The sequence below is a fragment of the Lepisosteus oculatus genome, chromosome 7 (assembly GCF_040954835.1).
Source record: "Lepisosteus oculatus isolate fLepOcu1 chromosome 7, fLepOcu1.hap2, whole genome shotgun sequence".
Classification (NCBI taxonomy): Eukaryota; Metazoa; Chordata; class Actinopteri; order Semionotiformes; family Lepisosteidae; genus Lepisosteus; species Lepisosteus oculatus.
The window spans coordinates 31,062,409-31,350,766 of NC_090702.1; the positions used below are offsets into that span (position 1 = coordinate 31,062,409).

General features: G+C 35.8%; 7 protein-coding genes across 21 annotated transcripts; 2 read left to right on the forward strand and 5 right to left on the reverse strand.

The window, feature by feature from the left end:
- Positions 1-24,563: 24,563 nt before the first annotated feature.
- On the reverse strand, positions 24,564-28,656 carry LOC102691318 (THAP domain-containing protein 5). Its single transcript, XM_006642900.3, has 3 exons — positions 28,440-28,656; positions 27,526-27,736; positions 24,564-25,588 (listed from the first exon to the last, which is right to left on the reverse strand). Exons 1-3 carry the CDS (start codon positions 28,520-28,522, stop codon positions 24,731-24,733), a joined length of 1,152 nt encoding a protein of 383 aa, XP_006642963.2. The 5' UTR covers positions 28,523-28,656; the 3' UTR covers positions 24,564-24,730.
- Positions 28,657-28,775: 119 nt separating this feature from the next.
- Positions 28,776-33,198, forward strand: dnajb9a (DnaJ heat shock protein family (Hsp40) member B9a). Its single transcript, XM_006642899.3, has 3 exons — positions 28,776-28,884; positions 30,399-30,628; positions 30,819-33,198. Exons 1-3 carry the CDS (start codon positions 28,856-28,858, stop codon positions 31,250-31,252), a joined length of 693 nt encoding a protein of 230 aa, XP_006642962.3. The 5' UTR covers positions 28,776-28,855; the 3' UTR covers positions 31,253-33,198.
- Positions 33,199-35,774: 2,576 nt separating this feature from the next.
- dnm1l (dynamin 1-like) lies at positions 35,775-62,420 on the forward strand. Of its 3 annotated transcripts, XM_015339003.2 has the most exons (20): positions 35,775-36,008; positions 37,858-38,002; positions 40,236-40,271; positions 41,681-41,727; positions 43,065-43,136; positions 45,402-45,488; positions 46,171-46,333; positions 47,650-47,770; positions 48,344-48,475; positions 51,293-51,499; positions 52,293-52,413; positions 52,710-52,865; positions 53,698-53,787; positions 54,528-54,620; positions 54,892-54,945; positions 55,814-55,894; positions 58,107-58,250; positions 59,278-59,387; positions 60,101-60,260; positions 61,172-62,420. In XM_015339003.2, exons 1-20 carry the CDS (start codon positions 35,907-35,909, stop codon positions 61,226-61,228), a joined length of 2,178 nt encoding a protein of 725 aa, XP_015194489.1. In that variant the 5' UTR covers positions 35,775-35,906; the 3' UTR covers positions 61,229-62,420. The 3 variants fall into 3 exon arrangements, with proteins under 3 accessions (XP_015194489.1, XP_015194491.1, XP_015194490.1); XM_015339005.2 differs by lacking the exon at positions 55,814-55,894; XM_015339004.2 differs by lacking the exon at positions 40,236-40,271.
- A 2,576-nt stretch (positions 62,421-64,996) lies between these two features.
- On the reverse strand, positions 64,997-77,285 carry LOC102690917 (troponin T, cardiac muscle isoforms-like). Of its 4 annotated transcripts, none has more exons than XM_069192394.1 (14): positions 77,228-77,285; positions 77,071-77,094; positions 76,927-76,950; positions 75,214-75,228; positions 74,253-74,267; positions 74,031-74,052; positions 73,205-73,265; positions 71,974-72,090; positions 71,273-71,350; positions 69,919-70,032; positions 69,510-69,622; positions 68,966-69,056; positions 67,942-67,985; positions 64,997-65,497 (listed from the first exon to the last, which is right to left on the reverse strand). In XM_069192394.1, exons 1-14 carry the CDS (start codon positions 77,268-77,270, stop codon positions 65,443-65,445), a joined length of 816 nt encoding a protein of 271 aa, XP_069048495.1. In that variant the 5' UTR covers positions 77,271-77,285; the 3' UTR covers positions 64,997-65,442. The 4 variants fall into 4 exon arrangements, with proteins under 4 accessions (XP_069048495.1, XP_069048494.1, XP_069048497.1 ...); XM_069192393.1 differs by having other exon boundaries at positions 75,214-75,231; XM_069192396.1 differs by lacking the exon at positions 74,253-74,267.
- A 6,084-nt stretch (positions 77,286-83,369) lies between these two features.
- cald1a (caldesmon 1a) lies at positions 83,370-209,012 on the reverse strand. 9 transcript variants are annotated; one of them, XR_001477381.2, is made up of 25 exons: positions 208,832-209,009; positions 164,592-164,671; positions 143,196-143,283; positions 140,734-140,834; positions 114,742-114,888; positions 105,919-106,345; positions 105,372-105,416; positions 104,013-104,057; positions 103,566-103,610; positions 103,367-103,411; positions 103,196-103,237; positions 101,907-101,948; positions 101,609-101,653; positions 100,606-100,650; positions 100,219-100,358; positions 99,236-99,497; positions 97,856-97,999; positions 95,786-95,829; positions 94,199-94,277; positions 93,869-94,006; positions 93,056-93,151; positions 90,128-90,214; positions 89,509-89,559; positions 87,789-87,825; positions 83,370-86,618 (listed from the first exon to the last, which is right to left on the reverse strand). XR_001477381.2 is itself a non-coding variant. In XM_015338960.2 (24 exons), the coding sequence occupies exons 4-24, from the start codon at positions 140,802-140,804 to the stop codon at positions 86,605-86,607; spliced, it is 2,040 nt and encodes a 679-aa protein (XP_015194446.2). In that variant the 5' UTR covers positions 140,805-140,834; positions 143,196-143,283; positions 164,592-164,671; positions 208,832-209,012; the 3' UTR covers positions 83,370-86,604. The 9 variants fall into 9 exon arrangements, 7 of the variants coding, with proteins under 7 accessions (XP_015194446.2, XP_015194443.2, XP_015194445.2 ...); XR_011190083.1 differs by having other exon boundaries at positions 83,370-86,621; XM_015338960.2 differs by lacking the exon at positions 89,509-89,559 and having other exon boundaries at positions 83,370-86,621; positions 94,199-94,274; positions 208,832-209,012.
- Positions 209,013-233,970: 24,958 nt separating this feature from the next.
- Positions 233,971-238,233, reverse strand: bpgm (2,3-bisphosphoglycerate mutase). Of its 2 annotated transcripts, none has more exons than XM_015338955.2 (3): positions 238,072-238,233; positions 236,604-237,265; positions 233,971-234,678 (listed from the first exon to the last, which is right to left on the reverse strand). In XM_015338955.2, exons 2-3 carry the CDS (start codon positions 237,202-237,204, stop codon positions 234,497-234,499), a joined length of 783 nt encoding a protein of 260 aa, XP_015194441.1. In that variant the 5' UTR covers positions 237,205-237,265; positions 238,072-238,233; the 3' UTR covers positions 233,971-234,496. The 2 variants fall into 2 exon arrangements, with proteins under 2 accessions (XP_015194441.1, XP_006642959.1); XM_006642896.3 differs by having other exon boundaries at positions 236,604-237,262; positions 238,072-238,231.
- Positions 238,234-239,144: 911 nt separating this feature from the next.
- LOC102688213 (troponin I, fast skeletal muscle-like) lies at positions 239,145-246,282 on the reverse strand. Its single transcript, XM_015338951.2, has 6 exons — positions 245,942-246,282; positions 245,498-245,629; positions 245,087-245,176; positions 243,611-243,787; positions 242,341-242,444; positions 239,145-240,099 (listed from the first exon to the last, which is right to left on the reverse strand). Exons 2-5 carry the CDS (start codon positions 245,621-245,623, stop codon positions 242,361-242,363), a joined length of 477 nt encoding a protein of 158 aa, XP_015194437.2. The 5' UTR covers positions 245,624-245,629; positions 245,942-246,282; the 3' UTR covers positions 239,145-240,099; positions 242,341-242,360.
- Between the last annotated feature and the right edge of the window lie 42,076 nt (positions 246,283-288,358).

Here is a 288,358-nt window from a genome sequence, read left to right on the forward strand (position 1 = left end):
TTTACGATGTTCTGGACAAATGGTCAGTTTAAGATTACACCCAGGGGGGTTCCTAGCTTGCATCTGCAATCCTTATCAGTTAACCCCCTTTCCTGCCATAAACCCCAGCTTGTGACTTAGAAGTCTAAACCCCCTACAGAAAGGATTAAATTCAAACCTCCGTCTTCACATCTTTCTTCAAATGGTTCTTAATCATTTATTCTTAATCGTTTCATTTTGATTATTTTAATTCCACTCAAATACCAGACACTGAGCACTTTTAGAAAATATAAAATATAGAAAGTATTCAGAAATATACAGTACAGTAAAAACTCAGACTGTTGCATTTTCATTGCACATCAGTACATATGGTATTAATGATGTGTTACAAACAAACTAGTTGTTTGTTCTTAAAGAATAACAGTGTTCATTGCTGTGATAACAGCAGACCTATTTTTCACACTCATTATAATGAGCAGCAAATACAAGAACCTTTCATCCAATACCAGGAGAGTGATCTCTGGTGTGCAGCTCTTTCTTGAGTAGTGTACTTGTAGTACTATTAAAATGTGACACACTGCAACACAGATTAATGAACTGAAATATAAGACACTGGAGGGAATTATATTTATTGTCACTGAGGAGGATATGAGTAACTATTGCCTCTGCAAATGTCTTCAAAACAAACACCTTCCATTCCCCACAGTCCTGTTATCATCCTTGTTAAAATATTTAGATGATGATGTTGAACTAAGAAAGTCACATGTCTAGTGCTTGCTCATCTTTGTAAGCATGGAATATTTTGGCATTTATTTGTGTTTTTTCTCCAGGATGATTAGTTATGTTTCACAGATTTCTGAATTCAGCCACTTGAGATATGAAGGAGTAGGTATGCATAATAATTTCATATGTTTCATTTTGCTAGTGATCCACAGGGAAGAATTATGTTCAATAGTAAACATCTTACTTGAGATATGATTCATAAGGGAACTGATCTGCTTCTAGCTATTATATGAAATAAATGTTTAAACAAGATGTCATGTCATTTGCATTTTATAACTGAAAAATATATGTGAAAGGCATTCTTGATCTTACTGTGCATTGTGATCATGTTTTCTAAATGAACATTCAATAATGAAAGCAATAAAAGCATATGAAAAAGGCTATTATTCTTAAGGAAACTGATTATGTGCTGAAAATTGGATTAAGATAACTAATCAACCTGTATACAATATACAAAGACTACCGAACCCTTGGATACCACTAGATTGGTGGTAGTATCTGTACACAGGTGGTTGTAGTAGTTTGCTTATCTCTCAGTTACTCTACTGTTTATTGAAAAACATGTATGTTCAAATTCAACAATCATATCTCCTAGCACACCTAATGTCAATACTCAAAGTTTCTTATGCTATACCAAGTTATTCAAAATAATCAGTTACTTTCTAGCTCGAATTGTAAGTTCTTCACTCCTCTAACAGTTTCAGAATTTCAGCATTGCATTGCTGGACAGAATTCTTCATTGTTACTATCATATAAAATATCACTATTTGTTCACTATTACAACTTCACATGAAAATAGAAATGTTACAGAGCATACCATACTTTCACATTTTAATTTTTACAAAAATGATTTATGAGCTCCTCCCTGTACTTACCACTATGTAGACATCGTTCTTGGTTCGGTCAGAATATGAAGTTTAAAGAGATGTGAGTGTGGATCTGCATTTATGTGTGGGCTTAAAAAGAACAAGTAGAGGTTTGGGCTGTGGAGTCTTCTTCAGGTGTTTTAAGGTTTACAGCCGAGATGCGTCCTGGTTCACCATCTCACAATGAATTTATCTAAAAGCCAACAATAATACTTTAATCAAATATTTAAACATTGAATTAATATGAAAATTTCTAATTACAATTATTTTGTATTTTTTATGATAGGTTCTCCCCCGTTGTTGTTTTTTTGGCATGTCACATATCACTTGGATGACATAAAAGCATATTTTCCTTTCCTGTTCCCTGCTCCCTCAGATGGTCAATCCTTCTCATTTCTCCTTACAGAATACAATTAGCAATTTAATGGCTGAGCCATAACCTTTCATGTTTGCTTAATAACCATTAGAAAAGTAATTGTTAAGAAAACAGAAAGAAAAATAGCTACTTTGCCTATAATCTTATACTAATATTACCATGTAATGATGCAAGTAAATTTGTAGTTGTTGTTGTTATCAAGTGCTGTTCAATGGATGTGATAGAAACCCTATGAAATTTTAATTGTAGATTGTATATTTTATATTATATATATTTACTCATGTAATTAAGTAAAGCCATCCCCTAATTCTCTTTGACAATGTTGCAAAGTTGACAAAGGTACGGATTAAGTTGTAGACAAACTAGGCGTATGCCTAGAGGATTTGGATGGGCCTTGACAGATGTGCTAATTGTTTATTTTTAATTTTCTAATAAAATATCGTTTTTATATTTAACTGAAAATGTTTTCATACATTATTTGAAATCAAAATGATTTGATTAGAATCATTAGAATTGAGCTGCAATGTATTTATGCATGCAGACCTGCCAATTGACCCATCTACTGCTGGTGAAGTGAACCAAGATGGTCACACAATTTCTGTTTCATCAGTTGTTGTTGCTGTAGCCTACAAAGAAGAATGTCCTTTGTATTGTCTAAATTTGTTCTCTTTAGCCTACCACTAAACAGTGTCTCTTTCAAGAGTAGCAAACCACCAAAAATAAGAAAAATGAAGAAATCTGTGCAATTCACTGAATTCATTCACAAGCACTCGTTAAGAAATGGCATTAAGCTTAATAATTGAAGTACAATGAAGACTACCTTGAATGGGCTCAAGTTAATGCTGTGAATATGAACATAATTCTTGCTCTTCAAATACAGGCATAGATGGCAATATTGGAGGTTCTGGTACTCCATACTCCCACAGTACCTCCCACTAGATACCTTGGAGTATATGGTAGTAGGTCTTCTCCAAATCAACAAAACAAGCATAGAAAGGAGTGGCAAACTCCCGTGCCCCCTCAAATATCTGTGCAAGGACAAAGAGCTGGTCTACTGTTCAACTGCCAGGTTGGAACCTGTATTGTTCCTTCTATATCTGAGACTCAACTATCATATAGAACCTCTTTTCCAGCACCCTGAAGTAGATTTTCCTAGGGGGGGATGAGGAGTGTGATCCCTTTGTAATTGGAACACAGCCTCTGGTCTCCTTTTTGGAAATGGGGATCACTACCTCAGGTTCCAAATAAAAAGGTACTGTCCCCACCTTCCACATAACATTGAAGTGGCGCGTTAACTACCACACCCCAACAACATCCAGGGCCTTCAGCATTTCTGGCCAGATCTCATCTCCCTATGCAGCTCTACCACTTTATATCTGTTTAATCACCTCAATGACCTCAGCCACAGAAATGGACCCAGACTTATCAAAGGATTCCAGCACTGCCTCTAAAAGGAGGATGTCTCCACCAAATTCAAGAGCTCCTCAAAGCAATGCTTCCATGTATCAAGGTTAACCCTAGACAAGGACAACATTCTTTCTAAAGACCAGTCCGTGCGGCATGACGCCGTTTCCTCCTGAGTCTTCTTATGGATTGCCAGAACATCCAAAAGCCTCATCGCCATGGCCTCACCGAATTTCTATACTTGGGCTTTTGCTTCAGTAATTGCTTCTCCTGCAGACTTCTTGACTTGCTGGCATCTCTCAGCCAAATCTGGAGACCCTCAGCAAGCAATGCATTAAAGGCATCCCTCTTCAACTTGACTGCTTCCCTTACAGCTAGTGTCTACCAATGTTTGAAACCTTTGTTTCCTGCCCTGTGGCTAGCTCAACGACTAAGGTCCTGAACAAAGTTCATTAGGACTCAAAGTCCTGACCTGCCCAAGGATAAAGGGGAAGCTCTACTGAAGTTTGGAGTTGAACTCCTCCCACATGGAGGCATCTGCCAGGAATTCCCAGGTCACCCTCACTACCTGTCTGGGCCTGCTGAGTCTGTCAAGCTCACACCTCATCTATCTGACCCAGACCACCACCAGAGACTTGCAATGGTGGTTGGTTGACCGCTCTGCCACTCTCTTTACCAGAGTGCCCAGGACATATGGCTTTAGGTCCAATGATACAATCATAAATTGTCTGCCCAAGGTGCTCTGGGACCAAGTACACTGACAAATAAGCTTGTTTTCAAACATAGTGTTCATTACAGATAGTCCATAGGAATCACAAAAATCCAATAATAACTCAGGGAATTCATTCCTCCCAATCATACTCACCCAGCTCTCTTTGTCATTCTGTGAGAGTTGAATTTCCCAGCAGGACTACAGAGTTAGTAGGTGAAGTCCTGTTGAGCACAACATCCACTATCTCAAAGAAGGCTGAATACTCTAAACAGTCATTAGGAGCATAAACTCATTCAGAGTTTTCGTCACTGCAACTTGTAGTTTCATTGAGGTGACCCTCTGGTTCCAGAGCCAATACTGTGTGTAGAGGTAAGTCGTACTACATCTAGTTGGTACTTTTCATCCTCCTACTACAGCTCATTCCGCACCAGTGAGTGACGTTCCAGTTTCCACTACCAAAGTCTAGTCCATCCAGATCTGTCCCACTTATGCCACTAGACTCTTCATACATTATATATTGGGCCCATTCCTCCTGTTATGTCAGCTGCTATGAGCACTGTCTCAATTACAACTTGAGACAAAAACTGGCCTAAAACTGGCCTAAAACGGCCATAACGAATAGCTGCAAAGGTCCTCTGGTGGCTACTGAAACTAAGAGCAGTCAAACAATAGGGGAGGATGCCAGAGAACAGTACATCTCTAGCTGCAGATTACCGACTTTGTCAATGTGAATATGGAGCTGGCTCTGCACGACTTAAACAGGACCCTGCACTATACATGACACCAGGGGACGTCTTTGTCAGCCTGATAACAATCTTGGTTAACCAAGGAATTTTTTTCGATATCTTTTTTTTTCTTAAAATTATTTTTAAAGTATGTAATTGAAGGAAATTTCCTTCCTCGTTCCTTGTTCAAAATAATTAACTTTTCTCCCCAGGGAAAAATCCACAGAGCTTCTATTTAATTGCCTGCATTTTAAATCCCAATTTATCTTCTGCTATTTTCATCAAATATGTAGTTAAAATGTAATTGTTCATAATCTTTCCAATATATTTGTTACGTTTATGCTCTGTTCAGTTAAGATTAAAGGCCAACCAGCTGCACTCTAGAATATGGTGTGACTTTATTGAGAAAAACTGATAAATGTAACATAATACTGTTGTAACTGCCTTAACATGTTTCTTCTTCATTGTTATTTTATTTTCTGAATGCGTAAAGAATTCTTTAAATTAACAGTTTCTTGTAATTAATTTCAAAATAATAGTGATTTCTGATCCCCTGTCACTAATAGGTAACCAAACGTGGCAGTTAGAAGTTAATTAACCCAAATATCTAATCCAACCACCACACCTACAGCCCAGGCTGCTATGGTAACAGGTTTTCTCCCCATTAACTTCTCTCTTTCTCTATTGGCATCCTACTGGTGGAGTGTCAGTCAGAAACTCTTTCCCCTCCCCAAGCTTCCACTAACAAACAGAACTTGTTTTTTTTGGTGGATATACAGTAATTTGGAATCCTTTTTTATCCATTCAGTTCTAGCAAACTTCAGAAAGTAATAACTCGCTGCTGGTTTCTATAATACTTCCACATCTGCACAGTGCACCTCATGCCACTGTTTCTGGATCACTGCAGCCGGTCTTCTGCTGCACACTGCAGAGTTCCAACATCTCAACAAACATCCCCTCTGCTTTGAAGCTAGAAGTGTTTACACTGCCAGGTGTCACAAACTTTATCAAAACTCTAAGAGACACTTCCTAGTCACCTAAAGCTGTAGCAATGTATAAGAGTTTAAAAAAAAGCATATGCATAACTTTAACTCCTGCCATGTACAATTTTGATGTGTATGTCCTGAGTCATTTGTGACTCAAACGTATACAGAACCCATGTGAGAGGAAAAGCAATTCAATGCTAAACCAAATGTTGACTACCACTCCTCGGTTGTGTTGAATTTATGGCTGCTATAGGGCAGAATCTCTCGAGACGCTGTAGAGCTGTGCAGACTTCACAACAAGTGCATATGTGACCTTGTGACATTTTTTGGGCTGAATTCACACAGATGTTGAGCTTGGACAGATTTGCCTCAGATAAATGTAGTAGAGTAAAAGTCCTATTTTTACTAAACATATACAGGTACTTGAGTAAAAGTATCCCTGTAATAAAGCACTTACTGTAAGTAGCTTTGTGAAATATTTCTACTTTGTTACTTTACACACCTATTTTTCACTCCTACCCAATTACATCTGATTTAATAACAATTGATGTAGCCTTTTTTTCCCAAATGAACTTTTTGTTCAAAACCCAGCAAAACCTATGAAGAAAAAGTTAGGACTTTGACTGACCAACTCAATGAAATTCATTCAGGTGGGTAGCTGCGTCAGCATGCGTAGGCTGAAAAGGAAAAAAAGAAAGAGAACACAACGTTTCGGCCGTGGTGTTCTCTTTAGGTTTATTCCATGCTGAAAAAAAAAAAGAAAGAGAACACAACGTTTCGGCCGTGGAGCCTTCTTCAGGTGTGCTCACACCTGAAGAAGGCTCCACGGCCGAAATGTTGTGTTCTCTTTCTTCTTTTTTTTCAGCATGGAATAAACCTATTACTTGTTCCAATGAAATTCATTGTCTTCTTGTCAGATCTTTGACCCTGTGCTTAATGCTTAATGCTTAATGTTCTTCTAAAATGTGATTTTATTACATAATTTTATGTTCTTTTCAGATTTCAGCATTTTTTCCTCCAGGTTTCACCTGCACTTTGTCTTCCTGAAAATGGGGAGTAGGGATGGTATTGATACTCACAGCACATATAGTGTATTGTGCTTTTTCTCAGGGTTAAGGACTTTTGGCTCTCGTTTTTGACAATTCGAGATGTACAGGAACATCTTCCAGGCTTTAAGTTGTTCTTCTAAGTACAAAAAATAGATTAAGAAAAGGCCTTGTTTTTATCAGGTTATGGGTAAATAAGTGGGATAATTTCTGAGTTCTGTTAAGGATTAGAATATTTTCAAGGTACTATAGTTGTTGAAGTAAAAAAACCTATCCAACTGAGCATTTACACAAACCTTCTACAAATTACTATTCAATTTCTATACTGCATAATTTTAGGCTTTCAAATTAAGTGTTTATACATGATTAGATTAGAAGTAAAAATGAAATATGTACAGAAAGTATTAATTTCATAAGCTACGAAATCACATGCTGAAATCGATAACTCAACAAGCTGACTTTTTATCGATGAACATAGTGCATTGTGCTGTCTATCTGAGGCCAGATATCAGCAGACTGGCAAAAGACCACTCTTTTTTGCATAATGAAAGATTTGCTTAATGAAAGCCATTACCTTGGGCAATTACATATTTTTTTCTTTGACAAATAAATGATTAATACAAATAAGTACATACTTCTTTGCAACACTGATATTCAATACGGTTCCTAAAAAAAAATACATCAACGTTGAAGCCAGAAGATATCCATCCAAACAAAGCTCTTACATACAGAAACCCTTAAAGTATTAAATTCCTGTTTGGTATGATCCACCCATCCTCATTATCCAGTATAGGATTGAGGCAGAGCCGGAGCCTATAGAGGCAAGTAATGGGTGCAAGGCAGGGTCCACACTGGACAGGATGCTAGTCCATCACAGGGTACACACAGACCACACCAGGGCCAGCCAGCTTTCCAAGAATCAAATGAACTTACCAGTGTGTCTTTAGACTGTGTGAGGAAAATGGAGCACCCTGACAGCACCCATCAAACATGGGGAGAACACATGAACTTCATGCAGATAGCATCCCTGTTCTGGAACTGAACCCAGCACTATGAGGGAGCAATGCTAACAACTGCACTACCATGGCACGGTCTTATCTGACTGTCACTGGCCAAGTGACCAGGTTTGGCTCTAAAGAAAATAAACTTCCACACAGCAGTCTTCAGATGCAAACAAAACTGGATTAATTGCCACAAAATAAGGATAACAAAAAAAACCCTCACAGGAGTACTCTCCATACCTTTCCTCCAAGGCACCCTCCTTTTCTAAGGACCATCCTCTTAAAGGGACTCGCTCACATTTTTGTTAACAGAGATGGGCAGATTGATCAAAATTAAGTATTAAGCTATCCCAAAATAACTTATACATTTTAACAGAGTCATGTAACTGTGATATATTCACTTAAACAAAAACAACTAACCTTGGTTATTTATAGATGGCTCACCAGCAACCTTTCCCTTTAAGATCATTTGTGTGATACTACAAACATGAAAGGTGACTGGTGGCCATCTTGATCAACACAACACAATACAATACAATACTCCACTGGGGAAACACTGCAGTGCTTTTAGGGGAACAACAAAAAGGGTAAGTATCATTCACACTTCTTTTGTATCACATACACTCTCTCAAACATACCAGAAGGGTAGGGGAAGTATTTCACATTTAGAAAGAAAGAAAAAATAACAAGCACTCTGTCACACTGACAAAATGGGTTTCCAGTATAGGCCTTTAATCTCTCTTAAAATTTAAAATCAAAATGCAGTATGTATTCACAAGATCTCAATCATCAACGGAAGCATCGTGTATTTTTATTGAAATTTATCTTGAGCACATTTATCCACACTAGTGTTAGCATGATTTCAAAGAAGAAAACGTGAAGGACATAGTTTTGTAGACGTATTGTTGGAAACAAAGCTCTAAAGCTTTTATAGCATTAGTCCCGACAGACAGTAAAATGTAACTATGGGCATGGGCAAGAATAACTGACTGCTTTAAAAACCATTTTTAATTGAACCCTCCAGAACATCTAGCTCCTTAATCCTCTATATTCTCCAAAGATGGGATGAGCATACTGTATTTAAATCACACTGAGATCTAGAGATCAGTTATAATAACTGCAATGAGGTGCTTATCTTTGTATTAGTATCTTGTAAACAAATCTATTCTACACACATTCAAATGATTGTTGACCTGTTGAGGGTGGAAAGGTCACTTGCATAACTGGTACTGGTGACTCCAGAGGTTTTTCATCTTGGAAAATAATCTTCCGTGTCAGCAAAACAGATCTCTATATTTCACGGATGTAAACTTATAACCCCCCTTTTTGTTTTACTCTGGATTAATCTTAGTAGCAATGTTTGTAACACCAGTGCTAAATGACCTGGAGTTCCAAGTGTATTCAGCAAGTATAGTGAAAGGTTTTGTGCAATTCCGGAAGGTAAAAAAATAAAAACAAATATCTAATGTTAATGTAATAAACTGAAGGAGCATATGTAATAATAATAATAATAATAATAATAATAATAATAATAATAATAATAATAATACACAATTTCATAATTTCAGGGAGTTTTTGTACAATAAACCAAAACAAAACAATAACATTAGACACAGAACAGTACATACCTGTGCATATAATACTTTGATACAAGCATGATCATTGAAGGTTTGGAGCATAATTTTGGTAAATGAGTCCAAGGAGTTCAGATGATATATAGTCATGGTCAGGATCCAAACCAATTCAGCCTTTAAAGGTTAGTTTTACTTCAGATCCAAGACACTGAGTTTTGAACATAGAACATGTTAAGAATGCATTTGGATAAAACACCAGGCACTGGTTTAGAAAAACATAGCTTTGAAAAATAAATGCATGCTTTAGCGTCTCAGCATCAGATTAGGAGAGACAGGGAAGATTACAATTAATGTTAAAAACATGAAAAAAAGACACATTCATAACATTAACAATTCAAGCTTCTAAATGCAAGATTCAGATCAAAGGAGACTGTGAAGAAGAGATTACTGACCTGAGTACTGGGATTGATTGTAAGATAATTTATAAATTTACAGTATAACACAAAGGAATTGTTACGAGAAAAATGGATTTGATGTGGAAAGTATTGACAGAATTCAGATGTCAAAAATGTTGCAGTCATTTTTTCAAACTATTAAGCAGTGTAACAAAATGACAGTTTATTAATGTCAGGATGTCATCAGCATGGAAAAGAAAACAAATACCACACCTATGAACAATGTGATCACATGCTAGAATATACAGTAGATATAGGACCAAAAACAGAACTCTGTGGCACATATGACATAACAAAACCTATTGAAAATCTAAAATGCCCAATTGTTACAAATTATTTTTGTTAGATAACATTTAACACCCAAATTCAGTCATACAAATAACCCTCTCTGATGTATTCAACAAGGTGATTTGATCAACAGGCTTGTGGGAGGATGTTTTTGCAGTACCATGTATCAGAGTGAAACCAGAGAAGTGAAAGTATAAGTTTCGTCAAACTTTCTGACAGGTACCATGCCCCCTTTTTTTATCCCATGGGAGGCCGTTATATGTTGGGATGTCCCATCCGACATCACTACACTGCGGCATTAGGACTCACCCAGGCTCCAGGATGAGCAGCCCCTTCTAACACCTCTTCTAGCAGCAGCCTCAGTTTTTCACAGGTCTCCCATCCAGGTACTGATCAGGTTTACACCTGCTTATTCATTATGTCATTTTAGTTTATCTTGAAAAACGATGATGTACACCAGCATTTTCTTTCTTAGGTTTATTTTTAATTGCTTTTTTATCAAAATTATGAAGACAATTAGGCATGGTTGCATTTCACAACAGAAACATGAATGGGTGTAGGCATGAGAGTAAAGTCTTGTGTATGAGGTTATAGTAATCTTTGCATTTCTAATGAATGAAAGGAAGAAATATCTAGCTGAGAAGTGTTTCAATCAAATTAATCAGTCATCATGAATCAGTTCAAGTTTTATGTTAGTGTTGTTATGTTATATAGCACACCGGTGGAACAAAAAGGTTAATTTTGGTTTCTATGGTGATTTTATTTATGTTGTTAAGTATTTATTGGCTTATGATGAAAGGTTGCTGCTCTCCCCAGGAGAATTAAGTTTGTATTGCATCTAGTGCTGTATTAAACCTTGTCAGCCAAAATAATATTATAGGTTATAGCACTGAAACTGGATTCCTCTTAGTTTTGAACAAACTAATTGGTGTGTCATTTAAAAGGTGAATTTCAGGAATTGTTCACAAATGAATACCAATCCAACACAACAATTAGCTTTGTAAAGGTGTTCAGTTATTGAGAGAAAATCAATTAACAATATCACTAACTAGGTCTCTTACCTTTTTAACTGCAAATCTTTAATATTTAATGTACATATTTGTTTGTGTTCCTTCCAATACACTGTGATAAATTACTATTTTTATTTAATATGCTGCATTAACAGGGGAATGTTGTATTTAACAGTAGAAAAAATAATATTCTGTTCCTGTATTCATACTGAAGTCATTATCTTAATGCAAAGATAGAATTAGAATTATGTTTAAATGTTAGTAAATTAGCATACTGTTTGCTCATAAATATCTCAAAGAATAGATGCAAGAACAGTATTCCTGAACAATTTGTGAGCAATGCTCAGCACTTCAAAGTGTTTTTTTTCTGCATCAAGCTATCCCATTGTGATTCAACCACATACTGTAAGTGTAATGTGATAAGAACACAGCACTGAAACAGGTGAAAATGAGTTATAATCTAAAAACATTTGGACTTTTATTAAATGTGAGCCATCTTCCTAGAAATCAAACTGAATTTTAAAACAACTTCCACATATTATGGTCTTTCAAACAATATCTGATGTGTTTTATCTTTTTTAATGTTGTCTGATAGATGTACAGCCTAATGCTAGGCACCGTATCTTAGTATTTTAAGACTGTTCCCTATGCATTGTGCTCTTCTGGAGACAAAGACTTCATATAATGTACAGAGCTCAATATTTTGCTAGGTATTTGTTATTGCTTTATTAATATTAAAATGCTTTAGTAATTTTCAATATGGTCAGTTTAAACTGGTGAAAAACATTTGAACAATATTAGCAAAACAAAATGAGTAAAAATGCTTCAATATTAGATTTTGCATCGGTTATAAACCCTCCAAGTTTGTTTAGTAATACACATACTATAACGGTATTAACTTGGTTTCTGAAAATCTCTCAGGAATCATATTTGAAAAAGAACTGCCAAGGAATTCATAACAGTACATTATGAATTGTTACCTAAAACAGTGCTGGTGAAAGAGTGAATATTTAGGCAGAAAATCTTGCTATGTGAACAGCTCTGCTTCTAGTGAATTTGTTTAGACACACATACTTCAGATATTAACTGAGCCTCTGTAGCACTTTTTCCTACCAATGATGGTATTGTATATGCCAATGCCTTGATTTTCCTAGAAAATTAACTTCTGTAAAAAAACGTATTTTTCGTATAGGTAAACTATTGATGATAGTGATCTTGTTTAAAGAGTAATCATTGCTGGTTTGCTCCTGATGTGATGTTCATTCCTGTTCTGTCTCTCTTGGCAGCTGCAGACTCATGCCTTACGGCTGCTATACACCTCAGTAACCGTCTGAAATTTGATTTTAGCAGCCATATCACCCTGCAACTCACAACTGGCAACCCACTGAAGCTAAGCAGGTGTGAGCCTGGTCAGTACCTGGATGGGAGACCTCCTGGGAAAAACTAAGGCTGCTGCTGGAAGAGGTGTAAGTGGGGCAGCAGGGGCCAGGCCAGCAGGGGGCGCTCATCCTGCGGTTCACATGGGTCCTAATGCTCCAGTATAGTGACGGGGACACTATACTGTAAACAGGCGCCGTCCTTCAGATGAGATGTGTCACAGACAATGATGAGAGGGCCTACAGGGAGGAAGTCAATCTCCTTACAACGTGGTGTGATGATAACAACCTCACCCTCAACATCAGCAAAACCAAGGAGCTGATCGTTGATTTTAGGAAACTGCAAACCGGACATGCCCCTATCCACATCAACGGGACTGAAGTAGAAAGGGTCAGTAACTTTAAATTCCCTGGCGTCCATATCACCGAGGACCTCACATGGTCTCTCAACACCACCTGTCTGATCAAGAAAGTGCAACAGTGCCTGTACTTCCTAAGACGGTTGAAAAAGGCTAAGATATGTCCCCAGATCCTCACTAACTTTTACAGATGCACTACAGAAAGTACACTGACAGGCTGCATCACAGTGTGGTAAGGCAACTGCAGTACTGCAGTACCGCAAAGCCCTACAGCAGGTGGTGAAAACTGTCCAGTCCATCGCTGGGGTTGCCCTCCCATCTATACAGGACATTTATGATAGACGGTGCTTATGGAAAGCTCTAAGTATCATCAAAGACCCTACACACCCCAGCTACAGACTGTATGATCCTCTACATCTGGAAAATGGTACCGGAGCATTCGGGTCCTGACTACCAGACTCAGAAACAGTTTTTAGCCCTGCACTATCAAACTATTAAACTCCCAGCCTCTCTCACTCTCACCTCACCTCTCACCTATGATCTGAACCTCACAGTGCCTTCTTTCTTACCAAAAACCCAAACACACATTGAAAATCTACCTCTACCATACAAGTCAAAAGCTCACTCCCCATGATTTCTATCCCTTTATTTCATTCTGTTGATGCATGTTTTTGCACATAACCTGTTACCTTTTTGCTGTTTTGCACATTGCCTATTGTTGTCTTTTTGCACAGTGCCGGTTGTCTCTGTCTTTCTTTTGTTATACAATTGTATTGTTGTTGTTGGTTTTTTTTCTTTGTACTACTTATGTCCGAGAGCTAGCTAAATAGCTTTTCGTTATACCATACACCTGTATATGAGTATAATGACAATAAACTTGAACTTGAACTTATTGGTCTAAAATAACCTGGATTAATTTTTTCACCTTTCTTATGGATGAACACTTCATTAGCAATTTTCCAGTCCATGAATACTACCATTGGGTTGAGTGATTGGCTGAAGAATTGGCTTATGAATAACCTCAGAATTGTTTTTTTTTTAGCGCTTCTAGAATTTAAAAATCTTCTCCCTCTTCTATGCTAATTCTATTGAATAAAAAGATTAAATAGAATTTAAGATAAAAAGAAGATTGCCATTCTGCCGCCAGAGAGAGGCATGTTTTTGACTTCTTTTGTAGTTGACACCTAAAAAATATTCATTAAGTACATCAGTCATTTCCCTTTCATTGTGTCTTGTACATACAATACTGTATGTAGTCAAGGACTTAAAACAATGAGTTAAATAAACCAGTGTACTCTAAGAACTAAATACAATATGTGCATATTAGCAGCATTGCTCATTTAGCTCATCCTTGTAACTGAATATAAATCATTCTGTTCCACTGTGTTTAATGACCCACCTGTTAAATGCACACTGTTCATCTTTCTGCATCTAATTTGCTAAACAACAGTATAACATTCTGACACCATGTGATACTAAAGATTTAGCGAGCATAAATTGTCAAACTTCTTACAAACGCATAGCACCTGTATTAATGATGTCTATGGATTTGAGGACTGTATATGTAAAATATATTTTGCTGCTTATTTCAGATGGCTGTATTTATTCATCTTACACAAATTACATCGGACTATAATAATATTATGAATACTAAATACTGCATGTACCTACTACAACAGGAGTGCATAATTTTGTCTATATTTTAAAGTCTCAATAATGTATTATCCAGGTTCTGGTCCTAATCCTGGTCAACTGTGGGCTCCAAGGATGCACAGTGCCAATATAGAGTATAACTCCACCCAGTATCATCTTACTCTTATTTCTAAATTGGCCTATGGATATAACTGTATGTGGTTAACGCTGACTCCAAGGGGTAGCGTTTGATGATTAGCAAGTATAGGGTGTGCTGGTTTTCTCTTCTTCTGTCTTTTTGTTTTCTCCCTCTGTCTTGCATTTCTAGGCCTGGTCCAGACCCCAGGGTCAGCATAATACTACAGTAGGTGGTATGACTGGATTACATTTCCCATTATTTCCCTTTAAAAATTATACTGTAACTGCTATATTTTGCTTTGCATAGTCAGATTATATTTACCCTTTTATAGCTATAGCTTAACTGCTACAAGTAGGTTTACATTATCATTCCTCTGTTATAAGATTTTCCTGATAGTCTTGTTAAAATGAGTGCAATTTGACAACATTTTTACTTCTCATTTAAGTTTAGCTGTTTCTTAACCTACAAGAGACAACTATATAATATGTTACTATCAGGCTAACTTCTTATCAATTGACTTGTCCACTGTATAGATTATATTTCTTCTGGGACATTCACAAACATATAATGTTTCTGGTTCCTCAAACTATTATCTCCCCTTGTGGAAGAAGTTAAACTACCATGACATTTTCACATTATTTCTTCTTATTTTCATTTTACCTTAATAAATAATAAAAACAACATTTTAGCAATCTTTCCAGTTCTATAAGGTTCCCTGAGCTGTCAGATGAAATCCTGTAGTTGAAGTGCTTGATGAGCTGATGTGGTGATGGAACAGGTAAGCAATGATAAACTGTCAAATCACTTTATGTGGATCAGAATTACATTGGAGAGTGAACAGGTGTAGATCACCAGGCTGCATAAAAATCTGAGAGTGGATTGTGTAGATTCTGGCTAAGTTCAGTACTTGTATATCATTTATTGACACAAACTCAATTCAGTGACACAGTTTTGTTCAGTAAAATAGTGACATCAAGCTGCCCATATCTAATTTAGAGGAAGTGAGAACAGAAGTCTGGAGTTATCAATATACACACAGTTTTCATGAAACGATATCCACCTGTCAAACTAAATCTGTAACAGCCCCAAACAGGAAAACACAGGGAGTGATGTGGATGGATGACTGATACAAGAACATCACCAAGGGTGTCTGCCTAGTGTGTGAGTGTGTAGTCTAAACAGGCTAAGGTGCAAACTGAGTCCCATATGAGGCCAGACCGTCTGTGGGCTGTATGTTTGACACTCACATGTTAAGAAAGGAAGATGATAGTTTAGCATGACAAAAATAATATACAAAATGAATATAAGAATTACGTGTCTGCCATATTACAAATGCACACCTGTATATGCTTATTTCTTGCATATCAATAAGCTATTTGTCTCCTTATGGTTTGTTTTGCAACATGCAGAGGAAAATCCTTACTTACAATTAATCACGCTTTCAACAGGTATTAAACCATTTAGTATTTGAAAAAAAAAAAGAATAAACTTTTTAAGGTCTTGTTGATAAACACCCAAGATTATCAAGATTATAATGCCTGAAATATAAAGTAGTGCTTTTTCAAGCATTAAAACAAAATAATTCCAATAATAGCAGCAATGCTCTTATTTTGTGGTCTGAGCATGCAATCATCAAGCTCACATAAGTGTGTAATAACAAATTACATTTATTCTGGGAATCCCTGTACTGACACAATAACAAAAAAAATATGCAAGAAGCCATTCACAGTTCAGATAACTTACAACACATTTTAAAACATCCATGACAAACAAGTATTGAGATTACAGAAGCTTGTCTGAAAGTATCTGACCTTCACAGCAGACTTTCAGTCAGGACTCAATGCTGAAAACATTCTTCAAATCCACAGGGCCTCTCCGCTATGAATACTTTTAGTTACAAAGCTAGTAATCACATCTGCCCCTTTGCTCAGTATCACGTACAGTACACACTTAATGATAGCGGATATTTTTGGTGTTTTTTTTCTCCTCTTCTGTTGTCATACAGGAATATGCTACAGCAGTACTTAAATGACTTAAAACATAAACTACATAAGCTTGATCTGCTCTATCATCTAAACCACTGTACAGTAAATTAATGTTATGAAGAAAGTCAAAATGAGGAAATATTTACCTTTTATTAAAAACTGGTTGATAATAATCTAAATTTAGGAAAAAGAACAAGTCTAGAGGGAGTAAAAGCAACGGTATAGCTACAAATAAAAAATGTATACTGTATGTCTTTGTTAGAAGTTTGGAATTTCTTATCCTCAGAAAAAGTATTTAATGATTATTAAAAGTACCTGACTTTTACAGTATCTGCTGTGTTATCTGTGAAGAAGTAAGTTTGTGTTTCACATTGCAAAAACATAAATACCAATATTCTGAACAAAATCCTAATAAATATTAAATGTATATATTTATTGTTTTAAATTATTGTGTAAGCTAAATTTACAGACATAACCTTACTTTATATATCACTTCATGTAATTAATTATTTTTTTTAGAATAGATGACAAAATATCAAGTGTTCAAGATATCTGCACACTGCTGTATACAAACACTGCCTCTACTTCATAATTTCTAACATTTTTTTTGCAGGAATAAACTGTAAGAAAAGTCTGTGGTCTGAGTGAAAGTCTCAGAAAGCACAATTTTTCCCAGGCTGCGTCCCGCATTCCTTTTTCTATATTCTGTGCCCTAGGATAGTATTTCCTTTCTAGTTATAATAACTGTTTTAATAATCTAATGTGTAAGGTTCAGTTTCATTATCCATTTTATGGATAAGTAGTATATTAATAATTCTCTAGTCAATGTACACTACCCTTGTCTTGTGTCACTGTTGAAAGATTTCTGGTTTATGAGGTAAAAAAATGCAACTACAAGTTTTTCTTTCTTTACTGGTTTCACTTAAACCTACTTTTATTTTAAAATAAAGTTTAATTTCTAAAGCATCGATTTTAATTATACTGCCTCCTATATTACAGCTTCTTCATGGCAAGCATTGCTTTCTGATCTGCTTTGGCCTTAATTTATGAAATTAACCATACCATGTGGAAACCGGTATGCATTATGTCCCCACAAATCTTATTACTCTGTTTGTTGGTGCTTTATGTTTGTACCTATTCTTTAAATTGTGCATTAATGGTTTATTGTAAGTGGTATTAAAAGTCTATTGAACTGAGTTGCTATGTCAAAATACATTGTGTTTACAATTAAATGTGACATCTGTGAATAAAAAGAAGAAGAACTGGGCTGTAGGTGAATAGTCTACAAATATGTAAATGACAGTGATAATCACTTTCTCTTCAGATATGGAGAGCCAAGATTTTCATCCAGATATTGGTGAGTAAAACATGTGTACACCTTTAAGTATTTTTTGATCAACGTAGTAATAACCAAGCTGTTTCACACAGCCGTTCTTTTCTAGTATTATTATGACCTAAGGCCTATTACATTAAATCTCCAGAAGTAGAGACATCTGTTATTATTTTGTATATCAGCTTGACCTGTATACAATTATATACCCATTTCATGAGGCTATGTGTTGAAGTACCTTAATATTTAAGACTCAAAAACACAATACTAAGAAGTGCCATAAACACTAAAAAAGCACAAGGAACCTTGTCAATAGCACCCAAATATGCCAACAAGACAGAGAGGATGAACTCCACTGAACTTGTGTGCTACAGTAGCTGGCAAGCAGAATCTCTCTAAACAAGTGTGCTGCAGTGAACAAATGGAGACATAAGCAAAAACAATAAAAATAATCAATTACAACTGGATTAGAAATGATGGAAAGGCCAATTCCAAGTCAGTGGGCATCTAACCAGAATGTTGCAGTACTTTATAGCTTTATAAAATGAAGTTGGTCCTTGAATTTGTGAAAAACAGTTGCATTCTAGGCTGTTGAAAAAATGTTCATTTTTTCCAAACTAGCTTTATTTCTTACAGTATATAACTATGCTGTATATAAGCTGGTGTCCCTCCAAAACAGCCTGTAAGCTCCACATGACCATCTAAGGCAGAGGGAAGTTAAAAAAAATAAAATATTAGACCACAGGGAAAACAATGCCTGTTGTGTTCCATCCCTATGCGGCATTACAACTGATAAATATTTTTAAAAATTAAAAACAGTCTTAGAATTACCACAGTATTTTACTAAACATATACATATTATTGCTTTATTGAAATGAAGCTTTGATGTTAGATGTTCATCTGCTAACTTGGGTTTAATAAGACTTCTTCTACATAATCTCTTTCATAGTAGATTCTCATTATGTTTTGACGTAGTACAATTTATGCTACTTTTTATAAAGCTTCCTTTACTAACAGCTGCACCAAATGCTAGATGGTTTCTCCCAACTTTTTAAAAAAATTAAATTTATCACTTACTTAGTAGAAGACACAGGAAGTATTGTAACAGCTCATACGTTAGCTCTTATTCTTCTCACAATTGATGTTGTGAATTGGCACACAATATTGTTTGTCACCGTAACGTGACAAAGCAGATTACTGCAGTGGCTGAGCAACTAGTTGGTTTACTATTAAATGCGTTTATCATTAGTTGCAAAAGTATACAGATTCTTCAGATGTGAACTCACTTTAACACCAGAATATCTATGGTGCAAACTGAGATGAAAATAATAAAGTTCAGTAATTAACTGGCGAACACTAAGAGCCAACAGCTCTTCCGTTCCTACAAGCCGGGTAGGCATTGTTAATGTTCCAGCAGGAGAAACCAAGACCACACTGTGCAGAAATTACAGTGGCACAACCTCAGACATATTTAAGGGCCCCATCCTCCAGTTATTTTAAAATGGGGGTGGGGGGGGCAGCATTCCCCCCACTGGACCCATATTGAGTACCTAAGGAAAAAAAATATTGCCAATTCTATCAACAAAACCAGTCAACCAGTACCAGCTGGCAGTTGCTGCACATTTACTGTAGTCTAACTAGAGGTTAATCGGATCACAGGTATCAGGGCTGCCTGGACTATGTTACTGCTCAGAGATGTTAATGCTGATACTGACTTTGGTCAATTTTGTATTTGGAAGTGTGTAACCTTAATACTGAAAATGTTTCATGTGTTTTTCTTAACATTTCTCTTGACTTTGATATCGATGGTTTAAAAAATCTTATATAAAATGTGTTTTGCATTTCTTTTGTGCATTAGTACTATATATAAGAAAAACACAGACTAGAGAAACTAATCTGGCAAAGATAATAATACATACCACTTTTGATAGGGATGAATTGACCACATATTTGGTATAAGGTCTGAAAATGCAGTCCTTGACAAAACACATTTAGGCAAAGCTCCTATCATTTAAAATCAATAACAATTTCACCATAGTAAATCCAAAATGCCTTTACTGAAATATTCATGCAACAACTGAAGTTTGCATGACAATATTCTTAACTGGAACATGCTGAAAAGAGTACTGGTCTAAAAACCTAAGTAAAAATAATATGTTTGCTTAGAAAACATGACTTACGCTGAATAAGGCTTACATTAAATAAATTCAGGATTTGGGGATTTTTGTTTATTCTGAGGCTATTTGTCATGGCTACTAGAATTCATAAGTCAAGTAATAAAGGGAACCTTTGAAAATCCAAGGGAAAATTCATCATATTTGAGAATTGCCAAGGATAACATAAATATGTTGAACCCAATTTAGTCGGTTCATACCTTTTGTTTCAGCTTGTCTTCCAATTTTCTATGCTTTGAGGAAACAGTGCCACCTCATGGATGTATTAAATAAGAAAAGCTCTTCATGTATCAGTTTACCAAGGGGAACCACTGTACCAACTCTAAAGAGAATTAAAATCCATTCATTTTCCAAAAATGTTGTGCCAAAAACAAAAATATTTATTTTTCTTAATAATAATTAAACCCTCTCCTCTTTTGTTTTTAGTGAAAAAGGGTATTTATATGTAGCAAGAAAAGCTTATTTATCTAGAGGACCGCAAGAAAACAACTATTTTTTCTGATTCTGAAAATAATTCAGGAAATTCTTTACATTTCATAGTTTTCAAAAAAACTTCAAAAAGTATATTTAAAATATCCAGAGTCTGCAAGAATGAAAAAGAAAATAATACTTTTTCAGGACAAAGAAACAATATCTTAACTCCTTTTCACTCAGAAAGGCTACGTACCCTGAGACATGATATTTTCTGAGTGCATCTAAACATAGTTGTCCTCTGGGTGCATTTTAAGAATATACTGATCTGATTATCTCAAGGAATATCTCATGTAATATTGGAAATTTGATAATATTTTGCTGTAGGATTACGCTTGGTAGGAGAATCATATCTGAAAGGATTGTTTTAAGTGAGGTTATATCCTTATTAAATCTGATGAAACTGTTGCTTAGCGACAAATCTGAGTCAGAGCTATGTCTGCAGGAAAAGTCTGTTTCTGTCAAAGCTATATGAGAGTCCCACCTCTAGATACACAATAATTTTATCTTAAGAATGTGCTCCTAGCAAACAATTTCAAGTGGGAAATGTAAGCTATTGTGGAAGGAGTATTTTATTATTGGTACTTTTAACACTTTTGCTTCTTCTTGTCTCAAAGAGAGGCTTCTTTGAACAAGTTATATACACTACACAAATCTCAAAGCTAGAAAAGCTAGAGCTGGAAGAGAACTCTACATTAACAGTACAAGCCAGATCGGGGAGTTGTGCCAGTGTTCAAGCTGCAAAGGAACAAGTAAAGGTTAATACAATGCTAAAATGTAGAAAAAAACAATGACAATGTTTAGACTTTAGAGTCTTCTTCAGATGTGTACAGGAAAGAGTGTGAAAAACAAATATGTGAGGTAGGGCAAATGAAAATGAGGTTAGAATTGGTAGGGGGTACGAGTGTAAACTTCATAAACTGTACAATTAAGTTGACACTAGTCATTTTGAGGAAATACTGAAAGGTGGTGAAGGACCGAGAGTAAATTATGATTTTTGTGAGAAATTAATTCCACAACAAGTAATAATAATAATAATAATAATAATAATAATAATAATAATTGCTTACATTTATATAGCGCTCTTCTGGACACTCCACTCAAAGCGCTTTACAGATAATGGGGACTCCCCTCCACCACCACCAATGTGCAGCATCCACCTGGATGATGCCACGGCAGCCATAGTGCGCCAGAACGCTCACCACGCATCAGCTATCAGTGGGGAGGAGAGCAGAGTAATGAAGCCTATTCATAGAAAAGTAAAGGTGAAGAATGGACAGGGTCTGAAAGTAGAAGAGCAGCCTAGACATACATAAAATCTGGAAGAAGAGCAGACAAGACAAGAGAACGTCTACTGCTTTATTTAATTGCACAACACTTGCTTGCTGCCTTTTTATCCAGTTTCTTTTACTGTCCTCAGCCTCCATCAATGCCAACTATTGTACCTTCTGCTGTAACATAAGCCACTGTATACAACAGTGTGTACAGCAAATACAAGTCAATCAGCACATATACACAAGGCCCCTATAGGCACATCACCAAGAAGGTACTGCATCATGCTTCTACAGTAATCTCACTTTTTGCATTTTTTGTACATTTTGGCCTCTGCCATTTGACCTCTACTTGTAATGATCACACTGATTTTTGCATCTGCCTCTTTTCACAGGGATTTATTGACACTAGTGCTAGAAACACATCAGAAGCCATCGTCATTTTGAGAGTGGATTCACCCATTCTTCTACTACATCTTCTGCTAAATGAGAAATTTGCTCATTTCTTTTTTTCTGTCAGATTATCCTGTGGAGAGCCATTGAATTGTAAATAAACCATTTTCTTCTTGTTTCCTTCAAAGAATCCTGAAGAATCAAAAACCTAATTCTTCACAATGTAGGCAGTGAAGAACAAATGGAGATAAAATATTGCCTACAAGGTAAACTACACTGTATCTGCTATTAATAATAATTGCTTACACTTATATAGCGCTTTTCTGGACACTCCACTCAAAGCGCTTTACAGGTAATGGGGTCTCCCCTCCACCACCACCAATGTGCAGCATCCACCTGGATGATGCGACGGCAGCCATAGTGCGCCAGAACGCTCACCACACATCAGCTATCAGTGGGGAGGAGAGCAGAGTAATGTAGCCAATTCATAGAGGGGGATTATTAGGAGGCCATGATGGGGTAAAGGCCAGGGGGGAAATTTGGCCAGGACACCGGGGTTACACCCCTACTCTTTTCGAGAAGCGCCCTGGGATTTTTAATGACCACAGAGAGTCAGGACCTCGGTTTTACGTCTCATCCGAAGGACGGCGCCTGTTTACAGTATAGTGTCCCCGTCACTATACCAGGGCATTAGCACCCACATGGACCGCAGGGTGAGCGCCCCCTGCTGGCCCCACTAACACCTCTTCCAGCAGCAACCTTAGTTTTTCCCAGGAGGTCTCCCATCCAGGTACTGACCAGGCTCACACCTGCTTAGCTTCAGTGGGTTGCCAGTTGTGAGTTGCAGGGTGATATGGCTGCTGGTGACCAAAGTATTAACCAAAGTGACACACAATGATGTGGATTTTAATCACCTCTTCATGGAGTGGAAAAACTTCCAAGACTGATGGAAACTGACCTGAAACAATGCACCAATGCACAAAAGGGTCATTTCAACCTTAATGACAACACTGAATTCCTTATACTGACTAGTTTAGTAATAACCATTGTTTTTATAACCTGAAAGGGGCAAAGGAAGGACAACATTTTGAGTAGACTGTCTCCAAAACTTATGCAAAATGAACTACAAATCCCATGAGGGAGACAAATTTCCCGCAGATCATAGGTGCATCTATGTGTGCAAACAAAAACATACCTCTTCAAAATTAAATTGTTTAAAAAGTGTGCTTTTTTTTAGTCACAGTCATGTAAAGACTGCATTTTTAAGATAGGATAATTCAATTGCAATTAACCTCACTACTCTGCCCAAACAAAGTAAAAAAGAAACTTTATTTACAGGAATCTTAAGAAGCACCAAATGTCACAAAAAATAAACAACATACTGTATTCTTTAATTAAGTGTACAAGTTAAGATGAAGTCTGAATTTGTATCTGTGGCGTCATTTTAAGCCTTGCTAACAACTTCTACATTCAAAAGGTTTGCTGTAACGTTCAAGACCCTCAAAGAATTTTAACATCCTGAATTTTGAAGCATGTGAGATCTTAATAATATAATTTGACGTCACATTTCTTATAAAGGTGTAGTAAATTCTTAGACATACATACTAAATTTTGATTTTCATGGATCATTAAGTACCTGTAAACCTTCCTTCACTTCATTTATGATTAAGTCTGTTGTGAATTTCATGTTAACAAATTCACAGATTAAATTAATTAGTGTAAACTTGTGCACATTATATTTAAAATACACATATATTCAGAGTGGAATGTAAATTTAACTTCCATTTAATGCTGCACCATTAGTTTAATCTCATACAGAATGTCACCATTTACAGAATAAGAGGCCTGAGAGTTAACAACAAATGTAAAACAAATGCTCTTGTGTTTCAGTGTTTGTTTACCATGCATGTACAACATTATATAAAAAGCAAATATGCTATCTGTATTATGGAAGAATCAGAGATTGATTCCACACTGAAAAGTAAAAAAAAAGTTTGAAATAAGGCTCATGTGTAATATGAGCCTCATATATTACCTGATTACATGATTCTCAAGCTCCAAGTTAAATTACAGTATATATGCACTACAATAGATGTTATCATAATAATAGTCACTAATTTGTTAAACTGTTCCAAGTAAAAATTATGCAGTTAACCTACTATGCCTAATTTGTTTTAATAGGGGGGTACATTTTTCAAATACAAACATAACCACAAGACTGCATAACCTTCACTTGTTTATATTTTAATGTTGATTTGTATATTATCTTACACAACAGCATATGCAGTTTTTAATGGCCAAAGTACAGGCAAAATCTATACACAAAATACAAACCGATTTTGCACCATTGACTGTTATGGGCTGGAGTCTGTTCGCTTCACAGTGAAGGATATAATCACTGAACCATTGCAAATTCAAGAGATGTGAAGTAGTTCTCTAGGACTCTCCTCTTTTCTTCACAAACAATGTTCTCCTTCTTCAACTGAGCTATTACATTTTCCAGAGAGTTTATTTTAGCTACAGTTTTCTCCTCTTTTTTTTCCAGCTGTGTTATCTTTGTGTGAAGACTGGCGATCTTGGTCCATAGGTGGTCTTTGTCAATGTCTTGCTTTGAGTATGAATGCTCATAAAGTAAAATGTGATCTGCACTGCAGATCTCCCTTTCAGATTCCTCTGCAGAATCTCTGCTATATTTCCTATGCAGACTGAGAGGAAGCATTTTAATTGTCTCTTTGAGAGCTGTTTTCAGTCTTTCATGTGATGTTTCATCTGAACTACAAGCACCTGGGATTTCTGCATAATCCACAGTCACAGGGGAATCTGATTCAGGACAGCGCTGTGTATCACTGGACCCACTGCCAGAAAGGGATGTAGGAGTTACCAATGTCCTCACTCCTTCAGACTCATCATTTGTCAGTTGGGTATTGTATTTGGTTTCTGCAAATGAAGTATTGATTTCAAAAACCTCACAAGATGACGTTCCTTCCGGTTCAAGAGCTTCTATGAGAAAAACAGTCTTGATCTGGCATACGTCACCTTCAGTCTCATTTTTGTCATTTTTTACTATGTTTTCCTCTCTAGGACATTCAGTGCAACATCTATCTTCTTTTTCTTTGGGAATTTCATTTTTCAAAATGAGCGCTTTCTTCTTAGAAGGTGAGGAAGGCCTGACAGACTTATTAGTATCTTTGATATCAGACATCTTCTCTTTAGGTCTTGCTTTCTTTTTAACATGACGTCTATTCCACTCATCCTGGAAAATAAGTATATTTTGGAGATGTTACAAATGAGCTCAGATAATTCCAAAATGCAAATTATTCACAACAATATGAAAAGCAGATGTGTAATTTTTTGTAATGATTTCAGAATAAATAAATAAACCTCTGTGAAGTCTGTCAGTCATGTAGTACTGTAGCAACTAGATACCCCTGCCTAACACACACCATCACACACCACTTCAACTGGTTTGTCGTACGCAATTCTTAGTGTATTGTACTGCACATCCATGCTACATTCATTAATGCCCATTGGGGTGTCTACACAAAACCCTGACTAATTGGTAATGGCGGCCTGGCCTCAGTGAGAGCATTTACTCCAGTCTCCAACATTACCAGAAAAACAGACTAAATCAATGCATAAGTTATGTTCAATCAGTCCTCTCAGTTATGTGATGATTTAATTGAGTCATCTGAGTTTGTCACAGTCGCTGGCACAATATCAAATGATGAATTAATCAAAATGACACTTAAAACCATTCAACCAATACCTAAACTAGAATATCATTTTATTATAAACACACAGGCAGTGGACAAAAAGTATGGAAACACCAATGGAAACTGTTAAAACGCTGATGGAAATTAATAGAGTATTGGGCCAGCATGTGCGGTCAGTGTGGCCTGTTGGCGCTGGGGCATACTAGTCTCTACAAGTGTCTGGAATTCTGCAGGAGGGATGCAGTGCTACTCTTCAAGAGCAAGCTAATCAACCGACGCCAGGTTGATGAAGATGGAAAATGCCAATGGCGATGGTTCAGAATATCTCACAAAAGCTCGATTGGGTTCTGGTGATCAAGAACGTGATGAAGAATGACTCATATGACCATTTCACATTTCTCTTTCCTCTAATAGATTCACAAATGCGCACTTCCAGGTGTAAAGATCAAGACACTCTGCACTGCAACCAAACTACAGTATCCTGCTCTGTGCAGCCCTGTGCCCCTGGTTGAAATATTTTGAGAATTCATCTGCAGTTGCTCACCTACTTTATTTACTTCAAATACACAGAGATCTTGATCCTGGACATGCGTTTCCACCCACTGCTGCCCTTTGCTCAAGTCTTTCGCTTGGATTCCCATGCTGACATCACCTTAGGCACCGATGTGTGTGGGACATGAAGCTCCTGCCAAACATCCCAACAATCACCCCTCTATCAAAGCCACCACCGTCTCCTCATGAAGTCAAGCTAGCCATAGATAAAGCTAGCCATTTATAGAAAAAAGACCCATCCAGCATTTTTTATACATGACACTAAGCATGCTACTATGTTCATTGCTTAATTAACACACACCTATCCACACTTATCTGGAAGTCCAAGATTTTAATACACTTGATGTCCCTCATTTACCCAGGCGTTTCCATTTTTTGTCCGTTACCTGTGCATGTATAGAGTGTTGCCCCCTGCCCCAATAAGGCTCAGTGTATTTTAAACTCTTTTGTAAAGTGCTAAGAGACAAGATTCACATCGTGCTGTGAAAATAGGTAGATAGGATGACAATCTTTTAGTTTCATTTTCATCTTTTGGTACAGTACAGTCTTGACATTTGTGCGGTCTCGATGCAGAAAACTGTTGTAAATAGCCTAATTAGTATATAATCAAGCCCACCCCCATACCGTTGCATAATTTACTACAGTATAAAGCATGTAAATAACATAAGCAACCCTCCAATCTATCCATTTTCTAACTGCTTCATCCAATTAAGGGTTTCAGGGGAGCCAGAGTCTATCCTGGCAAACAATGGACGCCAGTCCATTACAGGGCAACAAGTAACCCTCCATTATGTGATAATTAAAGTACTAATACATCGGTTAATTAAAATAACAATCGAGTAAAACAAACAAGAATAATCGCAAACTTAAGCATCACCTAAAATAAACAACACGTATCCCTTCTAATTGTTCTAATATGTTTTACCTGCATAGATTGTTCTTCGTGTTGATCACATGATAAAGGGAAAATTGTAGGTACAGCGCTGTGCTTCAAATACCGTATTCCCCAACGCATATCAAAAGAGTCCTCCGTGAAGTGATCGCTGCACAGGTATTGATGTCTACTCGGTGTCCAGTTTTCGCGTTTCATGTTAATTACCCATTGCTGAAGTCGTACTTGGTCTTGCAGTGGGAACCTTTTGAAGATACATAAAACACTAATGGTAAGAAAAATTATACACGGTTGTCCTTACATAAAAAAATAAAATTGTATCCGATTTTGGGGCAATTAAGATTTGTCCCATTTTAATAACAATCGTTTGAATATGCCACATTTTCCGTTATGTAGCTCTGTAAGCTAACTTTCATGTCTAAGTGAGATGTGTATCTGTTCATTTCAGTACCAATTGAATAATGAATTATGAGCAACTGAATTATGTTCAACATTTGCTCTCACATTCAGTATCATTACCCTGGGTTATAAAGAGTATATTAACCTACATTAGACTTAACTAATCAATTAATTATAAACGTCAACGTCTGCTTCAGGTCGGTGTTTTGGAACCGTTTTAAAGTAAAATGTGTACACAGTACATTAGAAGATTTTCCCTGCTATTTTAATCCATTTTCAGATTTATTTTAAATTATTCATTTTTGTACACCACTATAAGGACACTTTTAAACATTTTATTACAAATTCTGTTTTCTGTTGCAGTAATAATTATAATCAAGCGCACTTGTTATAGAAAAAAATAAGAAAAGCAGAATATATTTAAATATCTGTGAAAAGTTCAATTATTACACATATAAACAATTTCAAACATAACACATGACAACGCATCATACAACACCTGCGTGATTTATCTCATAAATGTGATATGTTTTTAAGGCAAAACTTACGGATAGAAACTAATTTTCTTATTGTCTTTCGAAGGCAAGCCTCCTCGATTTTTACAGAGTTTTGCAGCACAATAGCGGGGCATAATTCATGAGGCCCGAGTCTCTTATTTTCTATATTTTTAATTTGTTTCACAGTATTTTAGCAATAACCCTGCATACAGCCTTTTTTACATGTACACTCTTGTGTACTTCCCTTTGAAAGGTGTTCCAATTCCGGGTGATGACGTATACTTATAGCCGGATATGATGTTTTTACTTCAGACTACAACAGCCTTCCACGTGCTCGGAGTGACAAGAGTCACATGGTACGGTAACAGACCAATCAGACTGCGCTTCGTGGTGTTTCGGTTCTGGAATGCAGTGGCACTAAGCGGAATGTCAGTAGCACGGGCGTCATCAGTGTTTGATTGTCTTCAATGCGGACGGGAGTTGGGGTCTCTCTCTGGTACGTTATAAGCTTTTTGTATTGAATTTATATTCAGGCGCGTTTAGGAGGCATAATATAATGTAACAATTTGTCATTTTCAATTGTATATGGTGATTAATTTGTGTTTTGAGATGTGCGCTGCTGTTCCTACGCTTAGGAGGCAACAAATTACGATGTAAAATCTATTAAAATTACGTCAGCCGCGTCTGTTAATGCACTGTAACACATTCGTCAAACTGAACTTTAAAGAAAAGCCAGTCACAATATCTTTCTCTTTTCAGTTCTGTGAGAGCTTTGGTTTGACAGCCTCCTCTGAGACTTGCTTGCTGTTGCTTGGCTACTGTTTTTCAAGTCTATTTTTCGCCTGACGTCATTGTATCTAGTTCTTATAATGTTCACCTGCAGAACATCGCAATATTGTAAAGAATCAACATTACGTTCAATTTAAAACTTTAAGTTATAAAGTGTGTTGTAATGGCAGTAATAAGGTACCCGGTACCCTGTTCAACTGCGAAGCGGTTACGTAGCGTAGAGGATGGTTATGCAGCCACAAAACTTCTTTTAAAGCTTCCAAGTAGGGTGTTTGGTAATTACACAAAATAAATGTAATAATTTATTCAGTAGTAGTAAGTGTGATACATTGTTGGTTTTAAACGACCATTTTTATTCATTTATTATTTTACATTTATAGTACATAAGTCATTTGCGAAAATATGCGTCTTTATAGTGAAGGCCTGGAGACCCCTTTATACAACAGGAAATTGAAATAAGTGATGTATAGTACCTGGGCTCAGTGGTTCATCCAACGAGTTTGAATCCACGACCCTCCGGCCCGAGTCCTGATCACTACTGCACGCTGCTGCCCTTGTTCCTTTTTAAAGGATGTTGTAATTAGAAATCACATTTTGCATGCCATTTCTCACAGTGTGTATCAAGCCTGATAAGTGTAGTTGATCATATCGAGGGCGTAATTCTGCTTGGGAGTTATTATATGTTAGCAATAGTAGTGAAGGTGAAGATGCATACGTTTTTTTAAAAAAAATATTCTTTAAATAGTTTAAATTTTAGGGAGATTGAAAATAAGTGGGGTATTTTTATTCCTCACCATTATATTGCCATACGTTTTGCTTTTGTACACTTCAAACAAGTAGTATTTTTTGGAGGTTAGCGGTATAAATAACATTTATACGGTATACACTAAGTGACTAATTTTTATTCCTCAATCTTTACTTTTACCAGTGACTGCTTTACCAAAAATTCTAAATAGCAATCATTTTCATGGAATTTTTGCTGTCCATCCAGTGTCCTGTCTTTCAACCATTGCTTGCTGGGTTAGGCTCTGGTTCTTTCCATGACTCTCTAGATAAAGTACTGTAATTAGAAAATGGATGGAAGGATGTATAGTTAAAACTGCAAATAAATCGATTATGAAGGTTATGTGATGAAAGAAATGTTCCATGGGTCAAGAGGTTTGTGCAGTTGATTAGACCCACATTTTTTATCTTCACCTGTACTTCTGCTTTTTTTTGCAGGGTAACCAACAACATGGCGACTGCACAGTCTGCTTTAACCTTTGCGGTGTGCATTTTGATGATTTCAGAATTGATACTTGCAAAAAAGGACTACTATAACATTCTGGGTGTTCCAAAGGATGCTTCAGAACGCCAGATTAAGAAGGCCTTTCATAAACTAGCAATGAAGTACCACCCTGACAAAAACAAGAGCCCTGATGCTGAAACAAAATTCAGGGAAATAGCTGAAGGTGAGTTTATTGCACTTCCCGATGAGTCAATAGAATAATTCTTCTGTGTCTTAATGGCATTATTTTGAGTAGGTTTGGTCATTTAAAATCCTTGAGGTGTAACTAGTAAAGGATTCTCCTTTAAGCTAATTTTTGTATTGCTAAAGAGGTTTATCCATTTTTTTAATAAACAGTTTTGTTCTTCTTTCAGCATATGAAACCCTATCAGATGAGAAAAGAAGGCGAGAGTATGATCAGTATGGACATGGGGCTTTCCCTAATGAGGGTACAGGAAATGGACACAGACATCACTTTCATCAACCCTTCAATTTCAACTTTGATGAGATGTTTAAAGATTTTGACCTTTTTACTCAGAATCACCAGAAGAAGCACTTTGAGAATCACTTCCGGGCTCACCAGGAAGCGCATAATCGAAACAAGGAGTTCTCCTTTGGAGGAGGAGTCTTTGACGATATGTTTGAAGACATGGAAAAGATGTTTACATTCAATGGTTTTGATAGTACCCGAAGGCACACAGTGAGGACTGAAAGCAGATTCCAGGGTTCATCAAAGCAACACTGCAGGACTGTCACACAACGCAGAGGGAACATGGTCACCACTTACACTGATTGTTCAGGCTCGTAAAGTCCATGCAGAGCTGCAAGTGTGAATGATATGATCTTGTAACTAGTTTTGTGATTATTCACATTTAGCAACTTTGTTTATTATAAGGATAATTTAACAAATTAAAGCTGACTTAAGTGAGGTTCTTTGTATTTGGCAGGTACTTAGATATAGATTACAAAGTCCTGTTAAAATAGCTATTGATTTTTTTGTGTTCATATGATTACAAAATTCTGAGACTTTAGATATTTCATGTGCAGCAAATGCAGTAAGAGGATAATTTTGCTTACAAGCAATAAAAACATTAACTTTTGGGATGCCACTAAGGGATGAGGTGCAGACTTCCATTAAGTGGTATTTCACAACATTAAATTACAGAGAAGGGGCTGCAGTGGTGAGCATTGTTTCCAATGAAGGTGTAATGTTTGTTGGTGCTCTAATGTGATTTCATCACCTTTAGTTTGATATAAAGAGCTCGTGTTATCAAAAGAATTTGTAAAACAATTTTAATTTGCACCATTATAACTTGCCATAAAAGATAGTTTAACTCATTTAATGTGAGATTAAAAAAACACTTTCATCCATTGTGTTTTTCCTGCAGATACTATACATTTTGTAAAAACAATTAGTGTAAAACTTTTAAGTCTTTGGCCCCCAGAATGAGCCTTAACATTAACAGTCCTAAGTTGTTGTGGAGCTGAAATACCACGTGCAATTATACACTTTAATTGTGAATTTTCAATGTAAGCTGTGTGCCCAAGTCAGTTTACTCAACCTCATCCTGTGAAATAGATTTATTTTGTATTAAAAAGGTATCTTAAATATTGTCCTTGACAGGAATTTTCTGTTGATGCTGCAGCATATTCTAATATTTTCTTCCTTAGAAAGCCAATATAGTTTTAATACATCACCTTTTTTGTTTAAAGATAAAGTGGTTATGAGATATTTTACATTTTGTTAGGCAAGGAAAAAATCTCATAGTGGACCTTTACCTTCAATTGTGCTGAAACATGGATCCTCCATAGCAGTTTATACTCAGGAAGGCTTAAATTACTTTTGCAATTATTGTATTGAGTTGCATAAGCAGTTAGTTAGCTTTTATTATTTGAAAACTTTGTCTAATGTTTGTTTTGTATAACACCAGCTGATTATAAAGTTAGTCCCTTTTTATATGGATTTGAGCCTGATCATCAAAGTAACACATTAGTATTTGCTATAACAACCGGAAGTCAAAATTCTTTTGGTTTTCATTTGTGCCAATGTTCAGGGAAGTGTGCACTTTCAAATTTAATTGTGGCAGTGAATTGACTAGTTTTAAATTCACAAGAATAAGTCTATTTGGCAAGCATAATATTGTACAATAATTCAATTAGAGATTGAAATCTCTAAGAAATTAGTCCTCCCTCAATATCTAATTCAAAGTCATATTTTTAGAAAGAGGTCAAAAAGGGTTTTTAAGGTTCATGGGTAGGTAGAATAAGAATCTTTTCAGATATATTTGCTGTAAATGGCAAGTGGATAGAAAGCATCAGAAGTGATATGGCTGGTTTTCAACACTGGGAAGAAAGGAGATGATGCACTCCAAATTGCATTCTTTAACTTTGCCTTTATTAATGTGTTACTTTGGTATAACCATCACTTAGAAAATGAAAAGAGACCAACTGTAATCACCTTATTTTTTTAGGTACCTTAACTTAAAGGCTGTTACCTCAAACCTTCTCTGTAGAGTTGTCTGTGATCTACAGTTTCATAATGTGCAATATGTTTATAGCCAGCTTTTTTCCCTGAACTTCGTCTTTTGTCATTTCTGTTACTGCTGGCTTCGTAGTAATGTGGAACTGATATAAAACTGTCTTGCACTTTCATTATTTTAATCCTATGGATGAAATGTATGTAATTTTAACAGACCTGAAGAGTCACAAAATATGTGTGCACTTGTGTGAAAAAATAAAATGGAGATTATTATACTTCTGAGTTTTTTTATTTAAACAAATTTCACCATGTATCTTTTAAATCCTGTTATTAAAAGTAAAGATGATTTTATCACTGCATTTTGGCATGCTTTGCGAAATACTGTAGGTTAGTCTTTATTTGCTGCTTGTCAGAGTAGACATAGAAGGGCATTAAAAACAGAATTAATGCCCATCTAGTGCCTTCTCTCTTAATTGATTAGAGCAAACCAAAATCTTATGTATGTATTCATTATCAGAAAAAGGTTACTGTAAACAGGAATATATTGCAGATGATGGGGCCCAAGGACTCAGCACATGACTACTCCTGTCCTTGGCAGTGTGCTTGTCCATTGCATGGCTGCAGAATAACTGATAATTAAGAACAGCCAATCAAACCTAGCTAGCATGTCTTTGGGGTGAGGGAGAAAAATGTGAATTATTCTATACAAATGTTGTCCTTTATTGAAATTCTATTGATATATCTCTATTACCTGTCTAATCCTTTATGGATAACACAGTATCTCAAACCACAGCAAGAACTTCACCCATACATAATAATTGTGGGTTAAATACATGCCTAGGACACATTTTGTGTGTATTTGCATATTCTTCTAATTTTCATGTGGGGGCCAGGTTCATTAAAAAGTCATGCTGGTTAGTGTAATAAGGTTGTTCCTGAATGTGTGTATGCACTCTATCATAGGCTGCTATCCCATCCAGGGTGTATTCCTGCCTTGCACCCTATGCTTCCCAGATACATTCTGAGTTGCCTGACCCTTATCAGGAAAAAGTGGTGTTCTGCTGATGGATAGGTGAATGGACACAACATACTGTACACTGATGCCCAAGGAAACATGCCCTGTCCTAGTTTTAGCCATCTGGTGTTTTTACTTACCTTATACTGTATAGTCTTTATAGTCTACTGTATAGACAAACAAACCTCTAACAGACATGACTAATGTACCTCAGTGAACTTCTTTTTATGAAATTTGTTGCTGATGTCTGTTTTGTAGCAATACTTGAGTCCTCAGCTGGTTGTGCAATGTCATGCTTAGGGTGAGCCCAGCACAAGATTAACTGATAATGATACATATAGAGGTAACATTAACAAGAAGGTATCTCAGCATCAATTCTTGTTTTTAAATTGTAACAGCTTAATGTTGCTATTGATGCGGGCTACTGCTTTTATAGCGCTGATTTGCTCTGCAAAACGAAAAAAATCAGCTGCTAAATGTCTAACTAAATGACTATTACTGGTAGATAAAAAATGTTTTGTTCTCTAGGTAAGTTTCTCTTTAGCTTGTGCAGACAGCATAGGGATTAGTAATGAAGATCGCAATCTGTCCAAAATGACAAAATTCAACAGAAACAAAAACTTTGGAGTGTTTAACCATTTTTTTAAAAAAGGTATTTTTAAATCAAATTACCACACATTTTGTAATAAAAACATTGCTTTAGTTAAGTTAAAAATGCATTGACTGTAATATATTGCACTTTGTAAATAACTATGCTTACGCGGCTTTGTTTTTCCTTGCTGTTGTAATGTATTGTTGCAAAACAAAGCAGCCGCACACTGCCAGACCATCAACAGGCCCCAGGCTAGAGCTGCTCTCCCATGGGCACTGAGGATGGGGCTGTACCCTCTTTACTGTTCACCCACTGGCTCCAGGCTTTTCTGGCTTCTCCCGCTACCTTGTCTGGTATCCCTTCCGTTGTTTCTGAGCCAGTTCTCAACCACTACCACTATTTGCCTTCTACTGTTGTGGGAATCCATTCTCTGGCGAGCTCATGGTGCAAACACAAATCTCCTCCTACCATAAACTCGATCTTTCACCTCGAGTCACAACTGACCTAGAGTTGTCTCATCCTTTCCTAGTTTAGCTCAAAGCAGTAGAAGTAGCAAACTCCATATTCCTGTGCACAGGTTGTACCTTGACAGCTGCATCTCCGAGCCCCGGAACACTGTAATCCTGCCTTTATTTATTGGCCAAGCACACTCTTGGGATAGGGTGCTTCCTGGGCATGGGACAGCGCGATAGGATGCCAGTCCACTTGCAGTCTCTCCACACACAATATGCTCGCAAACTCTGTCTCCTCCCGTGTTCGCTGCCTGACTCCTAAATGCTCAAAGTTGCAGGGCAGCTGTACAGAACAGCACACGCTGCAGCCACGGCTCACATGGATTGACACCGGCACCCATGAAGAAACGCTCATGAAACAATATACAGTAAAGAGAAAAAAACTGCTATTGAGAACAAGTATGCGTTTCAGTGTTTTTCATACGTCACTCACTAATCAGGATAAATATTTGTCGTTATCGGTATTATTTACTTATTTTGTTTGTTTTTGTTTATTTACTTATTTTGCTGCTCGCAGTTCCAAACAGATTTTTCTAGACATGTGGTGCGGTATTTTTATAACTGACAGCTCGTGAACATGAACTACACCTCCCATTTTTCACGCGTCAGAAGTACAGGAAGGTTCCGCATCGCGACGCCGTTTGGGATTGTAGTTCATTTTGTGAGCAAGGGGCTTATATAATAGTGTGTGTATCTTCTTTAAGGACTCTAAATCCCAGAATGCATTGTGAAGGCTACTACCGCAGTTGTTCCTTGGGCCGGGTTGGTTAAATGGTGGTTGTGTGAGGGACATTGTATGACTTTCAGTGCTTGTATTTAGCTGTGTAGTCCATTCATTTTAACCGGTCCCCATTTATTTAAATCATGGAGGCTCTTATCCCCGTAATAAACAAACTTCAAGACGTCTTCAACACAGTGGGAGCTGATATTATCCAGTTACCGCAGATTGCAGTGGTTGGAACACAGGTAAAACCATATATATACTATGTGCATTATTTATCTATTTAATTGTGCTTTTTTTTAAAAAAAAGAATGCTTTGCACAATATTATACGTTTATCTTTCTGTATATCTTTATGTTTATAGTAGTGTATAGTATCTTAATAGTGTTGATAAAGGACGTAATACATTTTATTCGTCCCATTGCTTCGGGTGAAACTAGATGTGAAAATGAAACGTAGTCAGGAGGTATCCATCTGAATCAAATGTGTTAGGTTGTAAACAACAAATGTGTATCTGCTTTTGTAAAAAATAGTTAAAACATGCCCACGGATTTTAGAGAGATATTTTTGTATCCGTTCCATTTTCCCTTGTAATGCGCAATAGCGCTGCAGTGAAAATGAAATATTGTCATGAGGAGGTGGTTATTCTCATCAACACTAGGTCGGAGTTCCATTAGCAAAAACTAGTATAGGGGTGCAAAGAGACATGTCGATATAAGGAAAACGATCACTTTAGTAAGAGATTGCAAAACTGATCAGTGACAAAAATGACAGTAGTGTGGGGCAGAACATGCAATTGGCAAACTTCTGACCCCCTTTTTGTAGAACGCATTAGTTTAAACCTCAAACGTGCTACAGCGTGCTATGTTGAGTTAGTATTTTACTTAGAGGGCCTGTTTACAATGCGAATCTTAAGAAAAAGACGTACATGTGCTTAATTATGCACCAGTGATAAAAATAAAAGAAATGGATAGTGGTAGCCCTATCCTTGTCAATCTAAGCTAATTCCACCCAGATTTTGATGTTGAAACTGACTGTTTTGTACTGTATACACATTTGTGCATTATATATATTGATAGTTTTCAGTGGACTGGCTTCCCGTCCCAGGTGAACCCTGCCTACCTCCCCTTGCTTGCTGGGATAGGCTTTGGCGCCCCTACAACCCTGAATTGGAAGAAACAGTTGAAAATGGATGGATAGATATATTGATAGTGTATTCACTGATTAGCATATCTGGACAAAATGGTATGCCATTTTACCTTTGTTGAAGGTAGAAACTATGTAAGGTGTAAGACTACAGCATCTCTCCAATCAGTACCATGTCCTCATTTTGACAGTAGTTAAAGGCAGTTGTAAAAAGGCTCCTTATTCTCGGATTGTGTACTCTCACTGGTCACCAAGGCATACATTTGTCAAATATCCAGGCTTCTCTGGAAAGCATGTACTTTGCAAAGGTGTTTCAACAGCACAAGACTGAGCTGTCACAAACAGAGGAAAATATTTCTTTTTAGTGCTTTAAGTTATGACTTAGTTCTTTTTTAAATAGGCACAAAGTCGGTAGTGAAATTATGTTGCATGTTACCAATACTAGCTTTTTGTATTGAAGAAAGGGTGCAGTGGGTCACCCATTGGTCTCTGTTTTTTAAAAAGCACAGTACTGTTTTTTAAAAATGTAGAAAAACTGCTCAATATGTGAAATAAAAACCTATGAATTACCTTATCTTTCCTGCTTTTAATATACTTTAAAGTTTCATATTCAAATCTAAGAAAGTACGAAGGGTGTGCTAGTTTGATCCAGGGGACTTTTTGTTATTTGTGATGTTTCCAAAGATCCCATGTGGCCACTTCTTGAAGATACCTGGGATCTTTGACAGACATCCCACTCAAAGCTCTCTGCATAAAGACATCCCTTCCACCGCCAGCCTTTTTATTGGTTTTGAAAGTAAGGGTTTAATATTGTGTCATCTGCAAAGATACCGCATAATTAACTAAAATCAGCATGTTTATTTTCCCAGTATTTTTCTCCAGTGATCACAGTGTAGGAATCCCTGTGTGTGTGCTGAGTTTTAATGCATTGTGCTGTTGCCTCTTCAGAGCAGTGGGAAGAGCTCGGTGCTGGAGAGCCTGGTGGGCAGAGACCTGCTTCCCCGTGGCACAGGAATTGTTACGCGTAGGCCGCTCATTCTGCAGCTTGTCCATCTTTCACCAGAGGACCACAGGAAAACAGGAGATGAAAATGGTATCTTTTACTGTAGCTGTTAATGTAATACAGTGTGTAGCTAAGCTTCTTGGCATGCCTGCCCTAGTCCGGCTCTCTTAAATGATTGTTTCGTGTTTATTACGTGTGTATTCTGTGTACATTTTTCAGATCTCCTCAGACTGTCCTTCTTTCATCCAAGACCAATTTTGCTGCAGTGTTTGTAGCAGTTCTCTACCTATAAACTCTGTTGTAAACCAATGAAACTTGTGAAATTTTACAGTGGGTCCTGCTATTGAGGAATGCAAATTAAACAGTCAGTCGGAAAATATTATTTTTCAAATTATCTACTTTATAAGTGGTAACATTTTTGTTTTACAAATTTTCCAAAACAGTCACAAAAACTGTCATGCTATGCAAATTCTCTAGTTTCTCAAATTTATTTAAAACTTAACTTATAGACATCCTTAAATATAGGTTATATTCAACCACAGACTATAGTATACTACTGCTAGCTATTAAAATTACTTCTGCAGTTTCTAAAATTATGCTTTCATATGTCCATGCTATGCTAGGCCAGTACATGGGCATGATTTTTTTGTTTTGTCATATTAGCAACAACCCAGCAACAGCCCTTTGAGGGAAAACAAAAACTTCCCCCATACATAATAATTGTGGGTTAAAATCATGCCTAGGACATATATCAATATAGAACCTGCAGGAATGATGAATTTGATCTTCAAGAGGAGCCATTTGACTTCTTTTCTGTGAAGTCAAGAGAGAATGAAAACACAATACAAGAGCAATGGATTAGGCCTCCTTATGCACCTTGATCATTAATAGTTACAGGATCAATAGAACATTAACAATTGGAATGTTAGCGTTAGTGCTGGGTCCCTGGGTTCAATTCCTGGGGTGCTGTCTGAATGGAGTTTGAAGGTGCTTCCATTTGTTCACATGTTCCAGTTTCTCCCACAATCCAAACACAATGTTAGGTTAATTGTCTTCTGGGAAAATTGTCCCCGGTGTGAGTGTGTGCATGTTTGTGCCTGTGTGTGCCCCTGCAATGGTCTGGCATCCTTACCAGGCTGTATCCCGCACTGTGCCCACTGCCTGCTGGTTTAGGTTCCGGCTCCCCCAAAGGCCTAGTCAATAGTATTAGTCAAGTAGTTGGAAAATACATGTTTAGTTAAAACTGCAAATAAATCTTTTATGGAGGTTATCAAAGGAATGAAAATTGGCCCTGGTGTGAGTGTGTGTGTCTGAGTGTGCCCTGCAGTTGACTGGCCCATTGTGCCCTGCAGTGCCAAGATAGGTTCTGGCTCCTTTGCGATCCTGTATTGGCTTAAGAGGTTAGAAGATGGATGTATAATTCTGATTATAAGAAATAATTGAAATAAGCACTTTCTCCTGTGTAGCAAAGTACGTATCTCAAAACACAGTTAGAAAACATGAAAATCAATTAAAGAAGAGCACCATGTCTAGGGATGGTAGAAAATGTATATTGGGCAATTGAAAATCACTTCAGAAAGACTTCAGATGGCTACAGCCTAAATTAAATTCCAGTAGGACAGTTCCAGTTTATTAAAAATAAACACTGGATTATTAAAAAGACTAAACCACTCGGCCTCTGTAAACCTCACATTTGATCATTACTATGACTTACAAATAGGAGTAAACACAAGCTTAATGCTTTGTGTTTATCTAGCTGGGTATTATGATGTCTTTGCTCATGGACGCAAGAGCAAGTCACTCCTTTTCTGCATGTTTCTCATCTCCTTGCAGAATACACTGTACTGTATAGAAGGCGGCATTTGGCTTTTCGTTTTCTTTAATATCATGGGTTGTTATTTTTATCAGTTCAGAGATTTAGTCTCACAAAATAGAAAATGTTAATGTTTAAATGATAATGCATTATTCAGGGAAGGGCTAAGTTCACTCTCTTAGTTTCAAGTGTTACTTGTTTTAAAATAGATAAAACTTAAGAGAATTGTTATCCCAAAGTACATTTTCAGTAAGATGAAATTTAAATGATTATGGGTCAGAAAGAATAGAAAACTCTATTTTGAGAAAAAAAATCTTAATTGTCGCTTTTGGTCTCGTAGCAAAATGCCCATCTCTGACTTCAGGAAGTGCCTCTGAAGGGAATTTCATGAGAATTGTTAATTTAAAGGGGAGTGTTGCTCAGCACCACAACTATGGACTAACATGTTAAGTAATACAGTATAGATGCTACACCTAATGCCTTTTCTGTTGTGTTTTTCTTCAAATACAGACCCCTACGCATGGAAAAATGGGCGCCTTAATAAAGGTCTCCTCTTCCTCTTGTTTCTAGTCTGTATCTGTCTTCTTACTATGTGTGACTCTTTACTGCTTTGTGTCTGTCATGTCTTCATTTTCCTTGCTTTTACTAATGCTAAAATTGGTCTGGTTGCCCATATCATATGTTAGTCCAAGTAAAAACATGGGAGAGCCTTCTTGCTTTTAAAGCACATCAGGCAGCACTATCAGTATACAAATTATGTTCTTCAAACCTTGTCCTTGGGCTTTCTACTTCATTAATATGATTAGTGGGCGGAGAACAGAGTGTTCGTGATCGACATAGAAACTGCATTTCCTGTTGATGTGACCACTCTAAAGAAAAGACCGACAGATTTTTCAAAAACTGGATATGTTATATTTCAACATTGTGTTTGATACCATTTCTAACAGGGATAAAGAAAAAATATCACTTCATTTTTTACATGATGATATTATGTTGAATTGGTTAATCATGGTTTGATTTTTCTGATAAGTTTAATTTATCTGAGGTTTTGTTTGAGTGCAGTGTATAATGTTAAAGTCACCATTTTTGCTCACTGTATTCATTTTTTAATTCTGTTTAGGGTTTGCTATTCAGCTGTTTGTACTTGCTGTGTAAACATCTTTTGTAGCCACTGTGTGTTGCCATGCAGTATGACTCTATATTGTGTTACTTTACATTGATGTAAAGTCAGTCTGCTTAGTAGAGGTGTCCGGCAGACTGAAAGAAGCAACAGAATTCTTGAGGACTATTTTTTTAACATCAAGCATTGATCTGTGTTAGGTGATACTTTGAATACAAGTAAATCACATTTCATTTGCAGCACACACATCTTCAGCTTCATATTTTAACACCATTACATTCACTTCAGTAATGACTGTAAGGAGAACTATCATCGGAGCTTGCCAAGCAGCAAGGGAAAATATTTGTAATTGAGAAATACTGTATCTGGTTAAAATGAAAGTGTAAACACCTTAAGTACAAATTGAAAACATTGAAACTGCCTTGATTTATCACATCATTTATATTGGATAAGCAAAGACAACATATATTTGACTATAATATCTAAAATATGATGTGAAGTATTGTATTTTTGCAATATTGTTGTTTTGCAGTATTGTAATTTTGCAGATCTGCTGCACTGGTCTGAATGTCAGAATATTTTGTTTTGATTTAAATCTGCTGGATATCACTGCAAGTTACCATCTTAAAACTAAAATGCTTATTACCATATTCTATATATGTTAATGAGCATCTAACTTCTGGAAGAAGCTTTGTTTTGCACTTCATTAAAGAGTGTTTTTATAATAGACTGCTCATTCTTAAGGATGTTGTGTACAATAGTAAAGTTACGATAGAAGGTATATGTTGTATGTTGTAGTTCTTTGTAATGAATGTATCCTTGTTCTTTTCCCTAGCTGCAGAGTGTGAAGAGTGGGGCAAGTTTCTCCACACTAAAAATAAGGTATGCTTTACTCAATAAAAAGAAAAAAGTTTTTGCAGAATAAGCACTGTACTTATATTGTGTGTTGTGCACTATGACAGTTCCTGGATTTTAATGAACATTTGTGGTACTCCTCCCAGCACATAATTGGTACAGCCTAAATGAGTGTCAGAACATCTGTATCAAAAGAGCTCTAGCAAGTTGATAGATTTGATTAACTCTAGTTTGATTAATTTGAAGATCAATTAGACTTACTATAATTTTGGATATTTGAGATACTCATGTATTAATAGATATGACTTTAGAAATGCCTTGATTTAACAAGCTTCATATATTGTAAAACAATTTTAAATAGAATACTCTTTAGATGCCAGAGTATACAATGAAAAAAGCATGAATGCAGAAATAAAATCTGTGTATATATAATGATTTAATCATTGTGAAATTAAAATTGTTATATTTATATGTACCTTTCAACGCATTTATCAATGACTTGTCAGTGTAGGAATAGTTCTGCAGAGCATCCTGAACTAGTGGCTTTGTCAGTGTGTCATAAATTAAAAGTATAAGCTCTGTCAGTTGTCCTGTTTAAATGACCGCTTCAATTAAATAAACAGTCAAGACAGAAGCCATCATACTGAAACCACATGTCGTCACACAAAATCTGTCAAGTACTGTACAAGTCATTCTACTGCACTTGAGCCTCATATAAGTAGATCACATGCAAGAGCTTCCTTATAGCTCTATGCTACTCATACTATGAAAATGGAATCTTTCTGTTAAAAGAGTTAATAATAATTCACGGCCTCAGTCTATAACCAAATTAAATAACAGGTTTGTCTTAAAATGTGTTTTTTCTTAAGTCAAAAATGAAAATGTTGGGCCTGAAGACTAGAAATCTTGGGCCAGGTTTTGATATTCCTTGGCTAATTCTTAGCCTTCTATGTAGTTTCCTGCAGATGTCTACTGTCTGCTGTCTTTATATCTTAATGTTCATTCTTTCATTTTAATATGAATGTAAATCATACAAGCTGGCTTGCTTTTGAAAATTGATACCTTTTTAGTGGTGATGTAGATAATGTTTTTAAATTAAAACTTATATGCTTTTTATAAGGAGAAGTTTAAGGAATTTAATGGAATTAGTTCAGTGCTTCTGCTATAATCACAGATATGATACAGATTTGATACAGATTTACTCCTTTAGTGTCCCTAGGGAAGACTATTGGCTTATTTATTGAATTTAATTGATATATTATGAATACAATAAGATTAAAAATTTACAAATCTAAGTCTAAAAATTAGTATTATGCTATGATCAAACTCTTAGTGTTTGTGTGGTAACTTAATCTTTTTTTCAGATCTATACAGACTTTGATGAAATCAGACAAGAGATTGAAAGTGAGACTGAAAGGATTTCTGGAAATAACAAAGTAAGCAAGCTAATGGGAGATAATGATCTCTTTGTATTGTTACAAATGGGGGGGTTAAGAAACTGAAGAAAATCCAGAATTGACCGAGCAGTTTAGTTAATAAGTGAAATAATTATTCATAACCTCCAACTTGTAAGTGATTTCTACCAATATACGCGAGTGGCTGGTATAATTAGAGTCATGTGAATTATTTGTTCTCTGGCACAGATTTGGTGAGAGGAGTAATAATCCAGGCATACTTGGTTAAACAAATATTTATTACAATGACACAAGACAAAAACTACACTACACAGAAAAAAACATACACACAAGTTCCTCTATGTACAGTATTTACAAACGTTTCAGAGGCCTAAAGTTCTGGTCACCCAGAAAACCCCAGACTACTACTAAGCATTAAATTCTTAATGCCTTAATTCTAAATGCCAGAGATCACAAAAAAGATGAGCTGCCTTCTAACTAAATACAAAGCAACCTACAGTTAAATCTCTCTCTCTGCACCCTGGATGGCACAAAATAAATGCACCCTAAACAGGAAAGACATTTCCAACTGAGGTATCTTTTACCTAGGAAACCCAAGTTTCTTAAAAACACAGAATAGCTCACTCTCCAACAAGGTTCAAATCCTTAGCTCCAGTCAGGTTTGGTTCGGATGATCATGAAGTAGGGGGTCTCGCCTAGCACAAGCTTCAAGTCCCAAATCTTGCCGACTTTCTTCCTTTCTTTCCCTGTGCTCTGAATGTGATCTTATGTTGTCTGTTTCTGTCCTGCTCCTTTGCAATCATTTGGCCACAACTTACATAGGTATACTAAGATAAACTTTACAATTGTTTCTGCCCAAGGGACCCCCAGACCTCAGAAAACAGCCTCTCTCCTTTGAAGTTAGAAGTGTTTACCCTCCAAGTGTCACAAACTTCATCTAAAATCTAAGAGACACATCTCAGTCACTTAAAGCTGTAACAGTATTTTAAAGTTCTTTATCGTAAAAAGGCCTCTTGGAAACTGTTAACATTTGGGGATAATTTAATAACCCAGAAATTAAAATGAATTGTGATATTTTTAAAACTGGATTATTTATAGTAACTAGGCAGACCACATGACATGAATGAGGACTTGAATGAAAATAGTTCTTCTAAGGTTCTGTCCTGTAGCTTTCAAATGTAAAAAAAAATACAGTTTTGAAACAAGAAATTGAAGTTAGCTTTTTTTTAAAGCCAGGTGTAAATCGGGAGCGGTAAATCTGATACTATAACAGTGTTTTCATACATAGTCTGGATTCATTTCAGTGTTAAAATAAGTGTTTTACAGGACACCATTTGAAGGTCTGGAAAGATAATTATTCAGAGGTTACCTAGTAGCTCTAGTTCCCTTTCTGCATTGGGATGTCCCCTGAAACCCTTATATTTTAAAGAAAATAAGTGTTGTTTAATCAATTGGAGCAAATTCTAGAGCACAGATTACCAAACGCAATCTGCAGGTCAGCAGTCTTTTGAGGCTTACATTCCTTAAGGACTCCAAATGGTTTGGACTAATTACGGGCTTAACTGTAGCAGTTGAACAGCCTTTTCTGACTCCCTGGGAGCTGCTGATTTAAAGAAAGTTCAGTTTGAGAAAGAATTGAGAAATAAACAAAAATCATGTACCATTTTCTAGGATACTAGAACCATTTCGGCAGGAAGTTGTGACAATATGTTTTTGCAGTTTCTGATGTTAAAAGAGCACACCTAAGCTGCTCCCAAGTACTTTGTACCTGTGAGTTCGTCTGGCCTGTCATAATCTGACTGAGGTGGCCAAGCACAGCTATGGTTCTATTGTGTTTGGTCAGCCATAGACCCTTTGACTTTTAGTGCAGCTGCATATCCTGGAGGCCTGCTAGGCACCTGTAAACTTGCTGGTGATGATGGTGAGAGGCACACCACTCCTCTAGTCAGTCATGACTAATGACTGACAAGTGGGCATAAAGGCAGAATGCTCAGAATCCTCTTTCTTCTCTTGTGATATAGGACTTGGAGTTGTAAAGCCAAGTGAAGCGTATACATACAGCAGTTTTTATATAATACAATTCACAATAAGCAATAAATCATTTTTTAAGTCACCAAACCATTATACATAATTATTGTCCCTTTAACTCTAATTAAGACAATCTTTCCTTTTTTGTCTGTTAAAAATTGAAAATAAATATTAATATATATTTTAGAATGAGTGTTTACATCCGATTTTTAAAATATTTTTTAGAGTTGTTGCTAATTTTGCATTTAATTTCCACAGGGTGTTAGTGATGAGCCCATTCATCTAAAAATCTACTCTCCTCATGTGGTGAACCTCACTCTGGTGGATCTACCTGGAATCACAAAGGTATGATAGCAACATTTCAATACTGATAACCACAAAGAATTTTAGAGATGAAGATGTCTGCTAATATATCATCTTTCACTGTTGGAGTCAGTTTAGGTCCTGTAGATTGAATAAAACTAGACAGGACCTTTATAGTGTATTTTGTTTTTCAATGAAAATTCAATTAAAAGATGTGTAAAACAACACTAAACTTGTTTAAGCCTATTTGGCTATTGCTTTTATACACTACTGTATAAAGACTGTATGTGCTTGTCTTTTGTGAAGTTTGAATTCACAGATTTAAAATTTTAAAACTATCATTTTCATATCACACAGTACATTTTCACAAAGCTGGGATTCTCAAAAACTAGTTTCTGTTTCAGGGATTCAAATATGCCCTGCATAACCTTTTTTTTTCAGTAATTTTACAGTATATTGTGGTTTACCTCTAAAGTGGGTATTTAATCAAACACATAAGCAAAACAGCTTTCTAGGAAGCATTACATGGCACTGCTTGCTGCCTTTTGGAGACATTTCACATTTCAAGTAAATACTTGAACTCAAAGTTCCATTTCAATGCTTCCTCTTCATCAATGGGATCAGACCCAGCTCAGCAAGCAGCTTAGCAAAGAGCAAACGGCAACTGAGAATGGAAAACTATGAAGATGAGTGTTAACTCTGTTGCCTCATGATGTGAACTAAGGTCCCGGTGGGCGACCAGCCCAAGGATATCGAGGTCCAGATACGAGACCTGATCCTGAACCACATCAGTAACCCCAACTGCATCATCTTGGCCGTGACGGCTGCCAACACAGACATGGCCACCTCCGAGGCACTGAAGGTTGCCCGGGAAGTGGATCCTGATGGTGAGCTTTTTAAAACGGCAAAATACCTCTCAGTGTACTTGTTCGGAAGAATGTTGTCAAAGAATTCCTCTGCATCGAAAATCCTTAGGAGCTCAAACTATATTTGTCAAGTAAATGCAGTTTTTGTGTGAGTATCCTGCCCTCAGACAATGTGTTTTTGCAAAGATTCTTCTGTTCTCTGATGAATCTCTTACAGCATATTCTGTTTTGCTTAGCCTGTAATAAACAAATGTATTATTGTGTGACTACTTATTTATCATTGACTGACTACTTAATCTGTGCAGTTTTCGAAAAGGGTTTACTAAATTGGTTAGTTTTAGTTTTATGTTTTTAAAACTGAATTGTAACAGAAACTGGAACTGAATAATGAATACAGTGCATCATTTGGCAGGTTCTCACAAGCTGTGACCCTCTCTTTTATTTTTTTAGATTGTTTAATGGTTTGTTTGTTATTAAATATCTTAATTGTAAATGGGAATCTCATATATTTGTAATGATGTAACTTCTCTTGTTAGTTTGTAAATAACTTTAATGTTAATAGAATTAATAATAAAAACATACTAATGGGCTAAAATAATTGCCCCCAAAGCAATATAAGTTAATTCAGATGCTAAAATGATGAGCATTGTTTCCATTATTACCCTTTAACAATTGTAGAAACTATTGTCCTTTATTAATATCACCATCTGATACACTGTATATGGGATGTCATTCATAGATAAAGAAATTCTTTATGCAGCAATTTTTGCATTACGGTGTTCAAATCGAACACTTTTCAATAGCTCAATGGAGGGTTAAAGGAAGGTAGAGCAGATTCCTTTATTAGTCTTATCATTTGATTTTAAATAAAAGTTAAAAATACATGCAGAGAGATGGCTTAACGTTAATGCAGTGGTTAAGGATATGGAGAGGTAATGGAAATTCTATGCTGAGGAGTGAGAAAAATACAGTGGAGTAAATACTACAGCTGTGGAGTTTTCTTCAGGTGTTCTTCACATACGTGCAACGTTTTCTAATGTCTCTTTATTTTTTTAGGTTTTTACATCTTGTACACTGACAGCCCCCCACTCTTCTTGTGGTGAGGCTTGTATCTGGCTCATTGAATATATTCAGTCATGTCAAATACAGTATATAACTTACGGTACCAAGAGTGCCGTGTTCCATTGATTTCTTACAGGTAGATGATTGATACCAGAACTGATCATATGAAATATATTTGAAGGTTGCAATCCTGCTCACTGGATAGGAGTTAGGACTGTAAGATAAGTAGGCTGGTGTTTTGTTACTAATGAACTGTGTGTTTTACTGCTTTGTAGGACGGAGAACTTTGGCTGTTATAACCAAACTTGATTTGATGGATGCTGGCACAGACGCCATGGATGTGTTGATGGGTCGAGTCATTCCAGTCAAACTGGGCATTATAGGAGTTGTAAATAGGTACCTGTCAGCCTGCTTATACTCTTGATTTCTTACTATTAATGTTATTATTATTGTCATCATCTTAGCAGACACCCTGATCAAGTGCTGTGGATATGAAATTGACTGTAGAGATGAAGTAATTAGCTTGCAGATTATGTACCATTGTAGTGTTAGAAGTGAATTTGCATACTCTACACATTATAAGACATTGCAAGTAAAACTGTTGTATGCCAGAAAACTTCTATAAATCCCTCTAGCAGAAAACCTTTTTTGATTCACTGTAAGATGTACGAACTATGTGAGTTTGAGGCTGTAAATCTTTTGTTGCTACTGATTTTTTTAACACTTGGACTTTGATTTTAAGAAGGGGATTCTTCTTAACATTTTTGCTCACCTTGCTCAACAAGCAAAGTTGATGTGGCAGGAGATACATCAAAATGGCTTTTTCTTCTGTTGGATTAGCATTACTTCACGTACACTTATACACATATTTGCATGTTACAGTTTATTACAGTATTTCCAAAAATTGTTTCTTAAAATATGCTTTTAAACACCATAGTAAAAAAAAAAGTGATTTTTCTTGCTTTGCAGGAGTCAGCTGGATATTAACAATAAAAAATCGGTGGCCGATGCAATTCGTGATGAACACGCCTTTCTACAGAAAAAGTATCCCTCCCTTGCCAATAGGAATGGTACTAAATATTTGGCTAGGACTTTAAACAGGTAAGTTTTTTTGCTTGCTTTATTTTCCAAGTTACTGTAGCATGTTTCATATAGTCTTTTTCATTCATTGAACATAGTGATTTAGAGCTAAGTGAGGTGGACCAGAAAACTTTTTGTAAGCGATGGACATCATCTTGACAAGAAAGGACAAAAGATATCTGATATATACACTTTTATGCCCTTCATGGTCAGATTATTCACCATTCACCATTTTCACCATGCTTAATTTAACACTTCACACTACATGCCTGATATTCCTGTCACTTTCAGACAATATTAAAACCTGACCCACAGTCTGCTTTATTACTTTTCCGATGATGTTGAGATATATTTAAAACTTACAGTGGTGTGAAAATGTTTGTCACACTGAAATGTTTCAGATCATCAAACAAATTGAAATATTAGACAAAGATAACACATGTAAACACAAAATGCAGTTTTTAAATGAAGGTTTTTATTATTAAGGGGAAAAAAATCCAAACCTACATGGCCCTGTGTGAAAAAGTGATTGCCCCCCCCTGTTAAAACATAAATCAACTGTGGTTTATCACATCTTTGGAAAGCTGAGTTCAATTTCTCTAGCCACACCCAGGCCTGATTACTGCCACACCTGTTCTCAATCAAGAAATCACTTAAATAGGACCTGTCTGACAAAGTGAAGTAGACCAAAAGATCCTCAAAAGCTAGACATCATGCTGCAATCCAAAGAAATTCAGGAACAAATGAGAATCGGAGTAATTGAGATTTATCAGTCTGGAAAAGGTTATAAAGCCATTTCTAAAGCTTTGGGACTCCAGCGAACCACAGTGAGAGCCATTATGCACAAATGGTGAAAACATGGAACAGTGGTGAACCTTCCCAGGAGTGGCAGGCCGACCAAAATTACCCCAAAAGGTCAGAAAAAAAACCACAACAACATCTAAAGAACTGCAGACTTCACTCGCCTCAGTTAAGGTCAGTGTTCATGACTCCACCATAAAAAAGAGACTGAGCAAAAATGGCCTGCATGGCAGAGTTCCAAGACGAAAACCACTGCTGAACAAAAATAACATAAAGGCTCGTCTCAGTTTTGCCAGAAAACATCTTGATGATCCCCAAGACTTTTGGGAAAATACTCTGTGGACTGACGAGACAAAAGTTGAACTTTTTGGAAGGTGTGTGTCCCATTACATCTGGCGTAAAAGTAACACAGCATTTCAGAAAAGGAACATCATACCAACATTAAAATGTGGTGGTAGTGTGATGGTCTGGGGCTGTTTTGCTGCTTCAGGACCTGGAAGACTTGCTGTGGTAAATGGAACCATGAATTGTGCTGTCTACCAAAAACTCCTGAAGGAGAATGTCCGGCCATCTGTTCGTGACCTCAAGCTGAAGCGCCCTTGGGTTCTGCAGCAGGACAATGATCCAAAACACACCAGCAAGTCCACCTCTGAATGGCTTAAGAAAAACAAAATGAAGACTTTGGAGTGGCCTAGTCAAAGTCCTGACCTGAATCCGATTGAGATGTTGTGGCTTGACCTTAAAAAAGCGGTTAAGGCTCGAAAGCTCTCCAATGTGGCTGAATTACAACAATTCTGCAAAGATGAGTGGGCCAAAATTCCTCCACAGCGCTGTAAAAGACTCATTGCCAGTTATCGCAAACGCTTGATTGCAGTTGTTGCTGCTAAGGGTGGCCCAACCAGTTATTAGGTTTAGGGGGGCAATCACTTTTTCACACAGGGCCATGTAGGTTTGGATTTTTTTTCCCTTCATAATAAAAACCTTCATTTAAAAACTGCATTTTGTGTTTACTTGTGTTATCTTTGTCTAATATTTCAATTTGTTTGATGATCTGAAACATTTCAGTGTGACAAACATTTAAAAAAATAAGAAATCAGGAAGGGGGCAAACACTTTTTCACACCACTGTATATCTTGATGCCCTTTGGGACATTTACTGAAATTTGCACAGTCTTTAGATTTTAAATTACACTCTCCATGGAGTTAGTGAGGAACAGTTAGAAGCTTATTTTATATAAGTTATGTTTATATTTATATGTTTATATTAAGTTATTTGATATCATAAGAAGAACATAGGCAAAATGCCCTCCTCTTATTTGTTCTTATCTGGTCTGTTTGGTACTTAGGGTTAGGATTAGTTAATTGATTTAATGATCTCATCCTGCTGTTTCTGGAAAGAAACCATGAATGGTTGATCCATACTCCGACACTTTGGTGAAGATGTGCCTCCTGTTTTCAATTTTTAATGCATCTCCACATAGTTTGTAGTAAAGTTATCCAGCACTGTAGGGAAGGTAAGGTTTTAAAAAATGCCTGATAATTGACATTAAAGTTTTATATACGAAAGTGCTGATTTTTGCACATTCATTTCAAACATTGTAATTATGTCCGCTTTTGTTGGTTTGTATAAAATGTTTCAAATAAAGCATGTTGTACTTAAAACACAGATTACTTACACAACATTGTTCCACAGTACACATTACAGTTTAATGAAAAACACAATACATTAAAATTTAGTTCAGTACCTGTTTAATGATAAAATAGTTTTTAAATGCTTTTAAATGATATACTTTGGTCAGATTGGTCTAAAACGGCCAGAAACTGTTTGAAGCCAAAGTGAAGACTTATTTTATTACATCCCAATAATTGCATATTTTTAACGTGTTCAAATTAAGAATTACAATCATTGACTTTTTTGATCAATAGAACAGATTACACAAGAAGATGACATTCCTTCTAATGCCTGTGACTAGGAATACAGTGGTGTAAGCAGCATGTAAAGGTTTCTTGATCCATAATGCAGTGTTTTTCCTTACAGGTTACTAATGCACCATATTAGGGACTGCTTGCCTGAGCTGAAAACGAGAATCAATGTCCTGTCAGCCCAGTATCAGTCTTTGCTCAGCAGCTATGGAGAGCCTGTGGAGGACAAGAGTGCCACTCTTCTGCAGCTCATTACCAAGTTTGCCACCGAGTACTGCAACACCATTGAGGGCACAGCCAAGTACATTGAGACTGCAGAGCTGTGAGTCATGTCTCACCTTGCCATCAGATACCTCCAGAGGATAGCTGCTGCATGTAATCTTGAATCTATCATTAGATAGAATGAACAGTAATGTTCCTTCCTCAAGAAAAAATTTTGCTGTCCAATTTCTGCAAAAGGTGGCACTGTGTTAAAAAGGATTAGGTGGTTCATGCGGCACAGGCTAATGGAGAATGTGAGGAATTGCTGTTGGATTTATTTGATTCTATTGTTCCAGTTTTTAATTTTAGTTGTATTCAGTCCAACATGATATTTAGAGAGTAAAATACTTTTTTTGTAATAAGATGACACATGGTATTCTAATAGGATCATCCCAGTACATTGAAAACTTTTAACATTACATCCATTGATTTAAATTCTACACTTTTAACTACAGAGTAACATTTTTGCCTTTTTTTTTCTTCCCTGCATTGTTTACATGTAAATTATGTCAGGTCAGCATAAACATCTAAATATTCCTCATATGTTGCCTCAAGCTTAGCATTTCCCTTTTTTTTCCCATCTTAAAAAAAACGTTTTGAAATATATTTGCTCCTTCTACAAAGTTTGCTAATCCTCCTATTTTGGCATTGTCTGCAAAGTTTGCTAGAAAACTGTGATCCAAATATTGTATTATCATGATTTATGAACTGATGCTTTATGTTCCCTAGTGCTTCATTCTTTACTAGAAAACAAGGGTTTGGCCTAAGAGAAACAAAATTGAGACAATTATTACAAAAAAAACTTTTTCCTTGAGCATGGAATTTGTTTTAAATTAGTCTCTTTAATGTTTCAGGTGTGGTGGAGCTAGGATTTGCTACATATTTCATGAAACATTTGGACGGACATTAGAATCGGTCGATCCCTTAGGAGGACTCACAACTGTAGACGTTCTGACTGCCATCAGAAATGCCACGGTGAGTGTTGTGGTGCATAAAATGAATCTGCATGTTTTATATACAATATAAACCTGTACACATGATACAAATAACTGATCATGTACTAGATGGATAAAAAAATCCTGGAGTTTCTTGAAAATTAATAAAAATATGTAGTTTTCTTTCTTGAACTGTAGACCACTGAGCCTCTCTCAGTTATGGATTTTGTTTGTTGATTTCCAGGAGCAGCCCACTCCACAAATGTATCTCCATGTCTTCTTGCTGTTACAGACCAATGAATGTTCAGTGTGCTGTTATCTTTTGGTGTTGCACAGGGACCTCGCCCTGCGTTGTTTGTCCCCGAGGTGTCCTTTGAGCTGCTGGTGAAGCGACAAGTGAAGCGTTTGGAGGAGCCCAGTCTGCGCTGCGTGGAGCTGGTCCATGAGGAAATGCAGAGGATAATTCAGCACTGCAGCAATTACAGCACACAGGTGGGAGTCCAGACTGGAGTAGAGGAGAAGCAGAACTCTAACCTCACTGCTTTCACCATGTGTTGCACCAGCTGTCATCAGTTACGCACTGCCTTAATTAAGCCAAATTCCTTACAACAGCCAGACAGTTGGGACTTGAGAGATGAGAGTTGAGAGATGCTGGCATTGAACGTTTTTACTGGTTATGCAATGCAATGCTTCTATGGATACAATTTTTGCATCAAAATACACTTGAAGCACAGCATGCATTTTTATACACATCCACAAACATTTCTACAGTAGAATTAGAAAGCACATACAAAAATAACCAGATGAATTCATCATTAGTTTTTTTTTATGCCATTAAGCTAAAATTTATATTGTTGTGATTAGGAACACCTTCTGAAATACTGTTCAGAGTTTTCCATAATTGTTTACATTAATCTATACACTTCTTTGTAAAAGCGTGAGTATTGATTGGAAACGTGATGCTGCTTTATGCACACACTGCTAGCTTTCCACAACCTACAAGCTGACAGAAGTCATTAACAAGCTACTATTTCTAACTTAATCTCTACACGTTGCTTACCCTCGCAGAAGAGCTTCCAGTCCCAGTTGGCTTATGACCGATTTGAACTAGAAATGTATTAACTAAAGTGTACAACCTTCACATCTTTATAGTTTTTGTCATTCAGGAGTACGAAGTATACTTATTTGAGTTAGCAGGGTTTCATCCTACAATACAAATTTACTGAAATTAAAATGTATTTTCTCTAATCTGCAGCGTTTTATGTCTACCAGAGTCAGGGACTGAGTACTTGTTATACTAAAGGAGTAATGTTGACTTCCACAGGAGTTGCTGAGGTTTCCAAAGCTACACGATGCCATTGTAGAAGTTGTCACATCCTTGTTAAGGAAAAGGCTACCTGTTACCAATGAAATGGTAAGTTCATTTCTATTCTGTACCATTCTAATAGGAAGGCTGTATATGTTTTATACAGCAACTGCGTACTATTGACTAAAGTATCTGTCCTTGCTGTCTGTAAATGTTACTGTGTACTCTTTCTGTTATTGCAGTAGAATATGGAAAAATATTAAATGCTTTAGATTATCTACATGTTTGATAACTAAAAGCCATGCATGAAAGAATATTCATTTATTTCTTTTTTTAATTATATAGTGTTAGCATGCCCAAAGAGGTTGGGCAATTGATCTTGGACCCCTAGAGATTTTTTTTTATCCTTACTAAGGAGTTTTTGGTTCCTCTCCTCCGATGTCTTTTAGTCTTTTCTGTTCTGTATTCACAACATGTATGGGCACTTGCTTTAAGTGCCTTTTGGGCAACCTTGTTGTGAAAGGCGCTATATAAAAATATTTTAATTGAACTCGACACTATAAAATATTATAAGCATTATGAGATGTTTTATAAGATAGTTGAAAATATTTCAGCCAAAATACCTACCCTGAAAATGAATTGCCTTTGTGATTTGAATAGCTTCTTCCTTTTGTGTGACTGTTTTAGCTTTATTGTGTAGTGTTCTTGTCATGTTTTCCTATCTTTTATGAATTGATAGTGTATGTTAAAGAAAACTCTTTTGATTGACTTGCATCTAACTTTGTCCTCTTAGATTAAGTAAAAGCAGGATCATCCCTGTACTAAATGAATGTTATATAATATTCCAGGTGCACAACTTGGTGGCTATTGAATTAGCTTACATTAATACCAAGCACCCAGACTTTGCTGATGCCTGTGGACTTATGAACAACAATGTAGAGGTGAGGAGAATTTCAGAAAACAACATGTAAAGTGTCTTTAGACTGATGAAATAAAGTATTTCTGCCTCAGTGGGTCAAGAACGGCCAACAAAATCAGGTGTTGAACAGCTGAAAATATTAACATCATGACACATGATTAAAATGTAAAATTTAAAGAAGAAACATTTTTATCATCTGTTTAATAAGCAATCTAATTAATTTACTTTAAATCTTGTAGATTTTGTTTTTTTAGTTTTAAAGAAAAACAACTTTCTCATTATTTTTTGTGTAGGAACAGAGGCGCCAAAGAGTACGAGACATGCCCTCAGCAGTCCCTCGTGATAAGGTATGGCATTTGCATTGAACTTACTGAAGCCAGTGTATGTTCTTTTCTACGCGGTTATTTTCACTAGAAATTGGAACAAAGAAGAATTTTTGTATTTAATTTAGCATATTATTTTTTTAATTCTATATGGGTATTTCTATCGTGTTACAGACTGGTGTCCTTCACACTTACACCCCTTGTTTAATAGTTTCCAGTTACTCCCATCAGAATGCAGATACAAACTCTCCAACTCCAAAACCAACAGATTTAAGTTCTCATTCATACCTGTAGCCATCTCATTACTTAACACTTGACTTTCAATGCAAATATGTATGTTGTGTATCGTTCGTCTCGTTTTTTTTTCTGTCTGTACACCAGCACTGCTGCTGTAAAACAACTTGCACCCAGAGGGGTAATAAAGATTCTCTCTCTGGTGTAATGCAATTCTGATGACAGTGTTTTTTTAGTGTTAATTAGAACTATGGTTTGCAAAAGAACAGTGTTCTTGAAACGGTGTTCATCAGTTCTGTACAATATTAGATATTGTGAACAAGTCTTTACTTCATTTTTAATAAGGTTCAATAAAAAAGTACAGGAATGAATAAGAATTAGTCATCTTGGTTTTCTTCTGCTCACTTGAGCTGGTGGATCTAACATTAGACAGTAGTCAGATAGTTTGCAAGTAACTATCTTCTATCTTGTTAGATGATAAATAGAATTTATTTAAAACCAATGATTATGCTTCATGAGGTAGATTATAAATAGCAGTAGTTAGAGTATATTTGCGTAAACAGTAGAGAAACATTTAATTTTCTTATCTCTTTTCTCATGATTCTTCCACCTCAAGCTCACTGCTTTATCCTATGTCCATCTCTTGTACCTGTTTTAGTCCTCTAAAGGTCCAGGCTGGCAGTCTGTCTCCTTTTCAGAGTCCCCAGTTGCCACTGCCATGGAGGCAGAGGGAGCTAAGGTCTGTCTACTCCACAGTGTGATGTCAGCATGTTCTCAAGTGGACCTTTTTGTTCACAAAGTCTTACACGCATTTACCACCCACTTCTTCTCAGCTCTGGGCTCTGCTTATCGTAGTTATGGAGAATGTTAACCCTCGGCTACATCATGTAACCGAGAGATACTGTAGCACATCGCCAGTCCAGGAGCATGTTTCAGTGGTCTGTCACAGTTATTGGTTTGCGTAACCCCTCCAGGTTCCTGTGATGTATCACTTTGTACTTGCAGAGAAATCTGCACAGTCCCATGACCAGTCCGTTCTTCAGAGTTTCCATCTACGCAGTCAGTCCAGTTCCTCTTCCTCTCCTTTTGACCCAATCTTATTGGTCAAAAGTATTCCCCTTTAAGGCTAAAAAAATAAACTTTCCACTACAAAAATAAATGTTTTATTATCCTGCCCTGGAACACCCTGACAGGCTTAACCTTCCTTTGCCCTTTACGGTCAGGCTTCCATTCTCTGAAAGAATTATCCAGATCTTCTCACTACAATTCTATCACTGCACTCTTAGACGCAGGAGCTTAGACACAAACCCCCCGAGCCTAAGTAGTACACCTGGCTACTAATAAACCCTGTGAGTCAAGCCTGTGGATTGAGGACTCTTCAACTAGACCAATCACATAAATTATTTTTCTTCCAGTGGCATCTGAGTCACAAAGGATACTAAATAGGCAATTAAGCAAGGTTTGTCCAATTTTCACTCTCGGGGGAGGCGGCCCTGGGCAAAGCTTTGGCTTGCATCATCACATTGCCCTCCCTATTTAGTTCACTCAGATGTCATCCTTGAGCAGATAAGTGCGAATCGGACATGCAGTCTTAACAGACCACTTGGGTATGCACGATCCCACAGCTACCACCATTTGTAGTGAATTCTGACACCCCCCCAAGGCCACATCATGTAACCCACAGATAGCACGTTATCTTTTTAATCTTTTTGTAATCTACAGTACATGCAGAGAACTTCTTCCTGAAGAACATCTTCAAGTCACGATAACAAACTAACTTTTTCTAAAGTGGGAATTAGAAGCTCATTTGTCCACAAGGTTGGTTTGAATGGACTTAAACCAACAATTCCTGTAGAAAAACAAACACAGAAAGATCACTCTACTCTCCATTTTCCTGTAATTGATTTAATTTATGGAACATGTGCTTTTTAAATGATCACGTTGATTTTTGATTCGAGTTTTTATGAGAAACAGATGACAATTGCTACATTTTGTTTTTTTGAATTCTCATACTCAACCATAAAGTTCCTTGATCTGCTGCTGATTTGTGCATTTTCTTTGTATCCGTTGAGGAAAAGCTTAAGCATGTATAAGGTGGCATGACATATGTTTGAACTGACTAATACCTGACTTACTCTTCTGACAATCTGAGCTGTTCCCCAGGGTACTGTGAAATATTCAGTTTTCATGAAAGAAAAATCAAATGGATTCATCTTACATATTACTTTTAATTAATTCTCATTTTATGCTCAGTGTGTATCATAACTATATCACTATCCAGTGCCCTTATGTTTCCTACTAAATTTCCACAGTAATTTTTAGGCCCAGTGAGCTTCTTTGTCTTAAATAACCTCGGGGATTTCAGTATAATTTAATTCTATATTAATAGCTTGGAAAATTATCATTTTTTATCTACAGAGACTTTTTCTCCTGGTAGGAGTAGCAGCTGTAATAGTGTAATATGTTTCTTGTTATTTGGGACCACTTCGAGGGGTTCACCCTGCATCTACCAAACAACAAAGAGGCAATTTACAAATAACTATCTGCAATGAATCTTTCTCTATTGCCTTCCTGTAACCTTTTTATCAGGTACATTGCACATCATTAGGTAATACTCCTTCATAAAGGAAAAATATTATTTTAGCCTTTCTAGTTTTATGTGTTAAACGTGAAAGGGATGGGGAAATAAGGCTCTGAAAAGGAAGTACAGTGGTGCTAGAAAGCTTGTGAACATTTAATGTTGGATCATTTTGATCAGTAATATAATAATAATAATAATAGTCCCTGTCTAAATCTTTACACTACTTACTGTTGCTAAACTTCAAAGCTACCATTGATAAAAACAAATGTGATAATTCAACTAGATCCTATAGCAAATGCCGCTACCTTTGTACGTGAATAAGTATATGTACTGTAGATCTATAACTAGATGCCTTCTTATTCTATTTAAGGGGGACCAGGAGGCAGGAACTGGTAACTGGAGAGGGATGTTGAAAGCATCGACAGGTGACGATGGGACAGAAGAGAAGACCAAACCCCAGTCCTCACTCCCTGCCAGCCCCCAGAAGGGCTACGCTATCAACTTGCTAGATGTGGTAGGTCTTCAACTTTTGAGTGGCTGTTACCTTCTTGTAAAATTTGCAAAACACTGTGGGGGTTTAATTACAGAAATGTATTTTTCAGCAATTGCAACAGTTCTTACCGAAACATGTCTTTGGGGTGTAAGTATTAGAAGAAGTCAGAAACAAATTGCACATTAACATCTCTTTAGACTGAGTGCCACGGTCACCCTTGACCTCTGGACTGTAGGGTACATCCTGTCCTTCTGGGCAATAAATGTAGAACAAAAGAGCCATTTTACTAGTTGAAAAGAGTGCATTTCTAAGTTTTAAAATATACATTGTATAGTTCTCTGTAGGCAATGTATGATTTTATCATGCTAGAGTAGCTGATGATTGTATCAATACATTCTCTTCCATTTCTTGTGAAAATGGAATCAATTATTCTGCTAGTGTTTCTGTATTAATATTCTAAATAAGCTAACTGACGGCATGGTGTATCTGCTGACTCTATCGTTAAACTGTTTAACTATCATTAAACGCATAATTTGCACTTATCAGACTGGGGTGCATTCTTTTCTTTTTTAAAATTGTAAACTTATCTCCCTGCCCATAATCAGCTCTTGCAATGAAGATATTTTTTTCACTCAAGCTTTTAATTCTGTGTAATTTATTGTTTTAATTTGTGTATACGTGTATTTTTACTGTAAATGTACCATTTCATCTTCAAAATTGTGTGACAGAAATCACATAGGGGGTTTAATACTTAGCTTTCTAAAATTCAAGACCAAAATTACTTATGATAACAGCTGTATTTCATCATCATTATTTGGAAATATCATATACAGATACAAGGCATATGATGTCTTTCTAATGGATACGCATACTGTATCCACAGTCGTTGTAACTGAAGGTGGAAACCTCTTCCTGCAAGGTATGAAACTACCCAAAAGAGGAGCAATGTTTTTGTCCTGGAATAATGTGGAGACAAAAGGAGTTAAATGTAACTAATAAGGAAGATGCTAGTGAATCCATCATTTTTCCCATGGTTGTCTCTCCATAGCCTGTGCCTGTTGTAAGGAAGCTCTCAGCAAGGGAGAAGCGTGACTGTGAAGTTATCGAGCGGCTCATCAAGTCCTATTTTTTGATTGTTAGGAAAAATATCCAGGACAGGTTTGTCTGTTTTTTTTATTGATCTTCAATAAAAAAATACTCATTTACATTTTTAATAATTTTATAAAAAAGCTATGCGATTAATGTACTTATCCTTGTAAGGCATTTTTCTTTATGGTGTTCTTTGACCACAGATTCACACTCTATGTGTTTGCATGCCCATCTCTCTATATATGTATAAATGATCATTTTTTTCAGTAATCAGACTGAGTTAAAAAGTTTCATAACATGAAAAATGTGTCCTGTTGCTTCTTGGATCACTTAGGCCACTGGCCATTGAAATACTAATGCCTTAGGTTGCATACAGTTTTCTGTCTATAAACTGTCTTTAAACTGTGCATCTCATGCTGGCGAATCACATATTCTTGTATTATGAAACATATTTAAATCTTCTGTATTTAAAAATTGAAATTGTTTGTAATCTGTCGGATTTTAAGAATAACATGAGTGAAAGTGAGTATGTGCAAGGATAACATTAATAATAAGCTGGAGGAATACTACTTGTTGTTGTCTTGAGCCCACAATATATAAATAATTGTTAAAAGTCACAGCAAAAAGGCTGTTTCACTAGTTAAAATTAGTTTCACCTGATTATGGAAACAGTTATCTCAAGACATTTCAATTCGGATTTAGAGGAAGAAAACGAAAGTGCCTCAATGATGCAGTAGACTTCAGCCTTCTTGCCTTTGTTGTGATTTGCTCTGTGTGTGCAGCGTGCCCAAGGCTGTGATGCACTTCCTGGTGAATCATGTGAAAGACAGCCTGCAGAGTGAGCTCGTGGGACAGCTTTACAAGTCCATGTTGCTTGATGACCTCCTGACTGAATCTGAGGACATGGCACAGCGCCGTAACGAGGCTGCAGATATGCTTAAGGTAACCTAGTATATCTCAAAAGCTTCCCTTCTGAATGAAGGGAGCTGAGAAAAGAAAAAAACAGGCATTCTTTGTGCTATATAATTTTTTTAATTTATAGATGACTGTAAGAGCATTTACCAGATTAAACCAAAAAGTTTAGAATTTTTGTTTTGCTTGGATTAAATGAAGAGAACCAAATTTAGACAGATATTCATATTTAACAGTATAATGAAGAGACTTGTGTGTATAAAAGTATCTTTGCTTTAACAAGAGTCCTTTTTGCTGTCAGAAAAACTGATATTTCTTCTCTGTTGTAAAGGTTATCAATTCTAAGAATGCAAATGCTTTCTGTGGGTAGTTTCAGGTCCCACACAAATATGTTCTTTTCATTAAAATCTGAAATTTGTAGCGGTCAAATGTCAAATCAGAGTATTTAAAAATTTTAATCATCTCATAAATTTTAGAGATGGGGAAAAAATATATATGCAGCAAGAAAAGCCTTAAAGTTGCAGTACATTCACATTAAGTACTGTAATCCTTTTGTCTCTGCTTAAAATTTTTTTTAGTTAGCATTTTGTTAGAAAATGGCCTGTATTGTGGTTTGTTTCTGTTACACACTTTTGGTCCTGCATTGTATTTTTTACATCTCTACTACAGAGGATAGGAATTTGTTTGTTTTTTTTCTTGAATGAGATACTGTAAACGAATTAGCTGTAACAAGCCATTTCTTATTAATGCATAGTAAGCTGAACATTACAATAACTTCTTGAAGACAGGTGACATTAATGGGAAAGATTTTGACAGTTTATTGTGGTATTTCAATTTCAAGGTCTATTTTAACTTTTTATTTATCAATAAATATCAGGGAAATTAGGTCATCTTATTGGAGCTGAAATCTATTCTTAAATATCCTTCTTCTCTTTTTTCAGGCCCTGCAGAGAGCCAGTCAGATTATTGCTGAAATCAGGGAGACACATCTGTGGTGAAATCATTGGTGTATCCCAGAATTCTGTTTAAGATGTCATTGACTTCAAAGCAGCCAACTTGAAAATGCACTGTTGTTAATTTGTGTACCACATTATTTTATTTACATACTTCAGCTACTTCAAGATGATTAAATATCATACTTCAACTGTACAAAACTTCCTGTTAAGTGGGATCTTTTCATATTTAATTAAATATACAATGTAAACATTTAAGATTCATTGTAGTGTGGCTTTCCTGAGAAAGCAATTTCTTATGTAGCTTATATTACAAGTTAATTATATTAAAACTCACATTCACTTTAAATTGGACTGGTGTTCATTTGCAAACAACAGGTACAGTTTGTCAGTAATCAAGGAGGATACAAGTTATGTAGATGAGAATAAATATACTTTTCTTAAACATATAGCAGCAGAGATTGTGTGATCATACTGTATGTGGTCATAAATGATGCATTTAATGTGAGATTGTGACATTGTATATCTCAATGTATGTAAAAATATAGATAAGGCCCACATTTTCATTGGAATGCACCAACACATCAATAAGTGGTGCTATATAGCTGTCGTCATACATCCTGAGACATACCAGCTTCAGTAATATTATTCACTTATTTATTGATCATAATAGTTTTTAAGCAATTCTTATATGATCGATATCACTTGAAAGTGTATTGAATGCTCACTTATACAGCAAGTGGTTTGTATAATTTCTAATGAATTAACTAGTTTAAGACAGGTTCTCCTTTTCTGCAATTCTGTAGAAATTCTGTAGAATTTATTCACACCTTGTATCTTAAGAGTTAATTTATCACAGATATTACTTTCAAACACTTTCATCCTAGCATTTCTGCAATTTCCCTCACGGGATCAATAAAGTATCTATTTGTTCTATCAGCTTTCAAGGCTGATATTTAAATATGAAATACAATGGAAAAAAATATCAAATTAGTGAATGGAATTTAAAAGATAGATGATGCCAATGCATATTGTTACAGTACAATACTATAGTTATTTGAAAGGTTATAGAAACTGTATATAATTACAAATATAACTGTATGTTGTTCTACATAAACAGGGACCCTTCATAATATGCCTACAAAGCATTACCTGACTCTATACATTGAAGACTGTATTGGTACTGATAGAATCATGCCAAGCCTGCTGAAATAAAACAATTTAACTACTTTTCAAATTTTGTTAAATTTATTATTGTTCAATAATTAAGCCACCAAAGAACTGCATATTGCATTTTACATTATTCTGCCTGAAATGTTTCTATTATGATTGAGGAGGGTGTCCTGCTATCTTATCATGCAGAGACGAGGGTAGTTTCTGTGTGCAACAGTGTAGATGTCATTACAACCATGAGTGTTGGTAGCACTTCTTTTCTTTTCTTGGCAATAACGGAAAAAGGGTAATTAACATATTTACATGTGTTACCTAGAGTCCAAAGTATTATTAGTATAGAATGTTCAAAAGTTAAATGTTAAACTCTGCAGCATTTGATTTGTCTTGAAATTCAACAGGATTAAACAATAGTTTCATATCAGCCTTTCCCTTTAAATGTGCTGTACATGTTTTAAAGTACTACATTTTGATATGCCTGTGGAGTCAGCCAGTTAAGGCTTGGATTTATAATAGCCTGCAAATATGTTCATACCATTGAGTAGTCAAAAATAAGTTGATTTAACAAAGAAAATACACTTGATTTTTTAACATTTAGGAATTAAAATGTGATAAGGATTTTTTTTTAGTTATTTTAAATTAATGCAGGTGTATTCAGAAATAGTGTTACAATCTATCCATATCCTGTAGATTGAAAATAAATGCTGTACATTAAATCCACTAATGTTTTTAGACAGGTGCTAGTTTCAAAAAGCCTCAGAAAGCTTATTGTAAATTATCAACTGCAGTAACTCTAGTAGCTATTATTAAATGTCCATCAGATGATTCATTTTTGACTAAAATATAATATTCCCACTAGGAAGATGATGAAAGAATGTTGGTTAGAAACATTGTGGAGAATAACTCTTACTTGGGCAAAAAATTGGGAACCTCCACAAAGTAATTTAAATTAATTGACTCCCAGTTCAAATTCATATTGCGTGATATGGTTACATGAAGGACAATTGTTTTTCATTTTGTTCAGGAAAGGTTTCTGGTCTCATCAGCAGTATACTGTAATTGGCACTTCTGTGAATCACCTTCTCTTAAGAATAGAAATAAATGATCTCTGAATGTTGGTTTGCATCCTCTGGTCATGGGGTTTTATATTCAGGATTAAGGGCTACTGTAAATACATTGTAAAGTTTGTAAGGATATTTTAGCCCAAAACTGGTGCCTTCTATTTGTAGTTACAAATGAACTTTACAGTAGAATAACAATACAAAGCATACATCAAGTACAGTAAGACCAAATAAAAGTGCCCCTTGATTGGATATCACAGCATGTAGCACGAGTAGAGATCATAATTAGCAGTGATTTTCTTCATGGAACAGAGTTCTAAAAGTAGTTTGATGATTAGTTCATAAGTAGTTTAGAAACATTAAAATATAACAGGAAGGGCAAAATTAGGGTTCACAGTATATTGGGTGCTGGAGTATAATATATTTAAACATCATGCATTTAGAAATGTAACTTTTTTGATGTTCTGTTTATACATTAAAGTTAATATTTGGATTTTCATAATTTTTGTTGAAATTCATCAAGGGTAGAAATTAACACATTGATTAAGTACTGCATGACAAGGTCAAAATACACAAGAAAAATTGAGTGAATAATTAATTGTACACTGTTGATGTAGGAAAAACAAAAGAGATTTGGCATACTTCATTGCATTTTTTCAAACTGTAAAAAAGCCTGGGAAATTTCAGACTCTAAGCCAATACATATATTAGAGTTCATAATAACTAAAAATGAAGGCATATATTTAATACAAAAACAAGGGAGTTCCTTGCACAGGTGTGAATGCTTAAAACCTTCAAGACCATATTTAATTAAACTGGCCGATAATGTTCTGGTATCTGAATTTGACAGATCTGGTGGACTGAGAGTCAGTTCTTTCATTATCATTGCTATTGTCGAACAAAAGGGCTGAATATTTTGCTGTTTTAAATCTGTCGCCCTTAATCTCCCTGCCTTGCTAGATACTGTACTTACTGTATTTAGACAACGAAATACATGTACAATCACTTATTAATAGGCATTTTATATTTTAATATTTTAAACACCTTCCTTGCCATTATTATTGTTACTCTTGACCAGAATTTTCAGACCTTGAAGTTTTGTTTTTGCTATCACGCTGATGTCAAATATCCCATAGTATTGTGCTCTTCTTTTGGCATGCTGTCTCCAAAAGGGGTGTGGTGGGATTTGTGCACCAAGCCTGGAGGAGAGGAGGCTGTCTAAGATGAAAATGAAGTATTTGATAGGGTTCCTCCTTGGGTTAAAATGGAGGATTTGTATTAGTTATCAAATCATGTCACATTCACCTTATTTGATTCCATCTCTTTCCCACTACCTCACATCACTAATTGCACTACAAGGCCATTTTCTGTCTTCAACTTCAAGTCACAATATTAAGAAACACATGGCTTACTTGTTTGATCAAGATTCACAGATATGTTTTTAGATTTCATATAGAACTGTCAGGCAGTTTCCCACTTTCATTCTAGTCATAGTTTCTTATGTGTAAATTGAAAAAATTGAGGGGGTTAAATGATTTTTTTTGTTTAGGAGTTTTTTTTACAGAGGACCAGAACTCTGAAACACAGGTACAGCATCCAGTATCAGATATTTTATTGTTTTACTTTACATAACACAGCTCCCACACATACATTTTCTTTTTTTGTAATGATTTTCATAACTTGGAATTTCATCAGAACCACTAATAATAAAAATGTATTTTTGTTCTCAATACGCTACATTTATTTTCAAGGCATTGGAAGATTTATTGCGTTAAGTGACATACTGTATATATTTAGGTTTAGCGACAACTAGCATGATAAACTTTAGAAGGAAAACATTCAAGAATTAAGTGCATTCATAAAGGAAAAAGGTTCTTTGCAGATATCAAGTGAATGATTTCTTTTTTTAATAAATATAACACAAAACCATGCACAGCAGTGTTTGATATTGGCTTCTCCCATGTTACTTCTGAGGGCATACAGATTTCTGCTTCCTGGAACTTTCTATTTCCTGAATTCGCATTCTGGTTACTTCCATCGACCACCCACCTTGCCCTTCCCAGTACGAGCTCCTTTGTTGCTGCTGTAAGTACAGAACAGAAAAGCTCCTTTGAAGTCCACTCTCATCATTGTTTTACAGATGCTCAAACCATTTTAAAACATAAAACACAAAGCATGATGTGAAATATATTTCTACCTGATGTATACAAAACTGTCATTTTTCTGATTATTCAAATGTATTTTAACATTTTACATAACTGCATCAGTCAAATACAGGAGTGGAAGCATTTCTGTTAAACAATTACCAACAGAACATATAACAAGCAAAATCAGAGGTGCATTTTACATTTCTTCAATATAATGTACTTCATATTTTACCTGCACAAGTTTACACCATAAACTATGATACTTTAAGCCCCCAATGTATTCACATCTAACTGCTTAAAATGTGTGTATTTAACTACAAATGACATTTTAAAGATAGCCATATGCAATGCTATGAGTCTTTATTGGAACATTTACACCACATTTCTGTTTCTCTGTGTGTTTTTTTGAAGAAATGATAAAATTTCAGTCAAATAGCATCAAGTGGCACTGAAAGCAAAGGGATGATCATTTTTTTAGGCAATGAGAACTGTTCGCTAAATTGAAAATTAATCAGAACTGGAAAAGACACAGGACAAACTGGAGAGATTGGGATAATTGGAGCCCATCTCTTCAGTTTCAATACATGTGAATGAGTTGCATTGGATAAATTTGTGGTCATTTATCATCTTTATATGTGACCAATAAGTGATATGTAGCAGATGTTTCACGCCAGTCAGAGCAACAAAAAATCAATTTCCTGAAACTACTGTATATTAGTTAGCAAAGTGTAAAGAAACTGTATGTGAATGGAATAGACCTATTCTGAATGTGTCCAATAGAGGCAGAGAGTGTTGCTTTGTGTAAATTATTATATTTAGCCATACTTGTCTTCACCCTTGTCTTTTCTTTTATGCAAATTTTAAGGATAAAATAAATTAAGTGGAAGAATTATATTTTTTATCTTCCCTTTACTAAAAACACAGCACAAGTTTTTTTAATAGTTAAATGCTATTGTGCTTTCCTTTATGCAAAGAAATTTGTTGATGATGAATATTATTTCAGAATTTCACATGTAAATTTCATAGCACTACCAACACTGTGCAAAGTGTGAAGACACATGGGTCGCCTCATGTCTGAGAACAGCTATTTCAAAAGAGGCTGTTCAATATAACCAAAGTGCTGCCAACGTAATCAGAAGTCTAAACGCCTGTGAATATACCTGTGAGCTGACCTTTTCTTGGTGATTGCACAACCAATACCTTCAGTCTAACTAATACGATTTGCCTTTCTTTGGATATTTCAAAACGTTTTTCTCCTGCCTCAGTTGAAGAAAAAAAACAGCTACGGTTTCATAAGTGATATGTGATATGAAACTTAACCGTGCCAGCAGCCATATCACCCTGCAACTCACAACTGGCAACCCACTGAAGCTAAGCAGGTGTGAGCCTGGTCAGTACCTGGATGGGAGACCTCCTGGGAAAAACTAAGGTTGCTGCTGGAAGAGGTGTAAGTGGGGCCAGCAGGGGGCGCTCACCCTGTGGTCCACGTGGGTCCTAATGCCCCAGTATAGTGATGGGGACACTATACTGTAAACAGGTGCTGTCCTTTGGATGAGATGTAAAACCAAGGTCCTGACTCTCTGTGGTCATTAAAAATCCCAGGGTGTTTCTCGAAATGAAAAGTTTAGGGGTGTAACCCCGGCGTCCTGGCCAAATCTCCCATTGGCCCTTACCAATCATGGCCTCCTAATAATCCCCCTCTATGAATTGGCTTCATAACTCTCTGCTCTCCTCCCCACTAATAGCTGATGTGTGGTGAGTGTTCTGGTGCACTATGGCTGCCGTTGCATCATCCAGGTGGGGGCTGCACATTGGTGGTGGTGGAGGGGAGACCACCCATTACCTGTAAAGCGCTTTGAGTGGAGTGTCCTATATAAGTGTAAGCAATAATTATTATTATTATTATTATTATAATAAAGTATACGCAAATGCTTTAAAACACTCAGGAGATTGAAAATAATGTGATCGATAAAAGGATCTGACTCATAGGCCATAAAACAACTAGAATAAATTCACATACTGTATTGAGATGGTTTTATGATGTCAGAAGCCCCTCACTATTCTTAACAAAGTGACCTTCTTCCAGCTGTGGTGTGATAACTATTACATCATAGCCCAGAAAGACCCAATGATCCCAAGTCCATTTAATTGAAGCACAATAAGCAGTGTAGCTTGTCAATCACGGAACCAAGTAAGAAGCACATTAATCTGGAAGCCTTGTTAAGTGCTTTGAGAACTAGCTAAAAAAAGCTTGGGACTCAAGCAATGGCTGTGATAACAGCTTATACCTCATTTCTTTGAAAATTAAAGCTCATTATGAAAAGGGCATTGGACAGCAGGCAACACTGCAGTGACTAGAACATTTGTGAAATTTACTTACAACTTGCCCATCTGGTCCTCGATTCGGGCCTGGAGCTGATTGACCTGCAAGGAATTTAGAGATTTAGTCTTTTTAGAAAGAGCTCTCTTCTATGTTTACATTAACAGAAAGGGACAGTAGCAGAGTTTGAAACAATATGCACCACTTCTGTTTTATTTCTAATTTCCAGTCCTAACTACATTTGTGGTTTTATTTCAGCAGTCTTTCTACTGACGGTTATCTGATTTTCTTTGTCTTTTCATAATTGATTGAGTGAAAACAAGGCAGTATATTATTTCAGTGATACATTAGGATGCATCAGTGGATTATTTTTTTTCCTTGTAAATTTTGTAACAAGATTAGGAAAAATAAAATGGAAAAAATAAAAGGGGAAGCCATCACGAAAAACTCAGTTTTGACAGGGTTACTCTAGAAACCAGTGTAGTACAGCACATACAGAAGTCTTTAACTAACTTTTACTAACTTCTTTCACAATAACTCCTCTTTTTACATTTTTGTTACATGTATGTTGTTCTATGTACAATTTGTCAACACCTGGACCAAATAACAAAAAAGGCAGAAGGATTGGTTTCAACAAAATGACTTGTTAGCTTATGCCTATAATCCATTTGGTAAAAAATGTCTCCTGGCTTTTTCTTTTTCTTGCCTTTTCTTGTTTTCTGTTTTCTTCCATCTATTCAGAATTGTTGCTTTTGGTATGTTTAATTTCTGTGTTATGATTGTGATAAGGTTTTCTTTTTACTATTTTTCTTTAACAAAAAGTCCAGGAGACTGTAGTTCTAAATTTTATTTTCCTAAAATATACAGACATACTGTAAAGCCATAGTAGCGGTGTTCCAAAATAAGAAATCCCCCCCCCCCCACCCCTTATGTTTTTCAATACTTTCCTTAATGCTGTTTTCAAAGCAAAATGTTTAATTGATTTTCATATTAAATTCCATACATTTTAAAGCTCACAGCTGAGACTTCTCAGTTGGACATTTTACCACCAGCCACTGACTGTATTTCTTCTCAAGCAACTTACATCATATTTCTGTCGCTTCAGTTTTTCAGCAAGATCAAATTTCTCTCCCTCAAGCTGCATCATCCATTGCCACATTTCATTTGCCTTTTCCCTGTTGAGTGTAATTAAAAGAGATCAACAAAAGCTTTCTAAAAGACCTGAGTGTTCACATATGAGCTCTGTAAGTTCCTTCCTTAGCTACCTTTACATAGTGCAAAAGAAAAGGCTCTTTAAAAACCTTGAAAGATTTTTTTTTGTATTCACAGCTGAAACACAAAGTTAATCAAAATGCTCTAAATTAGCACTATGCTGCTGGATGGAGGCTACTTGTACTTTTTTATTATTAGACAAATTCTTAGGAAACAACTTCACCACTACAGAACAGCATTTTCTTTTTTGCCAAATTACAGGATATGTGACAAGTTTGACAATGAATATTTATTTGTAACAGTTATTTTTGTTTTGTTTGCATTTTTACATTTATTCTTTTAAGATCACACAGCTTAGTTACTATAATATGCTTATTGTTTTATTATATTTTTAGCGTTTAAGACTAACAACATACTTCAGTTTGTCTTCATTCAGATGATCAATATTAAGTGCTTTGCGTCTTTCAGCCAGAATCTTCTTCTTCTTTTCTCTTTCAGTTTGCTTCTTAGCACCTCTTCGGCTCTCAGTCTAAAAATAAATTATATTTCAATAATTTAACAAGAAAAAAAATATGGGGTTAATTTTGACTTTGATTATTACAAATTGAGGTCAATTCTGTTCTTTGAAGTTATGTTTTAAGACAACATCAGTCTGCATTCTACAATCATTTAAAATCAAGGTGCATCCCAAGATGCATACATTTAAACAATTCTACATAGAATTTATTAATGTAATGAGAATTTTAAAAGATTAGTTTATTTTGTATGTTACACTGCCCTATCTTTTAGCTGACTAAACTGAATTATTCCAATATTTCTGTTTACCTTCTGAAGGTAGCTTCCATACTGGAAGGACATATTCGACAGAGCTTTTTTCTTTTTAGCATCATCCACATGCTTTTTACGATGTTCCTCTTCCTCTTTTCTAGCTTTCTCTTCCTGTAGTAAAAAGAAGGAAAAATGAATTAAATTAAATAGCTGTTCTTCTATATTAAACCATTCTTTTCTGTAACAGCAGGCCTTGCTCATCAAAGAACAATAGCGATAGCTGTCTACCATTCATACAATTTTCTTTCAATTCAAATATCTTGGTTTTGGTCAGTTTTGTGATGCTTGATACCATCATCTATTCAACAGAAGGACAATATGTCACGATTGTAGTCCCCCCACCTTAAGGGCGCTCTGGCTCTTTCACTTCTGAGTTGATTTTGTGCACCTGCCCCCTGTTCCAGCCTCCTAATTAGCCCACCTTATAAGCCAGATGCTCACACTGTTCCGGGCTCTGCATTGGTTCCTGTACTAGGCGAGTCCGGGACCTGTAGCGCCCGGTCCCGGTCCCCCCGACCCTCCACCGGATCCCGCTCCTGTTTTTAATCTCGTTTGTCTTCGTCTTGAATGGACCACCTGGCTCTGGACATTTGCCTCATCTTGGATTTCCCTTTTGACTCCCTTTTGGACTGTTTGCCTTGGATTCACCCCCCAGAACACCTGCGCACCATGGACACACCCCCTGTTTTCATTCCTGCCTCCTGCATGCTTTTTCTACCCGTGGTTTCCTCATTCATCCCTGGATTGTGTTGTCTGCATAGGGTCCGGAAAGAACGCCTCCGTTACACAATATTTGAATAATTGTATCTGAATGATCACACATTATCCCATCCCAGGAGAAGTAAAATATTGTTTGGAGCCTCAGGGCATGACAAAAAATCCTTACAAATGAAGAATTGTTAAAATGATCATTTGCAGCTTTATCAAACTTCTGTTATCATTATTCTTTTTTATGTGTATAGCACTTATTCGTTTTATATTTTCTGTTCTGCTTCTCTATTAATCTCAATCACCATAAGGATATATATTAAATTATAAAATACAGTATTAAATATATTCAATATTAAAACATTCAAATTATATTTGTGTGTTGTATTGATATTTTAAAAACAATATTACAGACATGCAATAGATACAGATTATAGTATGTTTTTTTAAAAAAGTGACATGAGATTGAAATTTGCATTAGTTAATTTTACTCATTTTTGTTTTGTTTATAAATCCGTTTTCTTCAAATCCACAGAACATTTTAAAATGGCATCCTCTCTGACTCACTACTGTCACTTGCAATGTAACCGATACAGCAGTGACTTCATGACTGCAGGTGAAATTCACCAGCCTCATCACCCACCGCTAGCTTGGCCTGCCTCTCCTTCTCTTTCTCCGTACGGATCCTCTGCTGCTCTGCCCGTTCAGTTCGGCGTTTTTCCTGCGAAAATCCCAACAACGCACATTGTTGTCAGTTACATACATAGGAATAGTGTTCAAATTGATGTCAATTTAAAGTTCTTAAATTGTGGTGGTAATGCTGGATAGATGAGCCTAAATAATGGCCTTTTCCTCAAATATGTTAGTGCATAGCATGTGGAAAACTGAAAAGAAAATATCTATCATATTCAACTAAAATGGAATTCCTCAAGGATAAGTTTTGCTTTACATTTGTATTTTTTGAATGACACTAAAATTAAGGAAAAATATTGACAGTAGAAAATGATCTTACCTGACAATAGACTTATTCTTAAATTATCTGACTAAAGCTTTCATTCTAAAGGTATTTTACTGAAGCAAATCGGGATGTACACTGCTCAAGGGTTACAAGATATCAGTACTATTCAGCACTATACACTGCTGCTTTAAATTTTTATAATTCTGTTGGAAATGAGACTGGAACAAGTGAACATTAACTTCATGAGGGCTTGAGAATTTTGAATTAACTAGGATTTATACTAAAAAAAAATCCAGATTTTATTGGCAGTGAAGACTCAGAATCACTTACTGTAAGTTTTATTTTCCCCAAATTCAATGTTTTATAGATGTACGCAGAGGACTTACAATTCTGTTGACTAGAGCAATGAGCTCCTCCTCTTCCTTTTTCCTCTGTATGAAGTGTGATTCAATAAGAGTCTGCAGTTCCATCAGGTCCTTCTCCATACGCTTCCTGTGGATATCCTGTGGCCCAGTTAATGTAGTCATTAACACATTTTCCACAATATTTGCAAAATTGACGGATGATATTCACACACTCATACAAACAAATAACCGAGGTACTGCAACAACTAAATTACTAAAATTACTTTAGTATTAAATTACTTAATTAAATTAAATTACTAAAGTAATTGCAACGCTACGGGGTTCAGGTGGGCGCCCTTGCCTGCTGCCTACACAAGTCGGCCCCCACCATCGGGGACGCGAACCCGGGCCTCCAGCGTCACTCAACAGTGACCCAGCCTGGCTGCGGTCCTGCTATTACAGGGAAGGGCGGAACGTCACAGCTCTGGTAAGCCGGCTCTTACACAGTCTCTGTCGGCCGTAAGCGTTACATAATTAAGAACTTGTTGAAAAAATAAATTAGTGTGAAGTGGGCTTTTAGTATCCGAGAAACTAGTATATTGTACTTGGTATTATGTGACTTGGAGTGGACGCTTTTAATCCACTACACTACTAGATTTCAAAGTGTTACTTTTGCATCCTTTCATATCTTCTTCTGCCCACAGTCCAAACACATAGTTGTAGGTTAATTGGCCCTTTTTTAAATTGGGCATGGTATGACTGGGTATGTCTGTTCATTGAATTGGCATCTCATTCAGGGTGTATCCTGCTTTGTGCCTGTTACTTGCCAGGATAGGTTTCTTCTCCTCTGTGACCCTCAGTTGGATAAAATGGTTAGAAAATGAGTACACTCTTTTGAGTAGATAGACCTACTTTCTCTATATATTTTGGAATTATCTAGTGCTTCATGAAGCATTATATAGAAAACAAGAGAATGGCAGGTGGACATTCTTTATTCTGAATACGTTGTTGGGGCTCACCAGTGCCTTCTGTATGTAGTAATGAAATTGCCTTAACATTGATGTAAACTGAACTTGTCATACCCAAAGCGATAAAAGGACAGCAAAGGATTTTGCTGATATTGCAACAGAAAAGGATGACCATTAATAAAGATAATTTTTAGCATGCAAAAGTAACCGAAATATACTGCATAGAAACTACAAAATTAGGAGCTATAATGAAAAATCTTGACATACATCACAGAAACATGCATTACATCCTTTAGTTCACTTACATCAAAGTCCACTTTGTCTCCATCAGGGATTTTTGGTGGTATGATGTTAGGAACAAAAAACCTATGGAAGGAAAATCTGTTCTTAAAATTTCACAATATGTCAAAGTGTAAAAAGCACTCAACTGAGCCTTGTAATCACATATGTTAACCTCCAAGTGAAATCCTGATCAGGAGTGCAGGAATGTGAGTCTTGTATGATTTGTGTTACAGACCTCCACTTGTTTCAGATTTACAAATCGTAACAAGCAAATCTATGATTGGTTGGACATGAACAAGTGGGAGTGGCATTGTGTTTTAATGTGTCTATGTCCTGAGTTAACTGCGGGCATCGTAGGGGTAGTTGAGAGTAGTAGAAAAAAAAGAATTTGGAGACTTTTTGTAGAAAGACTTGGAAACAAAGTCAATAGTTAGTGCAGGTGAAGAGATGTGTAAGGTGAAAAGTAATCATTGTTATTGGGTTTTGACACACTGCCTTATCTCGAACTTGCATATAGATTGTGTTCACCGTGTTTTCAAAACTCATGACATTGTATTCTAATAATACACCATGTCGCAGTAAGGCTGTCTTTCCCTCAAGCAAGGAATCAACTTACAATAATTCAAACAACATATTTATTCAGTCTTAATTATGGTATAATGGAAATACGTTTCATGAAGTGAAAATCTGTATAAAATGCAAATCATGCCATTCATGTCATTATGCATTCAATAAAAGGAACCACTGTCTTGATAACATAAAGTATATAAATCCAAATAATTTAGTGCTAGTGAAGTCTTCAAACCTAAAATACCGACATTATGAAATAATACTTATATCACTACTTACTTTGGTTTTGGTTTTGCTTCATCTGCAAATTAAATATACAGAAATAAATATAAAATATGGATTTTCTGAAAATCTTAATGGCATATTAAGATAAAAAATGCAACAATCCTGAATATAAGTAATAAATATTTTTCTGTGTACAGAAAATACAGACTGTAATACACACTTGCTATGAAACTGGATTAAAATGTGTCTATAAAAAAGGAAATGATAAACACTCACCTTCTTCAGCTTCAGCTAATAAAATATATAAAATATGATTTAGACATCAGAATATGTACAAATACATAAGAACAGTAACTGTATTTTGTTTCAAAATAAAACTGTTATTTGCATGCATTTGTCTGGGGATAACCTCTTTAAAACATTACACAAGGTGATTAAAAAATGATTCTATAAATAAATTCATTGTAAATGTTGTATATTGCATTTTGGATGATAAATTATGATTTATAGTTTCCTACTTGAAGATGATTGTTTCTCATCATTTCTAAATTATTCCAGCAGTTAGTTAAACTAGTTAAAACATGACTAGCTAAAAAAGATTCTGCAGTTTAAAAGAAGAAAAGGAACATTAAGCACAATGTCCACTTTCTCTTTGCTTAAACATACTATATTCATTTAATGACACCTACAGTAGTACAGTATAATAATATCTGCAATAGTTTATAAAAAAATAGAATTTGTAAAATTTATCAAATGAAAAAAGTGTACTGTATGTTGGAAGATGTTCTTACGGTCTGCAGTGTTACCAGTTTCTCCTAAACCAAAAATGGTGCTCATATAGATAAAAAAATAAGTATAAAAGATTTCAGCACAAAAAAAAAACAAATTCTGGGAAAAGGGAATACTATGTTTTAAGTATATTATATTGATTCACAAAGTAATTCATGTTTTACTTTTAATGCATTTTTAATATCTGAGAACCAAAGTATTTTCAAGTGTGTTTCAAGTAATAAAATGATAACTAGCAAAGAGTCATGACTAAAACTGGTCATGGCTGATTGGAAAACTGATTGGAGTTCATTTTAAAGGAATATCTAGAGGTCCTTTTCACCTGGAAAAATATACAAGCTAATATATTAAGGCAAGCCCAACAGCACCATTACTAAAATTAAAATTATATAAGAGAAATCTCTGATTGATGTAGTGACTATTCATATCTGCAAACAAAATAAAATACCTTCTTTTGGTGCCTCTTCTTGTACATGTATGGTGACATGCCATAAAAACAAAAAACACATCCATTAATGTAGAAAAACAGAACATTTTTAAATAATCACAGTATAAAATTAAAGAATATTATTAATGTAATAGCTGCAGTTTTAATAAATATTGTCCAAACCATAGAGTGCCAGAAATAAAGTTCTTGACAGGGGCTTTAAGACCAAAAGTTAATCTTAAGTGAATAAAAGGTCTACTGTTCCTCTGAGCTGAATTACCAGTTGCAGTGTGTGTAATGTCACTTTACAATAATTATGTGCACCTCCAATGGAGTTGTTGAGGCAGACACTGAATTATGTGAATTAGCATTGTTGCGTTCACCTTAAGCAGCAGTAGTCATATCTAGGCCTCAGGAACCATGGCGCATAACCGTCTTCATGTTTATTTCACAGTGCTGTCTTGTATTGTTTGCACACACTATTATAAACCACAAGCTCTGTTTTCAGCCAATTGTCTAACCAACATAATAAGTGTACAAAACAACAAAAGCATTTAGCATACCTGGTCACTCTGATAAAGCCAGACATTAAGTTAATTCACTGCAGCTACTGAATCATTAGTGTGAACTATCAGTATATGTCATCTTTGTCCAATTATTAAGCTAAATGTGCAGTTCTGCATCCTACTGATTTGGAATAGTGCCCAATTTAACAACAAATACAAGCTTATCTGCTTGTGTGAATTAACATGTGAAACACACATCCCTGACACTCTATGGCTGCATAGCTCAAACAAAAGGTAACAACACATCACTGTGATATTGAATCCAAAAATGGTTTTGAACAAGCAAATAGTCACAAGCTACTGTATATGAAAAAATACAAATGTTTTATATAATATTATATTGAGCACTAAGCAATTGAATAATCTATACATTTATTATTATAAATATATAAGTGTATACATTATTAAAAATCTTCCAACATTAATTAACCATTATTACAAAAAAGAAAAAGTGAAACATAATGAAAACATAGTGAAACTAATAAAAGACAAAAGAGAGTGCACTGATACTCTACATCATCAATTACTATCTACATTATCAAAGCTTCGTATTATTAGGATTATTACATCAGATGAGATACTGAATAATTTACTGATACAAGAATACTTTAATCCATACAATAGTCAATAGTGCATTATGCATGGGGTTTCCATAATTTCAGAGACAGCATTCCACAGTACAAAAACATGTATGTTATACAGTATATATGTATCCACCTATTCCATTATATCATTAACATATCTTAAACAAAAGAAGCAAGACTAAAGAATGTTTGTCTGTGGATATTTATTTTGGAATATTAATATGTTTTAATATGAAATTTATAATATATTCTGGGCAATTATGGCTTTTATCTGTCACTGAATCTCATATGTTCATTTTTAAAATATTACAAAGTTATTAGAAGCCCTACAAAAAAAATGTGAATTGTCAAATACTGTATACTGTGTGTTTATAATTAGGCATTTGGAAAAAATAATTCAAATAGATTCTCAACATTCTTAACACATACTTTGCAAACATCAGGGATTATAAAAAATATATTTTGCATGCCTTAATTTGTATGCCAGAAGAGTCTCACATAGTACGAATGTGGCTCTTATTTTGTTAATAATACAGAGTATGAAAGTTCAATAAAATATTAAATCCACTAGGAACAAACTTTACCTTCTTCAGCAGGTGCTTCCTCACCTGCAAAACCAAAATTAATGTTAATCAATTTATGTAGTAGCCATCAAAATATATAATTCAATTGAGTAATGAAATAGGATCTTAATATAAAATATTAAATCCACCAGGAACAAACTTTACCTTCTTCAGCAGGGGTTTCCTCAACTACAAAACCAAAATTCATGTCAATCAATTTATGTAGTAGCCATCAAAACATTAAATCAAAATATATAATTCAGCTGAGTAATGAAATAGGATCTTAATATAAAATATTAAGTCCACCAGGAACAAACTTTACCTTCTTCATCAGGAGCTTCCTCAACTGCAAAACCAAAATTCATGTTAATCAATTTATGTAGTTTCCACCAAAACATATAATTCAGTTGAGTAATGAAAAAGGATCTTACCTTCTTCCCTTGAAAAAAGAAAAGAAAAGTAACATTAAGACCCTTTGTTCCAAAGAACAGGAGAAATGCTTAGGAAGAATTATACTTACTCTACTTCCTCCACTATTTCCTCTGTGTCTGCCATCTTTGTGTACTGCCTGAGGAAATAAAGACAGACACTGTATAAATCTGTATGTACCTGACATTATTTTTGCTGACAACAGTCAGGGACAAATAAATTATTTTATATGCTCAATGTTTATTGTTCTGTATTACTTTCAATGCTAAATGGAAATTAAAATGGACTGGACTGAAAAAGAATACGAACGTAGTCTTTTTCTGAAATGTTCTGACAGGTTTTGTTCAAACAACTCCTTTAGTCTTTCATATGAGAAGTTATTGCTTTCTCACCCCAGACTTCTAATCAGCTGAACAGCTGAGTGGAATGCTCCAGCGCCTGTTCAACCTGACTCTGTGCCTGGAGAGTCCCTGTTCTTTGGAAAACTTCATGCCTGGTCCCTCTACCAAGCAAAGGGCACCACATCGCCCTCAACAACTACAGACCAGTAGTGTTGACTTCACACATTATGAAGACACTGGAGAGGCTGGTCTTGGCCCACCTGAGACCCCTGGCTAGTTCATCCCTGGACCCGTTGCAGTTTTCCTACCAGCCCCATCTCGGTGTGGATGATGAAATCATTTACATGCTTCAAAGGGCCTATTCCCACCTGGACAGAGCTTGCGGCACTGTGAGGATTATGTTTTATTATTTCTCCAGTGCCTTCAACATTATACAGCCAGTACTGCTAGGAAGGAAACTGGAAGTGATGCAAGTGGGTACCTCCATGATCTCTTGGAATACTGACTACCTGACGGCCAGACCACACTTTGTGAAACTGCAGAACTGTGTGTCTGAATGGGTGGTGAGTAATACAGGGGCTCCTCAGGGGTCGGTCCTTTCTCCATTCCTCTTCACCCTCTATACTTCCGACTTTAAGTGCAACTCAAAGTCATGCCACCTGCAGAACTTCTCAGAAGACTCTGCGATTGTGGGATGTATTAAGGGTGGGCAGGAGGAAGATTACAGATGACTTATTAACAGCTTTATGGAGTGGTGTGGGGAGAACCACCTGCAGATCAACATGGCTAAGACCAAGGAGTTGGTGGTGGACTTCAGGAGGAAGAAGGCCCAAGCTACTCCTTTCTGTATACGTGGGAGCGCTGTGGAAATGGTTAACTCGTACAAATACCTGGGCATCCACATTGATGACAGACTGGAATGGACCAAACATACCGAGGCCATTTACAGGAAGGGTAAGAGCCGACTTTACTTTTTGAGGAGGCTCAAGTCCTTCAATGTGTGTAGTGAGATGCTTCTGATATTCTACCTGTCTGTCGTAACGAGTGCCATTTTCTATGCAGTGGTGCGCTGGTGCTCTGAGTAGGGGATGCTAATCAGCTGAACAAGCTCATCAAGAGGGCAAGTTCTGTCATGGGGCCTGATCTGGCCTGATCTGGAGGTGGTGGCTGAGAGGAGAATGGTGTCCAAATTAATATCCATCATGGACAATGTCTCTCACCCCCTCTATGACATGCTTGATGGAATGAAGAGCATGTTCATTAACAGGCTGATCCTACCACGGTGTGACAGGGAGCGTTACAGAAGATCATGGGTGCCTACTGCCATAAGACTTTACAACCCAACCACGGTATGTCTAGGCAGGAGCAACAGTGGCCTGTTGTGACACCATACCTGTACACCTGAAACCTGATTCCTCCGTAACAACTGGTGCTCTGTTTTACTGGTGTTCTGTCTACATCTGGTTTATAGAAGTGCAATATGTGGAAGTGGAATGGGCAATTTATAATTTATTAATTATTCACAACTGTACAATAGTTACAATAGTTACCTACTCTGTGCAATATGCTTGGGAGTGTGCAATATCTATACTGTGTATTACATCTTCCTTGTGTTCTGTACATTCATACCTTTGTGTGTGTGTGCTTTTTCTGTTTTGTTTGTAATTCTTAATTCCATCTTTTAATTTATTGTATTGTATTACTGTATAACTACATTTATACTGCACTGTGTTGATTGTGCCTGGCTGCTGTAGCACTGGAATTTCCCACATGGGATTAATAAAGTACCTACCTACTTGTTTTCTCCTTCTTATAGAATCCTTAGAAAAGCTAGTCTCAATACTAGGAATGTCTCAATTACTGTCCTTTGTTTCCCAGATTTTTTTCTTATTCCTCTGTTTTATTAGGTACATCAGTTAAAGGCGGATTTTCATTTACATTTATGACTGGATCTATCTGATGTCCCAGATGCAGCACACGTGCCTTGGAAATGATTTCACTTGGAGAAATGGTGGCTTTATTGTTTAACTTTGGTACTGGGGCAGAGGGGTGTTACTAAACCACAAAGCGGAGAAGAACGTCTTAGATTTTCCTCCTCCTGCCATATACTGTATACAGTTTCTACTCAGAGTAATATACTGTCCTATGATGAATCACTATTGTTAACCAAACCAAACAAATGGATATCCCTTTAATAACTGTTTTTCTTTATTATTTAATAGACCAAATTTTATTTAGGTCTAGAGCTGTAATACACCTCTCTTATCCACTATTGACAATAGTGTATCTCAGGCACCTTCTCCCAGAGTCAATATGAACTTTAGGGGTCTCTGGGTTTTCTCAATATTAGAAGAAAAATTCTCCCTTCTAGTAATGACTCAGTTGCAGAATTGTAGAAGACGCTACCTGCCAAGTAAAATCATGCTTTCAGGCATAAACCATTTACAGATTAACTGTCCTATTATACTGAAATAACCCCCCTCCTTGGAGACTCTGCTTCCATTTACCCATTAATTATAATATCTTAATTGAACTTGCGATTCAATTGGACTTTATTTATTCTCGGTAATACAACTCCTAATGATTTTACTCAGCCAATATCTGTGCCAATATCCACTTTATTCAGTCTTTTTGTTCGGGAGTCTTAAACAGAAGAAAACAGTAGCCTATAGCTTGAAGTGTAACCTTTGGGCAGGTACTGTACCTCTGAGTTTTGGCTTGGGCAGTGACTTTGGTAGGTAAGCCAGGATCCCAGATTGCACCATATTATTTTTTTCATTAATAGTCAATCAGCAGGTAAAGCCTGCTTTCTACTCATCTGAGTAGGTTAGGACCAAATGATTGCAAGTTATTTAGTGTACAAGTTAGGAAAGTCAAAACTCTACTCTTTTGCAGAAAGACTGAAACCATTTTATAGCTTTCTTTGAATTGCTTTAGACTAGAGCAACATTCACTGGAGAAACTAATGGTACCACAGCATAAAAGAATCTAAGTAAAAATTTAAAAGATGATACAGGCTAAGACTTTTTTAAAAGTACATTTCATTTCAGTGTTATGATAATTTCCAACTTGTTTTAAAAAATCTTTTCTGAACTTTTGAGGTAACATTTGGGGACTGGTTACAGGACTTAATTTACTTGTTGATTTAGGTTGTTTAATTTTTTCTCTGACATTGTTATTCAAATTCAGAACACTTAAAAAAGCTTTGATTTTAAAGGGCTGTACAGATATATGCCAAAAGGAAGAAGGGTATTATGCTTTTATGTTTAAATTTTCTACTTGCCTATTCCTATTTAATATACAGTACACGTTGGTAGAAGGGAGTTGATGTTCTTTCCATACTGAAAAACCTTTTGAGGATGCTACTTCTAAAAATAACACAATACTTTAAGAACAGGTGTGAATCATGCCTTCAAACTATTAAATGCGGCTGTTCTCTCAACAGTTTCACACATTCAGACAATAAATCAAATACACCACATGTTCTATAGTGTTCTAATTTTGACCCCATGCTGTGACGTTATTGTGCTACAGGGAAATGACATCTGCTTCAAGTATAATTTGCATAGTTTGCAGGAAAAAGTTTCTTGTCATTACCCAACTTGTATGTCCCAAAAAAATACTCAACACATGGACCTTTAAGTCAGTATACTCATAAGAACATACTGTATACTCAAATTGGTTGAATCATGTTTTTTAAACATTATGAAGAGTTTAGTTTGTGTTTTAGAACTATCAAGCTATTTGTCATGTAGCAGAGCATTTTAAATTTTAATATCACTCTCAGAATGACTTTTAAAAGCATCATATTAACTAATTTGGATTTGTAAGAAAAAAACACATCATTTAATACAGAACTCTTGAGGACAAAATCAAAAAGAAAACCAGTGATATTACTCATACAAAGTTCTGCTCTCAAATCAAAAATATTTCAGTTGATTGTTTTCAGAAAGCTCCTTTGTAATGATAACAATGAAGAGAATTTAGCACATTGCTTACCTGTCTTGACAAACACAATGTACTGCGTAAAAGTGTGGGTATCTTGTTGTAGACAGATTTCTGTCTCCAATTCAAGGTAACACAAAGCTCACAAGAACACTCCCTTTGTCTGTCCTTCACATGGTAATGAATACTGCCCTTGAACAACTGTAACACCCTAAATGTAAAAAATCATGACTTCAGAAAACTTAAATAACAGTGTAGAATGCTAAAAACATTACACTGGTCATGCTTTCCACCATTTATATAAGCTAATTAAACAAGAGGTTTTCAAATGCTTTGGCATCATCATAAGGATTTCAAATGCTTAGGCTGTCATCACTTTCCACTGTATTTTATTTTTTGTACCAGTCACATGGTCACTTTCTTGAGAAATATTAATGAAAAACAACATGTATCATACTTCAGTTTAGCAATTAAATGGAGCCAAAGCACCAAGTTTGACAATCTCAATGTTAGGAAACTTTTCAGAGCTACAGATATCTCTGAACCAATGTGAGTACAGAACATAGTAGTTGTTCCTTAATGAAGCATGATGCTAAAAAGACACTGACATAATATACAGTACATAAAATTTAGTAGGTCGTTGTAACAGAAGTCTATAATGTTGTGGAGATATATTAAATGATATGTTAATTGGTAACAAAATAAGTGAAAACAGAAAATTTTACTTAGGATTTTAGATGTATTGTCATCCAATATTTGCAGCGTAAGCTCCAGTTCATTGTGACCATTAGCCTTTCAGTCTTAATTCTTTACTGCATGCTTACAATCTCCAGGGCATTCACAGGAAATTCAAAATGGGCAGAGTGCATTTTTAACTTTAAAATTAGGAAGCAGATCCTAAAGGAAAGTACATTTAAATTCTTTGAAGTATGCAAATACATTCAATCCTGGACACACACTCCACCTCAAACTAAAATAAAGCGTCTATCTAACAAATTAAAGTGATTCCTTTTGACCTATCCATTTCTAGAGAACCATTTCTAGTAATCCATTTCAGTTATTGGATTACTTACACAGTTTTGAAAGAACACTGTACAAATTAAAGCATACAGTATACGCATTGCACAAAGCACACAGTTCAGGTCTACTGGAACAAAGGCACTGCAAAATGCAGACATAAATTCTAATACTTTAAATTTCTTACCTGTTACTGTGAAGGAGACAAAGTGTTCTCTACACTTTCAGCACAGAATTTAGACAGGATGGTTCAGGGTTTAAGGTTCTCCGGAAAGTTGTGCCTTTCACCTCATGTGACGTGACACATTTGCTCTGTTGATTGGTTAGTGTAGTTATGAATACTGTAGCTTGCATAAAGGTTTTGCAAGACTGAGCAGCAGCAAAATTACAAATACTGTATAGGTCTGAGAAATTATATAGTATCAGGCATTTGATCATTTCAAGTGGGTTTTAATGTATATAACTATACACACAGCAAGTTTTGTTTTGTTTTTTTTAGAATGTGGCTAAAAAACTTTAATCCATTATTATCTCTGTGTATTTACCTGCTAAAGATAAAAACTCCTCAACACCTAGGTATTTTAGAATAGAAACAATATAATTCCCAGAATCTCACATTCAAAATAAATTACTAAATTATTGAAATTATTATATCCCTTTGTTGTGCAGTACATCTAAAAAAACAAGTCTTAATGGACCCACAAATACTTTAAGAATAAAGCACATTACAGGTTTTGTCTTAAACAATATTTGTTTATTTATTGTGGTTGCAAATTCACTGATACACCATTTAAACATGTTGTATGAAGCTATCCACTACAATAGAAATACCCATAGTGTTTACAAAATGGCAGAAATTGCAGATGGTGTGAAGACATGGTTTGCATAGTTTTATCCATATAAAATAATTACATGTGTTTATAAAAAGTAAACACACAACAAAACAAAAGATAAACATTAGTATTAAATGACTTTTCTAAACACATCTGAGAAATTCTTCAGACTTTTAAAATGAATTATTTTTAATACAGGCAAAGGTATGGGTAAACTGAGTTGTGTGAAGCATCCATCCAATCTTATAACACCTGATTTGAACTGGGGCTAATCCAGAACAAGCTAGGTCATAAACGCAGCAAAATGTAGTATTGCAATTTGTAATATAAAAGAACAACAAAGACATAGTGCAGTATTCAGTACATAATCAAAAAACAGTGTAATGAAATATGAATCGAAGACACTTCACGTCACATTTTATTTCACTGTAATTACGAGAATCAATTATTTATCAGCCATGTAATTCATTCAGCATTATAGCAGCAAGAGGTATGAAGCATTAAAAAACAACACAACCTGTTATGAATAAATATAGTATACGCATGTAGTTTGACTTGAAAAGCACTTTCGAAGCTCTATAATTATACTTAAGCAGTTTTATGCATCACTTATGCAGGAAATGTAAATAGTATTAAGCATCCAATTCAAATTAAGCTGTAACCAACAATTTTGTTGTAAACATGCAATTCAACAATACCCAGAAGCCACATTAAACTACAATAATTGTTTTAGGTCCTGATCTTAGAATTTTCTTTAGATTTTAAAATATTTTACGTACTACAATTTCATCATTTAAAAAGAAACCTAATATTTTTAAAGTATTGGTTTGAATAGAGTTTCCTAGAAATTTAATGAGTGTTAACTCTGATTAGGTAAATTTGGTGAGGTAAAAAGCCCCCACCTGTCGTGTTAAAACAACAAAAATTCTCAATGTGTAACACCAGCACCCTATATCTTCCCTTCTCACATTAAAAGATTTAGCTGAGGATGTTATAGCTGACACCAGTAAGATTAATTTGAAAGACAAACAAGTCAAGATACTGAGTATCCGATCATGTTCAATTCAGTGCATTTTATACTCAGTGTGAATATATGTTTTTTTCCCTACGCACATTTTTCAAGTGTCTTATGTCTAGACATGACACAATCTACTATTTTACTATTTACCAGAGATGTACTTGACCTGTGCAGTTAATCACTGGATGGATATGCCTAATGCATATCATTTAAGCAAACTCTTTAAAAAAATAAAAACATATTGGTGTAGCCTTAGAATTCTCATTGTCAACAGCTCGCAATAGTCCTTAGGTTATCCCTTCCCCACACCCCTTTAAAGAAAAATAGTGGTACGAGATATTTCCAGAATCACAAGTCTATAACAAAATCGAAGATGTTTGGACCTTACTATGTCTTGTCATGCTTTTTAAAACTATTTTTAAAAATTACTATTAAATATCGATTCCGTCTTTATGGCACCGACATCAGATAACAGCTTCCACACAGGAAAATCTGAAGGAAATGGGTGCAGGAAAGAAAAATGCTTAGCAAAACCATACAATAATGGCGGAATGTTTTATGCCTTGCTTGTCTCAAAAGGAAAAAAAAAAGAAATACACATTGTCCATTGTTTCAGTTATGCAGTGATACTGGAATACTTTTAACACTTTAGTTCATATAAATTTGCATATATGCTAACTTTGATTAAATTACTTGGCAGCAGGTGCAATGCACTCCGATAAAGCAATGCATTCACAGAATTTTACTGGGACTTTAACTCTCAGTATATTTGCCTTTGCATTAATTGGACAATCTAATGCAAACTGTAGTCAGTCATAAACTTCAGCAAAGCCCTACACACCAGGAATATTCCTATGCTAGTGGATGTGCAGCAGTCACAGGCATTCATTTCTCTGCAGACCTTGAGCACCATGTAGGCAGTGCTTAGTCTGGTCTAAGTACTAAAAGATTTTGTGTCTTATTCTGTGAACCAACTTTGCCATCCCGGGATAATTGGGCCTACAAACCTATTCTCCCCAAACATTCAAAACTATGCATAGTTTTCATATGCTTCCATTGTAAATATGCAAGACATGTCAGAGTTACATCATGAGCTCCTACATATGTATTGCTTTCTGGTTGAAAGGCAAAATTAGCAAGATGGTGTCATGTTTATAAAAGAGATACTGCTGTTTTATCCCTGTGCAACAGGTCTGAAACACTCTTAATCCACAGAAAAGCAAATTGATCTCAGATGTAAATAACCACAGATCCATTTTAGTAGGGGGAAAAGGTGATATGAAAAAATTGCTCCTATAAAGCACAAACTTTCCTTATTCAAATGCTTTGCTTTTAAATGCCTCTGATTGTATTTATCTTGAGTATAAAAACGTGTGAACAACCTCAAATAAAAAAGCTGTGACATAGGCTATAATGTAAATGGTTATTGCTTAATATATGTACTAACATATATTAGAATATTTGACTACCATTAGAAAGTGTCCTTAAGCTAAACGTCTCAAAGCGATGAGTGCATGTGAGCTAAAACCACTGCAGTCATTTCACTATTCTCTATTAGGTCAACCATTAAAATCAGTACCGCTATTAGCTAACATTAGTCCAATTTCAGCATTCAGCTTTGCTAGAATGATAAATTTGATAATTAACTAAAGATAAGATGGTTAGTTTTGACACGAGAGTGATGTAGAATCTTTCTTTTAAAGACAAACCAGCTTAATCTGACACACCAAACTTTCTTTAGGATGGAAAACTTTTCACAGCCTGGTTTTGTTCATTAAAAAAAACTGCATCACAGGTCAAGTATAGATTTCATTTCTTTTGTTTCTGCAATTTAATATAAACTTATTAAAAAACTTATATCAAAATAAATGTTCAAATTTCACAGCATGGTTTTCTAGAGAAAGAACAAGGTCTTGTGCAAAGGCAGTATACTTTAAACATGACCATATAAAACTGTGGGCTTTAAATACAGTGCTAATATACATTTTGCTTTTTTCCCCAGGCTATTATAAAATGAAAAAAAAATGTTTCTTTTTTGTTTGGTATTAAAATATACATAGCAAAAGGGATAGTCTAGCACTTTGTTGGTTCCAGCCTTCTCAAGTTCTTTGAAAGGTTAGTGTCCCATTCCTGCTGAGAGAGAAGAAAAAGTTGTCAGTGGTCAGAAAAGAAAGAACCTAAAGACAGACTGTAAAATCCTTATGCACAAAAGCATAAAGGTAAAGCAAATTTATCAGCTTGTGGTTGGTATTATGAACCAATTAACATTGTCTTGGTAGCACAATGTGTATTTTGTAACTGCAATCCATGAAATAAAAAAAAACATGGAATTCATTACTAACTCTTATCACACAAATGATAAGGAAAGGTGAGTGCTGTAAATCAACACTTTCTATGCTTCACTTCTGCTTCTTAAAGCAATGTGAATATTAAATGTTCATTAATTTGTGAAGGCAAGGGGTAGTATTATAGTCAGAAAGCTATGGGTTTGAGTGTATTCATTTTAATTATGAAACCACTACATTTCACAAGTTCCCCAATGATTTCTGAGGGAGATGGTTCCTGTATATTACAAAACTTATTCTAGGTGCTTAGAGTTTTGTCACAGTATTGGCATACCTCACTTGATTTTTTGGGCCTCTGTATTCTTACCTCAGCCTGTCTTATACAACAATGCATTGCTAATCTTCCAGAGCACGCAGTCATAATGTGACAATCAAGGTGGAGGAATGTTGGCCAGATTTGGCTCGTGTCAGGTAATTTTAGAACCCAAGTGAGGGGAATTGCATGTTACAGAGACATGTCCAGCATCCTTGTAACCTGCAAGGTTCTTTATAGTGGTGCACATTCAGAGTAAAAGTCAGAGCAAACACGCACTCAGTTACGGCGATTTATAAATAGTGCACTGTGGCACTGACATTTTAAAGGTCATACCTTAAAAGCAACACAACCACTACTGATTTACTGCACACTGAAACCTGGCAGTATCATGTTTATAAATATGAGTGTAAAGCCACATGTCCGGCCATTAATCAAGGACTCTGTAGTGCAGCTGAAACCAAGTTCAACATTTAGTCTTTAACCTTGTCCTTTAGATGTTTAGGGTTCGTCATGTCATGTCATGTCAGTGACTGGCTTCGAAGTCATAAAAGGACACAAAGAAAGGACTCAGCTGTTTGGTGGCATGCATTAAAAATCACAAGGGGACATATGTTTGAAATAACCTTTTCATCCTTGGCATCCCCTTGCCAGGTTTTCGAGCTGTATTCATCAGTCAACTCAACGACACTTGCCACTTACCATTGGTAACTGATTTACTCTTGCCTCCTGTTGTCATCTGCAAAGACAACGTAGTGTCATCAGGTGAATGTTGGGGGGCAATCAGAGGAAAAAGAAAATTTACCAGTTAATCTGTGCAAGTATTTAAGACAACCTACCACCATCAGTGTGCCATATTACAAAAGAACAGTTTTAACCTTCAGACTGATAGCCATCGAATGCTCTACAATGTTTCTTTTGCTGTACAAATACATGTATACAGATATATGATTTATTCATTCAGTTTGCTCAATTGTACATATGGTTAAAAAAACAGACAAACAGCAATTGATAGTTAGGTGTTTAATTATATATATATATTACAACTATAATTCTAATTCTCATTACAAAACACCATAATATAATTGCTTCATGTAAAAATAACATACATGGTACAGCTGTAATTGTTTAGGAGTGCATATTACTTCTGTTTTACAGACTGTTAAGCATGAAACTAACGGCAGTCTGAAGGTTTCAATTAAAGGAAGTACAGAGTGTATTGTTACTGCTGATCTGTAGCCCACATTCTTCAGCAAAGAAAAAAAGCAAGTACAAAAGATGATTGAGGTGACTCAGTTTCCTAGCATGCTCAAAGTCACACACAGTCAATGGCTAAATCAGGATTTGACTTAATCATTTCAAATATTCTGTCATACTTAATCAATTTAATCAAGCTTTCATAAGGGTGAACTTTTTGTTTTCTCTCAAACTAAGTTCACACATTCTTCCTTTAAAAAGTTAAAGAAAACAGGATCAAGGATCAAGTCCTCAAAGTGGTGAAAGTGGTTGTCTTCATAAATAACTTACTGCAGAGAAATAGAATTATCCAAGTGTAATAATTACAGTGCTCATTCAAAGATGAAGGCCTCTAACTAAATTTCAAAATTAAAATTTTGTGGAAAACAATTATCCACAAAGAAAAACAGAGATTTTTTTGTGGGTGATTTTTGTTTAATTAAATCCTGCTAACAGTACAATATTCATAACCCTGGTGCTTTAAGGATGAGCTTTACCAATGTGTGATGGGGTAATGACTTCCAGTATCCAAGTTCTTTCAGTACTAGTCAGTTCCCCTGTTTATAGGACAAAAGCCTGCAGACATAGTTTAGAGAGGTTCTACACTTCTTGTAGCTGTCATGCTCCCAAAGTCACAAGTTCAGCCTATTTGATTCTTAGAGCAAATCTTTACTCATGCCAAATTCTCTCTCTGCAATGCTTCACTGCACCTACTTTACATATAATGACAGACTTTAACAATTCAGAATTGTAACCCCTGATTCTAGTTAAAAAATATTGTGCATACAATATGTTTTATTACATAATCTGTAGTTGTGACGATTATCATTATTATTATTACTGAAGAAAGTAAACGCTTACTATGAGAAATCCCTGTAGCATTTCAAATTGTAATTTATTTATTAAGAGTCACAATAAAATAAAACAGAACATATTGCAATCACACATGTACAGAAAGTGGTAAAACACTGAAGCTAAACAAATATTAGCAGCAGAAACAAATTTAAATAAGACCAAATTTCACTGCTTATTTCAGAAGTGAATTGTTTTTCCATTTTCTTTATTTTTGGGGGTAATTTTATTCCATATTCTGACTTGCTGTTAAATGTTGCTTTACATAATATCAGTCCCATTATTTAGTGATTAGTGTGAAGAACACAATGCTTTATGTGTTAAAAGGTTTTACCTTTTTGGCTCATCCAGATTTAGGTGGTGAAGTCAACTAGCTAAGAGAGGGCTTAAGCATAAAAAAATAAAAGAATCCAGTGTTATTTCAGGATAAAAGAGATTTCTTATATCTCTCATTATACTGGTGCCTTTTCAACAGCAAGAAAATACAATGATTTTGACACAAAATAATAATATGTGACAGTATTGGTACAGTATCTCCACTGTGAATTTAATGAATACAGGGTGAACTGATTCTTGTCAGGTTCTGATTTTAAAAATTGTGCTTGCCAGGACAAAAACATACTCTTGATATGGGTAGAAAGAAAAAAAAATACAAGGCAAAGCTTTTTAGAAAACACAAGTAAAACTAATTTTAATGTACAATTTTATGTGGAAGTTCCTCTTTCCTGCTCCTGATCAACTGAATGAAATCTTGAAGGCCAATATAAAGGTAGAAACAGTTAATTAGTGAAATTGCAGAATGCCTTGCTTGCTCACTTGAGCATAATATTTAAATTGTGTCACATAGTGTCTATGAAATACGAAAAAAAATATGATAAAAAAATAAAAACAGGAACATTGCATGAGGACCATAAAGAAATCAAGGAATATCTCATCAACCGTCATAAGCTCACCTTAGCAGAGGGGGTTGTTTTGTCTGGGGAGGAAGCCTTGTTTTCCCACAAGCTTCGCTTGTTTGTTACATCCCCAGGCTTCAGATCCTGCAATGGAAATCCGGGTTTGAGAATATATTTTACCTATCTCCAGTTGAACATCTTAGAGTGTCAGGAGTAAACTGATTCAAAAGCTTGTACAACATTTCCCCTTTTCTGCCTCAGTTGGTGTCTTTAAAGCAAAAAAAAAATACATGCTGTATACTTCCATTTGCAAAACTGCATTCTTTTGCACTGTGAATCATACTGTATATACAGATTGTATAAGAGTTTAGCTTTGCAGACTTAAGTTGTTTTGATGAAGTAGTTCAAGTAGGTAGCTGTGTCAGCACACATATGCTGCAAAGGAACAAGTAAAAGTTTATTCCATGCTGGAAAGAGAAGAAAAAAAAACACAATGAATAAACCTAAACTTGTTCCGCTAAGTTGTTTTATGCTTTCGTGTTACTTGAATTGGGTCTCATCCATGATAATTGAGTAAAGATCTGAAAAAGCCAAGTGTAAGTAGTATCTTGTTAGACTTTGCATTCACAAAGGTGAATGCTCCTTATGTAAACACTTTCAACAGAGCGCATGAAATTGGCACATGTGTGTGAAATTTAAGTGTAAATTGCACATTACAAGCATGTGTAATTGAGGAAAAGGTTCCATGAGAAGGTGTATTGTACCTTATCAAAGATAACAGGAATATAAGTATTGTGCAGGCATCTTTACCAGTTAGGACAGGTCAGAGGCTGTGAATATGAGGGAAAGTGCAGGAGAGTGCATGGAAGCAATTGTTCTGGGGTGTAATGTAACATATATTTAATGTAATATTATTGCATTCTTGATGTAAAATAGTATTGTTCTTGATACCACTGTCCTTCATGCTTTTCTTCATATGCTATTTGACCAATCCTTCTTGCCCTGTGTGAAAGGAATGCCTGCATGTTCAGACAAACCTCCTGTGATGCACAGTAGCTTATTCAGAGGAGAATCTCACCTCACAGCATCTTAGAACGTTTTTGTAAGCAACATCCATGTTGTTCATTTCTTTGTTCATCCTCATTTCTTTTTTCTACATTATTTGCACACATTAGCATGTAATAAGAATATTTAACAGAGTAAACTCTTTAAAGTTGTTATGAGTAGGTATGGCACTACAAATAATGCTTTTTGAAACTTCTTTTTCTGGTCTATAAATATGGCATGATTACAAACTCCTTATCAAAATGTTTGTAACATTGTATAATATATATTAAATGGAATTAAAACTAAGTCTTATCTCAACACATTAGAAGACATTAGGTATTTATATGCTCTACTGAAGGAGTGACTATACTGTACCAGAGGTTGTCAGTAAATATCTTGTGCTGCACTATAAAGCTGAAAACACTATACGAAACATTCCACTCCAACCAGACACAATTATACAGAATAAAACCAGTAAAGTGAAAACAAGCAAGCAAGAGGCTTTCACATACAGTACCTGTTCTGTAGAGATAAAAGAGTATGCCAGCACAGAGAGCAGATGAGAGAGGAATCTAGCACTCCAAGGACAATGAGGCTTGGAAATGAATACTGAAGAGGAGAAAAGTACTTAGGCAGTAAAGAAAGAGACAACAGGATGAGGAAGCGTAAGCTGTTACAAAGCAAATTGCACTGAGTTCGGAATTTAAAAACATTATTTTAGCCTTTAGAAATTTTAGTCTATTTCTCTATAAATTAAGGAAAAGGTTTTGGGAAAGGTACAATATTGCATGTGTATGGACATTAATCAAATGTAGTTTGAAAAAAGTAAGGTTAAAAGAATTCAAATGTTTTAAATTTAATTTAATTAATGTTTAATGAGGAAAAAAAACTTTTTAAAAGCACAGTATAAGGCTTTTAAGTATAGTATTAACATTATTTAAGAAACCACTGGGGTCAAAATGGAACAAATGAGACTGTCACAAACAAGATAATTTTCATAACATCCTTCATATACCCTCATGATGTTCCTACAATCAGCTTTTCTAGACCTCTGCGTTAATAATAGCTAGGTTAACATTTAAAAGTGCTTTGATTAAATGACTTGATTCAATGCATATTTAGTATACAATAATTCTATATTATGTGCATGTTTAGGGTTTCTTACAGAACTGTTTTTCTCAAACAAAAAAACTACACTAGAACTGTACTCGGCCTTTGTGCACTGTTCTATCAGTAAAAGTTTTCCAGATATTTAGTAATTGTATTCATATCCACTAGGGGTCACTGTATAACCACATAAAGGGTTCTACGCCCGATTCAGAACTACGTTCTGCTACAGCATGTCAGTTTGAGACTGAATTTTCCTTACACAATCTAGAATAAAATCGGCCATCTAGGAAGGGAGTATGAGACTGCTGCTTTAGATGCAGCTTAGATTCAGGTTTCCTACAGAAATGAATATCCATGATCAGAAAACTGCTTCCCCTAGGCAGAGCGGTCAAAGCCCAGAAGCACAGGGGTGTCAGGAGGGATTGACAGCACACAAATTGTCTCACCCTGGATGAGACAGAAGTCCATTACAGGACTATGGAGTGAGGAACAATTTAGATCAGCAAATCCAATCCAGAAAGGTTGTGTTTTGAATTTAAAATGACAGCACCATTTAAAAATCCACACTATCAAAGGGATATCATGTAAAATTCACCCAAGATTCAAACCAGTCTTGACCGCCATGTCAAGATGCCAACCCTTGTGTGAAACTCTTACTTAAAAGCTATCACTCTAAATGACTGCCGATAGGAAAAGTCATAAAAGTGTTAGAAAATGTCAAAATGTCTTCTTTTCTCTTCTGCTATGGAATGAAATTGTATTTCTTCCTGTTTCTGCTAGTTGAGCTGTGTTAGAGGGCTAATGCACGGAAGATGAGTTTAAACTTACAGAAGGTTTTGCTCCTGGAGTTTTGCCACTTTCTGGAGTTTTGTTGAGCCAGTCATTGATACGACTGGCCACTCCAAACTTCAGTCCAGCAGCCTCCTGTGATAAAGCCATAAAATTAGCTAGTTTAATGTCAGTCAAAACAAACAAACACTTCCTTCAAAGGCACTACAATAACATCCACTATCATAAAATACCAGGAAATCTACCAGTAATACCAACTGATTTGAGGGAACACATCCTTATCCACTAATCTTCCCACGTATTGGCTAAGAGAGAACTGAAAAATAACACTGTAGTTTGCTGTCTGGAGGCATTTCTTAAGTATTGGCACTTATACAATCTTCTTTTAAATCTCTAAGGTTTTTAAGTCAGTGGCTTGTTCATATTTTTAAGAAATTAAAAACAAATATCCTTGCTTTCTTGATATCAAAAGCACAACATGCATCTTTCAAATAAAAAAAAACATTGTCCTGTAGCGTCTTTGAATACTAAATTAACATGTAATGTTTCTTAGCCAATCGAAATAAATTTCAGACCATGGCACAGACCATGCAAAAAGGGGATTAAAGAGGATTACAGAAATGCATTTTGACAGAAACTCAGAAATAAATATATAACAGGATATATACATCAATGTAACAGACTTAAACTGCAATTTGCAGGTCACCAATATGCAATATTTAATCTCTATAAAATATGTTTAAATCGCATATTTAAACTAGTATTGGGCACATTGATTACTAAGACACATAAAATCAATTAGATATGTAAGTTAATAAATATAAACTGACACCACAGAATTCAATTTATCACCTTGTTCGGAGCCTGTGGGTTTCCAGGAGAGCTAAACACATTCCCTTTCTCCCACATGCTCTTGATGTTGCGAACCCCATCACCGACCACAGGCAGGTCAGCAGAAGGAGATTTTGGGGACTTTGGCTCCTTGTTGCTCTGAACAAAGGAAAAAGGGAACATATGTTGTGATAATATAATGATATCACATGAAAAAAACAAATGGATTGATCACTAAAATAGCACATCAAACTCAGATAGAAATAAAACAAATTAGACACTCCCATATAATGGAGGGTGCAGAGCAACACATCTCTAAATTAATATGTGCAGATGATATGCAGAATTTACCTGAATAGCAGTCGTGTACTGCTCCAGCTTGTTGTCAATCTTGGAGACAATGGGTGTGTGTGAAGCCTTAACACTGCTGCTGTAAATACAGGGAGCAGGAATCATTACAAGCATGTAACAGCTATGAAGAAATGCACATGGGACTCACAAATACTCTGTATTTGCAACTAGGAAATGTATTTTATATATAATTGTTCTTTACCAATAAGAAAAACAAATACGTTGTATGGTGCATTAGAATTTGGTGCATTATATCATTGATCTATATTGAGCATGACAACATGCTTTCATGCTTCCACAGTTTAATGAATAAATTATCTTGAAATGTTGTTCTGAATATCCTGTAACACCTTCCACAATCTATCCATCTTACTAGTTGCTGTTTACCTTTCTCTGTATTTTCTTTTACACTACATAACATCAGTGATCAGGAGTTTGTACAGGGCAAAACACTTCTGTCAGTATTCCACTGGCCAATTACTGTTGCAGATATTGCTCACTAAATTAATTGGCATGCTTGCAGTCATTGGAGCATCATAAAATGAATCTTTGCCCAACAAGTGATCCTGTGGGAAGGGCATGATGTGCCAGAGCCTGTCTGAGAATTCTATTCCCCTTGGCCATGGGAACCTGAGGTCATTGTCCTAAACCTAAAGGGAACAGCCTGAATCAAGAGGGTGAACTGAACTTATGTAGTGCACCAGTGCACTTTTCAGAGTGAAATTAACCTCTGATTGTTCCTTTTCCATTTGCTGACATAGCTCCCCAGTCAACATGGGGCCATTAAGAATATTTTACTTTAGTGCTTTGCACAAATAATTCACAACATATGCACTTTGGTATATATTACCCACCTGATTATCAGTCACACTTTATGTGAATGTGGTGTTACATAGTCTGCATACCTCCAGCATAGTGACTGCATATGATACAGTAACATTCACAATGCTTTATGACTTCAGTTACAAAAGATACATAAGATGTAACAGATACATAAGATGTACAGGTATACCAAGATCCTGACAATTGATGTAACACATGTAATAGTATGTCTTAGGGTAAGGACTATGGTCACATTTAAGATTAGAAGGGGTTATGATAAGGGTTTGTGATGCAGTTAGATTAAGAGTATAATGAAAACCTATGTATCTGCAATGTATAGTGGAAGGATGGTCATAAACGGTTATTAATGTTGCCAGAACATATTACTGTATGTAACCTCAAAGAAAGTATTAGAAAGGTACTGAATTTATATTAAAATACATTATTTCTGTAGCTTCTCTATAAACACTAAATTTATATTACAAAGAGATGACACATCTTTTAAAATGTAGGACATTAAGCATATCTTATCACAATTACTTCATATGAGCATGTTTTATCAGAATTACTTAACATGAAAATGTTAACGAACCCACTAGTACTGAAAACCAGCAAACATGGAAAAAATGTTCAAATTGACTTTGAGAACCTGATATCTGCCCTAGTGTCAGTGCTTTGCCCAGTGACATATTCTCAGTCATATTACAAGTACTTAAAATGTAAAGTCTGAAGACAGTGAACCAAACAAAACTCTGTGTTACTAACCTTTTCTGGGCTGACTTGTTCAAAAATTCTGCCCTTTCCCCGATCTGTAAGGTGATGTGTGACAGAAAACGAGAAACATGACAACAAATGACTAAAAAGCAAATACTGCATTAAAAAATGAATATAACAACTTAGTATTGTAAATTAAATTATGCTTTCATGACACAATCACTCCCCACCTCACGTCTGAGGATGCCACATAATTACGAATCTTTGGAAAGCTTTTAGCTGAGAGGGGGAGACACACCCTTGACATTATATTTTACTGGAAAGCAACTCATCACACTGCAGCCTATCCAGCACATTCAACTGACAATTACTGTGCTGCACACTGGGTAGTTACTGTGTAGACACAATTTTTAAAAAATAAATTAATTAGTGTCTGCAGTACAATCTCCTTGTTGTTAAGACAAAATACCATTCTTAGCCCATGTTTGAGTTATAATTCTATTGTAATGAAATCTTTCTCCACCCACTTCAAGAAATATCTTGTGCTTTTCTTTTAACTATCATGCTGCCAAGAAAGGCAAAGCTTCTTCAGGCCAGTTGAATGTACTTGGCTGTGGGAACAGTGGACAGAGTTTATGACAAATTACATCAAGAATAAGAGGGCAAGTTTTCATGAAGCCCTTAAAAACACAAGCTTAAAAAAAATTAGCTCCCTGCAGTAGTTATGGGAGTTCTTTAAATAGCTCACAGGAAATTCCCCAATTTCAAACATGCTTTCACATTTCCATATTTGAGCAAAGCTCATTCTGTTAATGTTACTGCTTTCCTGTATATTAAAGTTAATGTTTGAAGTAAACAGCATGATGTATCTTAAAGTGTTATTTTGTCAATGACATGTGTTGCTAGAACTCTGTGCTGATAATCAAAAAGAAAGTCCTGCTGTTTTAAATATAGTTTAGAAATTTACTTTTTGAACTCTATTTTGGAACACATTTATTTTGTATTACATAGACACACGGTTTGTGCTGTAAAACCTGTGCTCTCACATATATTCTTGTACCATATGTGCTAAAATGTATGGATTGTTCTTTATATTATTCAGTGGTTGAAAGCAGAACCAATATGTCTCCATGTTTTTGTGTAATTCCATGATAAAATCTAGTTTGAACACAATGGAAATATTTTACACTGTTACAGAGAACATCAATTGAGTCTATACAGTAGACTGATTTATAGTTGTAAGCAAAGCTCAAAGATTTCACATTCCTTCATCAAGGATAAGTGATGACACAGTGGGTTCAAATTTGTTGTTTACAGATGCATAACACTGCCAACTAAAACAGTTGATAACTATATAAAATATGGTCAAAACCAAACAACATAAAAAGTAACAGGCACAGCACACAACTATCTAAATCACTGCATTTTCAAACATCACACATTTTAAATAGCAAACATCTAGTTACAGTACATGTGGAGACAGTACGTACAGTGAACAAGATGACAAAATAAATCTGTAAAAAGGAATCAGAATAACACAATTTATAAACAGATTTGGTTGATCAATGAATAAAAAGCAACAGAAATTAACTCAGTCCACTAACTTTTGTTTATTGGGCCTCTTGTGAAGTTCTATCAAATGGACATATCGCTTAATCTGCTTAATCATTGGGCCTCTTGTGAAGTTCTATCAAATGGACATATCGCTTAATCTGCTGTTACCAAATCCGTACCAAACAAACAAAACGTTAGCAAAACAGAAAGTGACCATGTCTGGAAAGGATGCCTAGATTCAGAAACAACCATTATAAACTCAGACAAATTGTGTATTGCTGGTTTTCCCTTCTGGGCATTTGAATAAAGACAAGTGAGTTGACAACCGAGTAACTTTATGATTTAAAACCGAATCAGCATTCCAACTATTCAAAAGACTCCCTATGCACTTCAAGATGTTCAAGTAAGAGTAAAGATAAAGACCAGTATTTGTTGGGACTACTATAATAAAAGTGAAAAAATATAACACTTTTTATGACTGTGGTATTTATACACTTCGTAGTTTTCATAGAATTCTTTTAATTACATAAGGATTTCTTTAGAATCCATCTCCTCAGCAGTACTGACCTTCAGTGAAGAGCCCCGTGGGCTGACACATTTAAATGGCTTCTTTCCTTCCCCTTCAGGAACCTCATCTGAAATTTTCTGCCGCTTTTCTGCAGCCTCTGCTCGTCTCCTTTCAATTTCTTCTTTCATCCTCCTCTTCTCCTCCTGGAATCAAAACCAGGAGAGAGCTCTTATCATTTCTGCTTGATTCTCCTAGCTCAGGGATGGAAACTCAAGACATGGGCAAACATGTCTGCATTGGTTCCAAATCAGCTCTTAATGACTCAAATGAGCTTATTATTGATTAAATGGTACCAAATGGACAGCCTTTTCCAGTGCTTCAGGTTCTGAAGCTTTGAAGAGTCCCAGAAAACTTTTAAATATACTGGACCTTCAGGTCAGGATTTCCCATCCATGATTCCTGTTCTGACTCACTTCCCAAGTCTACAGCCATCTTGGACCACCCACAGAATAGGCCAACTGGTGCATGCTTCACAATTCAGATCTAGGTGAAAGCTTGCTAAATACAAATTAATGGTAGAGAAGGAATAAAAGTAAATATTTCACCCATTGACCATTCTGAAATCTGAAATAGCCTTTTTGATTTTTATAAAAATCATGTTATGTGTAAGGAGAAGAAATATTAAAGAAAGACAACAAGACACTAAGTGTTGGTTGGGATTCATGAAATGAAACGGTCTCTTCGTCCCTATTCTTTACCAAAACACACTACTGCTTAATTTTGGTTGGTGTTTACATTAGAAAAGAGTAAAAATGCAATAGCAATAATGACAGTACTCTATTAGTGGAACTACAGTATTTCATGAGGTACAGCATGCACCAAATGTATTTTTCACATAATTTCTCTTGATAAAAAAGCAATGTTTAAGCTGCAGTTACAAGGCTGGTCCAATTAAGTGTAAACTCTACGGATTCAGAACCAGCATTTAAAAAAGTCAAAACAAGTTGACATGACAGTTCTTTATATCAAGTCATATCTGTACATTTTGTATGACAATTTCAAATGTGTAAACAAACTTGGATATGCTTTGAAATTATACCCTTTGTTATGAGTGTGCCTCTGATCCTTGCTAGGATTTGACCACAAATGCTCACATTCTGCTCCATAGTCAAAACCACATGACATCACTCCCCCAGACATCAGAGAATTCCACTACACCAATAGGCCAGGCCTCCTGCCTTGAAAGAGCATAACACTATCCAGATGCCAAGGAGCTGACATTACCTTCTTTAACAGGCATAGTACTAAATTAGCCCTGTTACATTGAGAGGTTCTAAATCTATTGACTTTGCAACTATTTTGCAATACGAACTGATGTTCTGTCAAAGTTCTTATTTTCATTGGTTAATCTTAATTTCTCCGTGCCCTGCACATCCTACCTCTTCTCTGGCTTTCTTTTCGGCTACCTCCTGCTTCTTCCGCTGCTCCTCCTCCTCCAGAATTTTCTTCCTCTCTTCCCTCTTCTTCTTCAGCTCCTCCAGCTCTGCCTCGGCCTCATGCTGCTTCTGCTTCAGCTTCTCAAATTCCTCGCTCTCAGTTTCGTCACGCCGGCGCTTCAGCAACTCCAACTTGCGCTCAGCCTCCAAGCGAGAGGCCGCATCCTGCTCCTCGGTGTCCTGGCTCTGCCGCACACTGCCACGGCTGGGAGAGGCCACACAGCATACCACAAAGCGTGTCAGCCAGGTACAGTAGCTAGCCAGCAGCTCTAACTATCAAGTAACAATCTAAGTATAGTAGTTATCCTAGAAGCCTGCTCTTTAGGCATTAAGATTGAATGAGCTAAGCTAACATCAAACCAAAAAACAAGGTTCAGAGATAAATAACAGGCCACTATACCCAAAGGCACTCTGTAACTAATTAATATGATGAAACATATCTGTCCTTAAGAAACCCAAATAAGAATGTGCTTGGCATGGAGGAATTATATAAAAAAACATATTAAACATTGAGCTGTTAAAATGTGATAACTCAGTTTACAACACTCAGGCTAATAGGTATTGACTGTCTGTGTGTGGTCACTTTAATGAGGTTTTAACACTTTGTTGCCACTGGAAAAAGAGTCAATTCCCACCTGGTATGATGTCCCCTCAAACATTTGTAATATCTCTGGAAGTCTATACAGTAAAAGCCTGGTTCATGGCTTAAATTAAAGCTACAAGTTTAAACTAAATAAACAGGTAATAAAGGTAATTCAGATTAATATTATATGGTATATCCACAATATTTAATTGAACTGTTATAAGTTCAGGATTATAGGCTTAAAGCTTTTACCACAGCAACAAAATTCTAAACACTCCTTTAATTTTTTTTTATACATTTCTGCCTGAGCTACAAGTTGCATATTCAAGGGGGTCTTCTCTACCTCAGAGTTCTCTCTGGTTTCTTATGTTTGGCAGGGGTTTCTTCACGGATATTTTCTCCATTTTGTTGCTTTGGCTCTGGAACATCTTCCTTATGGCGATGGGTGACTTCCACCTTCTGGGTTACCTTCTTTTCATTCACCTGCGTGGAAAAATTAGAGAGTGAACAAGACAGGTTAGAGACCGAATGACTGCATCAACTGTTTATAAATCAAACAAAAAATGTAAATATTAGCACAATCAAACCACGCATAACAGTGTACTAAAAAGACACAGAATGATAGTATTTGATTTAATTTTGTGAATAATCTAAAACAGTAGAATAATAAAAAATCATGTGGTATTATTATAAGACCTAATAATTGTGAAGCATAATAACATAACTATACCTCTTCTCGCATGTATGGCCTTCTTGGTTTGTCTTCTATGGCAATCTGCAGGAAAAAACAGACACTAATAAATCAAATTACATCTGATTTGGGATATATTCTGACATTCATTGCATAGCCCAACAGTGGCAGCATAACTTTGACCTGTACCCTTTATCCCACAGGCATGTACTGTATCAATTCATTATCATTGTAATTGTTAGGATACTGATATTACTGATAAATAAAAAGTACCAATGGGAAGTGTTGCATCACATTAAGGAATATGTTTTTAAGGAACTGAGAATTTATAAAATGAGAAAGGCAAAAAAACTAATTTAAAAATAAATAAATTAATAACATAATTAATTATAGGATGTTTTTCTCCTTTGGAGTTCATTGTACTATTTAAGTAGGCTACTTTTCTAGAGGATTAGATTGCGTTGAACTTGTGATTGCAGTGAAAATGTTCTCCTGTCACAAAATAAAGATGGTGTTAACCTATGTTTTAATTCTTTTAACTGCTGTATGATACTCACTATATGGCATCTAACATACATTCCTTTGTCTTTTTCTGTGTAATCTTGAGCTAAATTTCAACTGTTTTCCCTGCTAAATCATTTGGATTAAAGGTGGGATCTAAATCATATAATACTGTTAACATCTAAATCATCTGCCTGTATAAACACAAGTAGAAGAAATGAGTAACATTTGGCAGTATTCTAACAGAAGTTCATTTTTCATTTTCCATTTTAAAGACAATCCTTAAACGTGATATTTTGCTTATTTGCTTGCTTACTTGTACATTATGAATTTAGAAGACAGTAAATAACTAGCAATGAAAGCTAATGCACTGAAACAATCTAATTTATGACTTTTTAGTAACCTATTGTTGGCCATCATATGATGATTACTTTTGATTTCTTTAATTGTTTAAAATATATTGGAAATAAGCTTGTCAAGACATAAGAGCCCTTAATGCATTAGATAGTCAATCAATCAGAAAATTAGGAAAATACTTTACCTCCTCTTTCACAAAGGACTTTTTAGTCTTCTCCTCTGTCACTTCCTGTAATAATAATCACATAAATAATATTAATAAGAAGGGTGTTTCAATGTTATTCAAAATAAGCAAACTTTTGTTCTTATGCAAAACAGTATCTTTGGACCAATGAGACAATTTATCCTCTAATATAAAATATAAATGCAATATCATTTTTAACAGAGAAATTAAATTGATTTCTATATTACACATAGAATTTAAGACTAGTAAGAATTTAAAGGAAACTAAATTAAATTTAATTTGAAATAAAATATATTACCCGTTCTCTTGTAAAGGATCTCTTAGGTTTTTCCTCTATTACCTGCAAGAAGTTACAGTATGAACAGGTTAATAGGTCCATGCACTAATGACATTTCCGTGCATTTACTGTAGATATCTCTTTTGGATTCCAGAGCATTTTCCACTGAAGTGCACCCGCAAACCCACTATGCAGGAGATTGCATAGTGACCTGAAAAACTGCTTCACCAATATGAATTAAGATGAAACTTTAAGAAGACCCAATAGTACAAGCACAAAGTAGAATTTAGCCAGGACATCAGGGTTAACAACAAAACGTTAGCAAAATATGTCCATGGAAGCTTTAAACATTGAGTAGTCTTTTGACAGGTTTAACCTGTCAGGCCCAAAATGGCATCTCCTACAAAACTGTGTCCCCAGTCATCATACTTCTCGTCCACCTACAGGTCCTCCAACTCATGGTAAAAATGTAGTGTTGCGTGGAGGTTTCCCATCCTGGTACTTAGCAGGCCCTGCCTTGAATTTCAGATCTGAAAAGATCAAGCTAAAAGGTGCCATTTCTTCTGTTACAATTATTGGAAGAAGAGTATGCTCAGTGTAGTCATATTCATCATCATTTTGCCTGAGAAAAACATTTCCATGTTCCATTGACACTGTGCAATTTAATTCCAGGATATTGATGACCTCTGAAATACTCAGTGTATATATTTATTTTGCACATTTATTCAAAAACATGTGATTTTATTATTAAGTCAAACCTGGCAATGTAAAGTTATCAATTGTAGTATGGTGTAATGAAACTACAAAGGAAATAAATATCCTAAGCAAAAATATGTACTTATCCCCTGTGTCCTCTATCATAGAGGACAAAGTGGCATCTATGGGAAACTGATAACTGCCAAGACACTATTTGCACAAGGAAACCAATGCCATTTAATGAGTGTGATGTTAATTAAACCAGCACATTCGTCTGCTCAAGATGGACAATCTGATAACCCTCCTGCCAGGTAGCCTTTGACATGCATTGACTGAGCATTTCTTTCTATATATCTGTCTATATATTTGTACATTTCATGGTATTCAAATTTAAAGATTTTTAATGTTGAAGACTAAGGGTTTGCTAATGAACTTTTTCAGTCTTCCTCCCTACTACTGACAATACATTTATAATAATCTTCAGTTTTATTTAAATATCCATTCGAAACTCCTGCTACAAAGTTCAGTAAATTGACTAAAACTCTAATCTATTGATTCTTCACATAGTAATGTTGCCTTTTCTTTACTGGACAAGTATCAGCTTACGATCTTACCTCTTCCCTTGTATGGGATCTCGTAGGTTTCTCTATTACCTCCTGCAAAAACATTGTCATATTTATTGAAATCAAACTCCAAAGGGACATACCATCACTGTGATTGCAAAAAAACAACACATTGGTTAAAAAAAACTTGAAAATAACATAATAACATAATAACAATCTTACCTCTTCCCTTGTATAAGATCTTTTAGGTTTTTCCTCTATTACCTCCTGTAAATAGAATAATAATTATTTCAAAGAAAAATAATAAACAATAAATGAATAATTTAACACATTACTAATTTATTAATAGCTATGCAAATAAATTAATACATTAATAAATAATAAAATACAAATTATTTTAATATCGACTATTTTATCTTACCTCTTCCCTTGTATAAGATCTTTTAGGTTTTTCCTCTATCACCTCCTGTAAATATAATAATAATACTTTCAAAGAAAATGCTTGCTCTACTTTTATTTCCAATACCTTCACCTATAAGCAGTCTTTTCCCAACTTTTTTTATTAGGTTATTAAGAGTTATTTCTTTTTGAACAATAATTAATAAGTTGGCAATTTATAACCAGACACAGGTAGAAATTACAGTATAACACTCCTCCATGAGCTTCATTGCCTTTTGCAGAATGAAAACAGTTCTAAAATTCAAAATATACCTATAAAAAAATAATTAGCCTCAGTGACTAAGAACTGGACTGGAACAAACCCAGAAGACACAGGGGTCTTTCAGGACCAGGGAAGGAAACCAATGTCCTTTTTCACCATGTCAGAGAACAACACATGATACTTAGAAAGCATGAGACTAAGTCTTACCTCTTCTTTCATAAAGGACCTTTCAGGTTTTTCCTCTGTCTCCTCCTAAATTAACAAAAAATAAAACATACAGTAAAATCAATAATTATCCAAAACACAATAACAATTATCAGAATAACATTAACATGTCATGTGAAGTAGAGGCTCATGCCTTTCAAGCTTGAATAAAGACAAGCAAAGCTGAGCAGTTGTGGCGGTGCAAACCACAAAAAGACCCCTCACATGACAAAGCAGCAGAAAGGCATCAACACCTTAAAAAAGCTCAGGAAATACTGATTGGTACACTATATTTATACCACGGATGATATTTTGTGGGTGTCTAGGTAGCACAGTGGTGAGCACTGCTACATCACAGCACTGGGGCCCTAGGTTCAATTCCAGACCTACTGTAGGTGTAATATCTATGGTATGTGGAGTTTGTATGTTCTCTCTGTGTCTGTGTGGGTTTCTTCCAGGTGCTCCATAAATCTAAGGCCATGAGTAGGGTAATTGGCTTCGGGGAAAATAGGCTCTGTTTTGAGGAGTGTGGTTGTGTCTGTCTGTGCCTTGTGATGGACTGGCACCTGTTGCTGCCCAGGTTAGACTTTGGCTTCCCCGTGGCCCCGAATTGAGTAAAACAGTTAGAAACCAGATGGAGAATGGATGATATTTTTCAACTATAGCTTTAAACTTCATGAACTGAATGTACATCTAAATTATACTTAAGATTTCACTGAAATACCTTCATTTCTTTAAAAATAACCCCATAAGTTTAATGTCATACAGCTGGTGAAAATAATATAGTATACCTTAAAGGTTTAATTTATTACCAAAAATGAGGTGTTTGTAATCCGATAGTGAGAGCATGTGAGTGTAATCTGTTTAAGAAATACTGAATTTATGTTACTATTTTAACATTTGCCTGTTACACTAAATGTTAGTTTAAAGCAGGATCTGTTCAAGTATTAACACATGCAAACTGCATTTTCTTCACTCTGTTTCAGGTTAACACTAGTTTTGTGATTGCTTTATCATCTCAGTTTTCAGTCTCTTCCACAAACTGAGGTCTTTATTGTTTCACAGTTACAATTTTGGGGTCTTTAATGTTTCACATCATTCTTAATGAGCAGCATGAATTTTGCTACAGTCTTTAATACTCTATTTAAGTTAAGATATACAGGAACAATTTCTGTTCTGTATTTGTTGATTTTTTAATAAAATGTAATAAAAATAGTTTCACTTTCCTGTATAAAAATAATGTATTTTTTATGCAAAGCTCAGCACACGTGGCCCAATAGCAATAATACTTTTTGGCACAATAGCCAAATTAGTCACTCAATTTCAGATACATAAAAAATATCTCTGAAGGTACTAATATACCTCTTCTCTCATATATGATTTCTTAGGTTTGTCCTCTGTGGATTCCTGAAAAAGAAATAAAAATAACATAAAATCAATAATTAACTACAACACCATTCGGTAAAAATTGTGAGGCTCAAGGTGAGTGTTTCCACAGTAAACAATCCTGGAAATAGTGCTAAGAAGCAGTGGCTGAGAAGTATGGTGAAGTATTTGATTTATGTGATATTTTATGAGCATATTGTATGAGGATTTGAGGTTTACAACCCTAAAGTGCGCATAGGGCTTGGCTTCATGTCAGTTTCTGTAGCATTCAACAAAGTACAAAAAAACACGGAACATTTATCATTTGCAAGTCAGCAAATACTGGTACCCACTTTTAGTTCCAAAAAAGGGTGACATACCTTACACACGATATAGCGGAAGTGCACAGACTCAAGTACCTGCATCATGGATCCAAAGCACTAATAAACTCCCCAAATACCCGTCCATATCAGTTATGAAAATGCAACAAAAATATCAAGTCAGGGCTCTACAGGAACTTTAAAAAAAATATGGAAACACAGACCTGCTCCTTCAGATAAGATCTCCTTGGTTTCTCCTCCACCACCTCCTCTTGGGGCTCCTCAGGCTCAGCCTCCACCTGTACTGGTTCCTCAGATTCCTGGTTTTCTTCTTCCTCCTTCTCTTCCTCTTTGTCTTGAGCCCAGGCATTGGACTCGGGAGATTTCCTCTCTTCCACCTGTTCACTGGCTCGCTCCTTCTCCTCATTCTCCTGGTACAGGCTGCACACCTCAGTCTTCTCCTCTTGGTTGTTCTGGCTGTGCTCGAGGATGGAGATGGTAGGGTCCAGCTCCTTCTGCCGCTCCAAGGCTTCCTGCAGCCTCCTCTGACGGCGCTCCTCACGCTTGGCCAGACGATCCAAAAGAGCCTGCTCCTCATCTGTGGCCGCAGATCCGGCCACAGGGGTACCCTTTGTCTCTTCATCCGGCATGCTGAAATAATTCAGAAAAAGAAAGCACAGAAACATGAAGTTCACACTTTATGCAAAATGTTTACACACAGTATTTTGTGTATTGTTGTTTAGATGTGTATAAAATTCATCACCCTTTCAAATGCTATGGAATATACAATACATAACTACACTTTCCCCCTTTCTGAGTTTGAACTTTATTTTCCAGAGAGATGATAAGGTTCATGTATAGGTTTTGCTGAATTGGCCTATTCATATACTGTATGTGTATTGTGAAAACTGCAAGAAGAAGCAATGGAACTACAAATTAAGCTGAGGATGAACATGTTTCCACGAGCAGTAACACATTAGAGAGCACCACTACACAACTCTATACGATGACTAATTCTGATTGTGATGGCTGGCTTGCAAGACAGGACATGATATATAGCTGCATGAGGGCAACATTATTTAAGACTGAATTTTGAGACACTGTATACTGTGGTAGCTGTTTGATGCATAAGTAAGTTTATTTGATACTGAAATGACGTGAAGCAGCTCTACGGTCAGAAATCACACAGGATTGGATGCATAGATCATGGTAGACAGGTTAGGGAGGAATGTTAATGGTGTGATTACCTAATGAGTGTGACATACATTTTACAGGTTGTGCAATGAGCATGGGTCATTAATTTTACATAAAGGCTGTCTCCTGCAACTTGCCAGTCTGCCAAAGTGTATTTTACTTCTGCATTTCATAAATTATTATGAAAGTTTATACATTTCATAATAATTGTTTTATATTAACAAACAGCTCCTGAAATGCTTTTAAATAAAATGTCTTTTAAAAAGCTTATTTAAGATATTTCTATTTTTTATGTGAATTGGCACAATGGCATAGTGGCGAGTATTTCTGCTTGCAGAGCTGGGGCTCTGAGGCGCCATCTGCATGGAGTTTGTATGTTCTCCCTGTGATCCCGTGGGTTTCCTCCAGGTGTTCTTGTTTCCTCACACAGTCCAAAAACATACTGGTAGGTTAATGAGTTTCTGGGAGAATTGGCCCTAGATGTGAGTGTGTGGGTCTGTGTATCTGCCCTGCGATGTACTGGCACCCAGTCCAGGTGTGCCCTGCCAAGTGCATGGAGGGATCTGTGAATGATTCAAGCACTTATAAAAAATGTTATATGCAATGCATATAAAAATATAAAAATACTCATTTTCTTCAGGTGATAACCTGGTACAGTCTCTTCACATCATGCTAAGACATATATGGAAAATTATATGGAAAATTAGAAGCTTAGTTGAAAGGTTGATCTAAACATTCATCAAGTTATTTCTTAAAGGAGCCCAGAGCATTGGCTTTGATCATGTGTCTGGTAAGCCTGTTCCAGATACTCACAGCCCTTTGTGTAAATAAGTTCTCTATCCTAAACGAATCCCCTTTCACTTTCCGATAGTTATCCTCTATGCTTGTTTCTTTACTTGAAATAGTGCCGTGGGTTGACCTTGTTTATACTCCCAAGGATTGTACATGGTTTGTTTTCTAAACTGAAGAGATTTACCTTCGTTAACCTGTACATATAGTATATTACAATCCAGGATTGGTTGCATACTTAATTTCTATTCACCTTTTTCATTGTTTCCCCACATTGTCTTGATGAGAGCATAGCATTATGAAACCTGAAAAACCCAAATCTTTTTCATGTTTGGCTTCCAGCAGCTCTGGATCACTTATTGTGTTGTGTAGTGCATGTACATATTTCCTGTGTGGTTGGTTTTGAATTTATCAATGTTAAATCAATGTCTGCCTAATTTATTTCATCTATATCTGTTTGTAATTCTAGATTATAATTTCCTATTCCAGATCTTAGTCCTGCTGCAGGTACTGTGTGTAAGTACCCCATTTTTACAATGGTTCTAAAGTGGATACTTTTGATATGAGTGCTTACAACCTCCAAATTAGAGGTTATACCCCTTAAACGTCACTTTGTTTCATTAAGCAGTTTTTGTTCCATGCATACGTTATATTACCATATTACCAGTTTAACAGCTTATTAGTGTTCAAATTTTTTAAGGTTTGTGAGGGACTTTACCAAAAACTATCCGAATCTACAGTAAATATATCATGTTATAGGTTTTAGTATCATCACATAAACAAAGTTTTCATGAAATTTCACTGAAAAATAAAGACAAAACGGTAGAAACAGACCAATGCACATTTTAATACAGTGAACTGCTTTACAGACTTGATTCTGAAAGTTTTAGACTTTTAAAAAATGATATTTAAAAGTGCTCACTGACTTGCAAATTCTAATATAGGCTGGAATATTTTTCTTGAGCCTCACAGAAACAGAACAGAAAGCACAGTCTCCCATGGTTTCAGTTTTGGAGGTTTGGGAATAGATAGAAGGCCAGAGTCCAGAAAACACAAACTACATGTATATAGAGATAATAATTCACAGATGTAGTCAAGAGCCAAATGGGCTCTTAAAAGTGAGTAGCACGTTTTGAATTACATTCTGAAATCCACAGGCTGCCCATGCAAGGATGCTAAAACAGGTATGCTCATGTACTTTAGTTCGCAGCAGCTCTCAATATATTGCACCTTTTCAAGACCTTATTTGGACATACTATCCAGCAGAGCTTTCCAATAATCACTACTGGAAAAACAATTAAATTATGTTTCATTGTTGTATCAGAATTGGTGAAATACAGTTTGAACTGATATAAGTAATGTTACATTGAGGGAAAAAGACACCTTCACAACACTTGAAACTTGATCTCCAAATGCAAAACTCAGATAAAAGATGGCATCAAGACTCCTGGCCTGAGCTGACACAGGTGCAGAGCTGATAAGAAGAGAAGAACTATATTAAATGAACTATACCTTACATATGAGTTAAAGATATTCCCTTTTTAAATCCATGTTGACTGTCTCTAAAATTCCATTGTTTTGTAAGTAATGTTTTAGTTTAGTTCCATCACTTTTATAACTGACCAGTAACAGGAGTAGGATTCATTGATTATTCGCTGGTTTATTTTTGTCACTCTTTTTTTTTGCTGTTATTTTTGCAGCTTCTTAAGATAGAGTTGAAATATAGTAACTACTGTAGTGCTCTTTGAACAACATCTCAGTTTATTAGTTTTAAGCCAACCTAATTCCCTGTAGTAACTCAGAGTTAGTTGTGTTACAATTACCCAATACTGATACGGTTCCTCTGTAAAATGGAATATGCTATTAATGTGTTGATTTGAACCCTCAACACAAGAGCAGTGTGGCCTCAGTGCTACCCACCATGCCTCTGTGACACTCAACTACTGTATTTACTTCTGGTTTCAAAGTTCTTTTGTTGTTGTAGCACTAGAAAAAAAATCGTTTTTTTTTGCTTCGAATGCAGTATTTGTTTGTGTCTCACTCTTTAAATTCTTTCTTCAGCTGTGTCTATAGATCTGTAGGACCTTTTAAGAAACCTTTTAACCATACAGTATAAATACCATCTTCTGTATTCTTCATTACAATAGGCCAATTTATGTGCCCAATTTCTCCATAACAAAAGCCTAATAATATACAGTAACATCACAATTCATATAAATTATATGAATATAAACTGCTTGGACCATTTTCTCAGTTCACTAGCTTGAAATTTATTTTGATATATATTGTAGTTCCACTGCATCATTCCTTCCATCCTTCCAAAAGTATACCCATTAATTTTAGTGTCCATTATCGTTCTCAACACATGTTTCTGTTTTTAGTATATGTTATCTGTTAAAGCAGTATTTCCACATCCTTTTATTTTTATTCCCTTGGCTTCTAGAATTGTATAGTACAGGAATTAATTAAAGAATGCATGGGTTATGTTTAATATAATGTCTGAAGTTTAAGTAGTGATGCCATAGGCTTTTCTGATGCCACTAGAAATAGACTAGTGGTTGGGAGCACCCTTCCTCCGAGTTCAAATGTTCCTCAATATAGTTTAAATATTTCTCAACTGGTTAAGGTATGCACTTCCCAAAATATCAGCACCTCTCTGGTTTAAGTGTAAACCATCCTGCGTCTACATTTCTCATTTGTTTCAGAAGGACCCCCAAAGCTACGCTTACCTAACATCTTTTCTTTACCAAGCTTTTATCGACAAGTTAAAAGTCCATATTTTTTCTTGCTTCCCTAGGCTTGGAAATTATAGTAGTAACAAAGAGAATACCAACATAGACATTCTGCTCCTGTGTTTACCAGATACATCCTTATAATTGTCTTGTAGAACCCTCAGACTTCTTTCATCACAATGTCACTTAATTCAGTCATTTAATTCAATGTCATTTAATCGAGCTACTATCGTCCTACTCCCCACCTCGCAACCTTCACTCTTCTAATTCTGGTCTCCTGTCTGTCCTCCAAGCCCCTCTAAACTCTGCGGGTGATTGGGCCTTCTCCTGTTATGTCCCAAAGCTCTGGAACTCTACTCCAAGGATATCAGATAGTCACCTTCCCTAAACTTCAAATCCAGACTCAAAACCTTCTTCTTTAGAAGAGTCTTTACTTAACTGGTTCTGTTCTTTACCTCTCTGCTCCTACTGTATTCAGTACCCCCATCTACTGTCTCCTCTCATTGTGTATTCTCATTGTGCATATGTGGTATATTTTTTTTGTTGTTGCTGTCATTCTGTAAAGAGCTTTGAGAAGCCACCTTTAAAGGCCACCTCAGGATCCTGCTCCTCAGGTAGGTCTGAAAACTGGGCACCAAGCAGGCAACAAACCATACAAGACTTGCTGTGGTGAGTAAGTTCCTGGGGTCCACTGGGGTCAAGTGGGTACTGTCACTATGGAATGTTTTTACTTCATGCAGCTTCTTTTCTGCATTGTTTTTAGCAATTTCTAAACTGGATCCACAAATCTCCAAGATCAAAGACCTACCGAATGTCTAATTAATTGCTAATTATCACCCAATACACTGAATATCAGGGTATATGATAATATTTTATGTCCATTTCACCCCAAGACACTTTTTAGTGTTCTACAGCAACTTCAACAAAATTAATATTTAAATGCATACATATAAAGATTGTGGGTAATATGATACTGGTAATATTTTGTTAGACGTGCTCTACTACAGCTCCATAACAAAAGGTCATGATTCTTTCTGTCTTGGCCTACACATAAGTTAGTTTGAAGAGAACAAAAGCTCATTGACATTTTTTTGAATGATTGAACAGGCAGTAAAATGTTCTCTGAGGGTGTTAAGAAGACTGCTGCATTTCTATATTCTATTCAATAATGACATACCTCAAATACATTTGGATGTGGGCACTGAGTTGAACTGCAGTATGATATCACTGAATCCTATTTACATTTTTTAAGGAGTTTATAGTTAGAATTTTTAGTTAACAGTGAAAATGATCATAATGAATAAATGCATTACACTTCTTGTGCTTTACTGGAAATCCTCAGAAACAAAAAAAAAATAATAGAGAATGTGCCTGGGCTTTTGACATTAGTTGCTACAGTACATTTTGAAATTACAGAAACACTAACAAAATCAAATGAGAGATGATGCATTGGCCAAAATATGTATCTTACTTATCATGGCTGCAAGATGGACTTTGACTAGTGTTTATGTAGTATAACATTTATAATTCAATAAAATGAAAATAACTTTTCCTTTAAACATCTCTGTATATTACTGTGCACTCACATCAAGATATTTAATTGGTATTAGCTAAATCTTTGTCCATTTAGCAATATCATTAACATATGAGGTAACAACAAAATATTTTACTCATTCTTAGTCACCATTTAAGTAGACACGACTAAAAAGAACAAATAAGGCATATATTAAGAAAGTCTTATTATTTTAAAAAAATCTAAATATTTTTTTTTTTCATTTTATACAACAAGATAACTTTGTGGTTTTATTTTCTCACAATGAAAACTTTCCCAGAAAAATGCTACAAAAGCAGAGGGTATTTTTAAAGCTTGCCATTTAAATATCCTAGCATGAGTAGGACAGAGCAGTGATCTATTAATTACTGTATCTGGGAGGAACTGCATGTTTGATTAAATGTTTTGTAACATTTGTAAAAAAACAGGAAGGGAGGAGGACTGATACTTCAGCTCATAAGGGACTCGATCACACCAAATGATATTCTCTCTGAGATCAGTTACAAACATGCATTATTGAAGAAGGAGCTCCAAGACCTTATCTTTTCACTGTTTTGTCTAAGCTTTGCCTGGAGGCTTTGGTCTTAACAGTGAGAAACTTGCTAAACAGAAGGACTGCCTTTTGTTAGGCTTCATTCTACTCCATTAAGTCTATAGCATCTTTATTTTCTTCTGTATTTTATAAGGCAGAATACCATTCTCATTTTTCTGTTACATGGTAATGGATTTAGAAAAAACACTGGGCAGATGATGTTTTATATAGACAAGTTTAGGGTTTTGCATACAGGTACTGATAAAATAAACTATAATTAAGAAATGGGAAACACTGAGTTAGAAGTGGCTGTTTATGTTGACATCATTAACTCCTTCTAGACAATTTAGGGATAACAAAGAATACAGCAAACAAAAAACAAAAACACAAAACAAAATGTTAGGATATATAATGTGGAGCTGAAATAAAAGGATGTTAAAAACGCACCATGTACTATTAAGGCCTCATATAAATTATTGTGTACAATTTTGTTCACCACATTACAAGAAAGAGAAGAACAATTGGGTATATTCTGGGTCTTAAACAAATGCCCTACACTGTCAGAGTGAAGGAACTGAACCTTTTTAGTCTTGAACAGAGAAGACTACAAGGGAACCAGATACAAGTATTCAAAATCTTCAAAGTCATTGACAAACTCAGTGCAGTTGGCTTGTTGAAAAGAAAAGTTGTCCAATTAGTTGCTGTCCTATCACCAACCTTATCTCATCATCCTCTATAGACCTGTGCACTCATGAGTGTTACTAGGATCTTCCTCTGTCTCCTTGAAAATTGAACCCTTTCAGCTTTGAGGACAAGTCACCTACTTCACCTGGATCTCTGTCTTGGAGTGAGAGGTTAGTTTCAGCTACTGGGTTGTTTCCCTTGATCGCCTACCTAGATGGCTGCATTGGAATCCTCTTAGTGGTTCGTATCTCCATGTCTCTAGAACATTTTTCTTTCCAAGAGGTTTCTGCATTATAGATCATGGTCTCCCTGGGGAGAACATAGGGCTCACATGGGCAGTTGGCTTCTTATGACTCTTGTCCTGGAATGTGTTTCTGGCTATTTTCAGAACAATTCAGAACAACTATTCTCTCAATTCTCTCCTTTTCTGTCATGTCCAGTCACTCAGTGAAGCCAGAATCCATCACCTGGCCTTTCGTATTGAAGACCAATACACCACTCAGGTACCCAATGGCAATCATCTCCAAAGCATATCTGTTATTTCTCTTCCTGAGGTCAAACACCACATGTGTTTGCTTTATACTTTTTACGTTAGAGACATTTTACAACTTTCTGCACAAGAGCTGGGTTGAAGGGACTCATCTGTCATTTGCCAGAGACTGTGATTACCTCTGCAAGTGCATCTCTATAAAGGTTCCTATTTCAGCAGACCTGCTCTGGCATCCCAACCCAGAGTTATTAATATTGTGAGTTTGCCTCTAAATTTGTGCTTTAGAGTCCTCAGTGGACTCACTGCAAAGTAACCAAGTTGTCACCTTTCACTGTATCTGATCTCTACCTCATTCAAGAATGGGAGGAAGGAAAAAAAGTGGTATCAAACTTGCAGATCTATCTCACAGTAATTTTGGCACATCATGGTAAACTGTTAGGGTTGCACTACCCACACGCCCAATCCCTAAAACCACACCATACATACTGAGACATTGTTCCTCAACTGATATTCAAAAGTTGCCAGAGGCCTTTGAGGTGCCTCCCTTTGAGGTAATGATTTTATATTTTTGCAAGGAGACAAAGCTACAATAAAATAAGGTTTTACAAATATGGAGCTTGATAACATCCATTTTATGTATTTTTTGCAGTAGAGATGCATACTGTACAAGTGTGCAACATCAAGAATAATTTACTTTTGAATATAACAACTTAACAAACCAAAATATCCATTCATGCAACCAGTCAGCCTAAACCAGAGATTCTATGGGAAGACTGTCCAGCAACTAAGGATGAATCCTCCTTAGTGCATACATGTTATTTATTTTTTAAATCAAATTAAAAAGGAGACATTATCAGTTTATCAGTGCACAAATTCCTATTTGAAGAAGTACCTTTTATCTGGAAACCGGAATCGACTTTTATTAAACTTTTTTTTTTATTGGACTGATCCCTCACTATGAGGACAAGAAATGAAATGCCAACTCCTAAAATATCCAAAGGATTTTAAAGATCTCAATATCAAGATTCATAATACATAATTCAGAATTTACATAATAGTAAAATCCTTAGTTACCTGTTGCGGTTATTGAGCTCCAACTTGTCTGTCATCAGACTGGCTGATTCCTCATCGTCCTTGTTGCGAAAGCGCTCCTGACGGGCCCTTCGTCGGCGTTCCCGGGCTGCCTCTTCCTCATCATCATCATTCCTCTGATTGGCGAGTCTGAAAAAACATGATAAAATACTGGTGTACAACAATCCTTTAATCCTTTTGGAGCTCTCCATATATACAGACAAAAACAGGTTCGGACAAATTGAAGCAGCAGCTGGGGAAATATATAAAACTCTTTAATGAGGAACGGGACACAGCATGCATTGCTCAACTGGCACAGAGGACAAACATTATTCAGCAGGGTTTACAAATGTTTTATCCAGAGCATACTATTAATCTGCTGCGGGAGTTCAGGGGAGGTGAAGAATTATTTGAAAACAAATAATTGTAACAGAATTGTATAAATCATATAGCAATCGTGAAGATACTTTTTACAACAAAGTGTTATTCCTCTAATTTTAGATCTAAAAACGTATTTGTTTCATTTCTGCTCCTTAAGACCTCAAACAAATTGCTTATATTTGTGGATATATTGTATACAAAATCTACAGATTTGACTATAAGGAAAGTACTATTCTGTATCAAGCAAAATGTTCATTTTATGAGACATGTTGACTAAATTTCTGATAATAGGAAAAATAGCCTAAATGTATTAAATGTAGAAGTGTATGAGACATTTTAAAACAGTATTATTGAAAAAGTATTAATTTAGAAGCATGGTAAATGTTTTTGTGTAATAATTGTTAATAACAATGGATGGTTACTAGAGACAGAGCAAAACCAAACAAAAAAACAATAAACTTAAATGCGGGTGTAGACATTTTTCACTTAGTTAAGAGATATAAGCAGAAGTAAATTTTATGATGATCTCAAGGGACAGTTCTTTCTCCGTTCCTCTTCACCCTCTATACTTCGGACTTTAAGTACAACTCAAAGTCATGCCAGCTGCAAAAGTTCTCAGATGACTCTGCAATTGTGGGATGTATCAAGGGTGAGCAGGAGGAGGAGTACAGAGGACTGGTCAGCAGCTTTGTGGAGTGGTGTGGGGTGAACCACTTGGAACTGAATGTTACAAAGACAAAGGAACTGGTGGTAGATTTCAGGAGGAAAAAGGTCAAACCTACTCCTGTCTACATCCATGGGAGTGGCGTGGAGATGGTGGACTCGTACAAGTACCTGGGAGTGCACATCGACGATAGACTGGAATGGTCTAAGAACATCGAGGCCATCTATAAGAACGGACAGAGCCGACTTTACTTCTTGAGGAGGCTCAGGTCCTTCAATGTGTGTAGTAAGATGCTACACATGTTTTATCAGTCGGTGGTAGCGAGTGCCATTTTCTACACAGTGGTGTGCTGGGGCTCTGGGATTAGAGCAGTAGATTCCAAAAGGCTGAACAAGCTCATCAAGAGAGCAAGCTCTGTCATTGGGTCTGACCTGGACCCCTTGGAGGTAGTGGCTGAGAGGAGAATGATGTCCAAACTAGAGGCCATCATGGACAACTTCTCCCATCCCCTCTATGACAGGCTTGCAGGAATGAAGAGCACCTTCAGCAATAGACTGATTCATCCACGGTGCGACAGGGAGCGCTACAGGAGGTCATTCTTGCTGTCTGCCATAAGACTGTACAACGCATCCACCTTGCGTCTTGGCAGAGGCAACATCGACAGTGACCTGTTTCTGGACTAAACGCATATACACATCTACTGCTACATCTGTTCTCTTTCTTTTTCTTTTTCTTTTTCCCGTTTACAACCACTTTTGTGCAATATATGCCAGGGACCTGTGCAATACATTTATATTTATATCTATGGTTACATCTATATTTATATTCATACGTGTGATACGATTTTCTGTGTACTGTTCTGTTCTAGTTTGCTCTTGTGTGTCTGGACTGTGAGTAAATCTTGTATTGTATTGTATGTATTGTACTATTATTATATAATTCGTTACACTGTGGCTGTGTTGTGTGTGTTAAGCTGCTGTTGCACTCCAATTTCCCTCACGGGATCAATAAAGTATCTATCTAACCAAAGCTCTGATGAAACAGTGATATTACATTCTTAGTCTTCACTATAATCACATAAAAACAAGCTCTCTGCAAAGCAAATCATTAAAATACTGTTTTGTTGTTTGCAGGTACTCCAGGGTCCAAGGCTCCCCTCCCAACCTAAAAAACTAGTAGCTAGTTTTTGGTTCTGGTTACTAACTTGATCCTCAAATCAAGTCCCTGGCAAAGCTAATCTCACAGCAAAGCAGGACTGAGGTTGGGTGTAGCCCACATTACACTGCTTCACTACATCAGATGAAAATTGTATCTTAAAATGTGGTTTGGCTGGTGATGAGGAGACTCAGACCGGAAAACTGTTTTTGGCCTAAGGCTTAGTTATATCAAATTCAGAGTGAGCAATGCACAGACAGCAAAACTGAATGGACAAGTAAACATTGAGAAATAACCCTGAGTGTGAAGATTCCTGCTAATAAAAGAAGTAGAGAAGCTGAACTGTAAATAAGTACTTTATGCTTAAACTCAACACTGTGAAAGAGGACAATCCTACCTACATGAATGACTTTATTCTTTCTTTAAACCCCAAACTCATAAAGGAAGAAACACTGAAACAATTACAGGAACATGAAACAACATGTTATCTGAGGAACGTAATCAATAGCTGGATCCCAAGCTACTGTCATAAAACCTAAATATCATAACCAAATACAATAAAAACAGCAGGCTCTAATCATGTCCTCAAAATAGTTTTCTTAGCTTCAGCCATCCCTGCTAAGAAAATTCAGTTGTTGAGCATTAATAGTGTTAACTGAGATACATCAGAGAGAAACAGTACTTCTGAAGACTGGGAGAGAATAGCACCAGTTGTATAGCCTAACACTGACCCTACATATCTACAAAAAACATTAAATTTGGGGCACACTCTAAATGTGTGTACTGTAAATAAGTGCTTATTAACCTGGACATACAAAGCTCACATGTAGTATCTGTGGAGTAGAAGATAACCTGCAAATAATGTGCACTAAGTTTGTGACAATGCAAAAATATTACCCTTTATTACTTCTCAGTCTGGTAGAAAATCCCATTAAATAGACTCTCCATTCCACACTGATAACAGGGAGGGACTTCATATTGTGAGAAAAATAATATATCATATAGTGCTAAAGGAAACCCATTTCTAATGCATTAAATACATCCAATAGTGTGTGAGCAAGCTAAAATGAATCCCAAGAGTCATCAGAAGCTTGAAGAAAGGAACAAAACCTACAGAATGAAAAATAGAAAAACCCAGAAGGAGTATTGGCCTTGTAGTCTTTACACTTTTTTTGCTTTAGATAGAAAAGTGTTAGATCTTGGTAATCAACTATTACCTCCAGTACATTAGACTGGGTCTCTAGCTGATGAAAATCTGGATTCAACCACCTCTTAATAGACCTGAACTGAAAAACCCAGTAATAAAGCTAAACACTTGGCAAGACAAGTCCTCCAGGCTCTTTGGGGTGCTGATGAGTAGTTAATTTTATTCTGGGGTACGTGGAACTCCAAACAAATTTACAACAATGAATTAAGGTGAGTTAAGATGAATTGTGATGCATTTAGGAGGATGTGACAACAGTAGCAAGCAGGTAATTAACACCTTGGTAAAACATTAAGTTTAATCACTGATATTCTACTGTGCAGAGTGATTGAAAATGGTCTCCATCTATTCAAAAGTGGCTACCACTTTGGGCACCATGCTGTCAAAGATTCCCTTTCTAATCTTCAGCAATGTGTTATAAATCTTATTTAATGTATCCAAAGATTACAGTAGTGGTAAACTACTACTAGAAAAAGATGTGTGTATAACTAGTTATTTCAAAGGCACAGAAATTCATGGCAGAAAGGCCCAGCTAATTTCTGAAAAAGAACTAAAAAACCGAAAGAGTTTTACTACATTAGAAGGAGGACTAAGAACATTGGCAAAATAAAACAGAATATCATTTTAGAGAATAGAGATATAATGTTCAGGGTCCTGAATTTCAATAGGTACATGTAAGTGCTTATCCTAACAGACTGGGACTGTTAAGACAGAAGCAGCGGGTGACTCGTACATCATGAAAATCATGAGAAAGTGAGTACTAAAAGTATAAATACTCCCACTCCAATCTATAAAAAGCATTCTCTTCACACCTGCACTAGGAGATAATCGATAAGCTGCAGTATTTCTATGATGTGAAGCAGGCAAGGCTGATTGTTAGATGCAAGTCCTTCTTTGATGAAAACTGTCTGATCATGGGGAATTAGAGAAGAAATACAGAAAACAAGATACAGAGCCAAATATTCCACATAAATCTTTACGTCAGAATTTAAAAGGGATATTGGACGGAAACTACAGCACTTCATACAGTTCTTACATTTTCTCAAACGAAGAATGATCAATGCAAGTCTAGTTCTTTGTCTCCATTGAGTGATTGATATATTGTAATATAACAGGGCCATTTTGTGTCTATGTCTCAATTAAAAGTTCTGTTGGCAGCCAGTCTTATTCATTGATTGAGCCTTCCAGCTCCTGAAGTGTAAGAGGTGCATCTAGTTCACTAGCTTGTTGAGAGGATAAATATTATAATTCTAAGCTGCTCAAGAAATTATAATTTTGACATCTAACTTTGCATACAACAGTGAGTAATACTGCTGTACTACATCATTCAGTTGTTTTGGGTATGGAACCTTCTATTTCATTGAGCCCTTACTCATATACATGGAAGTGAATTGTTCTGCTTGTTTTAAATGCAAAGTTAGAAGTTTGCTTGGATGCACATCATGCTCATTATAAAGTTTACATTTTTATGTAGAAAAAACTTTCTTTATTCAGAACTTTATGTCTAGCCTTCTAAGAATGCAGGATTTCCATTTCAGGACTGTAAAACATTTGATTCAACTAATCACTTTTTTCCTCAAGCTAGTTAATTTGTTGCAATCTACTGCCTTCAGTTTAGTTGCACACAAAATCATATTACTCTTGATAAAACACTTTTAAACCTCCCAGGTTCTGTGTGGGGATGTCTCTAGAGACACTTTAATTGCTAAAAATACCTCTAACCCTTCTCTCAACTGCTGCACAAACACTGTATCACTCAATAAAGAACTATTAAACCTTCAGTGTTCAGCCCTTTAAGTATCTGGAATACAATTGAAAATTGGCCAGGCCAGGATATGAAATAAATGTTATGAATCAACGCTGACTGTATTAATTGATGTCTATGAGTTATCTGTATGTGGACCCTCAGATTAACGTTCCAGGGCATAGTCCCACTTTGCACCCCATGCTTTTAACATAGGCTGCATGTTGCCACAATACTAAGAATAATCAGCTTTCCAATAACAGATGGAAGGAAAAATGTTACAAAGTTGCTTCTATGTTGTATAGGTTTGATTCAATGGTAACCTTTTAAATTGGAATCAGAATTGTGTACCGATAAATCCTAATTTTAAAAGGTTTAGAAGATAAACTTTGATCTGTTGCATTATGTTGCAATATGCAAGGACATATACTGTACAGGTGATACATAATCCATCCATTTTCTAACCTCTTTATCAAGGAGCCAGTGCCCATCCCAGAAAGAAGTGGGCGCAAGGTAGGATAAATCTTGGATGGGACATCGCAGAGTACACATTAACAAAAACACATTCACACCAGGGCAAATGTTCCCAAAAGCCAGTCAACCTGTATGTCTGTTCTGTGAAAGGAAACCAGAACACCCAGAGAAAATGCACACAAACATTGAGAAAACATACAAATTCCCATGTTCAGAACTGAACCCAGGGCACCAGTGCTGTGAGGAAGCAATGCTAGCTACTGCACCACCATGCCACCCTATGACATACAATATTAACAATTATATATGATATTCAAAATTATTATTAACAATTATTGCACATTCAAAAACATCACTACTGGATACCTACAACAGCTCAAATTTTGGCAGGATATGTGTACCCCCATTTGAAAACCTCTTATTTTAAATATTTTCTCTTTGGCCTATACTAATAACATAATGTATTGATAATGTATAAAATATTTCATGAGCGTTATCGAGTTCAAGTGTAGGACAAAATGCTACCAATATTTATGTAAACTAGTCCATATATTTTTAAAGGTACAACATTTTTATTGAGAAAAGCTTGACAAGAAAAACTGTAATTACAGTCCTCTTGTAATGTATGCAGGTGTTTTGGAGTAGCATGTAAAGCAAGATTCACAAAGAGTCAGATTTTATCATATAACCTTAATAAAACCCAGCTACTATCCTCTTACGGTAACTGAAGACATAAAAATAGAAAATGAAAGTAAATATGTTGACTGTATAGGCTGACAAACTAGCTCTTGTAGGCATGCATGATGAAAGTTTCAGAGAATAAAGCATTTTTTCTGTATTATTTTTATTATCTGAAGATGACTGCATAAAGCTGCTACCATGTAAGGTGACAGCGCACAAGCTGCGAGTCAGCTGTACCAAGAAAACTGCTCCTGAACCACCTTTGCCAGTGCTTGTTTTACAAATTGTTCATCATTATTAATGTCTTTAAGTAATCAAAGAGTATGTCTGTTCCAAAGCTAATCCTGAGACACACTGCCGAGGAAAAAGTTTCACCCAAGAATTTGCTTTTGATTTAGAACTATTGTCAATCAGGGAAATGCATGATTATGCCAAATGCTTCCATTTGGCATAATCAAACCTTCTCAGCAGCTGCACTTATTAACATAGCTCTGTGAAGCACATTATGCATCACATACCAACAACACAGTCTGGGTCCAAAGAACACAATAGTTTGTCACCTAAAGAATTTAAAGTGAAGTAGTAACTCAAGTAAATCAAACATATTTATACACTTCGATAAAACCATAAAGTAATAAACTGAAGAAAGGGTGTTTGTGAACTTGAGCATATGATAAATATTGATATGCTTGGACATATATTTTTTAAGAATTATGTGGCAAAGAAACAAGGTAGTCTTTAATAAGGTATTAACAACTTGTCCCTATTCATGCTTTTTACATTTATACACAGTGTACAGTATACAGAATATTTACAGTAAATGCAGTGAAGTTATAAGTCTGTGAGATCTGAATGTTTATGTTTTGCTATATAAGTGCAATGCTTTTGAACTGAAATTACTTGTTTCTCTAATGAAATTATTTCCATTTGTTTTTTACAATACATTTTGATTTAATAGTATTATAATGCTATCAGCTTGCTGCAGTTTAAAACAAATTACAATTTCAAGGCAGAACAATATACATATGTGTGAGTAAAATCCGAATAAATTAGAGACAGATGGAAGTACAGCATATCATAAATAAATGAACAGAACGGCTGAAGAATATATACTTGTCATAGCATACTTAAAGAAAATAAATTGGCTAATTAGAGAGCATATTCCTCAGTTTTCACAAAAATAAGCCTCCACACAATACTGGGCTCTATAACAGTGGGGGACAATATGATGTAGATGTAAACCTTACAAATAAACTTGTTGTTCTGTATGGATTCATTGTTTTATTTATTTTGATTTTTTCTTCCCCCAAATGATAAGGAAACACCTTATAAGGTGTAGAAAACACTTCACACTTCAGTGATTCTAATGAAATATACCACTTCTGAGCAGGACAAAAATCTTACACTTCACTTGGGGCTCCACCCCAGGTCGGGATTTGTTTTGGTAAATGCACATACAGAATATGCCAGTGATTATGCCAGAAACCTCCATATATCTAAGCCTTCAGTAGTTTCTGCTCTGCTTCTGAATTAGCCTAAATCCATCTCAATAGCTTAAAGATGTTGATTGCATAACACAATTTACCTCACAGTACAAAATGAATCACAATTAAGTAACCCATGAGAATAATATCACTTTAAGCATTTATGCAACTTAACAAGGAATAAAAAGGGAACAGAATCATGGTGAGATGCCACAAAGCGTCACTAACCTACAGATAACAGTGTTTCTTATTGGAGAAGACTGTAAGACACTTTGATACCTCTGTTTAGTTTGCAGATGTTCTGATGTAAGGTCTGTAGGTTTCATAAAGAATAACTTAGAGTTTGAAAGCCTGACAGTTTTGTGAGCTCTAGACATCTTAATCAGGCCTGATGCAATAAGAGGAATGCATTTTGACAAACCCACCTAAGTAAAAACAAAAATCAGTCTTGAACAGTGTAATTCATTTAAAATAAATCTGTCGTAGTTGACCTCCAGTTTGCTGCACAAGTGAGATAAATGTACGAATACTAAGAATAATAATGGTCATTATCTTAGAACACATATAAAACAATATATTGTGATGTAGTAGACAGTGAAGACACTGGAATTTTTTTAAACTATCAACAAGAAGAAATACAATTTGAATTAATAAAAAATGAAAACATTAGTCAGAGTACTGGCCACAATCCTATTTATAATGAGAAGTTGCAGCAAGAAAAATAACAAGCCTTCCAGGAACCTTGAACAGTGAGAATGCTGATATAATTAAACACAGTAGTCCACTTATGTTTTCAAAATCTGTATGTTGATGATGCAACATTGGGAATACTCTTTTTTTCTTCTGTGCTGTGCAAACTTTGTTAAAGTTGAGCTGCATCAGGAGACACGTAGCTTCCAAACCACAGCTTGTATCTGCCAAAGCTACCTTCACCCACTCAACTGGCAACATGCCTCCCCGATATCCCCTAGATCACCAGTTTTCTCCATACTGAGGTATACGTGGACTTGCCAGGAAAATGTGCTTCAGAACAAATTTCAAGTAAAATTCAAGTAATGTAAAGTATCAGATACTGAAAATAGAACTGAATAAAATAGAATGCGTGTAAATGAAACTGTAAAGGAATACAAATTACTTCCTAGAACTGATGATCTATTTTGACTGTCACATAAGTGAGGAACTTTGATTAAACCAAGAAATGTAAAATGTAATCTTTATGTGCACAAGTATGAATAGAGGATGTGTCTTTATAAGTAGTTGAAGCTTTGCTTAACGGAGAATTAAGATTTCAATAAAGAATTTAATTGACTGACCATTCAAAGTGTATTAGGATACTGTATGTCAGAACGTCCGTGCATAATCTTCATTCACATTCTCAAAATGTCACATATTTAAAATATGTGTTATGTATTTCAGTTCATTTGCACAGCCTCTGTTATTGTCACTTCCCAACATTTTTTAAACAGTTTTGTTAGATACTGATCCATTACTTCAAGAATCACCAATATTCATTGCATACTGTTACTACCCTAAACTGCCGACAGATAACTTAAGCCACTGGTGTGCTGCAATTGCATCTGACACTAAAGGTATAGAAGCAATGTTAAAATGTAGAATCATACAACATTCTGGAGAGGATTCAATCACTGTTGCTCTCAACTGTAAAAGTTCAGTACTGTTGGATCTATTGTGCTGAGAAATAAATAGTCACTATTTTCACTTACACTTTAAGTGAATTGGGCATGTAGCAGCAAGTCATCAGTATTTACCATCATTTCAAAAACCAAAGAGCCTGCAATGTTGTAATTATGTGCATGATATCACCTTTTCTATTTTTCATGTTTTATTTTAAATATAATAATGTAATCCTAATAGATACACAGGAGACAGTGTAACGTAGATGGTATGTCTATGGTCTCATAACTGATGGGATGTGGGTTCAAGTGTCTGCTGTAGACCTTAAATGAGGTCCTCCCAGCAGTATGAATGGGGACCTAAACTGATGGAGGTAATCTCTATGATCAACTGGAATCCTGCCCAGGAGGTGGACCACGTGCTCTAATCCACCCAAAAACTGGTTAAGCTCTGGCTTTGATGAGCAGATGTGGCTTGGATATGGAAATTAACTCACACACTTACAGTATATAAAGTATGACTGAATTTGGTTTACACAGTATGTACAGTATATATATTTGTAAATATACAGTATGCATATATTTGATTGTGCGGCATGGTGGTGCATTGAACAGCCCTGCTGCCTTACAGCACTGGACCCTAGGTTCAGTTCTGGACCTGGGGTCCTATCTGCATGGAGTGTATGTTCTCTCCATGTACATGTGGGATCCCTCCAGGTGTCCTGGTTTCCTCCCACAGTCCAAAACATACTGGTAGTTTAACCTGATTCTGGGATTCTGGTGTCCTATCCAGGGTGTATCCTGCTTTATGCCTGTTGGGGATACTGATATAGGCTCTGGCTCCCCTGAAACCCTGAACTGAAGTGGTAAGAAAATGGATGGATGGGTTTTGTTTTGCTGTTTACCTTTACTAATAACTCATTGTTTCAGTATGAGTAACTTCTAAAAAGTCAAGAACATTATCCTTACATTTTAAACGTAATTTTTAAGCACTATTAATATGCATGATTCTGGGTTTACATTTCTAGAGAGTGCCACGCAGTCAGAGCACTTTGAATTTAAACTCATACCACAGGCGGCTAATCACAACTCAGAAGCTGAATATAGCACAAAATTCGCAAGAAATGGAAAAACGTGCCTCTTTGCACTATAACAACAATAATTTAAAATGTTCTTAGAATCACTAGGTGAAAACATATTTAAGGTTCATTCAACACTTTGATGTTCAACACTTTGATGACTGTGATGGAGAAACCCATTCTTTTTTTAAATTTATAGTATGAACATCCTCATTAACTGATTTTACATTTGTGGATTTTATATTCAGTATTGCTCTCATTACCACCTAAATTTGTATAACATGCTGTTGTAATATTGTTCACACTTCACATTGTGTAATAAACATTTGAGTTTAGAGCTCAAACTAAGCTTTTTTTTTTACTGCAAGAAAAACTTCAAGAATTTCACAGCATGAGAAACTTAATTTATTACACATGAATACGGATTAGGTCACAATGAGGTCAGGATAGGGAAAACTAATGTTCCTAGAAACTGGTTTCCATGAAATGTCTCTGACAGGATATGTATAGTATATATGCTTGATGTTAGTGTTAGCTCGGTAAAATAAACACCCAGACTATGTGAATTCCAGTTTCAGTAGGGACAGTGCTTAATATTGAAAGCTTTCAACAACAACTTTTAAGTGTTTTCCCAAAACTAGAAAGAGCTGTTCATTATGTTTCACAGATACAAGAACTAGCAACAATTTGAAGTTAAGCAGAAATATTATTTTCCTTTTTTATCATTTTTAAATAAAACTACAGCTGAGGCATCTAGAACTTTCTACATACATTTCCATGCCTCATTGTTCCTGAATGCCTGTCATAATGAAAACAACTACTTCTATATGTCTTACAGAGGACAGAGACACAATAGAAGAAAGACCAAGAGGAAAGAAGAGAAAACAAGGGAGGGGAAATGCCAGGGAACAGTGAAACCGTAAAGTAAATATTGGGAAAGTGACAGAAACATGAGGTCATTAAGAGAGGAAATTGGATATTTATCACTGGTGCCACTCAAAGTATGTCTTACTTTCTCTAGTTAGTATATCTCTGACCAATTTGTCAGTGAGGGTTTGATCTGACAGTTAGACAGTAATTATGCAAAGGCCAGTGTGTTCAACTAAATGTGGAAAGAGGCATCTACTAAGGTACAACACTGAAGACTGGCAAGAGGTGTGGGGCTGTGGCTCAAGAGGTAAACGCATTTGCCTGACAACAGGATGATGTCTATGATCATGGGTTTGCACCTGGGACGTTACAATCTGACTACGACATTGGGCTGGCATAGCTTGTTGGCTAAAAGTTTGCTGGTATTTTCACCAAATCTAGTACCTACACCAGAATATGACAGGATTGAATTAGCCGCATTTCTATCTGTTGAGTGATACCTTGATTTAATTTGTATTTTATGACACTCTCTATACATTTCATAATGCTGATCTTATCAGAGAATTATGTCTGTTTAGTCTGTTAATCTTTCCTTATGCCATTAATTCTTTTGAGCAGAAAAATAAATTATTTGTTCACGCAGGTAGGCCCATTGGCATAAAAATTACATTTGACATGTACTTCTTGCAATAGTAGGGAGCTGTGATGCCAGGGATGGGTCTACTCTGATTATGAAAATGAAGTTCTGATGTTAAAAGGGCATGACCTGATATCATTATATCTTGACAAGTACAAAAACAAACTGAGGAAAGAAGTTTACCATCTAAGGAAAAGTCATTAATATGTGAATAAGTAAGATGAATAGGGAGAAAGGGAGCATTGTCTGCCTATAGGAAACAGGAAACTTCAAGGGTCAGAAATCACAAAGTCTAAGAGGAAAGAACACATGGCTACACAAGCTGCTTTTGAAAATGAAGCAGTTTAAGAAGATGGGTGTCATAATGCAGGATTCAAGCAACTGTTAATGTCCCCAGGCAACAGTAAATGATGAGAATTTAGGTAAGGAAGGAATGTAAAAAGTGATACAAAGGCTTATGTTTGGGAGCTTAAACACTTGCCAAAGACACAGGAGTATTAAATAGTTTATCTGTAACAATAATATAACATCTATTCCTGTCTGCATTAAACTCCAAAACCATAAATGGTAAATTGCTATGCACTGCAATTGCAACTGCCATAGCCCTGGCATGAAAGAAAGAGCTTCCCTACCCACTGTCTGTATATAAGGAAGTGATCAAATGTGCACAGATAGGCCTCCTGGAGAAATGCCACACTCATATTTACTTTCTGAAATGGTGTTGTGGAATGATAGATTCTTCAATGGAAAGCCATGGTATGCCTTTACTTGAACATTATTAGTAGTTGTAATCAACTAGCATTAGCTTCAGCCATTAACAGCGTAAATCAATTTTCCTGTGAATGTTTTTTGTACGCTTTTCTCTTCAGATTTTGAAATGTTACCATATGTAGACATATTTACCCATTTATATTATGCTGTGCAATACATTTGTGTAGCAACACACTAGCAAGTTTTGGCAAATATATTGTGCCATAAAGAATGTAGTCTTAAAGCTTTTAAATATAATTCCATGTAGCCTTGTAAACCCAAAACACTACTGTATGTATTAATCTTAAAGTTACAATTCATATTATTATTTTTTTTAAAAAAGCCTGTTAAAATTCATGTCAGTCAAATACCGTTCATGATTAATTCTGTGCTGGGGGCCCTCTCTCATTTTCCTAGCCTAAAGGCCTCAAACTGAGACAAATTCCAATGTTTCTAAGACCAAGAAAGAATGAGAAAGAACCTCATTTTATCATCTGCATAATACATTTATTTGGAATGTAATATATTCTACAATCTAAGAAGCTCCTTCAAACAAGTGCGATTTTTCTGGTAATCGCTGGCAAAATATTTATGTTGGCTAGCAAGGATTTAAATAAAGCAGTCAAAAAGTGGTGACCCAAAATATTTGAACAAGTTCTGGATTCCATCCTCATAATCTAATTTAATATAGTAGCAAATGGCACTGTACAACTATTAAAAAAATGAGAAACTTGTATAAATTTGGTATGATGTAAAATAAAAACTAAATTAATTAAACAGAGGGTTTCACCTTAGATACCAACACATAATTTCAGGAAAGAAATGTGACACTTTAATAAAGAAATAACGAATGGGTAAATGAAAGAACACAAAAGAAATACACACTGTGTACAAGTGCTTGGTGTACAAGATTATTCAAACTGCTTGAAGTACTTGGGAGAGAAAACTAAAAGTAAGGGACTTTTACTCCACTTTTGCATGTGTACAGACAGTGCTTTGTTATGCATCTTTTAGTGCATACTTTACCTTTACATTTTTACTGGTCTTTAAAACCTTATCTGTATGCATGGAGTACAGTATATCTAAACTATTCTCATTTACAGCCATGTGTATCAATTATTTGATTTGTTGATTTGCTAGGTCCTATGGCGAGACTTGATATTTAGACAATCCATATTTTCAGTATTTAATTAAAATCTAACATACAGTAGCAACAGTTTGTCTGTCCCATCTGTGTTGGTGTGGCTAAGAGACTAGGAAGAGAAAGAAAAAGCACAAGCTTTTGCACAAGACAGTGAGAATAAGATCAGCTGCATTCGATCATTTTCTCACTATAAATAGGGAACAGGCACAGGGGAAGGTGGTCTAAGCATCTAATTGTGAAGTCATACTAGTTTTAGAAATGTTTTTAGAGCAGGGAAAAGACTAGAATTTCCCATAGGGATGAAGGGAGATGCAATTTGACTCTCATATAACTTAACAGGGTAAAGCAAACTTACTGTAGCTTTGGAAAAGTTAAAAGGGCAAAGCACACATCTCCTATCATTTAAGGTTAGGTTTATAGAGGAAATGTATGAGGAAAAAGCAGGTTATGGACCAGCTCAATGGAAGGTTTTTACATCAGGGTTGGTCCTGCCTCAGCCCTGCTTTCATAATTCGTCACTATTTATACTGTTGGCTTTATTTAGATTAGAGAAAACAGGGTATAGGCACCCTTTGGGGTTCATGTGCATTGGTACTTCATACCACGGTACGAGGTCAGGGACTTCCATACAAAGGCAATAATATTCTTAAAACCAATTAATCAATTTATCCCACCTTAGCTTTTTAATATGAGGGTTAAATGAGTAAATGCTGTGACTTTGAGTAAAAAAAAGTCACAGCATTTACTGCATGAGTGATTAAAGACAAGCTCAAATATAAAATTAGAAAGTTCATTCACTTAATGTCCTGTTGTGAATGTTGTAAACTTTAAGTATTTACTGGAAAAAGGAATGACAGCATCATAAAATAATTATGTCTAGGAAAATAAATGAACATTACAAATTCAACGAAAGATAATTAAATCACTTCAACTACTGATTATACAAAATATGTGCAAAAATAATCTTTTCCCTTGGGATTTTAACTTAAAAATCTCAACAATGAAAAAGCTCAAAAGGACAAACCCCTTCAACATCCCACCACTTCTGCACATCACTCTGATAAAAGGCCAAGTGTAAGCTATGCCAAACTTAATATTCCCACGCTAGTTTAGAGCTGCTGTCAAAAGCAGCAAATTTAACAGGAACTGCCTGCTCCCACAGTCTTTGTGAGTGAGCTTGAAATATCATGCCAGGTGTAATGAAGCAAAGAAAATGCTTAAAGTGGTCCATTTATTGTGGATCGATATTTTTCCCCTGCTCTGCCTGACTTCTTCTTGTATGAGTTCAGGTGGGTAGCTGCATCAGCATGCGTAGGCTGCAAAGGAACAAGTAATAGGTTTATTCCATGCTGAAAAAAAGAAGAAAGAAAACACAACGTTTCGGCCGTGGAGCCTTGTACCTGAAGAAGGCTCCACGGCCGAAACGTTGTGTTTTCTTTCTTCTTTTTTTCAGCATGGAATAAACCTATTACTTGTTCTTCTTGTATGATTCACAGAAGTGCTAAAGGAAAGTGCAACTGCCCATCACAGCTAAAATACAATGTGTAGGAAGCTCTTCCAAAAGAAATCTCAGATACTTGTATTCCATATTTGATGTAATACTTGCATACTCAAAATAATGTAATGTATACAACATAAAAACCTGTCTGTCTTCAGGTTTGCATAGAACACGTGGGAGGTTACAGGTCAGATATAGTCTCTCAGTCATAAAATCCCATGCAATGTGACACAGCCTATGCAGTGGTGTTCTTTAAAAGAAAAGAAAATGAAGCACTGAAACAGGATGCTTCACAAGTATTCTCAAAATGAAAAATGATATATAAAATAATACCTAATCCAAAATGTCCAAAGTATCATACATTCAAAAAACAATTATGGCATCTCTTCAGTATTACATTGAAACAGTAAAGATAATATCAGCTACTGTACATTAAAATGTCACTCAGTTTTATTAAGTAAACATCAACCGCAATGTATTATGTCAGGTTAAGGAGTAATTTTCTGAGATTGCCCTTCTCCCAGATACAAAACCAAATAAAGGCCAAATAAAATGATTCATTCAAAAATAAAAATAAAAACTGCTTTTGAGTGAATACTAATGGATTTTTAGTCTTTGTGTTGGTGTGCGTATTCACTGTGTGAGTTTCACCTCGCTTTTTATATACTTTAATAACCACCTTTATTACTATAGTACTTAACACCTTAAAAAACGATGTTGCTGAAATTTGCAAATACTGTAGCAACTACAAGATGAATCTACCAAAACCTAAAATGCACTGAATTTTTTCATTCCTTTCATTCACATTTTTTGTGTTATTTTTAAGTACTTTGGAAAAAAGTCAGATGGAGTACTGGAATTAATTACAATGATGAACCCAGTATCCTTCTTCTAGGCTACTTTTCATTCCCAATCTCAGAAGTCCATTTACATACACATAAGTCTTTATTGATTCTCAGCTGTTAAGCAGAATATTCCATCAGAATCTTTTTTTCTGAAATAGGAACATCAGCTAAAGCATTCCAGTGTGTTTAAAGAATTTTCCTAACACAGCCACAAACATAAACGCACTCCTCAGACCCAGGAAAACCAAACGTCACAAAGGGCAGACTGGAGTGTGAGAAAATATGGGCCACAGAGAAAACATGGACAGAGCATGGCAAAAGTCAGCTCTTTTCAAAAAGTTATTTAAAGGCTTGTTGAAAAGAAAAATAAGACTAATCCTGAAAATGCATTCCCTCAACAATATGTGACTGGATTATTGGGCAGTAACTCAGTATTAGTCACTGAGCAAAGCAAAAGCTGAAAGAATAAAATGCATAGAAGTGTGTAAAAAGATGTTTCATGTGTGTTTCAGAGTGTTAGAAGTCATGGACAACTGAATAGAATTGCCACACCCTTCAAAAAAAATAAAATAAATAAAGCTAGTAGTTTGAAAGATGATAGTAAGACAGTACATACAGTAAATAAAAATAATCAACATTTGTGTGTCTCACATGGGACATAATTTGAATAACTTCAGTTCAATAAATAGCTTCAATCAAATATCATCACATTTATTTTTATTTTATGTATAATAATAATAATAATAATAATAATAATTGCTTACACTTATATAGCGCTTTTCTGGACACTCAACTCAAAGCGCTTTACAGGTAATGAGGACTCCCCTCCACCACCACCAATGTGCAGCATCCACCATTTCTCACATGGGACATAATTTGAATAACTTCAGTTCAATAAATAGCTTCAATCAAATATCATCACATTTATTTTTATTTTATGTATAATAATAATAATAATAATAATAATAATAATAATAATAATAATAATAATTGCTTACACTTATATAGCGCTTTTCTGGACACTCAACTCAAAGCGCTTTACAGGTAATGGGGACTCCCCGCCACCACCACCAATGTGCAGCATCCACCATTTAAATTTAGTTTTATATTCTTCTCTTTTTTTAAATCTGAGAAAGCCTGGAGACAGAATATGTCAGGAAAGCCAACTCTGGGACACTGACACTGTGGGAAAACCTCGTCATTTACAGAGACTATTTACAAAGTACACTGCTGCACTGCTTATCGCTGCTTTTCTTCTCTTAGAATTCCTTATACTGTAGTTTGTTTTTTTTCACAATAAAAATACTAATTACGGTACCAAAGTAAAATATAATGTAAGGAAAAAACAAAAACAGGCATGCAGAACACACTATGGAGGAAAAGCAGCAAGAAAGAAAACCCATTTACGGAAAGCAACCTTGCCATACACCACAGAACTGTTACTTGGGAGAGCCAACGGACATAGACAGCTACTGTAATTACCTTTGAGTTGTTACTGTATTCCTCCCAAGATACTGTGGGTGGAAAATCTCTCAGACAACCTTTAATACAAAAATAACCTAACATTTACTTAAAATTAAGGCCACAGAACAAATGCTGTACAGCCGAAAAAGAACTGATAAATGTACTTTTTATTATTTGATCACTTAAAAAGCATTTGTGATTTTTATGCAAAGGAAATCTCCACTAATAAAGGTCATTAAGTCTGTAAACCAGGCCTCATCAAGATAATTACAATTTTCAGTTGCTAATTGTACTAAATAACTGTACTTTTGCTGATACTGTATACTGCATCCCACGATTCTTTCGTAAATCTGGAACCATATGAGAAAATGTGTAGTTTGTGTGATGTAAGAATTATTTTAAAGTCTTCAGCAGCTTTAAAGAAGGGGTCATTGAGATACAGGGACCTAGCGCATATGTTACTGGAAGATGTAAGACTGTGTAACCGCAACTATCTGAATAATATTTTTCTTATAAAAGTTCGAATGAGAAACATACTGTAAGTTATTAACACTTTCTATTTAAAAACGTAAAAATGTACAGTATGCAGTAAGGTCCAAAAGTTAGTCCTCATGAATATTATGTTTAACTGATAGAACAATAAGCAGTTTTGTTTTACACTATCCCTGGACTGGTGAGCTTCATCTTGAAAACGTAGATGTGGTATATAAAATATTCGTGTAAAATTGTCTCCTACATCAAATACCTCAAGAACAGCATGATTCATTGAATCAGATTTAAACAAGGTGCTGAGACACATATCCAAATCAGACTCCGGAAGAACACAATGCAAATCTGACCATTCTCAAACACTGTAGAGATGTTTTTTTTTTTAAATTACAATCTGACTGAGCTTAACTATTTGCAAAAGAAGATATATCTCAATACCCTGGGTAGGAAGAAAAATAATACAGTTGCAGGAAGCTGGAGCCTGCAATCAACAAGCGCAAGGCAGGGTACACTCTGGACATGGTGCCAGTCCATCGCAGGGCAAGGGCAAGCCAATCGTACTTGTGGACAATTAAGAGGCCACGGTAAAGGCTGAGGGGGGAAACTTGTCCTGGACACCGGGATAACTCCCTATTATTGAGAAATGCCCAGGGATCTTTAATGACCACTCAGAGTCAGGACCTCTGTTTAAGTCTCATCCGAAATATACAGGGGCTTTAGGACCCACATAGACCGCAGGGTGAGCGCCCCCCACTGGTCCCACTAACACCTCTTCCAGGAGCAACCATAGCTTCCCAGGAGGTCTCTCATCCAAGTAACCAGTTGAGAGCTGCAGGGTGATAGAGCTGCCTAACAGAGTGCTCTCTCAGAAATAAAATCCAAGTATAGAACAGAATTTTCTAGTGTGCTCTGAGTTTCATTCTCTACTTTTATAATCAGCTAATCATAGCTAAGAAAGGCGTAGAATGTTTTAATGGCATTTTCTCACCAATTTACACTATTCAATGGAGGCATGCTAGTCCTGTTCATCTTTTATTAATATTTCCGTATGCAGATATGGCCATAGGCTTTAAGCACTCTAGTGGAAAGTGTCCATTTGTATAAGTTCTCACTGTAATTTTAGCAGTTACATTTGAGTTCAACTTTGTAGTGAATAGATTAATAATAATAATTGCTTACACTTACACACTTTTCTGTCCACTCCACTCAAACAGGTAATGGGGACTCCTCTCCATCACCACCAATGTGCAGCACCCACCTGGATTAAGTCTGAGAAAACTAATGAGGTCTCTGCTGAGATGGAGCTAAATAATTGATATGTACAATTCTTTACTTAATATCCCTTGTGTAGTAGTACTACACAACTCTAGAGAACAGTACACTTTCACTATACTGTAGCTGTACTAGACTTGTACCCTGTGCAGTTGATTCCAAGCTTCCTGTATGTATTGCAGCTTACTATTTACTTACTAGAATAGAATTTAAATCTGACATTGTCCATTACCTTTATTAAAGTGAAAAACAAAACGTTAACTAAAGAAAATATATCACTAATTATGTTTCCTTTATACCCTAAAACAGAAATATAAAAATTATTCTCCATTGTGGTTTCAATTTAATGCCTCTGATTATTTTGGGGAATATGTATTCCCAATTTGTTTTCTTATTCTTAATTAACAGAAAACAGCAAACTTGTTCCGTGTGCCCTGTCCCAATATGCTTGTTAAGGACTTATGGGGTAAATAAGTTAAGCAATGCAAATTACCACAGTGTTTATCCTGGTTTAAAGACTCATTTTAAATGTCAGTAACTTCTTAAAACTAAAGAATAAGTTTAAATGATATTTTTCTTATTGGTCTAACAGTGGATTACAGTAAGTATAGTATAAAACTGCTTTAACGCTATTAGAACATTGTTAGTGAAAATTTTGAACGACTGAATGAACTAAGGTGAAACAGTTGTCTTCATCCCAATTTAATTATATTAAAAACATTAATTTCATCTGGAATAAATCTTTCTTTTACATTAGTGCCCTCCTTTACTTTATGTTGTGCAGACTATATACATAATCTGAATATCCACAAGGGTGAAGAACACTTGATATAATTTCAATATCTGATGAGAAAACTGGTAATACAAGAGGTTCGACAAAATCATGGAAAAACCAAGTTAATGAATTGCTTTAATTTATGAATACACCAATAGATGAACATACTGTATGATAAATATATGGATCCTTATTAGCTAAGAAGGGGTTGGGCTGCCCTTTGCCTTCAGAACAACTTAAATTGTTCTTGGAATACTGCTGTACAGATTTTGAAATGTTTCTAGTGGGATATTGGACCATTCTTCAACATGGGAATCCTCCAGTTCTTTGAGAGAAGAATGAGATGGAAACCTCCTCCACACTCTTCATTCCAGATTGTCCTTAAAGGTTCAATGAAGTTTAGATATAGTGATGGTGGATACCATGGAAGGTGTTTTTCATCCTGGTGTTCATGAAACTACTGTTGAATCCATTTAGCAGTGTGTGTAGGTATGTTATCATCTTGGAATATGGGAATGTCTTGAAGAAACAATGTTTACACCATAGTGTGCACCTGGTTACCTAAAATGGTTTCATATTCCTTGGCCATAATTCTACCATGCAAATTAATAATCAGACCCAATGACTTCCATGAGACTGCCGCCTATAACATAATAGATCCACCACTATATTTAACAGTTGAGAACAGGCAGTGTGGAGTTTGAAGGCTTCCTTGCGCTATCTCCAAACATAAATCCATCCAGATGTAGGAAAAAGAGAGAAAGATGGCACATCAGACACATTACTTTCTTCCACTGCTTAGAAATTCTGGTTTTGTTTCCATTACACCAGGTAATGCATTACTGTGCACTGGCCTTGGTTATAAGTAATTTCAGAATGGCAGCCCTACCACAAATATCACATTTGTGAAGCTCACAATGTACAGTTTTTGTTGAGATTGTGCCAGAGGTGTACTGTAACTTCAGTTTTATGGTACTTTTTGAGGCTCTTCATGGTTTTTTATCAACTATCCTGTTAAATGTCTGTCTATCCCTGTTTCTGAGCTTCAATTTTTTCATTTATGTGACTGACGCACCTGCAATTCAGGTACTATTTGATCTCTTTTTTTAGTTAGATCTCTCATGTTGCTTTAGAAACTCACATACTAACATGTTGATTGTATACTGGTAAACATACTGGCAATTAGCTTGTAAACAAATATGAAAGGTGAAGAATCCTTTTAAATTGTGATTTAGTTACTTCAAAATATGAGTCATTTTTAGTTTGGCATTTCCATTATCTTGTCCACCCCAATTGAAAATGTGTGGATGGTGGAAGGGTATTTTAGAGTTGAAGTGCTCAGTGCTGAGAAAAACAAACAAAATACTGATTATATGGATGGTCTCACACTTTGGTCTCACCTTCATCTACAGGTACTTTATGGTTTTAGTTCCTTCTGAACTATGTAAACTCTATTTTCATAGAACGTGTAACTAGATGAAGGTCTTTATAACTCACTTTGATATTTTTAAAAGCAAATAGATGCCAAAACAGAACTAAATGAATATGAGGGAAACACAAATTATTAAAAAAATATTACATAACATTCAAATTAATTAAATATGGTCCCTGGCAGCTTCTAAACTCCAGTTTACTTATTACTTATAAGTTTTTATAACTCAAAATAACAAGATACGCATCTACACTATTATACTGCATACTGTACTGTATCTCTGGCTATGTTTTTTATTTGTTTAAGGTAAGACTGGCTATTTTGGGAGTTAATTAGGAAGCTCCACACTGCTGCTTTAAAATATACAACTAAACTGTCAACACAGCAGATATGAATTTAAATCATTTCTGGGTCTTATAATAATGTAGTAAAGTTTGAACAAACAACCCCAGGGTGAGGTTTCTCAGAACAGCCAAAACCATTCTCTTTTTAACAGCTGATAGAACACATGACACTTTTCGAGCAATTTGCATCTACAGCTTATCCAAATCTTTGCAGTTGCTTAAGTGTTTCAAGGCTCCTTCACTACATCACAGTATATCTTTTTTATCCTCTCATGGTCAGCCAGATCTGCTTGTCAATCCATATAAGGAAGCAGACTGCTGTTCGTACATATAGGATAAAGTGAAATCCTTACATGTAGGAAACAATGGCATGACCCCGCTGCAAAGATTCTAATTCAGAAGAGCTTAGGAATTTTATAGCCTCTGTCATATAGGAAAACAGTCTTTTATGTGGCATCACACTGTATTAACAATAATTATTATAACGGGCTACCATATAAGAGAACATAAAAACGAAACAGATCTTGGCTTCATACTGTAGGTTCCGAAAGCAAGGAAAACATCTGATATACAGAAGCAGATGTTTCTTTAATCTCAGACATTATGATAACACATTTTCAAAATAATTACGGGAATATTACAAATCATGTTGTGTTAAAGGTTTTTAAAATTCTGTTTTAGGCATCTTTGATTCAAAACAAAAGGAATTTTCATTACACAGCTTTAAAAATAACAATGAAAGAAGAATGACTTCACCAGTTTCTGTAAAACCTACCAAATGAATAATTTTAAGGCAACTGCACTGTATTTAGTGACATCTGTTTGCTGTGAGAGATTTTCTTCTTGTCTGTGTACTGCCTCATGTTTTAGAAAAGCTGGGGTATTCTTCTCTTGGCAAGAAATAGGCTTGTCATATTTAATTACAAATAAAACTTTCTTGCAGTAAACAGACTCAAAAATAAAAAAAAACACTAAAGGTATGTTGACAACTATTTAGTTTAGAAACATTGTGCTTATCATTAAAACATCAGCTTATTTAACACATTTACCAATACTTTGGCACACTTTAAGCTAGACTTAAATTTAATTGTGGTAGAATAATTATTTATATTTTGTTATTGTTGTTCTGTGATTGCATAATCTGAGATCAAATGTGCAGCATCTTGAACTAATATGGAAAAACCCTTATAAGATCTATTTGGTTCAGACAACTCAAATACACACATTTTTTAAAATCAGTGGGAGTAGTTTCTTCATTGGTTATCAATTTTGAACATGTATTAATCTCTTAATAGATATTTCTCCCTTTTCAGCAAATAGTGAATCATATTACTAAGTATTATATTAGCATTGTTACCTTTAAATTAAAAGTATTTTAACTGTAAGATATATTAATCTAATATAATCTAATATATTAATGCGCCAGCAGCCATATCACCCAGCAACTCACAACTGGTAACCCACTGAAGCTAAGCAGGTGTGAGCCTGGTCAGTACCTGGATGGGAGACCTCCTGGGAAAAACTAAGGTTGCTGCTGGAAGAGGTGTTAGTGGAGCCAGCAGGGGGCGCTCACCCTGCAGTCCATGTGGGTCCTAATGCCCCAGTTTAGTGACGGGGACACTATACTGTAAACAGGCACCGTCCTTCGGATGAGACGTAAAACCGAGGTCCTGACTCTCTGTGGTCCTTAAAAATCCCAGAGTGCTTCTCGAAAAGAGTAGGGGTGTAACCATTGGCCCTCACCAATCATGGCCTCCTAATAATCCCCATCTATGAATTGGCTACATTACTCTGTTCTCCTCCCCACTGATAGCTGATGTGTGGTGAGCGTTCTGGCGCACTATGGCTGCCGTCGCATCATCCAGGTGAATGCTGCACATTGGTGGTGGTGGAGGGGAGTCCCCATTACCTGTAAAGCGCTATATAAGTGTAAGCAATTATTATTATTAATTATATAAAAAATACAAAAGCAGCTTTTCTGAATGGGTTTATCAGGTATGCCTTCTATAACTATTGGGAAAAGGCAGTTTTGTAAAATGGGAACTGCCAAAGCTGTCAGGCGGTCATGTTAAAGATTGCCAAGATCCCACTTCCCTGGCCAAGACTCTTAGCAAGATGCTTATTACAAGAAATTTGATTCACATTTCACCACATCTTTTTAATCAGTTCCATACTCAATTTTTAAAAAGTAATAAAAATGAAAATATAGTTTACAGCTCTAAGCAACACTACCATCCCTAAGATGTTCAGTTTAAGAATGTGTGATGTAGGACCTCTATCCATACTCGTTTGTTTTATTAATTGATTAGTGAAGCTTTATGCCAAGTCTGCTTTTGATTAATTCTTTAAGTCTGGGAGACATAGTTCTTACTTTACACAAACTTGTTGTTACTATTACCAGTTTAAGTTCCCTTCAAGGACATACAGAATAGCTTCTCAAGTGAGACCCTTATCGTATTGCATCTGAAGAAAATATATGGTTTAAGACTATAGATTACAGTGTATTTTCTGAGATAAAGAAGTTTAATGGGAAGGTCTTTTGGCCAGACAACAACATTCCAACACTAAACCATCATAACCCAAAAATAAAAACTAATCAGGGGGAGAACAAGCATCATGATGAAAAACATTGGTCCAGAATTTCAAGAATTAGTACAAATAACCTCTGGACCAAGGACATATAAAGGCAGGTTAAGGGAATTGAGCCTTTTTAGGCAAGAGAAAATAAGACAACAGAGATTTACTGCAGTTTTAAAAAATCTAAAGAAAATCCAAAAGCTCAGGCCTTACTACTTCAAACAAGGCAAGGAAAACTGGGCCCATTTAAAAAGTGAAAAAGAAAGTAGAGACATATTGTAGCACTTCTTTATAACGGAGATTGTGGAGTCACAAACACAGTGTAATCATGGTTTTAATTATCCTCGATCCATCTAAACACAACTGGATTATATTCTGGTGTCTACTAAAAAGAACAATGGGCCAGATTGTCTCTTTTTATTCATCATCCTTCTTATCTTCTTGAGCACTGATTTTCTAAAACAATGAGTCCACAAATGCCAGCAGAAGTTTTTAAATGATTTTATTTTCTATTCCCAGGACTTTTCTACATTAAATTACTCACGTGTGGAATTACTCTATGACCATAAGGTCGTATCTTAAATTAGGTCAGAAACCATGTATTCACTAAAGTACCATCCACATATTATAGTGATTTAAATAATTATTAATTGGTATTGCTCTCTGATGCTGTTCAGTTGGCTTTATTGCTGTTTCAGTGAAAGAAGATAAGTCAATGCTTTTTGGTCCGGTGTGACACTATCTTTTGGGCTCTCTCTTTATCATTTTCTGTTTTATAAGAGCCTTCCTCAGGTGTGAAACATGTTTCTTTTGCAAGTAAGTGCTTCCAGTGTTGAAGAAGATGTGTGGGTTACAAATACTTAAAATGAAAAGAAAACTTTAGCTTTTATGGAAAAGACTTAATCACAGTACAATATTAAAACAACAATGCAATATCATTAAGCACAAGCTATTTTTTATTCCACTGTTCTGCTCTGGAAAAAAAAATTAAAATGCCCACTATTTAATGGCTTTTTAAAGATATGAATGTTATTTCTGCAACTCAGAAGTGACATCAGACTTCTCTATTAGGGCTTAAAAAATAGGTCCTTCATAATGAGCTAAATTCATCTATTAAGCATGGAATGAGAGGGAAAGGTCAATGACTAAAAAACAGTTTACTAAACAGTTTTTCTTAAAACTCAAGGTTAAATCTCTTTTTCCATAAAAGGTCTGTTGTAATGTCCTTATTTTAGGTTTGAAAAGTACAAGGCATTGTATGCTGGTACCAGTACATTCCTGTGGCTTATCCTTGTTCCACCTGGTTTCAGAAAACTGAACTGAATGAATAACACCTCTGTAGTCAGCAAGACTTCTGGTATTTGGATTGTGTCTGAGGCACCTGGGCCTAAGCCTTACCTTTCTGCCTCAAGACGCATTTCTTCACGCTTCTGCCTCCTGAGTTCTCTGCGGCGCTCAAAGTCATCCATAATGGGTAAAGATAGGTCTCAAGATCAGATCTGCAACAAAAGGTATTTATTCAGTTCTGTAATATTTTCACGATGTGCAGTGTTCTGACCTTATTAACATGAATGCTGTAACAAACTTACTTATAACATCATCACGTTTGGGAGTGTAATCAATAGTAAAGATTTTCTTTAAATGTATACAATCACAAACTTCTACTTGAACCTGAACGTGTTAATGGCTTGCTTAACAAGGTTAACTGTATTCTTTTTAATGAAAAAAATTCAGTTGAATGTTTTTGAATTCTGGAAACTGATTACTAGATTACAATTGAACCTGAAAGTCTACCATGATGCAGTGCATCATGCTTGTCTTCAAAATGTAACAGAAAAAATTATGATAGACAGAATTTCATTAGTTAGAATAACCTTATGCTACAGTAGCAACATCACAGAACACTTTCCATGGCTGAAGTAGTTTACTGTGGCTTCCATTGTTTACCCTGTTCTGTTTTTCATTTTGTTTAGTAATGGAATTTGTAGCTCCAAGGTCCAGATATTTAAAAAATAACATGCACTCAACAAAGAATTGTTTATGAGTTGTCAAATGCCACACTGATGATCTGGAATCTCAAGGCTACCTTGGTAAAGTAAGCTTTACAAAAGAAACCACTCAGTTTAAGTACACTGCTGTTGTGTATGCCTACCTACACTGAATCCTCTTTTTGAAGATCATGTCTTCATTAAAGTTTTGTCTCTGTAAGGACATAATCTGCATTTCACATTAACATCTCTCCTAATCTTCACCTTCATATCACATATATGCTAGGGCTGTATAAAATGTGTCATATAAATCAAGGCAGGAAGGTATATACGTATCTGTGCTGGTATACATAAGAGGTACAGCTATAAGTCTGTGGAAGGGGTACCTTTCCAATCTGGTCTCTTACACAATTTTGCTATAACCATCTCCTTAATTATTTTATTGATAATTAAAAAGATTAGTATAGCATTAATCGAGCTGGATACATTAAAGAACAGCAATGGAGCAGATTGACATAGCCATGAGTAGAGATGTCCTGGTCTATGGAATGACCTTATTAGAAAGACGAAAGGAGGGGTACTGACATCTTCACTGTGAACTCTAAAAGAAACCAAATTAGAAAGCCAGACATGGGAGATCTATCTTCAAGAATAAACACTGATGTGAAAAAACATTGACAATTATTTCCTGCATGAAAAATGTACAGTGCCTTGAACTAATAATCCAGGGTGTCAAATATTTCTCATAATAAATTTCTTTTTTTTCTCAATGAAGCATTCAGTTTTAACTACAGGTGCCTGTGACATTAACCTGACTTGAGTGCACATAATCTGTAATTAACATATCTAATCCACTGCTTTAAGGATATGTAACTAGGTAAAACCTAGACCAGGCTACAGCTAAAAAGATTTTGATTTCATGACTCTCTAACTTTAGAAACTCAAAGAGGAAACACTGCTAATTCTTTTGCTTTTGTTTCAATGTGTCAATTGCCTTTTTGCTTTTTACAGTATATACTGTATATATATTAATGTTAGATCTGCAGTGCTCATAAACCTGTGAAACTAAAACGTGTATAGTGTCTGGTATTAAGGGAAGGGCTCTGCAGTTTGTCCAGCAATACTTCATTAATATCTATGATTAAGTTACCCACATTAACTATTTGTTAAAGAATTAAAGTTACTACTACCTCACAAACTTAATTGGCTATATGATCGATTGAACATAAGCTCTCCAAAGTAGACATACAGATATTATTTCTTCTGTGCATACTGGTTAGTTCACTAACATGTATGCAAAACCTCTGAAGCATTCTGGCACTGCAGATCCAAAATATGCAATTTAGAGGAAATTGCAGCCACAAATGAGACATCATTATATTTTTTTCTTATATTATTGAAGCATGAAAAGGAATTTCATTTTCTTTTCCAAAGCAAATTTCTCCTAGACTTCCACAAAAAAGCTACCCTCACTGCAATGATTTCCATGTTACAACAAGAACATATCAATGTCTCCTTAGAAATTCTAAGATCCATACACCCTACCATAATCTTGATTTTGAAAAGCTTTGTTCTTTGCAAAAACAGTCTTTTTTCCTCTCAAACATATATAATTCAATTGACTACAAGCTTGTAACAGTCGAAAAAAAGTTTAACATATGTACATGGCTTGAAAACTAAGTAGACTAAAAAAATACAGCTTAAGAAAAACGTGGTTAATAACACCACAGACATGAGAGAAACATACACACACATACTAAAAAAAAGCAATGGATATATGAGACTGAAACAGACCACCCAAGAGATACTGAGTCTAACATCATAAAGCAACTTTCTGTGAGCAATCTTTCTGGAAAAAATCCCCTGCCTTACCTTTCCTTTTGCGGTGCTTAGTACATCGACTGTTTCTCTTCTTTTCACCCCCCACCGCCTCCTCAGTCTGGTTTATATCCCACAAGTGCTGCAGCACAAAGAATTCCTGCTCAGTCCTTCACCAGAGAGGACTACCAGAAAAGGGAAAGCCTGCCTCTCTCCTCTCCTTCTAGTTGTCTCTCTCTCTCTCCCTCACTCCCTCTCTTGCTCTTTTTGTTCCTGCTTTGTTTACAGAGCTGTCACTGGTTAGCTAAACTCTGCCTGGAATCTGGCATTTAAGGCCAGCTCTTAGATTGCTTCCTGCTTAGTGCTGGAGGCCTCAACTTCCTCTGGCATCCTGGCCTAAACTACTCAGCACGTTCTTTTGCAGCTCACAGATAGGACCATCTCTGAGGCAGTGCCGAAACAGGAAATAAGTAAACAGGGCGGCGTGTTCTAATCTACTAGCAATATACCGTATCATAATCCTGTATTCATAACATCACCTTTTGATAGGTGTGTTTGGTAAATAATAGTTTTAGAGTTGCAAATGCCAGTTGAAACAAATATGTGGTATTGATACTGAATTAATCATCAACAGCAGACTTGCAACTATACTGAGCTCTTAACGAAATAATTAGAACTACCAGCTATCAACATATAAATGTATATTTTTCAACACATATTATGTCTGGTTTGACAGTAATTTTTACATTAAAAATTATGTTTATCAAGCACATTAAAAATCTTTCAAATATTATATATATATATTATATTACAAATGTCTACAATAATTACTCATTAGTGTAGTGTTTTTTACACCTACATTATTAAGACAAATGCATTTACCAATTCCAAATGATCTTTTACAAAATATAACAAAATAACACATTATTACAGCATTTACACCTATTGCCTCCAACAATGTTTTAATGTACAGTAGTATTAAGTGCAATAATACATTTCTAGAGTTACTTATATACAGTACGTCTGTATTGGGTGAACCATATAGGAATCACAGCCCTTTTTATACATAGTCCTCCCATTTTTGGGGGACAAAAAGTAATTTGACAGTTGGATGCTCAGTTGTTTCTTGACCAACTGTGTGTTGTTGCATCTTTACTTCATGCACAAGAGAGCTAACAAAAGGTTGAATTGATTCTAGATGTGACATTTGCATACATTTAATCTGCTGTTGTTATCTCTCAACATGAGGCATTAAGAAGTGATAATGCCATTAAAGTGGGCCATCATGAGGCTGAAAATTATGAATAAATCAATCAGAGACATAGCCAAAACATTAGATGTGTCAAAATGAACTGTTTGGGACATTAAGAAGCAAGAACACACTGGTGAGCTTAGCAAAAGCAAACGACCTGGTAGACCATGGAACACCACAGTAGTAGATGACCAAAGAATAGTTTCAATTGTGAAGAAAAACCCCTTTTTGACTGTTGAACAGATCAGGAACACTCTCCAGGACCTAGGCATAGATGTGTCAAAGACTACCATAAAGAGAAGAATACACCAGCGTAATCTCAGAGGGTTCACCACAAGATTCAAGCCACTGATAAGAAAGGCCACAAAAGGCCAGGTTAAAGTTTGCTAAGAAATACGTAAAAAAGCCTCTAGAGTTCTGGGACAAAGCCTTATGGACAGATGAGACGAAGATTAACCTGCACCATTTTATGTAAGATTATGTTAGTGTTCAATTACTTTTGGTCCATTCAAATGGGGGGGGGAGGGTCCATGTATGAAATTGTGATCCCTATATGGTTCTACCAATACAGAAGTAAATACCCTCAAATTAAAGCTGACATTCTGCACTTTAACCTCATAGTCATTGTTTTATTTCAAATCCAATGTGGTGAAGTACAGCAAAAAATTGTGTCACTGTCCAAATACTTATAGACTGCACTGTATGTATTCCATCCGGTTAATGAAAACAATTGTCTCCTAACTACATACAAACACTTTAACATATCCCCAGTCTGCATTCTGCACACTGTGCATTCTTATCACCAAACCTCATCAGGTTCATTGCACCTGATATCAGCTTTGCAATAGAAATGTTTACTGTATATGTACAGTACATATAATAGAAAATAAAAGGCAGGGGTACATACAATTCAATGCAGATGAGCAGCAATCCAACTCATACATATAAAACTTTCAAAGAGAAATCGATCAGGTCACTTTCATCAGTACAGATCATTTTCATTTAGATTTTCTCTTTATTCAGCATAGGTCCTTTGCACAAAGAAACATTTTTCAGCAGTGAAGTAAAGTAGCAGTTGGAAACAAATGTTCTTGTTAGGAAATCCTTTAAAACCACAGGATTCTGTTCTCAACTTACATCATGGCAAAATAAAGCACTGAAAAGTTTTTTTTTTGTTTTCCAGATTAAAAGAAGGACCACTGAAAGGCAAGTCTAAGATCCCTGCACTATCAAGTTGAGTTTTATTAATTTGATGGAAGGTATACAAAAGTTTGAGACATGTTTTATGTTCTAGTAATCCAAAGCAAAAAATGCAAATTAAATAAACTTTTGAAGATACAATCTGAGATTTAAGAGTAATGGGGCTAAACGTTATTGACCTTCCAGAGGTTTATGTATGTGCAAAACATTTAAAATCAAGCCCCTGTGCTTTTCTGAAAGCCATTCAATAGATATCAGTGTTGTACTACTTCCTTAAGAAGACCACCCAGGCGTTATGAATGGTAAAGGACTACAGTGAATAATGGACGCTCTCCCTATGATTTGCTTGGATTACACTTTCTAAATCCTCCCTTGAAGTGTTGCATGCTATGAACTTGCCTTTTGCTGTACTAACCCTTAATAAAGCATCTGAACATAGCCAACCTAAGTATTATTATTTCAAACTTGCCCACAAAATTATAGTTTAACACAGATCAGTGATGCAAAAAGTAAAGATTGCAGAATTATAATTGGATGTGAACTCATATATAATCAACTAAAAGCTGCTTTGTACTACAACCATGTGATGTTATGCAGCCATGTTCTCTGCCTCCTATATTGAATATTTAGTTTTTTTTATCAGAAGTCAAATATATATTTGCTCACCTCCACAACCTGTGCAAAAAAGGCAATATACTGTATAGAGTGATAAAGGTTAAAACAGAACACAATATACCTGTAGGAAGACAAGAACTTTTATAACATTCAGCTTGCCCATTGTTAAATATAGTGGAGGTTATATGGTGGAACGTGTTTGTTTTGCTTCCAGGTTCCAGTTTCAAAGCACAGAAGAGAGTGGAAGCTGTAAATAAAGCAAAACCCAGGTACATTAAATACTGTACTAAAGTAATGGTGTCTAATTTTTCTCAAATAATTAAATTATTTTTTGCACTTCATTTTCTACGTTATGTAATGTTTAGTTGTTTTATTTAAATTCCTAAACAAGAGGAGATCGTTTGATTATGAAGGAATCATTTATTTTGTTTTTGCAGTTTTATGCAATATATGCACAGATATGTATATACAATACACGTTTAAGTGTGGAGCTGTGTCAGCGTGCTTTGCCTGGAAAAGAACAAGTAAAGGTTAATTCCACACTGAGAAACAGAGGAAAAAACACATTTCTGCCATTGTGTGCTTTCTTTCTCTTTTTCAGCCTGGAATTAATCTTTATTTGTTACTCTGTACAGTGTGTACAGCACATATTGTTATGTGGACTTTCTCAGATTTGACCAGGATTGGAAGAAGAACTGAAGAACTGAAATATGAGACAGAAAGTAAATTAAACAAAAAGAACCCTTTTACTAACTGACAAAGCTGGTTTGTTTCTCCAAAAATAATGAAATAAATGAAAAATTTCTGCTTACTACCACAGGATATTAGAGTCCATTGTAGCTTCTCTCAGACCCGTTCTGCTGAGGCCAGTTCTTTAGCAATCACCGCTGCTTTGGTACTGCAATACCCATGATATAATACTGTCTATTAAATATTAGCTTGAGCCAACTTCCAGAGATGCTGAAACCTCTCCTCCATTTGGTCCCAGACACATAGGTTCTGGTGGTCTTTTTTAACAGATGGTAAAAGGTTAGGAATGGGTGGAAAGGCCTTAGGGAGGCCTTTATGTCTGATCAAAATTGCAGAACTCACAAAACAATTAAACATTTCTGTGGAATATTGTGCTTTAAAAGAGGCTGTAAAACTAATGTTCAATTACTTACTCTTAAAAAACATCTACCTGGGCCACATAGGCCACTACAGGAATTTATTTCACAATAGTAAAGTTCTTAGGATGAAAAGACACTGAATCTGGACCAATCTATCTTGGAATTAACTTGTTCTAAGGTACAGCAGGTGTGCCCTACATGGCAGTTTGAATCCACATCCTTATTATCAGTTTTGAAAAAATAATACTGGCTTCTTTAAATAGATGCTTCATCAATACAAACTTGTTCAGGCCAGGTGTAGTTCAATGTCAGCTAATACACCTGTATTCCCAAGTTTTTTTCTACATAAATACTAACAACAATTCCTCCTTCTGAACATTGAGAATGAAAACGCGTTGAATGAAAAATTTGGCTTGCATTTTCACTTACTGTTGTTGAATTTCTATTCAGGTTTTATTTTATTTGAAAAGGGATAAAAAAGAAACTCATTGCATCATCACTTGGCTGTCTACTTTTATTATGCCATTATGCTGGCTCATTGGCACTTCTGAAACTGGTCCCAAATCATATTAAAATTTTATGAGGCAGTACATTAGTTAAAAGATCCTTCACCAGTAGCAGTACAGTAATTTTCAATAAAATTCCTATTCCATCACATAAGACAACTCTCCATTTGTTTTTACCACTTCCAGAGGTACCATCCATTACATATCAACCTGTGAGAGGCTGCTGTAATTGAAGAATGAAAGGAAAAGGTGCATACAATCCATAAATACTCAACATGCAGCTTAAACGTGTTAAACAATATTAGGAAATGCCCTGCAAGCATTTTTGTCACTCAATTTTTCAGACTAATGCAGCCAAATAATTCTGGATGTACAAGATAGGAGTCTTAAGACTACAGAATTCATAAAGCATGAAGAGCACATTTTATGCCCAAGCTAGTATCCATTTGGTTGAACCTGATGGGTGCATCTGCCAGGAGAATTGTTAAACTCTCCTGGAACGTCCTTCTTCACAACTGTTTCTGAAGGAAGAATAGATGTCAGGGCATTTTCCTTAGCATTCTTACAAGGAAAAACTGGATACGTGGCAGATAAAAACAATTTAAAATGTCTGTAACTTACTGCACAGCAACTAAGATTTTAATACTTAAGAATGACACAATGGTGAATAAAAGAAAGAAGTCCAATTAAAGTTCAGTAAATTTCTTGTGTGGAACTGAAATCTGTAGACTATGTTTATTCAACAGTGCAACATTTCGGGCCTTCTTTCACACTAGTACTCTAACTCCAAGCATCAAATTAAGGCAGTGTGCTTGGCAACCAATAATCATTCTCTACTGAACTCTCCACTTCTACAAATCTTTACAAACTAAACAAATTCCTGCAGAAATAACAGGGAGAAGTGTAGAAATACCATCCCTTATTAACAATCTGAATTCAGCAGGGTGGTGCAGTAGTTAGTATTGCTGCCATATGGCTCTGGGGTCCTGGGTACAATTTTCTGGGGTGCTATCTGTGTGAAGTTAGTACAGTATGCTTTCACTGTGATTGTGTGGTTTCCTCCTGGTACTCCACTTTCCTCCTGCAATCTAAAGACATGCTGGTAGGTTAACTGGCTTATGAAAAACTATCCCTGGTGTGAGTGCGTTTGTGCCTGTGTGTGCCTAGCAATGGACTGGTGTCCTGTCCAGGGTGTATCCTGCTTTGTGCCCAATGCTTCCTAGGAATGATTCTGGGCTACCATGACCATGAAATGGATAAGCAGCTATTGAACGTGATGTGATGACTCATTTGTGTATAATTTGAGTAGTATATAATTACCTTTGTTAATATGTACACTACAAAAATAAAGATAAGAAAGTTGAATACCTATTGTAAATATAGAATCAGTGTAGATTAAGAAGTAAACTAATATCCAGACAAACCTTACAGTTACCTTCTTGTGTCATGCAATTTAAAAAAAGAAACATCGAAAAGGAAGAAGCCTGATTACAAATTGAATGTATCTACTCCAATTCAAATGTTACTGTAATCACAGATATCACCCGAGGAATGGTACCCAGAGCCCCAACACTCTGAGGCAGAGCTGCTAACAACTGTGCCACCATGCTGCTCCACGTGGCATTCCTATTACAAAAAATGAAACATCGGTACTAAACTCAATGAAGGATTTTTTACATTTTTTGCCTAAAGTATCTGAACTTTCTGTCATCTTCTCTGCCAGATTTCTGTTTATGTAATGGCCTGAAGCTGGTGAACTGTGCAGCCCCTTTATTTTCATTCTGGTCTCATTCAACAGCTTAATTATCGTTTAACACCGTCACACCACTATCAGATCTATGTCTCTGATTAGCCATGTTAAGCAGTGCAAATACTGACTGAGCTGCAGGTGGTAATGCATTTCATAGTAGAAAAAAAACCAGAACATATCTTCTATCCATGCGTTTGGCACATACTGTAGCATCAGGAATGTCTAGTTGAGCCAAAAGATTCAGATCTTAATGTTTCTAAGAAAAAAACAGTCAACATGAACTTAACAAAAACAAGTTTTTAAAGAGTTTCGTTTTCTATTTACAGTACACACATTAGTTTAATTTACGGAACTGGAAAATTTTATTAAACTTCCTAAGCAGACATGAAGATAGATGTAATTACACAGTTTTCATTTGTGCTAAATTAGATTCAGATTAATGGGTACATCTGCTGCTGTAACACTGCTTAATTTTTCTAAAACATGTGCTGTAAGTGAAATTTAAATGTACCTGTTCATATTGAACTTGACAATAATAACTCAAAGCAAAAAGGTTACAGACTTCTTTAACTATGGGATTTCAATGCCCTGACTCAGCAATCCTGATGCACTTTAAATTTGAAATCAGATGCACAGATCAAAACCACGGCCAATTCACTATTTCAGAAGGAATGTGGAAGATCCATCAGGCAGAAAGCACCTGATATCTGTCTTTTTAAGAGGACTAGAACCTGCTGATAAAGACACCGTCAAAAGAAAAACTCTTTTCTATCCACCTGAGGTCATGAGAGAGAAAGGTAATCGCTGCTGCAATTACATGTTTGAACACATTAGATACACACAAAATGAAATTGACAGTACGTGGACAGAGTTTATCTGTTAGCCTGCCAGTCTTCAAAAATCTACATTAATAACCATATTGAAACCAAAGCTGGCTTTCTTATATATACAGTATAATAAAAACAAAGTGAATCTGGAGGGGTTTGATAAATGACTGAAAACTACTTTACTTTCTGTGCCCCTTAATAACAAATCACTACTCAGACATGGACTAAAATGAATCATTTTCTCCAGAGCACTTACTGCTTTTAGAGTAAAATGTCCAATAAGTAAAAAAATCAATTTATCGGTTATGTTTTAATGTACGTACCTAACTCTCGATGCTCTCGACACTATACATTTTCTGTCTGTGGCCTGACTTTCCACATTTCTAAATGTGCTTCAAACTGTACATTAAAAGGTTATTTATTCTAAAGAAGTATTTTAATTTATGAGCTGAAAAACAAACTTTGGTAAAAGTTACTGTTTAGTTTTGGCAGGACTATTGCTAGTTCAAGGCAGCTAATAAATTCTTTAAATTCAAATAGTTGCTTAGTACATTAAAAGCAGAAAAGATGTTTTTGTGCACTTTCTACAAAATGACATGCAAGGGCGCAAATAATTAGTTTAATGCACATAATTACCTAAAGTAACCCACTGTAAATGGGATAGACAGTGTGTGGACAAGGAATTTACACACCACAAATTACAACGGTAACCTAAATATGTGGCAAGTGAAAGGGTTCAGATAGTCGAGGTTTCTCAGTTTAAGTGTCATTTCTTTAACTAGGTATTATAAGATGTAAAAATCTACTTTAAATGAGACACACTGCTGAATCTTGTGTCTTACCAGAACTTTTATCGTGCAGTATAATGTGAATAGACTGTCCTTTGATGATCCCAAATCCTTGACGATGCCATTTGAGATCACTGTGTCTCATCATGAACACACTTGGTTGTAATACTCAGTTAAGACCATTTGTTTCCAAATAGTTCGTTATGGACATTGTAGAAATAGTACCAATTCTGAGACACCTATGAGAAATACATCCTCTCTGAATACTTCTAGCTCACAGGATTTTGGAATTTTCAATGCATTGACCAACACGTCTACTAGAAAGAGTTTCCACTGGCAAATGTGCTTTCCACTGATAAAAGCAAGATTTAAATTCCATCAAAATGTTCTGGAATGTCAGTGAGTTTGCACACTTTGAATTAAGCCAAAGCATCAGCTGTTGCACTGAATTCTACTCCCTAAGTTTGCATCGTAACTCTTAAGTTGATGCTTCAAGGCATGGAAATGCCTGGTATTGAAACTGTGTTTTGATCTGATGTATACAGGAGCAAGAATGACATTTAGATTGACACTAAATGCTAAATAAACTGTAAATTATTAAAGATAAAGTTGTCATGGTTAACAAATGCTGTGGCAGAGTTTGCTAGCAGCAAGAATAGGCAGAGTCCATGACACACTAACCAAAACACCAGGCAGAAACATAGTCAAAACCAAGGAAGGGTCAAATCGGAAAGAAAAACACAATAACCAAAGTTTGGAACCGGCAAGGGTCAAAACCAAAGACAGAAAATACAACAGGGACAGAGAGAAAGCTTTAAGCACTGCTTGAGGAGAGAAGCCAGTTTATACAACAGTCTTAAAGATCACTGCAAATACGTGTGGATTATAACCATTAAAACTGTGTGGTAGAGAGTCATCATAGGAAACGTCTGCCACAGGAGAAACGCTGTAGCTCAGAAAGCAGAGTGCTAGTGCCAGAAAATACATGTCTTGGGTTGAGCGCCTGCTGCTGTAGAGTGAGCAAAATACTAAATTTTGAACAGCATCACAATAGTAGCTTCTTATACCTTTGTCACATTTAAGCTACTTAAGATCTGGATAGAAATATTTTATTTGACATACTGTAGTAATAATTAATATAAATAAGTAAAAGATCAGCTGGAAGAAAAACAGCTGTCATTGTCGCTCTCAGGAACTAGATCTGACCACTTCTACTGTACAGTGGACAAATGATGGCAGAGTTGCATACTGTGATAACTGTTGGTATAACCTCAGATCTATAGCAATGTCAAATGATCATTCTGTTTTGGTGAAAGTCCTGAGGATATGACTTTGGATACTGCCTAAGACTGCCAGTATCAGCTCATTACAGTATGTTGTCAATCATATGTTGTTAACACCTTTAAATACAGATAATAATCAACTTCTTTAAAGAATATTTAGCAAGGTATCAGAATTAACTGATATACATCTACTTTTTGTATTGATACTGCCGATGCCTGTTACATCCATCTGAGTTTGGTTAACGTGTCACTGGTTTATTTTCTAACACTAGGTATACTTGAACTCTTGCTAAGGTCCAAACAGCTGATATTGCTTTTCTTTTATAGTTTATAACTACCCAATGAAATGACCAGTAATTCTTTTTTTGTATCGATCTCATCTACCTCTGAACCTATTATGTTAAAGTGATCTACTGATACAGTGATCTACTGATACAGTGAAGAAGCATATCTGCAAATGCAAATCATGATTCAAATCACCCAATTAATGATATTAATAATGTAATTGGAGATATCTTAAATAATGTACAGTAGCAATTTATAGAATATATTTGTACTTGTAATGGTATATATGCTTTTAAAGTCAGGTTTGTGAGAATGTAGCTAGAAAACCCAGTTAATCCCTGCACTAAACCTTTATTTATATGCCTGCTCATAGCGGAAGGGTTTGCCTTCAATTTTCCATTTATCCATCATCAGAAGGCTGCTTGTCCTGGAGAGTGTTGTGTCAACTTGGAGCCTACCCCCGAAGCAAAGGGCACAAGATAGGACTGAGTGCATTTTAACTTAATTTCACTGACTTCTTGTTTCTCTGAACACATTTTGTAGTAACAATTTAAATTCGTTGTTATATATTTATATAAATAAAAAACCTTATCAGCAGCACAAAATGGCCAGATAAAGATGTTTAATCATCTTCACGTTTTTTAGAGCACATTTTGGTATACAGTGGTTTTTTCAGAATCTCAGATTTAGACTGCTTTTTTATCCCGATAACTATAATTGCTGTTGGACAGTTGTCAAAACAGTCTGATCAGGGGCTTCCGAAAGTGAACCCATGTTCTGTTCTTTTAACAGACTGTTTCTACCCCCTACCGAAAACAGTTCACTTGGGCTTGATCAGGTGATCAGGTCACGTGAACCTGCAGTTATGCATAAAGTGGACCATCCCATGTTGGATTTTTCTCGGTTTTGTCAATCAAAAGCCGTCATTCCCAGAAAAAAGAAAAAGATAGAAGTACAGAGAGAACCCTGATAAAGAAAAAGAACAAAAAAAACAGCCAGTGTTTCTTTTAAAAACCAGCTGCCAAAAGAAAACTTGCAAAGCAATTCTGAGTGCTATTAGTGTAACTAATTATAGTTCTCATAAACTTACTGTCACAATGCACTACAATGACACCAAAGGCCAAGATGCAAAACACAGATTTTCTTACGCAACATCAGACTTCCATTTACAATATATGACAACACATTTCCACAGAATTGTGTTATGTTGAAATTTTCCAAATATATGCAAAATTTTTTTTTCTTGCAGAATAGGAACATGCCATACAAAGTACTGAATTCCAAAAAATATAATACAAGAAAATAATTTAAATCCATTGTGCAAAACTGTTAAATAAATCTAAGATTAGTATAACTAGATAAGGTCATATCTTTAGAATTGATGATGTACTGAGTATAGTGTACAGGTAGGAGTTATTTTGTTGTATTGGAGCTTACATTAATTGAAAATCATCATATTTGATAAATATGATCACAAAAGTTAGGTCAAATAAATTATCAAATGGTGTCATAAATTTAACATATACAAACCTGGCAAATGATATAGGAAAGGCACCTCAAAGACGCAGTTTTCCAGTTTCTTCAGTAGGAAGAATAATCTGGATGTGTCAAAAGTTTAAAATCACAAACATGAAACCTCTATGTGGAAGAAATAATTACTAAGAGCAGCTAGAAAAATAATCACTGGGGTCTCTTGGAACCCAGGGGGGGACATCAAGTGATCTCCATAGCCCAAAATGTAGCTCATGTGGTGACATTTGCACAAAAAAAGAGTTTGTGCCAGGGAAGCAAGAACAAAGTCTTTATTAAAGACTAGAAACCACAAGGTTTGCCTTAAGTTTGCAAAGGAATCTGAAGTTTTGTGGTAAAAATGAACTTCTTTATATTTGATGTAAATCAAATATAATATTCTAAGAACATTAGTCTAAATTAGATATTTGGAGGAGCTGTTTTTCAAGAGCAGACTCGAGTAAGATCATTCAAGTAGTGCAAAACATTAACTGAATCAAAAACGAATCCACAGTTCCACCATCCACTCATCAGATTTTCTATTTTTTTTATTCGATCTATCAACAAGACAATGACTATAAACATGCTTTGAATTCCAACACTGCTTGGCTTAAAAGATAATTACTTTAATTGAAAGTTAATTTAAACTTTAAGAGTTAATCACTTCAATCATCATAAATAGTTTACTAATGCCCATATTTAAAACACTACTAATTCTTCCTAGGTATCTGAATTACCTATGGCATTTGAGATCCTGAAGAGAAGATACACAACCACATTCCTCAAGATGTCACAAAATCAAAGATGCTTGTGCCACTTTTGAACCCTAACTGGTACAGTACCTTTATTATTGGAGTGAGAGCTGTCTCTCCTTTCTTGGCAGTCATGCCTGAATAGGGTGTCCAGCAAGGGTGAGTCTCGTCTCTACTCCTGTTTTTGATTTTCATGGAGAGCACAGGATAATAAGGGACAGCCAAGATGTGGAGAGTATCCTGTTTGGTGGCTTAAAGGTGTCATCTGATCTTTGCAAAAGATGCTATATCTGACTATGATGGTCCAATGCACTTAAATATTTGGAAAACGAGTTTGTAGTATCCAGATTTAGAGAGAGATATTTTTCATTGTAGGTCACATTTTGTTGAATTTAGAAGGTAGGTCTACATCTCTTGTAGGCCTGTGTAGGTGTTCTGTAGGATCTTTAAATACGTGGTAGCAGTCTGGGATTTTTATGGTAGGTCAGGAGCTATGCATTTGGGATGTGTTGTTTGCAAATAGAGCATGTTGAATATTGTACTCTGTGTTTGTTTGCATGCGACTACCATTGTTAATAAGTGTGCCTGATTTATTACTCAGTGATAAAAAGAACTCACTATTCACTATTTTCTTAACTATTTGTAATACAAACAGGACAAGTTAACATTACATTAAAAACAATACATTAATATATTTTTATGCATTAGACATATTACATTACATACATCAACCCATACAGAATCATCAGATGAAACTGTCCAAATAAAGCATGTTACATTTTAAATTGAATCTCTACCTAGGTCTAACCTAATATTTAGAGCTCCCACTAGACCTGTTAACATTCCACCAGCAATGAAAATAGCCTGAATAAGTTGTAGTATGCATACTGCAAGACTAAAATACTGTATGTGCAGCCCCCAATCACATCCAGTTGTTCTAGAGGGGTCACTTTTATTTGAGGTTGTGATGAGGTTAAGGGTGTGTAGGAAGGACACATGGAATTTAACACAATTTCTCACCATTTCCAACAGTTTTTATTAGAATGGAGATCTGGGAGCTGTTCTGGCATGCTGATGTGATGGAAGTTTTTCTGGTGTTCCTCCAGCCAGCATGCACTGTCCACCACTACAAAAATATATTTATCTCACAATGAATTCCTAATATTTTGACTAGCGACTACAGAACTATTTTACATGTTTAATTTTATAATTTTTTTTGTTCTTAGCTTATTAAACATGCAAGATAAACAATAGAGATAGACTACATATGTGGGGAGGGTTTACATTTTATATGCTAACTATATCTTATAAGTGCTAATAAGTGCCCTGCTTGTTTTGGCAAGATTACATTTTCTTAGTAAAATAAAGTCTAGAGCCTCCTAATTTCATATACTTTAAATACAATTTCCTTGAAGAGCAAATAACAGTGGTTAATTGTATATGGGCATTTTCCCAATTTCTCTAAACAGTTTTCTTTTTTTAATACATTTCCCTCTAAAATAAAGTTGTATTATAACAAATATAAATGTTCCATTAATATTTTAATTAATTTATAGGAACAACAATTAAAATAGTGCGTGGGAGCAAAGGTTTATCAAATATGGAAATGTTAATTCTAATATTTCAAGGACAGAAAGAAAAAGCGTATTTTTCTAAGTGTATTCAGACTGAAGTAATCAGCGTCATTGTTCATATCTAAAATGGTTAAGCAAAAGCTATACATACTGTATGTCAAATTAACATGTGATAAGAGTTGTCGTCAAAATGTGATACGAAGATGAAACAACTGAACCAGAGGACACAAGTGTTACAACTAATGGGAAGTGCATTTAGAACTGATCCCAGGAGACACTTTTGTTACAGAAGAGGATATACGAAGTCTAGAACAAGTATCCAGCCATGTTGTTGATGCTGACACCATGCCTTCTTTCAGGATAAAGAACAGCTGGATGAAGTCAGCAGCTAAATTACAACCAAACATCCTAGATGGGCTGAACGGCCTTATGTTTTATGCAATAATACAGCAGAACTGCAGAGCAACAGCAATTTCCACTTCCTACAGGATGTACAGTATTAGTACAACTAATTTACAGAATCTACAGGACAAGTGTGAAAGCAGAGATTTGCTTAGAATATATTGTTATACAGTATACAACCAGGATTTGACCTATATGAAGTCATGAAACATTATTTTTTGCAACAAGAACATTTCTAACATTTACTGTGCTAATAATTCAATGGTAATGAAACAATGAAACTGATCTTGTGTCAGGTTTCTGATTTTATTGAATATATTGGTTTACAAAACTTGGTTTTGTAAATACGTAGGATACCTTATGGATATCTTTCACAATAAGACAACATCAATATTAAGAACCAGCTTGTCTAATTTAATTAAAACTTATAATAGTTTTATAATATAAGTTTAAGGGAATTTCCTGGAAATGAAAACATGTATAATATCCATCAGCACACTATCTGTGGTGTATCACTTTTTTTCCCCTCTGGAATCCTCCCTGAATCATGCAAAGGTGAATGAGTGCAAATGCTAATTTGTTAACACAACACATGGTTAAGAACATGGCTCAGCCACTACAGTTCCCTCCCTACCCCGCCTGATCTAGGCAGTGACTGGGTGGAATGATACACTGTTCAATTCCTAATGACTGATTTCGCTGCACTCAAAGTTATCATCAAAGACATCACTGGAAGGAGATGAATAGGTCTGCAAGGCAGTCTATAATTAAATTTTCAGATTTTCTAGAACTAAAAAGAGGAATATAATGTTAAAATTTTACAATGTAGAATATTTAGAATATTGTCTACAATTTTGCTCACCACATAACTAAAAATATATATTTCTTTTCTGGAATCAGTCCAGGGAAAAGCAATCAGTTACATTCTTGTGCTCAAAGAAATATCCTGCACTGACAGGCTAAAAGAATGGAATCTTTTTAGTTTTGGTTTAAAAATCCATAAAAACATTAACAAAGTCGGCAACAAAGTTGCAAAATGTTAAACTGGTTTAATTGCAGGGTTACATCTCCTTAACCTTTTGCATGCAAAAATGTGTTATTTCTATTATAGCATACAGACATTCAGTGCCTATGGCCTTGGAAAGTCTACACAGATGATCAGAAACAGTAATAGTCTTCCTTGTTATTCTATATGTTAATTTTCTGATTGTCAGAAGATACTTTTCTGTAATTAGTGCTACTAAAACAATGCATGCATGGCAAATAAAAGTTAAGAACCATAGTTCTTAGTCAGAGAACCTCATTTTTTAGTTAATATCTTCTGCAGGATTATCTAAAATGTAATTGGTAATCTACTGATTACAGCATTCTTAAAAGGAGGACTATTCAAGTTATCCACTTTCCACAGGTGGGCCTTAACATTTTTTTCTGCAAATATTTACTTTAACTTTTTTGGGAGGAGAGTTAGAACTGAGATTGGAATATATGATATTGCTGTTATAACTCTCTTCTCAACATCTATTCATTTCCTGTTTCATCCAATTCAGGGTCATGGTGAAACCAGAGCTTATCCCAGCAAGCAACTGAATGGGAAGCCAGTCCATCACAGTGCACACACAAACAAGCATACACTCACATCAGTTTTCCCAGAAGCCAATTAACTTACAAGTATGTCATTGGATTGCATGAGGAAACCAGATCCCCTAGAAAACCCACACAAACATGAGGAGAACATACAAACTCCAGACAGATAGCACCCCAGATCCAGAACTGAACCTAGGACCCCAGTACTGAAATGCAGTACTGTTAAACACTGTTCTGCTCACTCTTCCAAACAGATTGCTACAATTCAGTAATGTGCTTGAGTTCAACAAGCACACCTTTGTAAGGTTCACTTGTACCAACTGCAGATTTGAGGGGAATGCAAGTGCAGTCTCTTTGACGACATTCATAACAGATTAGCATTCCGTGAAACACATGGGACTTGGGGAAACTACTGACACACAAAACATTTGTGAACTGGAATATAAATGCCTTCATACATCACAAAATAGTTGTGATTTACGGAGCCGTTCACTGGAAATATTTCAGATATATTCTTTAGTATTTTATGCTCTTTCTGCCTGCTTTCCAGGAGCTCTTACCAAGTAAAATGGTCTTGACATGACTCTCTTAAACCATACAGTATAATTTCAAAAAGAAACTTGGGAACCAAGATGTTGGAGATGTTGTTTTTAATGTACAGTATTATATAATGTTGTGACATCAAAAGGTTTGTTTACAATAACATTTAAACCTAAGCCCTAACATAAATATTTATGAAGAAACCTTTCAATTTTTAACTTGGAATTCCAGAATTTAGAACACATAATTAAGTGCTAGTTTAGTGCTGCCATTTTAACAGCTACTTTCTGTTATATTTTTATGTGAATGTCTGAACAATGGACACTGTACTCACCATTGAAGGTTGAAGAGTTGCAATTAGTAAGATATTTCATTCATTAATTTGATTTTAAAAAACCTATCAAAATAGTTTTGATAAAATATCAAAAATATTCTGTAAAACAAGCTTTCGTTTTTTTACAGTTTTAGTTGAGACATTTCATTTTGTGAAGCAACGACTCACTTCTACGTAGGATATCTGGTGAGGAAAAAAGGAATCTTTACATAAAAGCTCTTTTGTTTTATAAGAAGACCCTCATGTTCCCATCATGACAGCTACACTTCTTGTATATAGTTTTCATTTGACATTTATTATCCTATCATATACAACAATTGTAAACAGTATGCAACTATAATGACCACAAATGTCATTAAATCTAATTAGGTTTAAAGTGTCATGTTTGTAACAGGAGAAAAAAAAACCTGAAAAACCACAAATTACACAGTATACTAAATCACACAGGTACTGTAGAGTACTTTATCAGAACTTTCTGCATCTGTTGTATCTCAAAGACAGGAATATCATTATGCCACTTACTTTTGGAGCCAAATACTTTTAAAAAATAACTAAATTCATGTCTGGAAAATGCAGAATATTGCCAAAGAATGTTTTTTTTTATTATTTTCTGCATAGGTCTCTAGCTCTCAAAATGATAGTACCTTTCTGATCTGTTATTTTTTTTTATTAGGAAGCACTAGGCATGACTGCACAGTGGACTTTTAAAGTCCTTTTAAAGAAAATTAAAATTGGCAAGAAGCCACCTTCCCCATTGAATTTTGCATGTGCCCGCAAGTAAATCAAGTGAAAAGATTAAGCAGGCAGGTGTTGGACACATCCAAGCAGACAAAAGCAGCACCGTCTTATAACAAAATTCTGCTGTATCATGGTCTTTCAGTGTCTACCTCAAGCAGCTGTCTCTGCTTACAGTACACTTTTCATTCAAAGATGCTGCAGGTATTTTAGCTATGTGCCCTTTTGCCCTGTTTGGGAAATAGTTTGCATTGCTCTGTCACATTTAATCTATGTTCAAATTAAGTTCGGCTTGATCTACATTCACAGCATACGTTCCCATTATTATTAATATTATATTAAAACAAGGGCAACCAAGCCTAACAGGGCTGTGGTCTGTGAAGGGGAGTAAAACCACAAAAATGATGATGAAATGTTCTCCTGTCTCTACTGATTTACACAGGACTTGTATTTGTTTATGAAGTGTTACCAGTCTGCTACTATTTTATACCAAAACGTTTCTTAAAACACAATCAATCAGAGCCACAGTTTAGTTGAGCATAACTGCAATGAACAGACATATTATATAACAACATATTATTGCCTTGCTAAATTGCATCAAATTTAGTTCTTTTGGTTTTCTCCCTTTTGTTTATAACTTTGTGTGGCATAGTTTTCACTATGAGACTGGAAGGGGGAGAGTATCTAGGGCTTTGAAGTTGTTATGTTATAGTTCAACTGTCAAACGCAACTTTTGTAACCAACCAATAGAACACTGACCATACCATAAATGTATTTAAATAAAATTGTAAACAGTATATAGTTATGTCTAAACACAACACTACTTTCAATATTATATTAAGTTCAAATTCTAAAATCACATTGTTTTGATTTATGTTGACATACAAATAGAAATATGTTACTATAAAAATATTAATAATCTTGCAAACACATTGTCCTCCTTCTGTATTGGAACAATGAAGTCTAAACAATTTTCACTATGAACTCTAATAATAATAATTGCCTATCGAAAAAAATGAAAAATTACTGATAAGTATGATTCTAAAGAATATACCATTTATCAAGTGCTTGTTGTTGAATAAGAGTGAAACAGCTGTGAATATCAACCTGTTTTGCTTTAAGTTTAGTGGTTGGAGGCTGTAGGGGTGATTCCAGATGGCTCCATGGGCTAAACTGCTGTTTTGGAAACAAAAATGCTTCCAGGAGCACAGGTTCAAATCTCATTTGTAGCTTTACGAGTGTCATGGTGGCACATTAGTTAGCAGTGCTTGGGTGCAATCAGAGTGTTTATGATCTCATGAGTTTCCTTGCTCAAGTTTCTCCTCACAGTCAAAAGACTAACTAGCCATATTGTGTGAGTGTGTGCGTTTGTGTCTATGTGTGTGCCCTTAGATGGACTGGCGTCCTTCTCCAAGGTGTACGCCGCCCTGTGCCCGCTGCTTCCAGGGATAAGCTCCGGCTCCCCTGTGACCTTCTTTTGGGTAAAGCCGCAAGTAAATTGATGGAGGGATTAGAAAAACAGGCAATTGTAAAAATGAAAGAAAAGTACAATTGAAACCATAGAACAGAAACTGTGCATGCAGAAATCAACAATGTGAAATATAGAAGAAAGAAACCACAAATATTATTAGCAATCAGCAAAAACTGGAATGGCCAAGAAAAAAAACATCTGTAGATGACACCACATAAATTATCAGTGCTGTCAGTGAAAACCCCGAAATCCATAGTGTGTTAGTGTTTGAGACAGCAGAATAAAAAAACACTACATTGCAAAATCAAAACCTTTCATTTGTTCCAAGTAGTTTAGATTAGATTTAAGAAGATTTAGATTATACCAGATTAGAAGTACTCAAAGTACAAAGATGGGCCAGGAAAGTTTTGGAACTGTTTTATAAACAGATGAGACCAAAGTTAACTTTTACCCAAATGACAGGTTAAAGTGTGTAGAAACAAAGAAAATACAGACGTTCCACAAAACCTCCTATGAAACACCCTACCTATGAAACATGGTGGAGCTAATGTCAAATCCTTTAACTAACGATGGCATCGACAATATTAATACTGAAGTGTACAGAACATTTCTGTATGCTTATGCAGAAGAACATACTTTGGTACTTATTGGGCAGTTCTTCACAAGGTATATTGCCATAAATTAAATATACAAAATACTGTATATGGCCAATGCAACCCAGAAGTTCATCGGGTGAAAAAAGTGGAAAATTGTAAACTGTCCAAGTCAATCTCCAGATTCAAATCAAATTGAGAATGCAAGTGCTGAAGAAAAAAACTCAAAACACTCCACAAGTAGCCAAGACCTGAAAGGGCCAACAGCAAAGGCTTGGCAAAACATCTTAAATAATTACACAAAGAGTTAAGTGAACTCAACGGGTTAGAAACTTCACGTAGTTATTGCCTCAAAGGGATATGCAACCCAATGCTGGCTTTTACATTCAGAAATGTACTTGAGAGTCAAAGTGTTCCAATAGTTTTGGACATTTGAAATCACTGGGGTGCATACAAAGTCTGTTTTTGTTCTACTAAAATCAGGTACATGCATGTGATAAGTACATTATATTGTACTTATCATTTAGATTTTAATCTCATGACTACAAACAAAAATTACTTTACTATAAAGAAAAATACGTTTTGTTTTGTTTTTTTTGAGAGGGAGGAGGGCAGGATTAAACAAATTTAAACCTAAAGCATAGTAAATTATGTACTATTTGAGTTTCTTAAAAAATATATGTTCTCTTCAAGACTTCTATGCCTTCATAAATCCTACCCTCTACTAGAAGCAATTAAATAAAGAGTACAGGTAGAGGGTATTCACTTTTACAAATCATAATTTATTCTAACCTGTTTCACCCTTTCTCCTAATATAATAATTTCTCTTACTCTCCTAAAATAAAATGTATTTGTGTACTTCTAAACAAGGCTAAAGAGTTTTTACTTTAAACTTCACAAGTGACTTTAGTGGTGAAATCAGGGAACTTAAAGAGAAGCTCACTGCTTCAACCAAGGCTGAATTAAATACGGACTGTTTCAAAGGCTTTAAAAAAAAACAAAAGTCAGGAAATGTCTTGGATCTGATAACATCACTGTGCAGGTACTGAGGTCATACGCTGAGCAGCTCAGTACTATGTTTCATTATGTTCTCAAAATATCTCTGAATCAGCAGACAGTACCCAAAATTTGAAAACAGGCAACAATTATACCAGTTGCAATACAAAAATACCTTGAGACATTAAATGATTTCAAACCACTGGCACTGACCTCTTTAGTAATGAAGTCTTTTGAGAAAATGAATCCATGGAATTTGCCTACAGGGCTAAATGAGGAGTCGAAGATGCTACCATTACATTACTTCTGAGTTGCTGCATCTGTATATATTCACATCTAGAAGTTCCCAGTAGAGAGTTAGTAGAGAGATTAATCTCAATTTTTAATCTAAACTTTAATATTTTAGATTGGATCTTAGACTTTTTGACTAGCAGTCCACTAAGAGCAAGGGGAAATGGTCCTATATCAGAACAGCACTGGGTCTCTTCAGGACAGTGTGCTGTGCCCCATCCTATACATTTATACAGACTGCTATAGAAGCCCTTCTGAGGACAGACATCATTACATTTGCTTAATGTTTACTTTACTATTCTGTATGTGAGAAGAGCTAACAGTGATTGTTTATTCTGAGAAACCCTGTTCTTTTAATGTGTGTAGTACAATCATGACTTTATTCTATAGAACTTGTATTGATTCTGTCCTAACATTCACTGCAGTAGCCTGGTTTGGTAACCTTAATACATGCAACTTTGAATTACATACAGTACATAGTCAATTTCAGATCCCTACGTCTGGACATAGATTTAGACTACCCAGATTCAAGTGAAATAGAACTAAGTTCGCATTTATTCCCACAGCTATTAACCTGTTATGTCTTTTACCTGCCTGCAAAGCAAAGTTTTCCATCTGGGACAATAAAATGAAGCAAGTATGTAAGTATGCTTCATTACTCTTACTGCTACTAAATCATCAGACTATTTCAAACAACATGTTCTACTTAAACTCTCTTAAACTCATGTTCAGTTCTATTTAGCAGATTAATCTAAAACCACATAGAACAAGCTAGAAGATATCATTGAGAATAATCATGAAAAAATAATTATTTCCCTATTGTAATTTATCAGCTACTTGAATATGTTTAGATTTTTAAAACTCTAAGAAAAAAGTTAAGGTGAAAATTCAACCTGTACTGTTTGAAATATTTGTAGTGTTCAGAAATCTTACTAGTTTTATCAATATGGTAGCACATGCTTTTGGGAAAACACTGGCTGCAAATAGTATGGAATTACTTGACTGAGATAATGCAAAAGAAACAGGCATGAGGGAACTGGTGCCATAATCTCACCTGATGTATCAAAGGATTACTGTGATCTCCTCAGGTACACAGAGCAGCTGAAAGTTCTTTGTTCTGGGGGTTGATGATTTCTGTTTAAAACAAAAGAAATGCATGTGAATTTGATGTGTAGACGTTGGGATGTAGTATTTCAACATCTTTACACTGTGACAATAAAAGTAGCATGTACTGTGCAAGGTGTGACTATAATAAGACTAAGTGTCATGGGGAAGTGCAAGAGAAGTTACCCCAGGAGGGACATGTTGGAACGTGTTAAGATTGCAACAGCAGTACTTTTAATGCTAGTCTTGTGTTAGTGTCTGTGCTGAATAGAAGTGCGTGTTGTTACGTGTCAGTGTAACCATGAGTGACCATTATTTAGAGCGAAGTATTTCAGATTGGGTGAGAAATGAAACACTGCAAATTAAATCTGCATGTGAGAAGCTTATGGTAACTGGTTTGCATGGACAATTTACTATTGGTGAGGCTAAATAGCTCAATTTCAATAAATAAGAGTGCCACAGAATCATCTGAGGGGAGAACAATGCAAAATGAGTGAACTGTGGCCCAGTATGTGGCTTCTGTGGCTCACAGTGTAAAACATATACTACCCAGCTCATCGACCTGTTAAAATACAGGCTTGACCAATAACGACAATTTGTTTTTTCCAAGACTGAAACCTGGCCGCGAAGAACTAAGATTTGCTGTCATTAAGGATATTCAAATAAGTTTAAAAAAAATTAATTGCAAGTATCACTAAAATAGTGTATAACCCCTCCATGGTGATATTTTGAAAAGGACAACATGCATTTAGATGTATAAAATCAGTTTGCTACAAGATTTAACTGTACACCTTGCATCTTCAAATTATGCATACATCTGAACTGTTTATTTTTCTACATATAAAAATGTTCATTCATTATGTAAATATTTGCCTTTCATTTCATTTTTTCCCAAAAATATATAGAAAAACCTCTCCAACAGAACCATAAACTAAAATTAAAATATTCAAATTGACTACATTATGTAGAGATCAACATTTACAATTATTAGCTATTAAAATAATTATAAAATTAGTAAATATTTTGATCTACATTACATCATCATCAGAATGTTTACTACAGTTGTCAATGTACACATGGACTGAACATATTGTTAGTTAAAGATGTAAATTAAAGCATCTTGTTTTTCAAGCCAAAACTGTGAACTCCAGCCAACTGCCTTCATGAATGTTTAATTCACACAGAAAGAGATGTATGAGTAGTAATTGGGGACTCATAACTTTACATTTTGCAACTTTCAATTCACCACAATAATCAACAATCAAAAAACTACTGAGAATTAATTCCTTCCTTTGAATAGAACAAACACAAAAAAGCATTCTCCTGGCCTTGTTGCAATAAAGCTGCAATGAAGGGGAACTGTAGTCAAACCAAACTATTTTTGCTTAATTTTCAACATGCAATAAGCCTTGACTCCATATTGCAAAACGCTGGAGCTTATATAACTGCAATTATACAATTTGCATTACAAAGAGTGTTTTGTGTTTGTATGGTAAACGGTATGGTAGATACCACTGGTTTGCTGGTGAGGCTAGTAGACTAATAATGCATATGTCAGATGCCTGCTTTTACTGGAACATGGGTATTTTTGTTGGCTCAACTCCAGGTGCTCTGAATTCATAAAATTCATAAACTAGATGTGAAAAGTTAAACATCTGTATAGCTGAAACCTCCAGTGATTGCAATAAGACTCTGTATCTTATGTTCTCAAGAGAAACTGTCATAGCAGTTATCAGCTCTATGATTTGTTGTGAAGCTGTGGCGTTCCTACACGTAATCCAGCTCTCCACTCGCATATAGGCATAAGCAAAATAAAAAAAGGTAGCTAATGAAAAAATATTTTTTTCATGTAAAAAATAAACAGACAAGATGATTTCATGCACTTCTGCCTTCTTACATACATGCTGTACCTAAATCTCTCACATTGTTGTTGCCTCAGCAACCCTAATGCAATACAGGCAGTATATTTCTGAGTGCAAGAAAAGAGACCAATTCGTTTTGCCAGATGCCTGCTATTGTGTGTTATATTTTACAGAGGGATTAAACACAAATAGCACAAGGTTTAAATACACTTTGTCTAAAGACCACTGTAAGCTAAGTTATGTTATACTTTCAAAACAGAAATTATGCAGCCTTCAACAGCTATGTTGTTGTGCAGAACATGTCAGAGATGTCTAGTCATTCGAAAGAATGCACAAGGTATTCCCTGTTTTTTTTGTGTGTGTTTTCTTGGTTGTTATTGCTATTATAAGCCAGGTATGGTTTTTTTAAAAAATAATTCTAGGATACAAATTCTCGTTGGGTAATTGAAGGAAAGATACTATAGCTTCAACCACTGACATAGCAAATTCACTATAAGACTTCATCTCAAAACACAAAATAGTGCACACTAAGACAAATCCTTGGGGCTGGCACTGTATGTGTTAGTGTAGCAACAATACAAGTAAAGACTAACACAACACACACACACATCAAATGTAAGTAAAACAATAATGAAACTTTATTTCACTGTACATCTCAAGGTACACTAAATCCATCTATGGAATGAGACAAGTGTACATATATAATTAAAGATAGAATATAAATGTGGGCTTTAAGACAGGATTTTAAAGTTTTGACTGAATTGTACAGTAGGTTACGAAATGCCCCAGAAAGATAACGGAGAAGAACAGAAAGCAATGTCTCCTTGTGTTCAGAGCCCTGTATTTATAACTCCAAGAATCCCAGACACTGAAGAGAGCAAAAGATTTGCAGGTTTATATGGAGTTAACAGTTCATCAATGTTGTCAGTTGAAGCCCTTAAAGTGATCAGCAGTATTTTGAATTTTATTCTGAAATCAACAGGAAGTCATTGTGAGGACACCAGGTGTTATAAGATCATTCTTTGTGGTTTTGGTTAAAGTCTAGGCAGCTAAGTTTTGAACTTGCTGAAACTTGTGAAGAACGTATTTGGATCCACCAGCAAACACTGAATCACAGTAATCAGGGCTGGAAAAGACATGCATTTTCTGCGTCAGACTGGAAGAAGTATACAGATATGTAGTTTAAAAAATTCACTTTCACAACAATGTGAGTGTTGTGCTTCAAATATAAGGTTCAGGACAAAACCAACCACAAAGTTCCTAACCTGAACGCTTAGACTGGTTCTATGACCATCAATACTAAAACTAAAGGCGACACCTTTATGAGGCTGATAAGGAGAGCCAGTAAAAATAATTTCAGTCTTCTCAGAGTTCACACATAAACAAAATGCTGCATTCGTCTTGTAGCATCTACTGTAGCACTTGTACTAGGCAGACAATGCTTAATAAAACTTTTTGTGATATATTCATTTGCAGATATATTAATACTTGATTTACTTCAGGCAGGCATACAAACCATGTCTTAAGAAATGTATGTTAAAGTCATTGGAGAACAAAAACACTGATACAATATATTTTTTTCACTGTGTAAGTCTACATACTGTATGTCTTCATCTGGATTTCAAACCTTTTAATTACAGTACAAAATGGTGCCCAAGTGGTGTACTCCCAAACAGACCAAGTCATTCATCTACAGTACGTTGAAGACTTGTGTCCTGAAATGGTGAACAACCAGCATTCTGATCCCCACAGTACAGTGATGACATTTTCAAAAGCTCAATTTAACAATGGAAAATTCTGACATCCCTATTAAAGTGATGCTCATTTTATTAAAGTCAATACTGCTTTGTTGCTTAGTTAACCAAATGCTACTGTAGTTAAGAACAAGAAGCATACTCACATATTATACTGTTATGTTTTGAAAGCAGCATGTTTCTAGTGGAGAACTGATAAGTAATGTGGTGTTTATCAGTCACAACTGCAAGACAGGGATATTTCTTGATCTGTCCTACTAGTACAGTCATTTTTAGGGACAATAATCTCATTGACTTTCTAGGTTTTCTGCTGTTCAAAACATGGAAGACTTTTCAAAAGGAGTTCAACATAGAAACAGTTGCATTTGAATTTCAGAAGGCATTGTTTTTCAAGACGTTAATTGGAATTTAGTGATTTAAGTCACAAATCGAATTGCAGTAAGAGACAACCAAAGATCCTTGAGTTCTCTTCACCAGAGGAGTAGGCATTGGCTGGAAAGCTCTTTCTCACAGTTGCCAGGATTCTAAAAATCCAAGGCCAACTACACTGTGTAAAAAAGTGTAGATGACCCCACCCAGAGACACAGTAGTGACAGACTGATGATCACTAAGACCGAGGGGAATTAACAAAAGAGGTCGGGGGCATTCCAGAAGTACATCTGCTGGGCAGGGCTTCCTGTGGCACACATTTCATTTCACCATGATTTAAATCACCCTGAACCCTGACACACAGGAACGTTCCTGAAGTCCTTCACAAACAGGAATTCATCACCCCTGGTTCCCTGCCTGATTTAGGAAATGGCTAATGAAACCAGCACAGATTTCACCTTGTTTATATTTTTAAATAGTAATTATGCCAACACCTTTGTTTAAATAAATATGAAAAAATTGAAAAAAAAGTTAAAAATATTTGTCTAGTCATTATCACTGTGTTATTGCAAAACAGTGCAGGGGTTTACAATATGTGCTGCCCAACCCCTCTGAAAAGTGATAGCTGTATAACAGCACAGAGTGTCCCCAATGTTAGTACACAGGGAACATTTATATTATCTTCTTTTGATTGCCCTTTTTTATGGTTCTTATTTCATGTTAGATTGTATGTAATCATTAAAAGCAGTCTGCAACCCTCTGTACCATTAATTTATATTTTGTTATAAGCTTTATTACATTATACAATTTTTTTTTTATTTGTTGCTCTTATCAGGCTGCTTGTATTGTCTTATTGCTATAAGGTACGCAGTGGCACTCAGCAGTTGTCACTGCATTTCACCACAGATGTGCTCAATCATTTGCTGCAAGCTGGATTTTGCTGCCAACCACATTTGAAATCAACAATATTCAGGGAGCATTTTCTATATTATTTTTGGTAGATCAAAAATTATGTCAACCTTAGCACAGCACATTGGTTTAATAAGGAACAAGTAATAGGTTTATTCCATGATGAGAAAAAGAAAGAAAACACAACCATGAAGCATGTTTTGGCCATGAAGACACCTGAAGAAGGCTCATTGCCGAAATGTTATGTTTTCTTTCTTCTCTTTTCAGCTTGGAATAAACCTATTACTTGTTCCTTTGCAGCCTGAGCATGCTGACACATCTACCCTCCTGAACTACATTGGTTTAATTACAAGCACACCATCCTATAGAGGGAATGGTTATTGTTTTCCTTCACTACCTAAACAGTACACAGCAATACTCCATCACTGACAAACTAGTGTGAAGAAAATCAGAAGTCCAAAGCTTTCTAGCTTTCTTCAATCAATCTGCAACCTTCATACTATTCGTGAGATTAGTCTTTATGTATAGTAACAGGGCTCAGTAGCAAAGAGCCTTTTACCAAAGATTAAAGGCTTCAAAAGTTTCTTCCATCTGGTACCTGGAATATTTTCTGTTTTTCTGTTTTTCAGACCACAGCAGAATTCACCAATACCTGGAGAGTGGCTTTATGTGGTTCTGAGATGTGATTAAACCCACACACACATACATTACATACAGTTTAGCTGTTTCAGGAATTTCTTTATAAACTAGCTTCTAGATAAGTCTTTTAAACAATGTTGACATTACATGTTACTGAATGTGGCACAGTTTTCCAACAATAGAAATTAGCTTTATTGCAAAAAGATGTGTGATTGTGCTCCGCTCACTAGGCAAGAACAAGGATGAAATTTACAAACTGATGACAACTGCTGCTTCACTAAAGCCCTCAAAGAATTTGGCTCATATTCTGTCTGCTGTTACAATAGACTGGTTTCATTCAACTAAAGCCACATAAGACGTAGCACTGTAAAGCCCAAGAATGCCTAAAGGTATTAAACAAATACAGAATTATTTGTACAATAGTATGTTTATGAATTATATGAGAAGTAAAAATACTACTATGTTGTTAACGAACATTTAATATAGAACATATACTGTGGAACATTTTAAAAAAAAACTTTAGATGACTTTATAATGAAGTAAAACGTTTTGATACGTAAATCTCAATCATCTGTGACTTCTTCCATGAGATATACAGGATTGGGAGTGGCTCAGTCTTTTGCAGAAATAAAGTTTTGCATCTGAGATGCAATAGTCAACCGTCTCAGACACATTTAGCAAACCACTGCTTAATACTAAAAAAGTGTACTTTCATTTCACATAATTTTCAATCTAACAGTTTTCTTAAAAGGAAATTACTGCTAGATCCTGCAGATTAACCTGATCTAACTGACCCAATCAAGGTAACAGCACATGCCACATACAGTATAGCTTAAAAATTCAGAATCATTCTTATCCTTCTTAGAAGCTCATGAACTTTGTCCTGGATGTGATTAATTTTAGTCAACTATATATTTAAGTACATGGAATTTTTCAGCTGTATACATTTCTCAAGCAGTGAAAGCAGAAACTAAGGCAAAAGAAAGGTTTTTAGCTACTGTACCTAGTAAGATACAAAGTACAGTAGTAAAACCTTTAATGTCACCAGGAACAAGGTTTGTGTTTACCTTAAATAAACACTTTAGAATATTCTTATCCTGTACATTAATGTGTTCCATCCTTTATAAAGGTTTCCTAATACAAGGTAGAAAACAGCAAATAATTTCCACATGAAGGAGATTTGAAAAACTTTCAAATTTTCACATCTGTAAATGATTTTACTTCCCAGGCACAGTGCCTTCTCCTAGCTTCTCCCTTTTGTGGCCTTTAATTCCCCAGAAAGAAAGAGTGTCCGACTCCTTTAAAGGGCCCCACTCCTCGCTTTTTTGTTTGCTGGTTTAACAACATGAACCATTTGTCAACGATTTGCTGGCCTGCTACCAAACTGGCAAGAAACCCTTCATGAATATATAAGGCGGTGATTATCTGAAGTGAGAAGCTGTGAAGTAAAAAAGGTCGAACAGGAGGGAAAAAAAGTGTGTGGTTTGGATTTGTATGTCCGCATGCACTTCCAAGATGAATTAGAAGTATATTACCCAAGGGACAACAGAAAACAGTAATCCAGTCACAACAACTGAATGTGGCAGGAAATGTTTATTCAAGTACGAAAACTTTGATCACAGAGTAAATTGTTAGACTCCAAGTCAGCTCTTGGCTACCTGATCTTGTGGAGTTCTGTCTGGATTAATGGCATAGCCATCTTCTGCATAGTAATACCAGAGTCATTAAAATAATTTCATTTTACATTTGTACTCTTCCTGCCAAAAACTGCAATTCTATGTTTCTAGAAAAAAAGCAGTTTCTTCAGAAAATGTAACAGCCAGCTGTTCTCACTACTAAACATGAGTGCCAGCATCATCAATGTGCTCAATATTATCATACACTTTTGGTCAAACCTGGTGTCTATTAAAAAGACATAACACATACCTTTACATTCTCTAGTGGTGCACTGTAGTAGAATTATTTCTGACAGACAAATAGTGTTTCCATTTTACTTCCATTTAATTCCACGTTCTCTTCAGTAAATCACTTTACGTGATATAGAAATGTAATTCAGCATCAACCTGAACATTGTTTGTTGATTGGCTGATGATGTATATACTGTATATATGGTTTCAAAACCCCAAAAAATAATTTTAAATTCCTTTCTTTCAACATAACACAAAAACAGAAATATAGGTGCTGTATATAAAGTAGTTTACTACATCATTCACCATTTCAGTGTTCTGTAGATTGCAAAATCAATCCGTATCTTTTTGTGTGATATTTGCTACAACTGAAAAGCTTGTATTTGTAACTTAGATCAATATAAATTATACATACTTCCTCATTTGTCCATACAGGTACTATACAAAATATGTAGAGAAGAAAAAAATAAATATCTGAATACATGTATGAACAGCTTATGATTTCAGGGAGGTTTATTTAATGTTCTTTATATATCTTGTCTTTTGAGGTGCAAAAACAAATACAATTTTCAAAAACAAATACAAATATGTAATATATACTGTAACAAGACACACAAACTATAAACAAACTAAAAGCCCCAAAGCCAGACATCTGGGGTATTTTGCTCTTCTGCTCTTTTCTGTACTCTCCTTCAAGTTCTGACACAATAACATCTTTCCCTCAGGCTACTATGAATTTATGAACAACGCCTTATTTCAGTATTCCTTAATCTCACATTGGATGAGATACACATATATTTAAGTGCTCTTTAGGGAATACAGTCCGAATGTTACATATCTGCTTGAGTGAAATTTGGTGATGTTATGTGTGCATTCACAGCCATTAACAACACTAACTGTATGTAAATGCCTTGAACTGGAAAGTACATGGTAAATGTCCAACATGGCATGCAGAGCATGCTTTACTAGCTGTGCTTCTGTTAGCGAATGCAGTACAAGTAGATGTAATCTCTCCAGCATGTCCTGGGTTTGCCTCGGGGACTCTTCCCAGTGGGCCATGTCTGGTACACCTCCAGGAGGTTTCCTGATGGTATCTTCCCCAGATCCCTGAACCTCCTCAACTGGCTCCTCTTGATAAAGGAGCAGCGATTCTACTCCAAGGTCCTTTCAGATTGCCAAGCCCTCACCCTGTAGTGAAGGTAAACTCAGACGCCCTACAGAGAAATATCATATCCACCACTTGTACCTGCAATTTCATTCTTTTGGTCACAACCCAAAGCTTGGGCCCATAGGTGAGGATCCATCCTGGGACCATGATCTTTTCATGGCTGAGGGGCTAGAGCTATGCTGTTGGGAGCTTTGCACTCATGGTACATTAGGATAACCTTGGCAAATTGGTCTAAGGTGAGGGGCCAACCAAATATTGATCCTAATCAGACTCCTGTAATAGTTTCCACTAAGAACTAAGAAAATCCTGCCTAGATCAGGGACACTAGTACCCACCCTGGAGCACCTAGTGGCTGGGCCACCCATATAACCAGCCCAGGTACAGGACAAAATGGCTATGTGGAGCTGTTGTGTGGACTCACCACCTGCAAAACAAAGAATGGGGTCGGGTGCAATGCCAGTCATGTAACAGGCATGAGCAGGATGGATCTGGACAGACTCAACCTTGGCAATCTGTAATTGTTGTTGCCATTTTATTTTCTTTTGTGATTGCAACTGTAATTGTGATTTACAGTGTACAGGTCTGTTAAAGGTAGAAACATTCATGGCACAATTAATACTTGGAATTGTCCTTGCACCCTGTGCATGCTTTGCTTGGGGAATACAAGTGCTGAGGGACACTGGTAGGTAGTGGCATTCTCATTGACAGAATGGTTTGGCTGTAACCTTGCCTGGTTAGAAATCGCTGGTTTGTGAACACCCAGTATAGTGGCTTAGTCCGCCCTTAGGAGCGGCAGGTCCTTCATGTGTATTTCTTTCTTGATGTTCACCAGATTTGACATTCAACAGTTAAATCACTCCATCGCCTTTGCACAATCAACTCTCACCAATGAGTCGAGTCAGTTATTACACAAGAGCCAAAGTCACTTAAGTGTATCACAGTAAGTGATGAAAGGCAAATTAATCCTGATTTTGCCAAAACATGTTATCAAAATAAAAAATCCATATACTTTTTCGTCTAAAAACACACACCCATATAGTGCTACATTTATGTGGATGCTCTATGTAATATCAATACACCATTCTTTATAAATGCGGACATTGTACAAAAAACAGTGACCGATTATTTTTTTGTAGAGACCGGAAAAAATAAACTGATGAGATGCTAAGGGATAACATTTTTTTTAAATGTGTGAGCAAGCGGTGGTTACTGCAAAATAAAATTCATTATAGCAAAACCTGAACAAGTGAGGAAATACTGTGGTTGAAATCCATAATTTATAAATGTTAATCTTCTGATTTGTATTCTTCACTTAACAGCAGTACTTAATTAAAAATGAAGTGATGGTACACAAACAATGAGCTTGTATTTGCCATCATCCATTTAATTATAAATATTTTATAGAAATCAAGGATGTTATTAAAATATTCATTTTTAATAACCTAAAATGCCCGTTTTGTAATTAATGGTAATTACCAAAAAGACACTTCTAACCCAAACCAAAGATCGACAAAATTTTTCAATCCCTAATAACATGACAGTAAAGAATAAAGGGGTAAAGCCTGCAAAGGTGTTTTGGGTATCTAAATTAATTACTACTGAAAGCACTCAGTTTCTCTTTTGAGATAAAAACAGTTCTGCATTCTCAGACATTGTATCACGTTTCCAGACACAGCTTCTGAATCACAGTGCTTAATTAACTCAGTAACGTTAGACATTTTGCAAACTTTACTTGGTCAGTATGCAGTGTTAAAAATCCAAAAGATCTGATGACAGGATAATACACTCTCTTACAGTACATCGAACAATCTAACCCATGTATGGTATTCTCATTTAAGATTCCATTGCTATTAAAATATTCAAAAATGGAAATATTTTCCCTTAAACAAACCTTTAATATAATATTTTGTATTTTTTATTTTGTATATATAATGGCATACACTTGCAAATACATAAAAGTTCAGTGTTTGATTAATGAGATGTTTCCTCAAAAATCATGTTTGGTGAATCACATTTACATTTGTTTTTAGAATCCTCCTTCAGCATTCTTATGACCTTTGGAATAGAGCAAAACAAGAACTTTATAGAGTTTATAGCTAAGGGCATTGCTACTGAATCTGGCTTATATGATGCACAATACATACTGTCTCATTATAGCAATACTAGGGTAGTTCTAGTGCTGACAGGTATTGAATTGATTTACGCAATGAACATATGTACTGCAAATGTTTTCACAGACATACTGTATAGAAGCACACTAAAGTATGCAAATGCTCCAGTCCCACTGAAACGGTTACAAAGTACTCATTTTTAAACCAGATTAAATTTAGTATTGAATAATAAGATCCTATTAATAGAAACAAAAAGAAAATTACAGTATCTTGTCAAATCTGAAAGATTAAGAAGCATGTTAACAGAAAAGCTGGCATTCCATCTTCCATCTTCAAAAATAATTTAGTAGTTTTTAAACCTTTTCTTTGCATTGTTTTCCAGAGTGAAAAAGCCATTAGGAAATAACAGAATGCAGTCTTTAAAAAAATGCAGAGATGCATGCACAGTACATCAAAAGACTGCTGCTTACTGGCAATGTTCCACATGACCAAATATGGTAAGAAAAACTCTTTTCCTGGAACCAAACTGAAAAAGTTTATGAAATACAAAGCAATAGAACTGTGCTCCCTGAAACTGTACTGAGGAAGGGTTACTGACAATGATTTTCTAACAATGTTCGGAAATAGTCAGTTGAATTACTCTTACACCATTGTGAATTGGGGCTGTCAAATTGCCCTTAATAAGGTAATATCTTACTAATTTTTTAACAGAGACAGAGGGTGCTAACTCCTTATGAGACCTGGGATACACAATGCTCAATTCAATGCAATGCTCATTTAATCTATAAAAGCAAAGATCATCTCTATTACATTTCTCGCACTACCAGATACTATAAATAACAGATAACATATACTGTATATACAATACAAGGTAACAAATATATTACATGACTTTTTCTCTATTGAAGAATGAGTTGATGAATAAGGTATTCAATAATGTATACTATGTTTAAAGAGTGATGTCAAGCCTTTTCACTTTTATTTGGTGTATTTGATGTATGCACAATTAAAACAGTGCAAACAAAATGTCAAGAAAGGCACCTTCGAAGGAACCCTGGACCTGCCAGTAAGTGCAGACTTATCCGTTTGTATGATTACAGCATCAGAGGGGAGGGTTTACTGTTCCTCTAAACACTGCAGGCCTAGCGCTCCCCAGCGTTAAGACTCAATTTAATGTCAGAATCAAAAGAATGAGAGAAGGCCATTTGGCCCACCTAGTCTGCATGTCACATAGAATGAAACAAATGTTAAACAAGATGTTCAAACCATTTCGGAGAATTGCTCTACTCAAAAGAGTGTCACATTTCTTTGATATTAAATTAAAAGTAAATTTCTAGTATATTAATTTTGTATGCTGTTTAGGAATCCAACATTATAGTTTTGGATAGTAAAGGCTGATAACCGCAAAAATTAGGCTTCTTTTACAATAAAAAATAACCACTAGGTTCCCTTTCATTACCCAGTTCAACATGCAGCTTTACCCCTTGTGAGAGGAGGCACAACACAAAGGAGTGATTATAACAATAGTCTAAACTAAACCATGTTTGTAGAACCCAGTTCTTTTAAAACTGCAATGATAAATGCATACTAAGGTCCAGGACACGTGGGGTAATTTGAGTTTTAGCAGCTTTGTTACTAAAGGAAAATACAATTTCAGAAAAGACAGAATGGATGAGAACTATAATACATGTATAGGCCAAGGCATTCACAAAGAAACACTTTGATCTTGCAAAAACAAGTATACTGTGACTGCTATGATATTTAGACCTGTTCCTGGACTTCTAGGAGTAGAAGTTCTTTAGTTTGTTAGTGAAAGTGTATACTCCATGGATGGGGATGGGACTTCACTTGCTTTACAGTATAATTAGGTATTTTATCATTCTGTACATCAACAGGATCTATGCGTTAAATCAGAACATACACCTTTGATCTTAATATTAATCAATACTGGTATGCACTAGGGCTCAGTAGTGATTTATTTAATCTCTGCTTTGACAAGAGTATGTTGATAATTTTAGCATGAGGTTAGTCCCCTTGTACCTCTCTTTAAAACTTGTGGAATATTAATGTATCTGGTATTATTTATTAACTTAATTATTATAGCAACACATGTAGAAAGTCTCTTCTGCAAATTTCTATTATGTTATAAAGTTTCTGGTACATTTAAGTACTGTATTTCTTTGTACCATTATTTCCTATAATCTGCTGATCCTTCATGTTATTGACAAGAGTCTAAAATGAGCTTCACCAGAGAATAAAAATGAATGTTACTAAAAGAGAGGAAAAAGGTAGCTTTGCAATCCCTTGTCTAAATTACTTTATTTGTTGAGCTGCCATATACAGGCACTTGCTTGCAATGCGTGTCATCCTAATAGTCTGTGAAAGCATGGCTTACATTAAAAAATATATGTACACCCACTGAGGACTTCAGAGCATATTTGAAAAAGTTCCAAGTGTTGGTCCAGGAATAACTTTTTCCACTTTTGCAGATTGTTTTATATATGAGGTAATTTTCCATATAGTGTTTAGTATCTGCCATCCATCTGTTTAAAGGAACTGTCAAGTGCCCTTTAGGAATAGGAAGCTCTTAGTGGCACAGTGTACTTCCAATGGTATTTTTAAGAGAATTCTAAAATGTTTCAGTAATTCAAATTCAATCAATATTTTCGCTACTGGATCACGATTCAGCTATAGGACAAACATATTGGCTCATCCTCTCTAAACTCATTAATTTGACATCTTTACAGTTATTCTAGGTATTCACTAAACCTAAAAAGAAATCAGAACAAAATGTTAATGTTTAGAAAACATTAACCAAAATGTACTAAGAGTGTTGTACTTACAAAAGAAGAGTGCAAACACTTCAAAGACATTTGTCTATGATTACTTCATACAATAGTGTTGCACAGTTGCCCTGAGTTTTGAGTGTGCTTTTCCCAAAATGAAATGGCATTTTGAATACCTGGAACAACAGCACACTTTGTAAATGATACCTGCAATCAAGCTATTTATGTGAAAAATGTTCTTGCTTCAGATTAAATGTGGGTGCCTGCCATGCAGTTGTTACTGAAACAGCATAAGAAAGATGAGGATGGTTACAAACAAGGAGAGTTTGCTTGTTAATTAATTGATCCAAGAATCACACCCTGTCATTTCCTGAAAGAAGCCTGCATATCATGATCAAAACAATCGAAAAAAAATTATTGCAAAAGTATTCATAACCTTTTCTGTGGCAAACTTAAATTCATTCAGATATACAAAATTACCTTAATGAGCCACACAATTTAATGAGCGGTCTCTGTGTGCAATGATAGTGATTTACATTATTTTAAAATGATCTCTCTGTAAGGTCTTTCATTCAGTAAGCAAAGATACAATCATGAAGATAGTAGCTTTCAAAAAAACTTGGGGATAAAGCTGCAGAATAGCACAGATCAAGAGAACAGTATAAAAACATTTAAAAATACATGGAAAATCCCATTGGGTGTGGTGAAGTTGATCATTACGAAGAGGAAGGTGTATCGTAATACCTACACACTGCATTGACAAGGCTGTCCCTCCAAACTGAGCAGCCCAGCAAGGAGGGAAATGGTTAGGGATGTCACCGTGAGGCCAACAGTGACTTTGAAAAAGTTACAGAGCTCATTGGCTAAGATATCAGAAAATGTCTCCAAGATAGTTCACAACAAAGCTTTTAGATCATACTGAAAACTTGACTAAATCTGTATTATGTTCAGTCAAGACAAAAATGGAACATTTAGTCTAAATGCAAAATGTTATGTCTAGTGAAGAACATACAGAGCATCACTCAGTCAATGCTATCTCTAATGTCAAGCATGCTTGTAGCAGTATTACATTTTAAGGTTTTTTCTCATCAGTACAGACTGAAAAGCTTGCGAAGGCTGAAAGGAAAATCAATAGAACAAAGCACAGGAATATCTTGAAGGAAAACCTGCTTCAGTCTACTAAAGACCTAAAACTTGGATGGAAATTTACCTTACTGCAGGAGAATGATCAAACAAGGCCAAAAGCTACAATAGAGAGGCTTAAGAATAAGAAAGTGAATGTTCTTGAATCCTTTAGAGAATCTATGGAAAGACCTGAAAGCTGACATCATAATTAATCTACAAGCAGTTTGAGCAAATCTGCAAAGAAGAATGCAAAATTTGGTGTAATTGTAGGAATGTCAAAATTAAAAAAAGGACAGAAATAATTCAATATTTATGCACAATAATAGCTCCTTAGATGGACACAGATATTGTAATCCTTCAAATCCAAGTGGCATACTTCCAAAAATGTAAGTAAATTACTGATTTGCTACATTTACAATTACTAAATTTACAACTAAAAGATTTTGAAAGGCTGCATTTTTTGTTGAAAGGAAATTTTGGTACAATTCCCCAATTACCAATTACAATGTCAGGTTTCCATCTCACTGTCTTTTTAAAAAACTTGAAACAAGCCTCCCTCATTTTAAGTTACAATTAATGTGTCAAACTAACCACAGAATGTGTTTACATATGTTAAAGGTTTTCAAAAAACACAGACCAAAGTCAGACTAGAATCTCTATCCATTTAGTAGTTACATTCCTGGGAAGAGGTGACAGGAAAGTGCATAGAAGGGAGGCAACACAAAAAATAAGGTGACATACTGCTAAAACAGAGAACACAAGGACAGAGTCAGCATGTCCCATGTATGGTGGACACCATGAAAACAGAAGTCAAACACCTTTAGGGTGTCAGCATGTGTAGAAATTACTTTGTCTTTCAGCAGTCCCTTCTTTCTTAAATCTAAGTTACTTACATTTAATTCAAACTAATAGTGCTAAAATAAAATAAAATCCTGTCTTTCTATTCATGTGCTCTGCGTGATGCAGTTTTCAGAACAAGAAGCACTTTTTTTTTACACAAAGATTTGTGGGGGTCTGGAACAAACTACTAAACCATTAGGGTGAAGTTGATAACCAGGTTAGATTTGTGATCCTTAGGTAAATTTGCTACAAGCAAACAAACATGCTAGATAGGACAACTGGCTTACCCTCATTTATAATCTAATGTTTTTCTATCACTTCATGCACCTGAAAGATCATACTGCTTGGCATTATTTTATTATACTGTAAAGAGGCTAACCGTTTTGCCTTTAAGCTGTCGAGCACAATTTGTACTTCAACACAAAAAAACACCTACATTTGGAGACATGTAAGCTTTCAGTTAGCTTTCAATTGCTGGTTTTCATAGGACTTTACAATAAAAGCTTCTACATTCAAAAGCCTATTGAAATACTCATCAAACTGGTACATCTTTGAAGCACTGGTTTCCTAATAATTGAGAATTTACAATAGTTTCCTGATGACTAATGCCATCTTGTATGTAAACATCTTAATATATTCTTTAAATAACATATGGGAAATACTATTTAAATTGCTGATTATATATATATCACTCATATAACAACTGCCTTGTCAAACCACATGTAATTTGGAATTTCTTGTTTTAAATCAATGATCTCTCAGAAGGAACAGACTTAAATAATAACAGATGAAACGGTATGTAACGTGGCAAGGGCTGGAATTTTTTTTGACATATTCAAAACAATATATCCAGCAGACAAACCACACATCTTGGTCCTGAACCTAAAGCAAAACAAGGCTTGATGAAAGACTTTGAATGATTTTTGTAACACTGATAAAACCATTTCGACTCACTACTTCACTGCCCAAGATCATGTGAGGTCTGAGTATGCTGAGACTGAAAAATTGGTGTTGAGTTGAGGATCTCAGAAATGTGCAGTCTCAATGTGGGAGTCAGCTTTCACACTGACATGGCTAGGAACTCAAAAAGAGTTACTAATTGTTTGGCACATGGCCAGTAAGAGGCCATTAGCAGGTATATTTTTTATATTTATGCTAAGGCCACACAAAAGATAAACCATTTAGATATATAGTGCTTTTCTGAACTCATGATGAACACTTAACATTTTTTCTGATTCCAAAACCCAGAAATATTTAATTTTGTTCATACCTCCAGTAAATGCATATGAAGTTAGAGGATACCTGGGTAAAAGCTCCATCTTAAACCATGGAAAAAATGGATTTTGATGATTGTGGGGAAATGGTTAGGGAGGAAACAATAGGAATGTGTCTGAAATTTGAGTGTTACTAGTGCTATGTAGAGTTTGAGGATTGGAAGCAAATGTAATTAAGAAAAAGAATGCCATCAGTATGAGCCAGATTAGAAAGCAGTTGTGTAAGTGATAAATTTGATCTTACTTTTGTTGAAATCTACAACCCTGAGGAGAACATGTACTGTTCTATTCCATTCAGATAATGAAATAACAATAACTGAAGAAACAATTAAAATGATAACATATACAGTATGCTTAATGAGAAATTGAAAACAATCTATATTTTTAGAATACACTATTTACATAAATCATAATTAGCAAAACATACTGTAATTGTAAACACTGCACTAAAATGGCTAGAAGAATTCATCTATGAATTCATATGGTGGTGGCAGCTGCAGAATGTGAATAAGGTACAAGTTGTAGGGAATGAAATTTTCCCTAAAAGCAAAATGTTAAATATAAAGCCTCTTTGAAATGTAACATTGGCATTTACTCTAGAGGTTATGTGATACACTTTCTACATTTTCTTTTGTGCATATTTAATATTTTATCACACCATTTATATTTCTCACAAGTTGTAGAAAATGTTTAATGCTTGAAGGAGAACCTGGACTTTTTTTTGCTCCTCATTTTAAAAGCAAAGCAATGTGAATGAAACCCTTTCAGTCATTGTGTTATATTACAACTTATGACTCTGAAACATCTCAGTAAACAGGGCAGAAGTGTAATAACTCTGTTCTGGGTATTATGGAAGATAATTTGTGCTTCTGCTATTATAAAAATAGCAGAGATACATAGTCTTACCACAGGAGTATGGAAGAATCTATCAATTACTACAGTATATGCTTTTTTCATTGTTAGCTGTATTTTAATTACTCTGGAAAAATGAGAACAAAAATAAATCACATTGCAACATGTCCTTGGAGTCCACAATGATTGACAGATTCTTATGTAAACCCTACATTCCTTAGTCCAGTTTGGCTGTGCTGAACATAACCTCTCTAGGTTTAATTTAATGGTGTCCTACACTCAGATCTAATTTCTAATGCACTTGTACCAGAAATATCTAAGAAAAGTAATAAAAATGGCTTGCTCGGTTACTGTGACATTTGTTTTTTCTTATTGATCCAAAATCTAAATTTAAATCAAACCTGACTATTTTTTTTACTCAAGGTACACTGATTAAAATTCCTCAAACATTTTTACAACTATGTCTCGTTAATTATTCATGTTCTCTGAAAACCATATAGCAGTCGACCATTGCCAGAAATTCTTAGGACACGGCCTACAACAAGATAACCAAATGTTAACCCTTGAAAGAGGGCCTGAAAAACTCTAGCATTTTCCCCTGATTTCTAGCACAAAGATTCATTTGTCCATTTTGAGAAAGCTGCAAGCCATGGCAAGCCAGACCCTATCCTCCAAACACAAGGAGCCAGGATGGTAGTGAGGACACTGGACAGCTCTTTTCCTAAACAGAACATTGGTCCATTGCAAAGCCATGGAGAACAAGACCGTTTACAAAAGACAATCAACTAAAACCAGCACATTTCTCGGATGTAGGAGGAACTGGGCAACCTGGAGGAAACTTAATGAAAACACTAAGATAAGATGACAGGCAGCTGAGGCCAGCGTTGAACCTAGGAACCAGTTGTACAACAGCACTAATACCTTTGTGCCATGCTTATAAAAACTGCGCTGTAATTGCAATTCACCCCAAATCTAATTTACTACTGGATTGAGTGCCTTATAATTGTTTATATGTCAGAAACAAATTACTTCATAAAAATTATTTCGAAGTGTCAAACTATTTGGTTTGTGTTTTTTTTTAACTTTATTTTAAAAGTTTATTTTTGCAATAACTGTCCACTTAATATGAATTCCAGGAACTTGCTTGCTGAAAGGTAGAACACAATGTTATTTTTTCATTGCTCATATTATTAGAATGTCTTGAAAGCACTAGCTTTTATTTTCCTTTTTCCTAACAAGGCAAAATCTATTTTTATATATAGCATTAACTATTCTTTAACATTGAGAGTTCTGTGCCATCACTTTATTTTCACATTTGTAGTTATATTTTAAAGTTGTGGTCTAATGACTACTGAATGCTGCTGGTAGTTGGGTAAACAGGGCTTGAAGCACTTTGCAAAAAAAAAAACCCAAAAGTAAGCTTTACCAACAATGATATGCCGTATAAGAGTACAGTATGCATGTAAAGAAAAGCATCCAATGGTCTAAATAGATGAGAAAAAAAAACTACAACTCAGCTTTCGAGTGACCCATCAGTAAATCTTCCATATTACACTTAATCACACAGACCAGAAAAAATCAGAAAAGCAAAGTATGCAATTAAACTCAGAGTGCTTAATTTCTTCGTACATAGAGATATCTGCATACCACATGTTTGAAATAATCTTCCAAAAAAAGAACACTGGAGCATACCACAACCTTAAATGAATACACTGCATTCCTCATAGACAATACTCCCCAAACTACAAGATGAGATCCAGCTTTTACCAAAGTAGGTCTAAACTTAAAATTAAAAGATGGGTTAAACGTTGGATCACATTTGTCTCTCTAGCAAGGTATTTAAGTTTACTGACTTTGTCCTTACATCTAAATGAAACTGAGTCTCAGGCTCCTACAGTCAAAGCAAAGGTCCTGGCCTTACCAGGAAAGGTAGCTATTTAATTACATAGCCTACAAAGGCTTTTATTTCACCATCTATTCGTGTGGAAGACCATTTCCTTTATATTATAGTGCAGCACCTGTTGTACATAACTGAAAAGAAAAGCATTTTCTCTGAATATGTTTAGATTTATTTAAATAACATTTAATTAGTAGTACTTAGTTTCACATATGTTACAACTGTCTGGAACACAGGATCTAACATTGTTCATTAATTTTGTGAATTGATGGACACAAAGATATCCATCCATTGAAGGGTTTCCCTAGCTGAGGAAGGGAATCCCAAGTCCACTTTTTAATCTTTTCCAAGTACAGGTTACTGCAGTTAGATGAAGCAAGTTACACTACTCCAAACAGCACACTAGGACAGCTATCCATCATGCTACATAACAGTTCGGTCGAGTTCATCTAATAATGTACTTCAAATTTATGTAAACTGATTTGCCCTTGTTATTGAATTACTTGTCCTGAATAAGCTGCTTTTTGTACCAAACACTTGTAGCTGGCTTTTATAAACTGAATAAATTAATATTGAATTAATAAAACGCTGAATAAAAGTTAAGGATAAAACTTTTGTTCCCCAATAAATCTTGCACCCCATTTTCAAAGGGAAGGCTACTTAAATTAAGTTTAAATGAGTTAACAAGTAGCAAGGAAATCAGTTTTAAAAATCATTTTAACAGTTTTGTACAAATAGTGCTATAATGTGGCAGGATATTATCCCATGGGAGCATCAGGCCACTTCATGGCTGAAAACCAAAAGGAGACCATGCTAGAGGCCATTACATAGCATAAAATACAATAAAATGTCCTCTGAATGTTCCTTCCTTTAAATTTAAATTTGAAATAACTGTTAATACTGTTTTTCTTATACACACAACCAACCCCACACATTCAACCCCACACATTCAAAGCAAAAAACATGAAAGAAAGTAATTAAATAAAAGAAAAACATCATGGTTGCATGATTATTTTAACACTGTGCGGTGGTAAATGTTAATTTAGGTGCACATAATTTTACCCACAAAATTAGCTGAGTGGCCTCTCTGTGTGCATTAAAAATGGTTCACATGATTTCACAATAAATACACCTGACTTTGTAAGGTCCTTCAGTCAGGTAGTGAATTTCTGGAAAATATTCAGCCATGAAGACCAAGGAACTTTCAAACAACCAAGGGATTAATACATATCAAGTATTGAATAAAGAGAAAGGTATAAAAAACATTTCAAATACCTTTAATATCTTTTAGAGAGGTGAAGACAAACATTATGAAGTGGAAGGTACCCAGACTCTGCCTACAAAAGGATATCCCTACAAATTGGGCACCCAGGCAAGGAGGAGTTGTCACCATGAAGCAAACAAAGATTGTCAGACATCTGTGATTGAAATTGAAGAAAATGTCCACAATCAACAATATCCCAGTAACTCCAGAAAAATCATGTTTATATAGGACTGAAAGCATCTCAAATTCCATATGGGGTTTTCACAACAAAACATTTGAGATGCTGCAAATATGTAGCAAAATGGTTTGTGGTCAGACAAGACAATAGGGGAACTTTGTGCTTTAAATCCTAAGTGAAACATCTAAAAAACAAACTAGTGCATCTTTCAGTCAATACCAACCATACAATCAAGCACTGGAACAGGGTTGTTTATCATAATCAGGAACTTGGAAGCTTCTCAAGACTGATGGGAATATGGAGTGATGTTCAAGCAAAGGGGAAAACATGCTTCAGATCTAAAACTGTGACAAAACAAAATCACTTTTCAGAATGACTGATCAAAACCACAAGACCAAAGCTACATTGTTATGGCTTAAGAATAAGAAAGTGAATGTGCTTGAGTGGCCCAATGAAAGTCCCAACTTGATTCTTCTTGAGAATCACATGAAAAAAGTGATCCCCTAGCAACTTAAGATGGTTAGTAGCAACTAGTAGAGACTTATAAATAGACTTGTAGAAGTAAATGTTGCCAATGGCATTTCCACCAAGTATTTTGTTCACAGATCTCAATTATTTCCACCAACAATTTCCCCTATTTCTCCTTAGCTCTTGAGAATGTTTACATATATAACATCTTACCCTTTGAAGTCTTCAAAATGAGCCTTCAAGTTCAGAATCAAAGTTCATTAAGTTCAAAAAGTGTATACATCATTTTGTAATTTCATAAAATGGGACACTTCTGAAAGAACCTGAAAATTTCACAAGGCACTGTTCACTTACCCTGCCAGCACTTCAACAAAACAGCTCATAAAAATAAAACTGGACAGAATAGACTACTCTGAAAATTACTTCACTTGACCCCAAACGCTATAGGCATCTTAACGCTATATTTAACCAACATCCAGAACAGTATACAGTATGTGACAGAGGGCTCTCTGCCACGGGCAGTGCTTTACAGGGTACAGGTGTTAAAACGACAACATAATTCTCTCAACCTGAACTACCGCTACAGCATAACCTATAACCTGCCCAATAACAGCTAGCTAGTCGCGAGGGTGCACACTCCTGTCTCAGCTAAGAGTTTCATATTTCATACACATGCAAACACACCTGCATTTTACTCCTCAACCAGTGTTCAGTAAGAAATCAGTCATATACGTGAATGTTACTTTCAGCTTATTTATTTGTTCTTATCTGTTGTGTAAAGAACGCTCTTGCCTGTCTTTTTCCATTTAATTTTGTTGTACGTTCTGCGAGTCTGACTTTCAGGTATGGTGGTTTGGGAGGTCCAAACCTGTACTGTGCTCTCAGGCTGGTTTTATAGTGCTTGCGCTGAAGAGAGCATAAGCACGTTTCCGGAAGCATCATTGCGGTGAATATAATTAAAAGAAATGATTATTACAAAGGGAATGTGTATTTTTTTAACCTAATTGGTACAACGTAGTGTCATAATCAAAAATGAATTGTTATGGGGCGATCAGATCAGATCAGAGTGTTAGGGAGGGAGATTCCTGTTTAGAACTTTCTGAGCATAGTTTTGATGTGTTTGTTTCACACTGTATATTTGGTTTTGGGATCACAGTCAAATACACTTTCACTCTTGCATGTACAGTAAGTGCTATTGTGGCTGTACCATCATAATTTGTGCATTTGAGGAACTAATTCAACAACCCCTCCAGACCTTTTCCTAACATTTGGTGGCAGTGGTCGGATGGCCAGCTGCAAAAAACAGTGCATCCTGGGAAGAAGAGGACAGGCCTTCGGTCACAATTAAAGGCACTGTCTCAGCTGAAAGCTGATGAGCCATGGGACACAGTAGCCTCATCAGAGGAAGATGATGATGATGATGATGAGAGAAAATAATATGAGGAATTGGGAGCATGACCAAGAACCTCCTCTCATCCAACAGCACATACTGGACCTACACACAGGACAGAACCTTAAACGGAGATGGTGGCTCTACTATAAGAAGAGAAGAGGGGTTTTTGCAAGAATTATGTGGTCTTAAAATTTCCCTTCAGGAATTCCTGTCCACAGTTGCATCTGTGCCTCAAGTTTTGGAAGCAACACCAGGAAGCATGACATCCACAGGGAGTCCGCGACTTGTGCTGCCCACACCAGCACCATGACAGGGTACCCTAGAAATGTCAGCAGTTTCACACGATAATGGACTACAGAACTCAAAACCTGTGATAGACACACATGCTCAAGCAGAATGCATTTTTTTTAAAGGAACACAAAATGCCCTCCTACCAACAAGGTGAGGACACCGAAAATTATTTCCTACGTTTTGAGCGCATGACCAGGACCTGGAAGTGGCCGGAGGAGGAGTGGGCCTGCTGGTTAATGTCTCTGCTCATAGGCAAAGCCTTAGAGGCCTTCAGGACAAAGGATGAGGACTGACCCAGTTCTTATACAGCCTTTAAGGATGCACTATTAACCCAATTTGACATCTCACCCGAAACCTACAGACAGCGCTTCAGGATATCCTCAATTCCACCTGGGGAGTTACCAACTGAAACCTATCTCTGCCTGAAGGACCTTTACAGAAGACAGATTTGCCCAGAGCAGTGTACCAAGGAATAGACTGGTGAGGCCATTTTTAGAGCAACTGCTAATTGTCCTCCCTGATGACACCAGGACCTGGGTGAAGTAACATGAACCAGCTGATGGGTTAACAGCAGCCAAACTGGCTCTGCAATATATCAACGCTCGACAAGGGGGTCCTCCACGACATCCATCTTCTGTGCCAAGGAGGACCAGAGACAACCAAGAGCCCAGAGGTAACTCGGTTGAGGCAAGGAGGACACAGGGGGAGGTCAAGGACCCTAAGTTTGCATGGTACTAGTAAGGGCCTGGTCTGTTTTTACTGCCAGCAGCCAGGACAGAAAGCTTCCGCCTGCCCAGTGTGCAAGCCAAAACTGACTGGGTTTTATTATGTCTCAAGAGAGGGTGACATTCCTGGATGGGAAGAAGGTAGAGAGACTATTAGCAGTTTTACAAATTGATCTGTTCTTATTAATGGTCAGAAAGCAAATTCTTTACTGGACACTGGCAGTTCAATGACTCTTGTCAAAAAGTCCCTGGTTTCCGGTAGTAGAATCGACCTTAAAACCAAACATCTGTACAGTGCATTCATGAGGATAAAAGGAGCTATCCTATGACTGGACTTACTGTGAGAATAGAAGACCAGTGGTATTTATAAAATGCAGGTGTTGCCCAGATTTGCTAGTGGACATAATCTTGGGGAGGGATCTCCCTATATAGATGGACCTGTTGCAAAATGTAAACTATACGGAAACTCCAATTAATGTACAAATGTCCTTTGTGGTGGTTACCAGAGCCCAGCAAAAGGTTTGCAGCCACTCCCAGATTTAGATGATAGTCTGTGTGAGGGCAGAACAAAAGGGCCATGAAAAACACAGTGTCAGCAGAGCATTGCAAAATATTTGGGTACCCCAGTTCCTGATATTAATGGGTCTGATCTTGCTATCCAGGAATGGGAGGTACCTGAAAACTTTGCTTCTTTGCAGCGTAACGACCTGACCAGTCTCCCTTCTTTGGGCACTGACTGTCATTGCTGTGAGCCAGAATGGAAACACACAACTGGTAAACTCAAATTGGGTAGAAAAAAATAAATTAAATTCTTATGTTGTTAAAAATTAATAATGTCACTATCTTGCCTTAACATAAATGAGTACTAGAACATAAAGACGAAAGTTCACAAAGGCCATTTTACAATAAATGAATAAATCTACTAGGTTGGGAAAATGATTATTTTAATGTTAACATTAGTAAATAATTTGTTGCAAAAATATATGGGTCCCTAATTTGACACAAAAGGATCTGATTACTTTTTTAAAAAAAGACATCCAAATCAATAAAATATCTTACTGCCTTACTGTATGTGACTCTGTAAATATATTAGACACACCAGACACGCATGTACACAATTGTGGAGGGAGCACGCATTTTACTGGAGAAAACCTTCCAACCATTTTAGGTGTTGATTAGCAAATTTAATTGCCCTACCCTGTTCTTCACAATGACATGAAAAGTGGAAAAAATTAAGTTGCATTCCTTTGTTGCTGGTAATACATTCCTGAACATCTCTAGCAGGCTACTAAGTTATTTGTATGCTTTTGATTATAGCTGAATTGGGACAAGACTCAGCAAACTGGTATGATAGCTAAACTGGTACTGGTATTGGAATTGGTAATGATAGCTAAATTGCAGTAAAGAACATTTTTATTATGTTAAATAGTGTTAAAAGGAAAACATAACTCAAAACATATCTGTACTTTTCTTTTGTGTACATTAAAATAGAAATCATTCAAGGTGGTGTATTACTAGGAATCATTCTGCTGACTGAACTACAGTAAATGTGTTCACAGAAACCGCTAACTCAAAAACGTACACCAACTGCTCTGCTTAAGATACCCAAAGCTACCTGACACAGAAACACACAAGAATAGGTATTGCATGGTTGAGTACGAGAGCTCTTTATTAGGAAAAAAGTGTATGTTGGACCATTATGGCATAACAGATCATACAGGTCATTTTTTGTAAACTACTAAACCAATTTGAAGCCAGAAGTACTACAGTAGTTCCATTTTGAAAACTAGAATAATCTGAATGTCTCGTCTACTTTTAAACATATGGCAAAGATTACCTACCGAGTGTGCATACTGAGAACAAATAAAAAAGCATTGACGGAAAGCTTTTAATATAGTCGAAAGAAGGCTAAAAAGATTCTGCTCCTGAACTGAAAGTTGACATCACCAGGACACTGGATATGAGAAACCGAGTATTAATCACAAATCTTAAACTCAATCAAGAGGCTGCATCATTAGGTTTTTGAGCTTCTAGGAGTGCCTTGTCTTAAGCTACAGCAGGCTGTCACAGATAGCCAGGCCCTTGAGTAATATGTCCTTACAAGAAAGGTACAAAACAATTTGGTTCTGCTGTGCACCACTAGAAAGTGCTATAAAAGTGTGCAACATAAACATTTATTGTCGTTTTCATCTTTCTATATTCCATAAGCTCTTTAGGAGAGAAAGGCTATTTTAGTTTCTAGTACTATCTCTGTTTCAGAAGAAATAACAATAAGTCTGAAAATTGAAAGATTTAGCAAATATCATTAATATCGTATTAATGTACTGATTTGTGGCACAAAAGTTGTGAAGGCTTTTGCAGTTAAAGTTCCTTCTGATAGCCCAAGTAACATCTAAATATATTGTACTGTATATCAGATAATGCATTAACATAATACATCAAAAGCAAAAGGGAGTGTTGCATATTCAAATGCATCTGCTTAAGACACTACAGCACTTACTGGAAAAGTGCTGGTTCCACTTAACCAGGAGAAATAACCTGACTATAAAATAGTAATAGCATCTTGATGACACAGTGGTTAGCATTGCTGCCTTGCAGTGCTGGGGCCCTGGGTATCTGTATGACGTTTGTATGTTTTCATCACATTGACATGGGTTTCCTCCAAGTGCTTACGTTTCTACTCACAGTCAAAAGACACACAGGCTAAATGGCTTCTGGGGAAATTGGCCCTGGTGTAAGGAAGCATGTGTATGTTTGTGGCTGTGTGTGCTCTGCAATGGACTGGAGTCCCATCCAGAGTGTATCCTACTTTGCACCCATTGCTAGCCAGGACAGGCTCCAGCTCCCCTGCAACTCTGTGCGGATAAAATAGTATTGTCACATTACATTCACAAATGCAAAGTAAGCAACACTGCAGTCTGCTTAGAAATCATAAAACATCTTAAAGAACTATTCCATCCACAAATGTACGGCCTGCAACTCACAACAGGCAATCCACGGAAGCTAAGCAGGTGTGAGCCTGGATGGAGAGACCTCCTGGGAAAATTAAGGTTACTGCTGGAAGAGGTATAAGAGGGGCAAGCGCTCATCCGTGGTCTGTGTGGGTCATAATGCTCCAGTATAATGACAGAGACACTATACTGTAAAAAGGTGCCATCCAGATGTGATGTAAAACCGAGGTTCTGAATGAACGGGGGCGTTAAGAATCTCTGGGCTTTTCTTGAAAAGAGTAGGGCGTTACCCTGGCTCTCAAATTTCCCACTGATATTTACCAGTCATTGCCTAATAATCTCCTTCTATGAATTGATGTAGGGTGAGCGTACTGATGCATTATGGCTGCTATCAAATCATCCAGGTGGATGCTGGGAGTGGAGGGGAGTCCCCACTACCTGTCAAATGCTTTGAGTGGAGTGTCCAGAAAAGTACTATATAAGTGTAAAGACTTAATTATTATTATTAGATTTGACAATATGAATGTCTTTTAAGGGATTTTTGGTTTTTTAAAGAAAACGTTTTGATTAAAAGTATCGATATCAAACACCTAGACCATTTTGAAAATAGTAAACATTATGAACAGTGCCTATGTAACTAGTTACATAGAATTTTCCAAGTAATACTTTGAATATGTTACGCAAACAATATAAACATACATCTAATACTAAAGCCATTCCAGTATGTTTTTAGGATACTTGTGATTTGCATGGAATATAAAGTGCACTCTGACATTCATATAGAAATATTAATTAACCATAATAATTCACCTCAGTTAACCAACGAATGAGACTTCAGTCTACATGAACAGAGTGAGAATGGAAAGATAATAAGCTCTGCAAATATATATCAGCTGAGTTATTTAATTTGCAACATTAAAGTCATCAACATGCCACAATAATGTGAATAGCTCTGTTTCTTATGCTCTACTCACATTCACTCACAAACATTGTATAGTTGTTTCACAACAATCTCATATGTGAAGCAGGTACTGCATTAAAGAATTCCCCAGATGAAAACCGTTCAGTTAATTTTATGCCCCTTGAAACCAAAGAAAGAAGCAGTTGTCCTCCTACTATCAGTGTAAAACAAAAAAACATTCTTAGAGAAAATGCAAAAATTAAGTACAGAATGCTACTGTAACCTGCCCATTGAGAGTTTATTTAATAGTCTGAGCTGTGTTATTAGCCAATTGTGAAAAGGTTTTTCACAATGTCAACAAACAACTAGCCATGCACCACCAAGGACTTGATTTAATCAGGGAATACATGTCATCCTGGCAAAGTGACACCACCCGAGAGCCATGTGGTTCCACCCATCAAGATCAAGTGATCCCAGCTGGTAAATAAGTAAAACAGAAAACCTAATAAAAGAAAAATGAATATAAACAGTGTATTAACCAAGAGAAAATAAACAAGGTGAATTTTGTGATTATTTACATGTAACTTTCCAAAACACCAGAATAGTGCCAGTCTTTCCTGGACATCATTGGAGTCCTTTTTTATCTGAATTCCATGCTTTGCCCCTTGGGCATACATTGCTAGTCTCAGCCACTGCACTTCTAAATATCCCTACAAGTAGACGAATTATCAGTCTTCAGGAAACTAAGGATCAAAGACAAACCCTAACAGAAGTTAAACATACTGGCCGTACACTCAATGGACATGCAGTAGCTTCATATTTTTTTGTAATTTCCAAAAAATGAATAGCCTGGAAGTGCTTGATTAGGCACAGCTGTCTGACTATGTTATGGAAAATGTACAGTAGAGGAAGCTTCAGTATGGCTGTAAGGAAACCAACCAGTCTAAAATCACTTTTTGTATAAAATCTTGCAGAGCACATGCTGAAAAGCCATCCAAAACAACAAAATAAATCCCATTCCAACACTTTTCTCCTGCATTAAACAGTCCATTCAATCATTTTGGGAAACACAAAAAAAGAGCCAAATCACATGACACATAAAATGAATACAAATTAATAACTTTTACAATTTATTTAGAAGATGAATTTTAATTTTAATTGCATAAAACAGATGAAATTTTAACTATGCTTACATAAAAAGTCTATATCGGTATTTAAATTCCCATTTCAAGTTTACAAGCAATGCCTATAATTAATATGATTAGCAAAATCAGACAACACCTTCTATCCAACAGCAAAAAGTAGCAATGCACTTTAGCGAATGATTGCTCATTGTCTTTGGCTTCAGGGCTTCATACCATCTATGGAATACAAGCCTGAGTTGGCATTCATAACTGCTGTACCACTGCAGACTGTGTAATGTATGACACACAGTATATAAAATCAAATTACCGGATTGTTTCTATTCCTTAGGGGGATGGTTTCAAGGTACAAACCTCTAAAATGAGGAATTCTAGAATTTTATATTACTAACAAAACATTAGCAAACGACTTATTGCATATTTGCAAGAACCTACATAAACACTATCTGGGGTTTCAGCTTACAATTACTTCACAATCGAGGAATGTTCAAATTGCCATGGCTTGATCATCCCCAGAGTTATGCAGATCCCACTTTACCACTGAACACTGAATGGCTTAATAACAGAACTCACTTTGCACTGTAGTTATGAAATGCAAACGTCCAAATTATAATCTACCAAATTCAAAGCAGAAAAAGGAACATGCTGTACCACAATTGGAATTTCCACTGATTTTTTTTTTATCTACGTCAAACACCCTAACATATAATTTATCAAAACTCAACAAGACAGTTGTTTCACTTAACCATGGGTCAGGAGGTTAAAACAACACCCCACACCTCTGATACAATTATTAGTGCAGGCAATTTATGCACTGAACCATTTATATATCTACATCCTGAGGCACAAACTCAATTTGCTTAGATAAGCCTTTTCACAAAGGCTTGGTGGTAACAAATACAGAACTTAACACAGAAGCAGAGATGCGGTAACACTGTACATACTGTGATACCACACAGGAATGTGCTTTGTAAGGTGTGGCTTTCCCTTTAAATTCCTGCCTTCCTATTTAGAAGCTTCTTCTTGGCCAAAATGATGGCCAAGAAGAAGCTTCACACAGATTGACAGGACACCTGCAATTACTGGAGCAGGACCAGCTGCGCATCCTGCACCAGACAGGATAAATTAAGCGCTAAGCAGGGAGTCAGACAATGATGACCACGAGCATAGTCCAGGGACTAACTCTACCTGATCTCCCCAGACAGGGTGAATCAGTTTCCCAAGCTGAAGGCTTTTGTTTTCCAATGTTAAAGCTGGAAAACCACTTCTTTATACTATTACAGCAGCTGCTTATTTTTATTTGGCTAGGAATAAAGGAGAGCTATAATGCCATAGTGACCTGGTGCTTATTTTTACTCCAGTGCGGGTAAATATTACTTTCCCCAGTGTGGGCTGTTTGTTTCCCAGCTAGAAACTGGACGGGCTTTTCTGCTTCAGCACAAAAGTGTTTATTTTTCCCAGCTTTTGTTAGAAGAGTCCTATTTTAGCCTACTGTAAATTACCCTTATTTTCACTTAAAATCGAGTCTGTGCTCAGGACCCTGCCTAGAACCTGTGCCCCTATTGTGGGCTGCCCCACTCAGCATCACAATGCATACAGTACATACAGTAAAATGACTGCATTTGAATTGTCAGTGAGCAGCTGCCTATCAGGAAAATGGTTTGTGTATGAGCCTTCCTTTGATAATTTAAATTTAAAAAATGGCATGTTAGCATTCATGTAAACTACTATACTTTCAGGAGTGACAGTTGAAGTGTGATTCTAGGCATGTAAAAGTTTACAGACATAATCATGAAAATCTAACTAGAAAATGTTTGGAATAATGCCTTTCAAAGTTTACATGTTTCAGTGATTGCCAGCATTCTTTTACAAGAAAGAATCCATCTGCCTTCAATCCTGAGACTGACAGCAGATTTACATAAATTAGTAAACAGCTACATTAACCAAAATATTCATGTTAGACAGTTTAAAGAGGGATTTTCTATTCTAGTTTTGCAGGATAGAATGTTTATGTCTTAGAATCACCATTTACTGTAATATACAACAACATATGCATAAATGTGCAATAAAAAACTGCTTTTTTAGAAAGTCTAACAACAGCAACAGGATGAACAATGAGGACCCTAAAGAAGTCTTTGAGAGCTAAAATTTCACACGGATTTATGTTTTTGATCCAGAGCCTTTTTACGAGATTAAAGGTTATTTCATTTGAGCTGTGAGAAGGGCTAACAGTGATTCAACCTCATATGAAAAAGCTTTCAATAAAAGAGACAGGCACTGAATTTTTTTAGAAATATGTGTGAGAACACACATTGGAATCGTTTAAAGGTTTTCAAATAAAGCTGCATACCAGTAAAACAGTGATAAATCAAATTTTTAAAATAAAAAATAAAATAAACCATAAACATTTTTTTATATCTAATTATATTTGTAAGTAAAACTGAAACTTTTTTACCCCAAAATTAACACAAAACACATCTAAAAAACTTAGTGGACATAATATTTAATGCGAAATCGCCATAATAGTGCTATGTATGTGACAAGCTCTTTACAAACCAGATCTAATTAATTTTCTCTAAGTATACTGTATCATATTTGCAATAATTAGCAACATGTATCGCATTCAAACTAAAAAAAATCATGTTAAGAATGGAAGCATTTCACAGAACAAATACTGTTGTATTTTGTACAGTTAAAAAAACATTTTAGTGAAGTCACACTGTATTTTCAATAACATTCAATAAATATTCAAATTGTAGCTTAGTTGGAAGCTAGCTATTTTCATGGGTTTAGAAAGGCAATGCAAAGAGTTTAAGGTCCTCATGTCCTGTAAAAGAAGCAGAGGACCACTGATAACATTAAAAAGAAATGAGTGATTAGCATGAGATAAAATTTCCCCAGTGTCTGTCAGTGTCACCAATGTTCACCCTAGCACTGGGGCAGAAAGATATTTTAAAAGTGTGATTACACTGAAACCAGTTAGTGTGGAAATAAAGCATTGTACCTTTATGAGGAATTAAATTTAATGTTTAGATCATGGAATAAATTATAATAATGTACAAGTGAACAGCTGAACTATTTGTTTCAAAACAATAAAACAATCAGTCATTAAAATCAGGTAATATACATGATTAGAATCTAAAAAGCTATTTTTATTTTGTGACAAAAACAAACTTGAGAATTATGGGAAAGTAATATTTTATGGGTATATTACTTTCTTATACAAATTTTAAATTAAGTTTGAGAGGAACTACAGCTGTAACCACATCATTATTAATGTTCATCATCTTATTTATTCATGGCCCTTTTTATTTAACAGACCAGGATGTGAACCTTCAAAGGAACTAGCACATAATTTAAACATGATGTACTCAACACATCCTTTCTTGTCAAGATCTCTTGATAATGTTTATCTTGATCATCTGTATTGAAAGGTAACAATGTAAGTTTAGAGATATTGCTGGTTTAGAGTTTCATTTATTTTAAATGTTAAAAATGAGTAATAAATGTGATCAAATACTCAGGTGCTTTGCAAATAAAATGAACTTATTTTAATAGTCAGGCCAGCTCTTACAGCTCTGCGTCTTTGGCTCACTGGCCTCACTCCTGGTGAAGAGACTACACTCATTAATTCACTGAGGGCGTTCTGTTGGATCCCCTGCCTCTGGGAAACAAAATGTTATTGTCAAGCCTGCAAATTAACCACTGTCCAGACCTCAACAGTCAAATCTGCCCCCTGAGCAACTCTGCTCTGCTATCACAAGAGACTTCCTGGTTCGCAGACTTCCTTATGGCCACCCTGGTTCCCTCCAGACTTCCCGCGGTCTCAGTCTCTCCTGCAGTGGTCCGGCCCAGGCACTGTCATCTGCTTCCACTGAAGCCCCAGGTCCATCCCACGGAAGCTCCCATACAAGGTCAATCTGGAGATAGGGGGCTTGCATCCTGCATGGCATTACACAGCCAGGGGGATGGCCTGACCACCAGCTTATCTACTGCTTTACTGCTCTACTAACTAGACTTCAGCACACAGGTGTTTGTTAAACTTTCAAACTTAAAATTTTTAGTAAGACAATGCTGGTACGCTCATAATTAAACATTTCTTCCAGTAATTGTTTTGCACTCTGTTCTTTTATAAAATGTATGATAAAATTATTTCAAATGTCAACTTATTCTGCTGTAAGTCAGTCAAAAATATTATTGTATTTGTTCCAGTCAAGGTGGAGCCGATCCAAAGCGTACTGGAATATATCAAATCTAAGAGTATTCCATGTTGACACACTACAGTAGTATAACTATAACTCTGCATCTGCTACCTCTCCCCTGGACATTTTTTTACAGATGAAATAATAAAACAGGAGTAGGAAAGTTAATAAATGTGTCACTGTGAGGTAGCTGGAGGTTAGTTAAACCCTAAACCTATGGAGATTCTTAGGATTTAAAATTACACATCTTTATTTCTTCATGGAGTTTTGTGTATTTTATTAACAAATGTGTATACAGTGCCTTGCAAAATTATTTGGACCCTTCATTTGATATCCCATTTTGAACACAACAAAATGATGCACACACATTTTTGTTAAACTTAATATTTTATCCAGGACCTGAATGCACAAAATAGAGACTTCAAAGGATGAGTTACAGTTGATTGCATTAAGCAGTTAGACCTGTGAACTCATATTTTGAAATCTGATCAACTGAAATAAGGTTTTGAAGATAAAATAATATATCCCAGATTAAAAGCAGCACACATATCTGAAAAACAGAAACATCTGAAACACCTTTGATGGCTCTGTTTAACATTCACAGACATAGTGTCAGATGTCCAGTTTAGGACTATCACTAGCATATGAAAAATATGTGCTTATGTTAATCCTAAAAAGGCAGTTCCAACTGTATCAATATATATTTTATATATAAAAACACTGTCATTTATCAACATAAATAAGGTAATAATTAGTACATGCTATTGCTTTTTTTTAAGCAGACTTTTAATTACCTAGAATCATAACAAACTGGTAGTTTCTGAAACAGGGCGTTGCTGCTTTGTCCCATAGACTCAGCTCTGCACTGCCAGCCACACTGTGAACCAAGCACAGCTGCTTAATCCCAGCAACAAGGCCTTCAGATTCCGGAAACACAGGGCAGGACTCTTAACATCCTGTCCAGGCTGATGCCAAGTACTTGTTATCACTGTGCAGAATTACCTCAAGATCCCTTTCTGTACTGCAAACCTACTTAAAAAGCCCTGTGCATTCCAAAGGTTATTCCCATCATCTGTCACCAGGTTCAATCTGTTCCTTATAAGGCCTAGGCATTCAGTGCATTCTCATCATATTTTCCAAACATGGTTCTCTTATCAGATCCAGTTTTAAAAGGAGCTACTGAGTATTTGGCTGAGACTCTTTTGTCCTGACTGTTTCCAGTTATATTGTATTCCTTCTCATACTACCTCAATCTAAAAACAGATATCTAAAAAAGGTAAAAATTAAGCAAAGTATTCGTTAGTGCCTCTAAAATCCATAAAAGAATGCCTTAACCACAAAACAGTACAAGTTATTAAATACTATTATTTCCATATCTAACAACTCCATAGGTAGTAACATCAGCACAGGGATAAACTGCAAATTCCTGAAGTGTAATGTGATATAAGCTGCTAGATTTCTGAAAGCATCCTCCTTCTGTGCAACAGAAAAGGGCCATTTGGGTTTTGGTATTCATGACACCTGGATGAATTTTAATTTTGATAATTTTGTGTGTTTTGACACTTTGCAATTCCTATAGCAAAGACATAAAACATAACATAAAAAACGTAAAAAAGATTGATGGCCATATAGCTTTCCTACAGATCACAAACCTAGTTTCAAATGAAATAAAGAACAATTCTGAATTTAATGTCCTTAAAGCTTTCAGTTAAAATGGAATAATAGTAACATGGAAGCTATTCAAACAGAGAATTTCTAAATGTCACCCTATTTTTAAAATTCATTGAATTTAAAATTCATCTTTCAACCTACATCTTTTTTACTTATTGTTGCATTTCAATATTAAAAAAGAGAAGATTCTTAATTTTTACCACCTAAAATATTTGAATTTAACATTTATGAGTAAATATACAGTAGCTTTCAAGCTCTTAAATCTTTGCAGGTCCATTTTTAATCTATCTCATTATTTAAGTAACACCAATTTAATAGCCTCAATGTACTGATTTGTTGGCACATTTTCAAGATGCAAAATGCTCAGAGCTTGAAGAAATGTCACTTATGTTACGAAGCAGACTGATGCTAGCAGGAGTGCTAGGGAGGCCAGGAGACATCATTGCCCAAGTTTGCCAAGTTTATGTTCTTGAACATCACAAAAGGTTTTTTTTCAGAATGAGCCCCTCCACCACTGGAAGGTGATTCCTCCCCTCCTAAATCTACACAAATGTCTCGCCAATAAAAAGGATGTTGTAGTATTCAAAGAGCAGTGTGATTACTGTACATTCATGCTCATGCAGATGGAAAATGATCATCTCTAGAGTTGTGTACATCTATCTACTTTCAGAAGAACACTTGTAAAATCAATTATGCTATAAAGAAACAGAGGTAAAGTAAAACCATTTAGGTCAATATGCCTAACTCACACCACATTAACTCACAGTGTGAGCAGACAAAAATCACTTAAGCTCAGGTTAAGCTCAGTCCTCCAGGGCTCAAGAGCTTGGCAATATCAACTCATTAGGTTTGCATGGTGACGCGCAAGGTTGTGACTGGAAAGCCAGAAGCACAGGAACGAAAGGTACTGCCAGCGACAAAATAAAGCACTTAATTCACCAAGGGATTTACTAAGCCAAAAGTGAACTTAAAATGTCAGTGTTTCATGACTTTGTTTTCCCTAAGGGTCTTTGTAGTCAGTAAGCAGCTAGTTAAAGAAAATGTAGAGTACATTTCACTGAAAAAGGACTAATTTTGAAAATACTGCTGTTAAGTTGGAGACAGCTAGCATCACCTTACTACTTAGAGGACAGGAAAACATTTAAACTAAAAAAATGGTTCAGAAATTATTTACTAAGAAAGTTCCACAAGTAAAGCACAAAATCATTATTTGGAAGAGCAGAGTGAAAATCAGACATTAATTTAAGCAAGAAAAAAAGACTGTGGGTGCAGTACTACTTGTATACCAGCCTACACAATGGGTAACCATGGGAATCTCATGGCTTTCTTTGCTATATGGGAATTTCAGTTCTGTTGACAATATGCTTAGCTAAAGCAATGGTCTTTAATATACTTAAACATCTGGGTTTATTCAGTGCATATCTGAGGCTACCCTTACACAACAAGAAAAATAATTATTTAAGCAACTGTTATTTACCATAATAATGAAGTCCTAACAGGCATTTTGGTCCAAACTAAGCTGTATGCATTTCTAATTTATTTCACTAACTTATAATTGCAGTGACACCATACTTATTCTAAAAAAAAACCTTGAATGTGCAGTGTAACTGTTTAATTACTGAGATCTCATGAGGTCTGCTGAAAGAACAGATGTGAGGCATTTGCTTCAAGAGCACTTTAAGAACAGGCATTTCATTTTCGAAGGAAAAAAAAGTGGGAAAATACAGTTTGATTTATTTTGCGAGACTGTACTGCTACCAGTGGTTTTCAGAAGACATTTCGCCAAGTAAAACTGAAAGGCACTCATTTATAGAATGAGTTCAGATGCCTGGAGTCCCTGCCCACAAACTACTGAATGCAATGGTTAGTAAGAAAATAAATTTCAATTAGTCTACTTTTAATGTTTTTTATAAGTCTTGCATTTGTCAAAACAAATTCTTGTTCTTCTAACTCTTGAACTCTGTGACATGTTTTGAGAAACTTCTGCTACTCTATATTGGAAAGTCAATCTATTCTTAATTTACCAAATATATAGCAGCATGATCACCAGGACATTAAAGATGCAATGAAGGTATCTTAATAAATAAATAAACTAACTGGTAAATTTCTGCAATGGACTTAACTAGGACAGGAGTCCCTAATCCTGATCCTGGACTAACAAAACTGCTGATGAGTATAAACATACTTGCAAATATTTCACTCAAACAATTAGGCAAGCTCAGCTGGAATGAAAACACGCAGAATGGGAACATCTGGGAAAGAAAATTTTTAGTTTTGTGGTCTTGGGCCATTCAAATAAAATCTAACCACCTTATCAACTTATTGATAGAGCCTGCTTTTCCTTAACATTGGCATTATAACTGTTGGCAAGTTAATTCACAGATGTCACAAATTCCCCTTGCAATATGCAGTGGCACGAAGTTGTCCAATTTTTTATTTTCCATGAGCAATAATCTCTATTATTAATGATTACATACTGTATAGGTAAGGTTCCACAAAAGACATTAACACCAAAACACATCAATCTATCCTTACTGTGATGTTTAATGCCATTACTTCTGATACTTTAACAACTTCCATATATCCATCCATTTTCTAAGTACTTCATCCAATAGAAGGTTGCAGGGGAGCCAGAGTCTATCCCAGCGAGCAATGGGCGCAAGGTCCAAATCCACCCTGGGCAGACCAGTCCATCACAGGGCAGACACGAAACAGACACACACAAATACCCCAGGGCTAATTCTCCCAGAAACCAATTAACCCACCAGTATGTCTTAAAAGTTTGTAAGGAAAACTGGAGCACCTGGAGGAAACCCACACAAAGGGGGATCATACAAACTCCTTGCAGATAGCATCCCAGGTCAGGAATTGAACCCAGGGCCCCAGAACTGCAAGGCAGCAATGCTAACCACTGCAACTGCCATATACTGTACATATTTCATTATTTTCCTAGCTGCTACTTTGACTTAATTTAATAGTTAGAATGCTGTGTTACTTTTGTCAGTTAATTACTATGTGTTGGTGTCCAATCACTTGCTTTGTTACAGTATAATCTGGTACAGCAGGTCATTATGCTAGTAATTGGTCATCTGTTTTATCAGGGCAAGGTCTAGCCTTACTAGAGGAAATGAGCAGACAGATTGGAAAAAGAGATGCAGCTGGCTACAGAAGGCTCGTCAGTGATAGATAAGTCATATCATAAAGTAATTTCATTAGAAACATCTTAGTTACTGCCAAAGCTTTTGAATACATGTATTAAGGTTCACTAGAACGCCTACTGTTTACATAAGTATTGAGCATTTAAGTTTTGAGTTTTATGGCATTTTTACCCTCATAGCCAAAATATGCTGGATTGGAAGCAGCTATAATTAAAGGACTCTTAAAAATTCTCAGCAAAAGAATTGAAATTATTTATATTAAAAAGGTAATGATTGTGTACTACTTTTATAACCTGGGCTACATAATGGGTTTTGTGGAAAGAACTGCTTCATTCTAGACCACAGCTTTGAGGGGGTAGAATCTACCAGTATTCATTAAACATCTTATCAAGGCAATATAAATGTTTCTCTTTGAAATTGAAGTGCTTCTATTTACTGTAATGTACAGTACATGTAAAGCTTGCTTTTAAAGAATACCAATCCTATAAATATTTTTCAACTTTCTGACCCTTTCCTTCCTTATTTTTCTTAAGTAGCATCAAGTCATTCTAAAAACAGACAATTGTTATAATATTTTATTATAAATATTTAAATGTTTGGAAGACTTTGGTTTGTTACATTTTTGTTCTTAAAAATCTTCCTTATTGCTATGACAAACTGCCATCTGGGAAAAGTCTCATCACTATGCAACTCTGAAGTGTTGAATCAGAGAGAATTAGGCTAATCTACTCATGGCAACTAGCTCTTAAAAACTGCATTATAGTGGCAGATTCTGAACATTTCTATTGTTTTCCCCTTATATAATTTCACTTTTAAAATGAAAACGTGCAACACCACGCCAAATGAGTTAAGAAGTAAAAGACTGCATTTTGCTGGCAACTATACACCACAAATATTTTAAGAAGAAAAAGAATTTGACCATCAAGCCAGCACAAACATTATAATACCAATTCAAGCAAATGTCACTACAACCTCTGTCTCATGGTGCATTTTACATCACTTAACGGTGCTGCATTTAAAATGCTAACTGGAAGCTACTGTACAGTCTTTCTTTTAGAAAATTAGCACAGTTGGCTAGGTCTTTATAAATATCTGTTTGGTCTAGTCTTCCAGCATTGGGAATGTATCAGTTTGTCTAGGACCTTAAGCAAAATGGGGATATGAGTTCAGAAGAATCTCCTTTCTGACAATATTCTTTGGTTTGGCTCTGTACACCAGCACATTGGATTTGAAACAATGACTATATGTAAAATCTCCAGACAAATGTATGTTCTTCTTCCTAGCAAAGTGAATAACAGTGAAGTGTTAAACTGACAACAAGACACTGATGAGCACCCTCTATAACATGAGATGCAAAAAACTTTGCACAAAAATTTTTTGGGGGGTTTACGTTTAGATAAACGCAAATTAAATGTTAACCCTTAAAAGCACAAGAATAGTTGTACATTCATCCATTTTTCTGAATATTAAATAGGTCAAAATATGTATACATCATTATTTATTAAAGGGATAGCCATAATAAAATGAAATAATTCATCCATTCCTCCTTTTTCTAATTGCTCTATCCAGTTCTGCGTCACGGAGGAGCCAGAGCCTACCTCATCAAACAAAGGGCATAAGGCAGGATACACCCTGAACAGGATGCCAGTCCATTACAGGGAAAAAGGAAAGTATATACTGTATGTTGATTATGAGTATAATATTTTGATGTAGCTAGTGTATTCAATGAAAACCCAATCATACAGAAACTGATGCATTCATATTCTATAGCATCATTCAAAAATACGATGTACTGACAAAGATCAGTTTTTCACTGTTGATTTTACTAAGACCGATTTACTAATTTTGAAGACTGATGAAATTTAAAAATCACAGCTGTAAAAAATGAGAGGAAGGTTTGCTATTGAATTTGCGAGAAGCTTGGCTCTAAGTTTCATTTCATGTTTCATGTTCTATTGAAAGCAAGACAATCTTCATTTTGATTTGTTTTGACTAGATTCAACACCCGGGCACACACTTCAACAGATCATCTAGCGGAATGGCTTTATAACTTATTAAAAAACTGGCTTGAGGTTGTTTCTATAACTCTTTCACAGATCGGTAAGGAAAGGAGGACAAAAAGTTGACGGAAACTGTCATATCTTACTAAAACAGAGAAGGCCCGTTAACTGCAAAAGAAAAGTATCCCCTTGGCCCTTGTTTTAAGGCTACAAGCTGTTTACTGAACTAATAAGTGGCATCGTAAAAATAGCCTTAATCTACTTTAAAGACTAATTGCTGATCAGAGTAGTGATTTAGTTGTTAGATATAGTTAATGCTATTTTATTATAACAAAGAATATTAAATCGTGTTCACATTCCTATCTTATTATGTTGTGGTTAAGTTTGAGTGGTACCTACACACATACAGTATGTAACAGTGAAAATATGGATGCACAAATGTAATCTCCAGTGTTTTATAGCATAATATTAATTCATAGGTTCCTACATGAAAGTACAGTAATTTGGCATTGAGTGAACATATTAATAACATTAGAGCATATAAGGCAATGAGAAATGCCTTAAAGTTGTGAAAAAGTCAACATACCTACCTGTCTCATAATTCTATCATTTTTCTCTTCTTTATTGCGACATCAAGATGAAAGTTTCTAGTTACAGCAGTGACAGAATAAGCAGACCAGATATTTTTACTGTGACAAGATCATATATCTAGAAATGACTGACAACCAACAGTTATCACTGAAGTTGTTGCATAAGTAATAAACCATCAGGGATTTACAGTAAATTCCAAGCCAACCAGATATTATGATTCACAAATATATATAGATATATTTCTTAACTGGAAAGGTTAAATAACATGAATATGTACACCAAGTCTCAGACCCAAAGCAAAATATCTAAAAAAAGGCATGTACCTGTAGACAATGTTTTGCAGAGAACAGTGATCTAAATCACAGCTGTTTGAGAGAATCTTTATAACTGGTTCATAAAATATCGATTCACCATTACCCAAACAAGCATCAGTAACAGTAAGCTGAACAATTATAGGCTAAATATACAAAAAAACCCTAACAAGTTTACCTTTAACAACATTCCTTGGCCTGATAAGCCAAAAAGAGTATTTCCAAACCAGAGAATAAAGTTAAAAAGTCAATGAAAAGGAAAGTACAATACAATGAAATGTTGCCTATACTGTCAACCATGGTGATGGTTCCATCGTTCTGTGCCTGGTTTTGTTCTTTATTAAGCAGAAGCCTTTTTGTAATTCAAAAGTAACGAAAGTAACTCAATGGTCTTAGGCTCATTTGATGCTGCCTCAGATTTCACTAGAAATCAGATTTCCAGAGAACAATGATTGGCAGCTCACGGTGATACGACTAACAGAATCTACTGTAAACAGAGATGTATGAGTTGGAGAAGACATTAAATTTGCCTCACTTACTCCCCAGAAGCTAAGACTGCTTCTGACAAAGTGAAAATTCTACTCTTTGACAGAACGCTACAGAAATTAAATTAAGAGAAATGTGCTACACGAAAATATGGAAGGATTCCGTAGCTAACAGCCCAGTCTCTTACACTAGGAGCCTGAAACTGAGCAAAGAACAAGTGTACAGTACGTTTCCATTGCCCCAAGGAAGAAAACAAAAATTGTGTATCCATGATTGTATTTCACATGGAAGTGTATTCTTTGAAAGAAAGGTCAAGAATGTCTCTATGTTGTGTTAATGGATTTCAGACAACAATCACATTCTAGAGAAAAAATGGTAGCCGTGTAAACACAAGTGGTTGAGAGGCTGATACAAAATACTGTTAAAGCATTAAGAGTGATAAAGATTACATAGGCAGTCCTATACTTTGTACTTATTTCAATGAGATATCTATCCATATTAATGCATCTTATATACAGTAGGGCTAGTTCTCAGGATACATGATTTTCAGCCTGAAACCCTTTATTCAGAGATGGTAACCATACTCCAAAATGTAGCTAGAATAGGCACTAATCCATATAGACAGGTCAAAAGACAAACAAACTTAGAACAACAAAGCAATATGATATAAAAACACAGAATTTTGCTACAGTAAAATACAGTGGTGGTGATGTAAAGGTTTGAGATCTTCTTGCCAGTACAATATGAATGTATATTCACACAGAAGTAAGAATACATCAAATTAATTTCTAAAGATAAAGCAAGGAGATTTCAATTTTTTCCCCCAAAAGGAGACATGCAAATATGGCATCACTTAATAAAACAAAAAAATGTATAGAGAATATTTAATCATTAATCAGTAATCTTCCATGTCATTCTTCAGCCCTATGTTATACCCTCAGGTAAGCATCTTGTAGTTGAGGGGGTTTGTTCTTCAACATGGTAATGACCTAAACAGAGAGACAGACAAAATCTAAATAAAGTTAATCAGAGAACAAAAGCTCATTTTTAACCTGTTCTGTTGTTCTCCAAGTTAACCTCAACAGTATCAAGGTCTTCAAAAGACAAGTCTGATGGAAGAGAGAATAAAAATACTTTACCCCACAACCTCTGGAAAACCATAGATAAAGCAAAACGAAATCATTGATATACATCTTAAACTATGTCAGGAAGCCGAGAGAATGCAGTTCTGATTGCTAACATGGAAAGGTATTCTCCTGATGAGAATTTGCAGTGAGCTGCAAGAAAATAAAATCCTCTGTTACATTTTCTTCAAAGACGGTTCATGGAAGGATCCAAATACAAACATACAAATCATTATTTTATGTTGATTTTATATTAGCTCTCCCTTGGTCTTCAAAAGGACTTGTAGATGCTCTCGTATGTTTTTAGCTACTATACTGCTATGTGCCATTTATATGCATATAGTGTACATGTCATTCCAGCAGGAAAAGTTGAAAATTTAGTTTGTATTTAAATGAATATAATTTATATAGTGTGTAATGCAGCAGCTGTTTGGTGTCTGTTTTGTTTTTGTAGAAGCAACTGCTATCCTTGTTATAAATGTAATGCAATACATTTCTTCTCAGAGGTAAATTTATTTTAAAGTATATATCCCTGTGACTAAATTGGAATATTGATTTTCCAAGTGCAGTGCCAATACTTAGGAATATTTAGATGGTATAACACAAATTTTCAACCAAAAGAAAACTTCAGATATACAGTATACTGAAAACCACCAAGAGGATTACAATGTTGTAACACAAAAGAAAGACGTTCAGGTATAGACAATCAATGACAATTTGATGTCACTAGTAAATAGATCTACTCTCCATTTTACTGGAGACTCAGGAGTTCAGATTTTTCACTTGAAAGAAATCTTATCACTATCGTGTGCATATAATCAAAATGCTGCATAACAATAAACCTATCTGCAGTGATTAATGTTATGCTTTAAATGAAACAAAAAATAGTTTTAAAAAAGTTATCTTATTTCTGCCCGCTATGCAGTTCTCTTTTAGGATAAGGGTTTATTGCAGCTTTGAAGATTGCGCATGACAAAAAAATTCCTGAGTGCGTCTTGCAGACTAGCACGAAAGCCCGTATCCCCCCTTCTTTCTCTCATTAGTCTGATAAGAATCTAACCCCGGGATACATCCAAGACCTCTGGTGCTTTTTTTGCCAGGAATTCAACATTCCAATTTTAAGACATTTCTGGCTACTTTTACACTGATCAACAAAATCATGTATCATGTTCACTCCTAAAAACGAGATATTAAATATACAGTTGGCTATCTTGCACTTAGTTTTTTTCATCCATCGGTAGCCTTGAGGAACTGTAGGAGTGATACAATAATTTGGACCCTCCACAACAATCCAAAAAGAACTATCTCTGACATACAGTATGGTGTTAAGTAATTCAGAAATAAAATCAAAATCGTACAGAAATAAAATCAACCATCGCATAAAATAATGCAATCCCAGAAACTTAGAGCCGATCACTCTTATAGAAAAGGCAATACATAAAAAACAAAATTCAAATTGGCTGCGTATTTTCTAACACTTGAAATGTACAAATGTAAGATATTAAAATAGATGTCAAATTTAAGGCGAATTAAACTTGAGAAATCAAACCAAATAGAAATTATGCCGTTATAGCTAAAAGGTGGTAGATTGTTACAATATACATCAACAGGGAGTTCCCGATAAAACTCCTGAATCCCACATCGTCTGCGCCAAACAAACCCGTGAAACAACTTCATTACTGTATAAGATCATCAGCTGTGTTTATAAGTACTATTACACACAACAGATGTTCAGAAAATGACCAAATAATCGTTGCATTTCCCTCACAAAGTCCACCACACCCCATATGTCCAATATGAAATACCCCAAATACATAATGTTTATGGATAGTGAAGCTTACCTGAACAGCTGTCGATTATACTTTTGTTTTATATAACTAAAAACGCAACCGAGAAGCACTGCAGCCAGTAGAGAAGCAACAAGTCTATATTCTGAGCTTTATTCAGTAAAACGGCAGGCTTTTCTTAGCCCCTCCCTTCTAAAAATCATTGACCACATCTCTCCCGTGTTTACAAATGACAACCATTGGTATGCATTGTCCGTGGTCTATTCTAATTACCAGCCAATAGTTTCCCTGAAACCAAGGTGGGTTCGGCTTCGTTAAGAGAGCATGCCTGTCATTCCGCTGGCTCGCTCAAGAAGCCGTTCATCAGATTGTAAGAAAAAAATAAAAATAAATACCAAGGCCTAAAAAGCTCTGAAAAATCGAGCATGCTGCCAAAACTGTCTTGCAACATGTCCTTTTTTGGTTATCCTTCTCGGGGCCTCTGAAAGTAAATCCTCTGTCAGGAACAATCATATGAAATGTTAATCTTGGCAAAAAAGGGGGGCTGTCTGTTTGAACACTTAAGGAAAAGAGCAAAAAGGAAAGAAGAAAAATATGCTGAAGAATGAATGAAAAGTGTTCCAGTTTTGAGTACTATGAAGATTCAGCACATTAATGCGAGTTAAAGTTTGTCCTGCAACTTACAAAAGTCACATTTCATTTACAGTATTATCTTTTAGAAATTCTCAGTGCTATACATTATTTGACTTATATACTCTGGCAAGATAGGTTTTCTTCAGTAATTTTATGGCTGCTCAGAGATGCAAAAAGTTGTTTAACAAGAAAAACATACACCAGATCTTAAAACATTTTAGGATGCAAATCAGCAGAAAAGTTCCCCATTTCATTCTCTTTCACAGCAAAATAGCTCTAGAAAGACGAGCCATTCTAGCATGCATTTTAATTTCAAAATAGTTAGGTTTTATTCTTGTTTTCTATGCAGTCAAATCTTTGGATTCTGGATTACACAATAATAAAGCTTTTTTAACAAATACTTAAAAATATAAAAACTAAACAATACTTTCAACACATTTTTAAATAAAAAAACAATTCCTTCAGAATATTATTAAATACATACAGTACAGTATGGATTACTGTATATAAAGGGTAGTATATTTTTATCACGCTTTATTGTATTTGTCTACAAACGTAATCTAGAAATGCATGTGTGCTGCAGATTTAACAATGGACCTAGTGTTCTCAAAGCCAGCATGAAACAGCACAGTAGCACAGTTGGTCTTTGTCTACCATCGTACCTAAAACAATGATCATTTTCGAAGAGTCTCAGCACAAAGGAAAACAGCAAAACACTGATGCTGCTCATGTTTATAAAGAACTATGCAGTCATGTAATTTAGCTTGGCAAAACCTTCTGTCTAGCACTTAACTTACTCTAAAGCACTTATAAGCTTTGGCAGGCCCACAGGATATCTTCAAAACTTTTGAATATGCACTTTATTCAGAAAACACTTTTCTAAAAACTGTGAGTTCAATTGAATTGTCTATTGAAACATTATGGTTTCTTTCATTTTTTAATAATTACTCATTTTAGTCTTTTACAGTTTTATACAAATTAAAGCAGAGTTTTCAAAGTATAGGATGTGCTAAGAGAACTCAATTTAAATGCAAGAAGGCCACCCTACCTGTATTTGGTTTCTAGTAATGTATTATTTCAAGGATCCTAACAAATTAATTTGTGCAATATGTTTTGATAGAAATAGTATTTTGTGATGAGAATTCAGCTATCCATCTGTCCATTTTCAATAAACAATACAGTAGTCTAATACAGGATGGCAGTGACCCAGATCCTAATCCTTTAAACAACAGGCACAAGGCAGGATACACCCTGGATGGAATGCCAGTCCATAAAGAAGATGATTTATTCTAATAGCTACTTTCCTACCTTACAAGTGCTAACACATTTCACAATAACTAGAACTATGGACTAGAACCACACACACACACGCACGCACGCACGCACGCACGCACGCACACGCACACAAGTCCATCTTCCTGTGCTGTTTATATTAGTCAATTAAGCACTTTACCTCAAAGATACAAAATAAAAAAAAATAGTGCTAACAATATGGACATAGTTCCTATAAATATCAGCTACTGAAATCCTTAGCCTGAAACATAACAAGCCAAGAATTCCAGGGCCATTTTCACCATTATTACACTCCTAATGGAGCCTGACTGAGGGGTTGCTTTCAACCACAGCTGGTGAGTGATGTAGGCTGGATTCAACAATGCTATGTCCAGAATGAAGGATCTTTACACAAAGTGGACCACTCAGCAGTCTATAAAAATCAAATAAAAATTGTGATTAGAAAGAAAGGATCATGCCAAAAATGAACATTCTACTGTATAGCTATTTATTAACAAATTATGATTTCATGGTAGTTTCCCATATATGACACTGAAATAATGAGGCCTTTAATTATTAATACATTGAGTTTAATTTGATAGTTAGGCTGTAGAAAGATATAATGTCATGTTAAAATGTATTTTTGGATTATGCAATAATGGTAGGAAAAGTTTTTAGGTTTCAGAATTTGTCATTACCAAGAACTAGTGAGTGTGTAAAATATTTTCATGAATGTGTTTCAGGAATGGAAATAAGAGAGCAACTTTATATGAGATTTAATACATTTGTGTCTAGCGTATACAAGTACACGCAAGATACAAACTACATTAGTAGTTTTCCTGCTTTATTTCTATAATCATTGCAAGTGCTTGAAGTTCATAAAGCATAAAAATAGATCAAACAATATTTAACAATGTAACCAGTATACTATGAACATTAACTACAGTGTATAGTTTTTTTTTGTCCAATGATAAAATCATCAGAGCAACATCATACTGTGACATTTGGCAGCATATAACACACTGATGCACAAAGATTTTAGAAATATCCTAGTGAAATGTTCTCTCAATATTGCACATTAACATTGCGTACAATTTATTTATTCTATTTCAGGTGAAGCACTTTTTCTTCATTATCATGCTAACAGATTGTCACGCCCTCTGCAGCCAGAGGGCACTCCTTCTCTGTCCTGTCCCTAGTTTTCGGTCTGCTGTCCTTCCTGTCCCTCTCTTTCCCTTGGGCTATATATTTCCAGGTCTTGCTCTCTGTCCTGGCTCAGCATTGATGTTCGGATGTCCTGAGACCCGCCTAGCACCAGGGCGCCCCACGTCCGCTCCCTGAGGGCATAGGTTTCTATACGGCATTCCTGAACTCTTTGCACTATGAGCCCAGGCCTTTTTCCCGTCTCGCCGCTACGCATATGGGTCTTTTTCCGCTCTCCTGCTCCCCACGGTTAGTCCCTTTGGACGTCCGTAACACAGATTAATATTGTTTTCATGTTGCTGTTCATTATTTAGAACCGTGGTCTTTTTAAAGTATTGTTTTTCATGTACTGAAATGTTTTTCCCACATTAAAGATATTGATGCATCATTCTGCTGTTGCAGCTTAGATTTTGTTCCTACTTTACAAGTTTAATGTGGCCTCCTAGCAAACACAAAATATTTTACAGCAATAGCCAAGTCACATGGAATTTTGTGGCTTTATTATGTTAGACAAAATGTTCTAGAAATGCTTTTTCAATATCACAAGCAATCCATCATCTGATTATGTCAGGTGAAGCTTTGTAAGCATCATTACAGAGAGTACAAAGTTATATACTGTACTGCATGTTCTCCAAAGACCTTATTAGAGATATTACATAAATGTTACCATCACATCTAAATGTTATAAAAACTCCAGCTAATATTTCTCCATTATGAGATTGCTGCTTTAAACTTTGACTGTGGCTGTCATAATGTAGTGTAGAAAAAGTTGTGAAAATTCAAATCTCAAATTGACATATTACCATACAAGGGTTGTTCATTAAAATAGATGATACAGTACAGTATGTTCATTTTACCTCATTTATAAAACCACCATCAGGATAAATATCCTGACCTGACAGTCAGGTCATAGGAAAGTTTATAAATTCTTAAAAATAACAGCAATTGCTGTACAAATGGTAAGACGCCATTAGGTGTTACACTGGGTACCAGCAAGTAAAGATAAATTGATGGACCCTATGCAGGTGACAAAATGGCAAGGAAGTCGTTAAAGGGGTGATCCATATTCATGGTCAAAAGGGAAAGCAAAAAAGTCCAAAAGCCAGAGAGTAAGCAACAAGTCTTCAATATCCAACACAAGTTCCAGAAATTGAGGTCCAAAAAGGCAATCTTAAAGTCCATAAACAAGGGAGCTGCCCAGTAACAGGAAGGATCTGATGCAAAGTACAACCCAATACTGAAAAGAGAAGAAAGAAAACATGTTTCAGCCATGGAGCCTTCTTCAGGTGTGAGAAAGACAGGGCAGTAAGCAAAGGTAATTTAGCGGGACAACAAAACCTAGGAGAGAGGTGGGAGCAGGGGACAGAAAGAGTGGAAGTGGAAAGAGGAAGTGTGACATCAGGATAGGTGAAGAGAGGTGTGAAATGAAACCTACAATGAATAGAGAGAATTTAGCAGAAACGTAGTCTGTCATTGAGAGAAGGGGGAAGGTGTGATCCTAGCTGCAGGATAATTTTAGTTTCTGTAGTCTTTCTGATGTATGAGTTAGGAAAACCATCTTTGAGAACACAGACAGAGAGATTAGAGTGGTAGTGGCCATGGTGAAATGAGAAACAGTGGAGAGATCTTTAATCTTCACAGCCCTAACATGTTCTCTGAAGCAGTCTGCGAGTCTCCTTCTTGTTTCTCCAATGTTAATGGCTGGGCATTAACTGCAAGAGATACAGTAAATAAGGTTGCTGGAGGATCAGATGACATCTTGTGAGATGTCACAAGAGTGGATGAAGTAAGCCGAGACCATGTAGGCGCCCTCTAGTTGCTGGAAGCCGATACTGTAACATTAAGCTCATCTAACCCAGTTTTTGTTTAATAGGTAATGGATCCAAAAATCTCATCCAACTGTTTTTTTATATTTACTTCAATATATTCAGGTAGCATGTTCCGTATTCCCACAACCCTTTGTGTAAAGAAATCCCAGTGTTCTCATTTTTAATATACTTCCTATTACAAAAGGTTTCAACCTGTGTGCTGAAGTTTGCTGAGATGATGAATTTGTCAATGCCTTTGAGGATTTTGAATACATCTATGAAGTCCTCAAGTAATCACTCTGTTCAAGAATAAAAAGGTTCATTTCCTTCCATCATTTCTGTCAGTGTAGGACATTCTCTGAGGACCTGGAAGGTATCTAGCTACTCTTATCTGTACTGATTCCAGAGTAGCAATATCTCTCCACTGCAAGAACTAGAAACATGTGGGGGATTCTAAAAGCAGAGTACAGAAAGGCAAGGAATACTACAAAGAAAAAGTCCATGTCTGCCATCAGAAGTTGGCAAAGAAAATATATAGATAAGTGAGTGTTATTGTGGTGATTATGTTGAAATGTGATAAGACAATGTTTGAGTCAGACTAGCTGCCTGGTAGGAAACTGGTAGGAAAGACTTGACTCATAGCCTAATACAGTACAAATAAGGAGGTATGTAATCATCTTATTATTAGGTTCCTTCTAATGTTCTACAGTATTGTTTGAAAGCTGTCCATTGTGTTGAATGAATACAATCCATGCTACATGGGAAGTCTCAAACAAACCTGGCTATAGATACTAGCTCCCCGGTTCTTTCACAATATACATGTACATGTATCTCATATACTGTATATTCACCTACAGTACTCCCCAGGTTATGTAAGCCTCTACTTACAAATTACCCATAATAATTTGTCAGGTCCCATAATTACTGCCAGGATCGTAAGTCCTCCTCTTAAGGGCGCTTCGGCCCTTTCGTATTTTAGTTAATTACATGCACCTGCCCCCTGTTCTCTCTCCTTATTAAAGCCTGGTGCTCTCACTATGCCTGGCTCAGGATTGGGAGATGGACACCCGGAAGCCCACCTAACAGCGGGTCCAGGAGAGGCTCGACGGCATAGGCTTCATCACGGTGTCCTGACCATCTGAGTCCAGGGCTCGGAGTGCCTGGCCTTGTCATCCTGGTTTAAGTCCCTGTCCCTGTTCCAGATCCCATTCTGGATTTTAACTGTGTTCGTTTTGTCTTCAATGGATCCCCTGGTTTAGGGACATAGGACATGACAACAGTTCTATCATGTCTACATTCAGCACCTGTTTATTAAAAAAAAATGTTAAATTTTAGTTTAGCACAGTTTTCATGGGTACAGCATGAAAAGTGAAAAGAGTGACTTCTTGGAGCTGCATAATATATTCCCCAAAAACCAACAGGAACAAAGCCAAGAGTCAGCTACTTATTTCATAGATGGCAAGCACATACATCAAACACTCATTCAGTTTTTCCTCAGTTCTCCTTCACCAGACGAACTACCATGGCACTCTGATGTAAAGTTGTGTTTGCTGAGGTGTTTTATCTTGGGATGCTTGAGGGAATCTCTGAAAATCATGTCTTTGCTGATATTAAAACTGTCTTCTCTATTCTGGGAGCTATCCAGCCTCTGCTTCAACATCTGGAGAAGAGGATTGTAACTGTTCTCTCATCTGTGGAAGAATGTGAGTGGGTGGACATTCTTAAGGTGGCAATTCTCCAGAACTGCAACAACGCCAGGTAGTTGCAGGAGATATCACTGCTTATATCTCATCTGTTCAGATTGGAAGATAACTTGGTGGTATTTTTGGCCCACCAGTTGGAGCCAAAGCAGATTATATGCTGTTAACGTTCTACTAAAAGTTCTACCAAAATACACATACTGTCTGGTCACCACCAGGCTCACTGAAGTCCTGAGGGTAGGGTACCTGAAAATTAGAAACAAGGAATCACACCTTGTATCTTCAATTTAAGATTCCTTTGCTGTGTGTTGATTCAGATCTTCATTGCTAATCTTCCCAGGTTATCCCAGTTTCAGGGAGCAGTGCAGAAAATGTTTCACTGCGTGTAGAAATTCCTTTCATTTGGTAAAAATAATTGGTTAAAAATTGGTTAAAATATTTGGTAAATGACGTGAATCAAATTGGTCCTTTGGTGATTTCTGCTTTCAAGCTTAAATCAATATGGCTCTCTGGTCTATTCAACACATCACATGAAGTGGAAAGATTCTTCTCAAAGCAGGAGAAATAAATGTCTAGCATACAAACTTAGACCATTGCTTTATATTCTTTGTCACATGAATTGGATCCTTTGTTTCTATCTGTTCTTTATTTTTATTATTTTTTTAGAAAATTTAATTTATTTTAGAATATTATTAGATGACCTGATTCATGAGAAAAAGCAAATATATCAATTTTTCTGATATTTCTGGAAGGGGGTTGCTATTTTTCCTAATTTAATATACTGTAGTTCATCGGGTACTATTTTTATACTATATACAGGTATAATATATTTTTAAACTCATAATACTGCTGCTGTGGAACAGCTAAGATGCAGTACATGTTCTCCTACAGTATGTGTGTCTTTGACATCTTTCTTTATATCACATCACTTTCAATAACCACTTACCCAGTTCAGGCTCACAATGGCCTAGAGCCTATCCCAGGAAGCACTGTGAGGTGGTATTGTTAACCAATGTGCCACTGTGTCACCAAACATCATTTATTCATAAATCCATCCATTTTCTAACCACATCTTGCAATTCAGGGTTGTGGGAAAGACAGAGCCTTTCCCAGCAATCAAAGTGTGCAAGGCAGGATACCCAGAGCCCTAGTACTGTGAAGCAGCATCGCTAACCACTGCCCATCCTGCCACCTGTTAACCTTCATATTGCTTTTTGATAATTTGTCCGGCAATGGGAGGTCAAATCAGAGTTGAGGACTGATGCTTCTCTCAGCCACTCTTTATTGTTATTTTTCATGTAATAAACAGTCTCCATTTTAAATGATCTTCATGTAGTCCTGTATATAATACAGTGGAGATATCAATAGTCTTCCTTTTAAGAGTGTGGGTTACTGATGAAACCAAACTGTTAATTTTGGAGATATGATTATTGTGAGAAAACAGAAAAATGGACTACCCCTGTTCAATTTTTTCAGTAGCAATCACCTCAGTCCCCAAAATACTATCTATTTTTATATTCAATATGTATATAAAAACTATCTCTGTAGACATACTGTACAGGTACAGACAGATTTTGTCTGAGCTAGAAGACTCACTGAACAGCAATGCCTTTACACCTGGCCAGCAACAGCTAAGCTGACTTCTTTATAATGGGCCCAATTATTTCAAACCACCAAAACGTTTGGTAGAAAGTCAATTGCTTTCTTTGTACTCTCCAAATTTTGTGAAATTTACCAATGTGGAACAATGTTCTCTTGATAAGGGATCTCTGCCCTATGCTTCTCATCCTGATGTACAAGAAATGTTTGTATTGTTCATGATGGGGACCATCATTTATGCAAAAAAAAAAACTGAGCATGTGTCAGGATATAAGGGAGACTTACAGGGCACTAAGGGGCACTCCCTGACACTCTCATTCAGTGGCTAATCTACTGTATGTTTCAACAATCACTATAGGGGATCTAGACACTGTTCAATGTGACTATCTTTTCTTATTTAAAATCATCCCTGTCCCATTTATCCTTAATAGTGGAAGGATGTCCTAGGTCATTTAACATCTTGTAATTCTTTTTTTTCAACTGACTAGATCCTCATCACACACAAAAACAACATTGTCATTTAGATTTAATTGTAAAAAATCTCTTTCTCAGCTTGTCAGTTCAGATTACCCATTCAGATCAAACATCATTTTTAAAAAATAAATTCACATGGCTTTAGGATAATTTGTTTGTGTTAAACCACGTATTGATTAACACAGTGTGGACGTTTTAGACATTATTTCTAATTTTAAAATGGTGATTAACTTAAAGGTACTGCTATTGTTACGCCTTTCATGTTTTAAAAATCAAAGTAGTTTACCCCAGCTCAGTTTTGCTCCAGTATTTTCACTAATTGGCATGACCATCTGCACGACTGGCTTTACTCTCTGCTTTGCTTAGTTCCCAGTACAGAATATGAAAATTACATTCGCAAATGAGCAAAATACTTTTTCCATATTTCTGGTCAAATTTCTCTCATTTTGTTTTGTGAAAAGCTTCAAATGCTTCAGTGATTAGTATTGGTAGTGGTACACTTCTGCTAGCTGAGTTAGTCTGAGTATTTGAGTGTGCTTAGGGGAACATACAGTAGTATTGTATTGACACTACCTACCCTGACAGTTATAGCATCAGATAAATAGAAAACATCAGATAATTAAAACAAATATTTAAAAAAATTAAAAAAGACATTAGAACTACTGGAAAAAATATATATCTAGAATATAAAGAAAGGTTACAAAGAAGAGCAGTCCATTTGGCCCATCTAGTTCTTTTCATAGTTAGTAGCTTTGTGATGCAAGGATCTCATCCAGTTGTTTTTTTGAAAGAAGGCAGGTTATCAACTTCAACAACATGGCTAGGTAGCTGTTTCCATGCTCCCACAACCCTCCTGAAGAAATGCCTTGTTTTATTGGGTTTAAATGCACTTCCACGTAGTTTCTATTAACGCCCTCTTGTTAATGTTTCATTGTTCATTCTGAAGAAATCTGCTGAGTTGACTGATTGGCTGAATTATGGAGAAAAAATCAATAGTATCATTTTTAAATAAAACATCCCATGGCCCCACGGTGTATTTTTGTTATTATGAAACCTGGAAGATTGCAATTGTTTGATTCAAAAGTTGAACCCCACTTATAATGTTCTCAAGCATTGGTTGAGTTAGAACTATAGCTGTGATTGTCACGGATGTCCGAAGGGCAAGACACAGAATGGCCAGGAGAGCTATAAAGACCCTATACGTAGCAGCAAAAGGGGTGACACGGAGGTTAGCCCAGGCTCAGGGGGTCAGACAATGTCGGTACAGGTACAACCTGGTGCTAGGCAGGTCTCAGGACATCCATACTTTCAATGCTGAGCCAAGAGCAGAGCAGAACCGGGACGTAAATAGGCTACACAACAAGACACACCGGAAGGACATTAATAATCACAGGGAACTAGGAACAGAACAGAAGTAGAGCGCCCTCTAGGTGTACAGGGTGTGACAGTGATGTTTTCTGAAACATACTTTAGCTTATACTATATTGAAGGATAATTCTTCAATTAATCATTTATTACTGTGTGATGTATAGTTTTATATGAAAGGACGTTTTTGAGTCATAAGTGTGGCAAAGGATTGTTTATTATTTGGTAAGGAGTCTTTCTCTTAAGAGCATTGTTCAATCTATACTTATAAACTGACCTCACTTCTTATTTGTCTTTGGAATACTGTAGATTGGTTTATAGTAGTTCAGACCCTTATGATTGAATATGAACTGAAAATAGGTGGATGAACGGATGAATGGTTTACAAAAATTCCTTAAAGGATTATTGCCTCCTTGGAACAGAGTATGCAACGATGTTTTTAGACATATTTGGCATACACATCTAGTTCGGCAATCAACAATGTACAAGGAAAGATGTCCTTATGTAAATAGCACTGTGCATACAGTAGCTGCATTATGATTGAATGTCTGGTAACTGTATGTATATTTTTTGTAAACATTCTGACATTGTCTATTTAAGGAATTGGTTAAAGAGATACAGCAGATATCATAGCAGATGGTTCTGCTGTTACAACTGATTATTAAAAAACCTACCAAATTTGAAAAAAAAAGTTAAGATGTAGATTCTACAGTACTTCTGATTTATTTACTACACTAATTGGGGAAAACTAATAAAACATTGTCTAATTTTCTGCAAATAACCTGTCTTTAGATGTACTTGATTTTATACATTGGAGGGGTGTTAACTCAATTTACTCTCCATATTTACTGTATTTTGTGTTACCATATAACCAAGACTTACGTCTGCTGACATTTAGTAATGTACCATTACTAATGTACCATTAATGTACCATTACAAGAGTCTGTGTGAATTGTGATGTGATGCGGCCGTTCCTGCTTAGTTGTAACTGTAATGACTAATGTAATGCGATGTATGGAGCGAATTAAGTACAGGTTGTGCAGCAGACATTTGACCGCAGAAAGTTTCCAACATGATTTGCAAGCAGAGTTAACAAGTATGTTTAATTTATTGGCAGAACCATCTTGAAGTCGAGAGCAATAGTTCTATTAAACCGAAGAGAAGTATTTGCAAATCTGAACCTTTACAATGTAATAGGGCTGCTTCACATCACTGGAAGTTACGTCGCCTCCTTCTGAATCATAGAACATGGCATACCTGGAAATTTTACACTATGTATTTTGTAATGTAGATTGGAGCTTTTACAAGCTATTGTATACATTTTACTTTCATTGTGGTTGGAAATGCACTCATCAATGCCGATTCTTTCTAACCCCAAAATATAAAAATAGCATTGTAGTTTCCCTTTAAAGGCAGTCTTAAGGCTCACAGTTGGAAGTTCTAGCGACAAACAGCATAATTTTAAAAAGACTGTAGACTCTGAATTCTAAAGTATATGCTTCTGCATTTTCACAGCATGTGAAGTGTGGGTTGGCATTTTATTTCTTTAATGGAATTAACGAAAATTGTCATGTACTTGAATATTTTCTATGAATATCTGACTCTTTGATATTCTTTGATCTGGAATATCTGAGCTGGATTCAAACATAAAAAATAATAGAAAACTATGCATATTAAAATGAACAAAGTATCATCTGCTACATGTACAGTATGTGTTCCTGAGAAGATAATGATAAGAAAAGGCAAACATTATCTTTACTTGTCAAATATGCTAAATTTAATTACATTCTTAAACAGAATTATCAAAAAGACTCAAAGTAGCATTTCGTCATTAACAATTATAGTAATACATAACAGCCTTTTATACTGTACTGTAAGTTAAACTTCTTAAACTACTATTTGTGTGCAATGAAAAAAAAAATCACTGTGTAGCCGAGTAATAATTTCTGTTGTCCCTGGAACTGTTTTTAGCTATGTCATAAATGGTGGTAGATAAAACTGGAAAGGGTGTTAAAATTGTCTTTCTTAAATGCTAACTTCTATGTATTAATAATGTGTTAACAGCCAACCATTTTCCCCCACACATAAAAAGAATAAACATAAATGTTATCGGAATAATATACCAAGATTGTACAGCTGGTGTGAAACACACTCCAAAAAAGGTAAAAATTGCTTTTGGCTGTGCTTTTTAACATGCTTATTCTCATCCAGACACATTCCTGGTTTCTCAACTAAACGTTTAAGAGTACACGTTATGCAATTAATCCTTTTCTTCATTATGATCATAACTACTTCAATATTAATTCATCACCTATCTAACAGATTCATTAGCATCTTTATGACTGTCCAATGCAAAAAAATTATATATTGTTCTTAATTAACTTCCTGTGGTCATGATGATAAAAAAATCAACCTGTGCTTGAAGGTATTAACCATTCCTTTTCTAAAAATACAAATAAAACTTTCTGACTCCAGTGCAATGGAATGCATTTGAATGTGCAAGGCAGGCACTAATTCACAATCCACTCAAGTAAAGAAACAGGAGACTGACATAACAATAGTGGTATTAGTATTTACAGGCTGATTTAGTGTTTTGTTTTCTGTGATACTTGTGGAATGTTCAAACATGACAGGGTGAAAACTAATAAGTGTTTTATGATCAGACATTAATTTCACATCTGTGTTATAAGCTTAAAAGTAACAAAGATATGCTCCTGATGCATAATGAATACACTGTGGTATGCATTATAGTATACATAATGAATACCCTGCAGGAAAGTAAGTCTTTTTCACAAGAAAAACTTTTAATTTTTTTTACTTAAAAAGAGACTTTAATGGATTCTAGTTAAAAGACATGTCATGTGTTTTAAAAAGAAAACTTTCTAATATGTTTAGTAAAATAGGATATAATTCATTTTAACATGATATAATATCCTTTGCTCCACATTGTTACCACTAGACTTAGAATCACCCATCCAAATATAACCTAAAAGTTTAGATTGAAATGTTCCTATTCTCTATAGCACTAATATTCACTCCTGGTCCTAGAGGGCCACCATATTGTTTGGTTTAATTCCCCCCTGAACCCTTAAAGATTGCTTTTAAAATTATTGCCCACTTATTTGTTCTACACTGACACTTTTTCTGGATTTTTAGTCAATAAAGTTTATTGGTTACCTACTGTACCTATATCCCTATATACAGTACCTATAAAATGCTGGGTTACTATATTTTAGGACCAGGGATGAATATCCCTGCCATTTAGAAACATATTGGCTGCTGTTACAAAGCTCCCTCTTGCTAACTTATGTTATGCCATTTTTCTGTTGTGTTGTAGTCTAAATCCTTTACTTGGATGTGCTATTCTGGGGTCAAGACAGGTGAGTCCTAAGCCACATGACTTCTGAGGCATTGAAAGTTTAAGAAACAGTAGAAGATGGAAGTTACTGGTTAAAGGGATGAAGACATTAAGAAAGCACCTTTTACTTGGACGTTACAGTTTAAATTTCTGGTTCCTTTTACGTTTGATGATGCCTGTTTTTTGTTATATATATATTTTTTTTTACAATGGTAGATTGTGACAACATTCACTCCAACTGCAGGCGGAGCGATGCGCCGGTTGGAGTATTTTCTCGGTTGCAGTTAATGGCAACATCAGCTCAAAGATTTGGTTCAAACCACCAAATGGAAACTGGTGTGTCGACAAGCGGACCCTGCTGATGCGGGATTAACACTAGGAAAGAGAGAGAAAGATTCTGGCAACATTGTGGTTGTTTTCCCCGTCATCGTTTTCCTTCCTACTGTACCTCCATGAGGAAGATACTTTTGATACTGTCTCCATACCCAAGATTACTGCCAGTTGAGCAGTTTGTGGGACAGCTATTGGAGTTCCTGCACCAAAAGTAATTACCATCCCTTTATGTGGGGAGTGGTTGCAGTCTTTGGACGCCAACTGCTAGTAGACAATGGATCTCTGTTTACAATTTCAATATCAAAGGAAGCAGAATTACTAAAAAAAACTAGAACTGCAAACTTACTTTCTACAAGACCCATAGTCTTTCTTATTAAAAGATGTATTGTATCAAGGAGTGTCGTATTGCTTCCTCACCAGGTGACAACAGTAAGACATTGCTTGTCTCACTATCTCAATTGCACCTCCATTATCAAATCTGTAAGTTTCCAGAACCACCACTATCTTTTTTACCCAAGTGCCACCTATCTAATACCTATTCATTGTAACTGACAGCCTAATGCAATCACTAACTCACAACCTGCAGTTTAGGGCTATAACAATATAAATCTTTTTGAAAAATGAGGCATCAAAGAATGAGTTACTGCAATTTGATTGCAAAGAACCGAACAGCTTCAAATCAAGAAAATGTCTGACCTGGCTTTCTAGTACAAATGTTAGGTAGTATTGGAGAAATGACCAAAATCACAACTTCAGCCATTTCTAAATATACACCACAGCTCTGTAACACCACAAACAGCATACAATCACTTAGATAGAACTTTGACAAAGGCAAGTGAGAAACATTCAAAACTGGCACAAACACTGCTGATGAATTACTTCTGAACCCATAGAATAGGGATGTGAATTCCCATAATGCATACTGTGACAGTATTCTCAGATGTGCCAAAAATAGTATGCCCAGAGCGTATAGAAAAAATCAATCCCAGGCGGGGGTGATGAATACCAGCAATATAAGTTTCATTTTAGATGAGCCAGAGCAAAATGACAACTGCACTACAGAGCTCATTTAACATGTAGAAAAAGATAGAAAAGCCAAATCAGAAGAAACATTGGAGAAAATAAACTTCTCACACTCCAAGAAACAAAGTGTAAACAAGGGTGAACTCAAAGCTGATGCCTTTGAAGCTCAGAGGAAATTAAAGCAGGCCTTAAGCTTTTAAAGAGCAACAAATCATCAATTCAGTATGCTGAATTTCTTCATACCGGAGAGATCACGATTATCCAACTTCATGAGTTAATCTCTAACTGAGTCAAATATATCTAGATTCCTAGATTCCTTGCATCCTGAGAAGGTCCAAAGTTATGTTGCAGTCCTAAAGTCTAACAAACCCAAGAATTAATCAAACACATACAGACCCTGTCTCCATCCTGTGCATCCTATACAAGCTACTCTGATAATATCACATTCAAAATAGTAATTGTTATTATTGTTACTCTCATTTTATTCAAGAAGAAGGGACTTTTACTGGCAACCAGCTCCTCTCCAGAATTGTAGCTGAGCCAGTGATGCAATGTCAAGTTATGTTTTTTTCAGCACCTTGGTACAGTATCACTCTTCTCTTAAATGAAGAACTGACTTTAAGCAAGCAATTTAAGCAAGTAAGCAAGACACATAAAGGAAGAGGGCATCTAAAATTTTGATCACTTCAGGGCTTATGTAATTCTGTAAACAGGTATAAAATGGAGAGGTTTAGGTTTCTCACTGAGATTTTCTTTCACATATTTTTTCCTAAAACCTGGGATTTGTTTAATATCAATAAATGGCGTTTAAAGACACAGAAAGATTCAAAGTAATTTTGTAAATGTATTATTACTTTAACCAAGTATAAAGTGCTATTTCATAGGCTTAAGTTGTTGTAACAAAATATAAAGTTAAAATTCACACTTGGCCCTGTGTTTAGGAATGATTTCCCATAATCCTGTGTTTTCTGTGAACTGATTCCAAGCTTGGCAGTAATGTAGCCGATTACCAATGAAAATGAAATAATTCAGCAATAGACATTGGAGTGGAGCTTAGTATGGAATACACAAAAACCCATTAGTTCACCAAAAGCCCTATTTCATTCCTGTTAATTGTCAAACAATGCCACAACCTCACATTTATAACGTCTTATAAAAATTCCTCATTGCAGATAACATTTTTTTAACAACAACAAATAATAAAATGTGATCTGTGAAATATTGTAAGGGCCTGTTTGCCAAGGTTTATCACTTGTTTCCTTCCTAAACCTGTGAATTTTTGTGTTGAGTATAGAAATTGTCTGTAACGACAGCCTTTAAGCATGTGAGACAAATGCAGAAGGCATTTTAGAAGGTCGAGTGGTCCCTTCTTCTGGAAAGAACTAAGAATGTCCTGACTGACTAATACAACTGGTAAAAATAAGACATTTTAACACTTTCACTTATATGTAACATTTCAGGATGAGAAGGCAACTGAATGTGAATGTAAGTATATTCATCTACAGCAATAATATATATATATATGCAGATAAAGTTTGTAAGAAAATATTAAACTGTGCTACAATGTAAAGCATATTGGAAGGCTGTAATTTCAAACCAATGCTAACTGAAAGGATGGTCATATCATTATTTAATTTGATCTGTTGCTTGTACATATTTATTACACACTATTGTTAAAGTTTATTAGTCTTTTGATGTGCTCATATGTGTTGAAATATGGTAATAGCAACTTATGTAAGTAGTGTGGTTATTAGCCATAACAAGACTCTCCTTAGTGGCTCAACCAATACAAGTTCTCATTCAGAAAACAGGTTGAACACTATAGTTTAGATATAAACTTACTAAGTGTCACTAGGAGTCCACCAACTGCAATACTTACATGTCTGTAAACAGTCTAGAATAGGTTTGAGACAGTGAGGGTATTCTCCACTTGTACTACAGCCGTCTCTTTGACCTCTTTAATAAGCATGATCCTTCAGCGTTATGGGTGTGAGCAGTAGCAGACCTCCTTTAAGTGTGCAGTCTACTGTTAAAACAATAGGGCTTTCACTGCTAAAAATACAGATAACTTGACATTTCACCTCTGGAAAGAATGTCATCCCTCCTGTAATAGTATGATCATTCAATTGTATTTTCATTCAGACTGGAGGAGAATAAGAATAAGAATGTAAATAATTTATGCAGTGTATTGTAGCAAATGCTTTATTAATGTGCATTTCTTTTAAAATATCATTGCTCATTTTGCTAAGGTTAAACAAAATCTACTGATTATGAGAGAATGCAATGTAATCAAGTTAGTATTGATAGTGTCATCAAAAAGGAATCTGAAATCAAGAAGTCCATTTTTACCAAGCAGAGCTTTCTGAGGTGCAAGCTGCCAGCTTATGATGAAATAGGTTAAAAAAACGAATGCAAGTTAAAAAGCAACATTACTATACCTTAATAGGAGTTGGGCTATTTATAAATCCTTGGTCTTTAAATTATTTTTAAGCCTCATATGGACAGACCATTTTTAAGTAAATATCTGTTCTCAGACAGGATTTGAAGGAAAACATTTTATTTTATTATTATACATCTAAACGATCTTCTATATCAAACATAAATATGTCTTCAAGCACACTTCTAGAAAGGTAATAAGCAACACTACACACCAGGGCATGGTGTGGCTGAGTACTGCTCTGCCTCTCCCTGAAATGGACTGTTACTGTGCTGACTGAACATACTGTAACTAACTGACTGACCATAGACTAAAGCACTGGCAGACTAGAAGAATGAGTGAGCATAGAAAACGCACAGAATTGAGTTTTGGACCTCTGGCAAACTATTGGCAATTTCTGGCAACTTGAGACTCAGCTCTCAACTTGAGACCTCCAGTACCTCAAAGCACAGCTCTAAGTGACTTGGAAAATGTAATATATTTATCAAATTGAGCTCTTTTTCTGGGATTCGATCCCAGTCACTCATGGGGCTCTGAGCACAGACAATGCCTCTCCCTAGTAAGTACATAAATTTGCCAATAGACCATGTCCTCTGCTGCAATTTTACACTGTCTAAATTTCAGAGGGGTTTGATGTGACTTCTGTAACTCAATGCACTGAGCGCTGTTACACATGTGCATTTACAATTCAAAACTAATTGTGAAGATGGCGACTGTTTTATCTCATAGACCCCTTTATCCAGTGACACCCAGTTCTGGGCAGTTTTAAGAAATATCTGATAAATAAAATATTTTATTTTTACTTAGCTAATCAACCGCCAAATGAGCAAATTGGGCACAAGTAAACACTTATTCCATTCTGAAATAAAAAGAAAACAAACTCGATGTTTTGGCTGTGTAGCCTTCTTTGAGACCCGAAGAAGACTCCACAGCCGAAATATCTTTTTTCTTTTCTTCTCTTTCAGCACGGACGTTTTTTTAATTGTATGCCTGGTCATGTATCATAGCAATACACATAAAGCTTATAATAAGAATCAAGTACCATGAAGCCACAGAAGCATAGAAACAAAAATATAAAGTTCTACATAGTCTAAGTATTAATTCAACAATGGTGACTTAATTGCTTCTTACAAAATACCACCTTGAGAATTACTGAAACAATGAATTATTTTTGTTGAATTTTAGATTTATTGTTATTAAAGAAAGAGCATCTACAAGTGTTGTAGTGTATTTTAATTATTTCCACAAATCTGTTCTGAGCATGTTTTGTTTTTCTTGGAAACAGGTGCCGATGAACAGTCTATCCCTAATTACCACGTTTAGATTACAGTCCTTTTGCAATCCATTCAAAAACAGCTAAGTATAATGTTTTTTTTTTTCAATTTAAGCATTAAAACTATTTCTTAGATTTCACATTGTAGACATGTACTAAGAACATCTGTTTAGGAATACTTATATTTTTACAATGCATATACAGTACCTTCATTTTTTTTATTAGGAAACCTACAGTATTTTCCATTTGTATAGATTTATTTTAATATCTAGATCAATGCGCAGTATGTGATCTTTTTCCAAAGATCAGGTTTCTGAGTAATGAGAATTTGTAAGTTGTTTTTACCAATATTTATTTTATATCAATGATATTTTATTTAGGATAAGCCTACTAAAATAGTCAGCACAAACGTACATTAAATGTCACCTGCCAGGAGTTTGCTCAATATTGAATGTTGTCTTGCATCTATTTGTTAAAGATGCAATAAGTCAATTTTGAATAGACAATAGACAAAAGGTCTGGGACAACACGTGGTAGATGACATTTAATGAAGACATGCAGAGCATTATATGCAGGTACCAAGAAAAGTATAGGTATAAAAGTATAGGTATTAAGATACAAAACACTGATCTTCAAGAAGATATTCATGAAGAAAACATAAGAACATTAAAAATGAGAGGGGACCATTTGAGTCATCAAGTTCATTTCAACAAGCTGTGCGGTAGTAGCCAGGGTATCAGGCTGAACAACATCGCTGGGTAGCTTGTTCTAGATTCTCACGACCCTTTTGTCTAAAGAAATGCCTCCTGGTCTCAATCTTAAGTGCACGTCTACAGTACGTAGTTTCCACTTTAGTCCTCTGGTGTTTGATTCTCTGGTGAGTTGAGTCCGAAGATGTCCAGTGGTTTCATTTTGTTTATTTAAGACTTACAGTAGGTGTTCATGTTCATACATTTTGTCTTTTTTTGTAAACAATGGGATAAAGCAAAAAGAAAATAAGACAGGATGCTGGGATACATTGTTAACAACATATATTATTAATATATTGTTAATACATACAGTATATATGTGGATAATTTAAATCAGGGAATGTTATGCTACAAGTATACAGTGCACTGATTAAGACCTCATTCAGAGGAATTATGAACTGATGAGTTTATGACAGTAAATCCTTTATTTCAAGTTCTCAAAAATGTGTTTTGATGGAAATTAAGGCAATTATTATTGAATTAAAAGGGGGCAAAAATACATTTAACCGCCTTTTAGAAATGCTAAAAAAATTCCTCCTGGTTTATATTCCGTGACATAAATCTTACTGTATAGATTTATTTGCCGTTTTAGAAACAAAAACTACAACTATCAAGCCACTTATGTTATTCCCATTCTTTCAGTATAGATTTTTTTGCACTGCTGTTGCAGTACAAGATGCTGTGTCATTTCTTCTTAATGTTATGTATTTTATCAGAACACAACTTTCTTTGTCTGCCAACCAGCTGTGTAACCTTAATGGAAAAGGATGCGATAATCTACACTCCCTTCCTTCAACACATTTCCTCTACAAGAGAGTGGTCCTCCCAACATAGCTCCCTTCAACCAGACTGAACTGAGGTCAGAAATGGTGCCATAATTCTAGTTAGTGAAGAAGGGTGATGGATAGATACAGTTAAATAAGGAACATTTTTTAATGATTATGGCTTAAATGATTAAAAATAATTTGTTTCAGGACATGAAGTCAGTGGTATGGAAGTGGTAGGAAATTCTTCTCGCAAATAAAATAGAAATAATTAATGTTTAAAATGGACACTTTGGAACCTCACGAAATGAACATTGTATTGAGAGATCATCACAACATCATGCACAGAAGCTTTAACCATCTATAGGTTTACTGCACTTTTTTATATATTATTTTTATTTCCATCCAATATTTTCTCTAATTATCATACAATAAATCATAAAGTTATATAACAAGAAATATATACCCACAAAAAAGATCCCCCTTCACCCCCCCCCAAAAAAAAGCAGAGTTTATGCATATAATAATGTATCTGAAAAAATGTAGGTATAAATTAATGTATACATTTGTATATTATACCATAGTTATAATTCTTGGAGTGAGAATATCTTTTTTTTCAACTTAATTTACATGCATGAAATAATCAATAAATTGAACAATTATTCCCTTTATCTTTCATTATTTTACAAAATAATCTCTTTATATAATATTTCTCCTTCTAATTTTCTTCCATTTATCCTCAAAAAGCTTATTTTGATGCCTTATTCTGTGTTATACACTTCACTAATTGTTTCATTTTACTGCACTATGGTCATATTTATTTCCAACCAACTATAGAAGGGCTTTTGTCTGAAACCTCTTGAAACTATTTTTTCTCATCTATTTATTTGCACACTGCATTTGTTCACCCTACTCTAAACATTTTAGCAATAGATAATTAAATTCCCTCAATCAAGAGAACCATGCTTTCATTAACTACAGTATACTGATCATTCAGAGTTGTTTGAATTTTGTATAAAGACTTTAAAGTGTAGGTAAAATCTAAGATCTAATATATTTTAGGAATTAAATTATCATGTACATTAAATAAACCAACAAAGGCAGACACAAAGTAAACTGTGCACTGGTATTACAGTATGGAACATAGGGTCTATTTGTATGGTGGTCAATGTGAGTATTCACAGTAAAATACAGTACATACCACAATATTCCACAATAAAGGAGTGAGAATGTGAACCATCAGGACTTTTAGGTTCAGAGCCTTGGGCACTACTCTAAACAAAACACTGCTCTTCGTTACTGTAACAACAGTAAACTAAATATTAATTTTAGAACAATAACACTTTCCTTAATTCAAATTACGTTGCATTCATTATGCAGACTTCACTTTTCATTAAAAACGCAGTGCCCTTACCCAAGTCCAATTGCAGTAGTCAGATATCAGAAATGCAAATTAGAATTGTACTGTATCATTAATTGGTGAATTAAATTGGATAATAATTGTATTAGTACTAAAACTAATTGCAACACCCATGAATGACCATGTCAAAAGCTGTTGAAAGAAATTAATTATATCTAATAAGGAAAATACACTGTTTTAAAAGGTTAAATAGAAGAAATGTTAAGACGTTCAGTAGAATTTGTTTTCCCTTTCATAGATGTGCCTCAATACGCTGTTTTTTGATATAATCAAAAATTACATTAAATTTCAGCTCTCTGGTACTTGTAACATATAATTTAGGTAATCCTTTTTTAGCTCCATATTGGTACAAACATTTGATCCTGCTTACACTTTATCATTAATCTTGAAATCCCTACAAATTTGATATGTGTATGAAACACTCGATGAAACCTAGGAATGTGTTTTTGTGCAATGTAAAGTAGAATAGATTGTAAAATAAATGATTAGGTGCTAGTTAGACTCAAAAATTAAAGTGACAGAGTGGATCAAGATCCGGAGAAGAGAATCCATTAGGTAAATAATAGTCAACAGATGCTTTTCTCAGGATAGTAATCCCAAGAGGACATCATTGTTTCTGTCTGGTTTCCACAGACAGAAGACCTCGTGTTGAGAGGAATGTATTCCATCCAGCTGGAGAAAAGAGAAAAAAAATGACTCTTATGCAGCCAAGTAAGTTAGCCCTGTATAAAATGGACTGCAACAGCTAATCTGCCAAATACTGTACAAACCTTCCATTTTATCTTGCTCAAATGGATAAAATATTTTTTTGTTCTAACATTGTATTAAGGGCCGATTTTGGACAAATTAGTTTAATTTGTATGGAGCTTTTATTCCTTGCTTACCAATAACTTATATTTTTCTTATGCTTTCAACTTACAGTACATAAAACTGGAAACATTCTTACAAGGAAAAATATTTTCAAGATAGGCCACCATCCATTTTGAGAACTAGAACTGGTCTTAATTTGACATTCAGCACCATTCCAAACAATAGGTCATTTATGATACCTTTTGTAAGTTTGTGTATTTCCCTTTTTTGCTGTTTTACAAAAAAATAATCACAAATTATAAAATTGTGATGCATAATATACAGCTTTCTTTGAAAGACATGGTGTCTTTTAAGAGGCAGTGCATAAGCACAAGAATTTAATATATTGTTGTGAAGGAAAGAAAAAACCCACAAAAAGCAGCAAGAATTAGTACAGGGAATACATAGAATATGGGAGAAGGGGAGGTTTAGATGTATGGAATGCAGTGAGAGGGACAGCACCAGTTCCTTCCCATTGAAATTCCCCTTACAATCAATACTTTCTTTTTACAAAAATGATCAGTCTTTTGAGATGCATGGAAAATATCTCCTATCACCTCTATTCTCTACCTAACGTAAACGTCATCTTGGTGTAGCTGAGAGTCTTTCCTTATCCAGCTGGCAAGGAACTGGAAACTTATATAAGTGAGTCTGACAGTAGACATAACATTAATTTCATACAGTACATGCTATACAGTATTTTCGTTTCTCATACAATGATCTCCTGACCCTAAGTACATGAAAATGCACAATGCACCATTAACTTCCTGACTTTGTTCCTCAGTACTGATACTTCTGGTTTTGCTTTTTACATAACTTCAAAGTAGCACTTGAATTTTACATTTTCTTTCATGTAGTTTTCAATTTTGTTTTTTCTACTTCACAGCATTTCAGGTGAGCCTTTTCTGTTGTTATGCTACAGGAGTTCAGTGATCTACAAGCGTATTCAAATAATTACGAAATTAAGACCTTATTTTCTTTTTATCTTTATCACGGAAAAGGATGGGAAAAAAGTTTTAAAAATATATTTAAATCAAATATTTTGCCCAAAATAGATAAAAAATGCATGACACTCTGGCTCCTCCTGCTGGTTGAAGGAAATTTTTCTTCTCTAGTAAAAGAAAAAAGGTGTCTTCAACCTGTGGCATTTTTAATCAAAGATAGAGATAGACTTTATTTATCCCGTAGGGAAGACTTTATTGATCCCATAGGGAAAGTGATGAAAAGGGATAAAACTGCATAATAACAGATGTTTTTTTTCTTCAAATAAAAAAAACAGAATACAAATTAGATTTTATTTTTTATTACACTGTTTTGTAACAGACTTGTGAAAACATCATCACCCTTCAGTGTCATAATCTAAACTTAAAATCATACAGTAAAACCACATTCAACAATATCTGAAAGTAAAAGATATAAATGCTGTTAAGATTCTTGCAATGAACTGCTCTAGTATCAAGTGTGCTCTGCCACTGGCATTTTTCAGTTTCATCCCCTTTATCGAATAAAAGCCATTGAGAAATTGAAACCTCTATTATCTCTATTAAAACCTCAGAAATTGGTGCAACATTAGGTAGCAAACAATAAATCTGAAAAGTAAATAATAGGCATGATTATGGCAGCATAACAATGGAGAACATTTTTGAATTATTTTGTTTTTGTGTTTTAACATTCCCCGAAGACAACAACATCACAGACAACAAAAGGATCCTTAGAAAGATGCTTCCTGAAAACTGAAAAAAAGGCCCTGTAAAATGCTTACTAGGTTGTTTAAACTGAGGGAAACATACAGTAAATGCCAAATTCTTTCATGGAGAAAGGAAAGTCAACAAAAGGTAAAAAGTTAAGATAAACAGTTTTGAAAATACTATTTTGTCCACCCTGAACAGAAGCATTCAAGCAATTAAGATAAGTATATCTAGTACAAACACATCGGGAACAAACTGCACAAATAGAAATCTTTTAAGAACTTTTTCAAAGTAGCAAAAAAAACTACTATAATAAAAATAAACTTCATAAATATCTTAAACCAATAACTACAATGAAAAAGTAGTAACACAAAAAGGGATTCATTAATATGAATGTATAAACATTACAATATCACAGTAGATCAACACATTGTTCTGCATTATTACTGTATACCAACAGTTACACATTAAGAGTTACCTTTCGGTTTCTGATGAAATAGAATTATTAAACAGAATTCAAGAACTGTTGAGCAGCTTTTTTATACAGTATTCGGAGAATAAATTATTTACACATTCATCTAAAAATATATTTTACTCATATAAATAAACATACAGTATATTAACAACTGTAAACAGTACTTCATTGACAGCCAAAGAGTAGGTTTCACTTTTTGGTGTGCATTATGTTTTAAATAATAAAAACTTATTTAATTATCTTTATGTAGGATATTAAGATGAAAACTAGGACAGCAGTGGCACATAAGTCAAACATATATTAACTTATTAAAACAAGGGCTTAACAATAAAAATGATTATACATCTGTGGATTTCTGAATAATTTTAGCTCTTTTAAACTTCTGAAAACAAAAAGTTAGAAAACTCCTTTTGTGTGTTTCATTTGACCAAATAACATTTTACTTTATTCTGACCCCTACTATTATGCAACAATAAAAACTTAAAGCCCCAAATCCCATGTGTTAAATATTGGCGATTTATGTACTCTTAAAAAGCTATAATTCATGTTTTTATAAAGTGACAGGCAACTAACACAACACCAATAAAACACCTAAAAATACATAGTTCAGGTGGGTAGCTGCGTCGGCATGCGTAGGCTGCAAAGGAACAAGTAATAGGTTTATTCCATGCTGAAAAAAAGAAGAAAGAGAACACAACGTTTCGGCCGTGAGCCTTCTTCAGGTGGAGCCTCACACCTGAAGAAGGCTCCACGGCCGAAACGTTGTGTTCTCTTTCTTCTTTTTTTCAGCATGGAATAAACCTATTACTTGTTCCTAAAAATACATATACTGACTTCAGAAAAAAACTAAGAATGACAAATAAATAGAGAAATAAATCACATCTGTCTACCTTGAAACAAATCAATCTACACCCTCATACTGATTCACTTACAATTTATTTAAGGACCTTCTATTCAAAGGGCAAACTCTTCTGCTTAATAGCATATTTCAGTCAAAAACATCACCACCAAAAATAATGTTTCAGTGTATTATGAGTTAATTTAACATTCAAGCAAAACTTTACGAAGTATTTCCTTACTATTGCATGTCCCCTCTAAAATTTAATTAACAGTTATGAGAGGACAGCCTTGTGTGACATTTGTTTTGAAATTGAATACAGGAGCAAAAGAAGAAGTCAGAAAACCAGAAATAGCAGAATTCAAATTAAGAGCATTGCACATTTAATTTCACACCTGGCAACCACAGACAAGACCACTATACAAACCACAGACAAAACCACTTCTTCAGAATGTTCTTCATTGCCTGCCTGTTGTTTTGGCCTTCCCCTGGTCTTCTACTTTTTTGATTGCTGCCTGAATCTTCACCTGATCTCCCAGGAGCTGATGGGGTTTTGTAGGATGCAGGTTTTCATCTAACTCCAGCAAAACTGGGACTCCAGTGGGTAATGTGACGTTGGCAATCTCATTGTCAGAGATCCCTGTTGAAAATGAGATATTTTACTAAAAAGTGTAGTTCTATATTAATTTCTATAAAAATCTTATTTAATACAGATTGAATTTCTAATTAGCTTTCAAAATATTACATTGTAAAACCTCTTCAAGTTGCATAATGTACCTTCAAGAACAAAAACATTACTTAAAGGCAAAAAAAAGTTCTATGCATAAGATGACATTTATCAGATATATCAGATATCCACCCTATGAACTACTGACATGCTCAATCCTTCTGTAGAAGCCTTAAAAAAACATAATTAATCTCTAGGTGCGAGGTGGGTGTTGGTCTCAGATTTACAGTATATGAGATTTACTGCCATATTTTCAGTCTAAATGTGTTGTAGAAGCACACACAATAATTTGTTTTATGCATTTGAATTAATACATTATACTGTTATAATATCACTTATTAATAGTATATTAATATCATGTCAAATCATAATTTCCCATTTGGTGAATTTCAAGGAGAGAAGTCTGACAAACCATAAAATGTAAGCACAACAGCTCTGCAGTGCTGGTGCATCTAGTTCTAAAAGGTCAAAGAGTATCATGTTACAGTTGCCCTACTGTAACACAAACTGACTGCCCTTTTTGTCAGGGTTGTGGATGCCACTATAAGGCCCATTTTATATCAAGCCCAGCACATTCACATTCTATTTTGTAAAATATACTTGAGGTCAACTTGATATTACATAAAAATCAATTAAATAAAAAGGTTGAACAATGTTTTCACCAACAAATCTAACTGTTTTGGTTTAAAAAAATCTAACTGTATAGCAGGTGGGTAGCTGCGTCAGCATGCATAGGCTGCAAAGGAACAAGTAAAGGTTTATTCCATGCTGAAAAGAGCAGAAAGAAAAAACAATGTTTCTTCCGTGAACCTGAAGAAGGCTCCATGGCCGAAATGTTGCGTTTTTTTTCGTCTCTTTTCAGCATGGAATGAACCTTTACTTGTTCCTTAATTGTAGTATAGTTCAATGTATATAAGAGTTGAGGTCTACAATCAATATAATATGCACTGTTTACATAAGGTGATATGTAAACCAAATGTACTATACTGAAATCTTGCGCAGATGAATAAATGCCATCACAGTATGATTTTGTAAAACCATACCTTAAGAAAGCAAATTGTTTACTGCAGAGTGACAACAGCTACTTAGGAAAGAGCAAGTACTTAAGACAATACTGAAACTTGACTGATGAGATAGTATAGCCTACTTTTATTCTCTGTCCCACATTTTGTTGAGGCTAGTGATTGATGTCATTGCATACATAAGGAAGCAAATGACACACCATGGCTCCTAAATATGAAGTGTGCACATATATTAGTATGCTCAAAAATGACAGCAGAGAACAGCACATCAATTGTTGATGAAAATGAGACTTTGAAGACAGATTGATGCAAGCACAGGTGGACTGCATACAGTCCTGCCATAATATTTAGACCAAGGAACACCCAATGCACCTGCCCAGATGTAGTGCTAGGAGGAGTGTAAAAAAAACAGAGAGGAGAGAAGTCACTGAAAAACTCTTTTTTTGTCATCTGGAAGTTTCTGGTAATGTGTCTAGCAGTTATACAGTAACTACTGTCTTCTGAGCCAACGTAAGACTATTGCAAAACAAGGAAATTGGTTTGTCTGTCTCACTAAAAAATTACTGTACATATTCTTTACAGGCAACAGTACTGTACAATGGAAAGCTTCACTACAGAAAAGCATCTGAACACCTTGTGGATATTATTCCCTACAACTGGAGCAATCTGAAAATCTTCAAATTACTGGATTTTGTTTTTACTATCAATAATGGATAAAACTATAGATCTTTGATTTTAATCGAATTGTTATTTTTCTATTCCAACCGTTCACATAAACACAAAAGAGCAAAATCTCCCAATGCACACAAACAGTACCTTCAAGGTGCTTCAGAAGAGCCCTGCAGCTGTTTCCATGGGCTGAGATTAAAACATTCTGGCCCTTCTTGACATGTGGTGCAATGACGTCATTCCAGTAGGGCAAGAGTCTTTCCAGAACTTCTTTCAGACTCTCAGTGCGAGGCAGCTCCTCCTTGGAGACATCACAGGTACTGTATCTACGGTCATTATAGATTTCAAAGAAGTAGGGGTGGGATTCATCGATGGGAGGCGGCATGACCCCATAGCTTCTCCTCCATATTTTCACCTGCTCTTCTCCATGATTCAAGGCCATTTCAGCTCTGTTCAACCCAATCAGTGCCCCATAGTGTCGCTCGTTAAGTCGCCAGGACTTGTGAACAGGGACCCATTCCTGTCCCATTGCTTCCATGAGTAGCCAGGCTGTCTGGATGGAGCGGCTCAGTATGGAAGTGAATATCAGGTCAAACTCAAACCCTAGCTCTTTCAGAAGCTTTCCGCAGTCCTGGGCCTCCTTGATTCCCTCTGGGCTCAGCTTCTGGTCTACCCAACTGCAAAAGCGGTTCTCCTTGTTCCAGGCACCCTCTCCATGCCTCAACAGAACCAGCCTGTACTTTGACATTGTGGCACACAATGACACCAAAGCCTGAACCGCTGGAGACTGTTTCCTTGTTAGTACGCTGCTTACAAAACAAATACAAAAACGTTAAAGCATGAATCTCTCTCAGCTAAGCAGTAAACATTTAATTATTTAAATTACATAGAACATAGGTTCTATATAGTTTGTATGTAATGACATTGAATTTATGCTCAATGAAAAAAATAAATAAAACGAAATCAATAATACAATATGAAATAACTAACCGCAGCTGGGACAGGTTTTGCAGCTAAAGTCGAAACGAAAGGCGCACAAGGTACAACACTTTAAGTAATTTCAAGTGCTTAGCATTCATATCCTGCAGAACCTTGGAATTAAAATAATTTCACTTTAAATAATACTATAATAGTAGTAAGTAGTAATCATGCCGGCAAAATACAGATCTCTCTGTGCACAAAGTCATACACTGCTGACATTTATCAATGAAACGAATTAAATGTAACACCTTAGATAGCGCAGCAGCTTGATATTGCCTACAGTACCTCTCTTATATTCAAATGAGTTAAACAGTGGGTATATTTTGTGACATTTATGGACTGCAGTCCATAAATGCATTCAGTTGAAATTAAATAAGAAAATATCTCATTTTACTTTTGAAACAACAGCCTTTTCTTAAAACAAATATAGCTCTGGATGATTTTTTTTGTAGATCAGCAAACTAATCTATGATACAGTATAGTCGCTGGCCTTTCCATTAAAGTCCGTTTCGGCGCGGTGCCACTAAAATCTACAAATAATAAGAAAGGGACACACCCAAAAAAACCTCTTATAGTTTCAAATTCTTTGTTATCGAACGAATTAAAATTCTAGTTCTGAAACGCGGTGACTCACCGAGGTGAATTTCCTTCTGTAATATATTTTTGTTTCGTTATAGCCGATAGCCCGCATCACATCAACAGCCTTCCCATCGTAGTCATTGACCCTGCAGTTATCCAATCCGGAGCTAGAGGCTCACCCTTTCGGAGGCGGGTCTTCGCTATAGTTGTTGTAATGTACTGTGGTGTGTGCACAGTCAGCAGCTTGCATCAGAATACCAGTAATGGGAAGTAAGGATTTAAAAGCAGAAGCAGATAGAGGGCGTTCTGAATACCTTAATTGCGTAAAGCCTTAGGAGACATTTTAAGTAAAGCATTATTAGTCTAATAGTAATAGCAAAGGCAATGTGCTCCTAGTTTGTTGATCTAGTGAGTTCTTTATCATTTTGAATTTTGTTTGCGTTATCATTAATACATTGTATTTATGTGAATTGAAATGTCATTTAGCTTAGGACTTTAAGATAAACACAGTATGTTTATGATATGAGAAAATAAGTATTAAAATAACATTCAAATTGTATTAGTCTATGCATACGCATACAGTGCATACGTCTCTTTTGTGCAATGTTTTCGTCTCAAGTGAAGAGATTTGTTTCTACTGTATATATGGGATGAATAGAAACTCATCTGTTTAAAAAGAGTTTTCATGTATACTCTTGGACGGTGAATATCGAACACAATATTAAGAAAATAAAAATGTTCATTTTTGCCGACTAAGAATTTTATTAAGTTATTTAAAATGTAAATCAAGTGTGGGTACCTTTAATCCTTAACTCAAGCAGGGTCCTTAGGTTTTCTTTCCACTTTGATTAATGTTATCAATAAGAACCATTTGCTCTTTTAAAAGCACTAGCAGAACTATTAGGACTCTCGATAACTAACTCGATAACTAAGATCTGCGAATAGACGGCTCAAATCCCTCCTAAGCAACGCCATCTGCAGTTCGAGATAATTACTGCACCTTAAACAGGCGATATTTATAATACTGGATGGAGCAAAACAGTACTGTATATACAGTACGATGGTTTGACTTTAGACTCCGTGTCTATTGGAACAATTAAAGTGACAAAAGCGCTGAGCACATTTAGATGGATTTGGATCACCGTTTTTATTAAGCGAAATATGAGACAATTAACATAATTCAGTTTCCTGCCTAGTCTTTAAAGCTAGATGCAGAACGTCTACAAGAAGTACAAAGACTGCATTAGTTTTGTAGATCATTGTAACTTAATTAGAATTAAATATCTCTTGTACTTTAGGAAAAAGTGCATACATAAAATTTATATTAATTAATAGTGCATTAATATCAATATTATTTTTATTGGAGTGGAAGGAGGGATGGGTTGGGTAGCTAAGTTTCAGAAATGTTAGCAATCCATGTACTGTAGTTCTCAGCAAAGTTGCCTTATTCTGAAGGTTTGGGACAATAGTTATTATTTTGCCTTATTTGCTCTGCTGTTTATGCCAAGACAGATTATAAAAGGAAGAGTTCTAATAATTAACTCAAGTTAAACCACTGTAAGTCACTGCTAAATCATTAAAACTATGATCAAAATCATTAAATATATGAATATATTGATTAAAATGTTATTATGTTCTGATTTGTAACAATATAATAAAGGTTTTGTGTAATATAATAAAGATTTACAATTTAAGGCTAGGAATCTTTACATCTCCTTTATGTTCTTCTTCATGTGCACAAGGTCCCACATTAAGAAATAGCCTAGCTTTTACAAATCTCAATACAATTTGAAACCAATTTGAAGCTGGTTACAACTCCTAAGGCCTTTTAACAAGTATATATGGTCATCTGGAGAATAACTAGAGACACTTCCCTTTGTTTTAAATTGAGATTTCTTAAATTACAATCTTAAATTTTGCAATCTGAAGCAGACAGGAGCAAACAGAATAGCCAGGGAACAGATCCACAGTAATTTCTTGGATATACAGTACATTGCTGCATACATATTGTCACAGGGGTATTTGTTTTTTCAGCAAAGAAGACTTTTCTTCTGTGTCAACACTCCAAAATAAACAGTTGCACCTGAAAAAGAAATGATATTAATATGATTAATCTTTTTGATAAACATTCTTAAACAAAGTGTTACTTGAAAGAGACCTACAGTATTCATAATAAGAAGGAAATAGTACTGTACATTTAAACTATGCATGCTGAAAAGTATATGTATTCAAAGTATTGAATGCAGGGCATCAGAGTAAAAAACACTAAAATAAGATTATTATTATCTGCTATTGGTTATAATTACCATTAATTTTATAGTATTGTGACAATAGGGTAAGTGGAGATAATGTGCTAACCTATTCAACTTGACAAACATCAGTGTACTGTTATATTAACTCAACCTGTTGTAATAATAATAATAATGAAACCTTTATTTTATATAGCAAACTTTAAAAGTTCAGTCTCAGAGTGCTTTACAGTAGGTGTTAAAAATGTTAAAATAAATGAAAACAGAAGGATTACTAATCTGCACTTATAAGAAACAGAAGTTGTCAGAAGTGAATCAGAAGATTTATTGTTATAAGAATAGGGAGAAGACAAAGACAATTATTAAGCAAAAGCCTTCCTTAAAACGAAGGTTTTTAGTCTAGATTTAAATACCCTCAGGGTAGGTGACTCTCTGATATCTCTGGGATATTCCAGATTTTTGGAACACACCAAGAGAAGGCTCTGTCACCCATAGAATGTAATCAAACCTGGGGATGTACAGAAGACCAGTCTCAGACAAGTGAAGGTTACAAGGTGGGGAGTAGGCAGGTGCCAATGAAATCCAAACACAGTGCTGCCCTCAGATAGGGTTAGTGTATTGTCTTTACATGGGAGGTTCCAAGAAGCATGGCCACAGTCTTGTTGCAGTTTCAGTGAAGTAAATATTGAGTTATCCAGAATATATTTTATCCAGATTACAGTATATGAAAGATTCTGTACAATTAGCGAATGTGGAGACAATTACTTCAGTATCTGGTTTAGGATGCACGTAGATTTGAGTATCATCAGCATAGAAGTGATAATTTAGACCACGTGATTTTAATATCTGCTGAACAGCTGGGGTTCCAGTATCAAGCCTTGGGGAACATCAGGTTTAACAAAGCCAACTTCAGAACTAAAACCCCCAAGAGAAACAAAGTGTCAAAAATCAATAAGATTAAAGTTGAACCATTTTAGAGAAATGTCAGAATGTCTAAACACAGACTAAATACAGGAGAGTATTGGATATTGTCAATCTGGGTTCTAAAAAAAACTCTTTAAAGGGTTTTGCAAAGTTGGGATGAGGCAAGTAGTGAAGTGGGACAATTAGACTTTAGTGATGGTGGAGAACAGGTATCCAAAATTGTTTTTGTGTTTCTCAATCGTATGGGAGAACTATCTGGAACTAGCACATTCCACTGCAACCTTGTATTAAGTCAAGTACATATTCCAAGACTGAAGTGTACATTCACACAGGAGACTGCCTTCATTCAACACAACAGGCCAGTATGCAATGGGGCATAGCAAGTATAGGAGATGTATAGAGTTTTTTGAAGGACCTAAGGTATCAAGAGTAGTTAATGAGAGCTATTAAAGGTTGGGACCTTGTCATCCAGAGTATCAGAGGTAGGAAAGCAAGACAATGAAGAGAGAATAGATTCAGCAAACCTACAGTAGTCAACTGATCTGCAGTTGCGAATACATATGGAACATAAAGTTGGAGAGTATGAGACAAGGAATTCTACATCAAAGAGAACACCCAAGACCTACAATAGTTCAGAGTGTGACCTTTTTTCTTGAGTAGGATTTAAAACAAGCTGTGTGAGACTAAAGCATTCCAACAAAGCAAGAAAATCCTTAACTAAACTGGAATACTGTGAATCAATGTGGATATTAAAATCACCCATAATAAGCATCTTTTTAAATCTGAAACATAGCAGAGATAGTAAATCAGCAAACGTCAGAAAACTCACTTTAAAAAGCATCAATATGGTTGGGGGGCCTGTAAACTGTAACAGTGATTATAGACCGAGGAACAGAGACGTTTAAAACAAGGCACTCAGAAGTAGAGAAATGAAAATAACAAATAACAATCAGACCCCCACCTCAGCCAGAGAGGAGAGATTGTTAAAAAAAACTTTACCCTTGAGGAATAATCTGGTTAAACAATAAATCCAATATCCCCAATTTATATTGTTTAATACATTCCTAGACACCAGGTGTTACATGAATAAAAATTCCACATAGGTGTGTGGAATATTGTAAGATTTCCTATTTTGCTTTGTGTTGGCTTACCTTGTATCATTTACTGAGCATCAAACAGCATCAAACAGCTTTTTTCTTCCCTCCATTCCAGACATAGCTTCCACATTCTTACGCCAGTCGGTCACTTCCTTATCCTGTTGTAAAGAGAAGTTCAATACAGGAGCTCAATAAGTACTGTAATAGTAACAACGTAATCTTCATTTTAAAAAACCTTCCCCCAGGTATCGTAAGACTTTAAGTGAAAGTATTATGTGAAGAATATTATTTTATTGTTCTTCAAAAATCCTCTGTCTTCACCTGCAAAATAATCACATGATCTCATGTTACCACCTCCAGGCTTTATTGAAGGTCATACAACTGTAACGAACCCGGGACTCCCGCGTCTCTCTGCAGTGACCCAGCCCCGTGAGCTAAAGAGAGATCTAAAGAGAGCTAAAGGGAGTCCCGGGTTCGAGCCCCCGACGGTGGGGGGCCGACCTAATGCGGCAAGGGCGCCCGCCAGAGCCCCCGTTGCGTTACACAACAATGTGACAATAGACCACCTGTTTTTTTCATATACTATTTTCTAATAGACTGAAGAAGGTTAAATAATAGGATTCATCAGTTCATAGACATTGCCTTAATTACACATACTGTACATGTGTCTGCATTGCTCTCAATGTTTATAGTATAGTGGTCCTTCTAGGCATTTTATCCACGTTTGCTCAAATCATACACATCACATGATGACGGCAACCCATGAGGATGGGCTGAAAAACCAAGTAGCAAAGGAAACCTTTTTTATACAGTACCATTCCAATAATACCATACCTTTTAGTCCTCTAATTCAAGAGAAGCTGTTAGGTCAGCTATTTAATTAAAGACTTTTGTAATCCTTTCTCTCCATTCAGAAATCTGTCTGCAGTTAAAATACTGGAAGTACAGAAAAACCACAGTATTCACAAGGGTTAGGTGATCTGTGGATCTGTGAGACAAAGATGCGATAGTGGATGCCCACATTACACTCCAACTGCACTAATAATTAGAAGAAGTTTCATCAGGTTAAGATGAGATAAAATTCTGGAAAGGCATTTCTATATATTCCTGATATGATTTAATTAAAAAAATGGACAGTCTACTGAATACACAATTGTTCTTGTAGGATTATACATTATTAGAAAGATTTTATTAAGATTTACAGGTGTTCCTGTAATTCTGGTATGTTTTCTTTCTGTCTAATTCTGACAGATAATATATTTAAAAAACACAAAAATTTAGCACATTTTACAAATCCATCTGTCAATTCTCAGATTAACTTTACCTTAGTTTCTTCTTCCTTTTTCACTGATTTTAGGTTGGCTCTGAGATCCATTGAACCCTTGTGTTTGGACCCAAGGAGAGCCCCTAGCATAGCATCAGCTGATATCCGCACTCTGCGCAGGTTGGGGCGTTTGAATTTACCCTTCAGGTCTAGTATTTTCTGAGAGAGGCCTTCAATCTAGCCAGAGAAACAAGTAAAAATACAGATCAAGTAACTCATATGGTTTGTATGTTAAAGAATGAAGGATCCTAAATATTGGATTGTTTATATTTATATTTATGTACTGATGGAAAAAAGAAAAGCAACATTCTTTGAAATGAGAATACTATAGTTATAGCTTATGTACTTTCACAAAAACTTGTCAATTTGTTTTAATACTATAATACTATAGTTATAGCTTATGTACTTTCACAAAAAACTTGTCAATTTGTTTTAAGCCCTCTGACTAGTAATACAGCTTGTTCAAGGAGGCAATGCAACTTGCCAATCAAACAAAAGCTCATAAGGTGCACTTTTACCCAACGAGTTCCAGGTGGAACAATGATCAGATCATCTTTAAATAGGCTTAATTCAAAGCTTAGGTCACTTCAAGAAAAAGGCCACACTTAGCCAGTTTTCTGTGCATTCCATAATGCCTCAAATATCACCAGAAGCAAAGGAGAGGGCCATTGACATGCTGCAGGCAAGCTTGTCATGTGCCAACTTTGCCAGACACTATGGAGTAAACCGCTCCACCGTGTTCTGACTGCAGAGAAGGTTTCAGGACAGATGACAGTCCAAGATCCGGTCGCCCTCGAGTGACCACACCAGAGCAGGACTGACACATCAGACTGGTCCATCTGAGAGATCATTTCAGATCTGCTGAAACTGCCAGCAGACACAACGCCTGCATCAGTGACAGGACAGTGAGGCTCCATGCTGCTGGTCTTAGAGCAAGGCAACCTGTCAGTGGCCCTCTGCTGACACCTCCTAGACGTCACACCTGATTGGCTTGGGCCAGACAGAGGCTGCGATGGACTCATCAGCATTGTCATCAGGTCCTCTTCATGAATGAGTCACTCTTTAGCCTGTTCCAGGCAGACGGGAGGGCCAGAGTGTGGAGGAGGAGGTGTTGCGTTTCTTTTTTCCATCAGTATATATCAGATCCTTAAACCTCTACAATCCACACAGTGGTATTTTTAACATTTTAGGCTGTACTGCCAATTAAGAAGTAAAACATCTCTTTTACTTCTGAGTAGCACCCTGAAATATTCAATACTTTTCTGAATTAAAAATGACCAGACAGTAGATTCTGAAAAGAGCCCAGAGAAATTCACAGTTAAATCTGAAACATCTGGTTATACTGTATATTTAGTCACACTGACTTACAAAGATCAGTGAACGCTTGGGATATTTTCTGCTTATAAATGTATTCTAATGATTAAGGGAAATAGTCACATTCTACTTTTCAGTTTTTACAAATTAAAATTAAAATACCTCCTTGTCAGTTTTGGCCACTTTAACTTCAATATCATAACGCTCTTCATCTATACCATCAATCTTCTGGTGCAGCTGTTTACACAGGTCCTGTGAAAAGGAATATACTATAAGAAACACCTATACAACACAGCTGTAAGGTTAAGATGAGAGGAATGGTAAATAAATAACATTATTGTTGGTCTTTGGTTTTATTATTTCTTCCTTTCTAAATTTACTTATAGTTTAGTTGTACAGTAATTTACACGTGCAAGAAAGATTATATTTAAGACCGCCTATACAGTACTTTACTTTATATTTGTACCAATATAGCCAGCATTTGACATATGACACCACAAATTTCGATTTATATATTTAAATCAATATAAAAGTATAAAGATATGGTAGCAAAGTTTTTAATTGCTTTAATACCTGTAGTTCCTGAACAGACAACCCCGACAACGTAAGAGGAGGAACACGTTCAGCAAGAATCCTTTCCCGTTCTGTTTCCCTGTCTTTTTTTTCTTTATCTATCATTGTTATGGCTTTCTCAAGCATTTTTGTCTGTGGAAAAGAATAAGAATATCTGTACAAAACCATACAAACGTCTAAAAACAGACTATTCTTTACAAAGAATTTACAGTACACTTTCTACAGTATATCACTCATACAGTATACTGCATAAGAACTAAAAGTTATGTAGGGAAACATAATTTACGTATACTGTTCATTATGTATACAATTTAATTTAAAAAGTTGCACACGTGCTGTTATTACAGAAATAAAATTGCAATATATGAGACTATAAATTGGTTTTCATGCGCTTCTCCTTTTCAGCTTCATGTCTACTTGAACATAATTCAGTGATTAACCTACCTTTAAGAACAGCCTCCGAGATGCAGGGATTTTAGCTTTTTTCTGACATGTGGGAGAAAGAAGAGAAGATACCTTTGGGGCTCATTGTTAAATCAAATTTAACAACCCCTCATTAATGGATCTGGCTACTGACAAATTATTTGTTGAACTTTTTTGAGGCTTTTAATAACAATGTCAAGTCATGCAGGGAAATAAAATGTATGGATACTGTATATCAATGTAATAAGAAGGAGGGGGCACTCTTGCATGCTTTCCCTTTGTTATATTTGGATTGAGTTTCTGGTTAGGGAGGAGAATACAAAAATGCAGAATATACAAAGCCTGGAGCAAGGGGCATCAAGAGCAAAACGTAACAATAGATGTCGTTATTGACTTTATTCATATTCATTTGTTTGTATTTATTATTTTAAATGTAATTTAACTTTTTGTAGATCTAATAATTTCCATTCTAATATGAGCTATTGTAATAACCTTGGAAATATTAGTACGCAGGAGATCAAAGACAAACCACTTCTTTAGAAGTAAAAACCGTACATCGCTCTAATTCTACAATTATTGCTCCCTTTGTGTAAGATGCTCTTTAATTTTTCATATCTAACCATTTTGACTTTCAGTTTTATATACATGAATTGCTATTCATTTCTGTACTTGAAAAGATTTTAATGCAAGAGGAAATATATATTTGTATGTCTTTAGTCAATTTTTGGTTATCTTTCCAGTCACCTTTTTGCAACTAAATTCTAAATGAAATACTCAGCGTTTTTGCAATTTTCTATAGGGTTATAATCTGAGACATTGATGAGAACCAAGCAATCCTTCAGAAAACTTTCTCTCACAGTGTTGATGCCTCTAAATTTAAACACAGGAAAGGGTAAACTGGTTTTTCCAATATTCCATTCAGTCTTTTGTATGTTAAATGTCTTCCTTGCAAGCTTTTTAAGACATAGTAAGTACAGACACAAACCAAAGACATGCAATACTAGTCATGATTTTCCTTTGAATATGTCATCTTATAAAGATCTCATGAAGAAACCATAATGACCCACCTGTCCTCTGTTCCACAATTGAAAGATAAAAAGGACAAGAAAGAATGAATTAATATGCATGTCATTGTTTTGAAATAAATAATAGAAAGTATAACAAATAACAAAAAACTCACCCTTCAGACATGGCAGCGGTGGTTTCTTGACACTAAAAGAAAGTCTTCCAAAATAAAATATATACAAAAATATTTTAAAAGCACGTGTACAGTATTTATTCAAAGGAACAAGTAAAAGGTTTATTCTATGTTGAAAAGAGAAGAAAGGAAATACAACTTTTCGGGTGTGGAGCCTTCTTCGGGTGTGAGGAAAGCAGAAGTGAATATACAGTATGTCCGTAAGAAAGGATACAAATGAGAGCATGCCATTCAAGCCTTCTAAGATGTTTAACATCTTGTTCCATATGTCCTCAAACTTTCGTATAAAGAAGTACCTACAGGTCTCAGTTTTAATACACTTCCACAAAGTTTCCACTTGTGTTCTCTGGTTTGCATTTCACAGTTAATCTGAAGTTCACTGAATTGACTTTGCCAGTGGCTTTGAGGATTTTGAATACTTATACCAGGTCTTCCACCTAGTCTTTTCTGTTCAAGACTTAAAAGGTTCAATGCTACAAGTACAAGATGCACTTAAAATAAGCAAAACCCCAGAGCCTAATTGTATTCTACCAATTTTTTTAAGAAAGTTAGAGATACAACAAATTCATTCAAAAGTCAGTCAAGACATGGTAATTGGCATGGATAGTAACATTTGCTAACAGTTTGTAGTATCCATCAATAAAATGTGTTGATGCCTCTAAATTTTAAACTGAACAAACTGACAAACTGAACAAAGTACACGTAGATCCAATAAATGTTTTTCAATTATTATTTCAATTATGTGTAAGGTTATGTAAACAATAATTAGAAGTAAACTAGAAGATCATCTACAGCATATGGAAATAAAGTCCTAAGGGATATTCAAGATGGCTTTAGAAAAGATGTATTACTTAAATGGGAAATGCAGTCCCAATTTGTCATTGAATACTGAATATAGTAGAATATATTTTTACATTTTAAATATAATCTAAAATAATATCAAAGAAATATCAAAAGAATAATATCAGATTCAATTTGTATATTCCATTCTAGTAACAAAATGTCAAATGTTTTATAGACAAAATATTTGCCTATCTGTTTTATTTATTATTTGATCTGAATTAAAATCTTAATACATACAGTATGCTGCAAAAGCTTTTAAATATTAACAATGTTAAGATCTGAAATTTTCAGGTGTCTAAATTGTATTGTCTACTCTTTCCTGGTTTTGTTTTGTCTGTTATGCTGTTATTTTCAATACTTTCAATAAAATTAAAACTAAATTAAACTTTAAAATAAAACTAAAAGCAGACACTCTTTTCATATTTTAAAGGCAAATTTGCTGTCATTCTCAACTACCAGGCTTTAAGGAGTGCAATACATTTAAGAGAAAATAACCAAAGTCTTTATATTAACTCAAGAGAAGTGACAAGGTATTACAGTGCATATTTACAACTAACATTATACTTTTAAATTTATTAATTTCCAAATTAGTATGTCTTTTCAAATTTGACAGTGTTTCAATTTGACTAATTCCAATTCTAGACTTAAATGTAAAAAATACATATAGTAGCGGAACAATTGCATTTAGTATCTTTAAATTATATACTGTATAATATTAAATATACTGTTACTTATATATACAGTATACCATTCAGTTTACCATTTACAGTCCCATCAGTTATAGCAATTGTCATAACTTACCCTTTTGGTAATCAACAGGCAAATGAGTGAACCTGTGGTTGTGAATGTAGAGAAGGAAAAACTGTCAAATTTATGGTTTCTACCCCTCATGTGAATGGTTCACTAAAATAGAACACTGCCTACGCCACGCTTCTGGCATTAAGTAAATAGTATCCAAACAGCGTTATGCTCTCTCTCCTTCATGTTCTTGACCCTGTGATTCAGCCATTTGGGTTTCCTTAAATGGGAACAAGGACTGGGATGAACTGGACCAGTGAGAGGACCAACCATATCCTAATGTCCAAGATGGTAAAACACTCTTATAAATGTTTACAGTCATACTAAAAAAAAGTTTTGGTGAAATAAGTTAAACATGTTAAAAAATTAACAGACAGGGTCAATCATGTCAGACTAAACCACAATAAATATGAGGTATAACCTAGGTAAAATCTTAGAAGAAATGAAAAACAAAACACTATACAATTTGCCAAGTAAACCCCCCATTACAGATGTGTATACATTGCACTAAAAAACAGATTTGCACAGCATAGCAAAGAATAATATGTAGAAATAAAAAACAACTGAAGCGTGCATATTAAACTAATATTATATGGTTTCTTGAAAGGAAATATGTGTATACATCTCTTTATTTTGGGAGCAATAAAGCAAAATATAGTCATGTCTTCAGGACAGGTAATAAAGAAGATTTAATTTTTAAGTTTTGTATTCATTGATAAACAAAGTGGGCTATATGAAAACATAAGAGATTTTTTTCTCTATATTTGTAGATTAGTACAAAATTATTCTACAAATTATTCTCCAGGAGTGTTAGGAGAATAACCAAATTTTCAAATGACTGGCTATATTGTCCAGCAGATAATTTCCAAACACAATTAAAAATATTCTGTCCTGTGTCCATATTAAGGAATCAGTCCTTAATAACATACTATAGTTTGTGTAGGTTCCCAGTTTAACTTTACTTCTGTTGTGCCTTTTTTACACTTTATTACTTATTTACAGTATTATTTTCTACCAGATATATACCCGGGACTCATTAAAAAAAAACTTCCTGCACCATATCTAAAATAGATTTATTGTCAGATATACTGTACCAGCATTTTGGTCCAGGCTGTGATTTCAAACCTATATAGAAATAAATGCACATACAGTAGTATGGAGTAATAATACCTGTTTAGATATAATAAAGACATCTGCAGCACAGTGTGTTACTTCACAGCTCCAGGGACCAAGGGTCAAATTTGGTTCCGTTCATTTGGTTCTTCTTCAGGTGCTCTTCCCAAAGTCTTAAGACATGTGTGAGTGAATTAACATTTTGTCTGTGTCCTGTGGTGGGCTGAAGACCTGTCCAGGCTGTAGCTTCACTTCACACCCTGTGCCTTCTAGGTTTCATTTCACATCACTGCATTCCTCAATAGCTAATTCCTACAGACTGGTTCCTGAAAATGGATGCTGGGTGAAAGGGTCTTGGAGGAATAGCATATTATCTTTCACAAAGTTAGACAAATGGCAAAGAATGTGCCATGGAACAACATACTTATATTGATTGCATTCAGATGCTGCACACAAAGTGATATACACTTGTATTAATAGGTAGACAGCATGAAAAAGCCTCTCACCATTAACTGCATCATCCTGGCAGGTGATTCGAAGGTGAAATTCGAGATGTAGTTGGTATCACAGGGGACATAACAACAGTAATTAATGGTTTCCCTGAAAACAATAAAGTAAATGTGTTTAATCTTGGTAATGGGAGAATGCCATTTTCAAGGCTTCAGAGTAGGAGCACATCATTTCAAACCTTCTGTGAGATTTATTCTGCAGCCTAAAATAACAGGAACAGGTGTAAGCCTGCTGTGAAAATTGATCTGTGTACAGTTTCCTGTCAACAGCTCTGTGCATGCCTTTCTGCAAGAGTACAAAAGCAACTATGGACAGTTGTCACTTTATAGATTTATTTTTAAGGGTTAAGCCTTGATAATCATTACGAAAATGCACAAGTGTTTATGACAAATTGTCATAAAAAACATTATGGTGATAACATCAATACAAGCCTATTTAATAAAACTGAGCATTTACTTGCCTTAGTCACGCATGTTTTCTAATAGTCTTTGGTTCCAATTTGTAACAGAAATTACATTGACATTGATTTAACTTCTTGGCTACACCATTTCATTTTCTATGACGAAACACCTGACAGAAATGTAAGTTTACCCTCATGTTACAGCACATTACTAGTTTAGCACAGTTCAAGTATAATGAGGCTATGCTTTAAATGTGCTCTGTAACATGAAAAAAACATAATTAGGCTAAAAGGAAAAATTATATCTTAAATATTTTATAATTAATCAAAATAATCAATTTTGATATGGAAACCTAAAAACTGTAGTTAACATAAAACATTTCAATGTTCCATTTGACTAAGAGGAGCAATTTAGTGACACAGTATTTCTGTAATTCAGTAGCATTTTGTATTTTCAGTGCCAGTCCTGTATTTCCAAGAGAAAACAAAAACCTACAGATAAAAGTTAACAGAATGTCAGTCTTCTAGTTCTATCATCAATCTCAGCAAGAAGAAACATTACTCTACAGAACAGCAAGAAGAATAAATGATATATTTTCATTTGTTTAACTTTAAAACTTTACTTTTTGTTTTGGTGATCTTTGGTGTTATGGTGTTGAAAATAAAAGTATGACAAAGACGGTGACAACCAGATACTACAGTGGGGACATACTACTGCTACAACCTGCTTACATTGAGTTGCTATGACATGCTTTCACCATGCAAATCTGTACACTGAGTGTTTGCTATAGGGCAAAATTTATTTTTGCAACAATAAAACTTTATATTAACTATACAGTTAATATAACTGTATACAGTACGTACTACTGTATACAGTCACATACTGTAGATGCATATACATACCTGTACATCAACTGTAAAGAAACAATAAAAGATTCTTGGGATCCTGTTACCTTATCACTGAATTACTAGACTAATGTTGATAATGAAACTACAAGTCTTTTATAGAGGCGTGCTATAAGATTCTTTGAAAAATTAAAAATGGAACACATCTCAAAATGGAAGTAAGAGACTTCTATTCTTGGTTAGGTATTATAATGTTCTTTATCTTAATCAGCATTGGAACTGGTGAATCATCTTTAAGATAAAGCCTCCACTGGAGTGATCAACATAATTTAGTTTTCAGACATTGTTATCTAACTTTAAACATCTTCATTTCGCCTTGTCCAGGATATATTTTTAGGTCTACTTTTCTTTGGCACAAAAATCATCTGTTTTTCTTGCCATCTACCCAACCCATTGTCATTTTAATGTTAGATATATACAGTATGTAAAGGTATTTGACATTCTAATCAAAAGCATCATCTATTTAATGAGTGCTCATCATTCTGCTTCTGGTTGGGTCTTTCTTTGACACTGATTGAATAAGGGGGAGGTGTATACAAGGTAGCCCCATTTGTGTTCTGAAGGATTTTTTTCTTGGATGCCCTTCAGAGAATTTTAGGACCCTTTTATCTCATTCAAGACATATGTTGTTTTTAATACACTGGCAAGATTAATTTGATATTCATTACAAAGGAACTAAGAGTGACACATGTACTTTCCACTGACATAATCTCCCTGAAGGACAGACTCAAACAGCTATGGAACATTCTAGATTGAGTTTTTTTTACAAGCAACTTCAATAAAACTTGTAACAAGTTGTCTACAAGTAACCTGGTTCTGTTTGCTTTAGGTAACATGCTACTTGTTGCTCATGGAGGGATCCTGAAATATTAATGGCCTTTTTTGCATATTGTACTGTACATTGTTTAATTTATAAACAGGATAAAGACGTATTCAAATCAGAATTATTTTGTTTTAACTGCACAGCAATTGAGAGAATTTATTCACCAGATGTTTAAGCATTTAAGGGCAGTCAATAAATAATCTAATGAGTAATTAAGCCATTATATATTTTTTCAATCACATTTTGCAGAGCTTAGTAATTCTGCTTTTTAAAAATTCAAAAGAAAGACAAAATTAAAAATTTTAGAATATGCACCACAAGGCAAAAATAATGAGGGTGTGTGTATGTTTCCTGAGGATAATCTTTTTTAACAAATCTGATGTGGTTTGCTTTTTTAACCATGAAATTTTGAACAACTGAAAATTGGTTTCATACGTCACCCCCCAAACTAGTTTTGTGCATGAAGCAGGGATCTAAAATACAATGACTACCTTATTTTTTTATTTTCTCTCCAAAATCCTAGAAACTCTCTGACACCTAGTGGCAATAAGCTACAGATGTCTCATGCATGTTCTTGTTTGTCTGCTTACAAGCATTGTACAACTTATCCATGAAGACATTTTATACCGTTTTCCTTAATAAAGTTAAGAAATTAAAAACAGGTTTTGCAATTTTGGTATCAGTTTTTAAATCTATGTTTTAATTTGTGATAGTACAACTGGTTTTCTGAATTCTGTAACCTTGAATTTTCATAATGTTTTCTGAAAGTTAAGAATTGTATATCTGTATTTTACTGTTTTTTTGTTTTTGATATACAGTATCTGGTTTATTTTTAATCTTAATAAAATAGGAACAAAAACCGAATTAACTAGGGATTCAAAAAAATAAGATCTTAAAACATTTTACTGCCTTTGTAATAGCATTGCACAGAGTGAAGTCAAATAATTAACAGATTTACAGAAAACACAAAATTGAAATGTATTATTCACATCTCTAAGTATACAATTAAATGAAATCTGCCAAAAACAAATCTAAAATAACATTCTGTTCTTTGGACATGCAATGGAAGCCTCTAGAATTACAGTATACGCTATAGAAGTCTCCAAGGGTTACTTGTTACCCTACAGTATAAAATAAGGAATCACATAGAAGACATCCAGTAGCAGCATGTATTGTATCATTACAGTACTGGTCAGAAGCTCTCTGAATACTGCAGGCAAATGATCATTGACCTCCACATGTTAGATGGTGGCTATAAAAGAATCCACACAAAGAAAAATCTACCATTTTCCACTTTAGTATCCATTATTAAAAAATAAGGTTACTGTTATAGTGGCCGGACTGCCAGGAAAATAACACAAGTGTACCATGTCACAATGTTCTGTGAAGCAAGTGATTTATAGTAGGATGAAACCATAAATCCAAAGGCTTCAAAAAAGTTGAAGATCTCCAGCACAAATAGCACAACTTTCATTTTATGTCATCTGCATGAATGTGATACCAGTCCCTCATTTGTAAGTTAGAAGTATCTTTTGAGGATACACCAAAAACATAGGTTACTCTAATTTGTCAGACTACATCTACACTAAATGATAATTGTGTCATTTGCCCGATTGTGTTTAAACGACATCTTATGGACAGATTAAATGAAAATTGACCTGATTGGACATGCTCATAAATGTTATGACTGGTGTAAAAAGATGAAACTCATATTGAGTAAATGCATTCCCACTGTGAACTATGGCAGGAAGTGTACTATGTTGTGGAACACTTGTTAAGATAGGGGGAATAGTGAACTCCAGCATGTACCGGGACCTGATATCCTTTGCTAAGAAGATCAAGTTTGATTAAAAATGGACATTCCAGAATGACAATGATGCAAAATATATTTCAAAATCAAAAAAGAACATGTGAACTGCATACAAAATAAATGTTCTTGACTGGCCATCACAATCTCCTGACCTCAATTCAATCGAACATTGAACCACATAGTTTAATTACATGAGGGCAGTTCACATACAGAAAGCAAAATGTCTGATGGAGATGGAACAATTCTGACATGAATGGTCAAAAATCCCCCTTCAAAAGTGCCAGAATGCCACAACACAATACTGGAGGAAGTTTGTCCCTTTGTCCTAAAATATTAACTACTAGGTTGTTAACAGATTGTCAGCTATTGTACCTACATTGTAACATTTTTAGAATCTTTTAAGCAATACATTAATCCTCATTGTACTGTATTTAGTTATATAATATTTTGTATCTATTCCATTGCGGTTATGAATAAATTTGAATGGCATTGTACATATCAAAACCAATAACCCCCTCAATATTCTTTTAAGAAAAAACAGTATTTCACTACAGTTCTACACTACATTTTCACTACAAAATTTTAGGTTGCTTTTTACGACAGCGCTAATGCTGAGAACAAATGCGAAACCAAATTACCCAGTATTTGGTTTTTATATAAAACTGGATGGCAAGGCAGTAACATTTTTCATTGTGACATTTTATTCCCCTTCTTATTTACATACCTCTAATATATTTTCTGCAGACCTCTTTTATGGAATTCTTTAGTGGATTGTTAGTCATTATGGCTAACCATTGCATGAAAAGGATCTCCTGATGAGATGTAAAAAGATGGACTGACTTAAAAAACGCTTAGCCGTGAAAAGGAATGCAGTCATAAGTCAGACAAGTTTTCAGAACATGATGAGAGAATAGGTAGCTTTTTTTCTTACTGGGCCTCTCAGTTCACTCACTAATGTGAGCTGTGTGCTGGAGAATGACCCTGGCTCTGGGGCTTAGGGGTGAGCAGAGGTAATCCCAATATACAAGCAACCAATATAAGAGCTGATTTCCTTGCCTATCCATTTTGCTTAATTCAATAGCATTTGTAGTACTTCAGATTTGTTGTCTGAAATTATGAATGAGCCGCACCTCAGTAACCCCTCTGGTTTGGACAGAACTTTAATTGTGCATACTGTACAGTATATGATCTTTCTTATTCGACTTTCTTCTTGTGTTTTAGTCTAATTATGTTCCAAGGACCCATATTATCCTCAAGCCAATATATTTAATCTGTGAACGTCAGTTTCCAGCACTGGTGGACTGTAGCCTCAGGCAATGTTTTAATTTTCTCTCGTCTTCCACTTAGAAGGAAAAAGGTGGCAAGAAGGAGAAATGGCCTCTGGTTCAAAAGCATATTGCCCTGGGCATGTTCCAAAATTCAGAATGATTTTTTTCCCAGTGAATCTTTATTTTAAAACATGTTGTTTTTTTTTAGTCCCATGGTAGAAACACGATCTCAACCAAGAGTAGTAGATCTATATTTATCTAAACCTGTGGATCGTAGATAAGTTTGAAAAAATTTACATGTATGTAATATATGTGAAGTAGTTCAAGTAGGTAACTGCGTCAGCATGTGTAGGCTGCAAAGGAACATGTAAAAGGCTTATTCCATGCTGAAAAGAGAGGAAAGGAAACAACATTTCAGTGTGGAGACACCCAAAGGGCTCCACAGCCGAAATGTTGTTTCCTTTCTTCTCTTTTCATCATGGAATAAACCTTTTACTTGTTCCTTTGTAATATACAGTAAGATTTTCTTGTATCTGATTCATTGAGGCAGTTCATTTCTTTAAACTGAACTGTGAATTATACAATCATAATACTAGAAATCAATTCATATTATTACATTCAAAACACATCACTCTTTGTTAGACATGAATTCCCCCCTCAAAATTCTGTTGTGGTTCAATTAATAAGGAGAATCACTACTTCAAAGTTTCCGTGCACAAAGTTATTAACAAAATGGGAAAAAAAAGTTTTATTGTGCAAATTAAATCTTAATTTATCAAGCTTTTTATTTATCAATTTTACATCAGCAGCTACTACAGAGGAGTGCTGTTTATGAAATTCTCAGCAATTTATCAGATTTTTAAACTAAATTACACATACAACTATGGTGTTATATATATATACTGTATGTTCATCATTTAAAAAAAACTTAGAACCTAACAAAACATTCAACATGATCAACTGGAAAAAAAAATGTTGTCTTTTCAATTTATTTCACAATAGTATTGTTGTGACTGGTGGTGAGGATTCAGCTGAGTTTCAGATGGGATTAGCAATTTACTTTACAAAGCAGACAAAATTGCTTATATGCGCAGAGCCATATTCTGCTATTCACAATGAGGCAGCAAACTTCTGGTGACATAAAGAAGACTTATTACATAGTAAACAAGCAGTCTTGTGAATTCATTTCTTTTAATGCAACAGAAATATTGCTCTAAACGTTGGTCTCAATACTGCTTACTTCTTAATTCTGCATGCAGATCACGTTGCAACATTGCTGCAGTGAAATGTCTGCTGCACAACCTGTACTTATTCACTTGTACATTGAATTGCATTAGTCATTACAGTGACTGGTAAGCAGGAGGGACCGCTTCACATTGCAATTTGTGCAAACTCTTGCTCTTGCCCATGGAGAGAACAGGGGTTTGCAACAAAATGGAGACCATACAGTACTATCACAAAGTTCATGATCTTGTGCCTAATTTGGAATTTTTAAAATTTTGCGACACATTCAATTAATTTATTTTCTTACCAAAACTTAATAAACCAGTGTTATTGGGACTGCAGTTTAACTATAAGTAAAAGCCTTTTCTGAAAAGGTTTTGAGTTCATATCTAAATGCACTCAGGGAAGTGGCTCTCTGATATCCTTTGAGATAAAATTCCAGAGCTTTGGAGCACTGAGAAGTCCCCGTCATCCATAGAATGTAAATCAACTTGGGGGACATACAGAAAACCAGAGTCAGATGAACGAAGGTGAGGAGTAGACAAATAATAAGTCAAATAAGTACTGAGGTGCCAAGCCATACAAAGCCGTATACTGTAGGTAATCATGAGGATTTCTATCAAAACCTGATAGAAAGCGAGTGCAAGGACTCCAAGACAGGCGTGAAGTGGTCATTTGCATGAAACCTGGTCATGATTCTGGCTACTAAATTCTGAACATACTGTATAGGAGTTTTTTCACTGTGGATTTAGATACCCCAGAGAGTAGGGCATTGCTTTAATCCTAGAAAAAAATAGTGTTGACCAGCTTTTCTGCTACAAAGACAGAGATAGAATACAGTTCAGTATTGTTTCTGAGATGGAAGAATGATGTTTTTACAATATTCTGCACATGAGGGCAAAAGTCAAACCAGTGATCAAATACCTTCTCTAATTTCTTCAATTGTGCATGAAATTCAAGCACAGAGCAGCCCACAGATAGGATTACTGCAGTTGCATTATTATTTGTGAGCTTGCTTCTTATGTGTTTTACGAAATTCTGATTGTGGAATCCTCTGACTTATAATGTCTCTTCCAATGTTAGTGTTGCATTGTTAGAATATGTTTTTTTTCACTTGTGGGCATCTGTGCTTTAGAGAGGGTGATTTAGTCCTCATAGGATCCAGGATTTTAATTAGGGCACAGGTTTTCTTTCTTTGGTCTGTTAAGTTATTTTGTTGTTTTGTTAGATTACAGGGAATTTTTAGTTCTAAAGTAGGACACTGAAACCCACTGATTGTACATATCTTTATAATATACTGTATAGTTGTATCATTTATTGTTATTAACATAAATATGTATAATGTTTTTTCCTCCCCCATATTTTTGGAATAGTATTAAGATGAACTGTATTTAACTGTATTGAAGTCATTCTAAACCCTCTATGACCCTCTATGACCCATACAGTATGTTACTTGAGTTAAGGAAAAAAAACATCTAGCTTGTTGTTATGCTTCAATATACTGTACTGTGATTGTCTACAGTCACTCCAATGTGGAATTGACATAAATACGCAATTTATGATTCCAGAACTGGTCAGTATATACAGTAGTATAATAAAAAAATAAAAATAAACTACCAGTAACCAATCAGATGGTGACTTTCATGAGCAGGCCAAGCGCTAGTAGCCTTGAAAATATAAAATCACGCTTTCTTTGTTTTTATTAAAAATTGCATAACTCTTTGCCTTTCCTAAAATAAATATACAAAACTGTTTTCAGAATAGCATCCATTAACCTCTTGAGAGGTTTCAAATTAATTGGGTTACAGGCTTCTTCTTCTTATTTGATAAGTGTTCTATTTCTAATGTAAGATGTACTGTATTCTTTATTTATTCTTCATTCTCTCATTCCCTCTTGTTTTTTTTCATTTTTGTCTTAGGAGAACAACTGTCTTTGAAGAAAAGCAATTATTCAATGTAGGCAGAAGCTTGTTGGAATAAAAAGTAAAACGGAATGCTTGGAAAAGACAGTTTTTCTGATTTTTGCACATTTTTATCATTTTAAAGACAGTTCAGGTAAGGGATAAAGCAAGCATACACCTTTTTATGTTCTGCACTACAGAATTCAGTGGGTGAGATGGTTTTAGAATGACCTAAAAATTAAATTCACTTGGGTTTTCCTGAGGTAAAAGCGGGGCCACGTAATAAATTATTTACAAAGAGATATTCTTGATCTTTACACTAAGGACATATTTGGCATAATTTTTTAATGTAACAGCATATAATGCTGGTTTGGTAAAAAAAAAAACATGTGTCATCTATCAGTGGTTTACGTATAGTACTCCACCAATCCTGATTTCTGAATTAGGACAAACTTTTTTTTTATTTTTGATTTGAATAAAAGACACTAATTTAGGCAAAATAAGTACAGTAGACTCATCTTCTTGCCACAAGGTTATTAAATTTAATATTTAAACACTAAACAGCTACTTTAAGTGGAGAAATTAAATACAGTGAAAGGAACTCAAACACAGCATTTTTAAATTTAATCTGTCAATTGCCACTGGTTTCATTAAACATATTTAAAAGTATATATATTTGTATTTTATAGCAAGCAGAGCATGAGCAAGGCTATTCTTAATTGAAACACAATTCACAGTCTGAGAATAAAAAAAACGGTTGTGGAGTTGGTTAAGATTCCGCTAGTGGGATATTGTGGGATATTCCCCTTCCATTAATCTGTGAAACTGACCTGGTGTTTCAAATGTCTTTTTGTGCTGTGGAATGTCCAGAATTAATTTTAATTTAACATTCAGCATGGAATACATACTGTACATTTAAGTATAATATACAATGCATACTGTGGATGTACTGTATATGATACTGAAATTAAGTGGGATTCTATTATACAGAACTTGCGAAAATATTAATTTATGTTCATGTCAAAATACAGATGCATATCAGACTGTACTTCCAATAATTCTTTATTGTAAATTGCAATGAAAAGATTGTACTTCTGCCCAACATAAAAATTGCATAACTGTACTACTTTTCAAAATCAGGAGGGGGCAGTCATGCACTATATTTGAAGATATCAAAATATGTAATCAGAACCACAGGAATGAGCTCACCTGGAGAAATTCACATACAGTACATAACACACAATATAACTCTCATGCATAAAATACATTTTCCTATCTATGACTGCAGTGATTAAACATTTTATACAGTAGATAAAACCAACCAATGCCCTGCTGCTGTACATGACTGTCATCATGTCCTGGGAAGTCAGTTTTGGTAGGACACTATAGAGATTAGTGAAGGCTTGCTCATGTACAGTATGTTGGTGATGGACAAGGTCTGGGAAGAGTAATACATTTTATTAATAATATTAACTTAAAAATCATGATGACATTCAAATCATTAAAAAAGAAAAAGACAGTACATAATTTTCCTGAAGATTCCTCAGAGAAATGTAGCACAATCAATTATTTTTATAATATAAACAGTACATTTCAGAAATTGGCCTATAATATTCAATGGACGAGCTTCAATATCAGTATTTTTCTTGCTTGTTCTGGAAAAAAAAATAGTTGACAAGACACATAGATAAACCTTTTTTGTGCAATTAGTCCACACTTATTTCTTTGCAGCTTGTGCACCAATGCAGCTTCCTAATCAATTAATTTTAATTCTATTGTACTTTTATTAATTTATTTAATCATATTTGCTTGATGTTTTTTCTTTCATTTATGCTAATGCTTAATACAAAGTTTTATATACAATGTAAGTAATCTTGGATAAAGACATCTGTTATTCAAATCAGTAATACATAATATTGGTGTGAAAATATTGGTGTAATTGGATGAACTTAACTTAAACAAAGGAATCTGAAATTAGTGAATCAAGTTTAAAAAGATGATGACAAATCATAAAATAAATAATAAACTTAACTTCTCTTACAATTTTACTTGTACGGGATGAATTATATTTACAGTATATTCCATCCATTTTCTAACCACTTTTTCCTATTCAGAAAGGAATTCTTTACACAGTACATGGTACACACCAATCTGTCAAAGGCCAGACAGACACAAACACAAACATGCACACACACTAGGGCAAATTTTCCCAGAAGCCAATTTACCTACCAGTATGTCTTTTGACTCTGGGAGGAAACTGGAGCACCCACACAAACACAGGGAGAACACACAAACATTAAATAAGATAACATCACTTTATTGGCCTTATACAATTTCTTCCATTAGGAATTTATCCGGGATTAAAACCAGGGCCCCAGCTCTGCAAGGCAGCAATGCTAACCACTGTCCCCTTAGATTTATAATATATACTGTATATACAGTACTATCTCCGTACCTTTGAAGCTGGCTAGAACAATAACCTGGTCTGTGGTATAGTAAATGCTATGTTTGTTTGGAACTTTACATGTTCTGTACCTGCTACAGTGCTTATCAGATTTAGTTGTAATATTTTTGAGTTAAAAGACATGTTCAGACAACATGCTGTAAAGTAACTGAAATGTAAAGGCACATACACGTCAGTCACAGCCAGGCAAGATAATTGGCAAGATCACTATGGGGCAACACATCGCAGTGCTCCATTGTAATTCTTCAACTAAAGGGTCAGGAGCACATTTATTCACAAGCAACTCTATTTGGCGAAGTTGGTGGCACTGTGGCTAAGGATCTGTGCCTGTGGCTGGAAGGTTGCCACTTCAAATCCCGTGGCCGGCAGAGGAATCCTACTCTGTTGGGTCCCTGAGCAAGGCCCTTAACCCCAACTGCTCCAGGGGTGCTGTACAATGGCTGACCCTGCGTTCTGATCCCAAGGTTCTCTCTCCCTGTCTGTGTCTAATGTAGCTGGGGTATGCGAAAAGACAAATTCCTAATACAAGAAATTGTATATGGCTAATAAAGTGATCTGATCTTACCTTATTCTGCCCATTGTACCAGATAACAAACAGCTTTATTAAGTGGACAGAAGACTATTTAGAAAAAAAATATTTTTGAACTACATTTTTATAATAGCTACTTTAATTTGTTCATTATTTTTACATTAATGGATTTCATCATATTAATATAAATATGAATTACTGGACACCCTTTCAAGCAATAACATTTGGGATTATGGTACCCAAGACAACGTTGTTTTAAGGACAAATTCTGATCAAAACAATTATGCTGTAATATCATTTTTCTTAAAAATAATTGCATACAATTTTGGAAAGTACTCTCTGTAATGCCATCATACATACAGTACATCTCATTTGCAGCCCACAGACTTGGCATTCACAGTTGTCCAATGCAGTGGAAGTCTCCTTTAAATTCTGAAAGGTCAAATATTTGTGGAAATGTAAATTGCCCAAACGTTGCATATGCTTACATGTCATGTTTTGTTAGTTTAATACTGTTCTGTATCTTTTTCAATGTGTCACAGCCAAGACAGGTCATTACACAAAGGTATTTAAAGCCAGACTAGTGACTATCAAGTTAGATGCTCTCTTAAACAGATGAAAATGCATCACATAATAATAATAATAATAATAATTGCTTACACTTATATAGCGCTTTTCTGGACACTCCACTCAAAGCGCTTTACAGGTAATGGGGACTCCCCTCCACCACCACCAGTGTGTAGCATCCACCTGGATGATGCGACGGCAGCCATAGTGCGCCAGAACGCTCACCACACATCAGCTATCAGTGGGGAGGAGAGCAGAGTGATGTAGCCAATTCATAGAGGGGGATTATTAGGAGGCCATGATTGGTAAGGGCCAATTGGAAATTTGGCCAGGACACCGGGGTTACACCCCTACTCTTTTCGAGAAGCGCCCTGGGATTTTTAATGACCACAGAGAGTCAGGACCTCGGTTTTACGTCTCATCCGAAGGACGGCGCCTGTTTACAGTATAGTGTCCCCATCACTATACTGGGGCATTAGGACCCACACAGACCGCAGGGTGAGCGCCCCCTGCTGGCCCCACTAACACCTCTTCCAGCATGTGTCCTCACTGAGGCAATTTATTTTTACACTTGTCTCAATACATTCTAATGGAATTTAAAAGTAAACCAATCATTTACAGTATAGTATTAGTTCCACTGCACAGTTGTTTAAGCAAGTAAACAAAGTTCTGAATCATCACTGATTGTTTGTTAATTATGTATGTTTATGCATTTTCTTTCCTGTTTCAGGTTTCATTTTCTGGGTGAACTCCACCAGCTCCTAATGATCAATTACCTGTAGCATTTGGAATGGAAAAGAAATGACACAAGGATAAGAAGGATTTTATTCTACATGTGCTATGTCTCATAATTGTATACTGAAAGACTTGAAAAACCTGGACTAATAACATTTGTGGCTTAAGAAGGGTAAACTGTGAAGCAAACCTGCTGTGTGTGCAAATTATTTAAAAAACACTGATGGAACAACTCAGATACAGTACAGTCAAGATTCAAAAGGGAGGAAAAACATAAGCAAACGTTCAAGGCATTCTTATTAAGGCATTGTTGAGCCTGACGGAGTAAGTTGAGAAGAGAGATAGATAAGAAGATGAAAAATTAATTGTGTTTATCTGAGTGAATGGCAAATAATTGTCTCTCTGAGATTGTTCATGTTTGCATGTAACCAATAATACTGTTGACCACACAAGTAAAAGGACATGGTTCACAGTAGGGTCGGTAACCTACTGCACATGTGGTTTTATTGGCACACAAAGAGATTTTTAATGGCGCATGCAATGAAAGTGGTACATGAAATCAAAATCTAATAAGCCATGAATCATTAAGTTAAAAAACAATAAAAATATGCTTTGCTGTTCTGTAATTCTCTCACACATGCTACTCAATGAAAGCTCTTGGGCATAGGAAAAAAAAAGATTCACTTGGTTTATTTACTGCATTATTTTTAGAGGAGCTAGCCTATTGCCATCACAGGAAAGTTTACAATCTGAGCAGTTGATAACATTTTTCACACTTAAGTGTAAAGTCAAACATGGTGGTTGCTAAGAAAGTTAGGTTTTTGTTCATTTTAGCCTTTTTGGAAAGATGAATATGGATTTGTTCAACATAAAGACTATACTGTTTATGCTCTATGTTGTGAGAGTATCGCTTGTCACACATCAATAATAAATAATAATAAGCTTTATTACATATAGCACCTTTAAATGTGGCTTCTTAAAGCGCTTTACAGAATAACAACAGCAACAAAAACAATTAAAAATTAACAATGAAAACACACAAGATAAACATGATGAGAATACACAAAGGAGATGGTGGTACTAAATACAGTAGGAGCAGAGGGGTAAAGAATGGAACCAGTTATCTAAAGAAGAAGGTTTTGAGTGGATTTAAAGGATTTTTGAGTAGGTGACTCTCTGATATCCTTGTGGAGAGAGTTCTAGAGCTTGGGGGCATAACAGGAGAAGGCCCTGTCACCCATAGAATGTAGACGGGCTTGGGAGACAGTTAGGAGACCAGAATTAGAAGAGCGAAGGTTCCGAGGTGGGGAGTAGGGCGATAATACTTCAGACAGGTACTGAGGTGCCAAGCCATGCAGAGCCTTATAGGTGAGCATGAGGATTTTGAAGTCGAAACGAAACTTGACAGGAAGCCAGTGCAAGCACTCCAGGATAGGAGTAATGTGATCACTTTCACTAGACCTGATCAGGATTCTTGCAGCTGAATTTTGGACATATTGGAGTTTGTTCAATGTGGATTTAGATCTAAATTTAGATCTGAGGTGAAAGAAAGATGTTTTAACAATATGTTGCACATGTGGGTCAAGTGTTAAGCCTGAATCAAATATCACCTCAAGGTTTTTCAATTTAGTCTGAAGCTCAAGTACAGTACCATCCACAGACAGGGTTACAGGACTGACTTTATAAAGTTGATGGGGGGTGCCAATAAGTATGACTTCAGGGTTGTCACAATTAACATGTAGGAAATTTTGAGTTATCCAAGTTTTTATGTCAGAGATGCAATTAGATAGAATAGAGACAGCCACATCAGTGTCAGGTTTGGTATGGATGTATATTTGAATATCATCAGAATAGAAATGATGGCTGAGGCCATGTGATCTTAAAAGCTGATCAAGTGGAAACATGTAAATGCTGAAAAGTAGGGGACCCTGTATCGAGCCCTGAGGAACACCAGACTTAACGAAACCAATTTCAGACCAATTTTAGGCTAAGAGAGACAAAGTGACAGCGATCAGTGAGGTAAGACTTGAACCATTTGAGAGCAGTGTCAGAAAATCCAAAAACAGTCCCAAGGACGAGAAAGTAAGATGTCGTGGTTAACAGTGTCAAATGCAGCACTAAGATCACGAAGAGTGAGGATAGAAAGAGAACCAGAATCAGAAGCTATTAAAAGATCATTAGTAACTTTGACCAGGGCAGTTTCTGTGAAGTTGACGGAAACCAGATTGGAGGGGTTTGAAAAGGTTATTTGCCGTTAGGTGGATATGTAACTGAAATGTGACAGCACTTCCTAGAGTTTTTGCAAGAAAGGGTAAGTTGGAGATGTTCCAGTTCCGGCTGAGAGAGAACGCTGATGCGCTTGGCTACCGTTCCTATCACTAGTTTTTAATTTTTTTTATTTTTTAAAATCCTTTATGTACTTTTATTCTTTTTTCTTTCTCTGCTGCCCTGGTTTCTAATTATTTATTTTTATCTGCTTCACATTGCAATTTACAAATGCGACTTCCTTTTGCATTGTGACTGCTGCATCTACTACCGTCTGCTCCCTGTTGAAATTGTTCAATTGAGGACTCTTAACCATCTGCAACTGCACTGATTCAGAATTTCCTTGCCGCCTTGTTGCATCGTTGCTGATTCATCGAGCATGCTTCTAAGGTACACCTCACTGCATCTGCTGCAACTACAATATAATTATTTCCTGGTTAAAGACACATTTGATTATTGCTGTAATATTGGGATCTTACAACCGATGTGTTACTGCTCAGTTTGGAAGAATAGCCAGATCTAGGCAGTGTCTAGAGTGGGAGGTGGAACTTACTGAGAAAATCTAAAATAATGTGTATTGTCTGTGGTTTTGCAGGTGGGCTAAGAGTAAGTAAATCATGGTAAGTAATTGGAGCCTTCAACAATTATAACAGCATAAAAATATGGAAGATAAATTGAGGAGAAGACAAAAAGAGAAGAAGAAACACCATCACCCTACTCTTCAGAATAAGTTTTATACGAGAGAATATTGTTCTGATCAGTTTTGATGACCAGATTCAAGTTAAGTATTCTGATCCTTACTTTAGAGAGCTTACTGTTCTATTTATTTTAGTAAATTCTAATTTCCTGTATTTTGGAATCCTCAGACTAAAATTGGTGATGCATTTTTAAAATAGAAAGACTGATTTACATTCACTGTTGGATTTCCATGTTGTATTTAGAGAGATTGTGAGGACACAGTTTTGATTTTACTTTTCAGTCTATTTAGGTATTTCAGGTAACAGGGCATGAATACAGAGTTTATGGATCTGTAGGATATAGGCCTCTCAAATTCATACACTAATACATGTGTGTTATAGAGTATACTAGTAGACTTTAGAGTTAATTTGTTTTTGTATGTGTGTCCTTTGTGTACATTTGCTTCACTATGTTTATTTGAATAGGCATTGATCTCTTATATCTCATTATAGTTGTCAGATGAGTAATTATGTAGCATATAACATAACCTGTTGCAGCAAGATAAATCACTTTCATATTGCTAGGTGACATATTTGACTGCAAGGTGGTGACTTAGCCAGCAGCCATATCACCCTGCAACACACAACTGGTAACCCACTGAAGCTAAGGTATGAGCCTGGTCAGTACTTGGATGGGAGACCTCCTTGGAAAAGCCAAAGTTGCTGCTAAAAGAGGTGTTAGTGGGGCCAGTAGGGGGCACTCAGCCTGCAGTCTGTCTGGGTCCTAATGCCCCAGTATAGTAATGGGGACACTGTACTATAAAAAGGCACCATACTTCAGATGAGACGTAAAACCAGGGTCCTGACTCTTTGTGTGTCTGTTCAAACTTCCCATTCGTTTTTACCAATCATGACATCCTAATAATCCCCATCTATGTTTTGGCTTCATCACTGGCTTCATCTTCTCCCCACTGATAGCTGATGTGCGTACTGGTGCACTATGGCCGTCATCGCATCATCCAAGCAGATGCTGCCATTGGTGGTAGTGGATGGAAGTCCCCATTACCTCTAAATATTATTATTATGTACCTGTTTATACTGCAACTAACTGTATCCTCATTTCTCTCTGAACTGTTTAGTACAGTAATTACCCGGGCTCTCTCTCTATACTAAGAGGGTCTTTGATCGAGGCAGGAAACTCAGAGAACAAGCCACCATACAACAATCATTCAATGCAACATAATTTCAATACAGCTCCAGATATTTTTCATTCCACACCCATTATTTCACTCTGTGACACTTGCTTGGACACATGTGACACATGCTAATCACTCTCTCACTGTGCTACCCATAAAATAGTTATTTTCGCAAAAACATTTATTTAGTACTTGAATTCTTTAATTCTGTTATTTTCTAGTTGAATTACTGTACAAAGAGTCACACACTCAGTTACATTCCATACATCAAAATTAAGCTGTAGCTATAAATAGTCAAAATCACATTTTCTAGACCACATGTCCCAAAACAAAAAAAAAGGCTGAACCCCTACATTTCACAGCACTTCACAGCTAAATGGAGATACAGAAACTGCACAAACTGCAATGAAAACTTAAAAAACAAGTTAAGACTTGAAAAAATCTGACCTCAGATAAGGGTCTTTGACATGTTTTTTTAAGATATACTGTATCTTGAGAATAAAATATTCTGAAATTTACTTTTGCAATATTCTACTTTGTCCTGATTAGTGAAGAGATATTTTCTGTCATCTCCATTATTCTGACACTGCCTTTGGCACTGAATTTCAGATGAAGAACCAATAACCAATGAAAAGAACAGTGGTAAGCTTGATAATGATTGAAAAGAGAAACAAGGGAAACTAAAGTAAAGAGAGGTTAAACTTTGTTCATTGAAATAATACTTAAATAGTTTAAATATTTTTGTCTAAACAACTACCAGAAAATCTGCAATGCAAAAAAAGCTTGAACTTATTTTAGAAAAAAATACTTCATAATTCCTTTCTTGTCAATAACACACATAATGTATCATGAGGTTAGTTAAATGACAGTGCTAAAAGTACTTATTGGAATTCATCCATGGATGTCTTACCCCCTTTGTGGTATTATAAATGTTCTGTAATAATTGGATATACAGTAGCACAACTAAATGCTGTTTATATACAATATATTAGTTTAGGATTTCAAAGTATGCATCTGTTTAGTATAAAAAGCAAAAAAACAACAACTACATTGTTGCTGCATTGCTGAAATGATAAAAGCAATAAACAGCCATCATGAAAATCTCTATAGCTAGAAAATGGTAATTACAATTGGAACAATATTGGAAGCATGTGATACCATAAGAATATAAGAATGGTTTCAATCGAGAGGAAGACTTTTGCCCTATCCAGCCCATTTGGTAGTTCACACTTGGTATGGGTATCTCATCCACCCGTGTCTTGAAAGTTTGTTTGCTTCATAATATTGGTGTAAAAATAAAATGAATTTCATTTAAGTTACTTTAATGTATTACACAAACAATGTAACATTAACTTACCAATTCATATTAAATAGTAAATTTATTTACTCGTCTTAGAGAATACAAATGAGATTAACTATGGCCATGTCCCAATATTCACACTTGCAGTCTCTTGGCCTTCATATGCACATTCTCACAAGGGCTTAGGGTGTTTCATTTCTAATTTGTGTGCTACAGGGAAAAGTGACACTCTCAAGGTCCTTGAAATCTTTCCTGTTGCATATATATGCATGTCTGATATCTTTCTAACAGGTACTGTAAGCAGTTATGACAGGTGTTAATGATGTATAAGTAAATATCAGTGTATTACAATTTTTATTTAAATCATTGTCACTACTTTTGTATAATTGTCAGACATTTCTTTAGTTGTCATATTATTCAGACAATGAAAAAGTGTGCATTTTAAGCAGTAATGCAAAGTAAAGGGCATAGTTTACTGTATTATTATGAGTTTGTAATACTAAAATTGTGTTAGGTAATGATGTAATAGATTCTTAAACTCCAGATATGCCCTGTTAATTATTTTACAATGCTTTTGAGTTGACTGTATTACAGGAGGTGTATTTTATGTTTTATTTTTTGGAGTATATTAAGAAGGTGTTGTAAAAACACCTCAGAGGTTTGAGGCTGTGAGTGAGGACCATCATCAAAGCATAGATGAGTGGGATTACAGAGAGTAAGAATAAATGCAACTAATAAACTATCTATTTCCACTTACTTTCTGCAAGTAAGCTCTGAGATTGTTGTTTTACAAGAAGATATCAATTTAGTTTTCTCATGGTGATTAATTTTTGTAATCCATTTTTTAATGGAGATCAATACTATTAAAGTGCACTGAGAAAGGAAGACTTTTTGTTTAATGAACAGTTGCAATCTGTAGTTGTTGTTTCTTTCATAAAAAGACAGAGCTAAAGCATAGCTTTATGTATATTCTCCTGTGCAGTGAGCAGTGCAGTACGCACAGGAGACTTACTTCGGTGATGTGTATTGCAGTATACATTTACGTGTTTATGTAAGTTTCCTTTGTTTTATTGTGAAACACTCACGGGATAAAGTATAAAATGTTTTAGCTAAACTAATTAGTAACACTGTAGTGTCCTCCAGTTTTTGGAACAAAGATAATATTCATCTAAACCTGTAAATTAACAGTTAACATTTATAATCAATGTCTCTGTTGCCTTAGTTTTTCTTTGTGAAGGCTTGGGGTTACGTTTTGAATGATAGTTTAATGCTCAATAATTATAATATATCTAGAAGCTTTACATTCAAATATCCATTGGCCAAACATTTCTTCACGGGATTTGAACTTCCCACTGATGTCGGATCAGTCTGGGTCTGATTTCCTTCAGCTGTTGGCTCTGTTCTAGAGGTATTCTGTTTTAGAGAAAGGGAAAGAGCTTTTCTTAGCTACTGCTAAAGCCTGCCCAGAAAGGAACTCAGTGTCTACTGTAGCTTAAGTTTGTGTCTTAAAACAGTCTGTGCACAGTCATCTGCTTGAGTCTACTCACAAGTAAAACAAGAGGGAATAACTTTGTTTGTCCTAGTTAAAAAGATTTGCTGAATATGCTCAGATATTCAGAATATCGCCAAAACAAGTCTAAGAGAAAAGAGTGAGTGTGCCCTAAGTGAACCTTGAAATGAGTTGTGCACTATCTTTTAAATCAGGAAATCACAGGTGGAAATTTCTTTTGGTGTCATCAGATGTAGTCTTTCTATCCATCTTGCAGGTTCCTCATTGCTTGGTCATCTTTTGACCTTAATAACTATCCAACAAGCTTGTTTGAGACAGAAGATTACATTTTGCATTTTCAATGTAAAGTTTTTAAATTTAGTATTAATTCCTGACGGATAGTGGTTTTAGTTCACTGAAAAACTAAGCTGCTGTGATGAATTTTAATGTGCCTTTAATGTATTGATCCATTCTGTAGTATAACTGTGGAACATGCTACAAAGATTAAGCTCAAGCTACAAATGAATGAAGTAAAGAGAAATGACATGTCCTATTCTTGTTCTGATGGCTGAACTGCACAGCTGTATTTCAACGTTTGCTTAAACTGTGAATAATCTAAATCCAGTATTTCTTTTGGAAAGGTACTTGTATTGGTGGATTGTTATAAGCCTTTTGTGTTGTAGATTTAACATATTTTCATTCTTACATTGAAAGGGTGTAAGAGAATATCTGAATAATTTGTAAAATATTTCTTCAGAATTTTTGCAATTCAAAAGACTACTTGAAAGGATTTTTGTAAACATTACAAGAAGAAATTCCATTATACTCAAATGAAGACTACCAAATGTTTTCTATAGCCAATGTGAAATGGATTTAAAAAAGAATCAACCCTTAGCTTTCGCTGTATTTCTTATAACTACAGTAAAACTATTTTCTCTTTTACTGAGTTCTCTGCTTCATGGTCCGAGCTGATACTGGTACCTCACAGCTCAAAGGTGGACTTTGGTTCAATCCGTGTGTTTTTAAGGGGTACTTTGGGTTCTTCCCTTCTTCCAAAGATATGCTATCTCATCATGACAGGGTTAATTTAGAATAGAGATTCTTCCTTTGTGGACTTCTAGTGTAGAACTGGTGTTCTCTCAAGAAGGAAAGCAATTAACTCAACCTGGCCTCATGCCTTATGATACTGGGATAGGTTTAGGCTTGATGCAGCTCTAAGTGAAAGTGGCTTTTTAATAAGTTGGATGGATAGAAACAGGGGAACAAGGTTTCTATGTGGCTCAACTTGTAAAACTTATATTTAATATCAAAAATAATATAAGTAATTATGATCACTATCTGGCATTTTTAAATGTTATCATATGTAAAAGTCACATGTGTGCTTTGTTTTTCTCTCTCATAAATTTCACTCAAAAATAGTAGATTCAAATTGTAGATTTTAGATTCAGTGTATAAAGGGAACAAACACATAGTCATTCCGTGGTACATACAGTACAGTGGCAGATAAAACGTAAGGTATAGTATACCTCACTGATGACCCTTGTAAAATGACAACAAAATCCCACATTTAGTTCTAATAACAATTCATACTGTAATGCCTTTTAGTCCCAGCAACTCTTGTGAGTTTGTAAAAATCATATTTTCAATTTTCCATTTTTTATGGATGCATACAGTAGGTAAATCTAAATTGAATTTCCCTCTCATTTGCCAGCTCATGTTATTTTATTAAAAACAATCCCTTAGACAATTCAATAGATATGTCTCAGAAGTGATTCTATGTTTTGCAACATGATCCAACAATATGCAGCAAAGGATTGAAAACGATAGTTAAATAATAGTATACAGAGGTTAATGTATTGTGAAATTCAAATTAATATTGTTACAGTATAAAGAATTAGTTCAATATTATGTTTTCATTTATAAGAATTTGCTTTAATCTGTTTCTTGGTTTATAATGAGCTCAGTGAAACAAGTAATTTTCTGGCTGCTTGTCTAGAAGCACCAATTCCTTATTAGTTTTATACTGATGTCAGTAGATTATTATCTAAGTGTTTTGAATTTAAAAGGGTTTGAGTACAGGATAGTTTTTTTCTAAGCAGTAAAATTGTGTGTAAGTAAATAATTCAGAGTAGATGGTTTTAATTTATGTTTAATTTCCCATGTAATCGGAGGATGTGCATACAGTGTGTTATTCAGCTCATAATTCCACTATTCCATATTCCATTCACAGAAAGATATTTATGCAAATAATATCACTAATTTACCTTTGGAATAATTATGAATTTATGGTGTTTACATTAACATATTTATGTTTGTACTTTACATACAGTAAGGTATTATCCTACTCAACTATTTTTACAATACAAAATATATGATTACTGTACTTATAATGATTATTTAGCATAATGATGCTACTTGCCCTTATCAAACTGGTATACAGAACAAATGTGAGTTTTGGCTTTTTCAATATGTGTTCTTCCTTTTTCATGACTCCTGTTATATTGCATCTCTGTTGGGGTTGTGACGTTAAGAACAGACATTAGAAGGATGGTGTCTTGGATAATAAAGGGATGTACTGTATATGATTTTGAGATTGTAGACATAGTTAATGACTATTTTCTTAAAGATTGTGAGAGCTGCTAAAACAGGAAATGCTTGTATAGATCTTGTCTTGATTCCAAGAAGACAGAGTGAGGAATAGAGGTAAAAGAACCACTAGGGAATTATATATAGCTTATATGTATAAGCTTCAAAGTATAGCTTTGAAGTATATTTTGAAACTGTACAAGTTGAATCCAGAGCAAAAGTTTTCAGAAAGCACTTTGAAGGAAAGAGATACATTTTAAGATCATTGAAATAGGATATATATGAAATCAGTGGAAAACATTTAAACAGATTCTTCTTGAATCACTGAACAAATTTATCCTAAAAGTGACTGAAACCGGTACCACAAAAGGCTCAATAAATCAATTAGGAAAAATATAAGGTAACATTATAAAATTATTCTTTTTTAAAAAGATAAATTTAAAGTAAAGGAGTAAATGGATTGTAAATGCCTGGGCCGGGTCTGACTTGCGTCCTTTCCCATGAGTTCCCAGCCTGTCATTCAAACTATATCTGGACGCCATTCAATTAAGCCAGCCCCTTTTCAATCAAGCTCCCAATCTCACTAACAAGAAGCCCTATTTAGTTGTATTGTCACTCTGTCATTAGAGCCTCAACTTCTATGCGAATGGTCATAACTCACTATACAAAGTTTTTCCATTTGAGTACTTGCTTTCCTGTGCTGCGATACAGGTTTTCTGATTATTTTTCCCAATTTAATCTTATTCTCTTTTGATAATTTTGTTCACTCCATTTTAAGTTTCCCGGTTGTTACTGCATATGAATGGAATTTGTTCACCAATAAGCTTATTTGTCTTCAGACAGAACACATTTTGAAATTAAGGCATTTCCCTGGAAACAAAATTCTTGCTAAAAAGCTTGCGAGTTCATTTCATAAAAGTTGGTAAGGTAAATTTAATTTACAACCAATAATGCATGAAATATTTGACTCAAGTGTACTTGCCTTAATTAGCTTACAGTGAACTGACAGAGACAGACATGCTTAACATTAATCAATCCTTACAGTCTATACTAAATTCTCTTTTAGTCTCTGTATTAATTCAGGGCTTAGAGAGCTGTCATTAAGTTGACACTGGTTCATTTGGGAGTATATTTTCTCTGAAAATTGAAATTCAGAAGGATAATAAATCATGGAATTTTGCACACATCATTCTTTACCTTTACGAGACGATGTTATTCTGTATTACATGGTGTCAGTGAAACAAAGCATTAAATTGTTTTACATTGTGCTCTACACAAAAACTAAGTTGTGATTTCTTATTCAAATCTCAAAAAAGATCTATATGATTCTCAGAAGAAAAGAACATATTTAATGTTTTCATCAACAGTTGAAGAAACGTGCTTTTCCTTTTCAGATGTTAAAAGAAGGAAGTGTTTTCTATTAATTATTACAGTGATTAAAATGTTTTTGCTGCAACTGTATGAGGATTGCATAACTAAGACAATAAGTCTAGCCCTCAAAGGTAACAGTGTTGTAACAGTGTTTTATATTTTTATAGCACCACTATACCTGTGTAGATTATACTTATCATGTCCAATAAAGCCTTAAATGAACTAATTTGATCATTTTTCTGAGGCCCTTCACTGTTCATGATTTAAAAAGACCTACAAAATGTGGTGGGCTGTATCCTACAAGGACAGGAAGGTGTTATAATGCACTACACAAAGGTACAGCAGTGACTTGTAAGGTAAGGTGCATGATAATTAAAGGTATATCTGAATGTTCTCAATTTTAAGTACATTTAAGATGACATGCAACAATTAACAATGCAGAAAGTGTTAAATTCTGTTGTAGGAGAGCGTTTTTCTGCATGTAGTAGTCACTGGCTCAGGTCGATATCGTGGGAGATAAAAGGCCAGGAAGGGGTCATTCTGTGGATATCTTAGTTCCGTGGTTCTCAAACTGGGGTACGCGGAGCGCCCCCAGGTGGTACACCAGATGACCCTGGAAATGTATTGTGTGCTCTGAAAAATTGGGATGGGTTTTCATATTTTCTATCTTAATAAAATTAGTTTATGAGTCAAATACACAGCCTACGTACTTAGCTACAACGATACAGCACGTGCTAATACTTGGGTGGACACAAGGTCTACTATGTAATTCTATATCATTGTATAGGAATGCATGCTACGAACCTAAGTGACCAATTGTATTTCACGAGGAATGACAGCAGCCAAAAGCTTGGGAGAAATTAGAATTGTTTATTGTGATGTGGAGATTTGGCGTAACCCGCTTGGCTGAGGGCCAACCTCCTGGCTGTTGGACGGGGAGGATAGGACCCCCATGCGACCAATTGGTTAGCTGCAAAGGTGGAGTGGGGGTGGAGGAGGGATGCAGAAAACGAACGAGGAAGAGGAGAGGGTGATGTTTGATATTTATGGAGACCGGTTGCTTACGTCAGGATTAGTGAGAATTGCAGCAGCTGTGTCGAATGAGCGCGGCTGCCTTCATTCCTCCCGAACTTTCATTAAAAACTCCATTTCACGAGGAATGACAGCAGCCGAAAGCTTGGGAGAAATTAGAATTGTTTATTGTGATGTGGAGATTTGGCGTAACCCGCTTGGCTGAGGGCCAACCTCCCGGCCGTTGGACGGGGAGGATAGGACCCCCCAAAAGAACCAAGCGGGACCCCCAGTCACCAGTGCAGAAAAACAAAAAACAAAAGATTATTGGGCCAATTCAGCTGAGGAGAGAAAGTGCCTGCTTGAGGATACCGGGGTTTAGTTTTAATGTATGCATGGTAAGCCTTGGAGGATCGACGGCAGAGTTGCTTGATGAGATACTGGGGTATGCCTTGGCGAGCGCATCCGGAGGATGCGGCCCCTGATCTAAAGGAGTGCCCGGAGAATTGTTTAGGAGGGTATCATGATACGGCCCTCATTTGCGAACAGAGGGACAGTAGGCAAAGCTCCGGCAGAGGTGCGAAGATGTGCGTAATGGGATAGAGGCTCGTAAGGGCTTATGTAGGAACAGAGTTTGAAATAATAGATGAGAGTGGCGGATCCGAGTTGGTTGGTTTTGCTTTTCTTGAGATAGAAGGTCTTAGTCTTGGAAGATAAGATGGAGATGTTACATAAGCAGGGTTGAGAAGAAGGATCGAAGGATGTGGAATTAGCGGTAATTTCGGAGCACCTTAGGGAGATAAAGAAGGCTAACGAGAATAAAGATTCAAGAGGGCGGTCGACCCAGGGTGAGTGGTAACCTGACCTGACAACGTAGATGCAGGATTCAAGGATGTCTGAGGTAAGTGGTACGCGTAGGTTCGGAAGTGGTTTTTCAAGCCACCGAAAGCCTTTAAGGATAGATAAGGGATGGACAGATCGTGCTGAAAAGGAGTGGAAGCCGCACAGGTATACTTTGGTGGTGGATGCTCGTGCCTTAAGTGAGTTTCTACGATAGCAAACGAAGGATGATACGGTGAGAATATCAAAAGAATATCGAATATCCAGGCAGTGCAGTAAGAATTGAGAGTTCGAGGGGCGATCCCTAAGAGGATAGTTTGCTGGGCCAGCTGGAGATGGCGATGGAAAGGATGATTCAGAGGAACGCGAGTTCCGAATAGGGAGGTACTGTGCAGGGGTTCGGTCTTGCATCTGGTGCCGAGTTCCTCACCTGAAAGCGAGAGAGAGAAGGTCAGCTATCTCATTAAGGTGGCCTGGAATGTGAGCAGCTGCGCGGATGAATTGATGTGAGAGAAATCCATTTAAGGCTGCAGAGGAATTTCATGATGGATTGGGATGAAGACCTTCCTTTGTTGATTACATGAACTACTGCATGGATGGCCAAATGGATGAGGACGGTTTTTGTTTCCAATTGTGGCCCCAAAGAGAAGCAGCAACGACAATTGGAAATATTTCTAACAAGGCTGATGACTGGTTGGCGAGAGGGATTGGAGAGAAATCAGGAGGCCAAGGGGCCGCAAACCATTGGCCTTTGTAATAGCCTCCGAAACCGACTGAGGGGGCTGCGTCTGTGAAAAGCTGGATATCCTCAGTGTCGGAGAGAAGGTCATTGTAGAAGAGAGATATGCCATTCCGGTTGGCCAAGAGAAGCTCCAAAGCCTGAGCTCGGATTTACAGTTGGCTGAAGGGCTTACATGGTGGTAAAGAGAGGGCACGGAAGAGGCGAGGTCGAGAAGGTAGACCGTCCTTGAGGAATGATATGCATGGCGTAATTGAGGTGGCCAGGCGGAGAGAGAAGTTCCCTCTTTGTGCGAAATTTGGCGGAAGAATAGATAGAGATATACATCTGGATCCTGTCGATTTTGTCGCGAGGCAGGGAAGCGGAGAAATTGATGGAATTGAGGGTGATCCCGAGGAATTGGATTATATGAGAGGGGCCAGTTGTTTTGTCCATGGCAAGGGGTACCCCTAGTTTCCTAAAACGGAAAGAAGTGTGGAGGAGGCTCTTGCAGGTGGGGTGTGAGGAAAGTCTATGGTAAGGAAATCTTCAAGAAGGTGGACGAGAAAAGGAAACTTATAGTTATTTGACGGGATCCAGCCGAGAGCTTCGGCTAAGGAACCGAAAATGTTTTGGGCTACTCCTACGTCCGAAGGTAAGGCGGACTGCGAAGAACTTGTTCCGCCAATGAACTCCGAAGAGGTGCCAGAGGTCTGGGTCAGGAGGCATAACTTTAAGGGCACTGGAGATGTTGGCCTTAGCGAGCCGGGCACCCAGACGGACCGCTATACCAATGGGATTGATGTGGTATGCAGGGAATGGGGAAGAGTCAAGTGGGCCGATCATGAAACCAACCATTCTTGACTTTGGATGCTAGCAAGGAATCAACGCACTGGGGATCGGTGGTGGCAGATTGCGAATTTTTGCAAAAGACGAAGGAAGGAAGTGTGCACGGGCCTGGTGAGAATCCGAAGGAAAGGCCGTCGAGTAAGATGTGGGTGGAAGAGGGGTCGGGGTGACGGGGCAGGCCGAAAGCAAGAGTGGGGATGTCGATTGGGGTAGATGGAAAAGCCAGTAGTCTTTTGGGAATGCTGAAGGTGGAGCGAGCATGGAAGGGCCGGCAGGGGCAGGCAGAGCGAGCGAGCATGAGCTTTGCCGCAGAAGCTGCAAATGTGAAGGAAGCGACGAAGGGGAGAGGTACGTGTAGAGGAATTGAAGATGTTGGAAATTTGTTGGCCTCTGATCATCACGATGGGGCGACCGCGAATGTCTTTGGACCGGGAAGGTTTGAAGAAGACCTGGCGGGAGAATAGATGCTGTGGGGGAGAAGGGGCGAAGTCAGGGTTGGGCTTGTGGACGGTATCTGGGCAGAGATTTGATGAATGTGTCCAAGAGGAACAGAAGTCGCAAGAAAGAGCTTTGACACCGGTGAAAGTGTGGCAGTAGAGCGCAATGTCGAGGGCTCCCCAGTAGGTGCGCTGGTTCCATTGGAGTAGGCGGGCAGCGGCCTCGGCCAAGAACTGCTTATGGTAATCGTAGGACAGGGAGCCCTCGAAAAGGACAGATAGATCGGGGATGCTGTGCATGTAATCGTTCCTGACGACATTGGGGAAAGGCGGAGCACCTGATGTCGCAGAAAATGCTGAAAGCCAAGCAGAAGTCGAAAATTTGAAGGACTGAAGCGGAGTGAGGGTCAGAAGATTTGAGAGTAACGGAAATCGAGCCGCAGTCGACTGTTCTAGAATCGGAGTTGTAAGTGGAGGAAGAGAGAAGGTGAGCTAGATTGACATCCGCACCTCAGAATTTGCTGCCGGAGTGAAAAGGGGATGGGAGGAGGACTAAACTTTAGTGTTAGGAGGAGCTGGGAGAGGAATGGCTGTTCGGAGAGGAAAGTCCTTAGTAAAGGGGAGATTGGAATCCAGGGCCAAAGGCATGGGGTGAAGGATGCCGTGTTGGACACCGGGGAAGGGAGAAGATGAGGAGGGAAGAGGAGCAGAAAGCAGATTGTGGTAGGAGGGGTTTGACGGATCTGGGGCCTGGAGCTCGGTGGCTTGGGATATGGAAGCCGAAGACTGTTGAGGAATTGAAGCAGGGGCGAAGGCTGCGTTAGGGACTGAGGAGGCTGCCGAGTCGTCTTGGACACCAGGGGGTGGGGGAGGGTAAGGGCCGCCTGCTGGCTGAGCTGGGGGTTGTTTACTAGCCGGCCTTCGGGCCGTGGAGACAGCAGCAGGGGCCGAAAGAAAAGAAACCGGGGCCGAAGGCACCAAGCTGGCGGAGCTTGAGCCGTGTTGGACGCCGGAGGTAGAGAGACAGAGGAGAGTGCAGAAATTAGATTAAGCGGAGAAGGGGGGAGGGGCGTGAGCCTGGGGCCTTAGACTCGGCAGCGAGGAGATTAGGGCAGGAAGCTGGGTGGAAGAGGCTAGGTGCAGTTGTTCAGCAGAGGAATGGATTGCTTGGGAGAACAGACAGACACGGATATATCAGGACAAGACAAGACAGGAGATGCGACAGGCAGAGGCGCGGGCGGCCTTGGGGTCCTCACGTTGGGATGAGTGGCGGCGGCGCGGGTGATGTCATCAGAGGGCGCCGGGGGAAGCTGGGGAGTTGATGTTTCCCTGTGTGGACTGTGGTTAAGTACAGGGAAGACAGAGCTTTTTTTTTTTTTGGAAGCGTTTCTTTTAAAATGGACGCCATGTTTTTGAAGTATCCTCTGGAGGCTTGCTACGGTCCGGTTGGAAGTCACGAGAGATGATGCAGGAGAAGGGGGAGCCGATGTGCGTGAAGCGCGGCGGCAGGGACATCCTCGAGAGAAGCGGGGGTTATTTGGAGATTTTGCCGTGGAAGAACGGGAAGGCTGGGTTTGTAATGAGAGAGGGACTACGACGGCGGAGCACAGCCTGCGGTGAGGAGTTGGATCTTGTGAGGACTGGCTAGGAGATGAGCGGCGTTGATGTGGCACGGCGGCTGAAGGAGGCGATGAGACGGAGGTGAGGGGAGCTGTGGGGGGTGGACTGGACGAGAAGGGTAGGAGAGTCTCCTGCGCTGCAGAAAAGGTCTTCATCGGAGCGACGGATTTGTAGATCCATGAGAAGGGAGCACGGATTCAAGCTACTGTAGGCGAAAACAAACCATGCAGAAAACGAACGAGGAAGAGGAGAGGGTGACGTTTGATATTTATGGAGACCGGTTGCTTACGTCAGGATTAGTGAGAATTGCAGCAGCTGTGTCGAATGAGCACGGCTGCCTTCATTCCTCCCAACTTTCATTAAAAACTCCATTAAAAAAGTAATATTTAGCAAATAGGGAGGTAGGAGAATGTGCGTGATTTTGGAATCACTGCCAATCTTGTAAGCACAGGAAAGCGTGATAGATAACAGAAAAATATTTAAGGACTGTTCTAGGTTAATTTGACCAAAAAACTTCTGAGATAGGCTCCTGACTGTCTTTTAAGGCGAAACGGGGAAAAATGCAAGCTTTTGGACTGCTGAAGCAGGTAAGCCCCACATTATTGGTGAAGAACACGTACTGTATTACGAGTGGAGAAAAAGCTGCTAAACAGGTCGACATACTGCCCCTTTTGAATGACACAGTCACTAATAGAATTATTGATATGGCATTGATGTCAAAATTATTGATGATGTCAAAAGTACGCTGATAGTGCGCATTAAGATGTACAGATGCTTTTCACTGCAGTTAGACGAGTCTGTAGATGTCGTTGATTTGGCCAATTTGTTGTTTACATTAGATATGAGTTTGAGAGCATGTCCCATGAGGACTTTTTGTTCTGTAAGCCGCTACCAAGAAGAACTATAGGAGAGCACATATTTCAGCTTCTGAATGAATTTATCGAAGAAAATGGCATCGACTGGAAAAAATGCGTTGTTTGTACAGACGGTGCTAGAGTGATGACAGGCAGACACAGCGGTGTAGTTGCACAAATTAAAAAGGTTGCTCCAGATATGAAGTGGACGCACTGCAGCATCCACTGCGAGGCCTTGCAGTCAAAGAAATCTGTTAAACTCTGCCATCAAAGCTGTGAATTGTGTAGCCTTACACCTGGTCAAAACATGGAGACGACACAGGTTTAATAAGAACAAAACGAGAGATACAGTGCCTTGCGAAAGTATTCGGCCCCCTTGAACTTTTCAACCTTTTGCCACATTTCAGGCTTCAAACATAAAGATATACATTTTTTATTTTATGTGAAGAATCACCAACAAGTGGGACACAATTGTGAAGTGGAACGAAATCTATTGGATTTTTGAAACTTTTTTAACTAATAAAAAAATGAAAAGTGGGGCGTGCAAAATTATTCGGCCCCTTTACTTTCAGTGCAGCAAACTCACTCCAGAAGTTCAGCGAGGATCTCTGAATGATCCAATGTTGTCCTAAATGACTGATGGTGATAAATAGAATCCACCTGTGTGTAATCAAGTCTCTGTATAAATGCACCTGCTCTGTGATAGTCTCAAGGTTCTGTTGAAAGCGCAGAGAGCATCATGAAGACCAAGGAACACACCAGGCAGGTCCGTAATACTGTTGTGGAGAAGTTTAAAGCCGGATTTGGATACAAAAAGATTTCCCAAGCTTCAAACATCCCAAGGAGCACTGTGCAAGCGATCATCTTGAAATGGAAGGAGTATCAGACCACTGCAAATCTACCAAGACCTGGCCGTCCCTCTAAACTTTCAGCTCAGACAAGGAGAAGACTGATCAGAGATGCAGCCAGGAGGCCCATGATCACTCTGGATGAACTGCAGAGAACTACAGCTGAGGTGGGAGAGTCTGTCCATAGGACAACAATCAGTCTTACACTGCACAAATCTGGCCTTTATGGAAGAGTGGCAAGAAGAAAGCCATTTCTCAAAGATATCCATAAAAAGTCTCGTCTAAAGTTTGCCACAAGCCACCTGGGAGACACCCCAAACATGTGGAAGAAGGTGCTCTGGTCAGATGCAACCAAAATCGAACTTTTTGGCCACAATGCAAAACGATATGTTTGGCGTAAAAGCAACACAGCTCATCACCCTCAACACACCATCCCCACTGTCAAACATGGTGGTGGCAGCATCATGGTTTGGGCCTGCTTTTCTTCAGCAGGGACAGGGAAGATGGTTAAAATTGAGGGGAAGATGGATGCAGCCAAATACAGGACCATTCTGGATGAAAACCTGTTGGAGTCTGCAAAAGACCTGAAATTGGGACGGAGATTTATCTTCCAACAAGACAATGATCCCAAACATACAGCAAAATCTACAAAGGAATGGTTCACAAATAAACGTATCCAGGTGTTTGAATGGCCAAGTCAAAGTCCAGACCTGAATCTAATCGAGAATCTGTGGAAAGAGCTGAAAACTGCTGTTCACAAACGCTCTCCATCCAACCTCACTGAGCTCGAGCTGTTTTGCAAGGAAGAATGGGCAAGAATTTCAGTCTTTCGATGTGCAAAACTGATAGAGACATACCCCAAGCGACTTGCAGCTGTAATCGCAGCAAAAGGTGGCTCTACAAAGTATTAACGCAAGGGGGCCGAATAATTTAGCACGCCCCACTTTTCATTTTTTTTATTAGTTAAAAAAGTTTCAAAAATCCAATAGATTTCGTTCCACTTCACAATTGTGTCCCACTTGTTGGTGATTCTTCACATAAAATAAAAAATTTATATCTTTATGTTTGAAGCCTGAAATGTGGCAAAAGGTTGAAAAGTTCAAGGGGGCCGAATACTTTCGCAAGGCACTGTATTTATTCCAGGGTCACATAGCGGTATACTATCTTAGGTCTGAAGACAATTCTCAATTCTCAATAATTTCTTCCGCACACTTGTGTGTACATGTATAAGGTCGAGTATATACAGTATGTACAGAAATCATAAAATGTAAAGAACTCAACAATAAATTAAAGGAAACTTACACAATAACGGAAATTATGTACACCTATTTTTGAGTAGGCCTACTCACTGCGCTAAACACTTTATAAGAGCTGCAGCTTTCTCATTCTACATTGCACGTGGAAAAAACAACAACTTTTTGTCCTTCCCCTCCTAAGAGTTGGCTCATGCTCCGCTGGTGGAGCCTCCACTTTCAGCACGACACCTATCAGGGGTAATATCTTTGAGCATATATACATGCAGGCTTTGGTAATGAGTTTCAGACAAGCGGGAGAGTTGCTGGCTGCTCTTGCACTGCTCTTCAGTAGCTCAGTAACTTCACTTACAATGCACTCTGAAAATATATTACAAAAAAAATTAAACTATACATAAATTTGTAATGCACCCCAAAAGGGATATACTTATCAAGGAACTTGAATAACGGCGCTAACTGATACCAAAAGAAAACTAAACGAATTGCACTACACTCTATAATGTCTTTAAACAATCATTACAGTGAATCATTGCTTACCTATTATTGAGAATATCTCTTAGTATTTATACAGTACATGCAGGCTTCAGCAGGGAGTTTCAGACAACCGAGAGAGTAGCTGGCCGCTCTTCAGTAACTGAAGATTTGGTGCACTTGTGCTCCTATTTATACCCTCTCCCTGTGATTTGCTATAAAGTGTGTCACTGATGTGAACCATTTTTATTATATGTGTGTGAGTGTTGTTGCTCGTGCTCATGTTGGTCATTGAGATTTTCTGTGGTTCCTATGAGAAGAAGACTTGTAGGTGGTACTTGGATGTTTTGGTTTGATCAGGGGTGGTACTTGGTCTGAAAAGTTTGAGAACCATTGTCTTAGTTCCTTGGAAACAGTAGGAAATTACAGTAAAGGCTTTACTCTTCTGGTTTGGTAGAGAAAGGACGTGTGCCTTAGCTTCAGTGCTAGGCAATGTTGAGTCCAACAAAGAGACAACTGCGTGAAAATCTTATGTAGCTACTCCTCTGAGCGGCAGGGGCCTCTGGTAATGATTTTGTATTTAATTCCTCTGTAAATTCTGAGCTGAATTCTTTGCCTTAGTTTGCCCTCTAGTGGTGACCCATGGATTTTCGGCTCGGTTAGTCTTTGCTGTGCCACACTGTTAATTGCAAGAATAGATACAGTACCTTATGGAAGCCCGTTTCCGCCAGGGAGTAAAAAAAAACGCTTTATGGATCGTATCTCGCAATTGCGACTTAGTATCTCAGAATTCCGACTTCATATCTCAGAATTACGACTTCATATCTCGCAATTGCGACTTTATATCTCGCAATTGCGACTTTGAAATGGCCCACATTTCATTGTCTGTCCTTTTGTTATTGTAACGGATTTGGGTTCTAGGGCTTGTGCCCTCGCCGCTCCCACCGTAGTTCGTGCTTCACTGCATTGGCTCGAACCCAGGTCTTGCCTGACAATGATATATGGGCTGTTTCGGAAAAGTTTCTGTTTTTCGGAAAAGTCGGAAATGTGAGATAAAAAGTTGCAATTGCAAGATATAAAGTCGGAATTCTGAGATACTAAGTCACAGTTCTGAGTTACTAAATCGGAATTCTGAGATACCATAGCGCATTTTTTTTACTCCCTGGGGGAAACAGGCTTCCATAGAAATGGGCTTCCAGAGTACTTGCCTTTTAAAGGGGAACTGCAGTCCAATTTCTCAGACCAGTTATTAAATCTTATAAAAAAATAAATATAGCAAAATTATTTTACAAAACTTTACAAATCCCAAATTGAGCACAAACTCATGAACTTTGAAAGTACTGTATGGTCACCATTTTAAAGTAGTTCAAGTAGGTACAGTAGCTACTTGCATCAGCATGCGTAGGCTGCAAAGCAACATGTAAAGGTTTATTCCACAATGTTTCGGCTGTGGAGCCTAATTCAGGTGTGTCCACACAGTAAACAAATGCCCAATAAATTAATACTTATTGAAATTAAATATAAGTAAACATAAGTATTAACACTTTATATCATTTTCCATAAGGATATCTAAATTCTTTCTTAGTCTTCGTTTGAAATTCACATAAAACCCATTCAACTCAGGCAGTCTCGAGGAATGTGACAATGTTTTCCCATTATTAGAAGGAGAAAGGAATAGCCTCTGTCTGAGACAAGGTTATCAACTAGCCTGCTAAACTCGACTAGATAAAGAAATGAATATAGTTCTCTTCTTGATTAAAACACAAGCAAATGAGAGAGGTATATCTCATAAACTGACTGAATAGACATTATTAACATCAATATGAAGGTAAAAAAAACATTGGTTTTGTAATTTTACTTGAAAAATATATTTTGATTTGAAATGACTGATATTAAAAGGTTAATGAAAAGGTTAATAAAGTACAAAGTTTAGAAGTAGTAATTCGTTGAGGAAACAGTTTCTTTCTTCATAACATTTCAGCAGGTAACGATAACAAATTACATTATATACACAGTGAATACTAGGTTTAAGAGATGAGGAACCTCACACAATCAGTAAACACATTCTTTAAGTTGTTATATGTCACCAAATATAAACCTGTTTTTTCAAAAAACAATCTGCATATAATAATTACTGTAAATTCAATTTCTACTTAAATTATACTACTTATTTAGTACAAAAGTATTCCCAAAAGTAAGAAAGTTAAAATTGAATTTGAACATTTGTTCTTATGTATGGCTCACCCACCTATACTTTTTTTTGTTTGGTCAAAGGGGCCTCTGATAAAGTCCTCATTTCTTAGGCTGGATATTGCCTAACTAAATTTAATGTAAACTGTAAATGTTTGAGGAGCTAGTCCTTGCCTAATGGAGTAAAAAATTGAATTAATTACAGTTTATTAAATTGCATTTAGCAGAGTTGTCGTTTGCCAAGAAGTTCTGTAATAAATTACTAAATATATCAAAATGTAAGTTATTTATCATCTAGAAACAGCTAAGGACAAAGATAGAAGAAAAAAAAGGTGTTTGTAAGTGAGAGGAGGTGGTCTGCCAGTTAGTAATCTGGGGATTTAATTCAACCAGTTTGTTTATAGGAGCTCTAAGGAAAATGGAAATTTATAGAATAAAATAAAATGGAAGCGTCTGGTAACATTTGCAGAGATATCTACAATTAAAAGGATTAACAGTAATAGGTGTAGCCACAAAATAATTAATAACAAACATACTCTCATCATACTGTGTAGATCTTGTGTGACACCTGTAGAAAGCTTCACAGCCAATACATTGCATCTCTTTTCTTTTCCTTTCAGCATGGAATAAACCATTATCTGTTCCTTTACGTGTATCATATAATAACAAAATAACAAGATTGGATTTTCAGTATGTGTGAACATGCATACAATTAAATTCAACTATAGCCTTCACAGAGTTACTCATACATAGTGTAAAACAATTAGAAAGGTAAAAAATGGCTTTTTAATATACTTAAATTTCCCCTCCTACTACACAGTAATAATTGTCTTTTTTGTATTTTTCCATAATGAATCAGTTCGAGAACATTTTAAGCAAGCAAAATTGAAGATGTGATTAAAAAAAACTAAAAAAAAAGACTTGCATCCCACAGTTTTGGAACATAAGTAAAAAGGACCTTATGACCTTATGTACTTCTTAATCTGGTCTTAGAACTACAATTGGGCAAATGTCAGTAATATAATAAGGGGGTGAGGGGGGCAAACAATTCTAGATCTTGCAAGTCAAAAGTAAGATTTTAGTTTAAACTTAAAAATCAAGTCGATGGCAACAAAGATTCTCCAGAACAGGGGTAATTACAAGCAGCAGTTCCTGAATGTTGAGTTTACAACAAACTGGGATAGTAGCATTCTTGGGAACCTCAGCAAGCAAGGCATTACATTGTCAGTTGTCCAAGTCACAAAAACATTAACCAGTTTCCAGACCAGGTCACATAATGCTAGACCAGAATATGGCTTGATTGTATTCCTAAGGTGGAAGAAGGATTTTTTTAATGTTCAGTACATATACTGTACAGTATAAGCTTATTCTATTTTCTTATATACTGTAATACTGAATGTGGAATAGAGAATCATCTCCTATGATGTCTTTACTTATGATGTTGAAAACCCTCCACTTGCAGAGGCAGACATCCTGTTACCCCAAAGCTGCCTGACCCACCTTGTATTCATCACCCCCACTAGAAACACCTTAAGTGATAAAAAGTTATCAATCATAAGCAACTAACGTGGATTATATTGTACAATTAAATGTTACTGAATGTTTCTTGAACAAATTCAAAGTCATAGTAAAATACAGTATCTACTGTACATGCATAACATTATTTACTGTATATCACCCCATTGTGCTACTTGAGAATATAGGCAATAACAGGGACGGGGGAAAGTACAAAGCTTCATATGGATAGCCAAGTTTGAGTTTGTTTTAATTATATTTTAGAATAAAATGATTTTCTCTAAAAAAAGAACACTCGAAATTAAAATCACAAGACCATTTAAAAGTCTGCTTTTAATCAACCAAACTAAAGTATGTTCATCAAATAATTTACTGCAGTCTTTCTATTTCTCCAAATTTAATTTGGAATTCAATCAACCTCCCTCTTTTCCATCTTAACTTAGGAAATTGCAAAAGCTAATGAGTGACAGAACAGAATAATTCAGTTAGTTTTTTAAGCCAAAGTAAACACTGGTTAATTTCTGAGGGAGATTAGGCTACAACACAGCTCTGCATTATAATTGAAAATAAATACTTGTGCATAAAAATGCCTCTGTATTCAGCAATGTCAGTTTCTAAAAAGTGTGAATCTTGTGTTAATTTGTATTGACAAGGTTAATAAATATTAAACTAGAGAAATCCTACATCCTCTTTGCTCCAGGATCTCCTGGCATAAAGGCAAGTCTATCTCTTCCATTGTACTTAAAAACAAAATGGACATTTATGTGTACATATGACTTTTAAATAAAGCTTATCTGTTTCATTCATATTAAAATGTATACTAAGCATCAAAAGAAACAGATGTAGTGTAATACTGAATTTTTCTTTTGCATGGTCTGTCTTGATGCACCTGTGGTTTTAAGTTTTATTTGAAAAATTGGGTAGTGCCTACCACTATCAAAGAACTAGTTAAAATCTGTATGTCGCTCAAGCCATTTCTCTTTGACACTTTCTTTAGTCATAGAGGTGGGAAGACACCTCCCCCTCCCCCATCCCACTGCCTGCCTCCCCTGTTCACATTTTTAACCATTCTGTGTCCGAATCGCAGCGGGTTGCAGGCTCTGTGTCATTTGTTCACAAATTTATTGACATCTGAAACATCGTGTCCCATTAATAGTAAGATAATAAGAGAAGCTTATGAAAACCAAAGAAAAAAATGACTCTGAAAAAGATACAAAAAGCTTGAAATTATTATTATTATTATTATTATTATTATTATTATTATTATTAAATTAATACTGTTAATAATGACCAGACACATTATTATAGTTTCAGTGGTAGTTTTAATTTTATTATTCTCGATTCTAATCTTAGAAAATTTTACAAAATATACTATTTCATTTTAAGGCTTGAGACGTCTGTTAAATTGCCCCACTGAATAAAGTGTTTTGAATTAATCCGGTTGACAGTATTCATGTTTTTATTTAATTGTTAATATAACTTAACATTGAATATGTTATAATATATATATATACAAAAAAACATTAATATAGTGTACATAATACTTCATCATGTGTCAATGAGTCAAATTAAAAATAAAACTTGTTTACAAAGAAAGTGGATTACCGGAATACTACAGTACCAGCTACAGTATATAAATACATGCATTAAGATAATTAAATTAATATTGTTATTACTTTCTTTAGATAACTGATTCCATATTATATTCCCTATTAATCAAATTAAAAAATATGCATTTCTTTTACTGTGATAATGAGCACAAGAATTTAAAGAAAAGGTTAATCACTTAACTCACTTAACTTTGAACGTGTTGTGATATTTAGAAATACCAATAAATTCAATATAATGTCGATAATATT

Bases quoted from the DNA above. Each gene is read 5' to 3' on its own strand.
- dnajb9a (XM_006642899.3), top strand. From the start codon at position 28,856: ATGCGGACGGGAGTTGGGGTCTCTCTCTG. The intron at 28,885-30,398 runs GTACGTTATAAG...TTTTTTTTGCAG, and splicing joins GGAGTTGGGGTCTCTCTCTG to GGTAACCAACAACATGGCGA. The intron at 30,629-30,818 runs GTGAGTTTATTG...TTCTTCTTTCAG, and splicing joins ATTCAGGGAAATAGCTGAAG to CATATGAAACCCTATCAGAT.
- dnm1l (XM_015339003.2), top strand. From the start codon at position 35,907: ATGGAGGCTCTTATCCCCGTAATAAACAAACTTCAAGACGTCTTCAAC. The intron at 52,414-52,709 runs GTGAGTGTTGTG...GGTGTTGCACAG, and splicing joins CTGCCATCAGAAATGCCACG to GGACCTCGCCCTGCGTTGTT. The intron at 58,251-59,277 runs GTAGGTCTTCAA...GTCTCTCCATAG, and splicing joins CTATCAACTTGCTAGATGTG to CCTGTGCCTGTTGTAAGGAA.
- bpgm (XM_015338955.2), bottom strand. From the start codon at position 237,204: ATGTCAAAGTACAGGCTGGTTCTGTTGAGGCATGGAGAGGGTGCCTGG. The intron at 234,679-236,603 runs GTACTGTTTGTG...CATTTTCAACAG, and splicing joins TCTTCTGAAGCACCTTGAAG to GGATCTCTGACAATGAGATT.
- LOC102691318 (XM_006642900.3), bottom strand. From the start codon at position 28,522: ATGCCCCGCTATTGTGCTGCAAAACTCTGTAAAAATCGAGGAGGCTTG. The intron at 27,737-28,439 runs GTAAGTTTTGCC...TATCTTCAAAAG, and splicing joins AAGAAAATTAGTTTCTATCC to GTTCCCACTGCAAGACCAAG. The intron at 25,589-27,525 runs GTAAAACATATT...CTTATTTTCCAG, and splicing joins ACGAAGAACAATCTATGCAG to GATGAGTGGAATAGACGTCA.
- LOC102690917 (XM_069192393.1), bottom strand. From the start codon at position 77,270: ATGAATTTTGGTTTTGCAGTTGAGGAAGCTCCTGATGAAGAAG. The intron at 73,266-74,030 runs GTAAGTAGTGAT...TTCCTTCCATAG, and splicing joins GAAGCAAAACCAAAACCAAA to GTTTTTTGTTCCTAACATCA. The intron at 65,498-67,941 runs GTAAGTAAATTT...CTGTACTTACAG, and splicing joins GAGGACCAGATGGGCAAGTT to CAGCAACAAAGGAGCTCGTA.
- cald1a (XM_015338958.2), bottom strand. From the start codon at position 140,804: ATGGATGACTTTGAGCGCCGCAGAGAACTCAGGAGGCAGAAGCGTGAA. The intron at 105,417-105,918 runs GTCTGTGTTTCC...TTTCTTTTTCAG, and splicing joins GATCTTATCTGAAGGAGCAG to GAATCCACAGAGGACAAACC. The intron at 87,826-90,127 runs GTGAGCTTATGA...TTGTCTTTGCAG, and splicing joins AAACAACCCCCTCTGCTAAG to ATGACAACAGGAGGCAAGAG.
- LOC102688213 (XM_015338951.2), bottom strand. From the start codon at position 245,623: ATGCTTGAGAAAGCCATAACAATGATAGATAAAGAAAAAAAAGACAGG. The intron at 243,788-245,086 runs GTATTTTAATTT...TTCTCTGGCTAG, and splicing joins TGGCCAAAACTGACAAGGAG to ATTGAAGGCCTCTCTCAGAA. The intron at 242,445-243,610 runs GTAAAGTTAATC...TCTTTACAACAG, and splicing joins AAAAGGAAGAAGAAACTAAG to GATAAGGAAGTGACCGACTG.